The sequence below is a fragment of the Schistocerca nitens genome, chromosome 5 (assembly GCF_023898315.1).
Source record: "Schistocerca nitens isolate TAMUIC-IGC-003100 chromosome 5, iqSchNite1.1, whole genome shotgun sequence".
Lineage (NCBI taxonomy): Eukaryota > Metazoa > Arthropoda > Insecta > Orthoptera > Acrididae > Schistocerca > Schistocerca nitens.
This window is the reverse complement of record NC_064618.1, coordinates 393,728,761-394,017,118: the sequence shown is the minus strand read 5'-3', so window position 1 is coordinate 394,017,118 and position 288,358 is coordinate 393,728,761. Positions and strand designations below refer to the sequence as shown.

The 288,358-nt window shown below is 40.3% G+C and overlaps 1 protein-coding gene, 1 long non-coding RNA gene and 1 other non-coding gene across 5 annotated transcripts; 2 read left to right on the top strand and 1 right to left on the bottom strand.

The window, feature by feature from the left end:
• The first annotated feature begins 56,563 nt into the window (after positions 1-56,563).
• LOC126260110 (glutamyl aminopeptidase-like) lies at positions 56,564-248,408 on the top strand. 2 transcript variants are annotated; one of them, XM_049957346.1, is made up of 17 exons: positions 56,564-56,983; positions 57,098-57,250; positions 57,668-57,859; positions 58,797-58,879; positions 106,447-106,667; positions 135,690-135,870; positions 135,967-136,195; positions 141,771-141,925; positions 151,728-151,976; positions 165,837-165,995; positions 171,595-171,835; positions 181,667-181,850; positions 187,224-187,445; positions 208,681-208,823; positions 214,160-214,289; positions 219,534-219,756; positions 245,402-248,408. In XM_049957346.1, exons 1-17 carry the CDS (start codon positions 56,944-56,946, stop codon positions 245,546-245,548), a joined length of 2,952 nt encoding a protein of 983 aa, XP_049813303.1. In that variant the 5' UTR covers positions 56,564-56,943; the 3' UTR covers positions 245,549-248,408. The 2 variants fall into 2 exon arrangements, with proteins under 2 accessions (XP_049813303.1, XP_049813304.1); XM_049957347.1 differs by lacking the exons at positions 56,564-56,983; positions 57,098-57,250; positions 58,797-58,879 and having other exon boundaries at positions 57,721-57,859.
• On the top strand, positions 200,667-200,741 carry Trnad-guc (transfer RNA aspartic acid (anticodon GUC)). Its single transcript has one exon. It is a non-coding gene; the product is annotated as a tRNA-Asp (tRNA).
• Positions 248,409-275,301: 26,893 nt separating the features above from the next.
• LOC126260112 (uncharacterized) lies at positions 275,302-282,366 on the bottom strand. 2 transcript variants are annotated; one of them, XR_007546604.1, is made up of 3 exons: positions 281,975-282,366; positions 278,782-278,961; positions 275,302-275,510 (listed from the first exon to the last, which is right to left on the bottom strand). It is a non-coding gene; the product is annotated as an uncharacterized LOC126260112 (long non-coding RNA). The 2 variants fall into 2 exon arrangements; XR_007546605.1 differs by lacking the exon at positions 281,975-282,366 and adding an exon at positions 279,223-279,432.
• Positions 282,367-288,358: the final 5,992 nt, after the last annotated feature.

The following is a 288,358-nucleotide window of genomic DNA, read 5'->3' as shown; positions in this document are numbered from 1 at the left end:
TATGCCTCTAAATCTTTACATTTCTTCTCTAGCCATCCCTGCTTAGCCATTTTGCACTTCCTTTGAGACGTTTGTATTCCTTTTCGCCTGCTTCATTTACTTCATTTTTATATTTTCTCCTTTCATCAATTAAATTCAATATCTCTTCTGCTACCCTCGTCTTTTTACCTACTTGATCCTCTGCTGCCTACACTATTTCATCTCTCAAAGCTACCCAGTCTTCTACTACTGTATTTCTTTCCCCCTTTCTTGTCAGTCGTTCCCTAATGCCCTCTTTGAAAACCCTCCACTGGTATTTTCAGTTTATAAAGGTCCAATCTCCTCAAATTTCCACCTTTCTGCAGTTTCTTCAGTGTTAGTCTACATTTCATAATCAATAAATTGTGGTCGGAGTCCACATCTGCCCTGGAAATGTCTTCCAATTTAAAACCTGGTTCCTAAATCACTGTCTTACCATTCTATAACCTATCTGAAACCTTCCAGGATCTCCAGACCTCTTCCACGTACACAACCTTCTTTTATGATTCTTAAACCACGTGTTTACTATGATTAAGTTATGCTCTGAGCAAAATTCTACCAGGCGGCTTCCTCTTTCATTCCTTACCCCCATTCCATATTCATCTATCACTTTTCCTTCTCTTCCTTTTCCTATTATCGAATTCCAGTCCCTCATGACTATTAAATTATCGTGTCCCTTCACTATCTGAATAATTTCTTTTATCTCATCATACATTTCTTCAATCTCTTCATCCTGTACTACTGTGGTAGGCGTGGGCTTTGTGTCTGCCTTGGCTACAATATTGCGTTCACTATGCTGTTCATAGTAGCTTACCCGTGCTCCTACTTTTTTATTCACTATTAAACCTTTCCCTGCATTACCACTATTTGATTTTGTATTTATAACCCTTTATTCACCTGACCAGAAGTCTTGTTCCTCCTGCCACCGAACGTCACTAATTTCCACTATATCTAACTTAAACCTATCCATTTCCTTTTTTTTTTAATTTTCTAGCCTACCTGCCCCTTTAAGGGATCTGACATTCCACGCTCCGATCCGTAGAACGCCAGTTTTCTTTATCCTGACAACGACGCCTGAAAGGTGGCTACACTGAGCCACAGCGCCAGAGATCGCTAGAGAGCATTGTTCCGCCGCCTCCACTGGCAGTGATTATTGAGATGTCGTGGTGGGCAGTGCTTGTCCAGGACTCGTAGTAGTCAGTTCGTGTTCAGATGTGCTAGTAAGGAGTGCTTGCTGAGATGTGATACTGAAAAGTTCTTGTTGAGATGTGGTAATAGCGAGTCGGTGTGGAGATATATTGTAATGATTAGAGTGATTTTGGTCAATATATGAAGGTAACGAAACTTGATTTATTTTTCATTATTTCCATGTTTTAAATAATGCGTCATTACAGGTTCAGTCAACAAAGCATCTGGCTTGTGTTCTTGTATTAGAGTGTAATTCTGGTTTTCTTGAGTAATTATGGTATTTTTATTTTCTTTAATTAATTCAGTATAAATGATATTTAAAATTTCTTGTGTTATTGAAGAAGAACCGTGCCAGATGCGTACGTTGAGTCGTACTTCCACACACAGAACAGTTATACTTGTGCTTTGGTTTCGTAGGTTTTATAGTTGCTAGGGACTTAATTAATTAATTAATTGTGTTAATGAAAATTTCCATTTCATTCTTTGTTATTGTTCTAAGCAGTCAGATTGCGTAATAATACTAGTCAGGGCCAACCGTTTACGAGACTTCGTAATCGGACAAACAGCTACTAAAGCAGAAATTAAAATTATTTGCATTACATTTTAATTAAGCCACCATGCACGTGGCGACCGCTGCTTCGGATCGTCCCTTGGAAATCTTCTGATTGTAAAAATAGTAGACAGTAGTATTGTTGTAATTTGTAGTTTAGTAATTGTAGTCTATATTGCATGAGTAGATTTGGTAATTGTCATTCTTCTATTGTTCGTTAATCGTGTTTGAGGGAAGCATTTCGTGTGAATGATATTGTTGATGATAAAGTGTCATTGTGTGTAATTTTCATATAGTGACGAGTTCTGTATATTTTGTAAATGATTACGCGATCGATGAAAAAGGCAAAAATGATGGATAGTGAGAATGACGAAATTGTTAACATGGCGAACTCGCCAACAGAGGAAAACAGTATGATGGATAATGAAGTGGAAAACAATGTAATAAGTCGAGAAAATAGTCCGGAAACATTTCAAAATTTTTCTCAATCAGAAAATTCACAGAATCCGAGATTAACGACAGAAGATTCTGGAGTAGTATCGAACACAGATAGCTTTACAGCTATGACGAAGGAAACTGGTTTTGCGGGAAATGTTAGGGGCGAAAAGAATTTCGAACCGGCTATTATGGAGCAGTTGATGAGTGCAATATTAAATTTGGGATCACAGTTACGATCTGAATTAAAAACAGATAGGGAAACAATGGGATCTCGGCTAGACTCACAAATGGAAACAATGGGATCTCGGTTAGACTCACAAATGGAAACAATGGAAGCACGGTTAAGCTCACTGGGATCACAGTTGGGATCACAAATAGGAACAATTAAAACAGAGATGGAAACAATGGAAACACGGTTTGACTCACGAATAGGGACATGTTTCAAAAATATGAAAGATGAATTAAAGAAAGAAATTAGAGAAGAAGTACAACCGATTTTGAATTCTCACAATAATAGATTAATTGCAGTAGAGATTAGACAAAGGGAACAAGATAGAGAACAGGAAGAAAGAGATCGCGTGATAGTACAGAAATTTTCAGAGTTAAATTTACAACGTGCACACGATAAGGAAGAAATATTTGAGAGAATCGAGGAATCCGTACCAAATGACAGATTAAATAACCTAACACAACAGTATGAACAGTTAACTACTAAATGTGTTAATACTGAAACCCGAGTCGCGACACTTACGGAAGATGTAAATAAACAGAAAGAAAAAATAGGTGACTTATCGGAAAGAGTTGAGGAAATTTCAGATAAATTGACAAATCTTAGTTTACATGGGGACAGAGATTCGGATGATACAGCTCCATTGCCATTTGCGGAAACTGAAGAGTACCAGAACATAAATAAACATGTTGAAAATCAGGGAAAATTTAATGAACGTGTTAGAAAGGAAGTTGAGGCATTACGAAAGCAAGTCAAACAAATTGAAGGCGAATTCGTAGGAAAGGACAGCAGAAGAAATTTAGAATCACAGATAGCAGAGGGCTTTGAAGAAAATAATTTGTTTCATTTACGGGATGCAACAAGAGAGCGCCAGGCGCGTGAACTTGACAATAATCGACATTCGGACTGGGCCAGACGCGGTAGGTCTTTGTCGCCACGAGGCGAAAACTTTGACTATAAACACTTTTTGACGGTTCGGAAATTTAAGATCTTCCGTAATTCTAAGAATGACATACATCCATGTGCATGGTTAGATCAATTTATGTACGCACTTCCACCAAATTGGCCACTAAGTCACAAACTGGAATTTATGTGTGGATATTTAGAAAACGAACCGGCGACGCGGATGCGCGCACTCATTAGAGATTGTAATAATCTGAATGATTTTTATCATGCATTTCTATCGGCATATTGGTCCGAAAACACACAAGACAGAGTCAAACATAGTCTGATTATGCAGCGTAATTTCAAACAGTCTGAGTTCCGCACGCCGGCAGAATATTTTGAAGACATGATTCGAAAGAATCAGTTCCTGTCCAACCCTTATAGCCCGACTGAATTAATTCGCATTTGTTTAACTAAGCTGCCACAATCCATAAGACAAATTGCTTTAGCTGGAAGATGTAAAGACGACATTGAGACTTTTAAGACTTTGTTACAAGAACTTGAGTATGACAACGACGACGGGACTTCTTGTAACTTTTTCAGTAACAGTAATTACGATAGATTTTCAGAGAAAAGGGATAGTGATCGGAACGGGCGTTATATGGGTAATTTTGAGAATGACAGACGTAACAGACAGGACAATAGATACCAGCCTTATGACAATAACAGACGTTCTAACAGAGATTACACAGACAATTATAATAACGGTAATTCGTACCGGAATGATCAATCATACGGAAACAGTAATCGGTATCATCAAGACAGAAATTATTCATACAATAATAGAAATTCTTACTACAGAAATAACCAGGGTAGTAGATACAACAATAATTTCAGAAGTGACAGTCGAAATTATACAAGAAGTAGTTATGCAGACAGACAGGAAAACAGAAATTTTAATAATAGACACAACCAAGAATTTGCATCTAAAAGACAGGAAGGACCTAATTGGCATCCTCCGCGTGACAGAAATTCAGAGAGACAAGTGGAAATAGTAGAAATTGATCCGCGAAATGTCGGGAATAATCAAAGACGTGACGCAAACAATCGACAATGACTAGCAGCTTCGGCTTCTGGCAGCAATATAGACGGTTCAGAAAGTAATGACACTACAACTTTACACTACGTACGCCTGGAAGATATGAGAGACGTTTTGCTAGGCGAAAAGGAAAATAATGTAGACGCATTTTTACATCCTGTTATTGAAGTATGTGTGAGTAAGAATAAGTTCACTGCAGTTTTAGATTCTGGGAGCCCATTGAATGTCATTAGTGAATCAGTTTTTCGTATATGTGAAAGAACTATTGCCTGTCCTGTGTTACCTATTTCTAAAACTACAATTCGAGGAGCGATTTCTGGAAAAGGTGTGGAAGTTAAACAACAGACCAACCTAAATTTCATTTGTCAAGGATACGAATTTTCGGCTAATTTTATTATTGTTCCATTACTCAGTACACAGATTATATTAGGTATGGAGTTTCTCAACACACATAAGGCAATTTTGAACTTTAAAGAAGGAAGTGTGAATTTGACTGTTGCCGGAATGCCGAAATGTTTGAAATTTTTCGAGTGTTTAGCAAGATCTGAATGAGATACAAAATGTTTAAGGTTTCTTACTTCTGATGCTTTCGTTGAGCATTATGACGACAGTGTGTTTATTCATGACAATGACAATAGATACAGAGACGCGATGGAGGATATAATTAGTAGCGAAGAATTAATTAATGAAAAGGTTAAGAAAGCTGAAGTGCCAGATGACGTTGCAAAAGAAGAGCTGCACCACATTTTGACTTCACATGCTACAGTGTTTAGTCATCGCATAGGAACTATACAAGGCTTACAATATTTATTTAAAGTAAAAGAACACACACCATTTCGCGGGAAAACGTACGCTATTCCTTTGGCTTACAGAGACAAGGTTAAGAATGAACTTCAATACATGTTAGATCAGGGCATTATTGAGCCAGCAGTCAGCCCTTATACCAGCCCATTACACGTTGTTCTTAAAAAGGATGGGTCAATTCGTTTGGTTCTGGATTCCAGACAGATAAATAATATTATTATTCCTGAAACTGACCGTCCACAAAATTTAGATGAACTTCTTCAACATTTCCATGGAATTAAAGTTTTATCCACGATTGATATGCGCGCAAGTTTTTGGCAAATAGAACTCCACCCTGATTGTAGAAAATATACTGCCTTTTTAGCCTTTGGTAACTGTTACCAGTTTCGGAAATTACCGTTTGGACTTACTGTATCTTCTGCAGCATTTATTCGCAGTTTAAATGAAATTTTACCTGTTTATCTTCGTGACAATATTACTTCTTATGTTGACGACATTCTTATTGCTAAACGTTCTTGGAGTGAGCACAACAAAATTTTGGATTCATTATTACGTATTTTTGCACGAGTTGGCATGACAGTGAACTTGGAAAAATCAGAATTTGGTCGTTCTCAGGTGAAATTTCTCGGTCACATTATTTCTACAGAAGGTATTCTCCCTGATCCAGAGAAACTAGACGCTATTCGTAATTATGCTGTTCCTACCACAAAACGTGATGTTCGTAGTTTCCTTGGTGTCTGTAATTTTCTTAGACGCTTTGTTAGATTGGACAATTTGGCCACACCTCGTTTATGTGAACTATCTGGAAAAAATTCTAATTGGTGTTGGGATGAGGAAGCTCAATCAGAATTTGAACAACTTCGTGATGCTTTAGTTGCTGCTCCACTTCTTTCACATCCGGATTTATCTAAAGATTTTTGTTTGGCGACGGACTCATCATACAAGGGCCTAGGTGCACACTTATTTCAAGAGATAGAAGAAGACGGCGTTGTAGTACAGAAAACTATTGCCTTTGGAAGTCGTGTTCTCTCTAAATCAGAGAAGAATTATTCGATTACGGAACTTGAAGCTTTGGCTGTTGTATGGGCTTTCACAAAATTTCGCACATTTTTGTTCGGTAGACATACTAAGGTTTACACTGATCATCGAGCTTTGGAATTTCTTATGTCGACAAAATTAACTCATGGCAGATTGTCACGATGGGCGCTGTACCTACAGGAATTTGATTTTAGTATTGTTTACATACAGGGATCTTCAAATATTGTTGCTGATGCTTTATCACGTGCACCTATGGGTTTGAAACAAAGTGCTGAAGAGGACTGCAAAGAAAACCATTATTGTTTGATGTATATTCAAGGTGTTGCGTTTGAGAACTTTATTTCATCTTCGCTCCAGGACATCGCTAAGGAGCAAAATAAGGATCCAATCTGGAAGGACATTAAGGAGAAGTGGAGGAGAAAGGAAAGCGTAGCGATTAGACAGCATTATTTAGTTCGCAATGACATTCTTTTCAAACGAAAATCGGTCGACAACTCTGTTTGGTTAGTTTGTATTCCTGATGAGTGGGTCAATAAATTGATTTGGTACACACATTTCAGTTATGCGCATTTTGGTCCCAGAAAATGCTTTCATAAATTACGAGAAAATTGTTACTTCAGTAATATGGAAAAACGTATTCGATCTGTTCTTGCCAAATGCAAATTATGTCAACAGGCTAAGCCGCCAACTGTTTCTCACAGAGCACCGTTGTTTCCTATCATTCCAGCGAAATTAAAGGACATGGCTGCAGTCGATTTGTTCGGTCCAGTGGTTCGTTCTACTAATGGTTTTGCGTACATTTTCGTAGCAGTGGAATTGACATCAAAATATGTGTGTTTTACACCTTTACGCAAAGCAACAGCTCGTTCAGTATCTAATGCTTTCATCAAACATTTTCTTAAAGAAGTGGGTCATGTTGATAAGGTTATATCAGATAATGGATCACAGTTTCGCTCTAAAATTTGGCTTCGTACTCTACGGCGTCGTAAAATTAAACCAATCTTCATTTCACTTTTTCACCCTCAATCTAACGCTTCAGAAAGATGGATGAAGGAAATCAATAAATTGTGCCGTCTTTATTGTCATCAGAATCACAGAACTTGGGATCAGTATCTTCATATTTTTCAAAACATTCTGAATGAACTTCCTAATGACTCAACTTCTTTACCGCCTCTATTGATATTAAAAAATAAAGTACCAACAAATCGCATTTCTGAAATCGTTCCTTTTCCGCCTTCACGGAAACTGCGGCATTCTGAAGTTGTCAACCTGGCTCTACAAAATATTGCATCTGCGGCTGCTAGAAGAGAGAAATCAGCGAAACGTCCTGGTCGTTTAAAAATTTTGTCAGTTGGTCAAAAGGTGTTAATTAAGTCTCATCGTTTGTCTCATAAAGGAAAAGGCTTGTGTCGCAAATTTTTTCTGCTTTATAACGGTCCATACAGAATTCGCAAAATTATCCATGATAACACTGTAGAAGTAGAAACTCTTAAATCTCGGCGCTCTAAGGGAATACATCACATATCTAACGTTAAAATTTTTGTGGAATGACATACTTTTGACAGACCAACAGTTATACGTAAACGCAGAGAATACAAGGATACCGCGCTGTGTTTTGGCGGCGGCACATACTCAAAGCAACAGTCAGTCTGCGCGCCACACAAGGCAGTCGTTGACCGCAAACAATTACTTCCTACGTCACGCGCCAACAGCTGATCGAGCGCTCAGTGTGAATGCACTGACAGCCGTAAACAAATACACAGTCTAATTTCTCCGACTAAATTCTGTATAAAGCTATGGTGACTTTATAAATTATGTTATTAACGTTCAGTATTTTTGAGGATACGGTTGTATAAAATATTTAAGAACTTCAGGTAAATTCTGTGTGTGTCCGACGTTAAGAGGACTTGCTATGGAGAAAATTTCAGGAAGAATGTAATTTCGAAAAAAAAGGAGAAGTAAAAAACCAAAAAGGTAACGATTAATTGAGTTATTTTTCAGGTAACATAATTCCACTTAGGTACGTATTTTAGATGTAATTTGCTGCTCGCGATTACGTGATTCATACTTTGTGCTAATTTCATGTTCTGTGAATTTACTTGTGAAACGACGTGCTTGTGCACATTTGCTGATTTTGACAATTATTGATTAATGAACAGTGTTATTACTTATGTATATTATGCATCGCTTGGCTGCTATGCCTTTTCACTGATGTCACATTTTTCTATTATGTGCCTGCTGTGCTTATTTATTTAAATTATAATTGTCACCTGATTAATTGTGCTGACTGTAGTTAGGTATGTAGGTTACACTTTGTGATTTATCTGCTTGCGCCTTCATGTTTACTTATTAAGATTACATATGAACATTTATTTGCTTATGCTGAATGATGCTAATGACTTGTTTATTACGTAAGATATATGTTTGCTGCTTTTTGCATGGATTGCATATTTACACATTTCTGTTTTGTTGTCATAACTACTCTTCAATTTAGAATATAGCAATGATGATGTACAGTGTACGAACATAGAGTTTAGGTTACACTGTGGTATTAATTATAGATTGTTCGCTTGGCAGAGCCTCGTTGTAAGAATTGTGCTGCATCCACTTGTTGACATTCTGTTCTCTACTGGTATATTTACTCGCTATTGCATGTTTTGCTTATGCTCAGTGCCTTATATTTTTAAGATAAGAAAATGAACTGCTATAATTCGACGAACGACATTAGTACAAGAAAGTCATAGAAGTCACATGAGCTGAGGTTTTATGGAAGCTGTATAAATTTATGCTAATAGGAAGGAAGCTAACGACATGACATACCAAAACTAGGTTTAGACCATTGACAGTATTACACTGCATTTTTCGTGAGCAATTGAAATAGGAAGTGACACTTGACACAAAAAAATACTCCACATGTTTGCTTCTGCTATGATTCTTGAAGTGGTGTACACACTGTGTAATATTATGATCATTCACACTCCGTAATCGTACTTAATTACTGAGAGTTATTCGAACTAAGTCTGTTAGAGCTCATGTATGCATTTCTTTTATTTAATGATGGACAAGGAACCAAAATGTATCTTATAATTTATAATGAGTAGCAGATTTGGATCAGATGGATTACACGAGAGGTTGTGTGTTGACATTGTGTCTTCGGATTGTATGAGATGATGAATTGAAGTTTGCATTAGGATTTTGTCTGCACTTGTTCGAGGAGACTGACTAGAGGAAAGAGTTGTTATGGAAGTGAAATGATATTGGCAATAAGGTTTATATGTATCGACGTATTGAAGAAGTATTATTTAGATATTAAGATTATATGAAGTTGATGATTATTGGAGTTTTGGTGGATAAGAGGTAAAGTAAGTGAGGAGCATATTTTTTTTTGTTGGTCCATATGGAACAAGGAGGATGAAGATGGCAGACTAGAACACTCAAGTAGAAGGAAGATTGTCTACACACACACTTTGTCAAATCACAAAGCAGTATATACTTTTTTTTTAGAGAGGAAGCATTTGCATATCTTGGTACACTGACAGTTGTTCAGCACCCGTACATTTTGATCTGGCTTGGCAAACATTGGTCTTGACATGATGACTATGACGTTGACTTAACTATTATTGACTGCTATACATTGCTGCCACTACTACTTGATACACATGATGAACATAAAATTTTGACAGAATTGCACTTACACAGTTAACACTATTCAATTACACAGTAGCACTAATGTGGATGAAAGATGAGTGAGTGTGTTTTGTGTGTTTTCCTTTCCTAATCCTACCCACCTATCTCCTAAATATTATTTTATTTGTTGGTAGTGGCTTGCACTGACACCCATAAATGTTATAGGTTTATTGGTATTTGTGTATTGTAGTAGTTAATAGGACAATTATCTGATATCATTTGTGTGTTTGTTATGATTTGTATGTTTAGTGTAAAAGCATTGTATGTGTATTCAAACTATTGTTCATGCCTGAACTGTCTGATTAGTGATGGTGCTGCACTTTTCAACATGATGTGTGACATTTAGTCATGTTTAATTTCTGATGATGAACTGTGTGATCAGTGATTGTAAAAATTATAGACTGTTACTTGTACCTTTTCTACATGATTGGTGCCACTAGGACATGTTTAATTTCTGCTTATAAACTCTGATGAACAGTGTGATCAGTGATACTGAATTTTATGGAACTGCTTCTGCTGAGAAATGTGACTTGTTGCTGTGTGTACCTGCTCAACATTGCTGGGTACCACTGATGGACTGCTTCTACTGAAATGATGTTGCTTCTTGCTGTCTGCACCTGGTCAACATTGCTGGGTGCCACTGATGGACTGCTTCTACTGAAAAGATGTCACCTGTTGCTGTGTGCATCTGCTCAACATTGCTGGTGCCACTAATGGAACTGCTTATACTGAAATGGTGTTACTTGTTGGTGTCGGCACCTGCTCAACATTGCTGGGTGCCACTGATGGACTGCTTCTACTGAAAAGATGTCACCTGTTGCTGTATGCATCTGCTCAACATTGCTGGTGCCACTAATGGAACTGCTTATACTGAAATGGTGTTACTTGTTGGTGTCTGCACCTATTCAACATTACTGGGTGCCACTGATGGACTGTTTCTACTGAAAAAATGTCACTTGTTGGTTTTTGCACCTGTTGACCATTACTGGGTGCTACTGCTGGAACTGTCAACTGCTTATTCTTGAGCTATGGAAAGCGTTTATGTGAATATTTGTATAAACTGATTTTTTGTGTATTACTGGTTGTGAAAAGTTATGAGACTCTTACCTGCACGTATTCGTCATTGCTGACGCTATTGATTGAACTGTTTAACCACATAATACTTGTGTAAACTATTATGTAAAGTCACATGTATGAAAGAATTTGTATTGCTTACTGTATTCTATATAATAGGTTATTGAAAGGTCAGTGCAAAGCCAAAATTTTATCTAGTTATATGATATTTACGTATTAATATTATCTTTTATTTTTGTCTGTATTTTTTTGACGAATTTGGTGGTATTTTCACCACCAATGCTGGCAAAAATACCATCAAATTCTAGCCGTGGAGGAAGGGCATATGAAAGGTGGCTACACTGAGCCACAGCGCCAGAGATCGCTAGAGAACATTGTTCCGCCGCCTCCACTGGCAGTGATTATTGAGATGTCGTGGTGGGCAGTGCTTGTCCAGGACTCGTAGTAGTCAGTTCGTGTTCAGATGTGCTAGTAAGGAGTGCTTGCTGAGATGTGATACTGAAAAGTTCTTGTTGAGATGTGGTAATAGCGAGTCGGTGTGGAGATATATTGTAATGATTAGAGTGATTTTGGTCAATATATGAAGGTAACGAAACTTGATTTATTTTTCATTATTTCCATGTTTTAAATAATGCGTCATTACAGGTTCAGTCAACAAAGCATCTGGCTTGTGTTCTTGTATTAGAGTGTAATTCTGGTTTTCTTGAGTAATTATGGTATTTTTATTTTCTTTAATTAATTCAGTATAAATGATATTTAAAATTTCTTGTGTTATTGAAGAAGAACCGTGCCAGATGCGTACGTTGAGTCGTACTTCCACACACAGAACAGTTATACTTGTGCTTTGGTTTCGTAGGTTTTATAGTTGCTGGGGACTTAATTAATTAATTAATTGTGTTAATGAAAATTTCCATTTCATTCTTTGTTATTGTTCTAAGCAGTCAGATTGCGTAATAATACTAGTCAGGGCCAACCGTTTACGAGACTTCGTAATCGGACAAACAGCTACTAAAGCAGAAATTAAAATTACTTGCATTACATTTTAATTAAGCCCCCATGCACGCCCTCCTGAGTTGTACCCGCCCGGAGATCCGAATGGGGGACTATTTTATCTCCGGAATATTTTACCCAAGAGGACGCCATCATCATTTAACCATACGGTAAAGCTGCATGCCCTCGGGAAAAATTACGGCTGTAGTTTCCCCTTGCTTTCAGCCGTTCGCAGTACCAGAACAGCAAGGCCGTTTTAGGTAATGTTACAAGGCGAGATCAGCCAGTCAACCAGACCGTTGCCCCTGCTACTTCTGAAACAGCTGCTGCCCCTCTTCAGGAACCACACGTTTAGCTGGCATTTCAGCAGATACCCCTCCGTTGAGGTTATACCTACGGTACGGCTATCTGTATCGCTGAAGCACGCAAGCCATCCCAACAACGGCAAGGTCCATGATTCATGGGCTAATTGTTAAATTTTTTACTATTACTAGCAACCTTCATCTTCAAATTTTATTGCATTGAGCAAACACACACACACACACACGCACACACACACACACACACACACATATATATATATATATATATATATATATATATATATATATATATATATATATATATATATATATATATATTCCTAGGAACTTCTAATGTCGTACCTTAGAGTAATAGAATATTCATTAATGCATTTATACATTATGTATAATTTAATGTAATGTGTGAACAAGGATCTTTTGATAGTTCCTTTCAAGTGATTTGCACAGTAGTCTAATCGCTGTGTTTGGTGTTCAAGGTCTGTGTTAGTATTCCATCACGCAGGCTATCATTAGTGCGACTTTGCTCCGTTCTTTCCTTTTGGAAGCAATGCAACAGAGTTCAGACTTACCGTTGCTGTGTAAAAGGACAAGTGTACTTGTCTTGGACAATTCTCATTACCACTCGTACACATCACAGACAGACATACTAGTAAACTAATAGAATATGGGGGGCCCTTCCTAGCTATCTGCCGCCTACACTTAATATTTACATCAATTGGTCGTGCACTCGCAACATACCCTGTGGTTTATTAATTATTATATAAATTCTTAAATATACGTGTCGTCTCCCATAGGCTACACAACTCTTCCACTCGTACAGATACATATATATAAATTTTGCGGCTATGTACTTCTGCAGATTGCTAGACACCTTTGCGTACTTGCTTCCCTAAGAAAAAACGCTCTGTTACCTTCTTGTTTCAATATTTGAAGTGAATTCACCTGCAGTGATATGTTTTCAGGATCACGTTCTGTGCCGGCCAGTGGGGCCGAGCGGTTCTAGGCGCTTCAGTCTGGAACCGCGCGAGCGCTACGATCGCAGGTTCGAATCCTGCCTCGGGCATGGATGTGTGTGATGTCCTTAGGTTAGTTAGGTTTAAGAAGTCCTAAGTTCTAGGGGACTGATGACCTCAGATGTTAAGTCCCGTAGTACTAAGAGCCATTGATTTCTCCTTAAAAAAATGAAATTTTCGAAAAGCTCATATTATTGCCAATGCCTCGGTTTCTATGACTGAATAAGCTCCTTTACTTTCTGTAAATGTACCACTTGCGAGACTGATGATGTTTATGGTTTGACATCCCTGTTCTGTTGTGATTTGAAACAATGTTGCCCCCCAGTCCTTGTGACCCGCCGTCAGTACTACGACAGAATTCTTACGTCACGTTTGGTATGCTAAAATGTCTGAGTTTATTAACCCTGTTTAATTGCCTGAAAATCCTCTCGGCACTTGGGCATCCACAACCACGTTCAGTTTGTTCCTCAATAAAATTAGAAGAGCATCGCTATTTAATAGCTCATTGGGCACGAATTTTCGAAAAAGTGATGCTAGCCCTAGATATACCTTTAGTTGTTGCTTTGTCTGTGGCCTAGGAAAACGTTTAATAGCTTCTAACTTCTTAAGATCAGGATCAATACCTGCATGTCAGATGGTGTGGCCTAAAAATTTTCTCTCTTCCCGCGCGAAATCATTTTTTTTTTCAAATTATCCGTAACTTCATATTCAGAGAACCTTTCTAAGACTTTCCTAAGTATTTGCACATGAGTTCCCAGGTGAATGTGGTGATAAGGTCATCCACATACACGCTGACGTGACTCAAAAGTTCTGGTCCAATCTCTCTATCTAATGCTGCAATAAATACATCGGCACTCACTTATCCGTACTGAGACAAAGCAATCAAAGACTCATAAAACAGTACTTCAGGGCAGGGGATCAAATGGCAAAGGCAAATGAAAGAGGCAAGTAAAATCCATTTTTTTCGAAAAGCACTTAAAGTCTGTTTGTTAAATAATACTGAAAGGTCTCTGTTGGATTCCTTTCATGTTTAATTTCTCAAATTTGTTGTCTTTTAAGGAATAAATTCCTCTTCTAAATTTACTGTGGCGTTTCTGACTATCTGGGAGGAGACTGAGTAGTGGAACGTGTTACTTTTACACGTAAACAAGAACGATCTGCCACACTACTACACTTTAAAGCACAGTTTATATGTAATTCTTATATGTAATTCATGTCACACAGTCTCATACGGAACCTACATCCGCTTTCTGTTATATACTGTATATGATAAGATACTGTCATCCCCCTTCCCTTCTCTGTGAGAGGATGAATGATCAAATGTGTTTGTAGTTGCATGCTTGAGGGTAGCAGACAAGGCTGTCTGCTAGAGAACAGTAGGACCAACGTCGGAACAGGTAGCTACGGTTCCTAAAAGCAGAGAGGTTTCTATTCTTAGTATGGTCCGGTCCGTCCCTTGTCATGTTGGTATAGGAAGCTGCCCCTCTGGCCCCTTCCGTGGGTCTTTGTGAGCCACTCTGAGGGAGCACGCTGGGCAGTAGGCAGTTGCAGTCCGGTAGTAGGCAGTGGCAGTCTGGCAGTAGGCAGTTGCAGTCTGGCGGTAGCGAGCGTCTGAAATGGTAAGATCTCCGGCTAAGCGCGTGTCTGCTAAGTCCGTAGGACAATGGATTTGTTAAGTTCAGCCTAACTAAAAATTTAATCACCGTGATTTCAGGTTTAGCTCTAAAATATCTAAGGTTACCTTAAATTGCAGCGTAGTGTAATTCTCGTGTGAAGTTCATATTATTTTCCGGTAGTTGCTTTGTCACTACTTTATGAGTAAAGTGGAACCACGTGTTGGTCAGTAACTCTAACTAAGATCAATCTTAAATGCGAATGCTTGTGCGATTATAACGTCTCGTCTTAACAATATTTTCAATATAGCAACTTTTCTTTATGTTCAACCCACGTGGGGTGTACTTTGCGAGACCAGTACCACGTGCTTATATAACTGTTTGACCTATCAGGTTAATAGTAAGACGTTAGTAACCAGTTCAAGGTTTTTCTTTTGTCAATTGCTTTTCGAGCTAATTTATTTTATTATCAAAATTACTGTGGAGTTATACGCTTTCTGTAAACCAAGTTGACCACGTGAAGCATGTGGTGTAATCATCAAAGTAGCCCTCAGCTATTCTTCTTGGGAAGATTTCACAAAGAGTTAATATGAATTTAGTATACCAGTGTGTGGTAATTACATGACGGACAGGATTGTGCTTCGAATGTAATTTCTTTGACTGAAAATTTGAATCTGTTGGTTGTGGTTAACTTTCTCTTGCATGTGTTTCAATGTTCTTTGTGTGTTGTTTTATGAATGCAGTGTTGTATCCAGTCTCCCAATCTTGACTCCATATTTTATGTGTTCAGTAAGATTCCAATCTCACATTTTCACAATCGTAAATAAGGCACCAGCTCAGTTATAACTCACGTATAATATGCTGAAATTTCAATGAAAAATCTTTAAAATAAATTTGCAAATATAAACTGAATTCTTTCTTTTTATTTAAATTCTCCCTTTTATAAATATATATTACCGGTTGTTGTATGACTGTAAAAGATTATAATCAATGTTAGTCTGATTGGTAATGTGGTAAACCTAGACTAGTTACCTGCTGAAACAGTTGCCCAGTAAACGCACGGTTAACCTCCCCAGACAGCTCACGGCTTTTTAACCCGTTTTTATTGTCAATCAGTACCTTTCATCATACCAAATTAAAGGTAAAACATTACAATACATACTATATCCTAAAATATTACCTAAATAGCACAAAGCAGGATTTGGTATAGAATGTCAGAAAAGATAAAAATTATAAAATAAAACGTCTCTGCCATTCCACAATGTACTTTCACTGTCTAATGTATTTTACTGGAAAATTTTGTAATCTAGACCGGGGATAGAAAATATTAGCTTCCTTCCACTCTCCTGACTTCAATATCTCTTCCACAGTGTAGAATGCAAATACACAAAACGAAACGCTCAAACAACGTAACTGGCAGGCAGAAATATGATCGTGTTTCCTATACCAGTCAAACGGACGCCTGTGTATCTGTGTGATTAGTGCAATAATTCAAGATGAGGTGTGAATAAATATTGATATTGGTTTTGTAATTAGCTTGATCTGTAAGTAATCGTACACCAGCATTTTTGTTAAGTTTTAAGTATGTTTTATTGTTGTATTAAGCGCACTTTTCCTATTTCAGTGCAAAATGAACTGTGGATGTATAAACAGCCATGTGACTAAGCTCGAATCTGCACTGTTGCAATGACTTGTGGCACCTGTAATCTATAGGAAACAAGTGTGTTGCAAAGTGATATGGTCAAGATGGTTCTCTGCGATTCGCTCCTTAGTTCGAGAAGGTTTTTCATTTAGTATGTGATGATTTGATGAAAATATTACGGTCGTGAAATAGTCCGTAGTCTCCGCTACCCCTTGACGGTCAGTTGATAGACAGAAACAGGCTACTGTGTCCTAACTTGTAGGAGACCGCGTATGAACGTATGATGTATCCCTTTTCACAACAGAGATACAGGCTCTTTTTAGGCAGTAATTAATGTATTTCACTTTAATGTCAAAGTGCTTTTTTGAATTCTTTGTGCAGCCGTTTCATGTTGTTATCTCTGAATAATTCAACAGTTTTTTGAAACACTCGCTCTCTTTCATTTAAAATTCAGAAAGTGATGTCTACTCTTTCATCTTCATTTATTGTTATTGTCTGACAGGATTTTACGAATATTTCTGCTACTGGCATTCGGTCTTCATTTGCCTTGGGAATCCCTGTGCATTGACAATAACATGAACTATACAGTATTGTAGTATTGTAGTTTGCGCATGTCCATGTGGAAAGCATTTACCTACAGCATGTACAGTAGAGGAAGGAAGGTAAATGTGAAGACTTCACCCTAAACCCATTCCTGTATCTATCATGCGTGCAACGGATATGTGTGTGTGTATGTGTATGTGTGTGTGTGTGTGTCTGGAACACACAGCGCCCGAGCGTAACTACTCTGCCGTTAATTAATTCGGGCCCCTTTCACCACTCGCGGTGTTCCCAGAGATGAAAATCAATTTAGAGCGACCACGGCACTGCAAACCTCGTTCGTGTCGGAAACGGTGGGCTACCGGGATGAGTTGCGTCAAACCAAATTGTCTCTCTTCCGCTTTAGGAAGTATCTTTCAGCATTTCCTGTTATCTACGAGTTCTAAACCAAATTGCAACACAAACGGGAAATCTAAAATTTGTTTCAAAGGAAACGCTGGAAATAATGAGTATATTATTCGATATTTATGTATGCACACTGAATTAATTTATTACTTTTCGAGTTTTAAAATTAATAAATTACCCAGTACTGACGATAAGAGAGCCAGAGTTACTGATCGTCGAATTGAAATTTGATGTGTCACTATCAATACAAGCGAATGAATAGACAACAGGTGGGTGTGTAAACGGCTGCAAACGAGATACTCCTTAATCATATGCAGTTGATATTCCTGAGACATACTGAGTTCCACTTTTATCAACGATAATGATACAGGCTGCAGCAATGAATTAAAGTTCGTACCAGTATAGGGATTTGAACCCAGGACTCCTGCTCACTAGCCAGATGCGCTATTCGTTGTTGCACAGTGGCACTACAGCTACAGCAACTGCACTGAAAACAAATTTCAATTCACGCATCTGCCCATTGCTAGCCATAGTGCTAGTGTGGCACAGCAGATACCATATCTGTCTCGTAAGCAGGAGCCTTGGGTTCGAATGCCGGCACTAGTACGAACTTTAGTTCATTGCTTCATCGTACATCATTAACAAAGTACCCTGTTTTGTTTTGTTTTGTTTTAGTGTTCACCGTAATGCTGTAAAGAGGTATTTCTCACTCAGATGGGGGCGCAGGGACGCAAGAGGGGCACTTGCAACCCTTTCCTTGGCCACACACTCTCTCCCCTTTCCCTCGATACTGGACTCTGGTGAACAAAGTTTTTATTCATATACTGAGGGGTAAATATCAATTCTCTAGGATACAATAAGTTTTTTGTGTCACCTAAAAAATTTAGCTCTTATGGTATGACATGTCTCGAACCTGAACAACTCATTTATATTAAAAAAATGTCAATTTCAGAGTCCTGGCTGCCCTTGGAAAAATTTCTGTGGTCACCCAAGGAGCACGAGGGGAAATCCTGCCGTGGTCTTTCTCAGAGAAAATTTCATATACTTGGCTACAGTAGAAATTCGTCAATGGAGTAGGAGCTGACCACCAATTCGTGCCTTAGGCTCCTCTTAAAGTGAACTTTAACAGTTAAATTTTTAATGGCCACTGGCAAGTTACTGAAAGAGTGTGTTTTTTGAATAATGGACCTCTCTGGCTCAAAGTAAATTTTTATGTGGAGTATTCTTATTTCTAGCATTAATCCCACAAACTGAGCTGATGGTTTGAAAAATCTATGTTTATAATACGAACTGCGCCGAAGCCTCAATAATGAAACTGACGACAATGGTGGAATATCTTCCGAATTACTTGAAATGCTAGATTCTAGAGCAGTGGATTCGAACCGAAGGGTTATTACCCCCTGAAGGGTAAAACTAAATTTTCTCAGAGATAAAAACAAAAATGTTCAATTGTGTGTCGGTCACTAAATTATTAATTTAACCGGTTAACTTTCGCCACTATAGTATGGGAAAGATATCTGGGAAAAGGATGTCCTATCCATTAGTTGCCGCAAAGGACAATGGCGTCCTGAAAGTAACTCTCAGATATCGCCAACACCATGGTGCGTTACATTTACGATGTAACGTCGCCCAGGAGTCCAGTTCCAGGTTTGCACGCCTATCGCGAAGTTCGGGAGAGGAGACGTCCTGCAGGCCTATAACCTCTCGTTCTCCATGTGGGAGTTGGACACAGCGTTAGCTGCAGCTCGCCAGGCTTTATATGTTATGGTATGCTACGGCACCTTAATCCTGAATCTAAAGAAATCTTATTTGCTCTCTTTAATAAAATATGAGGACATGGGGAATCCGTAATGGTCCCCATTCTGAAACCAAGGAAGGACCGTACTCTCCCAGACAGCTATCGGCGTGTCGCTCTCCCCAGCGAAAGACGCTAGAGAGGATGATCAACTTCCGCCTAGTCTGGACTCTGGAATCTCGAAATCTCTCGTTTCAGTGTGGATTTAGAAGAGATCGATTCACTTTTGATAACCCCAACCTACTAGGGCGGCTATACAGAAGGCATTCCCACGGAAACAGCATTTAATATCATGTTTTTTGACACTGAAAAGGCGTATGACACTACGTGGAGACACAATGTACTTTGTCAGCTACATGATTGGGGCTTTCGTGGCCGCCTCCCCATTTTCCTGCGGTCCTTTCTTGCTGAACGTTATTTCCGGTACAGAGTCAGGAATACTATGTCCGATCGATTTTCTCAAGTCCGCGGTATCCCACAGGGGAGCGTTTTAAAAAATGGTTGAAATGGCTCTGAGCACTGTGGGACTTAACATCTGAAGAGATCAGTCCCCTAGAACTTAGAACTACTTAAACCTAACTAACCTAAGGACATCACACACATCCATGCGCGAGGCAGGATTCGAACCTGCGACAGTAGCGGTCGCGCTATTCCAGACTGTAGCGTCTAGAACCGCTCGCCCACAACGGCCGGCTGAGGTTTTTAAGCATTATTTTGTTCGCAGTTGCGATCAACGGCATATCGTCTGCAGTGATGAGTCCTGTGCAGTGCACAGTGTTTGTGGATGATTTTTCTATTTTCTCTTCCACTTGTAGCCCCATATTTTCCTCTCGTGACTTACAGTTGACACTCAACCGACTGGAAGAATGATTTGTAAGGACAGGTTTTAATTTATCCCCAGAGAAAACAGTATGTGTTGATTTTAATCATGATCATTCTCCTTTTACACTTCCGGAACTAAGGCTGTGAGATACTGTTTATGATTTTAAGGAGACGGTGTGGTTTTTAGGGCTCTTATTTGATAGCATACTTACTTGGCTGCCACATTTCAAGGAGCTCAAAACACGAGCCCTTAAAGCGCTGGATATTATGAAGTGGTTGAATGGGAGGAACTGGGATTCAGATAGCTGCTGCTATCTGCAGCTCTATAAAGGTTTCGTGCGATCCCGTCTTGATTATGGTTGTACGGTCTACGACTCGGCACGACCAACATATTTAAAGACGCTGGGCTCTGTACACCACGACGCCATCAGACTGGCCAGAGGAGGCTATAGGACGAGCCCTATACCGAGCTTATGTCGAGCCCTATACCGAGCTTATGTGCAGAGGCGGGGGAGCCGCCATTAGCTGATCCTCGGCGGTTCCTTGTAGCTAAACAGGCGCTCAAGCTCCGGTCCTTTCCGACTTCGCTGGCTTTCCCTGCAGCTGTTAATATCTGCGAAACCTTAGAAAGACTCTATAGCAATCGTCCACGAGGGACGAAACCTTTCGGTATACGGACAAAGCAGCTATTATTGGATCTGGGAGTAGTGACGTCTCGTTTTGTCTCGGCCCGATGGTGATGGTTGTCCCACCCGAGATGACGTGAAACTGCGTCCGTCGATCACGACAACGCCAATCTGTAACTATTATAAAAACAAACTCCTCGTGCGGTTTGATTATTTTTCAGATACTGTCTCTCAAAACTGATATCAACGTCTCGATGGAGCAGCACGCCGGAGTGTGTGCGACGCCCTTGCTTATAATGAAATCAATGGTGTTCGATGTCTATCGATCTTCTCCACTTGTAAATATAGCGACTGCACCACTAGATAACGCGATGACTCCCTTGATCTGAAATGATAACCAAAAGTCCTTTGGGTGTTTGCGACAGACTTTTTAGTTCACGCGAACTTGCTGACTGTAGTTCTTATGGCCGGTTTGAGAATGGGTATTCACGCGTTGAAAATATAATGTCTTGAATCATCATTCAATTACCCAAGCCGATGTCACATCGTGATTTTTGCGAGGATATTGAGTTGTTAATTATTATTCCGTCGTCAAGGCGTCGCTACGTCGCGTATTCAACAACTACACGACGTAATTCCAGAGGTAACATACCCTTGAGCAATGTTCAGATTACGTCGTATTTCGGTGTAAACTTATTGCTGTTTACAGTTACATTGTCACTAAATCACTTGTCACTTTTATGTTATCCGAAGAATCAGTTAATTCCACAAATGTACTTTAGATGTATGGGACACGAAGAATTAAAGTTGAATGAAAGTTTATTGTTCTTCGTAATTCTTTGTCCCTACACTGAGCACACACACCAATTTTTCATTCAGGGAATTGCGTCTGTTAGCATCAGCAATTCTAACTTTCACGATAGCTTCTGACAACACGGCGCAATTGCAAGTTCTTCGTGGTTGCGTTTATCTGTTGTCTACTCAAGTCTAATAATTGAGTTTATGTCGGCGATCAGTCTCTTCTGTGTCCTTTGATGCTCGTGACCATTAAGTATCACGAAGGCTAAGTCCCATCACAAATCAGCAATCACAAGAGTTATTTTTCTGTCACATATATCAATTATCCCGTTATCTGTCTAAACGGTAAAGATGATTTTACTTCAGTCCGACTTCTGACTAATACTTCCAACCGTAAAACTTTTAAACTTCAGATCGGTTTCAAAAAAACAATCTAGTAGCGCTTAACATGCGTACTATTATTGCAAGAATACAAGAGAGAAGTGAACATCTCCATTGCCGAGTTACATTGTAGTCACAGTGAACTTACAGCTCGATGCGGCTACAACTCTCTTCTAGGATAAATGTTATCTTTGGTCAGTTTCTGGCCTGTGCTTTATCGTCGTAAATAATAATTTTTTTAATTCTTTCTTTAAAGTTTCTGTTACGTATCATATGGTATTCTTTCATTCAGTCCTTTCTTTATGAAAAGCATTAGTATTTACATAACATTCTTGTTAATCAAACTGTCAAGAGTGTAAATTTTGTTGTCAGTAGGTGTCATCACTGTCAGGATGACTGATTTTTCCATTTATTTCTGCAACAAAAGGGTGTTGATTAAGGGTTCTATAATTGGGGTGTTACAGAGTGTCTCCGCCAAACATACAGAGGAAGGGTTGGTGCAAAGCTCCGCCCTGGTTGTTATTGAAACCTAGAATTATTTTAGATTTGACAGAATGCAATAAATTGTTCACTCCAAACTACGTTTTTAAGAATAAATTTATTACCATTTGAAATGAGTACCAGGACTCTAACGTGGTATACACAGATGGACCCAAAGAGAGAGATCCTGTCGGTTGTGCTGTCATTTTTCCAGCCTCTGTCTTTAGGTTCCGTCTGCCTTGTGCGTCTACTATCTTCGACACCGAACTTAATGCGGTTTCTAAAAACTGTGGATCAGATGAAACGTGAACGTGGATCCAAATTCCTCATATTCTCCGACTCGCTTAGTGTGTTGCAGATGATCCAGTCTATGTGTCCAGCAGATGGAACTGTCCAGAACATCCACGACGTCATCCTGCACTTGCACGGACAAAGAAAGGAGATCTCATTTTTATGAGTACCAGGACATTTGGATATCCGTGGGAATCAGTTGACCGATGAGGCATGCCGAAGAGGCATGTTTCCTTCCCAAAGAAACTGACTGTCCTATCCCTTTACCACCGAGCGAGGTGGCGCAGTGGTTAGCACAGTGGACTCGCATTCGGGAGGACGACGGTTCAATCCTGCGTCCGGCCATCCTGATTTAGGTTTTCCGTGATTCCCTAAATTGCTCCAGGCAAATGCTGGGATGGTTCCTCTGACAGGGCACGGCCGACTTCCTTCTCCATCCTTCCCTAATCCAATGAGACCGATGACACCGCTGTTTGGTCTCTTCCCCCAAATCAATCCAATCCCATCCCTCTTCGCGCTGCGCTGTCATTGCTGCGAAGGTCTGTCTTGCATCTTTGGGAGGAAGAGTGGCTGGGCGTGACGTACAATAAGTTATGATCAATAAGAGAGAATATGAGGCCATGGCGCACCTCCTTCCGGTCAATTAGAATTGATGAAGTCTGCTTAGCGCGACTTCGAACAGAACACATCCTTCCTGACCCATGGCTTCCTCCTCAGACGTGAAGAACCGCCTATTTGTGATGCACGTGGTGTGCTGATTACGGTTCGTCATATTTTAACCGACTGTATTTTATATAATGACCAAAGGCTTCAAGCTGGTTTACGGACAGATCTGTTCTCAAGTCTAGGTGATATTGAACTAAATGTGGTACGTGTTTTACGATTTTGTGTTTTGTCTTCACTTCTATCTACGCTCTTCGGTCGACGCTTTTAGTACATTAGAGAATGACTGGCTGATCCAGTTACTATTTTTATGATCCGCCAATCATCTTTTGTGGGGAGTTGAGACATCAGTGTTTGTAATGATCTGCCTTGACTCGCTTGTTCCATTGTGCCGTTCAGAAGAGTTGTGTGTGTTCATGTAAAAAACCGTACAAGGGAGCGTATGTAGTCTTATGTTGCATTTTAGGCTATCCTCATTTTGCGAGCTATAGCCCCATTCACCTTACACAGTCAGCGTACAGCGCTGATTACCACAATGTTAAACGCCCTTCAGAGGCAGCAACAACAACAACAGCAACGAAACTAAATTATTTAAAAAAATATTACCATTATAACTATTTCATAAGAGTGTGATACTGATTACATAAGTTACATTACTTAATTTTTTTTCAAATATGCGTGTCACAGTGTGTTGGAGGTTACAGCTTGTGAAACGAATTTGTGAACATCATCTTCCTCACATAGGCCACCAGCTGCACACATACTTTGTACCGTGCATATATGGTAGTAAAACTGAAATACATACGTCATTTGTGCTTAAAAATCTCATGAAAATTGTTTCAATAAACCTGAAATTTCACTTCACAACAGTAAATGAACTAAGTGACAGTTCAAATCGACAGTAAATATGTAATGGCTAATACACTGTTGTAGGACGTTCACAATATTATTATTATTATTAAATATTATTAGAGTTACGCCCTACCAAAACTACAGTTCAATAGTTTTCTTAGAATATACAAATGACGTGACAAATGGTAGGATTTCCGATTGTATTGGTAGCGTTGGTAGGACAATAAATATAAATGAATATGTATGGGAGAAATAGGGAGCCAATGGCTTATCTTTGCTTATTTGTTTGTTTTCCACATAATCAGAACCGCACATCATTCAATGTTAGTCTGTTGTATATTTCATATCCTTATAGAATATAAAGTGCATTTAATAAATAATAAAAATTAGTTGATCGAATAACTTCTGCGCTTTTATCTAACCAAATCAATTACTTTCGATGTAAGTACAGTTTACGAGTACAAACGTAAAGCAATCTATGCAGTTACTGTTGTTATTTTGTGCTCAATAGAACGTTTTTCATCGTGATCCAAGGAAAGAGTTTCCTGTTAATATTGATACAAGTGAAAGTGGTTTATGAACAACAGAAACATGTTATACACAAACTCAACGAATTATTGAAGTGATGTTTGATACTTTTTGTTTTGCAAGGTTTTTTAAATTTTATCTTTTTTCGAAAAAATTGCGTTTTCTAGTGCTATATGATAAACCTCTATAATTGCTTATTTTTAGTACAATATCCCTCGGTTTCGCGTTACATATCAACTATTTTCAAATAAAAGCTGAAGTAAACAAGGCCAATTTCAATTTTACTGTAAATACTGTGAAGGAAATGTCACTAGGGAGAGGGTTGGTGTAGAGAGGACCTCGTAATAAATGTCGATCCTGGATGTGGATAGCTAACATTTTATTTTTTTCTGGATAGGAGTTTAGGTATCATTTGCGATGCACTGAGTAAAGCTACATCGTTCTATAAAAAAATATTGCTAGAGCAAGCAGTACCAACTGTGTCATTAAGTCATTAGTTTGGGGTTTAAGAAAACTTCTACAAAAACTAAATATCGTTTATCTTTCGTCATTTTTAAAATAAAAGTATTCAAAGAAAATTCTTTCCCTTTCTAAAGCTTAGTAAACCGCTTATGCTGATGATTGGCTGGCAAGGGGCGGGGGATATATGTGATCTGGAAGAGAACGCTGTGGCATACCATTGAAACTGCAACACCCCTTTGGATAACAAAGAACGAAATTTTCCTTATTGTGCATATACAGTGTAGAAGCAATAAAACATGGTTAAATGTGTAGGTGGAAAGGGCCTTGCCGCAGTGGATACACCGGTTCCCGTCAGAACACCGAAGTTAAGCACTGTCAGGGGCGTGGCTGGCACTTGGATGGGTGACCATCCAGGCCGCCATGCGCTGTTGCCATGTTTCGGAGTGCACTCGGCCTCGTGATGCAATTGAGGAGCTACTCGACCGAATAGTAGCGGCTCCGGTCAAAGACAACCATGGGAGAGCGGCGTGCTGACCACACACCTCTCCTATCTGCATCCTCAGCTATCTCACGGCGGTCGGATGGTCCCCTATGAGCCACTTGTGGCCTGAGGACGGAGTGAAATTTGTAGGTGGTTTTGAGGTAAAGACGGTGCAAAATTTAGTTCACAGAGCTGCTGCCTCTCATACAGCAACGGCTCTAACCCAGCTGAGCACTGAGGCGAACTGAGCTTGGGGGAGAGATAAAGAGTACATCATTTCATACTGCTTGTACTCTTATGCCAGATAATAATAAAAGCTGAAGAAATGCATTAAAATTAATGAAATGATAATTAATTCAAGACCCTTAGCTGTCGACAGGCATTGATATACATCTACGGGGACAGTTGAAAATGTGTGCCCAACCATTACTCGAACCTGGGATCTCCAGCTTACACGGCAAACGCTCTATCCATCTGAGCCACCGAGAGCACAGAGGATATTGCGACTGCAGGGATTTATCCCTTGCACACTCCCTGTGAGACCCACATTCCCAACTTAATTCCATACACTACTTGCATAGTTCCCCTGCCCATTATACTCATTAATCGCTGCAGCCAATCTTACCGAGTCCTATAAGAGTTCGGGCAATGCGTGTGTATCCAGCACAGAAGAAGGTCAATGGCCGGTTAACCTTAACTATATGAAGATACCATCGGTGACCATGTAGTTGTCTTGGAATGAAATAATTAAATCAAGACCCTAAGCTGTCGACAGGCGTTGATATACATCAACGGGGACAGTTGAAAATGTGTACCCCGACTGGGACTCGAACCCGGGATCTCTAGCTTACATGGCAGACGCTCTATCCATCTGAGCCACCGAGAGCACAGATGATAGTGCGACTTCAGGGATTTATCCCTTCCACACTCCCTGTGAGACCCAAATTCCCAACTTAATGTCCACACACTACTTTCGTAGTGCCCCTGCCCATTACACTCCTTACTCGCGGCAGACAAGAGGAAGGTCAATGGCCATTTAGCCTTAACTATATGAAAATGGTATCTGTTCTTTCGGACATCATCAACACGTAGGCGACCTTGTGCTTTATCATGCCACGGCACACAACCATCTCAACAAAGTTCTTGTGCCAGGAATGAATCGTAGGCCTGCTTGGAGGCTCTTTAGAGTATTCGGTGTGAAATTTATGCCGAATAGTTGTTGCAGAGTTCATTCCATAACACCACACAGCGAGCACGCTCTGCACCAGTGAAATTAACCATTTTAAGAGCGCACTGCGCTGGAGCTCCTAGTGGCAGAATAGGGCACTGATGCTCGATGTGCATCAAGCATGAGGTTGTTTGCTACAAAATGCCACAGCTATCGATCCTATAAGTTATGTCAGTAAATATCTATATCATTCCAAAGTTGTAAGGTCCTTTTTGACCCACCCTGTCTTTGCATCATGAGTGGTGTTCCGAACTGCCTTTTCTAAATAGTTTTAGAGAAGGCACTTAGTAATTTTCCATTAGATGTCTTGTCACCTCGACCATAAGAAACTGTTAATTCCTCAACTGATTGTTGGATGATTAAAGTCTTCACTGATGATTACAGTATCACTGGGGGACTTGCATACATGGGAAATGAGAATGAAATTTTCACTCTGCAGTGGAGTGGCCACTGATATGAAACTTCCTGGCAGATCAAAACTGTGTGCCGGACCGAGACTCGGACTCGGGGCATTTTCTTTTCTCGGGCAACTGCTCCAGCATCTGAGCCACCCAAGTGCAACTCTCGACCCGTCCTCATAGCTATAAATCCGCCAGTACCTCGTCTCCTACCTTCCAAACAAAAAGTGCTCTACCACTTGGATGCGAAAAGCACATGTCCCGAGTTCGAGTCTCGGTCAGGCACACAGTTCTGATCTGCAAGCAAGTTTCATATCAGCACACACTCCTCTGCAGAGTGAAAATTTCATTCTGGAAACATCTCCCAGGATGTGGCTAAGCCATTTCTCCGCAGTATCCTTTCTTCCAGAAGTGCTAGTTCTGCAAGGTCTGCAGGAGAGCTTCTGTGATGTTTGGAGATGAGGAGATGAGGTACTGGCGGAATCAGAGCTGTGAGGAGGGGTCCTGACTCGTGCTTGAGTAGCTCAGATGGTAGAACACTTGCCCGTGAAAGGCAGAGGTCCCGAATTCGAGTCTCGGCCGGCACACTGTTTTGATCTGCCAGGAAGTTTCAAGGGAAATGAGGTTTTCTCTAAAGTTTTCAATAACGTCAGGAAGTGAGCCTCGTGGTTGACAGAAGGATCCAATAACAGTTTTATGCCATTCCTGATATGGAATCTTCTCCAAACGGTCTCACACGCCGGTTCAATTTCTATCTCGGGGGATCTGAGTGTCTTATCTATTGCAACAAATACACTACCTCATTTTCCAGTTAGCTTATCCTTTCGACAAACGAATTTTCCCCAAAATTCTCACTGCTATCAACATCAGGTTTTATCCAGATTTCCGTACCTGGTACTATGTGAGCTTTACTGCTTTTCAGGAGCACTTTAAATTCTTGCACTTTGTTGTGAATGCTTGCACAGTTAAGTATTAGGATTTTCATACTCTCACTAGTGTGGAGGGGGGGGGGAGGGGGATGGGCATTGCTTTGGATGTTATACTAATACTTCTGGCTCTCTTACGGCTGTCGTTATACGGACTGGATGGAGACTCACATAATCTAAAAACCTTTGGGTGCATCCCACAAACAGTCGGCTAACTACTAGGTAGCCTCTGACGTGAAGTGCACCTCTCACACTTTTAGGGAGACCCTACAGTTCTCAACCCTGTGGCGCGAGCCCAGGAAGTTGCAACCTAACTTGTCACAGAACGTTTGGAATCTCTGGTTCAGTCCTTCTGCTCGATTCAGAACCAGGCGCCCATACTCATTTCTGGCCATAATGCTCCAAATTATGAACTTCGTTGAAGACCCATGCACCAGACTGGTCTTCTGATCCTTACCTGCCAGTTGCTGGAATGATCCAAGCGTGACCTTGGAGCCCAGACGACAGGCAGCGTTTGTTCCAGCGTACGCCACAATCTGCAGTTGGTTACACCCTGTACCTTCAATGGCTGCAGGAATAGCCTCTTCTACTTGTTGAATGAGACCGCCAGGCATACACATTGAGTGCGCCTGGTTTTCCGTCCGGTCCAGTGCTGCCATTTCCCTAAGGGGTACTATTATTCGCCAAACATTTAAACTGCCGACTATTGGTAGACCTCTACCCTTGCGCTTGTCTCCAATTGATGCAGGACAAAACAGATTTCCTAAAAGGTGAAGTGAGTCCCAATGGCTTAGTTTCATTTTCAGTGAACGCAGCAACTCGAACTTGTTGGTTAGGGGGATTGGTTTAACACCTTAAGTCCTCCCTGGTCCGTGTCTACCCTGTACAGAGCTTCTAGACCTACCATACATAGGTAAGTGGACAAATGGTAACAGGTCACACATTTCCTGCAGAGGAGGCGGGATCCACAGCAGTCAAAAGTATTTGAGGTACCTTTTGTAACACCCCCCCCCCCCACTCCTCCTGCAGTTCCGGGGATTAGAATAGCCCCGAGGTATTCCTGCCTGTCGTACAAGGCGACTAAAAGGAGTTTCACACGTTTCGGCCTTATGTGATGGTACCCTGTAGGGTTAGACCTCCATTCTTCAAAATTTTCCAAAAGAGCGAGCCAATTGGTGAAGGGCGCCTTACAAGGTACATCATGTCCATCGTGCATTGAGATCTTTATCCCACTTTCTCGTCGTCACATTACAGTCCTGCCCTATCTCCATCTCTTGGGCGAGGACACCTTCCTGGGTGCGTTTTCCACCATGCACTATGTAGTGTCGATTTCTGCGTAGACGATGACCATGGACTTCTTTGCACCTGATATCCAGCACGGTTGCCAGTCCGTTGAGGTGGGGCCACCGTGTACTCTGTTGGTTGTAGCCCCCTGACCACATAGGAATCGCTCTGCTGATGCCTGCGCCGTTAACTCCCCACGTATGCCAAGGGGTAGATGCCCATCCCCCTGGGGTATCGGGACTCCCGGCAATGGCCATCCTGCCAGGTGCCTTTGCTGCAGCTGTGTAGCGCCCGTGGGGAGGATTTCTGGTCAGAGTGGGTGGTATCAGGGCAGATGACATGTGATGAACCGTAGCCCATCATCTTTTGCTGGTGGCGAAACACCAGCAGTCTCTAAGTGATCACGAGCTCAATTCAACACACAGAAGTACGACCCCGAATCGTTCCCCTCCTTGGCCACACCATGGGAGGAACATCAGGCTAAGGATAGCAGAGGATCTTATTCGCCCCGGTACCTTGTATGTTCGAGAGCTGATGGGGAGTCTTTCACGATGATGAAGCCTCAGTTGTTGTTGAGCATTTAGAGGACAAGTTCGTGGAGGTGGAGGGCTTGTCCAAAATGAGATATGGGTCAGTCTTGATCAAAACAGCATCCTCTGCCCAGTCACAGGAGTTACTCGCTTGTGACAAGCAGGGGGGTGTTTCTGTAACCATCACACCTCATAAGAGCATGAATATGGTCAAGGGTATCATATTTCACAGAGACCTTCTTTTTCAGTCCAACAATGAGCTGTGTGACAATTTAGAGCAGCGAGGTGTACATTTCGTCCGGCGTGTCCACCGGGGTCTGAAAGATAATCAGGTTGCCACCGGTGCCTTCATCTTGGCCTTTGAGGGTGATGCATTGCCCGAGAAAGTCAAGGTGATGGCCTACCGGTGCGATGCAAAGCCCTATATCCCTCCCCAAAGCAGTGCTTTAAGTGCTGGAAGTTTGGCCATATGTCTTCCAGCTGTACTTCGTGTCACATGCCGAGATTGCAGACGCCCATCACATCCTAATACTCCATGTGCCACGCCTCCCATCTGTGTCAGCTGTGGAGAGCACGAATCGCCTTGCTCGCCTGACTGCAGGATTCTCCAGAAAGAAAGGAAAATCATGGAGTACAAGACCCTGGACCGACTGACCTACATTGAGGCTAAGACAAAATTTGAATGCCTGCATCCTGTGCGTATTACATCGTCTTACGCCACCGCTACAACAGTTCTGGCACCATCAACTCCACCAACCTAGGTCACCTCTCAGAGCCAGAAGACTACACCTGCCCCCTTGATGGTGGGGGGCATTTCCCTCCCTGTTGCTTCTGCACCGCCTACTTCAGGAGCAACAACGCCCCAACCATCGGGGACGTCCGTCCCCACTTCTAAGCTGGAGAAGCATAAGTCTTCTTCAGCTTCTCTCGCTAGGAAGGTGTCCCTTGGGTTACTCCCTTCCCAAGTATCTTCTAGTGGGAAAGACGACACCCACCAGTGGCTGAAGAGCCCAAAAGCCGCTGGTCATAGGGCTTCACGCTCATCCTCAGTCCCAGAGACTGAGTCAGTGAAGTCCTCCCAGCCAGAGAAACCCAAGGAGCAGCGAGAGAAATCCAATAACAAAACACCTAAGACCAAGGAAATTGCGGTGGCACCCGCACCACCGCTACCTACAAGCTCTGTGGCTAAGGATATGGTGGAGATTTTGGCGTCCGCTGAGGTCCTAGATCTCGCCAGACCCTCAGACACAGTGGATACAGACTGCTCAGGCAATAAATCGGTGGCAGCAGGTGACCTCTGAGGCGTAAACTGCCTCATTGAATGTTCCATGCCATCCCAATCTCATGATGTCCTCCTCCAGCGGAATTGGGGCGGTTTTTTTCACCGCCTGGCTGAAATACGGCAACTGTTAAGCTTGACACCTGCTATCTGCATTGCCCTCCAGGAAACCTGGTTCCAGCAATGCGGACCCCTGCCCTCTGCGACTATAAGGGACATTACAGGAACCGTAGCGACTATAATCGAGTGTCAGGTGGAGTTTGCGTTTATGTCCTAAACTCGGTCTGTAGTGAACATGCGCCTCTTCAAACCCCTCTTTGAAGTGTGGTTGTCAGAATAAGGACGACGCAGGAAATAACAGTCTGCATTGTATATCTTCCTCCAGATGATGCAGCACCCCTGAATATATTAGCTGCACTGATTGATCAACTCCTTAAACCTTTCCTACTTCTGGGAGATTTGAATGCCCATAACCCCTTGTGGGGTGGTACCATGCTTACTAGCCAAGGCAGAGATATCGAAACTTTACTGTCGCAATTTGACCTCTACCTCTTAAATACTGGTGCCGTCACACTTTTCTGTGTGGCTCATGGTAGTTACTCGGCCATTGATTTATCAGTTTGCAGCCCAGGACTTCTCCCATCTATCCACTGGAGAGCACATGACGACCTGTGCGGTAGTGACCATTTCCCCATCTTCCTGTCACTGCCCCAGCGTCAGGCACACGGACGCCTGCCCAGATGGGCTTTGAATAAAACGGTCTGGGGAAATTTCACCTCTGCTGTCACCGCTGAATCTCCCCAACACGGTAACATCGATGTGATGGTTGAGCAGGTGACTAGCACAAATGTTTCTGCGGCAGAAAACGCGATCCCTCGCTCTTTATGGTGCCCAAGGTGTAAGGCAGTCCCTTGGTTGTCGCCAAAAGTTGCTGAAGCAATTAAGGAGCGTCGGCGAGCTCTACAGCGGCACCCTTCCCTGAAGCACTTCATAACCTTTAAACTGCTCCATGCCCATGTTCGCTACCTTATCAAACAACGGAAGAAGGAACGTTGGGAGAGATACATCAATTGGTGCCACACGTCACCTTCCCAAGTATGGGCAAAGATCAAACGTCTTCTCGGGTACCAGGCCCGTACAGCTGTCCCCGGTTATGTACCGACGAAAACGCGACTGCTAAGCACTTTGCTGAGCACTTTGCTCGAGCCTCTGCGTCGGAGAATTACCCCCCCAGTCTTTCGCACACTCAAATAGCGGCTGGAAGGAACGTCCTCTCATTCACTACACGCTGCAGTGAATCCTATAACGCCCCATTTACAGAGTGGGAGCTCCTCAGTGCCCTTGCACATTGCCCCGACACAGTTCCTGGACCTGATCGCATCCACAGCCAGATGATTAAACATCTCTCATCTGACTACAAGCGACATCTTCTCGTCATCTTCAACCGGCTCTAGCGCGATAGCGTCTTTACATCGCAATGGCGAGAGAGCACCATCATTCCGGTGCTCAAACCCGGTAAAAACCCGCTTGATATGGATAGCCATCGGCCCATCAGCCTCACCAACGTTCTTTGTAAGCTGCTGGAACGTATGGTGTGTCGGCCTTTGGGTTGGGTCCTGGAGTCATGTGGCCTACTGGCTCCATGTCTCCATGTCAGGGCGGCTTCTGCCAGGGTCGCTCTACCGCTTGTGTCAATCGAGTCTGCCATCCGAACAGCCTTTTCCAGACGGCAACACCTGATTGCCGTCATTTTTGACTCACATAAAGCATACGACACGACTTGGAGACATCATATCCTTGTCACATTGTATGAGTGGGGTCTCCGGGGACCACTCCCCATTTTTATCCAAAACTTCCTGTCGCTCCGTACTTTCCGTGTCCAAGTCGGTGACTCCTATAGTTCCATCCATATCCAGGAGAATGGAGTCCTGCAGCGCTCTGTATTGAGTGTCTCTCTATTTTAAGTGGCCATTAACGGTCTAGCAGCAGCTGTCGGGCCCTCCATCTCACCTTCTCTGCATGGAGACGACTTCTGCATCTCGTACTGCTGCTCCAGTACTGTTGTTGCTGAGCGGTGCCTCCAGGGAGCCATCCACAAGGCGCAGTCATGGGCTCTAGCCCACGGCTTCCAGTTTTCAGTGGCAAGGTCATATGTTATGCGCTTCTGTCGGCGTCGTACCATTCATCTGGAACCCACACTTCACCTTAATGACGATCCACTCACTGTAGAGGAGACATATCAATTCCTAGGACTGGTTTTCAACGCTCGATTGACTTGGCTCCCTCAGCTTAAGCAGAAGTGCTGGCAGCACCTCAATGCCCTCCGTTGCCTGAGCAACACCAATTGGGGTGCAGATCGCTCTACGCTGCTGCAGCTCTACAGAGCCCTTGTCCAATCCCGAATTGACTATGGGAGTGTGGTTTATGGTTCGGCAGCGCCGTCAGCATTGCATTTAATAGACCCGGCGCATCACTGTGGTGTTCGATTAGCGACAGGAGCATTTAGGACGAGTCCAGTGACCAGCGTACTGGTGGAGGCTCATCTCCCGCATCGATGGCCCAGATCGGGGCTAACGATTGCGGTTCGCGTGCTGTCCCTTCCCTCCGAACTGCTTCCCCCTACCACCTCCACTTGTGGTACGTTCACGTACGCCTCCATGGTGTACGCCTCGGCCGCAGCTTCGTGTGGACCTTTTGCATGGCCCAAAGGACTCCGTTAACCCCGCCGCTCTCCACTGTCACTTTCTCTCGATTCTTGACGTGTTTGCATCAGAAATCGCGGGAACTGCAGTATAAGTATTGTGTTTGAATAGACCTGTAATTTGGTCAAGTTTTCACCGAGCTATGTTATGTGACAGTGATGCATCATGTGAAAGTTACTTTTGTCCTTAAGTTTTTGACGTCATTCTACTTTTTTTATAGACGTCATCTTAGGGAAAGGACGTCAGCAATAATTTGAGCCTCTCACTCCTAGATGACGTGATACTAATGCTCCGCATTGGCCATACGTGGCTAACGCATAGTTACCTACTCCGTCACGAGGACCCACCTAAGTGTCCCTGTGGCTCCCGAATGACAGTCGTCCACCTCTTGCTGGACTGCCCACTTTTAACTTTCCCAGCACCATGCCTTCGGTGTTGGGCGACAAGGCCTCCACAGCAGCTTTAGTTTTACGTTTTATTCGTGAAAGTGGATGTTATACTTCTATGTAGGTTTTAGCGCATGTCCTTTGTCCCTCTATGTCCTCCACCCTAGTGCTTCTAGGGTGGAGGTTTTAATGTGTTGCAGAGTGGCTGGCTTTCCCTTTTTATTATGGTGGTTGGCCAGCCACTGTAATCTGCTTGTTTTACTCTCTTCTTTTTCTAGCGTCTCTCTGTTGTTTTCTTGACCTCTTTTGTTTCTTTTAGTGTTCGTTGCCTTCCCTTCGTTCTTGTGGCTTTTCCTTTCTTTCCGTTTTGTGTTACCTGTTTCGTCTGTTTTATTCTCACACTTGTGGCATTGTTTTATTAAAAACAAGGGACCGATGACCTCGTAGTTTGGTCCCTTCTCCCGCCTTTAAACCAACCAACCAACCTTTTGTACCTCTGGTACACTAATCTCTGGAGCTCTCCTAACGCACCTATCCGCAACAGCCGCCAATCGTTTGACAGTAGTCAGGGCAATTTCTAGTAGCTTACGAACGTCAACTAACTCATCCCATGTTCAAGAACAGCATTCACAGTAGGGCTGCATTGTGACTACTGCAGTGTTTTACAAGGACAGTGAACAAATAACTATTAACTAAGCCTGTCGATTAAGTTTTAAACTGATGAGCTAAAAATATTGCTAATTCCGCGTAAGAATTGAAGCAATTAATGGACAAAAGAGATTTGTATAAATGCAACAGAAAAACGTGTGGTAAAAATTATTAATTTCTCAAAGCCTTTTCAGGTTTCAGTCGCTAACAAACTCGAAAAGAGCTTTAATTTATGATAAATGTAGATAACATACACTCCACTAGAAAGAGAAGAATAGAGTAATAAAATAGCAAACGCCAATTTAATACGAAACAGCTTTAGCACACGACAGTAGTAACTTCCGAAATTTCTCAAAAATGTAAGTTTATTTGCTCTGATATAAACTGAAATTAGAGTGAGATATTCTTTGTCAATAACTGTAAATCAAAAATGTTGATTTGCTACGAAATAACTTATTCCCTCAGCCGACACAGCTCTCTTACCTTACGAATATATTCAAAAATAAATCTATTTAGGGAACGATTGTTTTTGAACGAAGGTAGGCCTTCTTTTGCTAAAATTTCTAAAAGAGCACAATTTAAATTTTGACCAACGATTGACGATGATCGTTTGAGAAAGATTATGGAGAAGCGACTTAAACAGTAAAATATTACGCTCTAGAATTTCAAAAGGCACACTAATCTGCACATGCGGTCTCACACAGAGGAAAATTCGGAAGTCGGCCTTTATATGTATATAAACGTGCGAATTGCGCTGATTTTTTACTGAGCAATTATTGTGAGAATTTCTACACTGGTGCGCCGAAAATGAACACTGCAACCTCACTTTATCTCAGTCGAAATTGAGAAAATTGTGCGTTATCGACAAAGCAGCTCTTGTGCTTGGAGCATCTAACATCGTTGGGCAGTAGAATCTAGGCGGCGGTCACGTACTACGATCTCACCAATCCCGTGAAAAGTACCGAGGCATATTGTACATATAGCAGATGAACAGAGTACTTTTTTCTGTAGGCACAATGTCTACCAACTTCCGTAATATACTGTGTGATGAAAAGTATCCGGATACCGCTATAAAACGCGGAACTGACAGCTAGATATCACGATATGAAGACACGCCAGTACAAAACTAAGCGGTGTGTATTCAGGTCCGTCTCCAGGGACTCTGCCGCCCCGTGCGAACGTTTCAAGCGCCGCCTCTCCCCATCCCCCTTCGCGCCACCACCTCCTGGTATTTTCAGACATAGCCCTTACTCGTTCATCGATGACGTCTCATTTTCACATACCACATTTACGCGTACGTCTTTCTGGAGTGCTTACGTCTTTACGACCAGTGCCAAGCATGGGGCACCAGCCAATGGACTAGAAGTGAAACATTTACAGTGTAATAAATTTTGAGTCACAGTTCCACAATTTATTACGTCAAACAAAGTTAAGTTATGCCACTCCCAGAGTACACTGCTAAAATCTGCTCACCTTCTCCCGCTACCTGAACAGAAGGGGGCATTCGATGCGGAGGGAGAAACGCCATCATCACATTATACATCAGAACCAAGGCAGCCGCTGAGCGAGTGCTACCCCTGCTATCCAAGTGTGGCGAACTAACGTATTAGCAGGCGATCATTGGCGAACACAGTATGCGCAACACACGAAACGACGAAAGCGCAGAGGTCGCCAGCGCAGTGGAAATGTGGCTCATAGTAATACAATTATGAGCCAAAACATTGCGACCACCTTGTACACCATAGCTTAGACACTACATACATTTTGTTGATTCATTTTGCTTTCTGTTTTATTCAACATTCCATCGTTGAGCTTCTGTAAATGTTGTTTGATTGAATCGATAACAAAAAATTGTATACTCATTTCTTTGTCAAAACTTTGATGTCATGGTTTGATTCTATGCAATGTAGTGTATCCATTATTTGAATTCTTTGCCTGATTTGGAGGGAACAAAACTTACTATATATAATTGTAATTTCTGTGTGAATAATTTTTTTGTAGAAATGTCAATATGTGCAAATGTTGTTTTATTTAATATGTTTGGTTGCTGTTATGTAAACTGCTGACCTTCACTAAGGGTTCTGAGTTATTTTGTATGTAAAAGGTGGTGTATTTCCTCTACGGAACGGAACTTAGTAGCGTCCGCAAAATGTGGTGGGCTTAGATAGAAAGGTGTAACGAAGAGTTAGTCGGGAACGAACTACCAAACTATCAACTGCTCATGTGAAAGTTTTTCTGTAGGCACAATGTCTACCAACTTCCGTAATATACTGTGTGATGAAAAGTATCCGGATACCGCTATAAAACGCGGAACTGACAGCTAGATATCACGATATGAAGACACGCCAGTACAAAACTAAGCGGTGTGTATTCAGGTCCGTCTCCAGGGACTCTGCCGCCCCGTGCGAACGTTTCAAGCGCCGCCTCTCCCCATCCCCCTTCGCGCCACCACCTCCTGGTATTTTCAGACATAGCCCTTACTCGTTCATCGATGACGTCTCATTTTCACATACCACATTTACGCGTACGTCTTTCTGGAGTGCTTACGTCTTTACGACCAGTGCCAAGCATGGGGCACCAGCCAATGGACTAGAAGTGAAACATTTACAGTGTAATAAATTTTGAGTCACAGTTCCACAATTTATTACGTCAAACAAAGTTAAGTTATGCCACTCCCAGAGTACACTGCTAAAATCTGCTCACCTTCTCCCGCTACCTGAACAGAAGGGGGCATTCGATGCGGAGGGAGAAACGCCATCATCACATTATACATCAGAACCAAGGCAGCCGCTGAGCGAGTGCTACCCCTGCTATCCAAGTGTGGCGAACTAACGTATTAGCAGGCGATCATTGGCGAACACAGTATGCGCAACACACGAAACGACGAAAGCGCAGAGGTCGCCAGCGCAGTGGAAATGTGGCTCATAGTAATACAATTATGAGCCAAAACATTGCGACCACCTTGTACACCATAGCTTAGACACTACATACATTTTGTTGATTCATTTTGCTTTCTGTTTTATTCAACATTCCATCGTTGAGCTTCTGTAAATGTTGTTTGATTGAATCGATAACAAAAAATTGTATACTCATTTCTTTGTCAAAACTTTGATGTCATGGTTTGATTCTATGCAATGTAGTGTATCTATTATTTGAATTCTTTGCCTGATTTGGAGGGAACAAAACTTACTATATATAATTGTAATTTCTGTGTGAATAATTTTTTTGTAGAAATGTCAATATGTGCAAATGTTGTTTTATTTAATATGTTTGGTTGCTGTTATGTAAACTGCTGACCTTCACTAAGGGTTCTGAGTTATTTTGTATGTAAAAGGTGGTGTATTTCCTCTACGGAACGGAACTTAGTAGCGTCCGCAAAATGTGGTGGGCTTGGATAGAAAGGTGTAACCAAGAGTTAGTCGGGAACGAACTACCAAACTATCAACTGCTCATGTGAAAGTTGTGTATTGTGCTGGTTCCGAGAGAGAGGCTTTTCCTGACGCTTTCCAATGCCTCGGAATGATGGATAAAGAGCTGGAAGTATTCTGGAATGGGTATTTATCATCGCCACCAAGAAATGACAAGAGTCCACCAATTCTTCCTGCAAATCCACCTACCAACATGCAATCGGCACCACGTTGTGCAATCACTGAAAAGGAACCAAGGGATTATAAAAATGTACAGTGAAGGATCAGCTCATGTGGATTATTTATTTGTTTTGAGTAATAAGGTAACCAAAAGACTATTTATGAAAACTTTCCTTGATTTATCCTCTGCCACATTTCCACTTAGGATCCTTCCCATGCTAAAGTGATTACCGAGTGTCCTCATTGAAAGAACATTAAAGCTCAGTGTTTTACTAATTAATGCCACTTGAAGATAGTAAAAAGAAACTAAGTTAAAGTTAATGTAGCAGAACTGAGTAATATAGTGAATGATGCTTGCTGAAAATAAGTTTTCTATTAAAACTGCTTATTAGTATTTTGTTGCCAACTTCTAAAGTGAATGTTCTCAAAACTGTGGCTTATAGAGTTTTGCAAATTAAATGATAACAGTGCAGTCTGTTGAAAATAACCCAAAGGTGAGCTATTACCTCATAACCACATCAAGTTGTGTTCTACTGAAGTAAAAGTTGAGAACAATTACTGATGAATGTTACATGTTCATGCTTGTTAAGGGCTTGTTCCATTAGTGCAGGGCTTCACAACATACGTGCTCGCGGAGCAAGCTGTGAGCAGCAAGGCGCGAGCACGGAGCAACGCGAGCACGCTACCCCCACTACCGGACCAGAGCGGAGAGTGGGGAGAGTCACGTGGGGCACACAACAGCTGCAGCCAGTCAATGTAAATCCGCGGCCACCTGCAGGGATATCACTCACGAATTATTACTGCGACAAATGAAACAAATAAAGGAGAATGTACACATGCCACATAATTTTATTAGCTTAGTGTATGCCTCTACATTCGCATTAATTTGTGAACTGTTACACAATAAAAGGTGTCACTGAAGTGTGAGATTCTTGGTTATCTTGTACTTTTTGCCCTTTACAATTGCGTCTATGTTCGGAGTAATTGTTCTTGTGCATTTTAGGTGCAGCGTGCAGTTTAAATTTCGATCAGACAATGTGTTTCTCAGGTGCTTCTTGTTACTTTTCATTGCAGAGAACAGTTGTTCACAAACATATGTGGAACCGAACATTGATATTATTGTAGCCGCCAGTTTGTGCAAATGAGGAAATCTATCCTGAGGGAAGTGTCTGTAGAATTCCAAAATGTTTTTCTTGTTCTGAAATTTGTCTCTGTATTCTTTGTCACACTGCAGGTCAATAATTTCTTGCTGCAGCTCAGGACGAATCTCTTCAATATTCGGTGAATATAGAGAGGAGAACAGATCAAAATCACTGTCTAGTGGTGTCAGATCTTGAAAGCGCTGATCAACTAAACTACGTGAATAACGTCCACAGTCTTTGTGAACATCTTGCATGGATGATAATTTAGGATAATGAGCTAGGTTTCCTGTTTCCAGCTGACTCACCCAAAGTGTCAATTTCATATTAAAAGCTCGTATTCGATCTATGAAATGAGTAATCAGCAGATCTTTACCTTGTAGTGAAATGTTCAAAGCATTCAGATGGCTAGTTAAATGTGCTAAGAACGCGAGATGACATTCAAACGTGCGCGCGCATTTCCCCTCCCTCCCTACTCCGCGACCTTGCAGCTGCTCGCGAGCACGTGCCTGAGCAGACGCGAGTACTCGCGCTCAAAACCGGCCAGTTGTTAAGCCCTGCATTAGTGTATTGAAAGTGTGTTTAGTTTGCTCTACTACAGTGGTCAAGATTAGCCCCCCCCCCTCCACTGAAAGTAGTTAAAATGTACAAAGTTACTTAATTATAAAAAATTTCAATTACTCTTGCTATTCAAGTGAAATTTTGTACAATATTGGGTTCCTCTTGTGTATTAAAAGTGCATATTAATGGTGTAACAGAATCCACAGTTTGTCTGTCGTGCTCATGCTAGATAACGATTAATAGAAAGACCACTATCCATGAAAACAGTAATGTCTTTATTCAAAAGACAGTGAGAAGCAATTTGTTAGTGAACTCCATTTAATTTTCATTCTAAGTAGAAAGGTGTTTAGTAGTGAGAGACTTAATCTATGCATAATAATTAATTTTGCTGTGAACCATATCTATATTTCATGTCAGACAGGAATATGTTTGAAAAAGTAATATTGAACCTATGTCCAATTTATGATTCTAAAGTGCTGCAATAGTAGTATTATTGAAACCACTCAGTTTGACCAAGCCTTGAAAGCAAAAAGTGGATGTCATTATCTGTTGTACGTATGTTAATAGCCTTGTTCTTCTATAACTGTTAACACTTTCACTTTCTTTAACGGTAACATCTGCTAGTGACAGAGTTCATTGCACTCTCGTGTGACAAAGTATAGGTTGTGTTTGCCCATTGAAGTTACTTATTTTCAGTTTCTTGAACAAGAATGTTACTCATTCTTATGCCTAATTAGGCTGGCGACCGTTTTTTATTATCATTTGGACGCTGTGGATAGGTAAACTATTGTTTGTTACGGTTTAAATATTTATGTAATTCTGACTTTCGCTTCCGATAAGCCACCTCCGTTAGGTATATCACGGTCAACACAACTAAAATCCTTTCAGAGGGTAACACTGTTCTGCTTCTTTATACTACAATTGCTTTAATAAAAATGATTTCATTTATACGAACTACCCCCAGCTTTGAGGTTATGGTATAAATGTGGCAGGCAGTAGTGTTACAACCTGCTTAATAGCTTTGGCCGTCTTTGGAACGGAATCATCAGGGATCTGAGAGTTCGTTGGTAGCTTTTAGGCGGTAGTTGGCACTAGATGTCTGCACACAGGTCATGTAATTCGCATGAATAAAGGCCGCTGATTTGCGAACTCGGTGACGGCGCCCAATAGCGACCCAGATGGTTCCATAGGATTTATATCAGGCGAATATGGTCGCCGAGACATCTATGTGAGTTCACTATAATCTTTCTCAAACCACTGTAGCACGGTTCTGGCTCCGAGACGCAGACAATTATACGGCTGAAAGATTACATCGCCGTCGGGGAAGACATCAAGCATAAAGGGATGCAGGTAGTTAGCAGCTGTCAGCGTGTCTTCGATTACTACCACATTTCCCATGCAAGCGCAGGAGAATGTCTCCCATAGCATAATACTGCTCCCACCAGCTTGCATCCGTGGCGAGCTGCACCTTTCGATCCGCCGTTCACCTCGAGGACGGCGTTTGTGGAGACGACCATCGACCTAGTGTAGCAAAAATGTGATTCAACTGAAGAGCCGACACGTTTCCATTGATAGACGGTCGAATCCCGATGGTCTCGTTCCCACTGCAGTCGTAATTGACGGTCGACATATGACCACGTAGGGGTGGTCTTCTGTGGAGCTCCATGTTCGACAAAGTACGATGAACGGTGTACTCCGAAAGACTTGTGCATGCACAAGCATTGTCCTCTTTCGACAGAGATGCCGCAGACCACCATCTATCCTACTTTACAGAGCAGACAAGCCTCTGAACCCCATATTCTGGGAAGAGTCGTGGACCTCCAACCATTTAGCACTTAGTGGTAGTTTCACGGTCCTTCTATCTCTTTCCGTAGATGCTCACGACAGTATCAGGCGAACATTCGACCAGCTTCTCTGTTTTTGAGATACTCGTTCACAGGCCCTGTGTAATAACAATCTATCAAAGTCGCTTATCTTAATGGATTTCCCCATTTGCAACCGTATCTGTGCTAGGGTGATCCCCTTTCGTGTATGCTCCACTTATGTACTTTGGTTACCGCGTCGCGTGCCCGTGACACCATCAGGAGGCATCCAACGTCGCGTTGGGCAGTGATCATAATGTTTTGACGTATCAGTGTATGTCCTTGCGGGAAGGAAGTTTTGGCTTTTTTACAATGTAGGGACGGATTTCTGATCCGACTAAGAAACGTAGGGACCTGTCAGCTAAGAAAGGAAAAAATACAAAATAGGTAAATAAAAGTGTCAATGTTTTATAGTTTCTAAATGTTGGCTACTTATCCACTGTTATAAAACCAACACTCAATCTATCACATTGTCCCTGGTTTCATTCCTCATTTCCGTGACAGAAATTGCATTTGTATCTTTGATTCAGTACTGTATGTTCGTCATCGGCTAAAATAAAATACAACATCTTTAAGAGTCGGCTGCTGGCAACTGGGAGAGGATAACTGGCTACATCGCCGATGAAACGGGCAGGCAGTACATGAGACAATTGCAGCGCAAGACCTGGAATAACCAGCAAAGCTGAATACTGCATTGACGGCGAAATCGTCGACACTCCTGCTGCGCATAGTGGAACGTCATACGACAGCGAACGACTTACATATAAATGCTTTATTTGCTGCAAAAAAGTGTTTAAACTGCCAGTGGCTGTTTAGTGTGTCCGCACTACTTAATGGGAAAACGACTGTGGTCGAACGTTGAGAAGGTGTACTATCTGACACGCCACGGCCACTATTTACGGCTCAAAACAAGCAATTTTGAAATCACTTTCATCTATTATAGCGCAACGTAACAATTAACGCGAATTCTTTACAGACGAATGGAAAAACTGGTAGAAGCGGACCTCGGGGAAGATCAGTTTGGATTCCGTAGAAATGTTGGAACACGTGAGGCAATACTAACCTTACGACTTATCTTAGAAGAAAGATTAAGAAAAGGCAAACCTACGTTTCTAGCATTTGTAGACTTAGAGAAAGTTTAACTGGAATACTCTCTTTCAAATTCTGAAGGTGGCAGGGGTAAAATACAGGGAGCGAAAGGCTATTTACAATTTGTACAGAAACCAGATGGCAGTTATAAGAGTCGAGGGGCATGAAAGGGAAGCAGTGGTTGGGAAAGGAGTGAGACAGGGTTGTAGCCTCTCCCCGATGTTATTCAATCTGTATATTGAGCAAGCAGTAAAGGAAACAAAAGAAAAATTCGGAGTAGGTATTAAAATTCATGGAGAAGAAGTAAAAACTTTGAGGTTCGCCGATGACATTGTAATTCTGTCAGAGACAGCAAAGGACTTGGAAGAGCAGTTGAACGGAATGGACAGTGTCTTGAAAGGAGGATATAAGATGAACATCAACAAAAGCAAAACGAGGATAATGGAATGTAGTCAAATTAAATCGGGTGATGCTGAGGGGATTAGATTAGGAAATGAGACACTTAAAGTAGTAAAGGAGTTTTGCTATTTAGGGAGTAAAATAACTGATGATGGTCGAAGTAGAGAGGATATAAAATGTAGACTGGCAATGGCAAGGAAATCGTTTCTGAAGAAGAGAAGTTTGTTAACATCGAGTATAGATTTAAGTGTCAGGAAGTCGTTTCTGAAAGTATTTGTATGGAGTGTAGCCATGTATGGAAGTGAAACATGGACGATAACCAGTTTGGACAAGAAGAGAATAGAAGCTTTCGAAATGTGGTGCTACAGAAGAATGCTGAAGATAAGGTGGGTAGATCACGTAACTAATGAGGAGGTATTGAATAGGATTGGGGAGAAGAGAAGTTTGTGGCACAACTTGACTAGAAGAAGGGATCGGTTGGTAGGACATGTTTTGAGGCATCAAGGGATCACAAATTTAGCATTGGAGGGCAGCGTGGAGGGTAAAAATCGTAGAGGGAGACCAAGAGATGAATACACTAAACAGATTCAGAAGGATGTAGGTTGCAGTAGGTACTGGGAGATGAAGAAGCTTGCACAGGATAGAGTAGCATGGAGAGCTGCATCAAACCAGTCTCAGGACTGAAGACCACAACAACAACAACAACAACAATTAAATCCTAAATAAAGTTGTTGGAACGCATCAGTGTGGATAAGTCGAATCTCGGCCCTCACTGCCATACGATCATTTCATTTCACTGGATAAACATTTCGTTCTGTGCAATTTGGTTGCCTCAGCTCCAAAATATGGTTTGATAGGTTTTTTTCTGTAAAACATTTATATTAATATCTACTTCAGCACCGTGAAATAAAACTTAATGAGGGAAACTTAAAAGAAGAAGTCACAGTGATGCATAAAAAAAATCAAGAAACGCATGGCAAGCAGAAGGGCAATGTAAATGGTATTAATGCCATATCCAGTGTAGGAGTGGTGGGGGAGGTATACCATGCAGTGCTTAATCACAATGTCTGGATTCAAAAGACTATGGCAAGCGACAAGCACTGCACTTATTTATTACAAAGTGTTTTCCTCAGCGACGCTGCCATAGGTGTAACGTTGCTGTATGGGAACTGTTGATCCATCATATGCTAATATTTATGTTTATTTCTTTCTTATTAAGTTTTTTGCTTCTGTATGGGCTTTCAAGCAGACGTAGGTACATTTCACGTGTTGTGTAGCACATGGTAGAAAGTGAATTGGCAAACTGCCACTAGCAAGCATTCCTATTTTGAAAGACGCATCGAAGGTGTCATCTTTTTCACAATACCGTTGATAATTTCCAGTAAGACACCAGGTTTTATGAACGATTTATATTTACAACCTACTGTCACACTTCTTCATGTACGCAAATTTTCATAGTCTTGTTTAATTCGTCCTTTTTGAGCCTTATTAAAATTTTGATTTTGCCGCCACCAAAAAACTGCCTCACTTTGTGGTGGCAAGGTAACCCCCCTCCTCATCCTAAGCCCCCCCCCCCCCCACAACCACCACAGAACTCTCTCATCCAAAAGCCGGCCCTGGTATACTGAATTGTCAGTTGAGAGACACTTAACAACAGAATGGGTGGGCTAGCTGAGCTCCGTAACTTGGAACGTGTATTGGACGTTAACAAATTCATCAATGGTATTTCAACCCTTCTAAAGCTACCCAAGTCGACTGTTGGTGATCATATTATGCAGTGCCTTTTTATAGGCCTACCACGCACTAGGTGCAGCCACCACAGGTGTTCGGAAAAGTTACTAACATAAAGAAAGAGAGTCAGATGAAATTACTTTGACATATCCAATCACAGATTCAGGATGCCTTAAAAATTCCGAGCTTATTGATAAAAATCTCAGATCAGACAGGTCAGTAAACAGAATGTCATAAAACTTAATCTATCGCTTTATGTAATTAGATTAATTTTGCCCGGCCAACAAATACCACTGGTGGATTGCCTACAGGGAGGACCATCGAACGGAGGAGGTGAAAGGTGAAAGTACGAGGGCTGGTCAATAAGTAATGCAACACTTTTTTTCTGGAAGCAGTTTGGTTTTATTCACGATTTCAATACACCATATTAGTCCCCACTCTTTTGGCTACAAAAGCTTATACTTCAGCATGCATTCAATGCGATGACCTTACGTCACCTTACTGGAACAGCCTGTATGCCCACATGCTACCACTTCACTGGCCGACGTCGGAGACAACGTCTTGCTGCGTCAACAACCTCCACACCATCCACACAGAGCTCGCTGCGGAGCGCATCCTCATTGAGCCAAACAAATAGAAGTCGGAAGGTGCGAGGTCCGCGCTCTGGGATGGATGAGGAAGAAAAGACCAATGCAGTTTTGTGAGCCCCTCATGTGTGCGCAGACTTCTGTGAAACCTTACATTCTCTTGGATAAAGAAAAATTCGTTTGTATTTTTGTGGCGACGAATATGCTGAAGTCATTTCTACAGTTTCCTGAGGGAAGCATAGTGCACTTCAGAGTTGATCGTTGCAGCATGAGGGAGGTCATCAAGCAGAATAACCTCTTCAGAGTCCCATAAGACCGTCGCCATTACTTTACCGGCTGAATGTACGGATTTTAACTTTTTCTTCGGAGGAGAAGTGGTGCAAGGTTACCGTTTTGTTTCCGGTTCGAAGTGATGAACCTGTGACAATGTTCGACAAAAAAAAAATTGTCACGATAATCCTCATAAAGCAATCAGCTCCGCACATCCTGGGCCTTTGTTGCTCTTTATCGTCCTCTCTTAGGTGATAAGGAACCCAGTGGGCAAACACCTTTGAATATCAGAATGTTTGGGCGAGTGTGTCAGCACTATCAACACAGAAGTCCAGTTGTGCAGCGAGGTGCCTGATTGTGAACCGTCATTCACCTCGAATGAGAGTGTCTACACGTTCCGACATTGCAGGAGTCACAGCTGTATGTGGTTGGCCGGCATGCAGCAGATCGGACAGGTTTACACGATCTTGTGATGATGACAGACACATCGCCCGACAACTCATGCTGCTGTTGTTCACTGCCATGACTCCATAGACATTCTGCCAGAGCCTATGAATATCTGCGATGCTCTGGTTTTCCGCCACCTAGCAGAACTTCATGAAACTAGAGAGGATGAAGCGGCAATATTCCACCATGCCCCACAACAAATTCCACCTTTTTTCAGTTGACGTTGACACAGTAAAAAAGTATGTTGCCTTTCTTATTGAATGCCCCTCGTAGTTTCCACATTCATCACTCAATTATTGTAGCAAGTGCTCAAGATGGGGAAATTCTTTAAAAGTTCCAGGCCTTTACATTTGCATTTGAGTTGAAACCACACTGTGGCGAAGGCATACCAGTTCCTATTTCGTTCAACGACTTGGCGCCCAAAAACGTGTCCCAACTTGAAGAGTCAAAGAGACAGTGCCTCCGTCTGAGTGATGCCACACGAATGGCTCTTTCCAATCCCTGTCATGTTGGCTGCAGGAAACTTTGTTTAACTGCAGACACACAATACAGGGCGGTGCCTGAGTTAACCCATTCAGTTGCTGCTAATGGATGTGTACACACCACAGACAATGGGAGTGCGGAACTTAGCACATTAAGATAGGGAAGCGTTGTTGCCCATCAGCTTGGGACCAGCCTTGTGCTAAGATCGTCTGGTTCCGTCAGCACGTTTTGGGATAGGAAGTGCACACTAACTACGGTAGTCACTTTTGGGCAGGTACGATGTTTCTCATTACAAGAATCAGGTATCACGACTCCACTAATCACAACCCTGTAAACTCTGTCGTTTGACCCCACTTCTGTACACGTAATATGGAACTCATGGCTAGCAATTCTCAGTTTGATGATTCTTTTCAAACACTCAGCTCTCTCTCTCTGGAGACTGCACGTATACTCTTTTAGATTTCTCCTTATGTTTTGATGTGTTTTCAGTTTCTTTCCTTGTCGTATAGCGAGGTGGCATCCCGCCAAGTCATTCAGAATTGTGGCTGCATGCTATAAAACATTATGACAGGCTATCTCACAGCGTATATTTCTGGAATATTTGTTCAAATTTAATCGCATTTGCTAGCTATCACTGATCTGTAGCTTTCTCAATATCCCACTTTAGGGTCCCATATCTCAGTCAGTAGAAACAGAACCGTTATACGGAGTAGGACCGCATTCACTATGCTTAATGTGACACAGCTTCCGAAAGATAAAAACCGAATTTCAGAAACCCTTTTTTCACTGTCGTGTTTGCATGTTAAGGCCTGAAGCGGATTTTCTAGCCCTGTTAAATATAGCATCTGGAAAACAGCTGATCCAGTATCTGATCTAGTCAACACAATCGTTATTTCGCTTCACATAAATATTACTGGTAGACAGCTTCATGCTCAGTCTAATATTTCTGCCTCTCCTTCACTGCACAATCAGTCCATATTAACCAAATATTCTGAAAGCAAGACATAACTTGATAACACATGCACATGTGGCTATTAAAAGTCGTAGATCGATAATAACACACTTTTGCAATCGAATGAACATTTATTTAACCACTGAACAAGGCAAATACAATATGGTTGTACCAACATAGCGCACAGAGAGAGCTAGAAAGAAGTAGAGTCAAAGATCTTCGGGTCCAAAGACATGACACTTCACCCCATATGCGCCACAGACATCCCTCCCCCTCCCCCTCCCCCACCCCCACCCCCTGCCGTGGCATGGTGGGGAGAAGCCAGCTCACTTCAACAAAAAAAATCATGGAGCCAGCACAGCAGATGAAGGCGGCGTCCAGCTCGCGAAGTGAGAGCCTCGGAAGCCACGCCGACAGGATCACATGCTTCGGACTGCTGCGCAGGCTGTGGAGAGTCATTGGAGGCCACGTCGGCGGCGTCAGCTGGCGATGCGTTGGCGATGGTAGGCCAGCTGGGGGTGTCGGAACATGGCACAGAGAGGAACCACGCAGGTTTTGATCGGTTAACAGAAATCTTATTTGCTCGTCCATTGAGTAGTGTCACGAAAGTATTCACTCCGCAGAGTAAGACGCAGTGTGGACCAGAGTAAGGAGGTTGCAGGGCCGCATGTACGATGTCGTCTCACAGCATGATGCCTCTGTGTAAAAACACCAGTAGCATGGAAGGAGCGTGAGGCAGGGGTGGGCGAAGGCGGGCGACATGCACACACACACTCATTCTACGAGGGCTGGAAGGTCTATTGCGTCGGTCGCGGTGTGTCCTCGACGAATTCAGCTGGCAGGACGAGTAGTTCTCCATATAAGACCTCAGTCAGCAAAGCATTCCCGTCCTCCTTGTGGGTGGAGCGGATGCCAAGTAAGACCCAAGGAAGTGCCTCAGACCATAGCCCACCGTGACACATGAGTGTTCCTTTAGAGTTCAGTGCCATCATTCAAACAGGCCATTCCCCTGCGGATTATAGGCCATCGTGTGGAATTTCGCTACTCCACACAGCTCGCACAGTCGAGCGAAGAGTGTGGACTCGAATTGTCGTCCCTGGCCCATAGCAAGTGAAAGGCGGCAGCCAAATCTCGCCACCCACACCGGTAAGAAGGCACGAGCTGTGGTCCCCACTGTAATGTCGACCAGAGGGACGTCTCAACCCAATGCGTGACGCAGTCAGTCATAGACAATATGTATTTGTACCCCTCAGAATGGGGGGGAGAATCAACCACATCAATGTGCACGTGCTGCAGGTGACCCCTGGGGACATCAAACTGTCCTAAAGGAGACTGTGCGTGTGTGCTCACTTTACTATGTTAGCAAGGGACACACGTGTGTGTCCAGAAGCTGCAATAATGCCGCATGCCTGGCCAGACAAAACGTTCAATGACTAGTCTTGTTGTTGCCCGAGTTCCAGGGTGGGCCAGATTGTGTAAAGCATCGAAGATCCTGAGCCAAAGGTACAGCTTCTGTACAGGAAGTTAAACTGTGGGCAACAAGTACTCTCATTGATAAGTTAGTCTAAGTCACACTGTTACACCTATACCTCTGTGTACTGTTACAGGTGAAATAGTATGACTCAATCTTATACAGCTTCTGTACAGGAAGTTAAACTGTGGGCAACAAGTACTCTCATTGATAAGTTAATCTAAGTCACACTGTTACACCTATACCTCTGTGTACTGTTACAGGTGTAACAGTATGACTCAATCTTATCAGTGAGAGTACTTACTGTCCACAGTTTGACTTTCTGTGCCTTTTGGCACCACATTGTGTGAAAAGTCTCTGTTAATAGCAAGGTGTGCAGTTTGAGAATGGGCTTGTCAACCCAAAACGGGTAACCACTGCAGCAAAAACTGTACATTCATACAACTGAGACGGACAAAATAAAAAATTATCGAATTTTCTCAATAGGAGCAGTTGTGGACCTACCATCCAGAGGAAGTATGCCTCAAATCAGCGTAGGAGGTCTAAACATGTAGTCACCACAGCATCATGAGTATAAGTGTTCATAGAGAGTAACATTAGATTGTAGAGAAATGTAGAACTACAGGAGAGCACACGCTACCAAGCAGAATAACCTAACCTGGATTTAGTATCACGTCATCTAGGAGTGAGAGGCTTAAATTATTGCTGACGTCCTTTCCCTCAGATGACGTCTATAAAAGAAGTAGAATGACGTCAAAAACTTAAGGACAAAAGTAACTTTCACATGATGCATCACTGTCACATAACATAGCTCGGTGAAAACTTGACCAAATTACAGGTCTATTCAAACACAATACTTATACTGCAGTTCCCGCGATTTCTGATGTTCCCCTGGACATTTCAAAAGATGCGGCATGGTTCTTAATAGGGTGTGTGATTTCCAAGGGCAGCAATGCTTGCTCTGCATGCACTCCCAGCGCTGGCCACAATGTTGGTAAGCAGTTCTTGTGTAAAGCGTTCCATTCCTCCATGAATGCGATTGACAACCACTAATGCAGTTGACAACTGCTGGATGGTCACTAGTGCATATGAACGTGGTGTGTTACGTCCCCTAACCATTCGACGCGTGCTCGATGCTTGGTGAGATTTAAGTAGCGGGAATGGGCAGGCCAAGTCCTTTCACCAAGTATCCTCATGTTCCAAAAACTACCTCACCTGCGCTGTTTGATGAGGTGGCGCATTGTCGCCCATGAAAATGAAGTCAGAGCCAAACGCACTCCTCAAAAGACCCACATGGAGGTGCCACAATAACAGCAACTGGTGAGTGTACCACGTTCAGCGTTATGCTTCCTCACACCCATAACACCTGGGCCACTAAAACAGTAATGGTCGCTAATGTTCCTCTGTGCATTACGTATTCCCACATCTCGCCATATGAGGGTACGCCCAGAATCATTACTGAATCTTGTCTCGCCCAAGAAGAACACGCAACACCACTTCTACATGGTCCATTTCCTACGCTCCTGGCACCATTGCAAATGTTGCCACCAATGTCTGAGTGTCAACGGAACATAACGTACTGGTCTTCGGGCAAAGAGTTCGCCCCCCATGCAGTGACCTTACCACTGTGGAGCGTGAGATTGCGTGCCTTGTAGTTCTGCTAAATGTGGTTTAATTGTACCTGCTATTTGATGGCCTTGGGAGAGCCAGTCATGACAAAACTCTACCATCTGGTGAGCAAGATGTATGAGACTGGCGAAATACCCACAGACTTCAAGAAGAATATAATAATTCCAATACCAAAGAAAGCAGGTGTTGACAGATGTGAAAATTACCGAACTATCAGTTTAATAAGTCACAGCTGCAAAATACTAACGCGAATTCTTTACAGACGAATGGAAAAACTGGTAGAAGCGGACCTCGGGGAAGATCAGTTTGGATTCCGTAGAAATGTTGGAATACGTGAGGCAATACTAACCTTACGACTTATCTTAGAAGAAAGATTAAGAAAAGGCAAACCTACGTTTCTAGCATTTGTAGACTTAGAGAAAGCTTTTGACAACGTTAACTGGAATACTCTCTTTCAAATTCTGAAGGTAGCAGGGGTAAAATACAGGGAGCGAAAGGCTATTTACAATTTGTACAGAAACCAGATGGCAGTTATAAGAGTCGAGGGGCATGAAAGGGAAGCAGTGGTTGGGAAAGGAGTGAGACAGGGTTGTAGCCTCTCCCCGATGTTATTCAATCTGTATATTGAGCAAGCAGTAAAGGAAACAAAAGAAAAATTCGGAGTAGGTATTAAAATTCATGGAGAAGAAGTAAAAACTTTGAGGTTCGCCGATGACATTGTAATTCTGTCAGAGACAGCAAAAGACTTGGAAGAGCAGTTGAACGGAATGGACAGTGTCTTGAAAGGAGGATATAAGATGAACATCAACAAAAGCAAAACGAGGATAATGGAATGTAGTCAAATTAAATCGGGTGATGCTGAGGGGATTAGATTAGGAAATGAGACACTTAAAGTAGTAAAGGAGTTTTGCTATTTAGGGAGTAAAATAACTGATGATGGTCGAAGTAGAGAGGATATAAAATGTAGACTGGCAATGGCAAGGAAATCGTTTCTGAAGAAGAGAAATTTGTTAACATCGAGTATAGATTTAAGTGTCAGGAAGTCGTTTCTGAAAGTATTTGTATGGAGTGTAGCCATGTATGGAAGTGAAACATGGACGATAACCAGTTTGGACAAGAAGAGAATAGAAGCTTTCGAAATGTGGTGTTACAGAAGAATGCTCAAGATAAGGTGGGTAGATCACGTAACTAATGAGGAGGTATTGAATAGGATTGGGGAGAAGAGAAGTTTGTGGCATAACTTGACTAGAAGAAGGGATCGGTTGGTAGGACATGTTTTGAGGCATCAAGGGATCACAAATTTAGCATTGGAGGGCAGCGTGGAGGGTAAAAATCGTAGAGGGAGACCAAGAGATCAATACACTAAGCAGATTCAGAAGGATGTAGGTTGCAGTAGGTACTGGGAGATGAAGAAGCTTGCACAGGATAGAGTAGCATGGAGAGCTGCATCAAACCAGTCTCAGGACTGAAGACCACAACAACAACAACAACATTTGAAGTGGGTCCCTTCTTACCTGTTGCACAATGTAGCGGTCATCTGCTGTTATAGTTGACCATGTTCAACCATTCCTCTCCTTTTCGTAGGATTACGTGTGGTTCTGAACAATCCCCATGAACGTGAAACAATGGGGTGAGCAGTACTAAACTCCTGAACTACACTCGTCACACTTCGTCCTTGTTCCAGTTTCCCAGTGATTCTTCCCCATGTGAAATCATCATCTCTGAGAAATGTTTTAATGAAGAACGCCGCCACAGTGCAGCCATTACTGCTCGCTGATTGACACTCACTGCCTTTTCCCGTTCCTTCAACTGCCTCGTGTTGCAGGACCAGCCTCATTTGTCGCTATAGCAACGCTAACTTCACGCCGCATTCCAGCTCCCTGTGCACGACTGGGAGCCCTCTGGCAACATCCTCTTCACTTTCACTCATTCCTACCGAATATTTAATATACGAGGGTCACTCCAAAAGAAATGCACACTATTTTTTTAAAATTCATCTTTTATTCTACAGGTTTGAAAGTTTTACAGTATGTAGATACATCCTTTAGGAACAATATTTTCATTTCTCCACATAATTTCCATCCCTCTCAACTGCCTTACGCCATCTTGGAACCAGCGCCTGTATACCCGCACAGTAAAATTCTGGACCAGCCTGTTAGAGCCACTGTTTGGCAGCGTGCACAAGGGAGTCATCATCTTCAAACCTTGTTCCACGAAGAGAGTCTTTCAGTTTCCCAAAGAGATGATAGTCACATGGAGCCAGGTCAGGACTGTAAGGCAGGTGTTTCAGTGTTGTCCATCCGAGTTTTGTGATCGCTTCCATGGTGTTTTGACTGACATGTGGCCGTGAATTGTCGTGCAATAGCAAAACATCCTGCTTTTGCCGATGTGGTCGAACACGACTCAGTCGAGCTTGAAGTTTCTTCAGTGTCGTCACATATGCATCAGGATTCATGGTGGTTCCACTTGGCATTATGCCCACAAGCAAGAGTCCTTCGGAATTGAAAAACACTGTAGTCATAACTTTTTCAGCAGAAGGTGTGGTTTTGACGCCTGGCACAAATCTTTTTTAACGCCAACACTTTCAGTATTCTGCAAACACTTCCTTCCTCTATCCCAACGTAGTGTGACAATTCGTTCACTGTGATTCGTTCACTGTGATTCGTCTGTCAGCAGTCACCAATTCGTTAACTCTCTGCACATTGTCTGGAGTGTGTGCAGTACGAGGCCTGCCACTGCGAGGACAATCCTCAATGTTGCCGTGCCCGCTTTCATCACGTAACCTGCTTGCCCACAGATTAACTGTACTGCGATCGACAGCAGCATCTCCGTACACCTTTTTAAACCTCTTGTGGATGTTTCCCACTGTCTCGTTTTCACAGCACAGGAATTCTATGACAGCACGTTGCTTCTGACGAACGTCAAGTGTAGTAGCCATGTTGAAGACGTGCTGTGATGGCGCCACTCACGGGAAGAGGTTGAACTAAGTTTGAAAAGAAGCAGAAAGAATGTATCTACGCACTGTAAAACCTTCACACATGCGGAATGAAAACTGTATTTTTACAAAAATAGTGTGCATTTCTTTTGGAGTGACCCTCGTATAATGTTACGTTATCTCTCTCGTCCTAATGTTTCGCAGAGCAGTGTGGCAGATCGAGTGGTGACTGCCATGGCGCGAAAGGCTTAGTCCCTTTCTGGGGTACTCCTTTCTGGACAGCATTGGTGGTGGCATTCTAGGACAGCATGCTGGACAGCGTCGGTGGTGTCGAGTTTCTAACGGCAGAAAAAGTTCGTCCCCACATGGAGCACACTCTCCTTGAGCATGACAATGCCAGACCACACAAGAGTGCTGGACATCTGTAACAATACGACGTCTTGGGTTCAATGTCGTCGACCATCCTCCATACTGTACTGGCTTGACCCCATCCGATTCTCACGTGTTTCCCAAACTTAAAGAAAACCTTCGAGAACTTCACTGTGATAGTTATGAAGCGGTGCAAGCAGAGGTGAGGTTGTGGCTACGTCAACAAAGTTAAACACTCTACAAACTGGTATCTCGTTGTGAGAAATGTGTTCGTCGCTAGGGTGACTATATTGGGAAATAAATATATAGACATGAAGAATAAAGATGTAGACTATTAATAAAGTTTGTTTTACTTAAAAAGCTTTAATAGTTTTCACATAAAAAATTCGGAGACATTACTTTTCAGCATACCATGGTACAAACCTAAACTTTGATCCTTCTTCCTAATTTCCTGCATTGTTTGTACATAAATTGTTAATTTTAATGGTTTGAATTTTCTAATTAGTTTCAAGTTTACAAATGTTTAAATCTGCATGTTTGTCAAAATAATAAAAAATCAAAGAAACTTCATATGACCGGTACGTATATGTACATATTAACTCGTGAAAACAAGACATATTCTGCATGTACATGGAACCTCTGCATATCACATTTAAGTGCCTGGCAGAGGGTTCATCGGATCAACAGTCTTAGTGACCAAGTGAACGTCATTTGTAAATGGAAGGAAGTACAACAACAAACTAAATAAAAATACAGAATAGACGAATATGGCTAACATGCTTTTGTCGTAACAGTAATTTAGATTCGCAAAGCTGGCCATGGCCTTAATCAAGGAACCATCTGGCTGAAGTGGTTTAGGAAAACCTAAATCAGGATTACTTAAAATAGGGGAATCCCATTGGGGGGAGACGGGACCTTTATGGAGGATGCGTAAGACTTCCCTGCGAAACTTCTGCAGCTTACCTGAAACAACTTTTGCAGCACATGAACGGCCGCACACGTTACTAAGGTTGTTTTTTTCCGTATGTCTCATTTCCATTTGACTACCCATTATATTTTATCATTGAATGCTTCTTTTTTCAACAGGTGGTTTCCTGTAATAGCAGTCCAGGAACTGTTGATTAGTGTAGTGCTTTTGTATGAACGAAGAAATTTAAGCGTCTGGGAGGACTTTCTAATAGCCGCTGTTATCTATTTGTTTTCCTTATCTGCTGCTGTAGAAGTGGCTACTTTTGGAATTGTCTCCTCAAAAATTAATTTAATTTAATGTGCAGAATCTGTAGAACTAAGCATCTACATTGTTTTCCATATACGCGTCATCCCTGGTTTTATTTGACAATTCTCTAGAAAAAGTATGTAAGTAACATATCGCAAGCCACTGTACAGCGCATACGGCTGGGTACTTCGTGCTAACATCAGTGATTTCCTTTAGTCTACTATAGGTGTTCTAACCATTGTACACTACAAGAAAGTTTATGAGCACGAAAGGGCGCCTATAAGGCGGAGAGATATAGATATCACAATGATCCCGAAACCAACAAATTTATTTAAATCATTTCACCAATTGGAATAACACATATTAACACGAGGAATTGTGTGTCATAACTGAAAGGCCTGTACCGTCAGTGAAGCGTTTGACCTCGACGATCGCCCTTTTGTTTCGGCACTAACTGAATCGAAGCAGTACATAAGAACATGAAGTGAAGCGTAGGTAGTATTAGAATTTATAAGTTACATGAGAGAATAAGGTCTCGTAATTAATAGCAATAACAGTAAAATATCCAAATTTGTAAGATTTTTTCCCCTTGCTGTCGTTCTAAAACACCGTTTGTCGAACGGAATATCTTTCACGATTTTCTCTGAAAGACGTCATCCATTGCGGCGCATGCGCACGCTACGCGTCGTCTGCTACCCAGTTAGTCCTGACAAGAAGCGGTAGGTGGCAGACACTGCGTATTTACAAACACCGGTATATACCTATTGACAGATCAAAAGAAGTATGTTACTATTTTTTAAGCGTCTCTACCCCCTAGACAAAACTTGTGAAATGCTGAAATGTAGCAACAATACGTCTGTTAGGAATATATTGCCACATGAATCGTGCCATGGTTGAATTAAAAACTCCTGAAGTTCCAATTCGTCCATTGCATTGCGGGGAAGCGACTTGTTCGATGCAGTAATGCCACCAAAGTCTTCCATAAACTGAGAGTTATTGCGTTTATATTTTGGCACTGAAAACAGTGGCTCACAATCAGAAGGATCCACTTATTAAGATCTCGGTCGTTAATAGCGCACGAGAAATCGAAGCAGTCGTTTATAGACGCCGCAGTTTAGTAATGAGCGATCAGGACGTTGATGATGTCGCATTCCTGACAGGTAGAGTTTCAGAAGTGTGCAATTCGCAGTTCTTTATTGTATTTGTTATAGTTACAGATATTAGTAGTAAAAATGATTTCATTATCAGCTTTTAATGGTAAGTATCTGTTTCAGGTGATAGCCAAACCGGCATCAATAAGAGGAGTCTTTATGAGCATAATGGCGTTGCGGTCTGTTCCCAGAAGAGAGCCTTGTTAATAGCAACAGTGGTATTTGCGACGCTGTTCGTAATTTCATTAATTATAGCGTATGCAGGCCCACAAAGCGGTAAGTCTTTCGGATAATTGAAATTGTTTAGAAGTTAAATGTAAATTAGCACCATTTTGTGAATGTATTTATCGCAACTTTTTAGTTTTAAACGATACACTAAAAATACACGAAAGAAATGGAGCTAATCATTGAACATATATAATTAGTGTTTTCGATACATATAATATTGTGTTTAAGAGCTGTAATGTTAAATTAAACCAAAGTACCAAAAGTTTCATCAGTGATGCTTAGATTGTAACTGATGAGATTCCTATATTACAACTTGTATTTGGTGGACAGTCTGCCCTCATATGCATCACATATGCCAGACTAAGTTTTTCAGTACTTTTTTGAGTACTTTATTGATTATTTAACTATAAACTGCCCATGTGCAATTATTTATTTGTGTTCATCTTGGGGACTGGTTGTGTGCAGATTGCCCATGTGCAGGGGAAAAACCTGAACATATGGAGAGTGAAGCCGCCCCCAATACAACAAGTTCACCACTTCCTTTATCAACAAATGGTGAAGTATTTCCTTGGAACAGTGTCAGGCTGCCTACATTTGTACACCCCACACGCTACAGCATCAGCATACATCCTAATCTGACAACACTTGATGTCAAAGGTAAATTAAATTTTAATGCATACTAATTAAGATATTTATCTTCACCATCAGGCAATTAACTCTCAAAAAAATCTAATTCTTAAAGACCCTATATGCATATGATTTTTTAAACTTCCATGTTCAACCCACCAATCGAAGTGACACATTTGTTAGGATAATGAACTCAGAATAGTGAAATACAAATTGACATCTAGCTGTACACTTCAGGTTTTTGATGGTGTCCATAAATCACTTCAAATGATTGCTAAGATGATTTAGGAATGCCACTGCCAGTTTAACTATTTCATTTGTTCTATCCAAGTTAGTATGCTCTTCAACCTGTCTCACTTTTGATGGGACTTGGAACTTGGACAGCATATTTTTGCTAGCCATATACCCACCATAGTAATGCAGTACTTCCAGCAGATTCCATTTTACATAATTTATAAAGTGGGCCAAGATGTGGAGTCTTACAGTGAAATTGTTGGATTCATTGTGCACGCAGTGTGCATATTCAGGATGATATGTGACTCATCGTATAAAAATGTGTAACAGTTGTTAAGTGTAAGTAAATATCCAATAAGCAAGTGTTTGACAAAGAAAGGTAAAAATTCCCACAGTAGAAGCAGTGGAACTGTAAGAGGTATTACAATGTAGGCCTAAACACAATCAAGACTGTAGACCTATACCTCAAAATTCCAAAGACTGTAATATAATGATTTCATAAATTTCTGGTGCATGCAGCCAGTAGTGGCATTTTGACATCCTTCGGTTTATATTCTTAAACACTTAAACAATTATATTACTGCAGCCAGAAATTTTTCCTGATGCACGACTCATTTTACTGCTAAGTGCTTGAGTGCTACTTGTTTTTATTTTCATTGAACCTCAAAACCTCTTTCAGTTCTGTCATATAAATATGTAATTTCTTATCTAATTGAAAAATTTGTATTTACAGGCCAAGTGATTATAGAATTCACAGTTGAGAAAGAAACTCCATTCATTGTCTTCCATAGTAAAAACTTGACACTAGCAGAGAAGGTAACTTATTGTGGATTTCAGCACTGTTGCACGTACAGTTGATTATAAATTGTTAGAAGCTTTACTTTCACCAGTTTGCTGCAATTACTTTGCATGTGTGCTTTGCATCAGAACAGCACCATTCCATACATTTCCCTAACACAATGTTGAATGGCTACTCATCAGATAGTATTTCTCTCTCTCTCTCTCTCTCTCTCTCTCTCTCTCTCTCTCTCTCTCTCTCACACACACACACACACACTTTGTGTGCGGAGAAATTTCCCTCAAGCTTGCAGCTTGTTCTGTATCAAGTCGTTCATACTCTTATTAGTAGATGACACCAATGCAAAACAATATAATAGGATAAAATGTTAATGCAGTACTAGTCAACACATGGCAAAGGTACTGCCTAATAATTAATGTTATTTTCATCAACTTAGGCACAAATGCATATTTTGACATTACATCAAAAACTGAAAATGCAAAATGAAATGTCTGACATAAATGTGGTTTAAAAGGTAGTCATTTTATGCTGTTGCCATTAACTTTTTAGAAAGTGAAAGATGGCTTTTTTTTAAGTGCAGTTGTTTTTAGAAATTGACAGGATAAGGAGCTGGTGGAATGCTGAGTAGATTATTCTGCAAAATCCATAAATTAACTACACGTTAATGCTGCTTCTGAACGGATCATACATTGTCTTAGTTACCAGAATCAAAAGCACCCTGTGTCAGTTGTGTATCTGGACATTATAGAATAATTAAATTTGTTCATTGCCACATGGATGATAAACACTACTGACTGAAGATTGGATTGGCAAACTGAATAACTAATAAAGAGGTCTCAATTGAATAGGAAATAAATTTATGGTACATCTTAACTAAAAGAAGGGGTATAATGAGAGAAAGTCATAAGGCGTCAGAGTAGTGAATGTAGTAATAGAGGGAAATTTAGAGGTAATAGTTGTGGAGAACATAAATGTTTGACTCCAGTTAGTTTATTCTCGTGGATGTGGTTTACAGTAGACATTCAGAAATGAGGAGACTTGCACAGGTAATACTAGTATGAAGAACTGCTTCAGACAAAAGACTAAGACACTAACAATGGTAGAAGGAAATAAGTTGCATGGATGTGGGTCCAGAAGTTCTCTTTATCTAGCTTAGAACTCATTCTCTGCAACTCTTAAGAGTGTTACCAATATGATATTTATACTGCTCTAAATGAGGACTGTCTTCTCAAAACCAATGCGAAATACTCGACAATCAAAAGTAAGAAACATGAATGATAACTGTGAGACATCAATACTCTTAATCTGCCAGGAAGTTTCATCAATACTCTTGCCACATGAAGAATGTGAAAATGGTTAGATTCAAAGTTTGTGGTCATTCCTATATGTAAATGTTCATTGTCTTGCCATATTTTTTACTTGGGAAATGTTCTATAATTGTAAAACTTATTTATTCCACATCATGTAGAGAGGTTGCTGTTATGATCCAAGGAGCATGAGAATAACTAAACTAGCAATTAGCCTGTGACATCATAGATGTACATAATCTGCAGACGCATTTAAGATTGCCAGAAATTTTCTGAGGCAGTATAATTGTTATACTTAATTTAATTCGTCTTGTATAAAATGAAAATGTTTTCTGAATTTCTGATGAAATATTGGTGGAAGTGTAGCTGTGAGAGCAGTATAACTTAGAGAGCTAAGTCAGTAGCCCACCTACCTACAAAGGTCCCAGGTTTGAGTCCCAGTGTGAGACACAGTCTTAATCATCCATGAAGTTTTGTATGTAATATAGTTATATAATTCTGGTAATTTCCTTTTAGAGTAAACGGTACAATAATTCTGATTTGGTCCTTGTAATTTTTTGTCTGAGATGATCTCTTAAACATTGCTCATTGATAAACACTTTGCTCATAGGGGACTGCTGACTGATAGTTCATTGCCTGCATGTTCATTGCCTGCAAAATCACACTCAATATCAGTTATATATTGATGATTATTTTATGCAAATTTCTGAAAGTAACTTTAGTTTTTGTTTCTATTAGCGGTATAGGCAAATTTTTTTCTGTTTCTTTCTTTTTTCCTCTTGAATCCTGTTGAGGAACACTGCCTTGTCGTAGGCATCTTCAGTGCTGAGTGGGAGATTATGCGTGACCCAATGGCACAGAGGGCTCTGACAGCAGTAGTGCGGCTACTCTGGGCCACCCAAGCCATACAGGTTCAGTGGAGGGGCCTGACGAAGGGTGTTCCACAACTTAGGGAAGGGAGCATTGTGTGTGTTTAGGTGCACAGTGAAACATTGTGTTGCAGAGAATGGGAGGAATTGCCTTCATCACCACAGAAGAGGACCACCTGCCTCTATCCCCTTTAAAACCATTAAAAAGTACCAACCTATTATTAAAATATTGTTAAGTAATCCAATTTTATGTAATTACTGCATGTGTATTGGAGATTGTAAGCCTTCAGCTTTTATGAGGGCTATGCCGAAAGTTTTTAGCAGCCCGTAAACCATCAGGCGGAGGACAATGGGGTTGTTTCATTTGAAAGAGCGATGTTTTTCGACCTTGAGGCGTGCGCACGGTGCCCCTGGCTAGCGGTGATCCCCCCACAGCGCAATAAGAAAGCACAGGAAGTGCTGAGTATGGAGCTGTCGCGCCGTGACTTTCGCGCCATGATTTTTTACGATTATAAAAAGGGTTTAAGTGCCGAAGAATGCCATTCTTCATTGCTGCGTGGTTTTGGTGAAGTTTCCCCTTCTAGGGCCTCAGTTGAAAATTGGTTTCTCAAGTTTTCGAGGGGTCGGCAGTCAGTTGAAGATGAACCTCGTCCCAGTCAGCCAGCAACAGCTCTGACTCCTGAAAACATTGATGCTGTGAGGAAAATGATCAAAGAAGATCCACATCTTACATTTTGCGACATTGAAGGGACCCTAAATATTGGATCAACAGCAGCACAGACCGCCGTTCATAGTCACTTAGGCCTTACTAAGAGATGTGCCCGTTAGGTGCCATGTTCCCTGACAGAAAGCCAAAAGGAGGCGAGAGTGGACTGGTGTCATTTCATGCTCGAAAAATTCAATGGAGGGAAGTCCTGAGACACCTACAATATCGTCACAGGTGATGAAACATGGGTCTACCATAATGACCCTAAACCAAAGAGACAGTCTTCTGTGTGGCGCTTTCCAGGGGAGGAACCACCCACAAAAGTTCGACGAAGTTGGAACTCGGGAAAAAAGATGGTGGCAGCTTTTTTCACAAAGATCAGGCATCTCACCTCTGTGACCTTGGACACATGTTGTACAGTCAATGGTACGTGAACGATTGTCTTCCAAAAGTCATCGCCACATGGAAGTCACAGCATCCAAAGTCCAAGAGTGGGCACCTTCTGCTGCATCACGACAATGCATCTGCACACAGGGCTGCCAGAACGATGGACTTTCTGGAGAAGGAAAAAGTGTGAGTGTTACCCCATCCCCCCTATTCACCTGACCTGGCCCTCTGTGACTTATTTCTGTTCACTAAGACTAAGGAAAAAATTCAAGGGCAGCAGTTTTCATCATATGAAGAGGCCATTGCAGTGTACGAGAGTGCACTAAGAGACATCCCAAAAGAAGCTTGGACTGACACATTTTCTAAGTGGTTTCAGAGAATGTAAAAATGTATACATGCTAATGGAGAGTATTTTGAAAAGTTGTAAGCATTTTTTTTGCAAATAAATTTTTCTTCACACATTCTGCTAAAAACTTTTGGCATAGCCCTTGTAACAGCACAAAGTAGACAGTAAAAGATTCAGTAGAAAAGTGTTTTTGCACGTCTTTCTTGTCATTTATTGTAAGTTGTTCTTTCTTTTGGCACAGTTGCCATAGTTTAATGATTCCTTCATGCTAAAGCTGTACAGAGGTGTCCAGCTTCTGTTTATCCATGTCAAATCAGTAATACTGTGAAGCTGAATGTAAATTCTATTCAAAATTAATTTATTTCACATTTTGCAGTGTACACAGTTTAACACACTTCATAAAAAGAATTGCTAGCTTCCAGCCATCTTGCACCAAAACGTAGCACACACTCTGAGTGAACAATGATAGCCATTACAGTTTCAGTGCAAAGATACGTTTACATGATCAATACAACTGATGTCCTTAGGCAATAAATTACAGTTGAGTATTCATGAAAGCAAAAAGAAATAATCTGCTATTGATTTTATCTGTTTGAACAATTATGGAAAACAGTTATTATTATTATTATTATTATTATACTAACCCTAAATATTCTCAACTTCACAAATGAACAAAACTGTTAAGTATCTTACAAATACAAAATATAATGTACATTTACATCAAAATTATAGCAAACATGCTATTTGCAATTTTGATCTCTTTGGATTGTTTTCTAAATTACAGTGTATTGATTCTCTGATTCATGATGAAAAAAGGAGATGTATTGATGAGTTCGATTACAACCTCTATTACAAAAATCCTCAGTCTCAGGTGTGCTATGTGCTGATAGTTGGTTGTTGAGGCAAAACAGTCTTTAGCAGGCAACCCCAGGGGCACCTGCCTACCCCCTCCCACTTGCTTAGGCTCACTGTGCTCTGCCTGGGTCAACATTTTTTCTTCTGGCAGCTTATGGGACCCTTATGGAGCAATCTCAATTCACATCTATTCCTTTTGGGCAGATGGTCCATAGGGTAATATGTACACTCGCTCAGTAAAGATAGCCCAGATGGTGAATCCACACAAGTAGTATTATAGTAACAGGCTAGACTGGCATAACTTATCACAGACAGCAGAGCAGAGGGAGCCTTTGAGGTCATCAGCCCTTCCCACATTCACAAGGCATGGGGGGGAGGGGTAATGCTGGATTCTTAAAAAGCTTTTAACAACTTTGTAATGTAATACTTTTAGTTGATCAAATGAAACTAAATGGTTACAGAGACCTTTTCAAATCTCAAACTTCTATGATGTATATACATAGACTGAAGCGATGAGTAAAAATTTGTACGAAGCCTGGGATTCGAACCTGGGTCTTCTGCTCACTAGGCAGGTGCACTAACCACTAAAATTTGAAATGAGACTCGTCTGACCAGGCAACATGTTCCCAGTCATCAACAGTCCAATGTCAGTGTTGACAGACCCAGGCGAGGCGTAAAGCTTCATGTCGTGCAGTCATCTTCGGTGCACGAGTGAGCCTTTGGCTCCGAAAGCCCATATCAATGCTGTTTTGTTGAAAGGTTTGCACGCTGACACTTGTTGGTGACCCAGCATTGAAATCTGCATCAATTTGCGGAAGAGTTGCACTTCTTTCGTGTTGAATGATTCTCGTCAGCCGTCATTGGTCCTTTCCTTGGAAGATATTTTTCCAGCCACAGTTATGTCGGGGGTTTGATGTTTTACTGTATTCCTGATATTCATGGTACACTCGTGAAATGGCTGAATGGGAAAATCCCCACTTCATCTCTACTTCGTAGATGCTGTGTACCATCACTTGTGCGCTGGCTATAACACTACGTTCAAACTCGCTTAAATCTTGATAACCTCCTATCGTAGTAGCAGTAACCTATCTAATAACTGTGCCAGACACTTGTTATTTTATACAGGCGTTGCCGACCGCAGTGCCGTATTCTGCCAGTTTACCTATCTATATATTTGAATACGCATGCCTATATCAGTTTCTTTGGTGCTTCAGGGAAGTTTCCGTTGATGAAAGCACCTATGCCTGAGTCTCAGGCGGGATCCCTCTTTTCACCTGATGATAAGGTTCTGTTCCAATGCAGTTGGATAGCCTCTGCAATGCCTCAGAGGTTAGGGGGAATACCAAGCCAAGTGGGCTGAGGCGTGAATGGAAATTTGGATTGAGGAGGGAGGCATGATAGGTTGGTCTGTACAGTTGTGCAAAGCCACTGTCCCAGGGTGATGTTTTTGTTAGCAAATCTGCCTGGTGAGCAGGAGTCACAGGTTCAACTCCCAGCCTCAGTGCAAATTTTCATTCATCACTTTAGTTTGCATATATACTTCTAGTTGAAACTGCTGCGACAAACCAAGTATCTAAGCTTCTGGCATGCAAGGTTTATGTGACTTCCCTGTTGTGACTGAGTTGAATAACAGCTTTCTATAAAGGTATGGTTACCTGCTCTGACATAATGGAGGTGGACCCGAGGATTTACGTGAAGAATGGAAAACCATGAGTGTCATGGAAGTTCAGAACTATGATGAGAGTTACTGGCACATTTGAGAAAACTGCCACATTTATTCTAACCTTCAACACACCAAAATTAAGTGAAAATATTATTGCGAGCTGTTTATTCCCATTCCAATGCAGTGCTTCAAATATCAAAGATTTGGTCATGCCAGTATGGCATGTAGTGGAAGGGCTGTGTGTGGAAAATTGTGGACTCAGCTGATGAATTGGGCAATTCTTACCCTGGAGCCCAAGACAAGCTCTTATCTTGTTTCAGTCAGATCTGGTTTAAGTGAATAACCTGTCACTTGGAAGGAAACAATATTAATTCCCATATGGGAACCAAGCAAATATCGTGCAGCCATAATAGTTGCTAGAGTTTAGCCCCTACTAGCTTTGTAGGTAAGACTCTAGTGCATGGTCAACCCCTGCCTTGTCCAGCTCCTCAAAACCCGGAATCACCTGTGCCACTCCCTGTGTGGTTTCAGGAGCTAATGTACCACCACTGACAACTTAATTTTACTGGAGATGGCAATGATAGCGTCTTTCTTATACCGCATCCATTTATTAGTCTGTTTTTTTTTTTTTTTCTAGTAAAGGCAAAGGGTGCTGTTCTGAGATGATCCTTCACCATCATCATGAATGGGGCTTTGTGGACATCTGCTGCTTCTTAATCAGTCCTTCCCTTAGAACAGGCGCAGTGGTTAGACACTGGACTCGCATTCGGGAGGACGACGGTTCAATCCCGCGTCCGGCCATCCTGATTTAGGTTTTCCGTGATTTCCCTAAAGCACTCCAGGCAAATGCCGGGATGGTTCCTCTGAAAGGGCACGGCCGAATTCCTTCCCTAATCCGATGAGACCGATTACCTCACTGTCTGGTCTCCTTCCCCGAAACCAACCAACCAACCTTAGAACAGGTGTTTTCACTATCACTTAGGTGATGATGTCCGTCTGCTTCTTCCAGAAGAGTGGTATCCCTCAAGGGAATGTACTCAGTGTCACACTCTTCAATCACTATCAACGGCATCTCCTCTGCAGTCAGAAGCCCAGTTACTAGTTCTTTATTTGTGGATGACTTCATGATCTTGTACTCTTCCGTTGCTCATAAAATGATGATCCATCTCAACACTGAGCAGGTGTTCCGGATTCAGTTCCATGTGACCAATCAGTTCGAGATATGTGCTACCATCTTCTCATCGATATGGATGTATCATATTCCAGACACAAAGCCAGGGATGGAACAAATCACCAGCTTGACATCATCAGAAGCCCAAAGTGACTTTCAGCATGACACAGTGCAAGAAAATTTGTATGCCAGATTATATTTTTATAATTTCATTTTCTTTAGTTTTAAGTACATACCACAGTTTTATAGTTGTTTATACAGATGGATCCCAGCAATGCCCTTGATTTGTCAGCTGATAAGGTTTTCCAAGTATGTATGTGTCAAAACAATTTACAAAGTATGATGTGGCATTATAAGCATTATGAAGGCCCTGGAGTGGATTCAAAGCCATCACAGTGAAGGGTTTCTCATCTTAGTGCACTAAAAGCGGTCCACCAAATGCACTGGTAGACCAGTTGATTTGGCTCATCCATGACATTTTACTGTGGCTCCAACACTGAAGCAAAGAGGTGGCCTTTTGCTAGACTCTTTGCAATACAGGGAAACAGTGTAGCTGATAAAGCAGGTCGAGCCAGTATTGTAAGTTGATGTGCCATCCCCTTGCACACCACCATCTCGTTACCCGAGTCAAGAATAATTTGTCAGTGGGAGACTGAATGGTTGAGGCTTAGGACAACAAACTATTGTCACCCAAATCACCTACACAGCCATGGCAAACATGCCAGCCGCACCAATGAGAGGAGCGGCTGCTCACCAGACTGAACATAGGGCATAGACCTTTAACACAGTTTCCTCGTCCAGCAGGAGGATCCACCACTCTGAGAAGTTCGTGATGTGCCACTTTGGGTCCAGCATATTCTGGTGATGTGTGTACTGTACACTGCCCTCAGGATAGCCGTTGGTTTGCTTGATATATGTCCACCATCCTCTCTGAATTGACCACATTGTCACTGGAGTTTTCAAATTTTAGGAACTGACAGGCATTATCTTTAAAGTGCTGGTGTGGGGGATCGTCACCTTCCTGTTAAGGGTCCTCCCTCCAGCCCCCTTCCAGTCACACAAAGTGTGATGGCACAATCATAAGACTGGACTCGCATTTGGGAAGATGGCAGCTCAAATCCTTGTACGGTCATCCATATTCAGGTTTTCCATGATTTTCTTACATCAGTTAAGGCAAATTTTGAGATAGTTCATTTATAAAGGAAATGACCAATTTTCTTCACTCCCAAGCTTGTGCTATACTCTAATGACCCCATCATTGGTGGGATATTAAACCCTAATCTTTCTTCCTTCCTTTTCCATCCTACCCAAACCAACTCTCTTACTTCCCAGGAGAAGGTATGATTGTTCTGAAAACTAAGAATTTTGTTATCTGCTTTAAATATTTCTATTAGCCATGTTACGCATTGCATCTCCATCAAATTGTTCACAGGAATAAAACTGTAATCACATTTTAGAATAAAGTTCCAATGATCATATTGTGGGGCGACGGGTGGAAATATTTGTTATAAAATGTTTTGTATTTAAGATGCATTTCCCGGCCGATGCACCATATGTGGGGCGGCGGGTGGAATAATTATTATAATATGTTCCTATTGTTTATTTAATGCTGTTGTTTGCCGTTCTCAACACTGGCGCTTCAACTACAGTATTGGCAACCAGAAAGTGATTAACAAAACGTGAAGCCTGTAATTAGAATTCCTAGTGCCCACTTCATCTGAGAAATACACTTATAGCTACAGCTTATAGCTCTGAGGAATTAGGAGATTGTCTCGGATTCATAATCAAAAACGATTCTCTCTAAAATGTTCACTATATTCTGAAAGTCACAGACCAAAACGAATCCACACAATCCAACTACCAGAGTAGTTCAGAGTCTAATGCGCTGATGCAACTATAACTGTTCAAATTAAATGTTTAAGTGAATGCTCGCCATAATTTGATGATAATGTTCATCAAACGCCACGCTAAATAATGGTAGAATGTCTGTCCTGCGGCGGCACATGAAAATACGACATACACAAACTGAAGATAGATCATTAAAGTCATCCCAGAATTAACACTTCACTCGAAAACGATTTCATGGTTACGCATATCCCGAGTAACTTATTACGGCATCCGAGGCCGTTTATAGCAATGATACCGACGCGACGCGACTCCCGGCACAGGTGGTGCGCTAATCAGCGTCTGGAGAGAACTGGGGCCTTTCTTTCTCACGCAGCGTTCTTATATATAAAACCGCGGTGCGGACGGCTAAGGGAACGCCTGATCAAATCCGCTCTCCCGACTAGCTGCTGGGCTAGTAATGCACCACTTTAAGTTATCGAATAAATCATTGCTTCCTTTGCTGATGGCCGATGAAGCTCTCAATTTAAATGTGCAATCAGCACACAGGTAAGTAATCATAATAAACGTCTGACGTGGCTAAGTCAAATATTTTGGGTGAGAGAATTAATTGAATTACACTACACGCACTAGACGAGCTCTGAACTTGCCCTTTGGAGATACGTTATCGCTATAGTTTTATAGTTATTCAGTTGAAACTTCTCACATCTTTATGATTATAGCGGATCTCCCTTCTACTTAAATTTAAACATCCTAGCCTTATTTATTCGCCTACTTAATCTATCTTGCTTCCTTAATTTCTAATACAAAGAACCAGAAAATCATGAATTTGAACTAAAATTTTAATTTGTGAGATCCAGAATACTGTTTCTACTAAATTATTATGCAAAAGGAATCTAAATATAAATTTTTAAGTCTCTAGCTCTTTTCTGTTGCGCCAATGATTTTTACAGAAAAACGTCCAAATTTCGAAAATGATTAAAGTTACTGAACTGATATTCAACACATATTGATCTAGTATTACTCCTGACATGCTAGAAACGTTTCAGGTTATTTACTTTATTTTTAAAGTATTGCGCAACATTTATGACGTCAGAACTAGTTACAGCGGACTGGCTGGCACACAATGGAAAGACTGATGTGAATTTTAAACGGCGTGAGTAGGCTGCTTCACTACAATATTTTCTTCCAAAACAAAAAAATCTAGCAAATTGTGAACCAAAGACTGTTTGTATATGTCTTTGCATTAGTAAGAAAACCATGCTGTTACACATACAAAATAATTAATAGAAGTCTGAAAGTTACACATGTCAGGATACTGGACTTCATCTCTTGATCATTTTCTTCTGTTTGCAAAGAGAGATTGTACTTACCTTAAACATTTCAAAATACCAGTTACATTCATGCTTGCTTCAGATCCTGCATGAAAAAAAAAATTTCACTGATCTTTAAAATTATCATTAATGAACTGTGTAAGATTTTAATGGTGATACTGCTACAACCACCCCATGTGGTGTAAAATAGACAATGTTGGACTATCAACTTTCAGATAAAGAACACTTCTTGGCTTTTACAGCTATATTGATTACTTTCTAGCTCTTGGTGTTGCATGACTCAGATTGATGTGTAGGCCTAATATTTTTATGTTTCATTGCTAAGTGTTAATAAATTACCAGACCTGTATTTATGTGTTGTTGCTCACAGATTTTCTTTGAGTATTATTTGTTGCATGGCCTGTTCCAAAACTGTGTCATTTCATTGCACCTTATGTCCTTATATTATAACAAGGTCACAAGTTGTAGTAATTTTGTATATTTCCTTGTTCTAAAACATTGTTATGAAGCTATAAAATGTTTGGAAACTGGATTATGCTTAAAGTCATGTATCCAAAATTAATATACATAAATATTGAATTGATAACTAAACTTTTTTCAAAATTTAACATAACAAACAATAGTACATTGGTATCACCTTTCCCACTTATTCAGGTATAAGTGTATTTCCCGGTTTACTGATGATGTCTTGCCTTAAAAATTATTTATTTTAATTTGATCACATATTTTAATTGATGTTGCAATATTTACCAGCTAAAGTTCATCCGACGTGGATGAATATCAATGTACATGATCTGGAGTGCACATGCTGAGTGCCCATAAGCTCCAGAAGATGTGGGGGCAAATAATACATCATATTTATATTTACAAGATATGCTGAGCTTGTAGTAAAATTACACTTTATCTTATGTAGAATTTGTTATGACTTGCCATTAATTTATTTCACAATTTTTAAAAAAAATTCACAAATCTGAAATATTTTGGTAATTCTATAAATAAAAGAACAATTCTTGGGCCTAAGGCCAGATCTCTGAGTCCACTATGCATAATGTTTTTTCAAGCAACACTTTCACCCCCGTCAAGTGTTTAGCTCGTCAATGGAAAAAAAGTCTCAGTTATGTTAATACTAAAATCTGCAAGGGTATAAAAACATTTTACAATAAATCGACCTAAAATAGTTAACTTTTTTGTGATGAATCAGGCTGTAGTCTGACTAGCTATGTTGATTTTAATGTCTTCAATGCTCATTTGTAAATCCATATTAATTGTTGAATATTTTCTTCTGTAATTTTCAGTAGCAGATAAATGTTTCAGGAAACTCGTGGCATTTGGCTGCATTAGAACAGTTTAGCTATTTGATACTATTTTGTCAGTGAGCATTATCTGAATACGTTGGCATTCCAGGCTCTGTTGTATACATATGCTTTCTTCTCTACATATGCTTTTCAGAAGCATTTATTGGTTCTGTCAGTTTTGATGCCTCTACTGCTAATATACTCATATTCAGAAAAAACGGAACACCTTGAACGACTAGAGATATGATATTCATGTTTACAGGACATTTACATTTGTATGTTCTGCAGAAATGATTATCATTTCAGTCACGTCAATTCAGCATGTATCCTGTTGCCTAGCAGGCAGAAGGTCCACCTCGGGCTCTGATGACTTGGTCCATGTGCGATGGCATCAACATGTGTAAGGCACGAATGCCATCCTGTGGTGTAGCCATCAGTGCTGCATACACCTGGTTTCAAAGTTCAGCTGTGGTGATTGGCATTGGGCCACAGCACTGCACCCATCATTTCCCCATATCCCACACATTTTCAACGCAACAAGTCTGGTGATCTAGCCAGCCAGGGCAAAAGGCTGACATTCTGTGACACACGTTCATGCAACAGCATGTGGTCATGCATTGTCTTGCTAGAAAATGGTATATGGGGTGTTGTGCAGAAAGGGTATGGCTACGAGTCGCAGGCTGTCATTCTTGAAGATCACACTGGTCGTAGTGCCCTGGACACAAACTGTGATTTGTGGTTGTACCCAATAGCACCTCACACCGTAAGGTCTCGAGTTGGAGCTGTGCATCTCGTGTGAGTGCAGTCGCTGTGATGACGCTCTCCCTTGCTGCAGCAAAAAAAAAATTCGGCAATCCTTTTTGAACAAACAGAAGCTGTATTCATCCAAAAACACTATCTGATGCCATTCCTGTCCCCAGTGATGTTGTTCCGTACACCGTTGCTGTTTTGACACGTTTCTGCACATTCGTCAAAGGTGGGCGGACAAGTGGACGATGCGCGTGTGATGTACTGGCACCCCTGACAGTGTATGATGTGTTACACTGTTCCACCAGAGCCGTGGAGGAAGCAGATCTGTTCTGCAATGCCATTCTGATGAGACATCAATCTTCTCGGGTAGTGGTCTGGATGGTGCAACCCGACCCATCTCACCATGTTCTGCGGCTGTCTGTGAACCGTCCTGCACAAACCTGTTGCACTGACAAAATGCTTCGTCCCATAGGAGCAGCAATTTCCCAGATGGATACATCACATTCACTCATGCCAATAATGTGCCCTCTTTCAAACCCAATGATTTGACAGTACAGTCTTGCATATGGTTTATAGCGACAATGAGAGCTGCAGGCTCATTTAACCGGGATATCGATGTTGACCCTGAAGTGCTCTCTGACATAGTTCAAATGCTAATCATTTCTGCAGAAAATACTAATATACATGTTCTATCTCTAGTTGGTCAAGGTTTTCTGTTTTTTCTGAATACAAGTGTATTTTGACGCAGGCTTCAGGAAGTGATTTCATTATATTCTTTTATCGCTTGTAGTACAGGATACTATTAAAAAACAATTGGACATAGCATGGAAAAGAACTCAGCTGAAGGAAGGCACCTGGGATGGATGTTATTCGGGACCAAACTTGACAAAACTGTTCCACATAGTATGTAGGATGTATGAGGCAGGTGAAATAGTCAGACATTAAAGTAAAATGTATTGATTTCTGTACTCAAGGCTGGTGCTGATAGGTGTATTACCAACCCAACAGTTTAACACTTCCCCAACTTTCATTTACCTTACACTGGTAAGGAGAAAATGGATTATGGGTGATTATGCTACTGTTTTTAAAAAATAAAATGCAATATGAGGTCACTTGACAACTTTATTTCCTTTTAAACTATTTCTTGAAACTACATATGGTGTTTGTTTATGGTTGTTAACACTTTTTTTTCCATATGTTACGTCTTAAAACACTCTCCTGGATTAGGCCCTGCATGTTTCACAGAGAAAATTGTTGCTCTTCTTCCTCCTTTGTCCTTGTATTTGCTCCAAACCACGCAATTCTTTGTTCATTTTTTTCCATTATAAAATGCATCTTCCCAGTTAGTCTCACCTTGGTGTCAGATGATGATGGTCTTCTTCTCTTCTTTGAATTTGTATTTCTCACCTGGCTGAGTAGGTGTCTAATTGAATTCCTTCTGTAGGATAATGAAGTCTGCAGTTGTTCTCCACATTCATTTTTGTCTGTGGAATAAAGAATATAACTGTTTATTACACCAACTTCCATCAGCCACAAGAATAATTTTTTCAGCCACTTGTATGATCGTCTTATAAAAACATAGAAACCACAGTACTGATCATTCTGGTCCACTTCTCCCATAAACATTATGAATTCCAAAATAACAATGGGTTTCAAGAAGTACACAAGCTCTTTCTTCCTATAACCAGTGATTGCTTGGGTTTGAGGACCAAAGAATGGACTCAGCATAGTTCACAAACCTCTTGCCGTGGAATGAAAGACACATAATTTTCATCTCACTTTGATAGCACCTGACTTATATTCAACAAGTTTTGTCTTCTACAAATTGCATGGAAAGTCCTTCCTAGAAGTTATAACCATACCTGTTAGATGAAATTTCATTTTGTGAAATTACTGAGCAAGTTGAGGGCACACGTAGAAACTGTCAGTAAATATGTGAAAGCCGGAACCAACTTGCAAAAGCTAGCAATTACTGACCCAAATTAACCACTATCAGGGTTGAAAAAGGTAAATTGTAAAAGATACATTCCTACTTACCGTAAAGAACACATGTTAAGTCGCAGACAGGTATAACACAAAGCATTTAGCCACTAGCCTTCATCAGCAAAAGAGAAACACAAACCATTCATACACACAAGCAAGCACATCTCATGTACACATGATTGCCAACTCCAGGAACTCAGGCCTGAATGCAGTTGTGTCCCTCAGGGGCTCAGCATTTGTTTGCTAAGTACGGGCTTGGTGGTCTGGGGACTGGCAAGTGCCACCTGTCCTCTGTCCCCATAAGCTCTGGTCATGCTTCAGCGACCACCATACCGCGCAGTGGTGGAATGTTGTGTGTTTCGGAGAACAAGGGTCTTGGCTTCACTGCCTGGACTGTGAGGAAGGTACACACCTCTATTTAAAAAAAAAAAAACTGAGCCTCAAGGTGTGCTATGTGCTGAGGAGGTGAATGGCTCTTGAGGTAAAACAGTCTTTCGTGGGCAACCTCTGGGGCACCTGCCGCCACCCAGCTGTATAAGGCTTGCTCAGGCATGCAGGGTTCTGCCTGGGTCGTTTGTTTCCCTAGCATGTCGTGGGATCCCTATGGAACTGTCTCATGAAACTACTACTCCTGACGGGACAGGTGTACCTTCAGGCAGCACCTACACCCACTCCTCAAAGAGATCTCAGTTGGTGAGTCCTCCCAAAAAGAATTCTCAGAGTAATAGTAACAGGGCATTAGGGTTCCATAACACTTTCATTGTAATCAAGCAAAATTGGGGAAAGCTTTGAGAAGATATCCCATTTCTATATTCACAAGGCATTGTAAGGTATTGCTGGGCCTCTGGAAAGTGTCATATATGACTTTGTAATGGATTGCTTTTAGTTGAAACTGCCAATTCCAACCACATATCTTAGCTTCTGGGATGTAAGGCCTTGGGTGACTACCCAGTTGAGGCTGAGGTGCATAACACACTTAACTTTAGTAAGGACCTGGTTACCTGCTCTGATATAATGGAGGCGGACCCTGCGGAGTTAAGTGAAGAGTGGAAGAATGTAGGCATCACGGAGGTGCAGAATTATATAAGGAGAGTCAACTACAAATTGGAAAAATTGGCAACGTTTATTCTAACGTTTAGTACTCCAGAATTACTGGAACGTATCCTTGCGGGCTATATCCACCTTAAGGTTCACCCTTTTGTTCCTAACCCCATGCGATGCTATAAATGTCAAAGATTTGGCCATTCCACTATGGGATGTAATGGGAAGGCTACGTGTGGCAACTGTGGAGGCTCTGCTCAGAGTCAGGGACTTCTTGTACATGTCCTCTGAAATGTGTAAACTGCTCTGGGGATCACCCAGTGTTGATCAGAAAGTGTGGGGTTTACAGCAAGGAAAGTAATATTCAAGAGTTGAAAGTAAAGAGGTGCATACCCTATGGTGAAGCTAAAAAGGCTTTCAAAGCCATGCAACCACTGGTTTTTGCTACTTCTTTTGCATCAGCCCTTAAGGCTGTGTGATGCCTCCACTAAAAGTTAGACCACAAATTCAAGTACGAGCACATGCACTTGTCGATGTACCTGTGGGGCAAACACTTCATTTGCAACTGATGTCGTTCGGGAGCTGTCTGCAGTAGGCTTACACCTAAGCCACATACCAATCCCCAACATCAGAAGCCAACTAAGCCATCCCTGCAACCCACGCATGCCTCCTCCTGCAGGAAAGAAAAACATCCTTTGAAAAGTAGTTCTAAGTCCAAGAAAGCAGTAGGTAAACCTTCAGATCAACGAGCTCTCTCGCTTTCTGATGGAGACTATGCTCTTGATGATACGGACTTCCAGTCAGAGGAACCAGATAGCATGGAACCGGCTAACGTTACCCCTGACCTCCCTGATAAATCACTGCCTCCAAGGGAGAAAGAAAAGAACCACCATCGCTAACCAATGGCTACCACAGGGACTTCGGTGTTGCAATGGAAATCGCTCACATTTGAAAGAATTGCAGCTGCTGGTCAAGGATAAACCTTTCTGCATCTGCTTACAAGAAACGCATCTTAAAGAGACACACACACACACACACACACACACACACACACACACACACACACACACACACACACACAACCTGCATTACGAGGCTACCACATATACAGGAAGGACGATTCTACTGTAGACAGGGCTGAAGGTGGAGTGGCTATGTTCCTTGATGACAGATGCCACTTCTCTCCTGTCCCTCTTATCACGACCATGCAAGCAATTGCTGTGAAAGCTCTTGTACACTTTACTATCACAGTGTGTTCTTTGTACCTGCTCCCCAATTACACTTTGGATGCAGGCGCGCTGGCAGACCACTTCCAGGCACTCCAATGCCCATTCCTCCTTGTGGGGGACTTCAATGCCCACAGTGTGCTGTAGGGCTCGGCTACTACTTGCTCCAGGGATCAGATGATTGAGCAACTCATCCATTCTGAGAATATCTGCCTTCTGAACCCGGGTCACATGACTCACTTTTCCACAGCTACAGGGTCTTTTTCAGCTATTGACCTTTGTTTTTGTTCCTCAGCTATTGCAGACTCAGTTCAGTGGGAAGTGGCTCCAAATTTACATTCTAGTGACCACTTCACAGTGTGGATCCATCTGCCGACTAGAACAGTGGCCACTATGCAGCTGGATGATACAAAGGGCAAATTGGTTACAGTACAATCGACAGGCTATTTTTAAACAAAAGGATTATGCACAGGAGGTGGTGGCCCATATCACTCTCAAGGTTCAAGTGGCAGCTGCAGAGTCCATGCCCAGGTCTAGTAACCACCTGAGATGATGGCCTCTGCCTTGGCGGAATGACGACTGTCGATTGGCCATCAGGGCCAGGAGGACAGCTCTGCAGAGCTTCAAACAATGTCCAATCTTCATGCCTTCAGGTTGGTGAGAGCACATGCAAGGCGAGTGATCAAAGAATGGAAGAGGGCTTCCTGGAGGGAATTCATGACTTCCATTAATCGGTCCATTTCTGCTGCGCACGTTTGGGAATCAATAAGACGGATTTCAGGCAAGGGTGGTCCACATCCCCTTATGGCCTTGTCAAATAATGGGGTCTTGGAGGACACGCCAGGAGACATGGCTCACGTTTTAGCTGAACACTTCTTTACTGTTACTAAATCATCCAGACAAGCTCGTGCTGTTCAGATATTCCGTCAGACTGCAGAGATGAGGAAGCTCAATTTCTTCTCGCGTAATGAGGACATCTACAAACTTCCATTCTCCATGTGGGAACTGGAGTCAGCTTTATCTGCAGCCAGAGACACTGCTCCAGGACCTGATGAGATCCATTATGCCATGCTTCGTCATCTGTGCCGTGATGCGAAAGGTCAGCTCCTCTCTTGTTTCAGTCATATCTGGTTTGATGGACAGTACCCCATTACTTGGAAGGAGGCAATATTAATTCCATTCTGGAAACCAGAAGGGTAAGACTCTTGAACACATGGTCAACCGCCACCTTGTCTGGCTGCTCAAGTCCCGAGGTCACCTGAGCCGCTCTCAGTGCAGTTCAGGCGCTACTGTTCCACTCTTGACAACTTAATTCTACTGGAGACGGCGATAAAGGAGTCCTTCTTACGCCAAAACCATTTAGTTAGTTTGTTTTTTGACCTTGAAAAAGCCTATGACACTACGTGAAGGTACAACATCCTTCAACAAATTCATGAATGGGAACTACGTGGATGCCTGCCACTTCTGATCCAATCCTTTCTCGAGCACCGGCGTTTTCGTTATTGCATTAGCGATGCCATGTGTGATTGCTTTGTTCAGGAGAATGGTGTACCCCAGGGCAGTGTCCTCAGTGTCACATTGTTTGCCATCACTATCAATGGCTTTTCCTCTGCAGGCAGGAGCCCTGTCAAATGCTCTTTATTTGTGGATGACTGTGCAATCTTCTACTCTTCCTCTGATCTTACGACGATGACAAGGCAGCTACAGCTGACCATTAGGAGTCTGGAAACCTGGGCCCAGACAACTGGTTTTCGGTTCTCACGTGAGAAGATTGTGTGTGTCAATTTTAATTGTGCCTGTTGCAGTTTTAACCAACCAGAGCTTACAATGGGGGGACCATATTTTAAATTTTCAAGACAATCAGCACTTTTTGGGTTTATTATTTGACTCTAAATTAACAAGACTCCCACACCTGAAAGGCCTACAAACAAAGGGCTCCCGGTTGTTGAACATTTTGAAATGCCTTGGTGGAAAAACATGGAGAGCAGACAAGTCCCGCCTCCTGCAGTTTTATTGGGCATTTTTTCAATCACACTTAGACTATGGGAGTGTGGTCTACAGATCGACTTGTCCTTCCTACCTCAGAATGTTAGACACTGTCCACCATGAGGGCATTCAGATATCGACTGTAGTCTTTCGGACCAGCTGGTTCAGAGTCTGTGTGCAAAGGCTGGTGAACCACCACTCTGGATTCAGCAATGTATCCTTTTGGTTCGACAGGTGCTGAAAATCTCAGAATCACCTCAGTCATTGACATTTAGTTCAGTGATGCACTCGCATTCGGGAGGACGACGGTTCAATCCCGTCTCCAGCCATCCTGATTTAGGTTTTCCGTGATTTCCCTAAATTGTTTCAGGCAAATGCCGGGATGGTTCCTTTGAAAGGGCACGGCCGATTTCCTTCCAAATCCTTCCCTAACCCGAGCTTATGCTCCGTCTCTAATGACCTCGTTGTCGACGGGACGTTAAACACTAACCACCACCACCTTCAGTGATGCCACCGAGCCATTTGGTATACGTGCTACGGACTGTCTCAAGGATCTGGATCTCTCGGGCATGAAAATACACACCCAGGGATGGAACGCACTGCCGCCTTGGTGTCTTCAGAGGCCCATAGTGATTTTAAGCTTGACATAGTACATAAAAAGTTGTACTGCAGATTTGGTTTTTACAACTTTGTTTTCATCTATTTTAAGTATGTACCATAGTTTTGTCATTATTTATACGAATTGATCCCAGCAGGATACTGCTCTTGGTTGTTCTGTGGTTTTCCCTGATAGGGTTTTTAAAGTGTGTCTTCCAGAACAATGTACAAATTGATGTAGAGTTATATGGTATTCTAATGGCACTGGAGAGGGTTCACAGACATCACTGTATGAATTTTATTATCTGTTCCAATTCTCTTAGTGCACTGCAAGCACTTCACCAAATGTATCTGGTAGACCCGCTGATTCAGCTCATCCACGAATCCCTACAGCGGCTCCAATGCCGTGGAAAAGAGGTGATCTTTTGCTGGGTACCTGGCCACATTGGGATACAGGGTAACAACATGGCTTAAAAAGTTTGCCGAGGAAGCATGTTGGGATGGTGCTGTTCATCAATGTCCCATCCCGTTCTACACCATTATCTCATTTTCTGACAGATGCATCATGCATCAGTGGGAGACTGAATGGTTGCGGGTGTCAGACAACAAACTGCGGTCACTCAAATCGACCGCAAATGCTTGGCAGACTTCGTGTCATCCTCGCCACTGGAAGGAGGTTTTGCCTACCAGACTGCACATCGGGCATAGCCCTTTCATACATGGTTTCCTCCTCCAGTGAGAGGATCCACCATTCTGTGAAGTTCATGGTGTGCCGCTTTCAGTTCAGCATATTGTGGCTGTGTGTGTCCTATATACTCACATTAGGGCAGCCCTCGGTCACGCTGGAGATCTGCCCACCATCCTCGTAGATACCGATACCAGTGTTGGGAGTGGTGAAATTTTGTGAACTGTCAGGCCTCATCCCTAAACTAGTGGGGAAGGGCAGGAGACCTTAATACATTATAAACTGCTGTGCATGTGGGAACACACTTTGTCCCCACCCATGAGATTTCATGTTGACTTATTGTCAGTGCGCTGATGTCATGATGGTGAGCGCCCCCTCAACCCAAATCATCATCTAAATACAATTCTCATGTGGAATGGAAGGGGCAGGGAACTGGAAAGGATAGTAGTGTATAGGTGGGGAGAAAGAGGAATACTGTCTGATGGAGAGTGCAGAGACTATAATGCCAATAGGCGCAATGTCAGGAGGTTTTGAAGCAAGGGGGTGAGGAAAAAAGGGACAAAAAAAGGAGAGGAGCAAGAAAAGATGCGTGGGTGCATTGGCAGAGGCTGGCAAACACAAAGGGCAGGAGATGAGAATGGTGAGGAGGTGATACGACAGAAGGGGGGGGGGGGGGTAAAAGCTGTTGGGTGGAGAGTGTGGGGGCAGTATGTTACTGTAGGTGGAAGCTGGTATAATTACAGGCGTGCAGAATGTGTTGTACAGATAACTCCCATCTGAGCAGTTCAGAAAAGTTGGTGGTGGAGGGGAGGAGCCAAATGACTCAGATAGTGAAGCAGCCATTTATATAAAGCATGTTATGTTCAGCTGCAAGTTGTGCCACAGGGTTGTCTACTTTGCTCTTGGCCACAGATTGGTGGTGGCCGTTCATCATGATGAACAACTAGTTGGTTCTCATAACACTATAAAAAGCTGTTCAGTGATTGCAGTAGAGCTGGTAAATGATGTGGCTGCTTTCACAAGGGCCTGGCCCCTGATGGGGTATGATAAACCTAGGTCTTCCACAGGGATATGATCCTTATGGCAAGGGGTTGGGACTTGGAGTGGCAGAGGGATGGACTAGGATGTTGTGGAGGTTGGGTGGGTGACAAAACACTGCTTTAGGAGGGGTGGGAAGAATCTTGGATAGGATGTCTTCCGTTTCAGGGATTGATGACGAGTAATCGTGGTACTGGCTGGTGAAGGGGACACTCCTTTGTGGCTGATTCTTGGGGATGCAGGGAGGATTGGGGTGTGTGTGGGGAAATGGTATTGGAGATAGGTTTGTGGACTAGGTTTGGGAAAATTGCAGGGATCAAGAGAAGGAGAGTTGGTCTTTCATGAGTCCAGCATGGTTAAATTTGGGTGTGGGACTGAAGGTGAGGGCTTTGGATAGGCTTGAAACTTCTGTGGATCTGAGTCAGCATATTAGGCAAGGGAGTTCTTGTCATTGCAGATAGGCTGCCCTAGATGGTCAGGCTGCATGGGAGAGACTTCCCATGGCTGTGCTGCAGATTTGTTTGCATACCTTCCCTTCAAAGGAGAAGAAGTTGTGGGTTAGGATAAAGTTAGTAAGGTGTATGTGGAAAGAGGTTGTGGGTTTGGAGTCTGAAGGGCATTGTCAAAGATACTGTTACATAGCAGTAAGACAATGGGTGTGAGGAATGTTGGTGTGTAGGAAGGTGGCATCAACAGTGACAAGTAGGGATCCAGGAAGTAAAGGGATGGGGATGGTGAAGAGTTGGCGAAGGAAATGAAGGCTAGATACCAGGCAACCAGATACCTGGTTAGAAGTATTGGTCAGTGAGGGCTGAAATTCTTTCAGTGGAGCCACAATACCCAGCCACAATGAGGCATCCAGGATTTTTGTGGGTATGCAGGGTGTCATAGGGGTGAGAAAAGAAATGGATTCAGGGGAGAGGTTCTGTAGAGGGCCTAAGGCTTTAAGCAGTGACTGGAGTTGTGTTGAACTTCTGGGATTGGATCACTCTGTCAGAGTTTATAGGTGGAGAAGTCAGATAATTGGCAGAGGTCTTCTGCCAGGTAGTCAATGTGATTCATAACAACAGTGGTGGAACCTTTGTCTGCAGGTAGGATGATTAGGTAAAGATTTGTTTTGAGGTTGTCTATAGCTATTCTTTCTTCTGCTGTAATGTTAGTGTTCTGTGGAAGGGACCTGGGGAAGGATGATGAGGCTAAGTTGGAGGTAAAGAATTCCTTGAAGGTGACCAGCAGTTTGTTAGGTGGGAGGGGGAGGAATGAAGATCACAGTTGGATGGTGGTATGAACTGGGAAAGGCAGGGGCCGTTGTTGGATTTAGGTTGGTTTTGGTTAGAGGATTGGTGGCAAAGAAGTGCTCCCATTGCAGGGATCAAGAGAAGGAGAGTTGGTCTTTTATGAGTCCAGCATGGTTAAATTTGGGTGTGGGACTGAAGGTGAGGGCTTTGGATAGGCTTGAAACTTCTGTGGATCTGAGGGTTTTGAATGAAAGATTAGCAACAGTGTTAGGAGAATGTTTTGGCTCTGGGCTTGGTGGAGTGTTGATAGGGAATTTTGGGGGATGTGGCAATTTGAAAAGGTCAGTTTGGCAGGATTTAGGTGCTGTGAGGGGTGGTTGAGGAGGAACCCTGTGGATAGGATAAGGGTTGGGTAGTGGTGCCCTGAGGTGGCAGTAGGATGTCAGCAGGTTCAGTCATCATGTCCTGAAATGAGGGACATCTTAACCAAGATCTTTCCCACGCCTCCCAAAGTGGCGTTCCATCACCCATGCAACCTCCACAACATTGTAGTCCATCCCTATGCTAGTCCCAATCCCAACCCTTTGCAACAAGGATCATATATCCATATGGAAGGCCCAGGTGCAAGACCTGACCAAACCACCCGCCTCGCACTTCCTATTCTAGTTCTGTCACAAGTTTATCCTGCACCATCAGGGGCCAGGTCACCTGTGAAAAGAGCCATGTCTTTTACCAGCTCTGCTGCAATCTTTGAACAGCTTTTTATATTGTTATGACTACCAACTAGTTGTCCACCAGTATGAATGAATGACTGCTGCCTAACTGTGGCCAAGAGCAAAGTAGACTACCCTGTGGCACAACATGCAGCTGAACATAATACACTTGATTTCAATGGCTGCTTCACTACCCTTCCACCACCCATTTTTCCATACTGCACAGATGGGAGTTACCCTTACAAAAAATTCTCCGCTCCCGTAACTATCCCAGCCTCAACATACCATAACATATTGTCCCCACACCCTCACCCAACAGTTTCCACCCCTCTGTCCTATCATCTCCTCACCATTCTTGTCTCCCACCCTCTTTGCCACCCTGTACCAATGCACCCACCCATCTTTCCCCACTCCTCTCCTTCTTTGCTCCTCCCCCCCACCAGACCCCACCCCCCCTCCTCCCCCACATGTACACTACTATCCTTTCATCTTCCCCGCCCCATCCAGATTGCTGCTTCCATCCCACATGATACCTGAATTCTGGCCCAAGCTCTCGGAGATGGCAGTAATGGGTGCGTCAGGTGTGCTTGCTTGTGCATATGAATGGTGTGTGTTTCTCTTTTGCCGATGAAAGCTGTAGCCGAAAGCTTTATGTTAGTATCTTTTAATTGTGCCTGTCTGCAACGTAAAGTGTCATCTTTATAGTAAATAGCAATCTATCTTTTCCTGCATTTTGATATTCCTACCTAGAGTTTCCATTGTTTGAACAGGTAAATATGGATGAATTAGACTTTCTATAATTGTCTTTCCATAATATGTAATGTGAGAAAAAACATAACCATTTTCTTAATCACACAGACAGAAATCTCATAAACCCCACTTTGTATGCTTCTTTGGATTGTAGCACCTGAATTCTTCCTTTGAATCTTACCAAGCTGTCATTGTATCCCCATTTATTTTTGGTACGTAGTGTTCTTTGCATTTACTGTCAATATACTAACTAATGTTCACCTTGCTCCCACTCATACATTGATGCCCCTGAGCTGTGGATGGCACTAAATGCAGCATATCAAAATAATTGTGGAAGAAAAGTAGATGAGAAAAAACATCCTTAAAAAATGGAGTTCGTTCTTGCCAGGTGTCAGCAATATAGTCAACTAATTCTGCCTTCAAATTTAAGGCAAAGCTCAATATTGCTCCAAGAAGAGCCTTCAATTCTTCTAGTGAAACATCTCTCAAAAGTGCAACATTAAGTGTTGTGTAAGTGGAGTTACTTCATATACCTTTTCCTTAGCATACATAATTGTACCATTCACAATTTCATTAATAAGATTATCAGTAAAGAAGGGTTGGAAATATTGAAGTATGGATTTCGGTCGAACATCGTGAAGAATGGTGAAACCCTGTTGTGCGACAGAAAAAGGAAACTTCATGAGATCACTGCTGCCATCACAATAAACTTTGCAGGTATTTGCTATGGGTTGTGTCTCTTCATCACTTTGCACTCCTTCTGCAGATCTGATTTACTAGAACTTATATCACTGCGCACCGCGGAAGCTCCTTCCTAATCACTTTCCTACTGACCATTATTGTACTAAAAGCGTCTAAATACAACACGATTTGAGTTGTCCAATCTCTGTACTGACTACTGTAATGCACCTAATGATATCCAACAATGGAGCAGATAGAAAGCACAATAACGGAAACATGATGGACATCGTCTGACATTAGAGTCTTAGTGGAAAATTGTAGTGTCAGATGTTGTCCAACAGTGGATCAAAAAGTGTTAATAAGACCTGGTTGTAAAATACTAACATAAATTATTTACAGAAAGATGAACCAACCCGTAGAAATTGAACCAGGGAAAGAGCAGTTTGAGTACAGCATTTGTGGATATACAAAAACATAAACTTTTGATGATGTGGACCTGAACACACTCTTTGGAACTCAGAATTTATCGGGGATACATTACAGGTATCAAAAGGTTATGTAAAACTTGCAGCTTAACCAGATTGGAGTTGGACATGAAAGAGAGGCAGTAATTGAGAAGGGAGTGTAGTAGGGTTACAGTCCAACCTCCTCATTATTCAATATGTATGTTGAGTAAACAGTAGAGGACACCTAATTCAAATTTGGAAAGGAAATTAAAAGTTCAGTGAGAAGAAATATAATCTTTAAAGTTTGTCAGTGACCCTGAAATTCTGTAAGAAAGAGAAAATTATTTAAAAGGTAGTTGAATGGAATGGAGTCCTATCTTGAAAATAGGTTACATTATTAAGATGAACATCAACAGAAATAATGCTGAGGGAAGAAGATCAGTAAACAACACCCTAAAAATTGTAGACAAATTTTACTATTTACACAGCAAAATAGCAATGGCAGAAGTAGAAAGGATATCAAATGCAGGCCATCAGTAGCTAGAAAATCTTTTCTGAAAAAGAAACAAATGATAATATTGAATATAAATAAAAGTATTAGGAAGTTTTTTTTTTTTTTCTGAGTGTGTCTGTTTAGGGTGTAGTCTTACATTGAAGTGAAAGTGAAACATGTACAATATCCAGTACAGAATAGACGAGTATTTACACTTTTGAAATGTTGAAAATTAGAAGTGTTTATCAGATAACTAATGAAGAGGCACTGAATCATATTGAGAAGAAAAGCAATTTATAACTGAACTTGACTAAACGGAGGGTGTAAAACAAATCTTGGGAGGAGGGATGAGAGAGAAAGGGTGAGGGAGGGGGGACGGGGAGGGGGGGGAGGAGTTAGTATCAAATTAAAAATGGATTCAGATTGCAGCAGTTATGCAGAGAATAACAACAATGAATTTATACATTTAGCAAACAATTTTGATATGTAATGCAAGAGTAAAACTTTACGTAATTGAACCATTCTACTGTTCATAAATGGAGGGGGGGGGGGGGTGGACAGCTGTGTTAACTGCAAAATAGAGAAAAAACTGCACAGCATGGTAGGTTGTGACATGAAAATTCAGCCATTGATGGTCAACCATGCAAATTGTAGAGATTAATGCATTAGATAAGAAAAAAAAACATTCCTAAGGTGGAAGTCGAATCATTTTAATTTAAACAAGGAACATAGAGGAGACGGATATGTACACCTAGCTTAATAAATAAAGATATCCTGTGGTGTACCTACTGTACCAGGAGCCTCGTAAGAAGTAAAGCCTGCTGCACATTAGGTACAAATCATAAATCCATAGATAGGAAAATGTTAATAGAAATAAATTTGTCAAAAAAGCAGTATGCAAAGCCTTCAGTAACTACCACAGCAAAATTGCACAGTGGGACTGCCGTAGGAGCCCAAATAAATTTTGGTTCTTTGTGAATGCAGTCATTATCCAAAAAAATGGTCTTTACACATTTAATAACATGGAGACCAAAATAGACAGTAGCACAATGAAAATCTGAAATGTTGATCTTTAAAGGTTCCTTCACAAAAGAAAATGTGGGAATACTGCCACAATTTCCATCGCCTATATGGAGATGAGAGACTAGTACTAAAGTAGTGTGTAGCTAAGAAGGCGCATGGTGGGGTGACATGCACTGGCTTGTAGCAGTATACCCCTTGACGCTTGAGCCAGTAGCATAATTTTGCTGTATCTCTGTTGTGTGCATTTTGGGATGCAAGTACAACATTGAGCTTTGATTTTAATGTTAGTTCAGATATGGTGAACTTAACCCACTATAGTGTTCATTTTGCATGGCCTAAAACAAACATGATCCATATTACATTCAGAAACAACAGTGATAGTTTTCCAAGAGTATATATTATTCTAGGGAGAGGAAGAAGCAGAAACAGTGGCCTAGTATGACACTTATTCTAGTATAGTTAGTTGCCATGTTAGTCAATGGCTGGAGCTAGTAATGTGGGGCACAGACAAAAGCACACTAATGATACCACAAAGTATTCTCCATCCTTCCTTGCCCAGAATGTGTCATGCAGCTGCCTTCTTATTTGCACTCTACTATAGTGGTGTTAGACAGGAGCTAAAATCACTAAAACTAAGACAACACTGTGTTGTCTGATGGAGTCCTTGTCAGATTCTATACAGAATTGGCAACTAAAATAGTTCCATGCTTAACTTTAATTTGTAGTAAGTTTCTCGAGCAGAGAACTGTTTGTCATTGGAAGAGAACATGGTTTACACTCGTTTACCAATGATGCACATCCACAGAACAACCATCCTACATCACTCACCTTCATTTGTTGCTCAATTGCAGCCATATCCGTAGCAAAGTGACGCCTATATCAACTAGCACCTCTGAAAAACACACTTCATGCAAAACACATCTCCTGCTCTGCACAACGGGATATCCAAAAGCCATGTATAGAAATAACCTGACGTATTTGATATTTCTAGACTTTCAAAAAGTTTTCGATTTAGTACTAAAGCAATACTATATTTAAAACTGGACTGAAAACTCCTGAGCAAACAGAATAAGCATTTTATCATTCATGAAAAGCAATGTACAGCTATGGAAGTAATTTTGTGGGAACCCATGGAAATTTGATAGCCATTACTGTTCATAAAGGAAAATGACAGTATTTGGTATTAGTTTCAATGTCATACTTTTTGCAGTTCACAGTTATAGGTGAAAGAGTATTCTTTTATAAAAAGTATGCCATCTTCAAACTAGATCTAGACAAAGATCTTCTTCTTCTTAAGTTGCCAATCCTAAGATTGATTTGCAGCAGCTCTCCATTCAGTGCGATTGTCGGCCAGCCTCTTCAATTCCGTGAAACTTCCGCATCCTAGGTCCTGCATTATCTGGCTTATGTACTTTCTTCTAGGTCTGCCTCTTGCCCTTTTACCCTCCACAAGGCCTTCCGTTGGAAGACGGTCAAGAAGAGGAGAGATATATGGATGGGACACATTCTGAGACATGAAAGTCTTCTCCACACTATAACGGAGACAAAGATGAACCCGATGAAAAGACTGCTAGTCATGTCATACAAATGCCTTTCAGAAATAATGTTCAGGATCTCAAAGAAGAGCAATGAGATAAAATCAGTTCATTTGTAAGATACTGGGGAAACTGCAGTTTGTTTGTGATGGAAATGTCTTGCAGAGTTCTTGACTGGCTCTTAGGGGAGTACTGTTACAGTGTGTGTGTTGTTTAATGTTGCTTTACAGTAGACATAATGCACATAGAAAGGAGGACAGTGCAGATGGTTGCAAGGTTCTTTGTCTCACAGATGAGCGTGGTTTCAATGCTGAAAAATCTAGTGTGACACAGTCATAGAAAGATATTCTCTCTCTCTCTCTCTCTCTCTCTCTCTCTCTCTCTCTCACACACACACACACACACACACACACACACACACACACACACACACACACACCTGTGAACAGAAAAAAAAGTACATGATAAAACGAAAAGCATTCTTCACCTGCGGTCAGAAAAATAAGTGCATGATAAAATGAAAACCATTCTGCTGCCACTATATACTGATTCACTGAGTGTGGATGTAGTCTTTGACACTATTAGACCGCGAAAGATTAGCTAGGTGTAATTATGACACTTATAAAATTTCATTGCAAACTTCCAGAATTACGCTGCAAATATCATGAAGAACATAGACAGGTAAAACAGTGAAACTGGGAGAGCATATATATAAAAATTGCCACATATTTACCAAAATCGAGTCCAAATCCAAATGCAGGGTTATTGATGAAATAAAACACTTAACACTGGAAGCACATTTATTTCTGACAGGAATGTACGGACAGAACTTAACTCCTTGAATGAAAGTATTCCAGGATATGCAAATATAAGAAATTTCAAGTGTCTCCCAGAACTGATAGATACTGAATGACAAATAACTGTGATTGGTAGGGTTTGAAGTGGCAACTTGTAATGCACCAGCCAGTAACACTGCTATCCACAGTGCACACAGCACAGGTTGCAGTATTGCCCCTTCTCATGGAGCAACAGCGATCTGCTGTTTGAGAAGTTCTCATTGGAAGCATTTATAGCACCCTGAATCTAGACATAGTCAATGGTCCTATGTATGGCAGCACTGGCAGATCCTCCATTCTGGTCATGTTGTCACAACCTCTTCAATATGATGAGCTTCCAGGGTAATTCATCCTATCAAAGCTTCACATTCATCAAGTGGGTTTTCAGTTTCCTTACACAAGTAGCCCCGTCATTCGTCAGCACCTCAAAAGAGCAACAGGGCTTCATACAGAGGATGTGGGTGCTGTCTCTGCACTTTTGTCTTCTTTATGAGTGGTCATAAATCCTCAAGCATAAGTGATGTCCAACAAGCAGTGAAGGATATGATTTGGTCCAAACTAGTACTTTAGTAACTTTTATGATATTCCCAATTCCTCAAATAGTGCAAAAACCTATACCAAGTCTCCTGGACTGTATCTAACCTGTAGGTGCTCGTGTTGTAGCACTTTCATTCCTTGACCTGTACATCCAGTCTGTACAAGAGCCAAGTGTCTCTTTTCTTTGGTCTTGGTGATGGGGTGTTTTCTGTAGTCATCCAGAGTATCATCTGGTTGAAATGAGAACCATGCATCATGAACGTGGAGCAGAAAAAATTGTATGAAGTTCATAGTGTCTCGCTGTGCTGTGTTATGTGTGAATGTCATGACATGAAGTATTGTATCCCAGTCTCTCTGTTCAACATTAGCATACATACCTGCCAACATCTTATTAAAGTGTTCTTTGTGGTCATTTGTCAGAGGGTGGTAGTTGCCATCCTGTAGATAATGTCACAATGTGAAATTACCTCCGATAGTAGTCTGGACTGGAAAACCTCCATACCTGCAATCAGAATCACTTGTGGTGCTCTGTGCTTAAGAATGATGTATTCGAGAAGGAACCTGCCAGTTTCCAGAAATTCAGCATTCGACACAACGTTGGTGATAATGTAACAGGTGAAATAGTAGGTGCAGACTATTATCCATTGATTCTCACTTGTTGACTTTGGGAAACTCCCAAATACATGGACTCCACTTCAGGGGAATGGTGCTGTTGCGGGCAGAACTGGTACTAGAGCCCCAGAGCTAACTGTGACATGTGCTTCAGTTACTGGCATTCCTTACAGCAACTCACATTGTGTGTAAAGTATGGTTAGAGACCTGGCCAGTGATACCTGCATCTTATTCTGTCTACATTCTTCATGAATCACAGATGACCATATGTTGGCGTGTTGTGAAAAACTTCAGGATAGATGGCTGTAGGTGAACTGGGATGAAAGCAACCATTTCCTCCCCATCAGATGTTGTGTCTATTAATTGGAATACTTCATCAATCAGTTCCTCCTTCAGGGCATCTGTGGATTTCAGCAAGTTCAGATCATCATTCTGTTCAGCAGCAATGTCATTTAATACAGCAATGAGTGAGATTTCATCCATGCTTCAGTGTTCTGCGAAATTATATCTTGAGAGGCAGTCAGTGTCCTTGTGTCTGCAGCCATTTTTGTATACCACTGTGCCAAAATGCTTCTGAGGCCTCAGTGCCCATCTCACCACTGAACCCTATGCATCCTTCAGGCTAGCCACCAGCGGAGAGAATGGTGGTCTGTCACAGCAGTGAATAGTTCGCAAATAAATGTGCCTGGAAATTGTTGTTGGCCCAAATAACTGCAAGGCAAGTCTTTTTCAGTTGTAGAATAGTTCATCTTGGACTTCGAGAGTATGCCAGAAGCATAAACTATTACCTTCTCAGCACCTGCCTGAATTTGTGCTAGAACTACACCTTTATTGTAACCACTAGCATCAATGTGAATTTCTGTCTCAGCATTCCCATCATACTATAGGGATTCGATCCCAGACTCTTGCAATCATTTGGAGAGAACGAGGTGGGCAATCAGCATCCATCAATCAGTAATCAGACACTCTTAAGAAGGGTGGGGTATTTATGTTGGCACTTCCCATGTGCTCTGTGGCAGTGGGCCTGGGGATGGATATGGCATTGTGTGTACTCGTGTTTCCTCTGGGTCAGCTCCCTTGAGACTTCTACAGCTTCACCTTTCAAAGGCTCTTTTCTGCTATAACAACATCTGAATACTTAAAACTGTGTTGTAATAGCCTTTCTTAAGTCACTAGTATGACTGTGTCTCTTGGCTTCCATCGCATCATTATGCCTCGCTTGCAGACCTCGGTGCTCAGTCGTTCCACTGTGCTGTGATAGTCTCTGTGTTTGCTGCAACTTGTTGAGCATTTTCCTCTAGCTGTCCCGCAATTCCACTTTATTCATACCTGCTGGTTTCCGGTGTTCATAACAGTTTATTATGACTACTTCTGGTGAAAAAAAATGGGTAAACCCAATGGATGCCTGCTCAGTGGAAATATGGATACAATGGTGACACTTCCCTTTGACATTCACTTGCTTTAGCTTTTCCCAGGAATAACTGGACCTCACATCCCTGTAACAGTCTGTATCATCCTACTTTGGCAGATCATAACACTTTTCCTCTGTAGGTCTTCTAACAACAGTAGAGCATAACCATCTACTTGCTCTGAAATTATTAATACATCTTAGGTCTGTACCCATATTCATTTTGGTATGTAACCTGAGAGAAAGGAACCTTTATCATTCTTTCGCCCTCCCTTCAGAATACAAGATATAAAATTGGATGACATCCAAATAATATACCCAAGAATAAATGAAATGCTGTACAAGCAAACAGCAGTCTCAAATCTTATTTGTCAATGTATCGTGAGGACGTAAGGGCATTTTAGATGTACTCTGGTCATCAGTCATCTGTTTCTTCTTTGTTCCACAAGGCTTTGCTTTCTGTACTGCAGATGCTGCTGCTATCTGTGGCAGTGCATTGATAGCTCCCTTGAAAGACTTAATATGTCATATGTGAATAACTGAAGTCTCTGCTGGCATTTGTATTTTAACACTGACAAGCGACTTTGTTTCCACTACTTGGTATGGTCCATGGTATCAGGTCAGGAAATTCTTTGTTTTATCATTTCAAACAATTGAAAATCCAGAATGGAATGTATCAACATAATGAAAAGGATAGTTGCTACTCACTGTATAGTGGAGATGCTGAGTTACAGAATGGCACAACAAAAAGACTGCTTTCTGTTGTGCGTTTCTGTGACTCGGCATCTGTGCTACATGGTGAGTAGCAGCTATCCTGTTTATTATTTTGTTTTGCCTTTTGTTGTGTAAGGGGTTTTTTACTAATAACCATTAGCCAGTCTGTATTTCAGTAACTTCCCTACACATTGTCCGATCTGCTATTGTTGTTCTAAGGCTTTCATATTTAGACATTTTACTTGTTGCAAAATGTCTTGCCATTTCTTGGCAAGCTTTTTCATTAATTTGACTTTGGGTCCAAGCTTCAGCTTAATCACTTCAAAAGATGAAGGCATTTTTCTCCTACATATTAACCTGTATGGCAAAAGGCCAGTAGCTGTATGGACTTAAGAATTGTATGTAGTGGTCACAAAATTTGAGTATACGTCCCAGTTTTCATGATTACTGTTAATGTAACAGCTGAGTACCTTCAAAATCATGTCATGAACACACACTGTTCTCCCATTGGCTAGAGGATGGAAGGCACTTGTTTGCAGCTTATGGATTCAGAGCAGTTGACACAATTGCTTCATAAGATCGGACATGCTCTGTAGCTGATGTGTCCAGAAAGCCAAAGGTGAGCAAACAATTATTTACTTACAGTTTAGCAACTGTACTAGATTTTTGGTCAGGAAATGCAGTCATTAATACACAACATGAAAAATGGTCAATTATAGTCAATATGTATTTATTTTGTGCTGGTGTTCCATTAAATGGGCTTAAAATGTTGAATCCAAACATTTTGAAAAATTCAGGTTCTTCCAGTAGATAACATAATGGAATCGGTCGGTGACTACGATCAGCTTGATGCACGTAAGGTACACAGTTCCTGACATATTTGCTTGATATCTTGTTTTCTAATCCTCCACCAGAATTTTTCGGCAGTTCATCTATCAGTTGCATCAGCAGTTTGAGTCTTTCGCCATTCAGTAGCTCTCCTGCCCAATGTTGGTAGAACTGCAATTTTTCTACTCAAATTATTGGCATTAGCGTGCCTTTTTCCTGGGCACTCAGATGGAGTGCCCACCTTGTTAATCTGCTGTAAGAGTCCTTCAAACCTAATAACTGTTTGAGAGCTGTGTGGTCCGTCACTAACTTAAACATTTGGCCATATAAATAACAGCAGAAGTACTCAGTACCACAGATTACTGCTAGCATCTCCTCCTCTGCCATGGAATAAGTTTGCTCTACTTTGTTCAACTGTTGGGATGTGTATGTTACAGAGTACTCTTTACTATCTACATTCTGTCCTAGGACACATCCAGAATCTGTATGACCTGCACTTGTTTTAAAGTATTGAACACCATCTGACATTCAGTAGACCACCTAAGTTTTGCTTCTTTCCATAAAAAAGGTTCAAAGGTCTGTCAATTTAAGCAAAGACCTATATGAAATGATGATGATGATGATGATGATGATGATGATTACAGGAACTGATGAAACTTTTGCAACTGTTTAACTGTGCTCAGTGGCGAACTGGTGAGACCGAGCATGAATCTGTTCTCTATCTTTTTCGCTGATTGTATGCTGAAAATAATTTACTTCCAGTGCTGCAAAATGACATTTATCGATGCTCAGTGCTGTTCTCAGCCTTTTAAATACCTCCTCCAACTGTCCTACAGTTCTTTGAAAACACTATTATGTCATCAGAGTAGATCATTGTTCCAGTTTCAATCCCCTAAGTACAACATCCAATAATCTCTGAAAGATGGTGGGTTCATCCTTGAGCCTGAATGGCATTAAACAATTTCAGAAGTGACATCCCGAGATGGAAAAAGCTGTCTTTGGTCAATCCTCTGGTACCACTGCTATTTGATGATATCCTCTCTTTAAATCCATTGTGGAGAAAGTTATGCTGACCCAACTTGTCGAGAGTCTCTGTAATGTTTGGGATCAGATATGCATTGGAGAGCATTTGTGCATTGAGGTAGTGGTAGTTACAACAAAATCTGTATTTTTTCGTGCCTTTTGGTGACTCTTTTGGGACCAAAATTACCCGTGTCTGGTTGGTTCAAATGGCTCTGCGCACTATGGGACTCAACATGTCATCAGACCCCTAGAACTTAGAACTACTTAAACCTAACTAACCTAAGGAAATCACACACATCCATGCCCGAGGCAGGATTCGAACCTGCGACCATAGCAGTCACGCGGTTCCGGACTGAAGTGCCCAGAACTGCACGGCCACCGCGGCCAGCTACTCATGACTCCCAGGGACCATCACTATACTCGATGATACTGTCAGATAGCTGCTAGTCAAAAAAATTCTTCCATTCAAAACTCAATATGTGTTCTTGTACAGTGGAGCATTACTCCCTGTGGGTATTCCATGTTGAGTGAGTGACGTTGCTGGTAACAGACCATGCGGAGTAAACAGATGTGTGAACTGCAATAACAAAGCTTCCATTGCTTTTCTATAATTTCCCTGTAAATATTTCCTTTGCTCATGTAATGGATATTAAGTGACAGTTTGCTTGCAGCAGAGGTCCTCACTTGACCTGTCTATATCATCTTCCTCAAGAACATCCAATTTAGCCATTAGTAAAGCCTTTGGCAGACTCACTTCATCCTTGCCAAAATTATCAAGGTTTACCAGAACCGTAAAAATCTCCATCCACATCACTGACACATACAATACTTCTGTGTACAAAACAATGTGACTTACCCAGTTCGTTGTTAGTTTACAGTGGCTCTACAGTATATAATAAATCCTTAGGTAGGTCCATACCTATGCTCACCTAGATCAACTTTCTTGTACCCTGCAGTACTGTATCATGCGAACTGATCTTAGGTGTCAGTGTCCACAGTTTATTGGGTACCACCTTCATGCTTGACGAATGATGTGACAGTGTAACACTGACCACCATTGCACCTGGTGGAAACAATGTCTCACCAAATTCAACTGTACACTGTGAAAGGTCAATGTTTGCGTGTTGTTTAACGAGATAGTCGAGTCCCACAATCGCACAGTTCGCATTACCAACACACTGCAATACTTCTACATGTTCGTGAAAACACACATTTCCCATGTCAAAACTGAACAGTGTTGTCTCCAGTGACTTCACATCATTATCACCTACTCTGCATAACCTATACCATGGCGAACATTTTCTCTTTCTGCCCAAGAGATTCAGACTGACTACTGACATGTGAGCTTCTGTGTCCACCAGAAATCAATGTTCTGCCATGTGCCCACATCTAAAACACTTCACTTTAGAAGAGAAAACACCATGTTCACTCTGTATTGTATTGTAATATCAATCTCCTCCAAGTGCTTATCAATCCTAATGGCAGCAGATAAGTGTAAGTCACTTGGGTTCTCCATTCTGAACCTCCGTGACATATAAGCAGAAATAACTCTTTAGAATCACATGAAGAGCCCTGTTCTCTGCCTCATGCAGAATCACTCTCTCGGCCTCTGCATTCTACGTTGGTTCATACATTTGCTAGTTCAGTTTCCTAATCCTTTCAGAGAAGGACTCTACTGATCAACCATATTTCTGCAATAGTCCATTTAGTTTCTCCCATGAGAACTTCATGCTGTCCCACTTCCGATAGTACTGTATTAGACCATTAGCCAGTTCATCAAACATTTTAATGTTTTGAGGGTATTTTGGTACCTTATTTTATTTATTTATTCTGAGTTATCAGTCTTCTGACTGGTTTGATGTGGCCCACCATGAAGTCCTCTTCTGTGCCAACCTCTTCACCTCAGAGTAGCACTTGCAATCTATAGCCTCCATTATTTGCCGTATTTGTTCCAATCTCTGTTTTCCTCCACAATTTTTACCCTCTACAGTTCCTTCTAGTACCATGGAAGTTATTCTCTGATGTCTTAGCAGATGTCCTACCATCATGTCCCTTCTTCATGTCAATGTTTTCCACATGTTCCTTTCGTTGCTGATTGTGCAGAAAACTACTTCATTCCTTACCATATCAGTCCACCTAACCTTCAACATTCTTCTGTAGCACCACATCTCAACTGCTTCGATTATCTTCTTTTCCATTTTGCACACAGTCCATGTTTCACTACCATACAATGCTGTGCTCTAAACATATGTTCTCAGAATTTTCTTCCTCAATTGAAGGTCTATCTTTGATGCTAGTAGACTTCCCTTGACAAGGAATGCCCTATTTGCCAGTGCTAGTCTGCTTTTTATGCCCTCCTTGCTCCATCAGTTAATGTTTATTTGGTACCTAGGTTGTAAATTCCATAACTTCATCTACTTCATGACCATCAATTGTGATAAGTTTTTTGCTGCTCTCATTTTTGATACTTATCATTACTTTTGTCTTACTTCAATTTACTAAATCCATATTTTGTGCTCATTAGACTGTTCATTCCTTTCAGCAGATCTTATAATTCTTCTTCATATTCGCTGTGGATAATAGTTTCATCAATGAATCTTATAATTGAAATCCTTTCACCTTGAGTTTTAATTCCAGTCCTGAACTTTCTTTTTTTTCCATCATTGCTTCTTCAATGTGTAGACTGAACAGCAGGGATGAGAGGCTACATTCCTCTCTTATACCCTTTGTAATCCGAGGACTACATTCTTGGTCTTCCACTCTTACTGTTCCCTGTTGGTTCTTGTACGTATTGTATGTTACCCAACTTTCCTTATAGCTTACCCTGTCTTTCTCAGAATTTGGAACATCTTGCATGATGTGACATTGTCAAACACTTTTTCCAGGTTGACGAATCCTATGAACGTGTCATGATTTTTCTTTTGTCTTGCTTCCATTATCAATTGCAATGTCAGAATTGCCTCTCTGGCGCCTTTATCTTTCCTAAAGCCAAACTGATCAATGCAACCTCAGTTTTCTTTTCCACCCGTCTGTATATTATTCTTGTCAATAACATGGATGCATGACACTTGTCAGCTCTTGCAATCTTCTGAATTGGGTGGATGATGTTTTCCCAAAAGTCTGATGGTATGTCGCCCGACTCACATTCTACACACCAATGGGAATAATCATTTTGTTGCCACTTCCTGTAACGATTTTAGTAATTCAGATGGAATGTTATCTATTCCTTCTGCCTTATTTGATTTTAAGTCTTCCAGAGCTCTTTCAAATTCTAATATTGGATCCCCAATCTCTTCTATACTAACTCCTGTTTCTTCTTCTATCGTGTCGTCAGACAAGTCGTGCGTATCATAGATGCCTTCAGTGTACTCTGCCCATCCATTCGCTCCCTCCTCTGCGTTTAACAGTGAAATTCCCATTGCACTCTTAGTATTACCCCCCTTGCTTTTAGTTTCACCAAATGTTGTTTTACTTTTCTATATGCTGATCCAGTCCTTCCAACAATCATTTCTTTTTTATTTTCTTCACATTTTTCATACAGCCATTTCGCTTTAGCTTCCCTGCAATTCCTACACTTCCTATTTATTTCATTCCTAAGGGACTTGTATTTTCATATTCCTGTTTTTTTCGTGAACAATTTTTGTACTTCCTTCTTTCATCGATCAACTGAAGTATATCTTCTGTTACCCATTGCTTCTTAACAGTTACCTTCTTAGTACTGATGTTTTTCTTTCCAACTTCTGCGAGTGCCCTTTTTTAGAGATGTCAATTCCTCTTCAACTAAACTGCCTATGGAACTATTCCTTATCACAATATCTGTAGCCTCAGAGAACTTCAAATGCATTTCTTCATCCGTTAGTACTTCTCCGTATCCCACTTCTTTGTGCATGGATTCTTCCTAACTAGTCTCTTAAACTTCAGCCTGCTCTTCATCACTACTAAATTGTGATTTAAGTGCATATATTCTGGTGCGTACGCCTTACAATCCAGTATCTGATTTCAGCATCTCTACCTGATCATGATGTAATCTAACTGAAATCTTCCTGTATGTCCTGGCATTTTCCAAGTATACCACCTCCTCTTGTCATTCTTGAACAGACTATTCACTATTACTAGCAGAAATTTATTGCAGAATGCAATTAATCTTTCTTCTCTCTCATTCCTAGTACCAAGCCCATATTCTCACATATCCCTTTCTTCTACTCCTTCCCCTGCAACTGCATTCCAGTCCCCCAAGATTATTAGACTTTCATTTCCTTTCAAATACTGAATTGCCCTTTCAATATCCTCATATACTTTCTCTTTCTTTTCATCCTCTTCTTGCAACGTTGGCATATGCACATGAACTGTCAAGGTCGGTATTGGTTTGTTGTTAATTCTGATGAGAACAACCGTATCACTGAACTGTTCACAGTAACTTATTCTCTGCCCTGCCTCCTATTGGTAATGAAACCTACTCCCATTATACATTTTCTGACACTGTTGTTATTAGCCTGTCTCTTCTTTCCATTTCACTTCACTGACCTGCACCATATTTAGATTGAACCTTAACATTTCCCTTTTCAGATTTTCTAGCTTCCTTACTAAGTTCAAACTTCTGACATTCCATGCCCCACCTCCTAGAACATTATACTTTCATTGGTTATTCAGTCTTCTTCTCATGATCACCTCCCCCTGGCAGTCCCATCACAGAGATCCAAATGGGGAACTGTTCTGGAATATTTTGCCAGTGGAGAGATCATCATGACACTTTTTTCTCAGTTGCGGGCCACATATCCTGTGAATGCACATTGTGTCTTTAATGCAGTGATTTCCATTCCCGAAGTGCAGGAGGGTGTTCTGAACCTCTGTTTGCTTGTCCACTCTCTTTGACAAGGCTGTTGGCTTAATAGGGTGACTTCTTATGCCGGAAGTCTTCGGTCACCACTGCTGATGACTTTTATAAAAATTTAAGTTTTGGCAGGGTTTGAACCAGAGACCGAGGGCATTGTGATTATGAATCAATGATGCTACCCCTAGACCACATGGGACATAAAATACATTTTTGAGTCATACACTAACCCTAACGTAGACATATTCAAGGATGTTTCTTCCAACAATTTTCCCAATTTGGGGCAGCCTCTACATCACTAATAAAAATAGATACATCATCATCATCTACATTCCCTGAAAATGGTGCTATGACGTTAACTGGTATGGGATTAATGGAATGGGCTGGAACACGTATCATGTTTTTATTTTCTCCTAAATTAAGGAGTCCTTGGCCTCCAGTGGCTTTCCATTGCTCTGTTCTCCTTCACAATGTTTCATTGTCTTGCCCCTGTTGCATTGTAATTTGTATTGTAACAGAGGAGCTATCTGCCCCTTCAATGCTTCCACCATTTCATTTAGAATCGCTGGTTATGTTTCTGGCATCTGCCGTTATACCAGAAAAGAAGGGACTGCACCTATGATAGGCAAAAACAGGAATTAAACTATAATTAATCATTGTGCCGTATCATAGCCCAATGACATTCTGTGCACAGATGGTGTTTTGTGATGAACTCTTCTACATGTACTACAGCTAGCTGAGACAGCTTGAACATGTGCCAAGTCATGCCCAGATAAATTGCGATACAGACATCTCACTGGCTGCAAGTAAAGTTCTCTAGTTTTCCCGTGGAACTAAGGCAAATCTGTAGGTTCCTGTAGTTAACAAACGAAACTTTTAATGTACTTTGAAGGTTCCTATGACTCACCATGGCAATATGAAAATACAGAACTAGAAAGAAAACCACAGTGCATTTTTATGAATTTCATCTCATAGCATGTCAGAGATGCATAGAAAGCCAGCTGCTGTTGTCCTAGATGTGTGGGTGTAGCACCAGATGTAAACATCTCTACCACTGGCAACCACTTGTCATCACCAGATACAAGGGTATGGTCCCAGGTTTCTACCATTGTCAGGAGAGAGCCAGGCAGGATGCAGTGGTGAGGTCCTAATTATGTTTAAGAGTACCAAGAAAACATCGTTAACAATAACACATTTATTTGGCAGTAATACAGGATTGTCTTGCAAAGCACTGCACCACAACCAGCATGGTGGAATAGTGCCTTGTCAGCAGCAGAGGGCTGGCTTGACCTCATCTTGCAGTATCGTCAGCACAGCGAAGCATTAGGTGGCAGCTGCTATGTGACGAGGCAGTCATCGACCTGTGGATTTTGGCAGCCTCCACCTCTAAGTACTGATCTGTAAAGTGCTCTTGTTGACATCGAAGATTTGCGTTCAGGAATCTCGAACCAGGTCCACCTGAAGTGTTCAGTGCCTCACAGTGGTTGGCCCTCGGGCCCCTGCTTAGGAGACAGGAGCCAGCAGCATCAACATCTGCCACAGGAATGGGATGAGCAGCAGCAGTGCAGACCCACTTGAAGGCAGATTATGGACGGAGTCCAGGTCAGGTATATCGAACCTCCAGCAGGCCTGCAGGGTGGTGGCAGCCTCCACTCCCCATCATTGTTGTTTTGGAAGTTGTCATTGCAGCTGGCGGCAGCAGCAGTAGCAGCCGCCTTCCAGCCGGGCTCGTGGTTCCGTGGTCAATCGAAGATAGCTAGGCATGCTGAGTGTTAACCTTGGCTGTCATCATTTGTGAATTGGACTATATTATAAAAGGCTTCTATTCATTGATGAATACAGTTACAGCGCCATTATTTTAAAGTCTTTATATCTAACATAGACAGTTTTGGAGCCTGTGCGAGCATGTTCAAGTAATGGGATATCTCAGAAAAATGCACATAAAACACAAAATAACATCTCTCAGGGGAATATAAAGTCTGTAATTTCCCTTGCTTTCAGCTGCATTGCAGTAACAAGAAGTCATGGCTATGTCTACTTATATTACAAAGCCAGATAATTAAATCATCTAGACTATTTCCCCTGCAGGCACGGACGTGGTTGACACCCATCTTCAGGATCCAGTGTTAGTCTGGCATCTCCATCCTTATGGTATGGCTACCAGTCAGTGAGGCATGGCTGATGACTACTCAAGGGGATGTCTTCAATCAAAAAACATGTATGGTGTTCAGATCAGTTCGTAGAATATTAGCTCCCTTAAGTATTTGACACATTGTAGAATAAAAAACAGAATAAGTTGAAGTTAAATATAGTGGGAATTAGTAAAGTGTAGTGGCAAGAGGAGCAGGATTTGTGGACAGGTGAATACAGAATTGTTAATGTATGAGGGTGGTTTAATAAGTCTGGTAAAAAAAGTAAGAAAAACGTTTGTTTCATAAACAACTCACAGTACTTCTCAACATAGTAAACCTGGTCCACCGATCCTCCAGCTTTATCATCCCATCAGAAAAATGGATTCTGTCAAACTTTACAAGATACTCTTTGGCTGCAACTGTCGCTTTCTCATTTGGTGAAAATTTCTTCCCAGAAAACAAAACTTTTAAGTTAAGAAACAGGAAGAAGTCACTTGAGCCTAAGTATGGTGAATAGGGTGGACGAGGAATCAATTCGAAGCACAATTCATACACTTTTGCCTTTGTTATCAATGATGTGTGGGATGATTCATTAACCTGGTGAAAGAGCACTTTTTTTGTATGTAAACCTTTGTCTTCGTTCAGCCAACGCAAGATGCAAACACTCCAACAATTGAGTAATGGGGTCCAATTATGGTTCTACCTATTTCCAAGTAATCTATGAGTATTATTCCTTGGGAGTCATCAGCATACCAGCTGACAGAATTGTCTTTACCTTCTTCAGTGCACTTTCACCAGCATTTGTTCACCGTTTTTTCTGCCGTTTTGACTATGGTGTGTAATTATGGATGCAGGTTTCATCAAAGTCACAAATCAGAACAAAAACTCTTGCAGTTTAACATTGCTAGACATTGTGTTGAAATGTTGTGCTGGATATGCATTTGGTCAACTGGAAGCAATTGCTGCACTTACCTTCACACGGCTTCTTCATAGCCAATCCTCCATGCAGGATATAATGCACTCGCTCAGTTGGGGTGACTTACTATATCATGTATTTTGTCAATGATTTCCTTTGTAGTGACCCCACTTGGATGGCTAGAGAGCACTTCATTTTCAGTGCTTGTCCAACCATATTTAAATTCATTAATCCAAGAGTAAGTGGTCTTCAATGGTGGTGCAGACTCCACATGAAGTTCATCCAATTCTGCTTTGATTTGTGCAGCAGCCCAACCCTTCAAATGAAAATGTTTAATAATAGCACAAAAATAATTTTCTCCATTTTTAATTGCAGTTTACACATTGACCAATTCACGTGGCTGTCAACAATGAACTGTATGCTGTGCATTGTTGAAATTCTTTATAAGATCCTTGCAATAATCGAGCTTACCAACCATGAAGGCACAACAAAAATGTTCCATTCTTTCATGGAAATTTACCAGACTCATCAAACCATCCTCGTAGAATCAAATAGAAATAACACAGGACTATGTGTAACTGTTAGAAAGAAAATAGGAATCTAGGGAAACTACTATGAATAACATAGTGAAAGGATTATCATAGCCATGACAGCCACAAAGCCCTGATCCACAATAGTATACCAGGGAGAAGTGAAACTGGCAGCTGTAGTAGTAGGTTTAGAAGGTATCCTTTCCACTAGACACTGGACTCGCATTCGGGAGGACGACGGTTCAATCCCGCGTCCGGCCATCCTGATTTAGGTTTTCCGTGATTTCCCTAAATCATTCCAGGCAAATGCCGGGATGGTTCCTCTGAAAGGGCGCGGCCTACTTCCTTCCTTAATCCGATGAGACCGATGACCACACTGTCTGGTCTCCTTCCCCAAACAACCAACTAACCTATCCTTTCCACTTTTCCACATGCTTCTCTCACTAGTATTCCCATCCTGATTCTCAATCATCAAAAATCGGAAACTTTCAGCCCGCTTCCACTAAACTATTACAAAGTCGTGTCAGCATCAGCATAAATAAACCATGTTAATGATAGGTGTTCATTTGGTAGTCATTACTTCTTATGACGTTACCTGTACAGCACCTGTGGCAGAAATGACACTGTGCCAACAGTGTGCACATAGAAATAGAGGGATGATGAGGGTTAGAACTGATTTACTCCTTCTAACTGCCCCTTTCACTGATCCCCAGTATAGTACATGTACATACGTGTACTATCTCTGCAGATGATGATGGAGAGAGTGAAACAATGTGGATGGGATAAAATAAATTATTCAGTCTATTAAGGGAGATGAAAAAATATGATGTGGAACTGGAATTTGGTGGAAGGAAAAGAAAGAGAAGGAAAACAGTGGAGCAGTGACTTGGAAGGGGGAGGGGGGGGGGAGGAATGACAGGAGGAGCCACCTGGTTGAATTTTGCAATATTTACCCTATGGCTAATCTTAAAACATAGACTAAAGAAAGAAAAACTCACATTTACAGCATTTTTACATTTAAAAAAATCTTCGACAATGTTATCTGGTATACACTTTGAAATTCTGAAGTTATCACAGATAAAATACAGTGTGTGGAAGGTTATCTACAACTTGCACAAATACCAGGTGGCAGCTGTAAGAGTTGGACATGAAATGGAGGAAACAGCTGAAAAAGGCGTGAGAAAGGGTTGCAGCTTATCCCCCATTTTATTGAATCTGTATATAGAGCAGGTGGTATAGGAAACAAGAGAAATTTGGGAAAAGAGATAACAGTTCTGCAAGATGAAATGAAAACATTAAGGTTTTACAGATAACATTGTAATTCTATCAGAGATGACAAAGGACTTGAAAGATCAGTTGCATGGTTTGGGTAATGCCTTTAAAAGGGGTGGTAGGACAGACATTAACAAAAGTAAAATGAGGTTAACTGAGTGTAATTTAATTCTATCAGGTGATGCTGGAGGAACTGAAATAGGAAAGAAGACTTCACAAGTAATAAATAAGCTTTGCTGTTTGGATAGCAAAGTAACTGATAGCATCAGAAGTAAAAAGGACATGAAATGCACACTGGCAATAGCAAGAAGTGTTTACAAAAAAGAAAACACAAAATACAAATGTTAGCTAGCCTTTTCTGTAAGTGTATGCCTAGAGTGTAGCTTTCTACATCAACATCACCTAAGCTAAATAAGCTTTGCTGTTTGGATAGCAAAGTAACTGATAGCATCAGAAGTAAAAAGGACATGAAATGCACACTGGCAATAGCAAGAAGTGTTTACAAAAAAGAAAACACAAAATACAAATGTTAGCTAGCCTTTTCTGTAAGTGTATGCCTAGAGTGTAGCTTTCTACATCAACATCTACATCTATATGCATACACCACAAGCCACTGTGTGGAACATGACTGACTGGCCGTGTGACATCAATCAAAACGGCCTTGCTGTGCTGGTACTGCGAACGGTTGAAAGCAAGGGGCAACTACAGCTGTAATTTTTCCTGAGGGCTTGCAGCTTTACTGTATGGTCAAATGATGACGGTATCCTCTTTGGTAAAATATTCTGGAGGAAAAATAGTCCCCCCATTTGGATCTCCAGGCAGGAACTACTCAGGAGGATGTCGTTATTAGGAGCAACAAAACTGGCATTATGTGGATCGGAGCGTGGAATGTCAGATACCTTAATCAGACAGTAGGTTAGAAAATTTAAAAAGGCAAAATCGATATGTTAAAGTTAGATATAGTGGCAATTAGTGAAGTTCAGTGGCAGGAGGAACAAGACTTCTGGTCAGGTGAATACAGAGTTATAAATACAAAATCAAATAATGGTAATGCAGGAGTGGGTTTAATAATGAATAAAAAATGGGAACATGAATAAGCTGCTATGAACAGCATAGTGAACCCATTATTGTAGCAAAGATAGACATGACGCCCTCGCCTACCACAATAGTAAAAGTTCATATGCCAAGATGATGAAGAGATTGAAGAAATTATTCAGATAGTTAAGGGAGACAAAAATTTAGTAGTAATGTGGGCCTGGAATGCAATTCTAGGAAAAAGAAGAGAAGGAAAAGTATTAGGTGAATACGAAGTGGGAATTGGGGGTAAGGAATGAAAGGGGAAGCAGCCTGGTAGAATTTTGCACAGAGAATAACTTTATCATAACTAAATCATAGCTAACACTTGGTTTATGAACCATGAAAGAAGATTGCATACATGGGAGAGGCCTGGAGACACTGGAAGGTTTAAGATAGATTGTATAGTGGCAAGACAGGTTTAGGAACCAGGTTTTAAACTGTAAGACATTTTAAGGGCAGGTTTGGACTCTGACCACAATTATGAATTGTTGATTGAAACTGAAGAAACTGCAAAAAGGTCGGAATTTAAGAAGATGGGACCTGGATAAACTGAAAGAACCAGAGGCTGTTTTGAGTTTGAGAGAGAGTATTAGGGAATGATTGACAAGAATGGGGGAAAGAAATACAGCAGAAGAAGAATCTGTAGCTTTAGCAGATGAAATAGTAAAGGCAGAAGAGGATCAAGTAGGTAAAAAGATGAGGGCTAGTAAAACTTCTTGGGTAACAGAAGAGAGATTTAATTTAATTGATGAAAGGAGAAAATATAAAAATCCAGTAAATGAAGCAAGCAAAAAGGAATACAAACATCTCAAACATGAGATCGACAGGAAGTGTAAAATGGCTAAGCAGGGATGGCTATAGGACAAATGTGAGGATGTAGAAGCATATATCACTAGGGGTAAGATAGATACTGCCTACAGGAAAATTAAAGAGACCTTTGGAGAAAAGAGAACCACCTGTATGAATATCAAGAGCTGAGACGGAAAACCAGAAAAAATGGGAAAGCAAAAAGGTGTGAGGAGTATATAGAGGGTTTATACAAGGGTGATGTACTGGAGGGCAATATTGTGGAGATTGAAGAGGACGTAGATAAAGATGAAATGGGATATAAGATGCTGCGTGAAGAATTTGACAGAGCACTGAAAGACCAATGACAGAACTCTCCCATCTGGTGAGCAAGATGTATGAGACAGGCGAAATACCCTCAGACTTCAAGAATAATACAGTAATTCCAATCACAAAAAAGCAGGTTTTGACAGGTGTAAAAATTACCGAACTATCAGTTTAGTAAGTGATGATTGCAAAATACTAACACAAATTCTTTACAGACAAATGGAAAAACTGGTAGAAGCCGACCTCGGGGAAGATAAGTTTGGAATCCATAGAAATGTTGTAACAGCGAGGCAATAGTGACCCTACAAGTTAGCTTAGAAGATAGATTAAGTAAAGGCAAACCTATGTTTCTATCATTTGTAGACTTAGAGAAAGCTTTTAACGGTGTTGACTGGAATACTCTCTTTCATATTCTGAAAGTGGCAGGGGTAAAATACAGGGAGTAAAAGGCTATTTAAAATTTGTATGGAAACCAAATGGCAGTCATAAGAGTTGAGAGACATGAAAGGGAAGCAGTGGTTGAGAAGGGAGTGAGACAGGGTTGTAGCCTATCCCCAATGTTATTCAATCTGTATATTGAGCAAACAGTAAAGGAAACAAAAGAAAAATTTGGAGTAGGAATTAAAATCCATGGAGAAGAAATAAAAACTTTGAGGTTTGCCGAGGCAGTAAAGGACCTGATAGGGCAGCTGAACGGAATGGACAATGACATGAAAGGAGGATATTAGGTAAACATCAACAAAAGCAAATCAAGGATAATGGAATGTAGTCGAATTAAATCAGATGATGCTGAGGGTATTAGAATAGGAAATGAGACATGTAAAGTAGTAATTAAGTTTTGTTATTTGAGGAGCACAACAACTGATGATGGTCGGAGTAGAGAGAATATAAAAAGTAGACTGGCTATGGCAAGGAAAGCATTTCTGACAAAAAGAAATTTATTAACATAGAGTCTAGATTTAAGTGTCTTGAAGTCTTTTGTGAAAGTATTTGTATGGAGTGTAGCCATGTATGGAAGTGAAACACAGACAATAAACAGTTTAGACAAGAGGAGAATAGAAGCTTCCAAAATATGGTGCTACAGAAGAATGCTGAGGATTAGATGGGTAGATTATGTAACTAATGAGGAGGTACTGAAGAGAACTGGGGTGAAGAGGAATTTGTGGCAAAACTTGACTAGAAGAAGGGATCGGTTGGTAGGACACATTCTGAGGCATCAAGGAATCACCAATTTAGTACTGGAGGGAAGAGTGAAGAGTAAAAATCATAGAGGGAGACCAAAAGATGAATACGCTAAGCAGATTCAGAAGGATGTAATTTGTAGCAGTTATTTGGAGATGAAGAGGCTTGCACAGGATGGAGTAGCATGGAGAGCTGCATCAAACAAGTCTGGACTGAAGACCACAACAACGTGAGGACAGTGTTAATTTGTACAGCATTGTAGTAGTATTTATGCAATCTGTTTTGTCTGCCTTCAAAATGAAAAAAAAAAAGTATTTTACAGTCTTGGTACAGTAACATTTATTTTTACCATTGATGTCACTGCTACTTCAAATGCATATGCAGATGAATAAATTTGCCTACAGGTGTCCTTTGGTTACATATTTTGTGTATTTGTTATGACTGCTTTATGTGTATGTTGACTCCCATATTCCACTGCCTGTTATATTTTCCATTTAAAATAGTAGACAGCATCATAACATTTCTAATAGAGTTAAATTATTTTGTACTTCAACTTCAGTATAATCTTTTGCCCTGCTGCTACAGAGTACTATGGTGCTTTGTGCACCAGCTGATTGTGTTACAGAGCATTCACCCCAGTGGACGTAGCCATCGTATGGCAATTTCCCGTCTGCTGGAGTATCCAGCCGGTCAGCAAATATACCTTGAAGCCAGGGATAAGTTCCGAAAAAAAATTAATTATACGCTCAGCCTCAGGTTCACATCACGTCTTTCTCGTGAGCTTGAAGGTTTCTACCTTAGCAGCTATGTCACCAAGGATGGCGAGAGAAAGCAAGTACATCATTCCCAACAAACTAAAACTGTTACCACCATCTTTATTAAACACACTAATTTCATCTGATTTCTACATTTAAGAGTAATTGTAGTGAATATTATAGATTGTATTCGTTATGTAATCCTTTAGCTTTATCAGTCAATATAATATACATCTAAAATTGATACACTAGTGCCTTTTTCAGTTCGCACCCTTTCTGTTTCTATGTATTTCCACCCACTACCATCTTTCTCCAGGATCAATAGTTTACAGTAAATTATGCATTCACTTTTTACATTGTGTGCATAATTGATTGACTCTGTTACGCATATAGTCGCAACCTCATAACATATCGTAACTCTTGCATGTTTCAGCAGCTTTTTGTTCACTTTTCTGTTAATAATATCAGTTTTCCTGCTATTATGCTAGTTTACTGTATCATTGATGTGTGTATTTCCATGATGGAGCTGTGCAAGATACATCTGTATTACACATTTCTGTGGTGTTATTTAGACTTCTTGATTTATAAACTGCTAAAAAAGATGTTGAACTTTCATCGGGGCTTGCATTGTATGTGGTCTTTTTTTTTTTTTAATTGAAAGCCTCTTTCCCAATGCTTACTGCTCAAAATAATCTTTTTAACTTATTTGAAAATTGTTTTCCCCTGAAACTAAATCCAGATTACACTGAATTTGACAATATTGTGAGAAGGATAGTTGCTATTCACCATATAGTGGAGATACTAAATTGCAGATAGGCACAACAAAAGATTGTCAAAGCTTTCTGCCAAACAGGCCTTCATCAAACCCCCCCCCCCCCCCCCACACACACACACACACACAGCCATAATCTCTGTCTGTAACTATCCTTCTATTTGTATTGTTACATTGTATCCTGGATTTTATAATATCCTTTTAAGTAAATTAGAGTATGATGATGTTACAGGAAATGCTGCAGAATGGTCCAAATCATATATCTCTGACAGAAAACAAAGGATATCAATAGGAAAGAGACATTATTAAGCTATCAGTTATTATCCAACTGGGAACAAGTAACATGTGGTGTCCCCCAAGGTTCCAACTTAAGGCTCTTACTTTTGCTTGTGTATATCAATGACCTTTTATCAGTAAAATTACCATATGCCAAGTTTGGTTTGTTTGCAGATGATACAAACATTACAATAAATATTATATCAAGTATAGCCTTGGGAAGGTCAGCTAATGAAAAGTTTAAGGACATTAATAAATGGTTCCTAGTCGATTGTGTCACTAAACTTTGAAAAAATGTGATATATGCAATACAGAACTTCAAAGAAATGTCTAAAATATGGTGACAACTAGATAATACAAGAATTTTACACTGTTAAATTCTTGGGATTACAGCTGGATAATAAATTTAACTGGGAGTTGCATACTGCAAAACTGCTGAAGTGCCTAAACCAATCTGTATTTGCTATGTGACTGTTGTCAGACTTAGGTGATAGAAAATTAAAAAGCTAGCATTCTATGCTGACTTTCATTTCTTAGTGTCACACGGGTCTATTTTTCTGGATTAACTCATCAAGCCAAGCTAATGTTTTTTTACCCCAAAAATGTGCAATACGAATTATCTGTGGTGTGAACTCAAGAACATCCTGCAGAGGGCTGTTTAAGAAACTGGAGATACTACTGCTTCCCAATATATTTATTCCTTAATGATATTTGTCAATAAAAAAATATATTTTTCAGAACAACACCTCAGTGCTTGGATTCAGTACTAGAAATAACTTATGCAAAGATTTAAAGTCACTTTGGTCCAGAAAGATGATCAGTGTTCAGCAATACCCATTTTCAGAACATGCATGCCAGCAACCATAAAAAGTTCAATTAATAATAAAGTTCAGTTTCAGGAGAGTCGCAGGATTTACTGATGGCCAGCTCTTTCTACTCCATTGATGAATTTCTAAGCTGAACCGATTGATACATATATGTTATTAATAATATCACATAATGTGAATATTGCATACAATTTGAATTCTGTACAAATTTTATGCAGTAATGTGATCATTGTAAATAAATGCTATTAAATATTATTTATATATTTAATTTTTTTTTTACCTCATCTAAGTCAATTTCATTTGAAGTCTGTGGAAGATTCATTAGCATATCTGTTCTTATTATGTAAATATCTTATGTGTACTCTTGTTTTCTGCTATTTTCCACATCCCCAGGGATATCCTCACCATGGATCATTTCGAATGAAAAGTACATCTAATCTAATCTCCAAAAAATAGAAACTCCAGGTAGGAATATCAACAATGTAGGAAAATATAGATTGCTTATTACCATAAAGAAGACACATCAAGTTGCAGACAAGCACGATTAAAACACACTCGTGTAGCTTTCAGCCACAGCCTTTTTTAAACACACACACACACACACACACACACACACACACACACACACACACACAGAAGCAAGCACACCTCAGGCACACACGACCCCCAACTCCAGCATCGCGGGCCGGAATGCAACATCACGTGGAATGCAACCTCCTGGCACTGAACTTGTTGGAGTATAGCCCCACCAGACAGTGTTTGTCTCTCCCGCCACCCATACACTACTATCCCTTCCCCTTCTCCACCCTTTCCAGATTGCTGCTTCCTTATGAAGGCAGTGGCCAAAAGCTACAAGTGAGTACCTCTTAATCTTACATGTCTGCAACTTGACGTGTCTTCTTTATGGTAAGTAGCAATCTGTTTTTTCCTACATTGCTAATCTGATCTTCTTATCATAAATGTTGGTGCTGTTACCATAAATTCAACACAGTGTCATAAACCAAAGTCAGAACTCCTCCACTTCAGGCACATAAGGGCACAAAAAGAAACATTTCAGTATCCGGAAGGCTCTCTGTTACTGCCATATATCTTTGAGGCATATTCCTGATGGATCTGCAAATATTTCCTTGTGCAATTTTTTCCCACTCCTTAATAAGGACCTCTGCAAGCTGTTACAGAGTCTGAAATGCTGCAAGATGGGCCCAAAGTTGTCTTTCCAGCATATCACATATAAGCTGAGTAGGACTGAGGTCAGAACTTAGAGGAGGCCTATCTAATAATTGAATGTCTGAGTATCTGGAAGTCCAGTTGACCATTAGTTGTGATGCCATAACACACCATTACTGTGCCACAACCAGATCTGTCCATTTCCTGGACTGCTGCTTCGTTATAACATTTACCAAAATGACATTATACATGTGAACGTCCATTGCACTGTGTTAGACAAAAACGGGACTCATCTATAAACAATACATCCCACCAGTGATACAACTCCCAGGGTCTTTGTTCCTCAGCAAATAAATGTCAGTCTCTCATGTTCCAAGCAGTTAAGCGAGGGCCATGATGAGTTCTTCTTGGTCTTAAACCTTCCTCTCATAGTCTGTTGCGTGTTGTTTGGTCATTGACACTGAACCAGTCGTTGCTCTTATACCATTTTGTGTGCTGGTCAATTTTTTGTTTTCTCCTTTGCCCTGGCTCCCTTATGTATGAGAAAAATAATGAGACTGAAAACACTGCCGGAGATCTGGCAGTGCTGTGTTGTTCTGCTTTTGTAGACCAGTGTGTTCATCGCAGATGCTCAGTCAGAGTTTCAGCTCCATACAGCCATCAAATGATTTTTGAGAGTGTCATCAGTGAAGCTGTGTTTTTATTGTGTGTTACAAAAATGGAAGAGTGGAATTTAGAGCAACCTTATGCAATCAAGTTAATGTGTTAAACTTGGGAAATCCGTGATTGTGACCTTTAAAAAGTTGAAACAGGCCTGTGGGGAACATTTCTTATCAAGAGGATAAGTTTTTTTGCTTGCACAAATCATTTTTGGAAGGCCAAGAACACAATGAACATGAACCTTCAGCTTCAAAAACAGATGAGTGTCAAATGTGTGCATACTCTTGAGAGATCAGACAGACGTGTAACAATAAGGATGATTTGTGGCTTGTTTTTTGAAATGCTCAGGAAAAGGATGAATCGAGCAAGACCGGACATTGCTGACAAGTTGGATGCTCCATCATGACAACACCCCACGTCACTCGGCCACTTCCAGCACAGAATTTATCTCAAAACAGCATCTCCCCCCCCCCCCCTGCAATTCACCTGATCTGAGCCCTTGTGGCTTTTTTTCTTTTGCCAAAATTGAGATGTGTTTTAGAAGGACATAATTTAGGATTCTGGAGAACACTGAAGAGAATCTGAATGACATGTTAGAGAGCCTGTCAGTCGAAGCCTTTCAGTGCTGCTCCCAAGCCTGGATCAATGACTCTGCTAGTATATAATTTCCTAAGGGAACTACTTTGAAGGTAACCATATTGTTGTTTGAAAAAAATAGAAACTTTCGTGGATAAAAAATGAGTCTCATTACTTTTCTTACTCATCTCCTGTGTACTAGTTGCACAAAATGATTTCAAAGTAGTCCCGGTAATAGGTGAAACCACATCAAGACCTATAGACACTGCACGAATAGTTCATCCTTCCTGCAGTAATGACATTGCTTGAACACTTTCTGCCTCACAGGCTTCATGTTGACTGATGAAAACTTACTCACTAGATTGCGGTGTAAGACACTGCACATCCATTTCACTCTTAGATATAACATGATACAGTTGAATACTGCTACTAAGTCACTGCTTTCAAATGTATTCTAGAAGTTTGTTCTCATTAATAAAACACGTCAGAAGACTAAGAGCAGTAGTATGTATCTTAAATTGGAAATTGTGACAGACAGCTAGCTGTGTAACAGAAGTAAAAGTAAACCTGCATGCAGTAGGATGCACTGTGTGTCCAAACAAACACGTTGCAGCAGTTTTTGTACAGTAGGCTGATCAGAAGAATGCCTGTGGCAGGTGTGGGAAATGACAAAGCAGCCATTTCCCTCATTTCCTTCTGCCTCGCAGCAGTTTATGGTTTGTGTTATTGGCCATTTGGAAAATTATGCCTTGCCAGTATACTAAATTTTCAGTGTTGTCACTGCTTATGGTCTCCCATTTTCTTTATTTACAGCACCAGTGGCAAGGGGAATTTCCCTCTTTGGCAAGATTAAAGTGAAACATGTATACACAAGGGACATTCAGTAACTAATGCAACCTTCCCCCCCCCTCCCCCCCCCCCCCTCTGGAAGCAGGCTGGTTTTATTCAGGATTACAATACATTATACTATTTCGCACTCTGTTGACTACTGACTACAAAACCCTATTTTTCAACATGATCTCCATTCAAGGTGACTGCCTTAGGTCACCTTTCTGGGAGGCCCTGTATGCTTGTGTGGTACTGCCCTACTGGTCAATGTCAGAGCCAATGTCTTGCCGCATTGATAACCTCCCCATCATCTACATACTGTTCCTTGTGAAAGATATCCTTCATTGTGCCAAACAGACGGAAGTTGGAAGGTGCGAAACTTGGCTGTATGGTGGATGAGGAAGAATAGTCCAGTGAAATTTTGTGAGCTCCTCTCAGATGCACAGAATTGTGTGAGGTCTTGCATTGACATCAAGAAAGAGAATTTCATTTGCACTGTTTCTGCGGCAAACTCGCTGAAATCGTTTCTTCAGTTTTGTGAGTGTATTGCAATACACTTCAGAATTGGTCGTTGCACTATCAGGCAGAACATCAAACAGAATAACCCCTTCATGCAACTTTGACCTTTCCCTTCAGACGAGAAGTGGCGTGGCACCACTCCATGGATCATCATTTTGTTTCCAGTTCAAAGTGATGAACCCATGTTTCATCACCTGTAACAATGTTTGGCAAAAAAAAATTGTCTTCATCAGCCTCTTAACACACAAGTTATTTTGCACAGATGGTCCTTTGTTGCTCATTATGGTCTTCTGCTAAATGGTGAGGAAGTCAGTGGGCACACACCTTCAAATACCCTAACTGGTAGACGAGTGTGTCAGCATTGCAAACAGAGATGTCCATTTGAGTAGTGAGGTGTTTGATTGTGATTTGTTGATCACGTCAAATGAGAGTGTCTGCATGTTCCAGCAATGCAGGAGTCACAGCCGTGTGTGGCCAGCTGGCACAAGGGAGATCAGTAAGGTTTGTGTGACTTTACTGGGGTGATCAGATTACTCGCCAAATGATTCACCGTACTTTTCTTCAATGCCAGATATATGTAGACATTCTGCAGGCATCTATGAATATCTATGTGCTCTAGTTTTTTGCCAGAAGAAGCCCAATGACAGCTCTGTGCTTCGGAATGCACCTTTGTTACAAATGCCAATTTGAAGGCCACACTTAGTGACACCACATATCTGAACTTCATGAAATTATAGGGGCTGAAGCAGGAGTATTCCATGATGCCCCAAAACATATTCCACATTTTTTCAACCAAAGTTGGCCAAGGAAAAAAATTTTGCATTACTTATCGAACACAGTCCTATCACCTTCGCAAGCAAGACACGAATGAGGAAATCCAACAATTGGCAATGTTTCATCTTAATAAAATGTATATTTACACATAATTTGAACCTAGTCAGAGTTACAGTTATAGTCGTGAACATTTTTTTAGAATGATACATACTGCTGTGCTCTAGAGCACTCAAAGAGTGCGCACTGAACTCACTTCAGCAATCCTGTTCCGCTCTTTCTTCTTATCAGAGTACTGTTGCAAGCTTAGCTGCGCACATACTGTCACTTTATGCAAAGGAAGATTACCAGCAAGGGTCACCTTCAGCCAAGAACAGTAGCTGATGACAACTATTTACAAATTATGGAATATAACAGAACTGCACCTGCCATTTTGGTAGCAACTAGTAGGGATGTGTTAACCCAAACAGTATGCAACCCCTTTCAAGTGATCTGTTTGACTTCTGGGCATCCATCACAAACAAAAGTACAACCCCCACCTCACCACGATGATGCATGAAGATGAGTTAGGGAACACAAGGAATAGAGCCTGGATTAATAGCATCATATTCTCTTCAATGAAGAGTGCAGAGTGTGTCTGATGCTTGTTGATTGTCATAGAATAGTGTAAAGATGGCCAAATACTAATGCACATCTCAAGTCTGCCAACTCATCATCTCTCTTAAAGTGTGACTTGAGGGCTTTGCAGTATTGAGACAAGATCCTACAGTCTATTGTGCAACATTACTGTATACTTCTTGGCAGGAGTTCATCCTTCAAGGCAATAATGCATTAGCACACCACACCCACCTTGTAAAATACTTCCTCCAGGAGGTAGGTGTCGAATGAATGGAATGACCTGCATTGTCAGTTGACAGGAACGTGATCGGGCATGCTTTGGACAGTTGAAACTATCACACACTGGGTGGTCTCAGAAGAACGACATTCAAAAAATAGCACAGAATTGAGCAGCAATGTCTTCACTACCTTGTGGACAGCATACCAAAGAAGATGCAAGAATGTTACAACCCACAGGATAGAACAACATTATATTGAATTTTACCAAGCAGTGATTTAACAGATGTTGATTTTTGAACAGACTGGCTTAGTTTTGTTTCTATTGCACAGTATTTATTTACGTATTTCCCACAGATTTTTTTCATACCCTGCTCACATTGTATCTATGCCTTTTCACATTAACAGGTAGGCAGGTGATGCAAAAGTTTCTGTTGAGCTATTTAGATATGCAGTATATTGTTGGAACAGTTCTATAACTTATGACATCCTTTCCACACTTAGTTGTGCCATCTTCCTTCTATTACTTTTTCTCTGTGTTACATGTCTCACGTTAATTCCAGGTTTTAAGTCTCTGTGTTCTCGCAGTTTCTCTTTGTTCGGTATCTTACCTTGTCTCTAGTAGTTATTACTAAAAACTTCAAGTACCACATTTCAGTCAAGTACCAGAAGCTCCCACAGATATAATTTTGCAGCTGAATTGATTCATTGTGGTCAGGACTTTTACACACTACCTCTACCTTTCAGTTTTTATCACCGAGCTTAATCAAATATTAACTTCATGGACACACCAAGACATCACTTTCTAAACAGCAGAAATCTGAAAACTTGATGTTGATACACTGAATAATGGAACAGTTGCGAACTGCCTTCTTCAGTAAGTTGAAGATGATGCACTGGCAGTAGGTCAGAGGTGTAAGGACAATGATCGAGATCACCTATGTGAATCACTACAACAGTTCATGTTGAGCAGAACAATTCACATGACTCCTAGAAATCTGTCTCTTCATCCTAGCAAGGAACTATTTCACTGATAGGTTATTCAGAATTGTTTTGCAGCACATTGTCATAACATGACTGCTGGAACTTGACATGATTTCTTATAGACAGCCATCAGTGTGTTGTTGTGGGAATGCAGCAAAAGTAATTGAACATTACTGTGTACAATATTGAAAAGCATTACTTTGTAATCTGTCAGTGTTAACTTTTTTAAGGAGTTAAGGCAACAAGTGACTGCATAGTTGAGGAACTGACCCATCGATAAGCACTGAGAATGTTGCAAGCTTTCAGAGGAATTCTTCAAAGCTGTAGAGTACAAAGGCACGCGCACGTGTTGTATCCTGCCTACTCATCAAATATGGGATGTCTAGGAAACATGCTTCCTCAGATCACTAGACAACAATTCGAGCAAATCATATTAAAGAGTTTTATTCTGAAATGAGTCAATGACAATACTTAACTTCAGGAAATACCTAGATGTATCGTAAGCAAAGGGCAACATGCAATATAATCAGTGTCCTTCAATATAACAATTTCAATACAAGCAAAGTACTACGGTGGATGCTTCTATCCAGGTTGCCGGTCTTGACCCTTCTGCAGAACTGGGCCGCAACCAGTCGATGCGGCATCTATGTTCTCTCTGCCAGACTGGATCATGGGGTCCCGGGTTAGATTCCCGGCCAGGTTGGGGATTTTTTTTCTGCCCGGGGACTGGGTTTTTATGTTGTCCTCATCATTTCATCATCATCATTTGTGAGAGTGACTAGATTGGATTGTGAAAAGGAAATGGACTATGTAAAAATTGAGACTTCATATGGGTGCTGATGACTGTGCAGTTGAGTGCCCCACAAACCAAACATCCTAATCATCATCATATCCTAGAGGTCGCTTTTGTTGCGTTGTCATCATGGAGAGGGGTCGGTCAGCTTGTATTTGGCTGATGTCTTCTTCCCAGCCCTCTCTGCTCTATTGTTTCAGACTGCCATTCCAGCACTTGACTTTACGCTGTAACACACAGTGATGTGGAGGAATGGATTGGGAGGTGGAGATAGAATGGAGGAAGAGGGAGACTGCAGAGAGGATGGTGTGAGTGAAGGATGAGTGAAGTTAGGATCCTAGGGCAGGGGCTAGCAGAGATTGAAGCTAGGAAGATTGTTTGAGATGGAGGGATATGTCACAAGGACAATACCCATATCGGCAATTCAGAGGAAATGGTACCCAAGGGGAGGGCCTAGATAGCACAGGTTGTGGAGCAGCCATTGAAATTGAACATGCTGTACTCAGCAGTATGTTCTCTCACTTGATGGTCAGTCAGCTCTGCTATTGGCCACAGTATGGTAGTGGTCATCCATTCAGGTGGACAATTGATTATTGAGAATACTAACATAAAATGCCATAAATTGTAGCAGAGGTGGTGCATGATATAACTGCTTTGACATGTGGCTCAGCTTCTGATTGAATAGAATAATCCTGTGACAGGAGTGGAGCACTGGGTGAGTGTATTGGGCTGGTCTTGCATATGAGACTTCAATTGGTGGGGGGGGGGGGGGGGGGGGGTCACGATGTGGTGTAGTGATAGACTGAGATATTATATAAATTAAGTGGATAACACAATACCATTTGGGTGGGGAGGAGGAGGATTATGGATAGGATGTTCATTTCCATGCACTTCCAAGAATGTTTTTCATCTACCTTCTCCATTCTAAGAATTCAAAATGTTGTACTTTACATATTATTAGATCATTCTGTGGTGATAATTTCATATTTGTGTGAGTTCTATGCTGAAAGCTTTATGCACTGTGTTTTGGTGCAGTTAGTCAATAATTTTTTCTCACTGAACTTGAAGCTGGTGCTATGCACTTGCTAAATCATCTATTCTAAATTCTGTGTCTTTCCCAATGACACTGCTGCGTACAGGTGTTTTAACCATGCCTTCTGGCATCTCAACTGTACAGCATTCCAACTGGATTCAAACATTTTCGTCATTTCTTAATATGTATTACAGCATTCTGCTTCATATTTTCTGGATGCAAAAGGAACCAATAGGAAACTTTTCCTCTGATTCCATATTGCCATAACTTATGTCTCTACACACAATGCTAAATCAAGAGATGATCTATATGTCCCTCAAGGTATCATTTAGCACTGCAACTGTATTACATCATCAGAATAAATTGTTCTTTTCCTGTAGTCATTTTGTGAGTCTGACAACAAATCATGCTTAGTGAGGTGTGTTTGTGCTCTTTTATACACAACTTTCTCAAAAACTTGAATAGTCTACATTATCTCTTTCTCCCTAATTGTAAAGTGGTTTTACTAACAAGTATTTTAGTCAGTTTGGGAAGTGTGTGCATCTGAAAGGTGAATGATATTTGTAGGTGTGTTTGCGAAATGTCTTCATATACATGTGGGTCTTATGCTTCACTGATTTAATAACTTATTCAGTTTTCTGTACCTGTTTGGTGCAAAAGTGTCTATAAGCACCAGATAGTAAAAGTTCTGTGTACTCACCTGTGCCCAATAAAGTTTTGATTTTCCTTCCCAACTACTGATAGCATTTGTGGTGGATAACTAACAGTTTCATTCTCCTTCAGTAAATATTTAATACTGTACAAGAGAAGATATAATCTCGTTGAGAAGTCATGATCACTGTAATTATTTAAATCGATTACCATCTAGGTAACCACAGCTGCTTATGTTAATGACTTGTTCTGATCTCTATCACGAACTGATGAAGTATAAGCATTCATATCCATACCAGTTGTGCAATGTAATATGTTGATAACCAAACTTCTGGTTTGATGCTTGTTTCATCTCTGGCAACATATCTAATTTTATTCCAAGACCTCTCTATCCTTCCTATGTAATGCGTGGCTTTTGCCTGTCTGTCTACATTCTTCAGTACTTTCTGTAGGGAAATTCTGTAACTGGGCTGTGATTGTTCATCATATTATAGTGCAACTCCCATTTCCTCTTACATGATACTCTTAACATTATTATCAATGAAAATAATCAGTTTTTGAAAATTTAATGTAATTGGATGCTTAAAAAATGTACTCACTAATAGCAGCAGGAGAATGCACACACAAGAATATTTAAATGCAATCTCTTGGAGCCAGTGGCTCTTGAAGAGGAAGGAAGAGGGGTGATGGAACTGGTGAGGTTTAGGAAATGGGGAGAATGAAGAGAAGTTGCCCAGACCCCTGGGCTGGGTGAAGACATGCTTGATGGGATGAGAAGGAAAGACTCCAAATGGGCTGGTGTAGAGTAGGATTACACCGAAAAATGGGGACTTCCAATGTTAGGCCTTTGAGAGTAACTCCCAGAGACAAGTAGGTTTCCTTCTCATTTCCTTCTTATGACCTGACAGCATATTACAAATTTTTCTCATGGCATGAGTCTTTTTTTTTTTTTCCTGAACTGAGGGAAGGGCTATCTGCAATAAACAAGATTTGCATGAAAAGCTGCTCTTTGTATGTGTGTGTGTAGAATAAAGGTTTGACTAGCCCCAGTAAAAGTATCATGCCTGTTAAGACTCTGAATGTTGAATATGCCCATAACATAATTATTGAAGAGTATTTCTAAAACTGTTTTCCTACAAAACAGATAATGCACTAGCAAAACATTGTACCTGATCAGTATTTAATGACTTTACATTGGTCTCCTGTTGTCTTACTTAATTCGTTTAGGTAAATACATGAATAATTCATTAGACTACCAGAGATTTGGCTCGATTTTCATGAGACTTGAACAAGTGCCAAGTTTCTTGCTTTCCTCTTGTCAATAGTAAGGTCATTGTTAGCTTTGTGCAGGATTTTAGTGTAGATTTCTTGATTTGACTTATGCCAGTAGAGATTTGTTTTGGTACATGCTTCACTACTGAATGAAAAGACTCATTTACAGACAATAAATTTGGAAAAAAACTACAAAATTGTATAAACAATTAATGTTGCATGGCACTTTTTTAATTCATTTCATTGTTAGCATTTTGCTACTATTGACTCTAAGGAAAGCAATGGGAGCAGCTGCATACTTACTGCATGTGCAAAGTAAAATGGCTGATAGATCTTGCGTAATTAGTTGTTGGTTCCATGTTCCACGACTCATCAGCATGGTATAAAGACAGTTTATTAGACCTATTGAACACAGTCCATTTGAAGGATGTCTGAAATATATTAATGCCAAAGATTAGAATTCTGTAAGTTGTATAGTGATGAACAATAGGTCATCGCAGCACTGGAGGTTATACAGTTGTTGTTGTTGTTGTTGTTGTTGTTGTGGTCCTCAGTCCTGAGACTGGTTTGATGCAGCTCTCCATGCTACTCTATCCTGCGCAAGCTTCTTCATCCCCCAGTACCCACTGCAACCTACATCCTTCTGAATCTGCTTGGTGTATTCATCTCTTGGTCTCCCTCTACGATTTTTACCCTCCACGCTGCCCTCCAATACTAAATTGGTAATCCCTTGATGCCTCAGAACATGTCCTACCAACCGATCCCTTATACAGTGTTTTCACTAATATACAGTGCTGTGAGAGTTTTGTGGGGCAAGAAACTAAGAGATAAAAACAGAATTAGAATAAAAAATATATACCTGTTCAAGTGCAACTCTGAGAATACTGTGAAACAGCTGAGATAATAAGGAATAGTTAAAGCAATGAGATCTGCTAATGTATAATAGGTTTATAAAACTTCTCAAAATGTGACCAGAAGGTATTGTGTTGTATTAAACTTCCCCAGTTCACAGTAAATGTTTATTTGATAATTTTGTAAGCATAGGTTTCCGGGATTTGCAAACTTAAAAGGAACACCACATTCATAAAACTGTGCATTTTTATCAATTTAAATTGTTCCTTTAGCATCTGAAAATGCAGCGTATATAATGAAAGTGCTGACTCCTTACCCTCTCCCTTAAAACCCACATCCTTTCGTCTTTCCCTCTCCTTCCCTCTTTCCTGATGAAGCAACCGTTGGTTGCGAAAGCTAGAATTTTGTGTGTATGATTGTGTTTGTTTGTGTGTCTATCGACCTGCCAGCGCTTTCGTATGGTAAGTCACATCATCTTTGTGTGTGTGTGTGTGTGTGTGTGTGTGTGTGTGTGTATGATTATAATAGAGGGAAACATTCCACGTAGGAAGAATATATCTAAAAACAAAGATGATGTGACTTTTACCAAATGAAAGCGCTGGCAGGTCGTCAGACACACAAACGAACACAAACATACACACAAAATTCAAGCTTTCGCAACAAACTGTTGCCTCATCAGGAAAGAGGGAAGGAGAAGGAAAGACGAAAGTATGTGGGTTTTAAGGGAGAAGGTAAGGAGTCATTCCAATCCCGGGAGTGGAAAGACTTACCTTAGGGGGAAAAAAGGACGGGTATACACTCGCACACACACACATATCCATCCACACATATACAGACACAAGCAGACATCTCACAAGCAGACATATTTGGTCTTTAAATATGTGTGTATGTTTGTGTTCGTTTGTGTGTCTGTCGACCTGCCAGCACTTTCATTTGGTAAGTCACATCATCTTTGTTTATAGAGGGAAACATTCCACGTGGGAAAAATATATCTAAAAACAAAGATGATGTGACTTACCGAACGAAAGCGCTGGCAGGTCGATAGACACACAAACACACACACACAAAATTCAAGCTTTCGCAACAAACTGTTGCCCCACCAGGAAAGAGGGAAAGGAGAGGGATAGACGAAAGGATGTGGGTTTTAAGGGAGAGGGTAAGGAGTCATTCCAATCCCGGGAGCGGAAAGACCCACCTTAGGGGGAAAAAAGGATGGGTATACACTCGCGCGCACACACACACACATCCATCCACACATATACAGACACAAGCAGACACATTCAAAGACAGAGAGTTTGGACAGAGATGCCAGTCGAGGCGGAAGTGCAGAGGCCTCTGCACCCCCGCCCCGACCGACATCCCCGTCCAAACCCCCTGCCCCCAAATACGTCTGCCCGTGTCTGCACATGCGCGGATGGACATGCGTGTGTGTGCGAGTGCACACCCGTCCCCCCCCCCCCCCCCCCAAGGCAAGTCCCTCCGCTCCCGGGACCGGAACGACTCCCCACCCTCCCCCCCAAAAACCACATCCCCCCCCGACGAGGCAACAGCCCGCCGCGAAAGCCCGAATTCCATGCGTATGCCGTGCCCGTCCGTGTGTCCGTCGACCCGCCAGCACCCTCACCCGGCAAGTCACATCATCTTTGTTTTTGGATATATATATAATAGAGGAAACATTCCATGTGGGAAAAATATATCCAAAAACAAAGACGATGTGACCCACCGAACGAAAGCACTGGCAGGTCGACAGACACACAAACACACACACAAAACCCAAGCCCCCGCAACAAACTGCCGCCCCACCAGGAAAGAGGGGAAGGAGAGGGAAAGACGAAAGGATGCGGGCTCCAAGGGAGAGGGCAAGGAGCCATCCCAATCCCGGGAGCGGAAAGACCCACCCTAGGGGGAAAAAAGGACAGGCACACACTCACGCGCGCGCGCACACACACACACACACACACACACACACACACACACACACACACACACACACACAGAGCCTGGGCAGAGATGTCAGTCGAGCCGGAAGTGAAGAGGCAGAGATGATGTTGAATGACAGGTGAGGTATGAGTGGCGGCAACTTGAAATTAGCGGAGATTGAGGCCTGGTGGGTAAAGGGAAGAGAGGATATATTGAAGAGCAAGTTCCCATCTCCGGAGTTCGGATGGGTTGGTGTTGGTGGGAAGTATCCAGATAACCCGGACGGTGTAACACTGTGCCAAGATGTGCTGGCCGTGCACCAAGGCATGTTTAGCCACAGGGTGATCCTCATTACCAACAAACACTGTCTGCCTGTGTCCATTCATGCGAATGGACAGTTTGTTGCTGGTCATTCCCACATAGAATGCATGACAGTGTAGGCAGGTCAGTTGGTAAATCACGTGGGTGCTTTCACATGTGGCTCTGCCTTTGATCGTGTACACCTTCCGGGTTACAGGACTGGAGTAGATGGTGGTGGGAGGGTGCATGGGACAGGTTTTACACCGGGGGCGTTTACAAGGATAGGAGCCAGAGGGTAGGGAAGGTGGTTTGGGGATTTCATAGGGATGAACTAACAGGTTACGAAGGTTAGGTGGACGGCAGAAAGACACTCTTGGTGGAGTGGGGAGGATTTCATGAAGGATGGATCTCATTTCAGGGCAGGATTTGAGGAAGTCTTATCCCTGCTGGAGAGCCACATTCAGAGTCTGGTCCAGTCCCGGAAAGTATCCTGTCACAAGTGGGGCACTTTTGTGGTTCTTCTGTGGGGGATTCTGGGGTTATCTCGATACTTCCCACCAACACCAACCCATCCGAACTCCGGAGATGGGAACTTGCTCTTCAATATATCCTCTCTTCCCGTTACCCACCAGGCCTCAATCGCCGCTAATTTCAAGTTGCCGCCACTCATACCTCTGGGTTCTTTGTCTTTAAATGTGTCTGCTTGTGTCTGTGTATGTGTGGATGGATGTGTGTGTGTGTGCGAGTGTGTGCCTGTCCTTTTTTCCCCCTAGGATGGGTCTTTCCGCTCCCGGGATTGGGGTGGCTTCTTGCCCTCTCCCTTGGAGCCCGCATCCATTCGTCTTTCCCTCTCCTTCCCCTCTTTCCTGGTGGGGCGGCAGTTTGTTGCGGGGGCTTGGGCTTTGTGTGTGTGTTTGTGTTTGTTTGTGTGTCTGTCGACCTGCCAGCGCTTTCGTTCGGTGGGTCGCATCGTCTTTGTTTTTGGATATATTTTTCCCACGTGGAATGTTTCCAAAAACAAAGATGATGTGACTTGCCGGGTGAGGGTGCTGGCGAGTCGACGGACACACGGACGGGCACGGGCATACGCACGGAATTCGGGCTTTCGCGGCAGGCTGTTGCCTCGTCCGCGGGGGGGATGTGGGTCTTGGGGGGAGGGTAGGGAGTCGTTCCGGTCCTGGGAGCGGAGGGACTTGCCTTGGGTGGGGGGGGGTGACGGGTGTGCACTCGCACACACACGCATGTCCATCCGCGCATGTGCAGACACGGGCAGACGTATTTGGGGGCAGGGGGTTTGGACGGGGATGTCAGTCGGGGCGGGGGTGCAGAGGCCTTTGCACTTCCGCCTCGACTGGCATCTCTGTCCAAACTCTTTGTCTTTGACTGTGCCTGCTTGTGTCTGTATATGTGTGGATGGATGTGTGTGTGTGTGTGTGTGTGTGTGTGTGTGTGTGTGTGTGTGTGTGTGTGTGTGCGCGAATGTATACCTGTCCTTTTTTCCCCCTAAGGTGGGTCTTTCCGCTCCCGGGATTGGAATGACTCCTTACCCTCTCCCTTAAAACCCACATCCTTTCGTCTTTCCCTCTCCTTCCCTCTTTCCTGGTGGGGCAACAGTTTTATATATATTATTATTATTATTCACGTTTGGGCCCTACTGGACCACGCGTAGTACAATCACGGGGCATTCAGTTATTTTCTTTTAGACTTTCTCTCTGCCCAAATTGTTTTCATTCTCTCGGAATGAGCTCTTTTCCTTTCATCAGACCATGTGGTTCCAGTTTTCTTTGGTTTTTCAGCTTGACCAACTACCCAGTCATGAATTTTTTGCCTAAATAATTTTCTGTCTTGAATTTCATCTTGTTTTATATCTGCCTCTTTCATGTCCTCTTTTATAGCAGCAATCCATTTTATTGTCTCAAATTTAGCTTTACTTCGATTTTCGTAGAATTCCACTACTTGTTTAGTTAGTCTGGTAGCATCCATTCTTTTAATATGCCCATAAAATTTTAATCTGCGTTTTTTCATATCTGAATATATGCTGGTGTATTGTTGAATTTCACTATTTGCTCTTAGCCTGTATGTTCCTTCTTCAGTATATTTTGGACCTAGAATTTTTCTGATTACTTTTCTTTCTCTTTTTTGGATTTCTTGAATGTCCTTTTTTCTGTTTAAAATTAGCGTTTCAGCCCCATAAAGGCACTCTGGTTTTATGACCGTGTTGTAATGTCTCAATTTAGAGTACCTCGAGAGACATTTTTTGTTGTAGATGTCTTTTGTAAGTCTAAAAGCTGTCTCCATCTTTTGACAACGAATTTCATTTCCAATTTTTTCTAGACCAGTCTCTGATATTGTTTCACCTAAATATTTGAATTGCGAAACTCTTTTGATTTTTCCATACTTAGTTTCCAAAAGTTTGGGTGCCAGTTTGTTGCTAGTCATATACTGTGTTTTTTCAAACGAGATTTGGAGACCTACTCTTTCTGCTGTTTCTTTAAGGATTTCTATTTGTTTCTGAGCAATTTGGATGTCCTGCGTTAGAATAACCAAGTCGTCTGCAAAGGCCAAACAGTCTATTCGAATATTTGTTCGTCCTAATTTCACTGGTTGGTCAATTTTGAACTCCAATTTTCGTTCGCGCAACTCTTGTATTACTTTTTCTAGAACGCAGTTAAATAGCAACGGAGAGAGTCCATCACCTTGCCTCACGCCTGTTTTTATTTCAAAGGATTCTGAAATTTCTCCTCTGAACTTTACTTTTGATTTTGTACCAGTTAGCGTGTCTCTGATAATTGCCGTGGTTTTAGGATCCAGGCCTTGTTCTTTCACAATTTGGAAAAGAGATTCACGATCCACTGAGTCATAAGCCTTTCTAAAATCTACAAAGGTACAAACTAGTTTTTTATTGTAAATTTTTTGATGTCTGAGAATTAGTTTGAGGACTAAAATCTGTTCTGGGCAAGATCTATTTGGCCTGAAACCTGCTTGATATTCGCCAATTTTCCATTCAAGTTGCTGTTGTGCTCGGTTCAGAAGACATTGAGAGAGGATTTTGTATGTGACTGGAAGAAGAGAAATTCCTCTGTAATTATTAACATCAGTTTTGTCTCCCTTCTTATGAAGTGGGTGAATCAAGGCGGTTTTCCATTCATCAGGAATTTTTTCAGTTTGCCAAATGTTTTGCATGATTGAAGTAATTTCTTTAACGGTTTTTGGACCAGCTGCCTTTAAAAGTTCTGCAACAATTCCATCTTCACCAGATGCTTTGTTGTTTTTCAACCTATGAATTTCTTTAATGATTTCCTCTTCATTTGGTGCAAGTGAAACTGGATTGCATTGTTGGGGAATTTTTGGTGGAAATCTTTCTGTGGGCTCGGGGCAATTTAGAAGATTCTTAGAATATTTAGAAAGTTCTTTGCAATTTTCTTGGTTGTTAAGAGCCAACTGTCCATTTTCCTTCTTGAAGCAAAGATTCTGGGGTTGGTACCCCTTTATTTTGGTTTTAAAAGTTTTATAAAAATTTCTGGTATTGTATTTCTGAAAATCTTCTTCAATTTCTAAGAGTTGACTATTCTCATATTGTCTTTTTGTTTGTCTAATTAGTTTTAAAGTGTCTTTTCTAGTTGCCATGAATGTATCATATGTGTCTTCTGTCTTGTTGCTATTCCATGCTTTAAATGCCTCTTGTCTGGCTTTAGTTGCATGATCACAGTTTTCATTCCACCAAGCATGTTTCTTGTGTTTTCGTAAAGGAATTTGATCTTGAGCTGTTTTGATAATCTTGTGTTTGAGTTGTTCCCAATTTTGTGCACTTGTTTTGTCAAATTCGTCTGCTAATAATGATGGTTGGATTTTACTGGTGTCAAATTTGGGGATTAATGGTGTCCTTTTGTTGAAATTTTGGGGTTTTAGCTTTAGTTTCACACGGGTTAAGTAATGGTCTGAGTCAATATTGGCGCCTTTACGAACTTGAACATTTAAAATTTCTTTGTGACATGGATACGAGATTGCAATATGGTCAATTTGGAATTCACCTATGTCCTTGTTAGGTGATCGCCATGTCTTTTGTTTTGAAGGTTTTTTCTTAAAATGACTTGACATAATTTTGAGATTGAAATTTCTGCAAAATTCTACCAGCCTCTTTCCATTTTGATTGGTCCATTTATGTGCAGGGAATTCACCGACCGTTTTTCTAAATTTTCTCTCTTTCCCTAACTGCGCATTAAAATCACCCATTAAAATCTTTACATAATTTTGAGGAATTTTGGAGACTGTATTCTCTAACACTTCCCATGACTTATTTACTTTTTCTGGATTTGTTTTATTCTCCTGGTTGATAGGCATGTGTGCGTTAATTAAACAGTACATTTTATTCGCACATTTCATGGAAATTGTCATTAGTCTGTTGTTTACTGAATTTACTTCGATTACGGAGCCAAGAATGTCTTGCGAAATTGCGAATGCAACACCCAGATGCGGAGTGTTTTTAAGAATTCTTTTGTCTGTTTTACTTTTAAACAATCGGTAGTTTCCAAAATCCATGGTATTCTCATCAGGCAACCCTGTTTCTTGCAGGGCTAAAATTTTGATATTTTGTTCTTTTAGTGTGTCTCCTAATTTATAGAGTTTTCCTGGTGTCAAGAGAGAGTTAATATTGATAGTGCCAAAAAATGTTTCGACCTTGGGCATGAGTCGGTCAAAAGACTTCGATTTCCTCTGGTTTGGGATATAGCGTTTCAGCCTAGTCTCCCCAGAATCCGATAGACTAGTTGCGCCACTGATGGCGGAGGATTACAATCATACACACAGAATTCAAGCTTTCGCAACAAACTGTTGCCTCATCAGGAAAGAGGGAAGGAGAGGGAAAGACGAAAGGGTGTGGGTTTTAAGGGAGAGGGTAAGGAGTCATTCCAATCCCGGGAGCGGAAAGACTTACCTTAGGGGGAAAAAAGGACGGGTATACACTCGCACACACACACATATCCATCCACACATATACAGACACAAGCAGACATATTTAAAGACAAAGAGTTTGGGCAGAGATGTCAGTCGAGGCAGAAGTGCAGTTCATCCCTATGAAATCCCCAAACCACCTTCCCTACCCTCTGGCTCCTACGCTTGTAACCGCCCCCGGTGTAAAACCTGTCCCATGCACCCTCCCACCACCACCTACTCCATTCCTGTAACCCGGAAGGTGTACACGATCAAAGGCAGAGCCACATGTGAAAGCACCCACGTGATTTACCAACTGACCTGCCTACACTGTGACGCATTCTATGTGGGAATGACCAGCAACAAACTGTCCATTCGCATGAATGGACACAGGCAGACAGTGTTTGTTGGTAATGAGGATCACCCTGTGGCTAAACATGCCTTGGTGCACGGCCAGCACATCTTGGCACAGTGTTACACCATCCGGGTTATCTGGATACTTCCCACTAACACCAACCTATCCGAACTCTGGAGATGGGAACTTGCTCTTCAATATATCCTCTCTTCCCGTTATCCACCAGGCCTCAATCTCCGCTAATTTCAAGTTGCCGCCACTCATACCTCACCTGTCATCAACATCTTTGCCTCTGCACTTCTGCCTCGACTGACATCTCTGCCCAATCTCTTTGTCTTTAAATATGTCTGCTTGTGTCTGTATATGTGTGGATGGATGTGTGTGTGTGTGTGTGTGTGTGTGTGTGTGTGTGTGTGTGTGTGTTCGCGAGTGTATACCCGTCCTTTTTTCCCCCTAAGGTAAGTCTTTCCGCTCCCGGGATTGGAATGACTCCTTACCCTCTCCCTTAAAACCCACATCCTTTCGTCTTTGAATTTTGTGTGTATGTTTGTATTTGTATGTGTGTCTATCGATGTGCCAGCGCTTTCGTTTGGTAAGTCACATCATCTTTGTTTTTAGATATATTTTTCCCACGTGGAATGTTTCCCTCTCTCTCTCTCTCTCTCTCTATATATATATATATATATATATATATATATATATATATATATATATATATATATATGCGCAAAATATATTCTCTGCATTTTCAGATGGTGCTCCAGGCGGTGTGTGTATTTGACCTGAGAGCAACATGATAAGAGTGAATATATTGTTAGTTATAAACAAAAGATTACCACAACAGTATGGGTATGTAGATAGCTCCACATACACGAAACATTAGATGCTACGAACAGGGTAAAGATGATGTGCTGACTGTGTAACTCTGGGGCAGTTAGTGCATGCAACCAACGTTTGTACTGAACAAAACTTTAGAATTAAGAAAGTTTTTGACTACTTTCATTTTTAAAATTATGTAAGATACATTTATTTATATGTTGTAAGCATTTTATTAAACCAAGAATTAATGGATCAACAAGATGATTCAATATTGTAACCACCAAATCCTCCAAAAATAAGTGGAAAATATACCTATTCAAAAGAACTTCACTGAGAGACGATCTCTACTCCTTCCAAATTAACAAAGTAAGTGTAGACCAGATGTGGTTCAAATTCAGAGAAATAGCATCGACAGCAATTGAGAGATTTATACCAAATAAATTAACAAACAATGGAGCTGATCCCCCTTGGTACACAAAACGAGTCAGAACACTGTTGCAGAAACAACGAAAAAAGAATGCCAAATTTAAATGAACACAAAATCTTCAGTATTGGTGATTTTCTACAGAAGCCCAAAATTTAGCACAGACTTCAATGTTAGATGCTTATAGTAGTTTCCAAAATGAAAATTTGTCTCAAAACCTGACAAAGTCCAAAGAGATTCTGGTCATATGTAAAGTAAGCTAGTGGCAAGACCCAATCAGTGCCTTCTATGCACAATAGCAATGGAAATACTATCAACGACATTGCTGCCAAAGTAGAATTACTAAACACAGCCTTTCAAAATGCACCATAGAAGACAAAATAAATTTTATAAAATTCAAATCAAGAACAGCTGCCAACATGAGTAACTTAGAAGTAGATATCCTCAGAGTAGTGAAGCAACTTAAATCACTTGATAAAAGCAAGTCTTCTGGTCCAGAGTGTATACCAATTGATTTCCTTTCAGAGTATGCTGATACAGTAGCTCCATACTTAACTATCATCTGCAATCACTCGATCAATGAAATATTCATACCCAAAGACTGGAAAGTTGCACAGGTCATACCAGTATTCAAGAAAGGTAACAGGAGTAATCAAATAAACTACAGGCCCTTATCAGCAATGTCGATATGTAACAGGCTTTGGGAACATATAATGTGTTCAAACATTATGAATTACCTGGAAAAGAATGGTATATTGACACATAGCCAACAAGGATTTAGAAAACATCGTTCTTGTGGACCACAACTAGCCCTTTACACACACAAAGTATTGAGTGCCACTGACAAGGGATTTCAAATTCATTCTGTATTTCTAGATTTCCAGAAGGCTTTTGACACTGTACTACACTTGCGGCTTGTAGTGAAGTTGCATGCTTGTGAAATATCATCTCATTTATGTGACTGGATTCATGATTTCCTGTCAGAGGGGTCACAGTTCGTGGTAATTGATGGAAAGTCTTCGAGTAAAACAGAAGTGATTTCTGGCATTCCGCAAGGTAGTGTTATATGCCCTCTGGTGTTCCTTATCTATATAAATGATTTAGGAGACAATCTGAGCAGCCGTCTTAAGTTGTTTGCAGACAGATGATGCTGTTGTTCATTATCTAGTAAACCCATCAGAAGATCTAAACAAATTGCAAAATAACAAAAGATATCAGTTTGGTGCAAAAATTGGCAATTGACACTAAATAATGAAAAGTGTGAGGTCATCCACGAGTGCTAAAAGAAATCCATTAAACTTCTTTTGCACCATAAATCAGTGAAATCTAAAGGCCATAAATTCAACTAAATACCTAGGAATTACAATTACGAATAACTTAATTGGAAAGAGCACACAGAAATTGTTGTGGGCAAGGCAAACCAAAGACTGCATTTTATTAGCAGAACACTTGGGCAATGTAACATATCTACTAAAGAGACTGCCTGCACTACACTTGTCAGTCCTCCTTTGGAGTACTGCTATATTGTATGAGATCGGATTAACGGAGTGCATCAAGAAAGTTCAAAGAAGGGCAGCACGTTTTGTATTGTTGCAAAATAGGTGACATCTACATCTACATGATTACTCTGCAATTCACATTTAAGTGCTTGGCAGAGGGTTCATCGAACCACAATCACACTATCTCTCTACCATTCCACTCCCCGAATAGCGCGCAGGAAAAACGAACACCTAAACCTTTCTGTTTGAGCTCTGATTTCTCTTATTTTATTTTGATGATCATTCCTACCTATGTACGTTGGGCTCAACAAAATATTTTCGCATTCGGAAGAGAAAGTTGGTGACTGAAATTTCGTAAATAGATCTCGCCATGACAAAAAACGTCTTTGCTTTAATGACTTCCATCCCAACTCGCGTATCATATCTGCCACACTCTCTCCCCTATTACGTGATAACACAAAACAAGCTGTCCTTTTTTTGCACCCTTTCGAAGTCCTCCATCAATCCCACCTGGTAAGGATCCCACACCGCACAGCAGTATTCTAACAGAGGACGAACGAGTGTAGTGTAAGCTGTCTCTTTAGTGGACTTGTTGCATCTTCTAAGTGTCCTGCCAATGAAACACAACCTTTGGCCCGCCTTCCCCACAATATTATCTATGTGGTCTTTCCAACTGAAGTTGTTCGTAATTTTAACACCCAGGTACTTAGTTGAATTGACAGCCTTGAGAATTGTACTATTTATCGAGTAATTGAATTCCAACGAATTTCTTTTGGAACTCATGTGGATCACCTCACACTTTTCATTATTTAGCGTCAACTGCCACCTGCCACACCGTATAGCAATCTTTTCAAAATCGCTTTGCAACTGATACTGGTCTTCGGATAACCTTACTAGACGGTAAATTACATCATCATCTGCCAACAACCTAAGAGAACTGCTCAGATTGTCACCCAGGTCATTTATATAGATCAGGAACAGCAGAGGTCCCAGGACGCTTCCCTGAGGAACACCTGATATCACTTCAGTTTTACTCGATGATTTGCCGTCTATCACTACGAACTGCGACCTTCCTGACAGGAAATCACGAATCCAGTCGCACAACTGAGACGATACCCCATAGGCCCGCAGCTTGATTAGAAGTTGCTTGTGAGGAATGGTGTCAAAAGCTCTCCGGAAATCCAGAAATATGGAATCAACCTGAGATCCCCCGTTGATAGCGGCCATTACTTCGTGCGAATAAAGAGCTAGCTGCGTTGCACAAGAACGATGTTTTCTGGAACCATGCTGATTACGTATCAATAGATCATTCCCTTCGAGGTGATTCATAATGTTTGAATACAGTATATGCTCCAAAACCCTACTGCAAACCGATGTCAATGATATAGGTCTGTAGTTCGATGGATTACTCCTACTACCCTTCTTAAACACTGGTGCGACCTGCGCAATTTTCCAATCTGTAGGTACAGATCTATCGGTGTGCGAGCGGTTGTATATGATTGCTAAGTAGGGAGCTATTGTATCAGCGTAATCTGAAAGGAACCTAATTGGTATACAATCTTGACCTGAAGACATTCCCGTATCAAGCGATTTGAGTTGCTTCGCAACCCCTAAGGTATCTACTTCTAAGAAACTCATGCTAGCAGCTGTTCGTGTTTCAAATTCTGGAATATTCCATTCGTCTTCCCTGGTGGAGGAATTTCGGAAAACTGCGTTCAATAACTCCGCTTTAGCGGCACAGTCGTCGGTAACAGTACCATCGGCACTGTGCAGCGAAGGTACTGACTGCATCTTGCTGCTTGTGTACTTTACATACGACTAGAATTTCTTTGGATTTTCTACCAAATTTTGAGACAATATTTCGTTGTGGAACCTATTAAAGGCATCTCGCATTGAAGTCCGTGCCAAATTTCGCGCGTCTTAAATTTTAGCCAATCTTTGGGATTTCGCGTTCTTCTGAACTTCGCATGCTTTTTCCATTGCCTCTGCAACAGCGTTCGGACCTGTTTTGTGTACCATTGGGGATCAGTTCCATCTCTTACCAATTTATGAGGTATGAATCTCTCAATTGCTGTTGCTACTATATCTTTGTATTTTAGCCACATCTTGTCTACATTTGCATAGTCAGTTCAGAAGGAATGGACTATGATACAGGATACAGGATTTGAGGGGGATATCATTAAAACAAAATTGTTTTTCATTTCGTCAGAATCTTCTCATGAAATTTCAACTACCAGCTTTCTCCTCTGAATGCAAAAATATTTTGTTGACACTGACCTACATAGGGAGAAATGATAATCATAATAAAATTAGGGAAATCAGACCTCACATGGAAAGATATAGGTTTTCGTTTTTCATGTGCACTGTTAGAGACTGGAATAATAGAGAATTATTGTGAAGGTGGTTCAGTGAACCATCTGCCAGGCACTTAAGTGTGATTTGCAGAGTATCCATGTAGATGTAGAGATAGATGATTGGTATGGCTTACTTTTAATCACCTTTTTTATAGTTGCTTTCTTCACACTCGGCATAAATAATAAGTCATGTTCCAGGTACATTCCAGTCCTTCTTTTTTGTTTCTTTGCTATCATAGTCAAAATTCTACTTCAACATATTTAAACCTTTACTCCAACATTTATTTTCAAAGAGCTGCTTTTCTGTAGTTTGTGTGGTAGAATAGATAATGAAGCAACTCTTAGTGCATCACAAGTGCTAAATGCAATTTCTTCGAATAGAAAGCTGCACCACTCGCCTCCCCAGCGAAGCTAGTTTCACTCACACCCCGCATCCCCATTGAAAATCAACCAAGTCAAAATGTGTGAACTATAATTACTGTTGTATAAATGACTTGATTGCAGGACTCCATATTTCTGAGCTGGCTGAAACTAGTAGACTTTGATCTGCCATTGCTTTGTTCTAACCACTGCCACTAATGATGATGATATTTTAAAAATAATTTAGTTTTCTGGGAGACACAGTCACATACTTTTGATTTTTACTGCTTGGGAAATTTCATTTTACCCCTCAGGGAGGAATTACCCACATTTTGGGAACCTCTGCAGTAGAATGATTACAGTGTGTCATGGTCATTGTTGTGGTTGACCATTTATGTATGTTTGTATAGAAACAGGTTAAGACTGCAGACTAATTATCAGATGAGAAACAAATGTTGACTTGGTTCTTAAAAAAAAAAAAAAAAAAAAAAAAGAGATGGTTTATCAATATCTTTCCTGGGATAGATGAGTATCATACCTTGTCATTGACAATCAGTTTCAAAGCCAACAAAAATTGCTGTTGTCAGTGAATGCTGGTGAGTGTCAAATACTTGCCAAGTGAACATTGTGAAGAGAGCTGCATTGAAAGATTACCACATAAAATGCTGTTGTTCATAGTGGCATTTAAAGCTGTGCATTTGAATGAACCAAACACTGAAACTGGACACTGACTGGAAGCATGTAGTGTGGTCAAAAGAGCCACAATTATGCCTATCTTTAAATGATGTAATGCTTTAAGAGCATCAACTGCCCAGTGAGTTGAGTTGCTTAAACTGTAATGTATGAAGTGTGTAAATTAGGCCAGAGGTATTTCTGTGATGGTTTGGAGCTGTTTTGGTATAACGACTTGGGCTCTCATGTTCAAATTATCAGGAACATGGAAGAGGATAATTATTTCTACATTTTTGGTGACCAAGTGTGGCCCTTTCTTCTACATCTTCCTGATTGATATGCTGTGGAAAATCTCATCTTCCAAGTTGACAACAGTAATGTTCACAGAGCTACAGGGGACAGACTAAAATACTGAAACACTGGAATCACAAGACATTACCATGCCTAATACAGGTGTACTAAAACCATTGGCTTTCAAAACAGCTTCCGGTCACCTCTGAATGGATAAAGAAAAGTCCTGTATGGTATCCAAGCGAACCTTACACCATTCTTTCTGAAAAATAGTGCCAAGTTTAGGTAACAATGGTGGAGGTGGATAGTGATCATACACTCTCTCCAAGGTAGACTCCAAAGGCTCAATAATGTTGAGATCTGGTGACTGTTGTGGCTAGGGGAGATGTGACACTTCATGCTCAGCCTCATAAAACTAGTCCTGGGTGGTGTGAGCTGTGCGGACAGTGGTCCTGTCATCTTGGGGCACAGCGTCACCATTTGGGAACAAACATTGTACTATGGGACGGACCTGATCAACCAGCATTGTCACATAAACCTTTGCAGTAAAAAGAGCTTACAGAGTAACAATGGGGCCCATGGAATACCATGATATGACTGCCCAAATATTCACTGAATACCCACCCTGTTTCACTCTTGGAACGTTAATGTGGGCTGAAGTTGGAAACAGTGTGAAACAAGACTCATCCGACCAAATGGCTTTCTTCTGTTGCTCCACAGTCTGGCTTTTATGCTGTCAACACTGTCTTCTCAATCACTGATGAGTGGTTTTGAAATTCCAGCTCATCTTGCAATTCCCTGCTTGTGGTGCTCCCCTCATTTTGTTTTGATGCTGGCAAGGTACATGGGTGTGGCATTCAGTTATATAGTGACATCTGCGACTGCCATTCTCTTATTTCTCATCACAATTCTCTTCAATGAGCCATTGTTACTTAGCACATGATGGTTTTTCCCCTTTCCCCATATGAGGTATATTGCGCAATACAGTGCCTCTTGATAAACCAAACACCTCAGCTACCTTGCTTATAAAAGCATCCACCTTACAAGCAACAACAATTTGTCCACATTTGAATTCACTTAGCTCTGATATAATACACTCACAACTACACAAGATACTGTTCTTACCATGATGACACTTGCACTGTACTGAAGACATTGCACAGGTGTCAATCATGGTCAAATACATCATCACAACCTGCAGTCTTGGCTAACATCTGCATTTATGTTCAAGGGCGCATTTATTGCAGTGTTCAAATATTTTTGTGTTTTGCCCCTGTACATGCACTTGCTCATAGTTGATGCACACTTGGGCACCTATCACACATTGGCTGGTCTCCTAAATCACTCGATCTTAATCCCACAAAAAATGTTTGGGACTGTTTGGAACAATGAGTGAAACATAGCAGTCAGTATTCCTAATTTGACAGCTCCGCAGCATGCGATATTAATAACTGGCCTTATCTAGGTATAGCATATGTGAAGAACTTCTGGTCCTGCTTCGCTGCTGAATTGAGGGCATTACTAAAGTTGTCTTCAGGGGGAATGGAGGGGGGGGGGGGGTTACTAATGTTTTGACTAGTATGCTTACAGATATACATGAATTTGCCAGTGTAACTTGTGTGACTAATAACCTAGGCTGAGGAGATAGCAAAAGAAGAGGTAGTGAAATGGTTACACATTAAAGATATCTGAGAGAAATAAATTACCAACAGTGAGATTAGGAAAATATGTTACTACTGAAAGAAATTGCAAAACTTCAAACAAAGCCTTTTAAAATAAAGTGTGATAAATGTAAGAGCATAATAATAATAATAATAATAATAATAATAATAATAGGGCAACATAGAAGGAAATCATTAGCAAGTTATGGATCTCATACACCTATGAAAAGATCTGTAAAGGCATTATCAGATGCTTTCAACTGGGGTGCATACCACAAGAGTACATGAAGTAGAATAACAAATGGTCATCAGATATTTACTATTATGAAAACCTACGAGATAATGAAACGTGTTTTGCAGGGACATCAGATAACGTTCAGATCTTTTATTAGGACCTGAAGATGAGGTAGAAAATGAAGAAAAAAGAAAAAAAAGAAAATGTAAACAAATGGACTCATCAGTGTTAACTATGTTTGCACCATAACTAGCAACAATAGCAAAAATCAATTCCATACTGTTCAGTAATATTAAAATTAATGTTCTTAGGTGACATTCAGCAGCTGTTAACTAATTGCATTTTTCCAAGTAATATTAAAGTTCGAATTACATTGAAATGATTTTTTGTGCCCAAGTTTATAATTTATTTAATATAAGTAGGTTTTAATAATATGTATTCATTTTTATTTTCTTGTGTTTCAGATATCTTGCAACAACTCACTTTGAGCCAACATATGCAAGATCAGCATTTCCATGCTTTGATGAACCACAGTTTAAAGCCCGCTTTAAAATGTCCATCTTCAGAGACAGGTTTCATATTGCTCTGTTCAATATGCCTGTTAAAACTACAGAAGATGCTGGTTTTTATATGGGAACTGGATTAGTGAGTTTGTGTAATACATAATACTCTGCATTAATAACTTCTGTTTGTTCCTTTTGATGATTTCAAATATATCAGAAATAACTTCTACTGTTCCAGCTGAGAGATGACTTTTGGGAGTCTGTTGAAATGAGTACATACCTCGTTGCCTTTGTTGTATGTGATTACGACTATATCAGCAGCAAGACAAACAGAAGAGATATTAATGTATCAGTATATGCTCCAAGGGATTTGATACCACAAGCAAAATTTGCACTTAAGACTGCAACTGATATCATGGATTACTATGAAGATTTTTTCAGAGTTCAGTACCCATTACCTAAACAAGGTTATTACTTTTTTGTAGATCAGCATGGCTATGTTAAAAGTAATATTGTCTGGTGTGAAATGATGTTGCATCTTCATTCTCTGCCTGTATTAAGACAAATGGGAGAAAAAACAGGAGGTGGCAATGAAACACGGTGTGTTCATCTAAAAATGGGCCATTTTTTAATGTAGTCTCCTTCAGGGTTAATGTACACTATAATAATTAACAGAACAAATTCTAATAGTCAGCCATCAGTGTTACCTAAATTCAAACAACAGGAATTAAACACAACTCTTCCTGGTCTTTTTTAAAAGCCTTCTATGATAAAGTATTATTATTATTATTATTATTATTTCTTTCTTGTCTCAGACGTTATGTCTGGTTAAAAATGGAAGGTGACGCGGACCTTGATCAAGCGTGACTTCCTTTTAACTATACGGTATATGTTACATTGCATTTAGGAACTTTCGGGTAATTGAACAAGTGTGAATAATTACAGATTTCTGTAGTTGTATATATAAGTTTGGATGTAGCTGTATTGCATTGATGTACTGGTGGATATTGTGTGGTATGACTCCTGTAGTTGATAGTATAATTGGTATAATGTCAACTTTATCCTGATGCCACATGTCCTTGACTTCCTCAGCCAGTTGGATGTATTTTTCAATTTTTTCTCCTGTTTTATTTTGTATATTTGTTGTATTGGGTATGGATATTTCGATTAGTTGTGTTAATTTCTTCTTTTTATTGGTGAGTATGATGTCAGGTTTGTTATGTGGTGTTGTTTTATCTGTTATAATGGTTATGTTCCAGTATAATTTGTATTCATCGTTCTCCAGTACATTTTGTGGTGCATACTTGTATGTGGGAACATGTTGTTTTATAAGTTTATGTTGTAAGGCAAGCTGTTGATGTATTATTTTTGCTACATTGTCATGTCTTCTGGGGTATTCTGTATTTGCTAGTATTGTACATCCACTTGTGATGTGATCTACTGTTTCTATTTGTTGTTTGCAAAGTCTGCATTTATCTGTTGTGGTATTGGGATCTTTAATAATATGCTTGCTGTAATATCTGGTGTTTATTGTTTGATCCTGTATTGCAATCATGAATCCTTCTGTCTCACTGTATATATTGCCTTTTCTTAGCCATGTGTTGGATGCGTCTTGATCAATGTGTGGCTGTGTTAGATGATACGGGTGCTTGCCATGTAGTGTTTTCTTTTTCCAATTTACTTTCTTCGTATCTGTTGATGTTATGTGATCTAAAGGGTTGTAGAAGTGGTTATGAAATTGCAGTGGTGTAGCCGATGTATTTATATGAGTGATTGCTTTGTGTATTTTGCTAGTTTCTGCTCGTTCCATAAAGAATTTTCTTAAATTGTCTACCTGTCCATAATGTAGGTTTTTTATGTCGATAAATCCCCTTCCTCCTTCCTTTCTGCTTAATGTGAATCTTTCAGTTGCTGAATGTATGTGATGTATTCTATATTTGTGGCATTGTGATCGTGTAAGTGTATTGAGTGCTTCTAGGTCTGTGTTACTCCATTTCACTACTCCAAATGAGTAGGTCAATATTGGTATAGCATAAGTATTTATAGCTTTTGTCTTGTTTCTTGCTGTCAATTCTGTTTTCAGTATTTTTGTTAGTCTTTGTCTATATTTTTCTTTTAGTTCTTCTTTAATATTTGTATTATCTATTCCTATTTTTTGTCTGTATCCTAGATATTTATAGGCATCTGTTTTTTCCATCGCTTCTATGCAGTCGCTGTGGTTATCCAATATGTAATCTTCTTGTTTGGTGTGTTTTCCTTTGACTATGCTATTTTTCTTACATTTATTATTATTATTATTATTATTATTATTATTATTGAGACAAGTGCCACTTCAGCTGCATCAGAATCAGAATTTGTTTCTAATTTAGATTTTTTTAAATTACACACATTCTCTCTCTCTCTCTCTCTCTCTCTCTCTCTCTCTCTCTCTCTCTCTCTCTCGCTCTCTCTACATGTTTTTAGGCTGATTCCATGACTGTATGTTTAAACTATAAAATTAATAAGCAACCTGTAACAATTCACTAAACTTTAATTCTTCGCTGATATTGTGTTTCAGTAGCTTTGCTACAAGACTCATTTATGTAGGAATATAATCTGCTAAAATAAGTAAAAGTAATGGCCACTAACGTATAAAATCATGATAATTACTGCACACTAGATGGAAAAACAACTCTGTTTAAATCAGAAGACTCTGTTTAAATCAGAAGGTGTTAATACGTGTAATGCCTTTGGTACCATCTGTTAGCATTGAGTGTGTATGCTCAAATGCAGAATTCTTTAAGGAAACATGCAAAGTGGATTCACAGGATTGCAGATATGCAACATCAGTGCTAAGTCTTTGCTTTTATTAAACCACAAATGTAGATGCAATCACAGTGACTGATGTTTAAAAAACTTAATTTGAATATTTTGCCATTCTGGGATCAATGTTTGTGATCTTAAACTCAAAACTGACATCTAAAGATGGAGCAAAGATTCCACAGTATGTCATAATTGAAGGTTTAAAGTTTAGTGACTGGTTGCATTGGACTTGGTTGTTTATGGTTTAAATATGTTGCTATTGTGAAGAAGAGAAGATTAAAGGTACAGGCAGGTTAATTTCATTCATTTTAGTTCCTCTTCAAGCGTTGTTTCTTTTTAGGCACACAAGGGCTCTATTATATAAGACAAATGGAAAGTAAGTGTGTTGGAAATTACTAATATTTCCTAAAATAATTTGCCAATTTTTTGAAACAAGATTTATTATGATCAGCGGGAAGATACAAATTGTTTTTACAGTGCACACATAAGTGCGAGCATATTTCAACAATTTATCTAATAGTTTGACAATATTTTCAGATAAACTTCAACAGGAGCTCTTGTCTAGCATTAGTAAGAGCCACCTGGATGTGATCTTTCAAATCACCCAGCATATGTGGTTTGGTCTGGTAAATTTTCTCCTTCACACATCTCCATAAGAAGAAGTCACACAGTACAGGGTGTACATAAAGTCCAGGAACACTTTCAGTTGTTTATCGCACAAGAATCAAACATTGTACAGATATCATACATATGTCATTTTTAAGGGAAACCCTGAAAATTTTTTTCATGTATACTGCCACAGCGTAGATTGGTAATTTTCCCATAGTCATCACTAGTCACAAACATGGCGAGTTCAGGTGCGGAGCGAGCTTTCTGTGTGTTGGAATTCGACAAAAACAAGTGTGCTACAGCTGTTCAACAGATGTTTAGAACCAAGTTATGGTAAGAAGCCACCAACAAGGAAGGCCATTTACCACTGGCACAACAAATTTGTCAAGACAAGTTGCTTGTGCCTGGCAAACAGAAGTGGACATCCCAGTGTGAGTGAAGTGAATGTGGAGTACCTATGAGAGACATTCATAAGGAGTCCAAAGAAATCGGTGTCTCATGCATTCCGTGAACTCAAAATTGGTCCAATGACAGTGTTGAAAGTCCTGCGACAGAAGCTGTCTATGAAATCATTCAAATTGGAGATAGTGCAGAAGCCCAATGACAACGACAAAGACAAGCATTCTGAGTTTTGTTCACATTGTGACAATTGAATGAGGATGGGGACGGCTTTGTTGGTCGCTTAATTTTTAGCGGTGAAGCCACTTTTCACACTAATGGGAAAGTGAACAGGAATAATTGTCAAATCTGGGGTACAAAGCATCCACATGAATGCATTGAATTTGAGTGTTATTCCCCAAAGGTAAATGTTTTTTGTGCCGTGTCATGTTGAAAACTGTGTGGGCCATTCTTCTTCACTGGGAGCACTGTCACTGGATGTTCCTACTTGGACATGTTGCAGCAATGTCTGATGCCTCAAATGCTATTGGACTCTGTTCATCTTTCAACAGGATGGGGCTACACCTCATTTTCATCATGAACTTAGTGGGTACCTGAATACGGAGCTGCCGCATTGATGGATCAGCCATGCTACAGAAGAGGACAGCTGTTTCATGAAATGGCCTCCCTGATCACAAGATCTTACTCCATGTGACTTTTTTCTGTGGGGACACATTAAAGATCTGGTGTATGTATCGTGTCTCGTAAGTGATGTAGCAGAGCTCCGGGAGAGAATACGGCAAGCGACTGCCACAGTCGATGATGATGTCATGCTGGGATGGGTATGGCAAGAAATCAATTACCATATTGACATCTGCTAGGACACTCATGGTTCGCATATCGAATATTATTAAAAAAAAGATTTCAGAGTTTCTCTTCAAAATGCAATATGTATGACATCTGTACAATGTTTAGTTCTTGTGCAATAAATAATTGGAAGTATTCCCGGACTTTATGTAAACCCTGTATAAGAACAGGGCTCTGAACTGGCCAATTCTGCTGTCTGCAGTAGCCACCTGAACCCACTTGTGCGTTGATAGACATCATTCTACGGAACTAAATTTCTACCACTGCAAAGAAAGTAACATGACAGTTTTAATAGGCATTTACTTCCTGTCCACCCTGTGGTTTTCTGTACACCAATGTTTGTTTCATAATAAGAAAAGGGATGAGATTGTTCAGATATTTCAAAGGCCTGCAGCTATGTCATAAAGCTCACTATAATATGACATTTTTAATTGTAAAAGTTACAAAACAAGAAAATTATGAAACTTTCTAGAGGATTAAAATTGTTTGCCAAACCAGAACAAGAGTTCAGACACACAATAAGATCAGTGGAAATATCCACTGTCATAAATCGTCTGGTTGAAGATTTTGTTGTCATTGCCTCGACATGATCATGAGTGAAGATAAAAGGTTGATATATTAACCTTTGTGATCATTTTCATTGATACAGAAAGAACGTAGTGATTTACACTTCAAATTAAAATCACTTTATTTTAAGTTGCATGAATAAAATTAAATTTAACTACATGTGAAGTTGCAGTTTTAGACAGATAACAGGTGACTTGACAGCACACACAGATTTTTACCAGTTTCTCATAAAATTAGCATGTAGAGAATTATTGGTATAAAACTATCTTGACAATGATGATATGGTAGTTTGTAGCTATCTGTAGACAAACTAAATTTGTGTGTGTGTGTGTGTGTGTGTGTGTGAGAGAGAGAGAGAGAGAGAGAGAGAGAGAGAGAGAGAGAGAGAGAGAGTGAGTGAGTGAGAGAGAGAGAGAGAGAAAATCAGTGTAAACTTGTAGTTTTGCATTTAGTTTAATTTTGTTCGCAGGAACAATGTTGTGAATGTAGATATGTGTAGTGGTGGTTATTTCTGAGTACTCTTAACAATAGAAAATAGGTATTCCATTATCCTCCCCGTCCCCCGAAAAATGGTTTCATATTTACAGAGATGGTTTCACTTACTCTACTCATAAGTTTAGTGCACCCTGTAAAAACAATGTAATACCATTCCCCAGATGAATGCCAAGCCAACTGTTGTAGATCCATGCACACAAAGAGGGGCTGTTAAACCTTATAGTGTGTCATATAATATTAACAATCTAAAGTCTGACCATGGCAATTTGTTTTTCTGTACTTTTTTCACTCATTGGTACACTTAATTGAAACTTTCTTCAACAGATCTTATTGCTATCCCTGATTTTGCTGCTGGAGCAATGGAGAACTGGGGCCTAATCACTTATCGTGAAACATCCATCCTCTATGATCCAGATGAAACATCTGCTCCTGCCCATCAGTGGGTTGCAATAGTAATTGCACATGAACTAGCCCACCAGGTAAGAAAACACTTATAGTAGTCAGCTGAAAATTGTGTTGTGAAACAAGAAAAGGTAAAAATAAGGAGGAAGAGGAGAAAGAATCATGAACAATTTGTAATTATTGAGGCTAACCTTTTATGAAATGACAGAAAAAGCTTTTTGCATAATTTGTTCATTAGAAAAGTTGTTTGAATTTCCTTGCTGTAAGTTAACTCTATAACATGTTGTGTTTAGACATTGATATGTTCTATAATTTAACATATAATAAACAATTTCAGATGAACAATGACTTGCATAACCACAAGATCACACACACAAAATTAACTTTCATGTAGGCTTTGTTTCCTTGTCTAGCATTCACAGTGGGTTTGTGCATTCATTCATTCATTCATTCATTCATTCATTTGCACATTCATTCATTCATTCATTCATTCATTTGCACATTATGTTGCTACAGTCTTTAGTAAGTTGGACACAGAACAAGAAACTGGATACTTGTCTGATTCAAAAGACATCATAAACTTATCTTGTTTGAGGCTTCTACAAACTATCTGGTTACGTACATTCAGGAACTGAAAGCCTGTGTTAACAGCATAATAAGTAACACACTTAATTGTAAATGTATGTATAAGGTAGGAACATATTATTGTTTGATACATTTCAGTATAGTTGACAAAAATAAGAAAACACCATGAGAAATGCATGCTTGAAATGTAGAAGTTAGCCAAGCCTGCAGGTTGCACTGTTGTATTTAACCAAGAACAGCATCTGTGCAATGGCTCCAATCTTTTGCAAGTGTCAGTCATGGTCAGAATAGTGCTCTGTGTAGTTATGTGTGCATTATGTCACAATTAAGTTAATTCAAACACGAACGGTTTGTTGGTGCTTGTCTGGCTAGTGAATCCATAATCGAGGTAGCTGAAGTATCAAAGAGTTATACCACATACAGAAAAAGCAAAGAAACATCATCTGCTAAATCACAATGTGGACGAAAGTATACATGAGTGATTATGATGGATGGTCATTGAAGAAGATAGTGGCGAAAAATGAGATAACAACAACCACAGAAGTCACTGCAGAACTGGATGCTGCACTCATTTACCTTGTCGGCACCAACAACCCGAAAGGAACTCCATAAGCAGGGAACTGCAGGGCAAGTTATAATGCTACAACCATTTGTCAGTGATGCAAATGCCCGTAATAGAAAAAGTGGTACCAAAGCCATAAAACCTGGACTGTGGAGCAATGGAAGAATGTCATTAGGTTGTATGAGTCTTGTTTCACACTGTTTGCAACTTCTGCCAAGTTTGTCCCAGGAGTGAAACGTGCATGAGGGGAGGGGTTGTTTAGTGATGATTTGGGCAGCCATATTGTGGTATTCCATGGTCGCATTACTGCCAAGGATTATTTGAACATTTTGACTGATCGGGTCCACCCATGGTACGATGTTTGTTCCCCAATGAAAATGGTGTATTCCAAGATGACTAGGCCCCTGTTCACACAGCTTCCATGATTCAGGACTGATGTGAACTTGAGGATGAAGTGTCACATCTCCCATGGCCACGGCATGGTCTACTTTGGAGAGAAGTGTGCGTGATCACTATCCACCTCCACATCGCAGGAAAACGGTATAGGATACCTCTGAGAACCATACAGGACCTGTCTTTATCCATTCTGAGATGATCTAGGCTTTCTTAAGAGCAAACAGGTTTCCTACATCATATTGGCATGATAGTGTGTTGTGTTTTTGGTGTCTCCATATTTTTGTCCAAACCCTTTATAGTAATCAGGTAATAGTAAAGAAACAAAGCTTCTTAGTATAACTGAAGAAGTACTAGTTTTTTTTTCATGGTAGTAAATTTGATGCTGGTTTGATTGTCCTTATTTTTGTCTGTGAAATAAAAACAAGTATGTAACAGTTTAGTGTGTACATAACTAATATCTAAGGGCTGCTATTCTTGGTTAATGTATACTTTTTATTCTCCCAATCCTCCCACATCCCTGAAGACTCTCCTTCATGATGGGAGCAGTGGAAAATAATGAAAGACAGAATGAATTAATTTTGTGTAACTGCCCTTCGGGTACTGATATAACATTACAAATTGTAAAAATTATTAAAAAACTGAAACAAAATTTTCAGCCATTAACATGAAAAGTACAAGCAATTCTGACAAGTGTGAGAGTGTGAAGAGTCATTCAAAGACAGACTAAATTCAGTAACACAAAAAAATCTCTAATCATACAATAGTAATAGTAATAGTCATAGTAGCTGAAGTTAATTTGCCTGATATAACTAGGAAAATTACACATCATGCAGTAGAGGTTAACAATTTCCCAAAGTAATACTGAACATGTTATTAGGCTAGTGGCTCAGACAATAAATCTGACAGCTCAGACACAGAGATATTTTATATCTCCTTAGTACAGAAAAATCCAACCTTCTTCAGAGAGAGTCTGACCGTGGTGCCATTGTTGCAACAAACATCATTATAGGCAAAAAGTTTATCCAAGAAGTTAGGAGAGTATTTATCTTTGGTAGAAATGATAGTGAATGAACTCCTACTTAAAAATGAGCTACAAATAATTATTTCTAATTTTTAAAAAATATAGGGATGTTATTGTTAAAACTCTCGCACATTATAAATTACATTCTGTGCTGCTTGCAAAAAAAGTGAAATACCCAGAAGGAGAGAAGAAAAGAAAATTAAATTTCACATTGAGAGGGCATGTGATTTTATTTCAGTGACTACAAACTCTAGTCAAATTTACAAAGAACTTGGCGGTATCAGCCAACTTATCAGTATGATGTTGCACCTTCGCTGGCTTGGATGCTGGCACTGATTTGGTCAGGAAGGGTGTCAAAAAGTCATTGTATTCTTTCCTGAGGAAAGTAGACCCTTAACTCTTGTCAGCTTGGAAAACCTTTACGAAGTCAATTCCAATCTGATAAAATGGAGCAACTTCAGAGGGAATTAGTACCAGATGCATGGGGGTGACATCCTGCATACTGGCACTGGGACTGCAACGTTTTTACAAGCATTGTCCTGTTGAAAAATGGCATCACCACAGTGTTGCACGAGTGGTGACACATGAGGACACAGGATGCCTGTTATGTGCTGTTGTACCATCAGACTTCCCACAATCACTACTGGCTGTGGCCTGAAGTCATATGTAATGCCTTCGCACATTGTAATGCCAGGAATAACATGCTGTGCCTCTCTAAAACATTGGAAGAATGGGTGCTCTCTCCAGGTCACCACCATACGTGCTGACAATGGTCTGAAATTGATGCATTGCCATTGGTCAGCAGTCTATGCATCTTAGTCATGGCACCACTCCAAATGCAGCATATTCTGATGTTATGGCAAACTACACATGGTATGGTAATTCCCTAGTCTGGCTGCTGCTACACTCTGACCAATGTTGTGGGTTGAGACAATGGGTCCAGTGCTTGTTTTCAGATGAAAGGCACAGTTGTGAAGGGGGTTACATTGTGCTTGCAACCATAAGTGACACAGTATGGTGACTGGAACCTTGACGACGAGTATGCCTGACCTCACATTCCATGCAGTCCATCGGGCCACTGTAACATGTGAATGCCCCACAAATGTAGATATTGTGTGATTTGGTCAACTAGCCATACGAGACCCACAATGAGACCCCTTTCGAACTCTGTCATGCACTAATGATGATGTCTCACATGACTACACAGCATTCCTGTATCGTTATCAGTCTGTCATCATACAACATCTGATGCTATTCACACCCCTTATGTACCCTCCCTGACATAGTAACAACACTATCCACAATGGTAACCATTCTACCTTTCACAGAGAACTGCTGTTGTAATCGTGTACAAACCTCCTGATGTTGTGTATGTGTACCATGTTACATTGACATCCAACCATGTCCTCTGGGCTTCAAGTTTTTGTCAGACGATAGATGTAACTTTCTACAAAAGAAGAAGAAGACGAAGGTGGTGGTGATTATGACTACGACAATGATTGTAATGAAGATACGGAATTTCAGAAATATCAGTCTTGTGTTAAGCTGTTTCCTCGTCATGTTCTTGTCGAATGTCTTAACTTCTAACAGTAGTGTAAGGCAGGAACACAGAAGGAATCAAATGTGAAGAAATTGACTAGTAAAAAAAAAAAAAAAAAAAGTCAGCTTATCAAATGATAGGAAGAAACATAATAGAGAGGTGTGAAGAAATGATGGATACAAAATGTTAAGGCTTTTGTATCCACTTGCTGACAAACTGCTGGTTGGATTCTGTCTCGGGTTCTTCGGCCAACAGTAGTCTGTTGATTTTTTGGATGTATGGCCAGCACGAGTGGCTGGCATTGTCAAAGTTTCTTTCGTGTTAGCAGAAGAGCCAACACCGTGTTATGAGTAGAGGCCAAAATACACGCGTTTTAGCTCACGCAGACTGGCGTGAAGAGGGAAGAACTATACTGACGTGAGATCTGGAACATGACAAGGAATGAGAATTCAGAAAGCGGACGTAATTAGTTTGATACTTAACTTTAATCCATTAATGATGAACGTCGCTCTTGATGGTACATGATTCACAATATTATCTGTTTAGAATACATTCTTGAAGTAATTATAGTAACTGAATATGGCGCCTTGCTAGGTCGTAGCAAATGACGTAGCTGAAGGCTTTTGCTAAACTGTCGTCTCTGCAAATGAGAGCGTACGTGGACAGTGAACCATCGCTAGCAAAGTCGGCTGTGCAACTGGGGCGAGTGCTAGGGAGTTTCTCTAGACTAGACCTGCCGTGTGGCAGCGCTCGGTCTGCAATCACTGATAGTGGCGACATGCGGGTCCAACGTATACTAACGGACCGCGGCCGATTTAAAGGCTACCATCTAGCAAGTGTGGTGTCTGGCGGTGACACCACAGTTTCACCATCTCGTGATGGTGGTAGACCAACATCAGCAATGGAGGGTGAAACTTTGACAATGCCAGCCACTGTGCTGGCAAAACATCAGAGAAATCATCAGACAAACATTGTTTTACTGGTTTATAGTTGTATAGTAAAGGGAAATAATGATAGTGTTATGAAAAGGATAGATTACAACTCACCATATAGGAGAGATATTGAGTCACAGATAGGCACAATAAAAGACTGCCAAACACTCCCAAATTCAGTCATCCAGGACTTGTTAAAGACCATCTCTCCTTTTCCTGGTCCCTGCAATAGAGACTTTTTTGCCACCAACTCCACCAATCGGACTCAACCAAAGACCAATGTTTAACCCTGCTAGACTTATTTCACTCCTCCATCCACCCCCACTGCCTCCAAATCACCCCCTGTTAACTTTTCCCAGCCCTCCGTCTAAACTCTTGACTGCACCTAGCTGCTGCTCCATCCTCTCTTCACCTCGTCCTTGTATGCTCCCACAAGCAGCACTTTACCGTCCCCCACCCCTACCTTACTATCCCTCCCCCTCCCACCTTAGCCTCCTCCTCATCTCCACCATACAGATTGCTGCTCCCCATCATGCGCAGGTGCTCACTGTCTAGTTCGGCAGCCATAGACAGTGGTCACATGCGTGTGAACTTTGCATTTGTGCACATGCATGTCTGCGCATGCGCATGCGCATGCTCATGCTCATGCAAGCGTGCGTGCGAGTGTGTGTGTGTGTGTGTGTGTGTGAGAGAGAGAGAGAGAGAGAGAGAGAGAGAGAGAGAGAAAATAAGGCTTTTGTGGCTGAAAGCTTACTTGTTTGACAGTCTTTTTGTTGTGCCTATGTGCAATTTATCTTCTCCACTATATATTGAATGGCAGTCTATCCTTTTGATAATATTGTCATTACTACATCCTAGATTTTCCATTGTTCATAAAGGGAAATACCTAAGTTATGCTTGACTGCAGAGTGTTTTAATGATACCATTTAGAGAGTATTTCCAAAGAAGAGATTGATACTTTGCCACAGCTAAAGAAAATGTAGGAAATGGGCAGTAAAGTTATTGGCAACTTGAGCATCTGTAATGCTTGAAGTCAGTAACTGTTACCACATCAGATACTGAAGAAACATTTCTCAGAAAATCTAATAAACTTATAGCACTATTCAAAGACAGTGAACTAATCCCAACCATCCATTTTGTCTGTTGTGGATCAGTTGAGCATTCAAATTACAGAAACAAATAAAAGTCAGAGTAATGAATTTTACTGCCACATTCGCTCGCCCATAACTGATGGTGAAAGCAGTCCTCCCAATATTGAAGTACAATTGATTACATTAAAAGTGAAATAGGCCACCAGGGCATCATAAATTCATATTGGATTTTAAAGTGAATATGCTGTCCAGCTGACCCTTTCCTAGATCACACAGAATCTGGAATCAAGTACCAATTACGATAACAGGGTCATCAACAAGGAATAACATGTCAGATTGGAAGTACATTTATTAAGCTCACAAGAAAATACAGATGGAGCTGCACTATCTGCCTCAGCAGTGTGTTCTTATTTACATATATATTTGTAGAACATTCTGGTAAATTCCAAATTCAGTTTATGAAAACAGGATCAAGAAACTGCCTATCAACTGGGAAAAATTTGTGTCCTATGCAGGATACTATATAGAAAAATTACTGTGCATGTAGTAATTCTTCTTAAGCTTAAATAAACATACCAAAAAATGTGGTTTATATATGATTGTTACAATATCCATGGAAGAAAGGAGTTTTGTATGAAACAATCAGCATTAGTTTATCTAAAAACAGTTGCAAGAAACATATTTCACTTATTTCGCATTCAGTATCTTACAGATAGTATCTGGAGATTTAGACAAGCCACAGTGTTGAAAGATAATGAGAAGCATCTTCACAAATATGTGATTGATTTGGAACCTTTTTGGCTGATAGAACTGTGTGTGTTACGCTGGTTGGTACAAGTTCAGGGAAAAGAAAATGACATGAAATGTGCCCCAAGAAAGCACAACAAGGCTATGGGAGTTCACAATGTATATAAACAATTTAGGAGAAATACTCAGTAGCATCCTCAGATGCTTACTGGTGATACTGTTGTCTACAGGAAAGATAACTGTAAGGAAATATAGACTGGTTTTAAATACAACCTCTGACAATAAAGCTCAGTGAATGAAGTCAGAATGGTCAATCGGGCAATACTGGTGACTGACATCGCTGCACCTGCGTAGCGGCCAGTGTTGACAACCTGCGCTACCGTAGTTAAGTGTGTGTTTCATGTTAGACCTGTTGGATGAAGTGCTTGTTTAGTACGTTGGTTCTGAACTGAGAACAGGACAATGGAAGAGCAAAGGATCAATTTAAAGTTTTGTTTTAAGCTTCACAAGACACCATAATAAATGCATGCATTGCTGGTACGTATTTATGGGGATCGAGCACTGTCCATGAAGTGAAGAGAGAGAGAGAGAGAGAGAGTGTGTGTGTGTGTGTGTGTGTGTGTGAGAGAGAGAGAGAGAGAGAGAGAGAGAGAGAGAGAGAGGGGTTTTCCCATTTTCGAGGAGGCCAGTAAAGTGTTTCTGACAATCCCCATAGCGGACGACCGGTGACTATCGCCTGTGATGAAAACATTGAGAAAGTGAGGGCATTTATCATGAGCGACCATCGATTAACTGTGCACATGATAGTGGATCAACAGTAGATGAGCAGTGAATCTGTTCAACAAATCCTTACCACTAGTAACGGAAGACGAAAATGTGTTGTCGTTTTGTGCCACATCACTTGACTGGTGATCAGAAGCAGGCACATTTAGATGCTTCACAGGTTTTTGTCAAAACGGTGGATGCGACACCCAATTTCTTGAACTGCATTGTCACTGAGGATGAAACCTGGTGTCTCCGGTAAGACCCTGAAATGAAACGGCAAAACATGGAATGGCCTTCTACTACATCACCTTGGGGAAAAGGTCAGAGCCAAAAAATCACGCATCAAAATGATGCTAATCACCTTTTTCGATAGTGAAGGCATTATCCACAAGGAATTTCTACCTGAGGGAACGACGTTGAACACTGCATGGTATGTTGAAATTTTGACCCATTTCATGGAATGTCTATGCAGGGTATGACCCCAGTATGCACAGCAAGGTTCATGGCTTTTTGTTCATGACAACTCTCGCCCACACACAGCTAATATTGTCAAGCAGTTCCTGGCAAAAAAGGGGATGGTGCAATTTGAATATCCACCATAATTGCTGGATCTCAATTCTCCATACTTCTTCCTGTTCCCTCAACTCAAACTCGCTTTTGAAAGGAAAGAGATTTGATGATATTCCTGACATCCAATGAAACGTGACGTGTCTTTTGAACACCATCCTGAAGGAAGACTTCATGCAAGGTTTCCAGGACATGTATCACAGAGTCCAGTGGTGCATAGTTATGGGAGGTGACTATTTCAAAGGAGAATAAGGTAACTGTGGTTCATAGTTCATCTACATTAATGTTAGAGGACTATTTACCGAACTTCATTGTCAGAAGTTGTATCAGTAAATGTAAAATAATGACTGTAACACAGAGGAAAAATCCTGCTTAGACAATTACAAGATAGTGGTAAGTTTCTGAAGTCTGTCACACCATTAAAATATCTACAGGTTAGATTTGCCATTAAAATATATAGGAGTTATACTACAGAGGAGTATGAAATGGGACGAGCATATGAAATCAGTGGTAGGGAAGGTGAACAGTAGATTTAGATTTGTTTGGAGATATCTAGGATAGAGTCACCTGCAACAAGTCCCAGAGAAATGAGATACACACATCCAATGAATGACCTTTCACCTCTAGTTTTGATTACAGCTGATGTATTGCATACCTAGACTGTTAACAAAACACCAGAATTAATTGACTAATTATTGTAACCATGAGATAGTATCTAATAAATCTATATAATCTTTCGGATTTTTCCTCAATAAAGTAACAAAAATGATTTAATATATATTTTATAATTAATTTTGTGCTTGAAATTTGAAAATTAAATGCTGTTCACATACAAATAGATCAAAATATGTTAATGTGACACGCCAGTGTTTGTTTGAGTTTCAGTACCATTCTGCACAATGAACAATTCAATGAGTATGATTCAGTGTCACAGAAGTAATCAGTTTGTGCTTAAGATAACAGTTTACATGTTGTTTCATGTATAACACCTTCTGCTGATAGTTTCCACTCCATTCTTTAATTTTTTTATTTCTAATGTGCTATATCTTGCCCTTGCTTTCATTGTAACGCAGTTTAGAATATTTTACTATTGTTCATCTTGTCATTTCAGGCATTTGTAACTAATGTTTTAATTTACATTTATATGCGCATTTTATTCTGATCCAAAGTACATCTAATCCCAAGTATATTTACTCTTTCACGCTTTAGGGGGAAACTGCTTTAAAAGTTCTTTGCTTGAAACAACTCTCCTCAGTGCTCACCTTACTTCAACATCTGTCTTTAGCTTTAATATAGCAATGAAAGTATTCAATTTGTGACAATATAATTTAACTGGATAGATAAAAAATGTACTCACCAAGTGACAACAGGAAAAGCAGCTTTAGGAAAAGGGGTAGAGTTTGAAAAAGTCTCCCCTGACCCAGGGTGACTTTTCCAAACTCTGTCCCTTGTCCGAAACCTCTCCAGTTCCTTCCCCTTCACCTCTCTTCCTTCCACTTCAACCCTTCTGTCAGAAGAAGGAGCCACTGATTCCGAAAGCTCGCATAAGTAAAACCTTTGTTTATATGTGTGTTCCGCTGCTGCCACTTGGTGAGCAGATTTTTTATCTAATAGTTTTGATTGAAAAATTGTGATGATATGAGTTACAAACTATTTTATGTATTTCTTTGCAGTGGTTTGGCAATTTGGTGACAATGAAATGGTGGAATGATCTGTGGCTAAATGAGGGATTTGCCAGTTTTTTGGAATACCTGGGTGTTGACCATGTGATGCCTGGATGGAAGATGATGGAGCAATTCATTCTTGATAAGACACAGCCTGCACTTAATCTTGATGCTCTTGCCAGCAGTCATCCAATTTCAGTTGACGTTCATGACCCAGTTGAGATAGAAGCCATATTTGATACTATCTCTTACAGCAAGGTATACACTTAACAGAAAATTCAGTAATTCTATGGCTACTGACTGCTGAGTCATCAAACTATTAGTTATGTTTCTCCAGTGGAGCATTTTATCATAAAAATGTGTCTTAGGTAACACTGAGGAAAATAAAATTAAGTGAAATTAATGTTATACAGAACTGAATAATTAAAAGTACCTCTGAAGCAGCATATGTGTAGGAGAAAGTAGTAGCACATGTAAGCGCAGCAAAATAGTTATCAAACTGTGTCACTATCTCCATTACAATTACTAACTGCCACATGCTGACCACCAAAACTTCATTTTTTCACTCTTCCTTTTATTCAACTCCAGAGCTATTGCATTTCTTTGGCTGTACAAAATGAATATGTTCATGGAATGAAAAAAAAAATTCTTTTGCTTGATGAGTAAATCTTCTTTATGTATCCAGTTGCATTATGTTTGCAACGTTTGTGCACCTTTTTCAGACAGTATTTAATTATAAATAACTGCTTCTTCTGCAAAAAATCTGATGTTACTGCTGTTGATGATGTGTGCAGCAATAGTCCCAGCACTCTTCCCTGAAGTTACTTAAACTTCCGTCACTGACTCTCCATCCAGAATAAAATATCAAGGAATCCTCTGTCTAGTCATAAATTTTGTTTGATACCTCATTTTCCCATACTTCTATTAATAAGCTTTGGTGAGATACTGAGTCTCACACTTTTTGGAAGTCAAGAAACACTTCATCTTCCCAGCTGTCATGATCTTCAGGTGGTTGCTGGGTTTTGCATGACCAATGTTTTCAGAACACATGCTGATTGGCATAGAGGAGGTAATTCTGTTTGAGATACTTCATTATGTATGAGTTCAGAACATATTCAAAGATTCTACAACACCCAGTGAGGTTGGACAGTAGTTTTGTTTAATCACACTACTTCTTTCCTGTGGAGTAGGTCTTCAAATGACGATGAAGTTGTCTTCAACCTGAATGTTGGTTTGGATGATACAGTAGTTTACGAGGTGTCTTACCAGGTGTGGTCCAGTTGGAGGGGTAAGCCTTTTTTCCTGTCCTCTGATCTTTGAACTGGGTTACTCAGCCAGTTATAAGGGAATTCACAGTCAGTGGCACACCATGGGGTTTCAGAACCTGGGGCAATTTAAAATGTTGTGCCCCTCATAAGCTGTTACAAATCCAAGTATTAAACTATTTATTTTTAAAATGTACAATTACAATTATAATATCAAATTACTTCTCTAAGTTTACTTCAAAACTGTAACAGTGTATAGGTACTAGTACAAATATAACAAAATAAGAAAACAAAAAACATTAAAAATTAGACATTTCAGCAAATAAACTGCATTTGTTTAAAACCTTTATTCTCGAAAATTGCTCAAGTATGTGGTTAAGTTAACATTTGTTTTTCTTTTTCTTTCACTTGATGAAATTGCAAGGTTACTTAACCTTTCCTGGATTATAGGCAGCCTCTGTTAGGTCTTTACTAGCTTTATTTTGGAAAAACTTCTTTCACAAGTATCATTCGACAGAGTGATTCTTAAAAAGTTCATAATGCCACAATAATGTTACTTAAACTCTTGCATCTTCCACATGATTTTATCTAGCTTAATAATTCTAAAGTTGTGCATGCAAAAATGTTCCTTTCTCAATGAACATCTTTAAATAAAGTAATGTGGTGTCTAATACAACGTACTTAGCAATCACAGCAGAAGCTTTCAATTTGGAATATTTTTCATATAAATGCTGAATGTTTCAAACAATGATTTCGTCTTTTTCTGCTTTCAGTAGTATTTGATTTTGGGAAGGCAAATCGTTCAGGGAGTATATTAATTTGTAACATACATTTCTTTTAATATTTTAGCTATTGCCTCAAGTTGTACTTTGAGTCTCCTGAATTAGATTTAAGCCAGAATGGATTTGTTTCTTACCAAATATTTTCTTTCATCTTCTGTTTTCATTTCTGTTGAAATATCAAATATATTTCATATCTCCAAGGCTCTCTCAACTGCATTTGTGACTAGAGTGTTGTGCAATTCCTCATAAGAGTCAGTGCTTTCAGCTTTTGATCACATTGATCAAACCCAAGTACTCTTTTGTTGTTGGAATATATGAGTATCATTCAGTAAGCAATGAACTCCAAAAATAAAAGAATGCAAAGAAATGATAGGTCATAATGCAAGCCAACAAATTGCCTGCATCTTCTTTGTTTTCTAGGGTTCCTTCTGATCTATCACTCAAGACTTCCAAAGCTTCTGTTATGCTTTTAATCTAGTCAGCAAGCACATGTACAGGCTCATGCTTTGAACTCTGTCTTTTGTCACAGGAGCACTTCACATTAATTGGAACATGTTGTTTAACAACACTCCACCTGTGTCAAAAAAAAGTCACTGGTTTTGTTCCAACAGGAGCTGCATGTACTCCAACAAGGTTACGTGAGTGATTGTTACGTGGCACAAACACTGCTTTGGGATTTATATTCAAAATACATCTCTGAACGTTACTAACACATCCAGCCATGGTCACAGTATTATCATATCCTTGTCCACAGCAGTATTCCAGTTTTAGACCATCTCCTTGCAGCTTGTCAGAAATTTGTTCTGTGTTTTCATTAGCTGATTTCCGAAGAAATAGAATCAAGTCAATGAAGGATACCTCTATTGTGGCTTCTGAACCTTCAATATGTGCATAACGTATTAACTGAGACATTCGATTGGTATGTAATAGATCTGGTGTACTATATTTAGCCATAAAAATTTTCTTCACTATCTCTATTCTGACCTCATCACCAAGTACATTGATGAATTCATTTTGGCTTTATTGAGGAAGATAAGGCACAACATAGCTATCTGCTTGCTGAACTTATACTAAGAGAGTGCTTTCCATCTGAATCATGTTTGGTAAGTTGCTTGAAAGTTTCAAGGAAAGTTTTACAGTTACCACTTTCACAAAGGCTTTCTGAGGACCATCAAGGGTAAGGATTGTCTGGCTAAATGCAATAAACAGTCAAGAATTCTTGTTAATACATCTTTTGTACCGAGTGAGGTGGCGCAGTGGCTAGCACACTGGACTCGCATTCGGGAGGACGACGGTTCAATCCCCCACCCGGCCATCCTGATTTAGGTTTTCCGTGATTTTCCTAAATCGCTCCAGGCAAATGCCAGGATGGTTCCTTTGAAAGGGCACGGCCGACTTCCTTCCCCGTCCTTCCCTAATCCAATGAGACCCATGACCTCGCTGCCTGGTCTCCTCCCCCAAACAAACCAAACCATCTTTTGTAAAAATGCATCTTTATTTTGTAGTTCACACATTTGTCTCTTAAGAGGTTAATTTTTCAAAGTCTTACTTACGTTTTCTCGCCAACAGCTAATACCAGTGAAAAACTAGAAATCAGTCTGCTCTCGGAGTGTGATTTTTCTGCATAGATGTTGAAGCATTTTGAGACAAAGTTGTTTGTCTCTGCTTCCACTTAGAAAGTGAACGGCTTACACACTCTGGAGTACATGAGCATGTAAATTGTGGTGTATTTCCAAAGCTGGTGCTACCAGTGGTTTTCACAATAAATCTGTCAAGATTTCCAGCTAGTTCAGCAAACGGCTCCTGTTCTGTTTTTCATCTTTTGCTGCATTGGACACCAAATTCCTTTCTCAAGGCATTATACACAAGATAAACTCTGAAAAAATATTAAATGATTGTAAACAGTGCAGAAACTTTTTAGTCAACATAATGGTACTATTGGAGGCAAGAAGACAGCTGTAAATGTCAGTGGTCTGGATGCCAAAGCATGGAGTGCATTTGTGAGGTCCTGTCAGGCATAAGTGATTTTGAAATTTATTAGTTTTGGTTTCATAGTTGAATCATCATTTCTATAGCAGCAGCAAGGACAGTGGAGACACCATGAAGGGTAGGAATGTGGTGATGCATCCACCTCAGCAGTCTTGAGGCCAATGGGAAGATCACAGCCATTAACGCGGCAGAAACTTCTACATCTACATCGATACTCCTCAAGCCACTGTATGGTGCATAGTGGAGTGTACCTTGTACCACTAATTGCCATTTTCTTTCCTGTTCCACTGGCAGATAGAGTGGGAGAAAAACAGCTGTCCATGTGCCTCCATATGAGCCTAATTTCTCATATTTTATCTTCATGGTCCTTATGTGTAATGTATGTTAGCCGTAGTAGAATTGTTTGGCAGTCAGCTTCAAATACTGGTTCTCTAAATTTTCTCAGTAGTGTTTCTCGAAAAGAATGTCAACTTCCCTCCAGGGATTCCCATGTGAGTTCCTGAAGTATCTCTGTAACACTTACATGTTACTCAAACCTACCAGTAACAAATCTAGTAGCCCGCCTCTGAACTGCTTCGATGTCTTCCTTCAGTCTGACCTGGTATTGATCCCAGTCACTCGGGCAGAATAGGTCAAACCAACATCCTGTATGTGGTCTCCTTCACAGTTGAACCATTCTTTCCTAAAATTCTCCCAATAAACTGAAGTCAACCATTCGCCTTCCCTACCACAATTCTCACATGCTCGTTCCAACTCATATTGTTTTGCAACTTTATACCCAGATATTTAAACGACTTGACTGTGTCAAGGAGGACACTAGTAATACTATATCTGAACATTGCACGTTTTATCTTCCTACTCATCTGCATAACTTACATTGTTCCACATTTAGGACTAGCTGCCATTCATCACACGAACTGGAAAAGGGGGGGGGGGGGGGGGACTTTACTGTCTCAGTTCAACCTCTGCCTCTTAAATACTGGGGCCGCCACACATTTCAGTGTGGCTCATGGTAATTACTGGGCTATTGATTTATCAATTTGCAGCCCAGAACTTCTCCCATCTATCTGCTGGAGAGCACATGATGACCTGTGTGGTAGTGACCACTTCCCCATCTTCCTGTCACTGCCCCGGCATCAGGCTCATGGATGCCTGCCCAGATGGGCTTTAAACAAGGCAGACTGGGAAACTTTCACCTCTGCTGTCACCGTTGAATCCCTCCCCCCCCCCCCCCCCCACACACACACACACACACACAGAGACGGGAACATTGATGTGATGGTTGAGCAGATGACTGCAACAATCCTTGCTGCAGCAAAAACACAATCCCTCACTTTTTAGGGTGCCCCGTTGAAAGGCAGTCCCTTGGTGGTCACTGGAAGTCGCTGAATCAATTAAGAAGCGTCGGCGAACTCTACAGTGGTATAAGCGGCACCCTTCTCTGGAGCACCTTGTAGCCTTTAAACAGCTCTGTGCCGGCATTCGTCAACTTATCAAATGATGGAAGCAGGAGTGTTGGGAGAGGTACATCTCAACCATTGGGTGCCATACGTCACCTTCCCAAGTCTGGGCCAGGACCAACCGTGTTTTCGGGTACCAGACCCCAACAGGTGTTACCGGTGTTAACATAAATGGTGCGTTATCTACCAACGCAATCGTGTTTGCCGAGCACTTTGGTCAGCACTATGCTCGAGCCTCTTCATCGGAGTATTACCGCCCAGCGTTTTGAACTCTCAAACAGTGACTGGTAGGGAAAGTCCTCATGTTCACTACAAGCCACAGTGAATCCTATAACATCCCATTTGCAGAGTGGGAGCTCCTCAGTGCTCTTGTACATTTCCCTGACACTGCTCCTGGGCCAGATTGGATCCACAGTCAAATGATTAAACATCTCTCGTCTGACTACAAGCGACATCTCCTCACCATCTTCAACCAGATTTGGTGTGATGGCGTCTTTCCATCCCAATGGTGGGAGAGCACCATCATTCCAGTGTTCAAACCCGGTAAAAACCCGCTTGATGTGGATAGCTATCGGCCCATCAGCCTCACCAGTGTTCTTTGTAAGCTGCTGGAACGTATGGCGTGTCGGCGGTTGGGTTGGGTCCTTTAGCCATGTGACCTACTGGCTCCGTGTCAGGGCGACTCCTGCCAGGGTCACTCTACCACTGATAATCTTGTGTCCCTCAAGTCTCCCATCTGAACAGCCTTTTCCAGATGCCAACATCTGCTTGCCATCTTTTTTGATTTACGAAAAGCGTATGACATGACCTGATGATGTCATATCCTTGCTACTTTATACGAGTGGGATCTCCAAGGCCTGTTCCCAGTTTATATCAAAAATTTGCTGTCTGTTTGTACTTTCCATGTCCAAGTTGGTGCCTCCCATGGTTCTCCCCCCCCCCCCCCCCCCGCCATATCCAGGAGAATTGGGTCCTTCAGGGGTTCTGTATTGAGTGTATCTCTATTTTTAGTGGCAATTAATGGTCTAGCAGCAGCTGTAGGACCGTCCATGTCCCCTTCTCTGTATGCAGACGACTTCTGCATTTCGTACTGCTCCACCAGTACTGTTGCTGCTGAGCAGCGCATACAGGGAGCCATCCATAAGGTGCAGTCATGGACTCTAGCCCACAGTTTCCAGTTTTCAGCCGCAAAGTGGTGTGTTATGCACTTCTGTCGGCATTTATCCGGAACCAGAACTTTACCTTAATGATGATCCACTCACTATAGTGGAGACATATCGATTCTTAGGACTGGTTTTTGATGCCTCATTGACTTGGCTTCCTCACCTTAGTCAGCTTAAGTGGAAGTGCTGGCAGTGCCTCAATGCCCTCCACTGCTTGAGCAACACCAACTGGGGTGCAGATAGCTCTATGCTGCTGCAGCTCTACGGAGCCCTTATTAAATCCTACCTTGACTATGGGAGTCTGGTTTATGGTTCAGTGGCACCCTCACCATTGCATTTACTCAACCCAGTGCACCACTTTGGCGTTTGTCTAGCGACAGGAGCTTTTAGGACGAGTCTGGTGACCAGTGTCCTGGTGGAGGCTGGAGTCCATCCACTGCTGGTTAGGCATGCACAACTGCTGGCAGTTGCGTTGCATACGTTCGTAGTTCTCTTGCGCAACCGAATTACCGTCTCCTTTTCACACCCACGCTAGTTGATCTGCTTCAGCGGCACAGGCAGGGCTTCCAATTGCACTTCATGTCCTATCCCTTCTTTCCGAACTGGAGTCCTTGCCTTTACCACATGTACTTGAGGTTCATTCACAAACACCTGCATGGTGTACACCTAGGCCACGGCTTTGCCTGAACCTTTCACATGACCATAAGACCTCTGTTAACCATACAACTCTCTGCTGTCACTTCCTCTTGATTCTCGACATGTACCGAGGCCATGAAGTGGTCTTCACCAATGGCTTGATGGCTGATGGTCATGTTGGCTTTGCCTATGTTCATAGAGGACGTATAGAACAACACTCGTTGCCAGATGGCTGCAGTGTTTTCACTGCAGAGCTGGCGGCCATTTCTTGTTCATACCCTGGGGAGTCATTTCTTTTGTGTATTGACTCCTGGAGCAGCCTACAAGCTATCGACCAGTGCTACCCTCATCATTCTTTGGTATCGACCATGCAGTAGTCCATCTATGCCCTGGAATGGTCCAGTTGTTCAGTGCTGTTCGTCTGGACCCCAGACCTCCTGCACCGTGATGACCCACCTCAGTGTCGCTGCGGTGCCTGGCTGACAGTGGCCCATATCTTCTTTGACTGCCCTGCAATGGACTCTTCAGTTACCGGACTCATTGCCATTATTTTTAGCTGACAAAGCCTCATCAGTTAATTTAGTTTTACATTTTATATGTGATGGTGGGTTTTATCTTTCTATATAAGTTTTTGCACACATCTTTTGATCCTTTGTGTTCTCCACTCTAATGCTTTTAGGCTGGATGTTTTAATGTGTCACAGAATGGCTAGCTTTTCCTTATTACTCTTGGGGTCGGCCAGCCATCTGATCTCTTGTTTTTATCCCTTCTACCTGTTCCTTGCTTCTCTCTGTGTTTTTTTTTTTTTTTTTCCTAATTTGTTCATAGTAGTGTTAGTTGTCCTTCAATTGTTCTTCTGGTTCTTCCATTCTCCTGTTATTGTGCTGTACGTCTCCTTTCTTTTCTTCTTTCCCTTGTGTAATTATTTTACCAGGAACAAGGGTCCGATGACCTCACTGTTTGGGCCCTCCCCCCCCCCCCCCTCCCCCTCCTCCCTTTAAACCAGCCAACCAACCAAACTACCTTCAGAATTTGGAAGAGAATATTCCAGTCAACATTGTCAAAAGCTTTCTCTAAGTCTATAAATGCTAGAAACGCAGGTTTGTCATTCCTTAATCTATCTTCTAAGATAAGTCATATGATCAGTATTGCCTCACATGTTCCAACATTTCTATGGAATCCAAACTGACCTTTCCCGAGGTTGGCATCTACCAGTTTTTCCACTCGTCTGTAAAGAATTCATGTCAGTATTTTGCAGCCATGACTTATTGTACTGATAGTTCAGTAATTTTCACACCTGTCGCCACCAGCTTTCTTTGGATGGGAATTATTATATTCTTCTTGAAGTCTGAGGGTATTTCACCTGTCTCATACATCTTGCTCACCAGATGGTAGAATATCGCCGTGGCTGGCTCTCCCAAGGCTAACAGCAGTTTAATGGAATGTTGTCTACTCCCAGGGCCTTTTTTTTCATTCAGTGCTCTGTCAAATTCTTCACACAGTATCATATCTCCCATTTCATCTTCATCTGTGTCCTTTTCCATTTCCTTAATATTGCCCACAAGTACATCACGCTTGTATAGACCCTCCAATACTCCTCCTACCTTTCTACCGAGCGAGGTGGCGCAGTGGTTAGCACACTGGACTCGCATTCGGGAGGACGACGGTTCAATCCCGTCTCCAGCCATCCTGATTTAGGTTTTCCGTGATTTCCCTAAATCGTTTCAGGCAAATGCCGGGATGGTTCCTTTGAAAGGGCACGGCCGATTTCCTTCCCCATCCTTCCCTAACCCGAGCTTGCGCTCCGTCTCTAATGACCTCGTTGTCGACGGGACGTTAAAAAACATTAACCTAACCTAACCATCTACCTTTCTGCTTTCCCTTCTTTGCTTAGGACTGGTTTTGTATCTGAGCTCTTGATAATCATAGAGGTGATTCTCTTTTCTCCAAACATCTCTTTAAATTTCCTGTAGTCAGTATCTATCTTGTCCCTAATGATATATGCCTCTACATCCTTACATTTGTCCTCGAGCCACCTTTGCTTAGCCATTTTGCATTTCCTCTTTATCTCATTTTTGAGATGTTTGTATTCCTTTTTGCCTGCATTTTTATATTTTATCCTTTCATCAATTAAATTCAATATCTCCTCTGTTACACAAGGATTTCTACTAGTCCTTATCTTTTTATTTACTTGATCCTCTGCTGCCTTCACTATTTCATCTCTCAAAGCTACCCAGTCTTCTTCTACTGTATTTCTTTCCCCTATATTTGTCAATCATTCAATAAGGCTCTCCCTGAAAATCTCTACAACCTCTGCTTCTTTCAGTTTGTTCAGGTCCCATCTCCTTAAATTCTTACCTTTTTGCAATTTCTTGATTTTTAATCTACAGTTCATAACCAATAAATTGTGGTAAGAGTCCACATATACCCCTGGAAATGTCTTACAACTTAAAACCTGGTTTCTCAATCTCTGTCATACCAATATATAACATACCTGAACTCTTCCGGTGTCTCCAAGCCTCTTCCACATATAAAACTTTATCTCGTGATTCTTAAACCAAGTGTTAGCTATGATGAAGTTGTGCTATGCACAAAATTCTACAAGGCAGTTTCTTCTTTCATTCCTTAACCCCAGTCCATATTCACCTACTGCTTTTCCTTCTCTTCCTTTCCCTACTATCGAATTCCAGTCACTCAACACTATTAAATTTCATCTCCTTTCTGAATAATTTCTTTTATCATACCATACATTTCTTCAATCTCTTCACCATCTGCGGAGCTAGTTATCATATAAACTTGTTCTACTGTGTTAGGCATGGGCTTCTTGTCTATCTTGGCTACAATAATGCCTTCACTATGCTGTTCGTACCAGCTTACCTGCGCTCCTATTTATTTATTTATTTATTTTTATTCATTATTAAGCCTACTCCAGCATTAGCCCTGTTTTATTTTATATTTATAACCCTGTATTGACCTGACCAGAAGTCTTTATCCTCCTGCCACTGAACTTCACTAATTCCCACTATACCTATACTTAAATTTTCTAACTACCTGTCCGATTAAGGGATCTGATATTCCATGCTCCATTCCCTAGAACGCCAGTTTTCTTTCTCTTGTTAATGATGTCCTCCTGAGTAGTCCCCACCCGGAGAACGGAATGGGGGATTGTTTTACCTCCAGAATATTTTACCCAAGAGGATGCAGACTATACATAAATCACCTCTGACTCTTCAAACTTACAATGATTGTACATCCTAACAATAAAAGGCATACTAGACCTAAAGTAAGATGTACCAATAATGTATGATAAACCTCATTATCTGAAAAGTACACTAAGTAAGAACATTACGTCCATTAAAACTCTCCAGACCACTGAAATTTTCAGTATAACCATATCAAACAACAACCACAGTAACCAAACAACAGCCATGTGAAGCAGCATCATTCTTCATAAATAAAATTCAGTACTCCAAGTACAAAAACTGCAGAACCATCCATAATATTCTGTAACCCATTAGTTTTAATAGTTACTTTTATATTGTCCACCCCTATATAAACATTAGCACTTCAGTGCCTATTCAACCTACAGCGTGGCATCTCGTGAGTCATTCAATGCAGTTGCGTATGCAAGAACTCAATACAGACTGGCAGTGCGTGATGATATCACACACAATTTATACTCTTGTGTGGTCATGTACAGTTTTAGCAGTACCGCCACATATGGCTTCAGCAAATAATAGCCTCTGGCAGCAAGCAAAGCTAATGTCATGGCATGAGGCAACTGTACATAGACATAATGATGTTTTAAGCAACGGAAGCTCTGGGTTGGAATAACGCAATATGAGGAATAGGACAGAATCCTACTCACCGTAAAGATGACCCACCGAGTTGCAGATAGGCACAACAAAAAGAAAACACTCCACCTCCTGATACTGTGCCTGGCAGTCTATAGTCCCTGCATGCCCTGCCAGACAGTGCTCTTTTCTCTCCCATCTGTACTCTGCTATCCCTCCCCTTCCCTCTTCTCTGCCCCATTCCAAATTGCTATTCACATCCACTCACTTTCTGATTGGAGCTGCCGGTGGTGACAGCAGGGAGTGAATGTGTGTGTGTTTACTTTGCTGAGGACGGATTTGGCTTATAGCAGCATGTGTATTGGTCTTTTTATTGTGCCTGTTGGCAACTCAACAGGTCATCCTTGCGGCAAGTAGCAATCTATCCTGTTCTGTATATTGTTCATAATTATGTTTTATCGGTTCATCTTCCTTTTTTGCTCCCATGTCTTCTGTTCAATCTGATTGCCTTCATTTTAATACCTATCATGATTGCAAAATGATCTGCTGGTGTGAAGTCTATTACCTGTGTGTCACAGTGACATGAAGGAATGTTTATTGTTATGTGATCAGTGGTAGTTTCACTATGTTTTTGTTATTCTGAGCAGTTTATCTATTTTTATTAGGTTCCAGGTACGCAGTAAGTCCAGTAGTGTCTTAGTGTTGCCTGTATTTTTCTTTTCCTCATGTCTGTGTTCAAATCTGCAATACTTATTAAATAAACATATTTTTTGAAGATTCTTGGATTGCACCTTTCAGCCGTTGAAAAAAAGTTTTTATTTCAGCGTTTGATGATCAGTACAGGCCTGATACGCAGCACATCTCCCAAGCATTTTTTATTTCTATGGCTGTAGCTTCAAACCTCACTTCTCTAGTATATTTTGTGGTGTTTTGGGAGGCTTCAGTTGACTCACAGTTAGAGAAAATGACACCAAAACCTTTATGCAATTCTGTACAAAAACTGGTTTCCTTTGCATATTTTATAAGTTCTAACTTACCTCTGATATTCTTTTAGCCCATGTACTGTTGCTGCTAGAATGTTTGGCTTATATTCCTGCAGTATCATCTATAATTCTGTATTGAACTTTCTCTTGAAGTATTTTAATTAACACTCATATATCATCATCGAAGAAGTCAGATCTCTGCCTGCTGTTTTCTAATGGTACTTGCACAGAAGTTTATTTACACTAAGTATTGATTCAAGATGATTTACTGAATGTAACTAGCATGACTTGTGTAATTAGAATGGACATTCATTAATGGTGCCAACATCTTTTTTTCTATTTATTGCTAAAATAGAAGTGTAAAAATGTTAATGATGCTGGCATTTCCAAGAAGTAAGGGAAATCAGAAACAGTCAGTTCCAATTAGCTGGGAAGTTAGGAATGATAAAGGCATCTTGAGGGAAATCTTTTAATGTATAAAGATAGTATTTGTGGCTCTTACGTGGCGTTTTTTACATCTGAATAACAACATTTTGTAGTATTTATTGTTGTTGAAGGATTTGTTTGTTCTGCATTTTATTATATGTATGTTGTTACCAAAAGAACACAAAATACATTGTTATTATTGCCCAAAAGGAATCAGACTGTACACTCCAAAATCAAGATGATTAAAATAATTTCTTGTCTTCTGCACAACACACACGGTAGTTCATGAAGAAATAATACTGTTTTTAAGGACAATGTGTGGCCAAACCAGATTCGTTATGACCTTTCTTATTGCTTTCGTGAGCCCAATAACAAAATTTCATAACATTGTATCAGGAGCCTGATATTCCAGTACTGCTGACACACACACACACACACACACACACACACACACACAAAGTACAAAACACTATCATATCTTTTGGAACTACTAGTTCCCCCTCCAGGAGAAGGGGGTTGGTTACAGAAGGTCAGAAAGTAATGGCAGATCACTCATGTCCCAGGATGACAGACACACACCAACTTTCGTCAGGAAAAGGGGAGACAGGCTAAAAGTTGAGACACACACATTTCTGTTCCTTGTTGTTACTGTAGATGTTGCATCCATGTAATACAGAGATGTATCAAAATCTTTGAAATTGGTTAGTGCTCTAGTCTGTATAGTATGGATAGTTTTTACCTTTTTTGAAAGACTATCATTATTTCAGTGTAAAAAGTATAAATATATTTATCTCAAAATTCAACAGCTGAAAATTGTTTATCCTTTTTTGTGCCTTTCTAGAATTTCTAAATGTCATAAAAGAAGGCAGAAGGTATAATAAAAATAGATAGGGCACAGATAAGACAAGATTTTCAAAGCTATTATTAATGTCAGTGATGCATTACCCAGTGGGAAAGGTTGAAACGTCTTTGTAAGTTCTTAAAATAAACAAATGAAACTTGTTTTTTCTGATCAGTTTCATTTATTCTCAGAATATCAATAATATCAAAATACAAGGGTAATCTAATACAGCTTCTGCAGTTCCTCAAACATATATACAGACTTTTATTGACTACCATATTAATATATAACCATATGTGAATGAGATTTCCATAAGCAGTTATCAAATAATAAACAAAAAGTGTGGGCTTTGGTGTCACTTGCCATATACACGCCTTTCTTATAGTTGGTGGGTAAGTGTATGTTGTACTGTGAGGGCATCAAATTTTAGATTTAACATACCCTCTGGATAACTAAATTGTGACTGCTGGAGGATTGCCCACACTCTGTATACAGGCTTCCAAACATGTATTTCAACCCTTGGTGTGACTTGGCATTAGTCATATTAACATACCAATGCTGGAAATGAAAGAAGTAAATGTGAAAAATCCTAGGAATGATCAAGGGTTAAACACCAGGGCTTTAGATTACTAATATGAAACTTGCCTTCTGAACCACAGAGCTTATTAGTGTGTTCTGTTTTGTTTCATCTTGTGTTCTTTTAGCATGTCTCAAGAATAATACTTGGAAAATCTTCAGATTTTGATTGTTGCAACTTTTTATACTACTTTTTTTTTCAGGGTGCCTCGATATTGTACATGCTGGAGAAGTTTTTACACCAAGATGTTCTGAGGAATGGACTTAATGATTACCTCAACACCCACATGTATGGCAATGCAGAGACAAAAGACCTCTGGAATGTTCTGAGCAAGAATGCCAACCAGTCTTTGGAAGTGAAGGTAACTCTGACAATGAAAGCTTACCTAATTTTTTTGATAACGTTATATGTAACACATATGTAACAGCAAAAATTCTGCTTTTTAAGTTATGGTATTTCAACATGGTTTCAGTTTTTCATTCATATTGTTATTCTGGAATGAAAGTTACATGTGCAAATTAATTAAACTAAAAAAATCATTTTTGGAAACATGGAAGTCTTGTGTAATGAAACTTCCTGGCAGATTAAAACTGTGTGTCGGGCCAAGACACGAACTCGAGACCTTTGCCTTTTCTGGTCTAGTGCACTACCGTCTGAGCTTCCCAAGTATGACTCACGCCCTGTCCTCACAGCTTTACTTTCACCAGTACCTCGTTTTCTACCTTTCAAACTTCACAGAAGCTCTCCTGCGAAACTTGCAGAACTAGCACTTCTGGAAGAAAGGATATTGCAGAGACGTGGCTTTGCCACAGCCTGGGGGAAGTTCCCAGAATGAAATTTTCACTCTGGAGTGGAGTGTGTGCTGATATGAAATTTTCTGGCAGATTAAAACTGTGTGCCAAACTGAGATATACCGTATTTACTCGAATCTAAGCCGCACTTTTTTTCCGGTTTTTGTAATCCAAAAAACCGCCTGCGGCTTAGAATCGAGTACAAAGCAAGCGGAAGTTCTAAAAAATGTTGGTAGGTGCCGCCGCAACTAACTTCTGCGTCGAATATATGTAGCGCTACACAGGCATGCTGTGTAGGCACAAAGATAAATACTGGCGCCAAAACCTCTACGTCAGTAAATAAATTTAAAAAAAAAGGTGGAAGACGAGCTTTTTTTCCTCCGCCCTGAGTTTCGACCACTGCATTTTCATACATTATCCAACGAAGTAAATACAAATGCCGTATTGTTCATCTTCAAATGTAGCAGAATTTTAATGTACTACGAAAATCCGACAGGCAAGACTGTTTGGGATGTTTGTCAATATGGCCAACTCTACGTTCTGAATTTTTTCCTAGCTGTGAGAACCTGACGAAATGTGAATCACATGCAGTATTCTCTTCGCCACAAGAAAGAATACGGATATAAACATTTTGCCATGTATTCTTTCGTGTTTGCTGCTATCTCATTTAAATCCTGCCTGCCTAATAAACTACGAAACTAGAGTGAGACAACAGCAAACGCGGAAGAATATACATATCGTGTCATGTTTATATTTGTATTATTCTTATGCCTAATAGTGATACAGTCAGAAATGAAGCACGGCAACTGACTAAATTTTTAAATCTAAGATGACTCTAATTTCTGTGCAGAATTTGATGTACTAAAGAAGCGGCTGAAAAGATTTTCAAACGGAGAATAATTTTCGCCTAACTCTCGTTCAGAACATGTTCTATCATACACAGTCTATTATTTGGTTCTTGTTAATCATTATCAAAGAAAGCAGCAGTGTAAGTAACAACAGATAGCAGTCTCTTGCCATTGTTTCGCTAATGAGACGATTCCTCTCTCTCTCTCTCTCTCTCTCTCTCTCTCTCTCTCTCTCTCTCTCTCTTTTTTTTTTTTTTTTTAAGCGGCGGTAGCGTGCACGAAAGCTAGCCATGCCGCGATCGGCGACAGGCCGTAAACACGCACTATCAGAATGCGACAAACAATGCATGACACAGTACAGTAATGCATTTTCAGCTTAGAGTGACGTAAACACCTATAACAAAGAAAACGGCACTTATCAGATCAAAGCAAAATAAGCAATTGATTCAAACCAGACGAAGCACGTGAGAAAGGAAGGGTACCCGTATAAATACGGACGGAGCGCCTGACGCATAGCAATGGCTACCTGGTAAAGCTTAACTGCTAAGCTTACGACTCGAACCAAACTACTGTAGCTGCATCGTCATTCATTCGACCTAAATTGTGTCTCGTATTACAATGGACCAACTTTGTTTCGATTTGGAGGTGCGGCCTAAAACTTTTCTCCCCCCTTCAATTTCGAGTCTCGAATTTCACGTGCGGCTTATATTCGGGATTTTTTTTTTTCCTTCATTTCGAGTCTCATTTTTCAGGTGCGGCTTAGATTCGAGTGCGACTTAGATTCGAGTAAATACGGTAGACTAGGGACCTTTGCCGTTCACGGGCAAGTGCTCTAACAAGTATCCACAATATCCTTTCTTCCAGGAGTGCTAGTTTTGCAGGAGAGCTTCTGTGAAGTTTTGAAGGTAGGAGACAAGGTACTGGTGGGAGTAAAGCTGTGAGGACGGGTTGTGAGGACGGGTTGTGAGGACGGGTTGTGAATTGTGCTTGGGTAGCTCAGATGGTAGAGCACTTGCCCATGAAAGGCAAAGGTCCCGAGTTCGTGTCTGGGTCCGGCACAAAGTTTTAATCTGCCAGGAAGTTTCATATCAGCGCACACTCCGCTGTAGAGTGAAAATTTCATTCTGGGCTTGTATAATGTTTTAGTGATATAGTTTTTCCATGTTCATTATTTCATTTTTCAATTTACATCAATTTTCTCTAATGTTTCCGAACACTTCGCTTCACTGTTTCATTTTTTCTGTTTCACATTCTTTTCTTATCTTCCTACTGACTCTTTTGCTTCTCTAGTCTCAGTGGCAACTCAAACATCATTTTTGTAAAGTAATAAACTCTAAATTGGTTCTTGCAATTTGTTGCCATCCCTATACTTCAAACTTAATTAACTCCTTCATAAAATTTATAAATCACATAAAAGATCTGTTCAAAAACTTCTAGTACATTCATAATTTCGCACCAATGGTATGTTTGAGAAAAATGCAGTTTGCATCCCTGCACATGCCTGTGTTTAATGTCTAACTGCTGGAAGTTTCATTGTTGTATATATGTTAGTTATTTTTCAGTGCTGTATTGAGTAGAATACTGTGTCGCACAGTTTGTGAATTTTGAGATGATAGAGTTAGAGGAGCAAAGCATCTGCATTAAATTTTGCATGAAACTCACCTTGGAATGCATCGTGTTGCTGCCAAGTTCATGCCATGGCTCATGAGTCAAGACCTTCCCCTCTTTGTCTCGCATTCTGTGAAGAGTTTTTGGATTATGCAAGTGAGAATGAGATGTTTCTTAAGCTAATCATAATTGGTGATGAGACATGGGACTACAGTTAAGATATTGAAACCAAGGTTCAATCTTCACAATGGGTTGGAAAAGGTTCTCAAAGACAAAAAAAAGTTCATCAGGCCAGGTCAAAGCAATGCTCATTGTTCTCTTTGGCTTTGAAGGATTAATTCATTGTGAATTTGTGCCACATTGACAAACTATCAGGATGTCCTGCGACATCTGCGAGAAAAGGAAATGGCCTGAAACGTGGCGAGACAGTTCATGGCTCTTGCATCATAACAACGCAACTGCACTTTCATCCCTGTCAGTGCATGACTATTGCACAAGAAACAAAATTACTGTGCTGTCTCATCCCCCTCACTCTCACGACCTGGCCCCTGCAGACCTTTAAGGTTTGCAATAACAGACAAGATAAAAGAAAATTCACAGACGGTGCTTCACACAATCCAGCAAGAGGCATACCAAGACTGCTTCCAGTAGTGGAAATGGCCATGGGAGTGGTATATCACTTGTGGAGAAGAGTATCTCAAAGATGATGTTGCACAATAAGTAAACGATATGTGTAGAAAAATTTTGTGGACAAAGTTCCAGAATTTTTTGAACAAACCTCATATGTGTGCCTAAATACATACTCGAGCGTGCGTGCATGCATGTCACCCCCCCACCCCAACACACACACACACACACACACACACACACACACACACACACTAGCTATTGCATTTTTAATTTTGTACTTATCCGTCACTCAATACCTCCATCGAATGAGGCCTAGTGGTCTTGACTCTTTCATTATTTGGTACTTTTTGTTGGCCTCAGTTTAAAAATAAAAAAAGATACTTTCTTTTATTCTTAATGGGTGCAATACATTCACCTTTCAGACAGTTCCTTGTGTGCAAATGGGCCATACCACAATTATTTTCTTATTCTATGTTGTGTTGAGATTAGACATTTCACCAAATAAGATGGAAAATTTAGTATATTATATTTGTGTAATTATGAGACCTAAGTGACTTGGTGAGTCATGAATAGCTACAAATAATTGTGAATATACTATCAGTACACACTGAACTAGAGCTTTCTAAAAATCTTGAAGGAAGAGATATTACCACCACTATTAATTGAATAATCTACATTTTGCTGTTGTTGTTGTTGTTGTTGTTGTTGTTGTTGTCTTCAGTCCAGAGACTGGTTTGATGCAGCTCTCCATGCTGCTCTATCCTGTGCAGGCCTCTTCATCTCCGAGTAACTTTTTCAACATACATCCTTGTGAATCTGCTTAGCGTATTCATTTCTTGGTCTCCCTCTATGATTTTTACCCACCACTCTTCCCTCCAATACTAAATTGGTGATTCTTTGATGTCTCAGTATGTGTCCTACCAGAAGATCCCTTCTTCTAGTCAAGTTGTGCCACAAATTTCTCTTCTCTCCAGTTCTATTCAGTATCTCGTCATTAGTTACATGATCTACCAATCTGATTTTCAGCATTCTTCTGTAGAACCACATTTTGAAAGCTTCTATTCTCTTTTTGTCTAAACTATTTATTGTCCATGTTTCACTTCCATACATGGCTACACTCCATACAAATACTTTAGAAAAGACATCCTGACACTTAAATCTATACTCTATGTTAACAAATTTCTCTTTTTCAGAAACACATTTTTTGCCATAACCAGTCAACTTCGACCACCATCAGTTATTTTGCTCCCCACATAACAAAACTCATTCACTACATTTCGTGTCTCATTTCCTAATCTAATTCCCTCAGCATCACCTAGTTTAATTTGACTACATTCCACTATCCTTGTTTTGCTTTTGTTGATGTTCTTCTTATACCCTCCTTTAAAGATACAGTCCATTGTGTTCAACTGCTCCTCCAGGTCCTTCACTGTCTTTGACAGAATTACAATGTCATCGGCAAATCTCAAAGTTTTTATTTCTTCTCCACGGATTTTAATTCCTACACTAAATTTTTCTTTTGTTTCCTTTACAGCTTGCTTAGTATACAGACTGAATAATATCGGGGATAGGCGACAACCCTGTCTCACTCTCTTCTCAACCACTGCTTCCCTTTCATGCCCATGACTCTTATAGGTGTCATTTGGGCACTGTACAAATCGCTCTCTGTATTTTACCCCCGTCACCTGCCTAATCTGCGTAGAAATAGATATTTTGGAATGCATTACAGAAATAAATATTTCAGCTTAAAAAATCACCAATGAGCTATTCATTAACTTTTATTTGGTGTTTGGCTGTCACATGGTCCCAAAAGCCATTGTTTGTTTGAATTTTTTATTTTTGCTTTGTCTACTGCATTTGACAAGTAGATATTTTAACTATGTAGATAATTGTTTATTCATTATGAAATTCCTTTTCCTTTTAGAAATTCATAATATTAGGCAGACAGTAACAGATCCTGAATGGAACTTCGTTTGATGTTAGTAACATCACTTTTTGTTCAAAAACAATGCCGAAATTTATCTGTGATAGTAAATATATTAAGCAACTTTTACCCACTTAGATTTTCTGTCATTTGCAACAGGCAATCATGGACACCTGGACTAGGCAAATGGGGTTTCCATTAGTCACAGTTACCAAAAAAGATGGTATTGTGACAGCAACGCAGAAGAGGTTTCTGCTTACAGCTAGCCTGGAGAATGACAGTAAAATAGCATTAGATGAAGGAAACTCACCCTTTGGTTACAAGTGGTATGTGCCTCTCAGTTATTATACAGACAAGGAAGCATCAGAAGTACATCATGTTTGGATGAATCTAACTGATGGTAAGTATAAAGACAAATTACTGTTACCAAAAATCTCGAAAAGTAATTGACCAATTTATTTCAAATTTTTACATATGCAGGTTTGCTGTTAAAACTGACTGGATGAAAGAAAATGACACACTATGGAAAGGTGAGATTTCATTTTCTTTCTCACAGTCAGTTTTAATTACAACAGCAAGTTATGTAAACCATTAGACAAGTGTTTTTCCTTTATGTATTCTTTCCCCTTAAATATAATTTTAAACACAAATTTTATACACAACAATGTAATGCTCTGTTTTCTTCCTTACTATCGGTTTTTAAGAAAACAGGAAAGTTGTGTTTTAGGGCCTACTGGGTTATGATTAGAATACTACTGCAGAATCCTACCCATTCGCTGATTTAAACTATATGCAATACTGCCATTCATCTCAGAGTAGCACTTGCAACCTACTTCCTCAATTATTTGCTGGATGCATCCCAATCTCTGTCTTCCTCTATCATTTTCCCCCCTCTTAGTACTGTGGAAGTTATTCCCTGATGATGTCTTAACAGATGCCCTGTTGTACTGTCCCTTCTTCTTGTCATTGCCACCTATTCCTTTCCTCATTCATTCTGCAGAGAACCTCCTCATTCATTGGGAAGTGAACTCCTAGTTTCCTTTACCACTGTGATGCGATATGCAGATGAACTATTTACTGAACTCGGAATTCCATTATAAATTCCCTCAATGCAATTATTATGTGCTTAATGACACCTCACTATGCAATCCCAGCCTTTGTTGAAGAATCGGATTGGGTGAGGTTGCTTGCCTCATAGAAAGTAGTAATGCATGTAAGTTATTAACATGAATGTAACCCCACCAAATTCTGTGACTTGGTTTTAGGAAAGGGTTGATGTTTCAACATATGTGTAGTCTGAAATATCGGGAAAGATATTCAGATTTATTCCATTTGATAATTACGTATACTAACGAACTGAATTAATAAGGTAATGCCTCTTGAGTGTGGACAGATTAAGATCTTAACAAAGGGAAAGGAGTACAGAACTAATCTATAACTATGAAACCTAGCAATGCGTATGGCAGTTCCCTTTAACTGAATGAGAGCACAAGATTCCAGGTCACATACTTTACATCTGTATCTAATCACAGAAATAAAGTGAGAAAGTAGTGCTGCTATGCTCAATAGGTCAATGGCCACCTGTGTAACTTCTATGTACTGCAACGCTGATCGTGCTACAGCTGGAGCAGTGTATATTACCTACTCTGCTCCATGACAGGGTCCCCAGTCGGCTGTTCTCATCCTGTTGTTATGCCAATCAGGTGTGATGTGTCTGCAACCACAGCGGTGCGTGTACATGACACAATTCTGCGAAATTATCCAGAGTTCCAGAGAAGATACATAGCTACTCTGCAATTACTCTGTATCATCCGGCATAGAGTTCTGAATCCTTATCGGACGGATGATGAAACACAAGTGTCCTTTCTACCAAAAACCTAGTGTGGCATGGCGCTCCACTGGTGTGGCTGTCCAGCCGCAACATTTTAACAAATTTTTTACCAATGAGCACTACTCCCACTTGACTGTGACTGCTTGGAAACATTGCTTACATCACATCGAACTGGCCAATCGCAGTCTCCTGTGGGAGTCACCACTCATCCAAAGAACTTTCCAGATGCTTCCTTGGCGCCAGTGTCTGTCCCAAGCTCAAAAAATATGGAATGAGGGATTCCATGGCGGTATATTCCTTGCCGTTAATGTTGCCCATGACGCTTTTGTGAGCTCAGGGCAACACAGCAGAGGGTAAAACAGTGTCTCCCTGTATTACTCACTTTCGGGAGACATTCTGCTTCCCTTGCAGTGTTATTCTGGAAATATTGCCTGCCTGTCAGGCGGCATCAAAGCCCTACCACTGGAGACTGTCCAGACTGTGCCAACACCCCTGGGGTGCTGGAGGTTGTGAAATTCAACCTCCAGGCTATCATGCTGCTAGCTTCCCGCCACCAGCACTCTGAATTCAATCCTACTTGAAACTCTATCCGCAAAAATTATTTGCACTTAACGCAATGCAGCACATTCTCATTACTCATCCCTTAGCTATCTCTGTTAGCGTAGCATGATGAACCACAAGTTTGTTCACATCCATGCTGTTACTTGTCATTACTGCCCTAATTAATTATTCAAAAATGCAAAGTGGTAATTGATGTGAGTGTTGCACTCTCAGTGCATAGCCCTTATGGGTTGCCACATTGCATTGTTACCTTATCATACCACATAATTTTCAGTGTTCTTCTGTAGCATCACGTCTCAAATCTCAAATGCTTCTATTCTAGTTTTCCCACAGTCCATGTCTCACTACCATAAAATGCTGTGCTCCAAAAGCACATTCTCAGAAATTTCTCTGTGTCAGGAAAGCCCTTTTTGCCACTGCTAGTCTGCTTTTTGTGTTCTTCTTGCTGCCTAGGTAGCAGAAGTCCTTAACTTCATCTACTTCGTGATACCAGTTACGGTAAGTTTCTCACTGTTCTAATTTTTTGCTACTTCTCATTACTCTTGCCTTTCTTCAATTTACTCATAGTACATATTCTGTACACATTCTGTACACATTCAACTGTTCAATTCATTCAACTGATCCTGTAATACTTCTTCACTCTCACTGAGGATTTTAATCCCACGCTTGAGCCTTTCTTTTGTGTCCATCATTGCTTCTTCGAAATAGGTTGAACAGTGGGGACAGAAGACTGCATCCCTGTCTTAAATCCTTTTAATCCATGCACTTCTTTCTTGGTCTCTCATTCTTATTATTCCCTCTTGGCTCTTGCACATATTGTATATTACGAGTCTTTCCCTATAGCATACCTCTATTTTTCTCAGGGTTTCATACATCTTGCACCATTTTAAATTGAACACTTTTTGCAGCTTGACAAATTCTGTAAATGTGTCTTGATTTTTATTCCGTCTTGCTTCCATTGTCAACTGCAACATCAGAACTCTCTCTCTCTGATGCCTTTACCTTCCCTAGAGCCAAACTGATTATCATCTAGTAGAACCTCAATTTTAGAATGATATCAATCCCTTCTACCTTACTGGATTTAAAGTCTTCCAAGGCTCTTCTAAATTCTGATTCTAATACTGGATCCCCTATCTCTTCCCTATCGACACCTGCTCCTTCCTTCTTCTTCTTCTTCTTCTTCTTCTATTTTGCCATCAGGCAAGTTCTTCCCCTCGTAGAGGCCCTCAGTGTGCTCTTCCCACATATTCGCTCTCTCCTCTGCATTTAACATTGGAATTCCCATTGCACTCCTAAAATTTCTGCCCATGCTTTTAATTTCACCGAAGGTTGTTTTGTCTTTTCTATGTGCTTAGTCAATCCTTCCAACATACATTTATTTTTCAATTTCTTCACACTTTTCATATATCCATTTCACCTTAATTTCCCTGAACTTGCTATTTGTTTCAATCCTAAGTGTTGTATTTCTATATTCCTGAATTTCCCTGATCATTTTTGTACTTTGTTCTTTCATCGATCAGCTGAAGTATTTCTACTCTTACCCCAGGATTCTTGTACCTACATTTTTCTCTCTAACTTCTGTGATTGCCTGTTTTAGATTTCATTCTTCTTCAACTGCCTACTGAGCTATTCATTATTACAATAACTATACCCTCAGAGAACTTCAAGCATACCTTAGTACTTCCGTATCCCACTTCTTTGCACATTGATTATTACTAACTAGTCTCTTAAACTTCAGTCTACTCTTCATCATTGCCAAATTGTGATCTGAGTCTATATCTGTTCCTAGGTATGCCTTACAATCCAGTATCTGATTTTGGAATCTCTGCCTGACCATGATGTAATCTAACTGTAATCTTCCTACATCTCCCAGCCTTATCCAAGTGTACTTCCACATCTTGCGATTCTTGAACTGACTATTCTTTATTACTAGATAAAATTTATTGCAGAACTTAGTTGATTAGTCTTTCTCCTCTTTCGTTCCTAGTACCAAGCCCATATTGTCCTGTGATCCTTTCTTCTACTCCTTCTCCTGCAACTGCATTCCAATCCCCCATGACTTAGATTTTCATCTCCCTTCACATACTGAATTACCTGGTCAATATGATGTTATACACTCTCTCTCTCTCTCTCTCTCTCTCTCTCTCTCTCTCTCTCTCTCTCTCATCTTCAACTTGTGATGTCAGCATGTATACATAAATTACCTTTACCAGTGTTGGTTTGCCGTCAGTTATTACAGTTATTATAAGAACAACTCTTATCACTGAACTGTTCACAGTAAGTTACTCTCTATCCTACCTTCATTTTAATAAAAAATCTTACTTATGTTTACCATTTTCTGCCACTGTTGATATTACCCTGTATTCATCTGACCATAAATCCTTGTCTTCCTCCCATTTCACTTCACTGACCCCCACTTTATCTAGATTAAGCCTTAGCATTTCCATTTCCAGATTTTCTAGTATCGCTACTGTGTTCAAAGTTTTGAGATTCCTTGCCCCAACTCATAGAATGTTATCTGTTTGTTGGTTATTCAATCTTATTTTAAATGGTCACCTCCCCCTTGGCTGTTCCTTCCTGGAGATCCAAATGGGGGACTGTTACATGCCATATGTCCTGTGGATACACAGTATGTGTCTTTAGTGCAGTGGTTTCCATTGTTTTCTGCATCCGCATACCATTGATCATTGCTGATTCTTCTGCCTTTTAGGGGCAGTTTCCCTCTGCAAGGGCAAGAAAGTGCCATGAACTTCTGTCCTCTCCTCAGTCCTCTTTGACAAGGCTGTTGGCAAAAGGAGGATGAGTTGTTATCCTAGAAGTCTTTGGGAAGCATGGCTGATGATTTTTATTCAAAATTTAAGCAGTGGGGGTTCGAACAGAGCCAAGGACATTTCGATTAGTAATCAGATATGCTACCCATAGACCACAGGGGTCTTTAATTTAAGTGACTTTAGTTCCCAATCAAGGTTCCATTTCCATCAAGAGTAAACAAGGGTCAAGATCAGAGTGAGGAGAGAGGAGGAGATGGACAGAGAGGGGGGAAAGAAATAGAGAGGGGGAAGGAGGCAATGGAGAGAGGTGGAAGGGAGGGAGAGAGAGGGGGAGGGGGGAGGGAGAAGAGAAAAGGGAGGGAGGAGGAGATGGGTTGAGATAGGAGCAGGGAGGTGATGCAAAGGAGGCAGGAGGGAGAGGAGGAGACAGACAGCACAGTGAATAATAGAATGCTAGAAATATTTCAGTTTCCAGACAAAAACCTTTTTCAGAAGTAGAAGAAGACACACAAACGGAAAAATCACAACTCGCAAACACATGGCCACTGTCATCTCCAAGCATAAAGGCCTGACTGCAACTGCTAGTTGTAGATAGTGGGAGTAAGGAACAGGCATAGGGTGGCTGATTAGGGGGTACAGCAGGGTAGGAGTGGGGGAAGATCCTAGTGCTGCTTGTGAGAGCATGCAGGGATGTGGTGGGGCAGGACAGAGAGTTGCTAGGTGTAGCAGCAAGAGTCTCTGCTGAAGGGTGAAGGGGATGAGAGGGGGGTTGAGGGTAGAAGTAGAGAAGGGGAAGCACTATGTAGGAGTACTGAGGGAGTACGAGGCATATGTAGTGCTGGAGCAGGAAAGAGGATAGGCAGGTGGAGGACATCGACTAGCAAAGGTTAAGGCCACCTACATAGTCCTTCGTACTTCCCTCCTTCCCTCTTCCCTCTTCTCTCCTCTCCCTCTGCCCCCCTCCCCTCCTCCCACCACAGTGTCCTAATATTGCACCTAGCAGCCCTAACACACCGTAAAACATCCTTGCATCCTTGCACACATTCATAGGCAGCACTAGCATCCACCCCCACCTCTTTCCTGCTATCTTTGTTATAATTTTATTTTGTTTCCTTTTTGTTATCTGCCGCTTCAGTTTGATCAAAGACTCTAATCATTTGCATAAGTCTAATTTGATTCTAGCAATATTTGAAAGGTGTTGCTGTAAGGATTCTAGTATCCATGGGGAGAGTTAGAGTTGTAGAAGGATGACCTCAAAATGGTGTCGTCTGGCATTGGAAAGTGGGGCCACCTATATTTCCATGCAGAAGCCCAAAAAAAGATGTTGTTGTTGTTGGAATGTGTTGGGAGGACACTCTCACCTCAGGTCTTCCTCAGTCTAGCAAACATGCTCATTGTGACAGTCTCCAAGAAGTATCTAATGTGTGTCTGTGGGCCATAGTCAAAAGCAAATACTATGAAAAGGAAAGTTGCTACTCACCATATAGCGAAGAAGCTGAGTCGCAGATAGGCACAACAAAAAGGCTGTCACAAATACAACTTTTGGCAATCAAGGCCTTCGTCAACGGTACACACACACACACACACACACACACACACACACACAAAAAAAACCACAAACCACAAACATAACTGCAGTCTCAGGCAACTGAAACCACACTGCGAGCAGCACCACCAGTGCATGATGGGAGTGGCAACTGGATGGCGGTAGGAGGAGGCTGGGGCAGAGAGGGGAAGGGATAGTAAGGTGAGGGTGGCAGACAATGAAGTGCTCAATGAATGAAGATCAGAAAAAAAATTTGGCTCAACGGTACCCAGCAGCAGATACTATAAGAAAAAAATCATTTTGTATTAAAAAACTATCACACTGGCTAACTGAGGGAGGACAGGGGAGAGGTAGGGATGGGGAAGTAGCGGAGGAGAGAAGTAAAGAGACTGAGTGTGATGGTGGATTGATGGCTGTGTAGTTCTGGAATGAGAACGGGGAAGGGGCTGGATGGGTGAGGACAGTGGCTAACGAAGGTTGAGGCCACAATGGTTAGGGGAACATAGGATATAATGCAGGGAAAGTTCCCACCTGCGCAATTCAGAATACCTTTTGTTGGTGGGAAGGATCCATGTGGCACAGGCTGTGAAGCAATCATTGAAATGAAGAATATCATGTTAGTCACTGTCCTCACCCATCCAGCTCCTTCCCTGTTCCCATTCCAGTGCTACACAGCTGTCATTCCAGCATCACACTCAGTCTTGTTACTTCTGTCCTTTTCTGCGATCTTCCCCCCCCCCCTCCCCCTTACCTCTCCCCTGCCCTCCGTCTAACCTGCAGCACTTCATTGTCCGCCACCCTCTCCACACTATCCCTCCCTCTCCCCGCCACAGTTTCCTCCTACTCCCACCCAGTTGTCACTCCCATCATGCACCAGTGCTGCAGCTCGCACTGTGGCTTCAGTTGCCTGAGACTGCAGTCGTGTTTGTGAGTTGCATGTATGTGACAGTCTTAGTCTTTTTGTTGTGCCTATCTGTGACTTACCATCTCCACTATATGGCAACAAGCAACTTTTCTTTTCATAATATTGTCACATTCCATCCTGGATTTTCCATTGTTTGATTAAAAGCAATTACCATTCATCTCACTAAATTCATACATTCATGTTGGTCAGAGGCACTGATAGCAATGCTGTTCAGTGTCCTGAATCTAGCATCAATATCGTCATCCTTCGAGTGTGAATGTGATTATACATCCACTTGCAGGGAAAAAAAAATACATAATCATTGTGTCCATACTCCTTGCTCTCTTCATGTCTATTGAATAGATATTATAGGGTAAGGTTCATGACTACCACTTCACTTTTGATACAAGTTTGTACAGTTAGATTTTTTCACCAGCTTTGTTGACTTTTGCCTTCTACAATCGTACATCAGACAACAAACCTTGAACCTTCTATCCCTCAGTTAGCCAGTGTGATAGTTTTTTAACACAAAATGATTTTTTCTTATGGTACCAGTTGCTGGGTACCTTTTAGAGAATTTTTTTCTTATCTTCATTTATTGAGCTAATGAAAGGTCATTGCCATGGATGGCAAATGCAATATCTCAAGACACTGATTTGCACACTCACTAGCTTGTGTATTGCAAAAATTGTCATTGCACTGAAAAGACCCTTGTTTCAACCCCTTGGCTGATTTTGTGAAATAACATGCAGAACATGACAACTGGAGATCCTTACACCATTTCTAATAGTTATGCACTGTCGGAGCTTACGAAACTAGATCAGATTGTTTACTGTTATCTTGTCTACTTCTTGGAAGTGCCACAATGGCCAAGCCACTCTTAAAACTTCGATTATTCTTTTTACCAGATGATTAAGTATCTTTGTAACCTTTATTGGCAGCCAATGGTAATGGAATGTGTGTGATGAAATATAAATAATTTAATGTGTAATGGCAGCACCTCACCAAATAGTTGAGGTACTAACTTGCATATAACACATAAATAAGATTGAGAACATTTCTGGCTTTGATGAATCCTCCTCTGCAGCTGTAGAGTACACATATGCACCCTTACAACAGCACAGTTGCATTATCCCAACTGACTACATTGTGCCGACACTGCAGCTCAGCTCGGATGAGGGACTGTGTGAGGTGAAGTTGGCAGGGAGAGAAAGGTGGTAGTTAACAGGAGAGAGGATTGGGGATGAATGGCAGGTGACTGGGAGGGAGAGACAATGGGCACACAGGAAAGGAATGTGGCTGCAATCAGAGGGAGATGCACACGACATGCAGTGACATGGAGGAGTGAATTGGGAAGTAGGAGATATAACAGAGGAAGAAGGAGATTGCAGAGAGAATGGTGTGAGTGCCAGATGAGTGAAGTTAGGGCCATGGGCCAGGGGTGGAGGTGAGTGTGGGGCAGTGGCTAGCAGAGATTGAGTTCAGGAGCATTATGGGACCAAAAGTTGTGATGCAAGGACAATTCCCATCCATGTAATTCTGAGAAGTTACTGTTGAGGGAAAAGATCCAGATGACATGGGTTGTGAAGGAGCCATTGAAGTCAGGCATGCTGCTTAAGCAGCATGATCTGCCACTGCTCTTTGCCACAGTTTATTAGTGACCATTCATACAAGGGTGACAGCTGGTGGTCGTGCACATAAAAAGTCCTGTGCAGAAATTACAGCAGACCTGATAAATGATATGATTGCTTTCACAGATGTCCCTGCCTCTGATAGCATAAGATAGCCTGTAACGGGATGGGAATTGGATGTGTTAGGTAGGGTTTTAGGACATATCTTGCATTTGGTTACTTCAAAGATGGTGTTGCAAAGACAATTTCCATCTAAGTAATTCCGAGAAGCTAGTGTTGAGGGAAAAGATGCAGATGGCAGGGGTTGTGAAGGAGCCACTGAAATCTGGTATGTTGCATTAAGCAGCATGATCTGCCACTGAGAGGTTGCTGTACTCTTTACCACAGTTTTGTGTGAAGGGTTTGGTAGTAGGTGCGACATAAAGATGGGCTAGAATATTTTGTGGATTGGGTAGGTAGTGGAATATCACTATGAGAGGGATGGGAAGGATTGTGTGTGGGACATTCCTCATTTTCAGACATGGTAATGTATAGTTGAAGGCCTTGTGAAGTGTTCACGTTTTTCAGTCTGAGATGATGCTGATAATGAGGCGGGCACTCCTTTCCAACTATTCCTGGGAGGTGTTCAGAGTCTGCTCTCTGCACCTTTTCTACCTTCACACACTTTTCATCACAGTCGAGATGCATTGTCGTCAGGAAGTAGTCATCCTGGACTATGAGTATTCTATTAGCTCTAAAGGAGGATTTGTCTCAAAGCTAGCAACATTATCAGTTTTGTTTGTGTGTCTAATGACGAGTCAGTGTCTCAGCTATTCTATGAGTTTTTACCTTTACTCATTCAATGATTCATTATGAACCTAGATTGAAATATTATATGCTCCAGTAATAACTTATAATTATAAATGATAAATTGACTAATACCAAATTGAGCTTATCTGAAATGAAAGTGATTTTTTACCATCTTTGTATTCTTTGTATTCTTTTCAGTGAAATTTGAAGTCCCTTCAGATGTGGAATGGATCAAAGTTAATGTAAATCAGTCTGGCTTCTATAGAGTAATGTATGAGGAATCAATGTGGATGTCTATAATCACCACACTTCATGAAAACCACACAGTGTTCAGTCCTGCTGACAGAGCTAACCTCATTGATGATGCTTTCACATTATGCAGGTAAATGCTTTCCAAAATACACTCCTGGAAATGGAAAAAAGAACACATTGACACCGGTGTGTCAGACCCACCATACTTGCTCTGGACACTGCAAGAGGGCTGTACAAGCAATGATCACACGCACGGCACAGCGGACACACCAGGAACCGCGGTGTTGGCCGTCAAATGGCGCTAGCTGCGCAGCATTTGTGCACCGCCGCCGTCAGTGTCAGCCAGTTTGCCGTGGCATACGGAGCTCCATCGCAGTCTTTAACACTGGTAGCATGCCGCGACAGCGTGGACATGAACCGTATGTGCAGTTGACGGACTTTGAGCGAGGGCGTATAGTGGGCATGCGGGAGGCCGGGTGGACGTACCGCCGAATTGCTCAACACGTGGGGCGTGAGGTCTCCACAGTACATCGATGTTGTCGCCAGTGGTCGGCGGAAGGTGCACGTGCCCGTCGACCTGGGACCGGACCGCAGCGACGCACGGATGCACGCCAAGACCGTAGGATCCTACGCAGTGCCGTAGGGGACCGCACCGCCACTTCCCAGCAAATTAGGGGCACTGTTGCTCCTGGGGTATCGGCGAGGACCATTCGCAACCGTCTCCATGAAGCTGGGCTACGGTCCCGCACACCGTTAGGCCGTCTTCCGCTCACGCCCCAACATCGTGCAGCCCGCCTCCAGTGGTGTCGCGACAGGCGTGAATGGAGGGACGAATGGAGACGTGTCGTCTTCAGCGATGAGAGTCGCTTCTGCCTTGGTGCCAATGATGGTCGTATGCGTGTTTGGCGCCGTGCAGGTGAGCGCCACAATCAGGACTGCATACGACCGAGGCACACAGGGCCAACACCCGGCATCATGGTGTGGGGAGCAATCTCCTACACTGGCCGTACACCACTGGTGATCGTCGAGGGGACACTGAATAGTGCACGGTACATCCAAACCGTCATTGAACCCATCGTTCTACCATTCCTAGACCGGCAAGGGAACTTGCTGTTCCAACAGGACAATGCACGTCCGCATGTATCCCGTGCCACCCAACGTGCTCTAGAAGGTGTAAGTCAACTACCCTGGCCAGCAGGATCTCCGGATATGTCCCCCATTGAGCATGTTTGGGACTGGATGAAGCATCGTCTCACGCGGTCTGCACGTCCAGCACGAACGCTGGTCCAACTGAGGCGCCAGGTGGAAATGGCATGGCAAGCCGTTCCACAGGACTACATCCAGCATCTCTACGATCGTCTCCATGGGAGAATAGCAGCCTGCATTGCTGCGAAAGGTGGATATACACTGTACTAGTGCCGACATTGTGCATGCTCTGTTGCCTGTGTCTATGTGCCTGTGGTTCTGTCAGTGTGATCATGTGATGTATCTGACCCCAGGAATGTGTCAATAAAGTTTCCCCTTCCTGGGACAATGAATTCACGGTGTTCTTATTTCAGTTTCCAGGAGTGTAGTTTTATTATTGCAATAAATGTGGAGAAATTTCAACATCACTTCTGTTCTACACCCAAATACATTTCCTTGCTGTATTTTGTCTCTGATGGACTCTTTCTATGCATTGGTTTTTGACATTGCTCTCTGTAAACCTGATTTTCTTGATGAGCAGCATTAAACCAGAATATAGTGTGGATTATCACAAATCACTTATCTAATATTTTTGTTGGAATCCTCACAGAGCAGTAACTTAATTCAATTTCTTCATGCTCCTGTTGGTTGTTTTTCTGTTAAAAGTATACATTTTTTTGTCACAACGAATGAGAGCTAAAACACAGTAATACTGGATTTCTGAAATTTGATTGTTTATTCCATAGTCTTGATAAGCAGTAATATTTCCTTAATTACAATTTTTTAAGAACAAGACACTTTTCACACGGTATAGAAATGGGGATTTTGAATGATGTAAATGAATTCTAAGAGACAGCAGGGGCGACAAAGCCTGGAACTATTCTACAATACTACATTTCAGTGAGAGAGTGTCACAGAAATTTTGCAAAATCTTAATTGGGAGAGATTTGATTAATGACAACAACTAACCTGTGGTAGCATACAGTGTTTCAAGATCCAGTATTGGGTAAGGCATCTACGAGTACACTATAGCCTCTCATGGTTCATTTGCATAGGGACTGCAAAGACAATGTTAGTCTAATTATAGTGAGCATAGAGGCATTTACTCTGTCTTTGGTACCATACTTCACATGCAAATTGAATGGTAGGTATAGTGTGTGTCTCAACATTTAGCCTTTAGATCATGAATGGCCCTTTAATTTTACCTTCAGATATCAGTATCAAATTGCAAGAGTGCTGTAAATAGGAAATTGAAAGTTATTGGTTGGTTGGTTGATTCGGGGCAGGGGACCAAACAGTGAGGTCATCGGTCCCATTGGGTTAAGGAAGGATGGGGAAGGAAATCGGCTGTGCCCTTTCAAAGGAACCATCCCAACATTTGCCTGAAGTGGATTAGAGAAATCACAGAAAACCTAAGTGAGGATGAGCAGATGGAGGTTGGAACCATCGTCCTCCCAAATGTGAGTCCAGTGTGCTAACAACCACATCACCTCACTCAGTGAAAGTTGTTCTTCCCTTTTGAGATAATATCTTTGAATTAAATTCGATTACTTTCTCTCACTAATTCTGAACAACAAGTATTTTGATGAGTGAAATTTTCTTTCATGGATTTTCCTTTCATTAATTTAGCACAGACTAAAGGCTGTTGCAAGTATGGACATTTATAAGCTGAAACAATTGGCCGCACATGAGTAGGACTCTCACATTGAAGGTTCCGTTAAAACTTAATTATGTATATAGACAGTTCATCCATTGCCATAATTGAGAATCTTGAATATTTTTGCCTGTAATAGACATTGATACTGGCAAAACATAGGTCCCATGAACTCCAAGGTTTTCAAGAATATTTTCAATTTTAAGATGGATAGCAAATGAAAAAGAATTTATTTATGTGATATAATTACAAATCAATAAATTTCAGTTTTTTTTTTTTTTTTTTTTTTTTTTTTGCTTTAGTTGTACTGTGAAGCCTTGTTTCTTGCCAAATTTCATTGTTCTAGACCAGTGGGAAGTACCCTATAGGTTTTGATGAGTGTGTATGTGAGTATCAAAATATGTGACGCAAATGGCCATATCTTTTGATTACATTGACTTAGAATCTACAATTTTTGACACCACCAAGGGACAATAGACCTCATTATATGACATAAATTTCATCTTTATACATATATCCATTCCCGTGAAAAATCACCTTAAATTGCTTAAATTTGAATTGGCTTGACACTAATTATATTAGTATTAGCAGCTGCTATTGCACTGAAAAGCTGGAAAGACTTGCATATTTGATATGGAGAGGATGCTTATGTTACTTAAATGAATACAAGGTGAACTTTTAACACACATATTCGGAGTATTTTGTAAATTGCAGACCTTGACACAGCAGTTCATATACAATGTGACTAGCTATGATCAAAAATACAGCGAGAGCAATCCTTATACATTCTTACATGAAACAAGACCTTAGAGCATAAATTAAAGATACTCCTCCATAAAGGTTAACATAATCTATTTGGTCCATGGTTACATAATTAACACCCTTTTGTTCACTAAACATTACGTGTTACACTTTTTCCTGTTATATGTGAACAAAAATTAGTGACTCGTCCACATTTTATTTTGACCTTTGGTTGCTTCCACATTTAATGTTCCTTAACTTGGGGCTGCTGTAGAAGAAATCCTAACATGTTGAACAGTGAAATTACTTTACAGTGGTTTGCAGAGTGTGGATGTATATGCTTCAAACCACCAAAATGGAATATACCACAAAAGTTTAACATTCATTTGCTGTCATTGAGCTAGAAGCAGGTCTTGTATACTCACAATAACCAAGACAAACCTTGAAAGGTATTTTGAATGATATTGAAATTGCATATAGAATCTAAGTGAGACAGGGGCACTCATGCACTCAGTTTGATGGTCAGGTGTTTTGTGTCAACACTTCGCTCTTTTTCAACTAATTTTTGGTGATGAAAGTGTGTTCCACCACCACTCACTTGGTTAACTAATACCTTAATGACTATAGGACCCTTCACCTTACACTTACAGGTAAGTGAGAACTGAAGTTGTGTGGCATGGAACATGAAAACATTTTTAATATCAACATTATTCTGAAATAACTTCAGTGTATACAGGAACATGCATACCATAATACTTACGCCATTTCCATCTATAATGCATGACATTTACACAAAATAGGTCTAACACTGCCTCATACCAAGGTTTCGTGCTGTTCAGCTACACATAAGGCTATATAAAGTGAATCTACAGTTCTGCTCAGGAAACTGAGTTCCTCATACATGTGATTTGTCACTGTAGTGATAGTAACTGAAGAGAGATGCAAAAGCATCTTCAGCTTGCTCACAGCATTGACTTGGTGCTTCTTTCCTGTAGACTGGGTGAATGAAATCTCGAAAGGATTTGGTATGTTATTTGCCAGTTGCTTCTGGACTAAAAATTTCCAATCTAACTTCAGATATGCAGGTGGAACTCAGTGCTGTGTCTCACAGCTTTGCTTGGGAAGAACAACTAATAGTTACAGATAAGTGTTTTCTGGAGCAAAGGAACACAGCTGTACAGATGGTGGCAGAAAGTGTGTGCCCTGTTCCAGTTCTTGCTAGGTTGAAAGCCTCCTCATCTATCAATTTTTTTCTCGCTGTTTGAAAATGAATCTTATTAACTACTTAACCAAAGTTACATCCTGTTGCTACAAGTTTGGTTTTAATATAATCAAGGTTTAAACTTCACCATTACCTTATTACATTTCAATACCTACACACAAACTAAGTCTTATTTTTTTACCTGTAGGTATTTGTTACAGAAACTAAGTGACACAGTAAAACAATTCCGACCACTAGGTTCATAAAGACCTGAACTCTATCTACTGCACCACTATATTGCAGATGAATCAAGCTGATGGGTTGCAGTGGTCTATAAAGTTTCATATTGTAAATGTACTTAGTCTGTCACTCTTTGAAAAATAAAGATTATAAAAAATACACCTTGTAAAAGAATTTTGGTAGCATTCAGCAAACTAATTAATTTTTATTAATTAAAAACTCTAATGTACAAATAAAATTTGGTGTATCTCCTCTTTCATGTTTTCTCCAAACTCCTGCCTTTGTCCCACATATTTATCAAAACATGCTTTCTCATCCTTCAGCCACAAACTCCATGAATTTAATAAAATAATACTCATGTTTAAGGATAAAAGCAAACAAAAAGCTGAATAATAATAAGGCCTTTCATTAATGAATGAGTACTGTAATTTTTAAAAAAAATCTGTAGCAGTAATCTTTGCCAATGTGTGTTTATTTTACAGAGCTGGAGTGCTGAATGCATCAATTGCACTGGAGTTATCTCTTTACCTATTGAAGGAACAAGATTATGTACCATGGGCGGCTGCATTGGAGCATTTTCAATCCTGGAGTAAACGTTTGTCAGAAACAACAGCATATAAGCTCTTCCTCGAATACCTGAAGCACCTTCTGGGACCAGTCACACGCTATGTTGGCTGGGAAGACTCAGGTCCTCATCTTCAAAAGTAGGTAGTGAACCAATTGCTGATTAGGTTACTTGTAAGTAACAGTAGTTGTTACTCTCCTATTACTGCCTTTACCATGTTTCTTATGGTATTCACCAGATACAGTCAGATGAAACGAAATACATTGGCTTTTTGGAGTTCCTTTGCAGAACTGAGAGTTCTCAAAGAAAACAAACAACTTGGTAAATATTGTATCTGCAGATTGATAGACAAACAAATTATAGAATGCTAATGTTGACTGAGCGCCACAGCTGCTGTGTAACAAAAATAAAATGATGAGAATGTGTTCAGCTGAAACAGAATGAAAATAAATTGAAAATACTTTTCATCTTCTCTCTACTAGACGAAAGTTTAGCTTAATTTATTCCAACAGCAGTCACTCTAATTCATTTGTAAGCAGCACATACATACCAGCAGCAATTTCATACATTGTTCATAATGTTCACTTACACACACATTGTCTGATTGAGAACAACATGTGTACTTCAATCTGTATATAATTTCTGCTATTCTGGTATTGCTCAAAATAGTGGACAGTTGGTAAAGGAACTTTTCAAGAAAATATTATTTAAATTACAAAACATTTATTGTTTATTTTGTGCTTTTCTGTAATAAACCTCTAGTTTTAAACTAAAAAGTGCAGGGTTATTGTAAGAAAATAAAAATTTATAGTTATTCAAAGACATGCTGATAATGTGTGTTCAGATGGATGAATAATGCAGTTGGTAAATGTTTAGTAGGGTATGAACCTATTAAAAGAAGAAAGGTAATCCTGTTGAAAGCCATCCTACATTAAGAAAATAAACAGAATTCTCTCAAGATTGAGGCTCAAAAACAATGTGGAAGGCAAAAAATGAATCATTAACTAGTCTTTTACTGTATTGGATGGCAGAGTGGCGGATTGTTCCTTACACGTAGAATACTATTCTCTTTCCATCAGTGTGATACTGTAAAATCATAGATGGAAAACAAACAGTGGAGTGAAAAAAATGTGTTGAGCAAAGCATGGACACACACAAAGGAAATTAGTATTTGAACTCAGCTTCCAAGCTTTCCATTCTTCTTCAGTACAAGGAATATGAACAAATCCTTGTTATTCAGCATCTTGGTTATATTTCTATCCACTGCTGAATGTTTAGTCTATGTTGTGAGTGGTTGCCTTTAGTCATTTCATTGTTTGAAATCTTTCCATTCAAGACATCATATTCATGTTGCGAATACACAAATCGTGAATGTTTGGGATTAAGTTACATTTTAAAAATAGCTTTTTGAAGTGAATGTCCACAAAAACAATCAGTAGCAGTTAGTGTTTTACATATTTTTTGTAAACTGTGCACTTTTTTATCTGGACTTCTTCTTACCACTCATATAAAATAGCACGTCATATACTATGAAAACGCTACTATCCCACAATCATACTAAACCTTCAGCAAAAAACAAAATTTCAAAATAAACTGTAAAAAGACATATGTACAAGGGTAATTCAGAAAGTTATTTCGTCCATTCATTCACACGTTGTGTTTAGTAAATCCAACTTCTACATCTACATCTACATCTACATGACTACTCTGCAATTCACATTTAAGTGCTTGGCAGAGGGTTCATCAAACCACAATCATACTATTTCTCTACCATTCCACTCCCGAACAGCGCGCGGGGAAAACGAACACCTAAACCTTTCTGTTTGAGCTCTGATTTCTCTTATTTTATTTTGATGATCATTCCTACCTATGTAGGTTGGGCTCAACAAAATATTTTCGCATTCGGAAGAGAAAGTTGGTGACTGAAATTTCGTAAATAGATCTCGCCGTGACGAAAAAGTCTTTGCTTTAATAACTTCCATCCCAACTCGATTATCATATCTGCCACACTCTATCCCCTATTACGTGATAATACAAAACGAGCTGCCCTTTTTTGCACCCTTTCGGTGTCCTCCATCAATCCCACCTGGTAAGGATCCCACACTGCGCAGCAGTATTCTAACAGAGGACGAACGAGTGTAGTGTAAGCTGTCTCTTTAGTGGAATTGTTGCATCTTCTAAGTGTCCTGCCAATGAAACGCAACCTTTGGCTCGCCTTCCCCACAATATTATCTATGTGGTCTTTCCAACTGAAGTTGTTCGTGATTTTAACACCCAGGTACTTAGTTGAATTGACAGCCTTGAGAATTGTACTATTTATCAAGTAATCGAATTCCAACGGATTTCTTTTGGAACTCATGTGGATCACCTCACACTTTTCGTTATTTAGCGTCAACTGCCACCTGCCACACCATATAGCAATCTTTTCTAAATCGCTTTGCAACTGATACTGGTCTTCGGATGACCTTACTAGACGGTAAATTACAGCATCATCTGCGAACAACCTAAGAGATCCTCTCAGATTGTCACCCAGGTCATCTATATAGATCAGGAACAGCAGAGGTCCCAGGACGCTTCCCTGGGGAAAACCTGATATCACTTCAGTTTTACTCGATGATTTGCCGTCTATTACTACGAACTGTGACCTTCCTGACAGGAAATCACGAATCCAGTCGCACAACTGAGACGATAACCCATAGGCCCGCAGCTTGATTAGAAGTCGCTTGTGAGGAATGGTGTCAAAAGCTTTCCGGAAATACAGAAATATGGAATCAACCTGGGATCCCCCGTCGATAGCGGCCATTACTTCGTGCGAATAAAGAGCTGGCTGCATTGCACAAGAACGATGTTTTCTGAAACCATGCTGATTACGTATCAATAGATTGTTCCCTTCGAGGTGATTCATAATGTTTGAATACAGTATATGCTCCAAAACCCTACTGCAAACCGATGTCAAGGATATGGGTCTGTAGTTCGATGGATTACTCCTACTACCCTTCTTAAATACTGGTGCGACCTGCGCAATTTTCCAATCTGTAGGTACAGATCTATCGGTGAGCGAGCGGTTGTATATGATTGCTAAGTAGGGAGCTATTGTATCAGCGTAATCTGAAAGGAACCTAATCGGTATACAATCTTGACCTGAAGACTTTCCCGTATCAAGCGATTTGAGTTGCTTCGCAACCCCTAAGGTATCTACTTCTAAGAAACTCATGCTAGCAGCTGTTGGTGTTTCAAATTCTGGAATATTCCATTCGTCTTCCCTGGTGAAGGAATTTCGGAAAACTGCGTTCAATAACTCCGCTTTAAGGGCACAGTCGTCAGTAACAGTACCATCGGCACTGCGCAGCGAAGGTATTGACTGCGTCTTGCTGCTTGTGTACTTTACATACGACCAGAATTTCTTTGGATTTTCTACCAAATTTCAAGACAATGTTTTGTTGTGGAACCTATTAAAGGCATCTCGCATTGAAGTCCGTGCCAAATTTCGCGCGTCTCTAAATTTTAGCCAATCTTCGGGATTTCGCATTCTTCTGAACTTCGCATGCTTTTTCCGTTGCCTCTGCAACAGCGTTCAGACCTGTTTTGTGTACCATGGGGGCTCAGTTCCATCTCTTACCAATTTATGAGGTATGAATCTCTCAATTGCTGTTGCTACTATATCTTTGAATTTGAGCCACATCTCATCTACATTTGCATAGTCAGTTCGGAAGGAATGGAGATTGTCTCTTAGGAAGGCTTCTAGTGACACTTTATCCACTTTTTTAAATAAAATTATTTTGCGTTTGTTTCTGGTGGATTTAGAAGAAACGGTATTGAGCCTAGCTACAACGACCTTGTGATCACTAATCCCTGTAACAGTCATGATGCTCTCTATTAGCTCTGGATTGTTTGTGGCTAAAAAGTCAAGTGTGTTTTCGCAACCATTTACAATTTGCGTGGGTTCGTGGACTAACTGCTCGAAATAATTTTCGGAGAAAGCATTTAGGACAATCTCGGAAGATGTTTTCTGCCTACCACCAGTTTTGAACAAGTATTTTTGCCAACATATCGAGGGAAGGTTGAAGTCCCCACCAACTATAACCGTATGAGTGGGGTATTTATTTGTTAAGAGACTCAAATTTTCTCTGAACTGTTCAGCAACTATATCATCGGAGTCGGGGGGGCGGTAGAAGGAGCCAATTATTAACTTAGTTCGGCTGTTAAGTATAACCTCCACCCATACCAATTCGCACTGAGTATCTACTTCAACTTCACTACAAGATAAACCACTACTCTCAGACACACACACTCCACCACCAACTGTGCCTAATCTATCTTTCCTGAACACCGTCTGAGACTTCGTAAAAATTTCTGCAGAACTTATTTCAGGCTTTAGCCATGAAGAGATGGATGAGTCAAGTTATAATATCAGGTAACTTTTTTAAATAGAATATTCTAATAATTGAATGAAATTTTTTGTTAAAAATTCTCTTATGTTTGTTAAAAGCCACGGCTAAATTTTCTCAGGGCGCTATCGCCAGAGATATCGTATGTATTCCAACTTGAAGACCTCTGTCTTATGATGGATTAAAATAAAATCTTCCTTTAATATTACATGATAAGCCAATTAAACACAATGCTTAATTATTTTTTCTGTGAGGCTTGATGTTCCAAAATAGCTGCCCATGTGCAGTGGCAGCATACGCATTTATAGAAATTACTCTAAATAAAACTGTACCTCTGGACAAAAATGAATGGAAAATATTACACAATGCCATTTTGTATTTATTGAGATTATTCTTTTTAATACCTTTAGCATTAAATGACAATTAAAATAGCTTATATCATTTTTATCATTAATGGCATCTCTACAACAATGAGCCTATACAAAATGGCCAGGGCAACATTTAATTATTATGTAACTAAATGATGGGCAGAAAAGGTACTTGCTACTGACAAAAACACAATTTTTATAAGCAGTAGTTTCATATATATTCAAAATATTACTAATTTTACTACAGACAATTGTATTAGTTACAGACCGTGAACAATAAGTGCCCGTCAGCTAGAATGTCGGAACCAAGAAGACAGAAAAAAAAAGGGTCATCCCTTTTGTACCAAATGACAAAGATACTACAAATTACTATTCTGAGAGTGCATGTAGCGCTTCCTTTGTTGAGTATCGATAATTTAATTTATACTCTCTTTTTTTCCAGAGGCTATGCTATAATATGTGCTACACATTAATAGGCAAAATTAACCATTTCTGGTTGCCTCAGTATAGTATGTTGTGCATGGTGCTGATCTATTTACACATGGATAATTACGGTAGTTATTTTTAGATTACTTCATACATATGAAGTGTGATTGGAAAGTTTTAAGAATGGGCTTGTAATTGTACAATGGTGGTACGTCCATGCCACTGTGATGTATCTCCTTCAAAACAGTCCCCTTCTGACTGAACACACTGACTCCAACGGTGTTTCCACTTTTGGAAACGTTCCTGGAAATTTTTTCCTGAAGTGTGTTAAGGACGCTCTCAGTATTTGTCTGGATGTCTTCAATCAAGTTTAATCGCTTCCCTTTCAGCGAAAATTTCAGTTTAGGAAGCAGGTAGAAGTCCACAGGGGCCAAATCAGGGGAATATGTTGGTTGTGGAAGCACAGGATTGTTGAATGTGGTCAAAAATTCAACTATGGAGAAGGCACGATGAACTGGAGCATTGTCACAGTGTAGCATCCAATTCCTGTCTTTCCACAATGCAGGCCTTTTCTTCTGCATCGTTTCACGCAAATTCTCAATGACACATTTGTAGTATTCCTGGTTAATTGTCTGTCCTGCAGGGGTAAATTCATAATGTACAATACCAGTAGGAAAAAAAAAAAAACCAACAACATTGTCTTCACCATTGACTGACTTTACCGTGCTTTTTTCGGTCTTAATGAACCTGGAATCTTCCACTGCGAAGACTGCACTTGGGTTTCAGGATCATATCCATATACCCATGATTCGTCACCTGTAATTACTCTATTTAACAAATCTGGGTCATTTTTAGTCTGATTAATCAGTTCTTGGCACACCTCAAGTCGGTATTTTCTCTGGTCACTTGACAACAGTTTTGGAATGAATTTTGCGGACACTTGACACATGTTCAGATCTACAGTTACAATTGACTTAACTGCATAGAAACTTAATTTAAGTTCTTCAGCCATCTCTCTAATTGTAAGTCTACGATCAGAGTGCACTAAGTTGTGAACTTTCACAACATTTTCATTCATTTTTGAGGTGGAAGGACGGTCAGACCGTAGTTCACCTTTAAATGATTTGCGGCCATTTTTAAATCTGTTGAACCAGACAAAAACATTTGAATGGCTCATACAATTACCTGCAAAAGCTGTTTTTAATAGTCCATAAGTCTCAGAAGCTGATTTCCTGGTTTTATAACAAAATTTCACACAACACAAACTCATTGTTCTGTTTTTACGTTCATTTTCACACAGACAGAATATGGTAATAAGCCCTAACCGACCTGCACCCAACCAGCTGCCGCAATGAAATAAACAAAGAAAATGCAGTTTCCTGTCAGAGGGCTTTCAAGGACAAGGCAATGACTCACTCCCCACCCTCTGTGTACCTGCCCGCCAAACCAGTAAGCAGTAGCGGATCCATTCTTAAAACTTTCCAGTCACACCTCGTATATATCAGGAGAAAAATAGCTACTCTGAAGAAAGGCCACTGCTCCCTGTCCTAAATGTTAAGCTACTGTTTCTATCTAAAACCTTTATGTAACTTTAAACATACATTGTGATGTATTCCTTACCTGTTGATGCACTCAGTTCCCTGTGTCTGAGAAATCTTGTGTCTCAATAGACTGAAATGATATGCTGTAAACTGATATTCGTAGGATAGTGCCAAATGATGTAGACCAAACAGCATATGAGTTTTGAAAGTGACTCCTCCCACTTCATTCACACTAGCACATTGTGAATGGCCAATTCCAGTTATACAGAACACAGAGCCCCAGATAAAAAGACCCACATCTTTTCCTTTGTAAACATATCCAGAAGAGAATTATTTCAACCATTAATCAGATTCATAGGACTTGTTGAACTTAACAATGGCATAATATGCAATTAACAGTGCTATACAGTCAGCAGAATGAATTACACTGTTCAGTAAATAACAGTGGTTGAACATTAACACTTTGAGGTTACAGATATGATACATAAATGTTACCCATATGATGTCAGAGCACAGATTTTCACATGAGATGTTTGTGTTGGATAACTTCCTCAGAACTGTAACCGACATAGTTATATTACCCCAAAGCTGGCCAATCACAGACTCCCTTTTACTGGAATAGTTGTTGTCTATTCGTTTGCCCAACTGAGACTTGAGCACTATCCAGTGTAGAAATGTTACTCAATTACTTGCCAGTCGCAGACTTTTTCTTTAATCAACACAGAGATGTGAGCATTGTGCTAGCTGGGTACAGAGTGCTGATTTTGGAGGAGAGGTGGCTGTATAAACACAGCCATAAGAATATGGTGTAATTTCTGAAATAACTTACTGTTTTGAAAATCAGCTACACTAGATTTTACTATATTGCAGGGATTCTAGGACTTTACTATTATCTGGCTTATGAAAAATGTTTCAGGTTAGTAAATCATAAAAGTATATGGAACATTATTATGCTTCCCTAGTCTGAAATCACCTACTTACAAGAATAGTATCCTCCTTCAAATCAATCTTTTAATGATTCTGTCAAACATCAGAACTTTATAGGTGTTAAAGCAAAATAGGTAACCAAATTATGAATGTTCAAACTTTTAATGTCAATTAATGTGCAAATTAATTAGTTCTAAGTAATTTAAAGTATGATCTCAGATAGTTGGAAAGTACACTTTTGAATGAGTGGTAAAAATACCTCCAATGCTGTCCATTAGGTGAAATTATTATCCCATTACACAGAGTTGTTGTTACTTAAAGTAGCCATAATTTTCAATTACTCAGGCTTATAGCAAAACTAATTCCATAACTGTAATCAGGATGATAAATATAAGCAATTGAACTGTTGTGGCGTAACAAGCTAGCTACGCCACACTGAAGTAGCCGAAAGGGCTCGCGTCAACTCACGCCGTCTTGTGTGAGGTCTGAAACAGGATACTTATGAATGCTATAAAGAAAAGAACGGAGCTTAGGTTTACTTAACTTTAATTTCCTTGTGGTACATATCTCTTGATAATACAAGTGAGACTCTCTCCAGATATGGTTAATGGCGCCTTGCTAGGTCGTAGCCATGGACTTAGCTGCAGGCTATTCTAACGGTCTCTCGGCAATTGAGAGAAAGGCTTCGTACGTGTAGTCGCTAGCAATGTCGTCCGTACAACTGGGGCGAGTGCTAGTACGTCTCTCGAGACCTGCCTTGTGGTGGCGCTCGGTCTGCGATCCTGACAGTGGTGACACGCAGGTCCGACATGTACTAATGGACCGCGGCCGATTTAAGCTACCACCTAGCAAGTGTGGTGTCTGGCGGTGACACCACATGAACCATAAATTTAAATGAAATTTCATATAAATAACAATTTGACATATTCCTGTATGTATTACATGTGTAACTGCATTAGATATATACAATGAAACAGAAAAAGAAATAGTTACTCATGGGAACATAAAATGTAAAAGGTAGAGTAGTTTCCAGCTTGCTACATTTCAATCTCTGTCATTCTGTCATTTGTCTATATACTGGCAAAGTCAAGACTTGTGTAACAAAAATATTAGAGTTGCACCAAATTTACAACCCTGAGTCCAATTATTCTGATAAATTGTGCAAGGAATGTCTAATGAAGTACTCATTTACTTTGTCTTTAATTGTTTGGGAATTTTTCAATTTTGTATGTGACATCCAGTGCAACAGATTATTGGCATTTACACTAGAGTATAAAACTACATTCTGAACATTATAGAGGGATATATATAGTCCATATCAAAATTATTTATACTTCTAGTATATTGGTTGTGAATTGTGGAGTTTATTCGAAATTCACTCCTGTAATTAACAGCAACCATCATTAGGGAGTGAATGTAAGAACTCCTGGGTTCCTGAAGAGGCTTCTGCAAATTACCCACTTTTCAACTTAACTAATCTGTTGTTGTTGTTGTTGTGGTCTTCAGTCCTGAGACTGGTTTGATGCAGCTCTCCATGCTACTCTATCCTGTGCAAGCTTCATCATCTCCCAGTACCTACTGCAACCTACATCCTTCTGAATCTGCTTAGTGTATTCATCTCTTGGTCTCCCCCTACGATTTTTACCCTCCACGCTGCCCTCCAATACTAAATTGGTGATCCCTTGATGCCTCAGAACATGTCCTACCAACCGATCCCTTCTTCTGGTCAAGTTGTGCCACAAACTCCTCTTCTCCCCAATTCTATTCAATACCTCCTCATTAGTTACGTGATCTACCCATCTAATCTTCAGCATTCTTCTATAGCACCACATTTCGAAAGCTTCTATTCTCTTCTTGTCCAAACTATTTACCGTCCATGTTTCACTTCCATACATGGCTACACTCCATACAAATACTTTCAGAAATGACTTCCTGACACTTAAATCTATACTCGATGTTAACAAATTTCTCTTCTTCAGAAACGCTTTCCTTGCCATTGCCAGTCTATATTTTATATCCTCTCTACTTCGACCATCATCAGTTATTTTGCTCCCCCAAAAGCAAAACTCCTTTACTACTTTAAGTGTCTCATTTCCTAATCTAATACCCTCAACATCACCCGACTTAATTCGACTACATTCCATTATCCTCGTTTTGCTTTTGTTGATGTTCATCTTATATCCTCCCTTCAAGACACCATCCATTCCGTTCAACTGCTCTTCCAAGTCCTTTGCTGTCTCTGACAGAATTACAATGTCATCGGTGAACCTCAAAGTTTTTATTTCTTCCCCATGGATTTTAATACCTACTCCGAATTTTTCTTTTGTTTCCTTTACTGCTTTCTCAATGTACAGATTGAATAACATCGGGGAGAGGCTACTACCCTGTCTTACTCCCTTTCCAACCACTGCTTCCCTTTCATGTCCCTCGACTCTTATAACTGCCATCTCGTTTCTGTACAAATTGTAAATAGCCTTTCACTCCCTGTATTTTACCCCTGCCACCTTTAGAATTTGAAAGAGAGTATTCCAGTCAACATTGTCAAAAGCTTTCTCTAAGTCCACAAATGCTAGAAACGTAGGTTTGCCTTACCTTAATCTTTCTTCTAAGATAAGTCGTACGGTCAGTATTGCCTCACGTGTTCCAGTATTTCTACGGAATCCAAACTGATCTTCCCCGAGGTCGGCTTCTACTAGTTTTTCCATTCGTCTGTAAAGAATTCGCGTTAGTATTTTGCAGCTGTGGCTTATTAAACTGATTGTTCGGCAATTCTCACATCTGTCAACACCTGCTTTCTTTGGGATTGGAATTATTATATTCTTCTTGAAGTCTGAGGGTATTTCGCCTGTTTCATGCATCTTGCTCACTAGATGGTAGAGTTTTGTCAGGACTGGCTCTCCCATGGCCGTCAGTAGTTCCAATGGAATGTTGTCTACTCCAGGGGCCTTGTTTCGACTCAGGTCTTTCAGTGCTCTGTCAAACTCTTCACGCAGTATCGTATCTCCCATTTCATCTTCACTAATCTGTATCACTCCCAAAACATTTAGGGTCTAAAAATAATTTTAAGCTTGCCAAGAATGTGTAACTCACTAGGTCCACTCAGTGTGAGGAAGGTCATAGACATAAAGAAGCCAAGTACTACACAAAAGCATTCCACACTGACAATTTTGGATTGCTCCTTGTTTCTTCGGAGAGTCGTAATGTTTATCTGCTGGTTGTAGTTTCTTTTGGCACAAAACCCACCAAAAGAACACCCTCAAGATACCAAAAAACTATCACTGTGAAATTTTTTCATAGCAAAAAGCTTAACACGTAGTTCTTCAGAAACTCACAATATGCAAATCCAAACTAATAAAAATGACAACAAGAACCAGAAGTAGAGATCAATGACCAAAAATGATCATATGCCGGATGAGTCTCCATGTGGGAAGTTCCTGGGCAACCAAATGGATCATAAACTGAAGCAGCACCGAAGAGTCCAGCAGTATATTGCTCCCTCCTACGTATATCTCGCGAAGAGACCATGAGGATAAAATCAGAGAGATTAGAGCCCACACAGAAGCATACAGACAAACCTTCTTTCCACGAACAATATGAGACTGGAATAGAAGGGAGAACCGATAGAGGTACTCAGGGTACCCTCCGCCACACACCGTCAGGTGGCTTGCAGAGTATGGATGTAGATGTAGATGTACATGTAGATATGCGAATGAATTGCCAAGAAGCTTAGTTCAGTGTGGTTTGCACTCAAATAAATTTCTTATTGTGTTGACTAATAGACAGTCCTGCTAGGATACTTTCACTCAGTACTGTCCTACAGCATAATCTTCTGCAACAATGTGAAGGTGAAAAGGTACAGAAGTGTGCAAAAATAACATTGCATAAAGTTGAAAAGTGGGTAATTTGCAGAAGCCTCTTCAGGAACCCAGGAGTTCTTACATTTACATGGCAATACATTCACTCCCTAATGATGTTTGTTGTTAATTACAAGAGTGAATTTCAAATAAACTCCACAATTCACAACCAATATACTAGAAGTATAAATAATTTTGATATGGACTATATATATCCCTCTGTAATGTTCAGAATGGAGTTTTATACTCTAGTGTAAATGTCAATAACCTGTTGCACTGGATATCACATACAAAACTGAAAAATTCCCAAACAATTAAAGACAAAGTAAAAGAGTACTTCATTAGACATTCCTTGCACAATTTATCAGAATAATTGGACTCAGGGTTGTAAATTTGGTGCAACTCATTCATTTTTAAGCTGTTTCCCACAAGCCACTAGGTAAATACCACACCAGTACCCAGGTTCCACCTCAGTTACATGATCTGCAAATTTAAAAAACTTTTGCTCACTTCCACATGCAGATACTTGGGGAAAACATTTCATCCCAGAAGTAACAAGGTGGTGACAAGAAGGGCATCTCGCCACCCCTTAATATAACCATGCCAAATCTGTAAATAACCAAGCTGACTCTGTGCACAAGAAAAAAAAGATGATCAAATCATTACATCTTTATTTTATTTTAAATAATACACTGTTGCTACCCCGACCATTGATATTATTTGACAATGAATTAAATATTTCAGTACTGCAATGCTGTACGCCTTTCTGGACCTGGAGTATATCTGCAAAACCACAATGGAGGTCACCTATCTTCCTGTTTTGTTATCATGGTACATTATGACTGAAGATGATGAGCAGGAAACCTGTCAAACATTGTAATAGCACCCTGTCATGACGGGAATGATAAATCAAGATGATTTCATAGTTCACGAGGAAGCTTGCATTCTCCATTTTACATTATTTTTCATAATGATTTATTTGGGTAGTGTTGCCTGAATTTTTTGATCTAATGTACAACCTGCATTTTTGTTTTCAAGATATCCTTATCCCCTTTGTGACCCTTGGCTTTTTTGTGATTTCTATGAGCCAGTCCCAGTAAACTCTTTTTGGAAAAAAATTTTCAAATATTATTGTAATTTAATTGCAAAACAGATTGTATTTGAAATTGACATCTCTTTTGCAATAGATGTCTCTCCAGTTTACAGTGTGGGGGCATGATTTAAAGGCCTTAATCATTTCTTGCTCTGACTGCCTTTCAGTGAGGCTCAGTTTTATTCTGGAAAATATTAATTATCATTAATATTAAGTCTCTGGCCATCATTGTCAGAGAGACCATTCAATATCTTACTAATAATGATACTGCCAGCTTTACTTCAGTCTATAAAAATATTGTCAATCAGGGTGCTTGAATTTGAACCTACTGTGATAGAAAAATTGACTACTAGTTGAGGTTGTGAATGTGCATCAAATTTTCCAAGTCCATCTTCCTGCTACTCTGTTAGGAAACTCACATTGAAATCTCTTAATTACTATGAAATCTCATTTACATCTCCAAAGGTGCGGTAGAAGTTGATCCGGGTCTTCCAAAAAGAGGTCAAGATTCCTTGAATGTGCCCAACATAGTGCTACAATTAAAGAGGTTGGGTTATTTACAAGCAGTTCAGTGGCACAGGCACTGTTGCTCCCCACAAAAATCATGCACTTCCATTGCATTTAATTTGGCACCGTTCTTAACAAAGATAGCAACACATCCTTTTTTTTGGTCATGTAACATCAACAAACTGCAACTGGATGTTAACAATCAAACTTCAGAACAGGTGTGGTGCTCAGTGTAGCAATTACAGGGGTGTGTCCGCCCCCGGTAGCTCAGTGGTCAGCGCAACGGACTGTCAATCCTAAGGGCCCGGGTTCGATTCCCGGTTGGGTCGGAGATTTTCTCAGCTCAGGGACTGGGTGTTGTGTTGTCCTAATCATCACTATTTCATCCCCATCAACGTGCAAGTCGCCGAAGTGGCGTCAAATCGAAAGACTTGCACCAGGCGAGTGGGAGGCCCCCGTCACACGCCACTATTATTATTATTATTATTATTAGGGGTGTGTTCTACACTTTCTTGGCTGTGCACATTGATTTTGAGTTCATTTAACTTATTACAAAGGCCTCTAATATTCTGGTGGAAAATAGCCAGTTTAAGCTTTCCAGAAACAGTTACAGTGCTTTGTCTAAAACAGAACTAGTAGCCGATGAATTCAGGGATGCATTTTTGTTCTGTGATTTCAAAACCCTTTTGTCGAATGCAATCTACCTATAGCCAATGTGTTTTGCAGAGTTCATTTTATTTAATAAGTGATCTGTGTAGGGGGCATTGGTTTTGACTGTTCCCTGTTTCTCATTCTTTTAAGAATATTAAAGTTACTTTGGGTAAATTCTTTTTGGCAGACGAGTTAACATGCAGTTCATGGTTTGTGTAATGTGCTATATTGAAGCCTTTACTTTCATCATGTTCACATTCATGAAGCTGCTACAAATTTCTGCATATTACGTATTTGTGTCTTACACTCACTGGTGGCTAGTTATCATATGCTAATGTGCTACAGCACACTGTAAAATTGTCATTTCTCTTTTAATGCAAGCTGGAAATCACACTGGAGTTAATGCCATTCCTCTTTGAATGTGTGCTGGTATGCAAATGAAACAGGGGAACACATTGTGTAGTGCTCTCTCGGTGATATCTAAAAACCACTGTCAGGTGCCGAAATGGTGGTCAGCCACACTACGATTAGCTCAGCGAAGTGATGCAGCTGTGTATTTTCTACTGTGCATACTCTGTTGTGATGTCATTCCTTCTGGCACTGTGAGTGCTACGTTACTCACAGCACCACGTCAGTATTTTTCTTGGAAATCACGTGTAATGTGTTGTACAAGCTTTTTAAAGTGCCGTTGTCTTAAAGGCACTGTGGTTGAGTGGTGTAAAGTACAGACTGGTAATTTGTGGACCTGGGTTCCGTTCCCACTGACATCAACATTTATTCCCACCAACCCAACCTCCTCACAATGTTAAACTACTAATTATAAAATTAAAAAATAACAGTTCAGTTCATACAAATAAAGTTAATATACTCAATATTATGAAAAGTATAGTTGCTACTCGCCATATTGTGGAGATAGGCACAAGAAAAAGACTGACATAAAGTAAGCTTTTGGCCAACAAAACACACACACACACACACACACACACACACACACACACACACACACACACGTGACCACAGTCTCTGGCAGCTGAAACCAGACACTGTCGTGCTGTGAGTAATATAGCACTCTGGCATTGGTTTTAAGTTATCATGGAGAGAACACTACAAAATGTGTTCCCCTGTTTTGTTTGCCTCTCCCACAATGCGAGCAGTGGTGCATGATGGGAGAGGCAACTGGATGGTGGGGGTAAGGAGGACGTTTTGGTGGGCTGGGGGAGGGATAGCAGGGTAGAGGGGGGAGACAGTAAAGTGCTGCTTGTGGGAGCATAGAGGGGCAAGAGGGAGAGGGGGTACGGCAGCTACGTGCAGTTGGGAAGTTAGATAGGGGTTGGGGAGGGTGGTAGTGGAAAAGGAGAGAAATAAAAAGACTGAGAGTGTGTTGGTGGAATAGAGGACTGTATAGTGCTGGAATGGGAACAGGGAAGGGCTAGATGGGTAAGGACAATGACTGACAAAAGTTGAGGGCAGGAGGGTTAGGGGAACATAGGATATATTCCAGGGAGAGTTCCCATCTGTGCTGTTCAGAAAAGCTGGTGTTGGTGGGAAAGATCCAGATGGCACAGGGTGTGAATCAGTCATTTGAAATGAAGAATGTGTTGGGCGATGTGCTCAGCAACAGGGTGGTCCGGCTGTTTCTTGGCTCTAGTTTGTTGGTGGCCATTCATGTGGACAGACAGCTTGTTGGTAGTCATGACCATGCAGAATGCAGCACAGTGATATCCGCTTACCTTGTAGATCACATTATTGGTTTCACTGCCTTTGACCAGATAGTTGATGTTCATGACTGGACTAGAGTAGGTGGTGGCGGGAGGATGTAAACGGCAGGTCTTGCATCCAGGCCTTGCATACAAGCCATGGGGCAAGGGGTTGGGAGCAGGTGATGTGTAGGGGTGGATGAGGATATTGCGTAGCTTCGGTGAGTGGTAGAATAGCACTTTGGGAGGGGTGGGAAGGACAGTGGTTAGGACACTTCTGATTTCAGGGCATGAAGAGAGGTGTCGAAACCGTGGTGGAAACTGTAATTCAGCTGCTCCAGTCTTGGTTGGTACTGAGTCATGAAGGGAATGCTCCTCTATGGCCGGACAGTGAGACTTCTGGAGGTGGACTGTGTTTGCACAAGGTTGGGAGGGTAATTACATTCTGTGAAAGCCTCAGTGAGTCTCACGGTATATTCTTGGGCTTCTTGGTGTGGAATAAATGGCAGCTGTTGAAGTGGAGGTATTGCTGGTGGTTGGTATGTTTGGTATGGACAGAGGCACTGATGTAGCCATCTTTGAGGTGGAGGTCAAATCAAGGAAGGTGGCTTGTTGGATTGAATAGGAATAGGGGAGGGGGATGGGCAAGATGCTGTAAGATTCTAGAGGAATGTAGATAGGGTGTCCTCACCCTCAATCCAGATCACGAAGATGTCGTCAGTGAATCTGGACCAAGTGAGCGGCTTGAGATTCTAGGTGTTTAAGAAGGATTCCTCAAGATGGCCCTTGAATAGGTTGGCATAGGATGGTGCTGCACGGTGCCCATAGCCATGTCCTGGATTTGTTTGTAGGTAATGCTTTCAAAGGAGAAATAATTGTGGGTGAGCATATAGTTGGTCATGGTGACTGGGAAGGAGATTGGTTTGGAATCTGTTGGACATTGGGAGAGGTAGTGTTCAATTAATATATTTGATTTAATTATAATCACTACTCTTCTAAGTCAAAAGGCTATAGGCATGGGACAGGAGTCACCGATTTGGCTTTTGTATCACTGAAAATTTTAAAATATTTGCAAAATATTTTAATTACTGTCTTAATTGTCCAGAACCAATCCATGAGCTCAAATACTCAACTGCTCATGAATATCCAGAAGATGATTTACCCCGACTATCAAAGAAACTGAAAAAGTTATTAAAACCTTATAAAGCTAGTTACTGGAGAATTACAGCGGAAATTTTGTAGTGGTCTGTACCAAAAATTAAAAAAAAAAATAATGGGCTAAAATTTATCTTTCATAAAACTTGGGCTCACCCAGGAGAGTGGAAGGTGGCCGCTATACATCCACTGCATAAGAAAGGCAATAAACAAGTTGTTAACAACAGAGGAGTTTCTTTACAACCAGTTGCTTATAATATATTTTCAATTTTATACTGATCTGAGCAGAAACAACACTGGAAAGCAATCTAGGTGAATATCAAGGTGGTTTTAGGGAGGGAGCAAATATTTAATCTGAAGTCAACCAAATGTCACAGATTACTGAATTTGGAAGGTCAGTATTTTTCTTTGAAATTTCTTGTAATGTATTTTGCTAGCATAAGGTATGAGGAAGTTTTAAAGCATCATTCTCATGATTCCATGGTGGGTGAGTGGTCTGAAGCCTAGATTGGTAATTTGTGACCACTGGTTCGATTCCTGCAGCTACCAACTTTGTTTTTCTTTCCATTTTATTTTATTCCTCGCACTGTTAAACTATTAATTGTTAAATTTAAATGAAACAATGGGAAATCCAGGGTAGAATGTAACAATATTGTGAAAATGTTGCCACTCACCATATAGCAGAGATGCTGAGTTGCAGAGAGGCACAACGAAAAGACTGTCACAAATACAGCTTTTGGCCAATAAGGCCTTGATACATCCACTGTGTGTGTGTGTGTGTGTGTGTGTGTGTGTGTGTGTGTGTGTGTGTGTGTGTGTTTGTTTGTTTGTCGTTTAATTTTGATGAGAGCCTTATTGGCCGACAGCTATATTTGTGACAATCTTTTTGTTGTGCCTGTCTGCGACTCAGCATATCTCTGCTATATGGTGAGTGGCAACTTTCCTTTTCACAATATTGTTAAATTTAAATATATTTAAATAGTTCAGTTTATATACCTAAAATTAATATATTCAGTTGAGATACAGTTACTATCATTGTAAGTCAAAAAACTATGGGCCACCACATTGCACCACACTCATATAATTTTGCGCGAGGCACCACTGGTTGCACGGCTTTATTTACACACAAGAACGGAGTTTAGTCATACCTGTTTAGATCATCCAACACAATCACGTTGTTGCGTTTCAACCTTTTTATGACTGTTTTTAATGAACAGCATCTACACCTTCACTGTGGGTAACAATCATTAGAACTAGTGCAGATAACAGCAAAGTCTGTCTTTGTTAATTCTTGTTTCAAATAGCACTTGATTCATGTGAGCCCTCTGACTTCATGTAACCTAACTTACTCACTTCACTATCAATGTTTTTTGTTTCCTCAGCAAACACCTCAGATGTGACTGTCACATGAATAATGACAAATGCTTAAATAACAAATGTGATTATGAAAATGTATAGTATAATTGGATAGATAATCCGAGTGGTGGCAGGAGAAAGATTAAAGAAATGTGCAAACTATCAGAGTCAATGGCTCCTCCTTCTGGCAGAAGGGTTGAAGGGGAAGGAAGGGGGATAAAGGAAATGAGATAGTGAGGTTTAGGAAATGAGGACCACTCAGAAAAATCACCCAGAAGGCCAGGTCAAGGGTACATACCAGATGGGATAAAAAGGAAGGATTGATTGTTGGGAACTGCACGGGATGAGTTTCAAAAACCTGAGAGCTTAAAGGTGGAAAATAGAACAATAAGCAGGACAGAGATTACTGCCAAAATAACATGGAAGAGTTCATAAAAGCAGAAATCTAAGTACATTATACTTGGTAGAGGTGAGGACAGGCAAAAATAGAACAGGTCAGAAAATAAGAGATACAGAAAAGCAAAGAGGAATGAAGAAAGGAGTAGTTAGTGGAAAGAAATCCTGAGACCAAGGAAATGAAAGAACATAATTAATGTAAATTAAGACCAGTTGAGCAGCAAGAACCAAGGACATGTTTTAATACCAGTCCTCACCTGTGAAGTTCTAAGAAACTCGTGTCTGGGGGAAGAATCCAGAGGGTGTGTGGAGTGAAGCAGGCATTGAGGTTGTGACTGTCATTTCATAGAGCATGCTATGCAACAGGATATTATGTTTTGCCACTATATCCCCTCCGTCTATGTCCATTCATCCTAACTGAACTTAGTGGTAGAACGCTGAACAGTGTTCACACGAGAGCTGCCACATGACATGGCTATCCGTTTGATAGTGTGTTTTGCCAATTACAGGGCTGGTGATAGGAGGGTGCATAGGGCAAGTCTTACAGGGGATGGTCACAGTGTTAGGAGGCATAGGGTAGGAGAATGGGGGTGTGGTGGGTAAAATGTCAGACAGAATGGACCTCATTTCAGGACACCAGTGTAACAAGTCATAGGCTTGCCAAAGCAGCTGATTAATACATTCAATACCTGAGTGTTACTGAGTGGCAAGAGATGTACCCCTTAGCTTCTTTTTTTGGAAGGGATCAGAAGTACCAGGATTGGATGTGATGGCCTGGGAAATATGCTTTTGAACTAGGCTGATGGGGTAATTAGTCCAGTGAAGGCTGAGGTGGAAGTGGTGGTGAGGAATCATCCTTGTTCCCATGGCTGTGCTCCCAACTTGTTTGTATGCCTGCCCCTCAGAGGTAAAGTAGTTGTTGCTAAGTATAAAGTTGATTAAGTTGGGCAAGAAGGATGTTGTAGGTCTGGAACGTGGTGGGTGCTGGTTGAGGTAATGTTCAGCAGCAGACTGACCATGTACACAGCGTGTGTTGGCATAAAGGGAGGTGGCATCAGAGGTGACAATCAATGTATGTGATGGGTGTGGAGTGGGCACAGATTTCAGATGGAGGAGGGAAGTCTTTGTACTGTAGTCTGGAGGTGTTGATCAACTAAGGCAGATATAAGTTTGGTGGGTGCTTTGAAGCCACCAGCTTTGGGACAGCCAGTGCGATTGGGTTTGTGAATCTCAGGAAGAAGGTAAAACGTGGGAGTCTGTGGTTTGGGCAGCATAAGAAGTTCTATGGATTGAAGTGTTAATCCTTGTGAGGTTTTAAGGAGGGATGTAGGTCAGTTTATATTGCAGGGATGGGACTTTGGTGGCAGGTGGTGTATGAAGAGGTGTCAAACAGCTGGTACAGACACCCACTTACAAACTCCCATTGTTCAAGTACCACAGCGGTAGATCCCTTGTCTGCTGGGAGGATAATGATGGAGTCATCAATTTTTAGAAAATGAAGAGCCAGAAGTTTTGCAGAGGATAGGTTAGGGTCATATTGTACAGACCTAAGGAAGGCCTGTGAGGCAATGGTGGATGTTAAGAATTCTTGGAATGATTGTAAGGAGTTATTTTGAGGTTGTAGTGATGGATCAAGATGGGATTGTGGTTGGAACTGTTCAATGCAGGGCTCAGTCTCAGGTTTGCTTTTCAAAAGGTTTTGGGATTGGTTTGCAAAGTGATATTTCCTGTTGACATTACCTGTGAAGGAAAGGAGGTCTTCACCAAGACAGCATTATTAAATACAAATTTAGGGCTGAAAGTGAGACCCTTGGAAAATACAGGTAATTCTGGAGGGAAGAGTACCTTAGATGACTGGCTGAGAATACAGTACTGTTGTGGCTGGTTCTTATGATCATGAATTATCGTTGTTCTGGGAGACAGTGGTGAAGGCTGGGGAATGTTGAGAAGGTTGGTGAGGGAGTTTGTAGAAGAGAAATGGTGGTTGATGCTGTGGCTATTTACAGAGCTATAAAGGGATGGGAAAGGAAACACATGCTGTTGCAGAGTATTAGATGGCAGGATAGCTTTTTGAAGTGAAGTCTGGCCTGTTGTTGCAGTTTGAAGTTGGCTTCATGGATGATACCATCCAAGTACTCATCAGGAGCAGATAACTGTGTGATTTTGTAGAAATAGAGAAGTCATGCAGAGTGGAAATTGGCAGAAGAGGCATATAGGTCATAGATTAGCCAAGTAAGTACAGTAGTTGCTGTATTTGTAAACTGTCAGTAATCTCTGTCGTGCTTCTTGACCTATCTTCCACGTTTAAGCTCTCAGGTTTTCAAGTCACGTCCATTGTACCCCAAAAAATCAGTCTTCCCATCTCATCTCGTCCAGTAGAGCTGCCCTTATCCAGAGTTGTGGGCAACTTTCCGAACTCTCTCCATTTCCTAAATCTTGCCAGTCCTTTTCCTTCATCCCTCTTCCTTCCCCTTCAACATTTCTGCCAGGAGGAGGAGCTGCTGACTCTGAAAGCTTGCACTTTTCTTTAACTTTTGGATGTGTTTTCTCCTGCTGCTGCTTGGTGAGTAGTTTTTTTTTACCTATCCAATTTTTGTTACATATTTTCAAAAACTGATTATTTTTGTTGATATAAAGGTGATTGAGTAAGCCTGTTTTTTGTTTGTAAAATATATTTATAGAATTTATTAAAGCCAAATTTTCTACATATCACTCATAATAGATACTGAAAAAGTTTCCACAATAACATCTTCCAGCCTCAACAGAATCATAAATAAGCAGTCTCATAGAACATAATTAATTATGAAGGATGACTACAGTGTGTAAGAAATGTTAACTAATTAGTGTAATAATATTTTACAAAGAAATAACATAATATGGGTAATATACAATTGATATTTTCTGCAGTGAAATTCCCCATTTTATTTTATTTTAATAATTACAATTAGAAATATTTCCTACATATGTTCTTGTACACCAAGAATTCATAATGAATATTATTTCTCCTTGTTACAGACTGATGCGCTCAGATGTTCTGGCATCAGCAATCTTATGTGATGTGAAAGAAACAGTGAAGGAAGCAACAGCAAAATTCAGAGACTGGATGAATAATGGCACACACATCCCTCCCAATCTAAGAGAAGTTGTCTATGTTGCAGGTTGTTATCCAAAATCTGAATATCTTAACATAATAAAAACTCACAAATCTTTTGTCTTTTTAGTAATCAAGCTTGTCTTGCAGAGTAATAATAAGTGTCTTCAAATATAAATCTGTGGTATGTGCACCATTCAAGAGTACATCTTATATCGGGTACACTGAGATATGTGACGGAGTGCAGCAACTAGCCACAAACTAGTTTTAGCTTAATTTATTCAAAAAGTACTTTTTGAGTAAAGTAACCAAAAACCAATTGGTGGCTGGTTGCTGTACACCAGCAACAATTTATGTCACTTCATAGCCATGTTCTCCACCTACGTTTTGACAATTTTGTTTTGCATTGAGATTATATTGTATATTTTTTTCTCCTAATAAACGAGCCATGCTCTTTTTGTACTACTGCCTATGTTTCATACGTGTTCCAGCTTAAATTTCTGCAATTTACCTCTTATTTTAGTTTTGTGCAATAATACTGACAAATATTTAGACTTAACATGGATTAAAAAAAATATGATGTTGCAGTAATATGATAAGATCTCTCTTTTTCTGTGACCAGTATGGTGTGATAATTATTTTTACATTATTATGGAAGTGTTATTACTTAGCTTCTGCAGCTGCTTTGCAAACTGTCCAAATTTTAGTTCACTAGAAAGATGAGGTGAAACCCCCATTGCACTAACTTCCCATGAAAAGTTCTTCTATACTGCATTGTTGAGCTGCTTAAGCATCAGATGCAGTATGCATGATGAATTGTCTCAAAAGCCTAAGGCATGACATTTTTTTCTCGAGGCAGAAAGTATGACAGATACTTAAAATTAATTTGTGTGAGGTTGGGGCAGGAGGAGAGCATTGTGTTCATGTAAGAAGACTACTGTAGCACTGCAGACGGAATTTGTAATAATTTCTCATATTACATATAGCATTCAGTGGTGTGTTTTTTGACTGTGAACACAATCTCTTCACCTCTTCACCTTCATTTATATTTTGCAAATTATTTTAAAGTATGCAGCAAAGAGTCAGGTGGCAGCCACCAACCGAGCAGCAGCAGCAGATAAGTAACTGATTTTGTGACATTTTACGAGCTCCTAACCAGGAGTGAATTGTGTTCATTAGAGTCTGCAGTAAAGTTCAGCAAAGTGTGTCAATAGCATTTGTTTGTCTGTTTAGTGTAGTTTCCCACCATCTTTAATATGGATAGGGACTGTGTTTGCTGTGTACCGATGCACAGCTCCAGGCTGTGTTGCCTTCAGTTACACAGCTCGAGACTGCAGTGGATGGACATGACTGTTGTGGACCAGCTGTGGGGATCCAACAAATGTCCAGCAAGACCTAAGAGTCCACAAATCGGTCTGTACCAGTGGCCATCCCAGTTACTGCTCACATTGAGGTTGACTCCTTATCTGTGGTCAAATGGGAAGCCACCTCAGGGCATGGCAAGATGCAAAAGTCTTCTCAGGGGACTGACTGTAAGGCCTCCCCAGTTAGTCTGACAAACAGGTTTCAGGTGTTATGTGTGACAGACAATGTACCTCAGCCAGATGCAGTCGCCTACCCTAACTCATAGAAGCCTCTTAAACTACAAGATCCAGGCAGTCACAGAAGATGGGATTATTGGTAGTTGGGAGCTCCAATGTTACGTGTGTTACGGGTCCCCTGAGGGACATGGCTGCCAAGGAGGGGAAGAAAGCCAGTGTCAAATCGGTGTGCATACCAGCAGATGTGGAACAGATCCTTCCAGGTGCCATGGAGAGCAAAGGTTGCAGCCAACTGCAGGTGGTTCCTTATATCAGTACCAATTAAGTGTGTTGCTTTGGATTGGAAGAGATTTTCTCTGAATTTGAGTGGCTATCTGAAGTGGTAAAGGCTGATAGCCTTGGTTGTGAGATGAAAGCATAGTTCACTGTTTGCAGCATAGTCGACAGGCCTGATTGCAGACCTCTGGCACAAAGCCTATTGGAGGGCCTGAATCAAAGGCTCAGTTGGTTCTGTGACCATGTAGGGCTGCAGATTCCTTGACTTGCACCATAGGATCGTGGGGTTTTGGATTTCGTTAAATAGGTCAGGAGTCCATTATACACAGGAGGTGGCTACATATGTGATCTGTGTGACATGGACTGAGCGGTTTTTAGGTTAGAGGGTCTCAGGGAAACACAGCAAGTTCTTCAACCTCAAAGGGTGCAGGTAAAATATGCAAAGAATGTAGATACAGGAACCATAGGTATACAGTTGTAAATTGTCGTAGCTGTGTTGGGGAAGTACCAGAGCTCCAAGCGCTAATAGAAAGCACTGATGCTCAAATTGTTATAGGCACTGAAAGCTGGCTAAAGCCGGAGATAGGATCAGCCAAAATTTTTGTGAAGAACCTAATGGTGTTCCAAAAGGATAGGCTAAACACAGTTGGTGGTGGCATGTTTATTGCTGTTAAAGGTAGTTTAGCTTGTCACAAAATTAAAGTAGATAGTTCCTGTGAGTTAGAATGAGCAGAGGTCATTCTTTGCAACTGAAATAAAATAATAATTGGATCCTTTTCCTGACCTCCCAATTCAGAAGATACAATTGCTGAAAGGTTCAAAGAAAACTTGAGTTTGATTTCAAACACATACCTGACTCATACAATCATAATTGGTGGTGACTTAAGTTTATGCTCGATATGTTGACAGAAATACATGTTTAAATCCAGAGGTATGCATAAAACTTTATCCAAAATTGTGCTAAATGCATTCTCTGAAAATTATTTTGAGCAATTAGTTCATGAGCCCACTCAAATAGTAAAAAGTTGTGAAAACATGTGTCCTCTTAGCAACAAGTAATCCTGAGCTAATAATAAGCATCAGAATGGATACAGGGATTAGTGAACACAGGGTTGTCATAGTGAGACTAAATACCATAACTCCAAAATCCACCACCACCAAAATGAAAAGAAAAATATATCTATTTAAAAAAGCAAATAAAAAGTCACTTGTCACGTTTCTGAGACACAATCTCCGCTCCTTCCAAATTAAGAATGTAAGTGTAGACTAGACGTGGCTTGAATTCAGAGAAATAGTATTGACAGCTATTGAGAGATGTATACCAAATAAATTAACAAAAGATTGAGCTGATCCCCCATGGTTCACAAAAAAGGACAGAACACTGCTGCAGAACAATGAAAAAAGCTTCCCAAATTCACACAAATGCAAAATCCCCAAGATTGCCAATCTTTTACAGAAGCTCAAAATTTAGCTTGGACTTCAATGCAAAATGCTTATAATACTTTCAACAATGCAATTCTGTCTTGAAACCTGGCAGAAAATCCAAAGAGAGTCTGGTCATATGTAAAGTATGCTAGTGGTAAGACACAATCACTGCATTGTATGCACGATAACAGTGGAAATACTATCAGTGACAGTGCTGCTAAAACAGAGTTACTAAACACAGCCTTCTGAAATGGTTTCACCACTGAAGATGAAGTAAATGTAACTTAGAAGTAGATACCCTCAGAGTAGCGAAGCAACTTAAACCACTTAATAAAAGCAAATCTTCCAGTCCATAATGTATACCAGTTAGGTTCCTTTCAGAGTGTGCTGATGCATTAGCTTCATACTTAACAATTGTATACAACCACTCTCTTGGCGAAAGATCTGTATCCAATGACTAAAGGTCACACCAGTATTCAAGAAAGGCAATAGCAGGAATCCACTAAATTACAGCTCCGTATCATTAACACTGATGCGCAGCAGGATTTTGGAACATACATTTTGTTCGAACATTGTGAATTACCTCAAAGAGAACAGTCTATTGACATGCAGTCAACAGATTTAGAAGACATTGTTCTTGTGAAATACAACTGGGTCATTACTCACACAAAGTGTTGAATGCTGTCGATGAGGGATTTGAAATTGATTCTTTATTTCTAAATTTCAACACCGTACCTCACAAACAACTTGTAATGGGGATTACATGCTTATGGAATATTGTCTCAGTTATGTGACTGGATTAATGATCTCCTGTCAGGGAGGTCACGGTTCATAATAATTGACAGAAAGTACTCCAATAAGACAGACATGATGTCTTGCATTCTCCAAGGTAGTGTTACGAGGCCTCTGCTGTTCCTTATCTTTATAAACGATGTAGGAAACAATCTGAGCAGCCAGGGTCTGCATATGATGCTGTCGTTTACCATCTAGAAGAGCCATCAGAAGAAGAGAAATTGCAAAACAATATAAAAAAGATATCTGTATGGTACAAAAATTGGCAAGTGACCCTAAACAATGAAAAGTGTGAGGTCATCCACATGAGTACAAAAGGAATCCTTTAACTTCAGTTACACAATAAATCAAATTCAGACACTAAATGCATCAATGTCCACTTAAATACATTTTTATACCCTAATAAATCATGATACAGAAATGCCACTGTTCCAGTTCTGTGTCCAACAGCAACTGAATACTTTGTTTCTTCCTGGTAAGTACAGCAGTGAACCAGTGAGAATCATGTCATGTTACTGAGCTCAGGTAAATCAGAATACACAGTCAATGCATGAGTGCTAGAAGTATATTGTGAAATCGAATTGCTGCAGATGCAGAGTAGATGACTAGAGATAGACATTGCCATTTGGTTCAGTAATGTAAATATAAAAAAATAGTAAATATATCTAAAAACACAGATGATGTGACTTACCGAACGAAAGTGCTGGCAGGTCGATAGACACACACACAAACAAACACAAACATACACACAAAATTCAAGCTTTCGCAACAAACTGTTGCCTCATCAGGAAAGAGGGAAGGAGAGGGAAAGACTAAAGGATGTGGGTTTTAAGGGAGAGGGGTAAGGAGTCATTCCAATCCCAGGAGTGGAAAGACTTACCTTAGGGGGAAAAAAGGAAAAAAGGACAGGTATACACTCGCGCACACACACACATATCCATCCGCACATACACAGACACAAGCAGACATAGCAAAATAGTAAATGTGATAGCTGAATCTCTCGCATAAATATGCCTGCACTATACAACTCACTTCAAACAAGAAACATAACTCAAAGTAATACCTCATAAGATAACCATTGTTTGTCAAAAAGTGATACCATGTGTTGACTCCATTGTTGTTCTAAGAATTGTAAAGAGGTTCTGTCTCACCATGCATAATACTGGTCTTTGTAGAAGATAGATATTTTTGCCTTGGAAATTTCTTAGTAAATACATTGATTTCTATCAGTCCTAGTGATCGAGTCTTGCACTTTCGTGCGTATGTCATCTTTCTTCCTTCTGTATATTGAACCACAAATAAATCTCGGCTAGCGTATAAAATGTGCATGTGATTCACTAATAGATAATGTTACTTTATTTTTGTCTAGGGATAAAGTATGGTGGTGTAAAGGAATGGCAATATTGTTGGCACAAATACAACAGTACTGGAGTGCCAAGTGAGAGAAAGCTGCTGCTAAAGGCCCTAGGTGTGGCATCAGATCCATGGATTTTACAAAGGTATTTGTCTTAATGGTTGATTTTTCCATGCAACTGAATTCCAGTAAATTAAACCAATTATAAATAGTTCTGTCACTTCTACTCTAGTCAGCTGCTCAGTCACACATACATGACATTTGCAACCAAGAATTTTTTTTAATTTGTTAGCAATCAGTATGAGCTTCCTGACTAATTATTCAGCCTGGATTTTTGCTCAATTTACACCATATAGCTTTATAATCATTATTCCGACCCTTACATCAACTGATGAGGACAGGGATAAGAAATTTCTGCATCATAATGTTTTCCACATTCATGAATAGTTTTGCTAGCATTGTAAGGAAATAATTTTCAATGCCGTGTGCCTGTAGAAAAAACACACACATACACGAGAGAGAGAGAGAGAGAGAGAGAGAGAGAGAGAGAGAGAGAGAGAGAGATGGGGGGGGGGGGGCTGATTTAATGTACTTTTATCAGTACTATGGGCCTTTAGTCAGTTTTTTTTTTATGATTACTCTGGATCATCACTGTAGTCTAGAGGTAGCAACATTGATCACCTGATCCCTAGTTCCACATTTCATCCCAGCCACTGCTTAGATTGAATCAAAATCATCAGCTATGGTGGTCAAAGATTTTGGTACGAGTCCTCTTTTTTCAAAAAGCTTGTCCAAAGAGGGCAGAGGAGCTGGCACCTTCTTGTCCTTCAGTTAAAGGTGGAAGATTCACCAATAATCAACAGCATGAGGATGCAGAAGGCAATAGAAACCACTGCATTAAAGACACATTAAGTGTATCCACAAGATTTGCAGTCTGTAACTGAGAAAATGTTGTCTTGACACTGACAGAAGGTTCTGGCATAGTTCCACATTCAAATTTCTGGGAAGGAATTGCGAAGGAGGAGGTGACCATGAAAAACAATTGAGAAAACCAATGAAAGGGTAACATTCTGTGAGTCAGAACATGGAAAGGCATTCGTCTGAATGTGGGAAGCATGCTAGGGAATCTAGCTCCATCTAGGTGCAATAGAAGTGAAAAAAAGATAAGCATTCCTGGGTAAATGAACATGATTTCAACAGCAGAAGACAGGAGTAGGATTCATTATAAATAGTATAGTGGGATACAGAATGAGTTATTGTGAATGGATCAGACATAAGATTATCATCATCGAAACTGAAACCAAACCAGTGCTAACAGCTACAGTTCAGATATACATGCCGACATCACAAGCCAATTATGACGAGATATACAATATGAGGGAACTGAGTAGGTCATTAGTAACTCATGAAAGATTAAAATGGTATGGTACAGGATGAAATGGAAAGTACAGTTATAGAAGAATATGCACTTGCAAGTAAAAAACAAGAGACCTGAAACACTTTTTGAGTTCTGCAATAAATTTCAGCTAGAAAATCAGATACAGTAAAAGTCCAATATAATGCAATAGTAAGAGGACATTCTTTACTCCTGTATTACAGTTTAACCACAGTAATCTGAAAGTTAGTTATGCAATAACAAACTACACATGGAAAGTTTGGAAAAGGAAATAATGAGATGTTGTACTGTACCTACTATTTATTGGACAGCATTGAAATTTAAAGAACATTATAAGTGTAACATTTAAAAAGCATACCAAAAACAGCAATTAGATACACTTCACTCAAACTGCTACCAAACAGTGATGCTACAGTAGTTCCCCATAAATTATTGTATTGCACTATGATATCTAAAATACATGACTATCTACAACGTGCTCCGCACACTATTTTTCTTTCATTTTTCCACCAATTTGAAGCAGTCTGTTAGCTTTTTTTGCCCATTTCACACTTCTCCTTTTGTGTGTGGTTTTTTATTATCTTCATGTGCAAAAACTGAATGTGGCTGGGATCAGTTTGCCTTTTCACGCATGTAATCACTTTATTTGTATGATCCAGTCTTTGGTTGTTGTTGTTGTTGTTGTTGTTGTGGTCTTCAGTCCTGAGACTGGTTTGATGCAGCTCTCCATGCTACTCTATCCTGTGCAAGCTTCTTCATCTCCCAGTACATACTGCAACCTACATCCTTCTGAATCTGCTTAGTGTATTGATCTCTTGGTCTCCCTCTACGATTTTTACCCTCCACGCTGCCCTCCAATGCTAAATTTGTGATCCCTTGATGCCTCAGAACAGGTCCTATCAACCGATCCCTTCTTCTAGTCAAGTTGTGCCACAAACTTCTCTTCTCCCCAATCCTATTCAATACCTCCTCATTAGTTACGTGATCTACCCACCTTATCTTCAGCATTCTTCTGTAGCACCACATTTCGAAAGCTTCTATTCTCTTCTTGTCCAAACTATTTATCGTCCATGTTTCACTTCCATACATGGCTACACTCCATACAAATACTTTCAGAAACGACTTCCTGACACTTAAATCTATACTCGATGTTAATAAATTTCTCTTCTTCAGAAACGATTTCCTTGCCATTGCCAGTCTACATTTTATATCCTCTCTAATTCGACCATCATCAGTTATTTTACTCCCTAAATAGCAAAACTCCTTTACTACTTTAAGTGTCTCACTTCCTAATCTAATCCCCTCAGCGTCACCCGATTTAATTAGACTACATTCCATTATCCTCGTTTTGCTTTTGTTGATGTTCATCTTATATCCTCCTTTCAAGACACTGTCCATTCCGTTCAACTGCTCTTCCAAGTCCTTTGCTGTCTCTGACAGAATTACAATGTCATCGGCGAACCTCAAAGTTTTTATTTCTTTTCCATGGATTTTAATACCTACTCCGAATTTTTCTTTTGTTTCCTTTACTGCTTTCTCAATGTACAGATTGAATAACATCGGGGAGAGGCTACAACCCTGTCTCACTCCTTTCCCAACCACTGCTTCCCTTTCATGTCCCTCGACTCTTACAACTGCCATCTGGTTTCTGTACGAATTGTAAATAGCCTTTCGCTCCCTGTATTTTACCCCTGCCACCTTCAGAATTTGAAAGAGAGTATTCCAGTTAACATTGTCAAAAGCTTTCTCTAAGTCTACAAATGCTAGAAACGTAGGTTTGCCTTTTCTTAATCTTTCTTCTAAGATGAGTCGTAAGGTTAGTATTGCCTCACGTGTTCCAACATTTCTACGGAATCCAAATTGATCTTCCCCGAGGTCCGCTTCTACCAGTTTTTCCATTCGCCTGTAAAGAATTCGCGTTAGTATTTTGCAGCTGTGACTTATTAAACTGATAGTTCGGTAATTTTCACATCTGTCAACACCTGCTTTCTTTGGTATTGGAATTATTATATTCTTCTTGAAGTCTGTGGGTATTTCGCCTGTCTCATACATCTTGCTCACCAGATGGTGGAGTTTTGTCATGACTGGCTCTCCCAAGGCCATCAGTAGTTCTAATGGAATGTTGTCTACTCCCGGGGCCTTGTTTCGGCTCAGGTCTTTCAGTGCTCTGTCAAACTCTTCCCGCAGTATCGTATCTCCCATTTCATCTTCATCTACATCCTCTTCCATTTCCATAATATTGTCCTCAAGTATATCGCCCTTGTATAAACCCTCTATATACTCCTTCCACCTTTCTGCCTTCCCTTCTTTGCTTAGAACTGGGTTGCCATCTGAGCTCTTGATATTCATACAAGTGGTTCTCTTCTCTCCAAAGGTCTCTTTAATTTTCCTGTAGGCAGTATCTATCTTACCCCTAGTGAGACAAGCCTCTACATCCTTACATTTGTCCTCTAGCCATCCCTGCTTAGCCATTTTGCACTTTCTGTCAATCTCATTTTTGAGACGTTTGTATTCCCTTTTGCCTGCTTCATTTACTGCATTTTTATATTTTCTCCTTTCATCAATTAAATTCAATATTTCTTCTGTTACCCAAGGATTTCTATTAGCCCTCGTCTTTTTACTTCTTCTTCTACTGTATTTCTTTCCCCCATTCCTGTCAATTGTTCCCTTATGCTCTCCCTGAAACTCTCTACAACCTCTGGTTCTTTCAGTTTATCCAGGTCCCATCTCCTTAAATTCCCACCTTTTTGCAGTTTCTTCAGTTTCAATCTGCAGTTCATAACCAATAGATTGTGGTCAGAATCCACATCTGCCCCTGGAAATGTCTTACAATTTAAAACCTGGTTCCTAAATCTCTGTCTTACCATTATATAATCTATCTGATACCTATTAGTATCTCCAGGATTCTTCCAGGTATACAACCTTCTTTTATGATTCTTGAACCAAGTGTTAGCTATGATTAAGTTATGCTCTGTGCAAAATTCTACAAGGCGGCTTCCTCTTTCATTTCTTCCCCCCAATCCATATTCACCTACTATGTTTCCTTCTCTCCCTTTTCCTACTGACGAATTCCAGTCACCCATGACTATTAAATTTTCGTCTCCCTTCACTACCTGAATAATTTCTTTTATCTCGTCATACATTTCATCAATTTCTTCATCATCTGCAGAGCTAGTTGGCATATAAACTTGTACTACTGTAGTAGGCATGGGCTTTGTGTCTATCTTGGCCACAATAATGCGTTCACTATGCTGTTTGTAGTAGCTAACCCGCACTCCTATTTTTTTATTCATTATTAAACCTACTCCTGCATTACCCCTATTTGATTTTGTATTTATAACCCTGTAATCACCTGACCAAAAGTCTTGTTCCTCCTGCCACCGAACTTCACTAATTCCCACTATATCTAACTTTAACCTATCCATTTCCCTTTTTAAATTTTCTAACCTACCTGCCCGATTAAGGGATCTGACATTCCACGCTCCGCTCAGTAGAATGCCAGTTTTCTTTCTCCTGATAACGACGTCCTCTTGAGTAGTCCCCGCCCGGAGATCCGAATGGGGGACTATTTTACCTCCGGAATACCTAGGCTGTAGGAATATTTTACGCAAGAGGACGCCATCATCATTTAATCATACAGTAAAGCTGCATGTCCTCGGGATGCTTTTTAAATGTTACACTTATAATGTTCTTTAAATTTCAATGCTGTCCAATAAATAGTAGGTACTGTGAAAATCTTGTATACTTTCTTCTTCTCCTTCTTCTTCTTCTTCTTCTTCTTCTTTGACTGCTGATTGGTTACAACACATAAATGTGATTAACCATTATCTTTCATTTAAAATGTGATATAATTTTTTATGTACATGTTAGCCATCCCCCTGCCTCTGTCTCACATTCACCATAAGTGGAACACGTTATTATTTGAATAGAATCTTACCCTGTAAAATTTGTTGTCATGATATGAGAGAGAGTTTTCACATTTCCTGTTCACAGATTCTTGATCCAGTCACTGGATCGTAATCTTGTTAGACCACAAGACATCAAGGTCGTTCTGGCGGTAGTTGCTGCCAACCCTGAAGGAAGGCTTCTAGCATGGCGCCATCTCAAGGCACACTGGGATCTCATGAGAGCTACATTTGGCAACGGCACATTCACATTAGGCAGCCTAATATCGGCAGTGACTTCACATTTTGCAACGGAGTATGACTATCAAGAGGTGAGAAAAACTTCAGCACTCTTAATCAATATACAGAAATAGTGCATTATCCCAAACTTCAACTGATATTACACACATTACATTATGTAAAAAAGTCAATGCAATTAGGAAGTTCAGTAGTAAATGAACAATAATAATACATAGTTTTTGTATTCAGCCAGAATGATCTCAATTGTTTTTGTTCCATTATAGTCTTCACCTATATGCATTTTCCAAAATTATAAGTATGATCCACAGGTCTTTGGTGTCACAGAAAATCTTTCTTCGAATACCTTTTGACATTAATTTCTTTTATTAATTGATGTTGGAAATTATATGCATGGTAGAATGTGTTATTTAAATGATTAATGGAAAATCTCATATAAAGATGTGAAACAAATACTAACAAAGAGATAGAGGGGCTGGCCAGTACTTACCTCAGCTCAGTACAGCAGATAGATACACAAAAAATAGAACCGAAAATTTACGTTCCTAGCTTTCGGAACAAATGTTTCTTCATCAGGGAGGAGAGAGGGGAAAGAAAGGGAAGAAGGGAAAGTGGAATCAGTTACTCACAACCCAGGTTATGAAGCAACAGGGAAAGGAAAACAGGGAGGCTACCAAGGATGGAGACATGGTTATCAGAGGGAAGCCAAAGATATTCTACTGTAAGTACTGTGCCAGCTTCAAACCAAAGAGGATGCATACAGAAGTAAAGAGGTATATAGTATAAAGATAAACACAACTATGTAGGATGAAAAGATGCGTGAATGGCTAAAGAGGAAAGGGAAAGAGGAGAAGACTGGAGGGTAAATGGGAGTGAGGTTGTTTAACGTAGGTTCAGTCCAGGGGGATGGCGGGATGAAAGGATGTGTTGGAGTGCAAGTTCCAATCTCTGCAGTTCAGAGGGACTGGTGTTGGGTGGGAGAAGCCAAATGGCACATCCGGTGTAGCAGGTTCCTAGGTCCCTAGAATTATGCTGGAGGGCATGCTCCGCTACTGGGTATTGGACATCTCCTAGGCGGACAGTTCGTCTGTGTCCGTTCATGCGCTCAGCCAGTTTAATTGTTGTCATACCGATGTAAAAGGCTGTGCAGTGCAGGCATGTCAGCTGATAAATGACATGTGTAGTTTCACACGTGGCCCTGCCTTGAATTGTGTATGTTTTACCAGTAGCGGGGCTGGAGTAGGTGGTTGTGGGGGGATGCATGGGGCAGGTTTTGCAGTGGGGTCGGTTACAGGGGTAGGAACCGCTGGGGAGAGAAGGTAGTCTGGGGATATTGTAGGGTTTAACAAGGATGTCACGGAGGTTAGGGGGCGACGAAAGGCAACTCTGGGTGGTGTGGGAAGAATTTTGTCAAGGGATGATCTCATTTCAGGGGTTGACTTGAGAAAGTCATATCCCTGGCGGAGTAATTTGTTGATGTATTCGAGGCCAGGATAATATGGGTGACAAGGGGGATGCTTCTGTGTGGTCTGGTGGTAGGAACATTGTTGTTGGACGGGGAGGAATGTATTGCTCGGGAGATCTGTTTGTGGACAAGGTCTGCAGGATAGTTGCGGGAGAGCAAAGCACTGGTCAGGTTATTGGTGTAATTGTTGAGGGCTTCGTCACTGGAGCAGATACGTTTGCCACAAATACCTAGGTTGTAGGGAAGGGAGTGTTTGATGTGGAATGGATGGCAGCTATCAAAGTGAAGGTACTGTTGGTTGTTTGTGGGTTTGATATGGACAGAGGTGTGGATGTGAGCTTCAACAAGATGAAGGTCAACATCCAGGAAGGTGGCTTGCGTTTTGGAGAAGGACCAGGTGAAATTCAGATTCGAAAAGGAGTTGAGGTTATGGAAGAAATTAAGGAGTGTTTCTTCACCATGAGTCCAGACCACAAAGATGTCATCTATAAACCTATACCAGGCCAGGGGAAGCAGCTGTTGGGTCTTCAGGAAAGCCTCCTCCATGCGGCTCATGAAGAGGTTGGCATAGGACGGACCCATCCTGGTTCCCATGGCCGTTCCCCTGATTTGTTTGTAGGTCTGGCCTTCAAAAGTGAAGTAATTATGGGTGAGGATGAAGTTGGTAAGTGTGATAAGGAATGAGGTTTTTGGAAGATCTTCGGGTGGGCGTTGGGAGAGGTAGTGCTCAAGGGCAGAGAGACCTTGGGTATGTGGGATGTTTGTGTAAAGGGATGTAGCATCTATGGTTACAAGAAAGGTGTCAGGTGGGAGAGGAGTGGGAATGGATTTGAGGTGTTCTAGGAAGTGGTTTGTGTCTTTGATGTAGGGGGAACAGCCATGGGAACAAGGATGGCTCTGTCCTATGCCAACCTCTTCATGGGCCGCATGGAGGAGGCTTTCCTGAAGACCCAACAGCTGCTTCCCCTGGCCTGGTATAGGTTTATAGATGACATCTTTGTGGTCTGGACTCATGGTGAAGAAACACTCCTTAATTTCTTCCATAACCTCAACTCCTTTTCGAATCTGAATTTCACCTGGTCCTTCTCCAAAACGCAAGCCACCTTCCTGGATGTTGACCTTCATCTTGTTGAAGCTCACATCCACACCTCTGTCCATATCAAACCCACAAACAACCAACAGTACCTTCACTTTGATAGCTGCCATCCATTCCACATCAAACACTCCCTTCCCTACAGCCTAGGTATTTGTGGCAAACGTATCTGCTCCAGTGACGAATCCCTCAACAATTACACCAATAACCTGACCAGTGCTTTCCTCTCCCACAACTATCCTGCAGACCTTGTCCACAAACAGATCTCCTGAGCAATACATTCCTCCCCGTCCAACAACAATGTTCCTACCACCAGACCACACAGAAGCATCCCCCTTGTCACCCATATTATCCTGGCCTCGAATACATCAACAAATTACTCCGCCAGGGACATGACTTTCTCAAGTCAACCCCTGAAATGAGATCATCCCTTGACAAAATTCTTCCCACACCACCCAGAGTTGCCTTTCGTCGCCCCCTAACCTCCGTGACATCCTTGTTAAACCCTACAATATCCCCAGACTACCTTCTCTACCCAGCGGTTCCCACCCCTGTAACCGACCCCACTGCAAAACCTGCCCCATGCATCCCCCCACAACCACCTACTCCAGCCCCGCTACTGGTAAAACATACACAATTCAAGGCAGGGCCACGTGTGAAACTACACACGTCATTTATCAGCTGACATGCCTGCACTGCACAGCCTTTTACATCGGTATGACAACAATTAAACTGGCTGAGCGCATGAACGGACACAGACGAACTGTCCGCCTAGGAGATGTCCAATACCCAGTAGCGGAGCATGCCCTCCAGCATAATTCTAGGGACCTAGGAACCTGCTACACCGTATGTGCCATTTGGCTTCTCTCACCAAACACCAGTCCCTCTGAACTGCGGAGATGGGAACTAGCACTCCAACACATCCTTTCATCCCGCCATGCTCCTGGACTGAACCTACGTTAAACAACCTCACTCCCATTTACTCTTCAGGCTTCTCCTCTTTCCCTTTCCTCTTTAGCCATTCACGCATCTTTTCATCCTACATAGTTGTGTTTATCTTTATACTATATACCTCTTTACTTCTGTATGCATCCTCTTTGGTTTGAAGCTGGCACAGTACTTACAGTAGAATATCTTTGGCTTCCCTCTGATAACCATGCCTCCATCCTTGCTACCCTCCCTGTTTTCCTTTCCCTGTTGCTTCATAACCTGGGTTGTGAGTAACAGATTCCACTTTCCCTTCTTCCCTTTCTTTCCCCTCTCTCCTCTCTGATGAAGGAACATTTGTTCCGAAAGCTAGGAACGTAAGCTTTCGGTTCTGTTTTTTGTGTATCTATCGGCTGTACGAAGCTGAGGTAAGTACTGGACAGCCCCTCTATCTCTTTGTTAGAATGTGTTATTGCAAGTCTGCACATCGCATATTGGTTACATCCACTGTCTGTGACATCTCACAAAGATGCATCTGCCAAAACTGGCACCATAACTAAGAGAATAGATAAAATTGGCTGATTTAGTGACTGATCTAATTTTATAATTTACAGACTTTTGGCATTCATAATATGTTGTTTTTTTATAAGCATTCAGTGATAAATCATTATAAAATTTGCTTCATAATGGTCATGTATGATTTTTGTGAGATACTAATTTGACTTCTGTATACTCATGGGTGAATCTGTCTACAGTTTGCGAATTTTATGTAAGAACAACAGGGAAATTACTACTTGACAGCATTGTTTCCCAAAGCTTCTCAAAATTATGCACAAGATCCAGTATTATCTATTAAAGTCTATAGTATGACAAAACTGGCTAAGATTGACAGACCCATACTCAAAAATAGTAAAGCCACTCTTCTCCCAATTATGATTCATTCTCTTTTCCTTTCTCTCTGAGCGACACCACTTTCTCTTCACTTACAGCCATTAACTGTGTTTTATCATGTACCCTCTGTGATTCTCTCTTCCAATCCCCCCTCTCATGCCTGTTGCTGGTAGCATTTGTAATTAAAACCTATCTTTCCACAATTTCTGTTTATTGTTGTACTTACCACATTATTATTATTATCATCTATTATTCTGCCTAGTGGCAGGTCCACGTCTTCGTACAGAGAATTTCTGGTTCCACTGTTCCCAGTCTTTAGCTTCTTCCTTCAGTCTGTTGTATCTCCTTCCATCTTTCATGCCGTCCAGATGTTGAATTCTTCTTCTTCCTCTTCCTCTTCCTCGCCCTGCGTTTTCTCTGAGTTTCCCTTCGATGACATCATGTATGAGTCCCTCGTGTCTAAGTACATATCCAATCCAGTTGGCCTTTCTCTGAAGAATTGTACGTAGAATACTTCTCTTCTCTCCTACTCTTCGCAGTACATCGTCATTTTTGTATGCAATCTGTCCACTTGATCTTTCTCATTCTCCTCCAGCACCACATTTCAAAGCTCTCTAAGTATTTTTTTTATTTTTTATTCTTCTTTCTCGTGGTCCATGTCTCTGCTCCATGCAGTGCAATACTCCAAATGTAACACTTTATCTTTTTTTTTCCTCAATGCCAAACTCAACTAGCTGGTCAGCAGAGTCCTCTTCTTGTTGAAAACAGCTTTGGCCATGGCGATTCTTGCTCGAATTTCATTGGTGATAAAACTTCCCAGGTACTTGAACTGATTCACATTTTCCAGTTCCCAATTGTCAACAGTTATCTTCAAGTGTTTCTCACGTTTTGATATGCGCATCATTTTTGATTTTTCGATGTTGATTTCCATGCTGTATTTTCTTCCCGTTTCCACCAAATTGTTCATCATGTGTTGCAGCTTGCCAGGTTAAATAAATAAATAAAAAATAAATAAATCACTAAATAAATAGATAAAATATTTATCAACAAAAATAATCAATGTTTGAAAATATAACATACATAAATAAAAAATCTATTCACCAAATGCCAGCAGGAGAAAACACAATTAAAAGATACAGAAATGCACAAACTCGTGGAGCCAGTGGCTCCGTCTGGGGGAGAAGGGTTGATGGTTCTCACACATTCATTACATCTTCTTTGCTTTTGTCTGTTCTCATGAATTTCCTTGAATTTTTGTACAGCTTTCAATTTTTCCAATCTTTAACTTTGCAGCTGTTATTTTCTTTTTCTCTCATTTTCCTTCCTTTGTTTCGTTCTCACCACTGTCACCAACCCTCACATATTATACTTGTATTATACTTGATCCTTTAGAAAACATGCTTTGCATCATCTCAGCTAAGGCCCCATATTCTGTTTTTTGAAACCTGCTTGTCGCTGGGAGTTACCCTCAAAAGCTTAACTTTGAAAGCCCCTATTTCTGGATGTAATCCCACTTTTCAGCGGCCCCTGTTACAGTTTCAAATACAGCAGTCTGTTGCACTTACCTCTGGTAACCTGTGATGCATATACCTCATCTGCCAATTTGCACTCTGCCAGATTTAACTCCTCTATAAAATACTGCATTTATTTTCCCCTCATGTTTCCTTGGATGGTATCATCTGCCAACCGAACTACAAACTGCAACATAAGGTCAGACTTCACCTCAAGAAGTTATCCTACCTTCTTTTAAACTACCTCAACAGTGGTGTTTCCATCCCTGTCCCATTTCAGCTCCCTCAATAGCCGCACCATATACCACCACTCCTCTCCTGCAAACTGAGCTTCACCAACCTTTTTAATATCCCCCAACCTTCACCACTGACTCCCAGAGCAGTGGAAACTTAGGATTACAAGAACTAACAACAACACAAGAGTTCTCAACTCTCATCTAAGGCCCTCTCCCCTCCTAAATTATATGTATTATCTGTGGGTCAGTATCTATGGGTCTCCCTTTCAGATATAACTGCATTTAATCATGGTTCTTTGGTTACGGGCCTACTTTCCTTCACATGTGATGTCAGCTGGAAGTATCATGTTGCAACCCAATCTCAAAACCTTTCCAACAAAAAACATGAGATTGCACCCTGCCTTGAACAGTTTAATCAAAATCCCAACTTTATCCACCATCACTACCTCAAAATCACTCTTTACAAGCTTTCCAAGAATTCCTTGCATCCAGCATTGTTTAACCACACCTTTTCTGGTCCCTACAACATTATTCTAACCAGACCCGTACAGAACCCCTATAAACTGATGACTCCATCATTTCCAAGTGGACAAGGGATCTACCATTGTCACTTGCATTCTGTAGTACACAGACTCCCCATCCCTCCTACATTAAAAACACAGGAAATCTCCCCTCCTTTCTACATGAAAAACACCAGCCATTTCCTGGATTGTCAGAAATTTTTGCACATCACACTCCCACCACTCGCCTTGCTTGTGACTAGTGATGCATCTCTCTCTATACTAACATCTCCCACATACATGATCTGTATGTTGGTGAACATGATCTCAACTAGCCCTCACTTTATTCCAAACTTACGATATCTTGCTCACCGTAATCACTCTTATACTTAAAAAACTATTTTACCTTTGAGGGGCAGACAAACAGATGAGGGGTACAGTTATGGGAACCAGTATGACTCCTTCCTAAGCCAAGTTTTTCATGGGTCACTAGAAGGGGGCTTTCCTGGGATCCATAAGCTTTCAGCCTCTAGTTTGGTTTAGATACATGAATGTCATCTTCACAACACAGACTCAAGGTTAAGCTTAACACATTCTCCCAATTACATTTCATATACTCCTTCTGTTCACATTAAACCCACAAACAAACACAGTCCTTATACTTTGACAGTTGCCATTCTTTTCATTTCAAACATTCCCTCCCATATTTCCTTTGCATTCAAGGCAAAAACATTTGTTCAGATGCAGACTCCACAGCAGTCATTCTCATCGCAGCCTTCACTGTATGTAATTATCCCACATGCCTAATTCTAAAGCAGATTTTCTGGGCCAGCGCATCCTATCCTGGTAGTACTGATCCCTCCAAAAAACAGCTGCAAAGTACACCTCTTGTCACTCAGTAGTATCCTGATTTTGAATGTATTAATCAGCTACTTTGACAAAGCTATGACTTCCTAAAATTGTCCTGAAATGAGGTCCATTCTGTCTGACATTTTCCCCATCACACCTAGAATAGCTTTCTCCCTAATCTCCACAATATCCTAGTCAAATCCTATGCTGTGCACACATTTCTCTACTCTGTGGCTCCTATCTTTGTGGCCATTCATGCTGTAAGGCTAGCTCAGTGCACCCTCCTGTCACCACATACACCACCCCTGTAACTTGCAAAACATATATGATAAAAGGGATAGCCACCTGTGAAATGACACATCAGGTACCAGCTTTTATGTAAGCACTGTTTGGTCTTCTGCATTGCTGTGGCTACTACAAAGTTATCAGTTAGGGTGAATGGGCATAGGCAGAGAATGTATACAGATAACACACGATATCCTGTTACAGAGCACGCTTTACAACATAAGTCATAACATGTATAAAATGAATGTTCAACCATCAGCTGCTTTTATTTTAAACCCAAATATTGGCCAGTTTCAGTCAAGGACCATCTTTATGAATAAGGGTTAAAATTGTTTAAGCCACAACATTGTATTTGTCATTACTTAAATAATGTGTAGTGCATATCATGAATATCAATTACAACACAGGACTTTTAGAAGCAAGCACACTAATACCCAGCCTCAGATCTATGATATTTCCGAACCTTGATTGTGGTGCCTCCTCCCCTTTGAGCATTTGAGGTAGGATGTCAAAAACTTTTGAAAAATTGATTTATCGAAAATATGTCCATTCTGTAATGCACATCTTTCTGAAGAGTTTGATAACAAAACATACATGTTCAAGGAAACGTAAGACAAGTTATTTGGTTTAATGTGCCAAAGAGCAGTGTATTTCACTCTGTGGAATTCAGACATGAGTATTTTGTAATGGAAGCTGTTAAACCTATATTCAGAGCAGTGGAATTTAAAATGTTTTGTGGTGCCTCTCCTGCTCCCACTTGACCTATTTGACATCCTACCCTCGCTAAAAAAAAAAAAAAAAATAAATAAAAAAAAATTCGCATTTAATACTGAGTGGGATTATTTGAGACCAGGAGAACAAGAACTCTTCAGACCATTTCTTTATTGCCTATTAGCTAATAATTTTCTCTTTTGTGTGACACAAAATTAAATAAAGGAAACGTAAAACCAGAAAAGACAAGACACAAGCAAGACATTACGGTACACATTTCTTAGGTCCTAACATTTCTTTCTCTCTAACCTTGCTACACCTTTACATGGTGTGCTTTCCTTTCTGCGAAAGAATCTATTACCTCATCAAAGTTCGTCAAACATTTTGCTACGTGAAAAATCAAAATGTCATTGTCTAATACTGAAAAAGCTGTTAATATGTGTAGTACCCAACACTGGTGTAGTGTCTTTCTAATATTGCAGCAATTGTACGAGGGCTATCCACAAAGTACATTACGTTTTGGAATTAAAAATAAATAAAGTACTGGAAATTTTTTTTATTATATACAGATGAAAGCCACACTTAAATATTACTTTTCTACATAGTTGCCATTTAAATTAAGGCACTTATCATAGTGATGGACGAGCTTGGAAATTCCTTCATCGTAAAATTCGGCCGCCTGCGCCTTCAACCACGTGGTTACCTCTTCTTGAAGCTGTGCGTCGTCATAAAAACGCTGCATAGCCAACCACTTCTTCATTGCTGGGAATAAGTGGAAGTCGCTCGGTGCCAGGTCGGGACTCTACGGCGGATGAGGAAACAACTCCCACTTAAAAGATTCGAGAACTTCACGAGTGGCGTTTGCCATGTGAGCCCGGGCGTTGTCGTGAATCAGCAAGATCTTTGAGCCCAACTTTCCCCTGCACTTGTAATGTACTTTGTGGATAGCCCTCGTAACACATGCCAAATAAGTGAGACTGTTTTGGCACAAACTGTCATTTTTATGTACCTCATTTACATAAATAACACAACAGAATAAATTCACAAATACCAGTATAAAATGCTTATTAGGCCTACTACAAGCAAAAAGTTTTATGTTAGGAAATAATTTCACATTTCATTCAAACACTCCAGTTTCTCAAACATGAGACTCAAATGCAGTAGCACAACATTTTTATACAAATTTGGAATCGTCATATTCTTCCATATAATTTGTGTGATATGCCTGTTTCTTCTCCTTCCTCTTTCTAACAACCAATCTTGTCATCACTAATTCTGCAACTATTCTTGCCATTGTCAAAACTTATTCTTCAGTTAACTTCACTAACCCTGCCAGAATCACTGGTTCAGTTACCCTGCGTTTATTCTCTGGTTAGGCATTATTACGTGTTCGTACAAGGTGTTTCCCATGCTACTCCGAGAATAGAACTTAAGTGGCTTCTAACTGGGCTTTGCACAACTGGCCCTTACTAATGCAGCGACCTGGCAAAAATTTTCTGTCAGAATTTCATTTTCCTAGATACACCGAGAAGATAATATGTAATCTTTCTTTCTTTTTATTCCTGTTAGTTGTTTATTTCCACTCTGGAAGTCTGAATCTATGGATTTCGCTAGTAATTATACCAGTGCTGATCATTCGAACACCCAATCAACCACATAAACAAACAGAAGTTGGAATTCACCTGTTCAGTTTTATTCAGCTCAGCTTGTATAGCACCATCCCTTTTGTCTGCAGGGAAATCATTTATTGCTAGATGCATCTTTTTTTTTTCCAAGAATATGAATTTGGCGCCCCCTGGAATTTGCACCTGTAACAGATACAACAGATTTCCCCCCCCCCATATGCAGGCCTGCTAATACCAAGTGTACACAGAGCTGTACTGAAGAGATGATCAGGACTATAAATATTACATTGTCAATGTAATACTTAGAGTCCTGACCTTCTCTTCTGTATTGCTCTGTGTATAATTGGTATTAGTATGTTTGGTTCTAAAAGTCCTCTGTCGTATATTGATATTCGTGACTATACATTATTTAAGTAATGACAAATGTAATGTTGTGGCTTAAACCATTATGATAGTCAAACATGCATTTTATACATTACTTTATGGCTGTTGATAATCACCTTCCAGAAACGTTAATAAGTCATTACCTTGGTGCCTGCTTCGTCATACATGCCATATAGATTTCCCTTCCTGGCACCAGTCTCTCACAGCTCCACAGGCAGTAACAGTACTAGAACATGTGCTTGGTTGTCACCACCCACGTGCCCTAAATTTACATTCATTTCTGTGGTCTCGGCTTTTTTTTGGTAACTGTTCCTTTTCTTTGCTACCTTTTATTTTTCCTTATCTTTCGTTCTAGGACTTATCGAGTGCTCAGCACCCCGTTACCTGTGCACCATGTATAAGGCATTTAGGTTTCCACTTCTATTGACTCTTGCACAGTGTTTTTTCAGTAAGCTGTGTCTTGCTTATTACCCTGTCTTCCACCTTTAAATTGACAGGTTCTCAGATTTCATCTTGTGCAGTCTTTGTCTAGTAAGACTCCCCTAACCCTGGATTTTGGGCAGCTTCTTTGTAACTCCACCATTTCTTAAATCTCACCATTCCCTTTCCTTCACCGAGCGAGGTGGCGCAGTGGTTAGCACACTGGACTCGCATTCGGGAGGACGACGGTTCCATCCCGTCTCCGGCCATCCTGATTTCGGTTTTCCGTGATTTCCCTAAATCGTTTCAGGCAAATGCCGGGATGGTTCCTTTGAAAGGGCACGGCCGATTTCCTTCCCAATCCTTCCCTAACCCGAGCTTGCGCTCCGTCTCTAATGACCTCGTTGTCGACGGGACGTTAAACACTAACCACCACCACCACCACCACCCTTTCCTTCATCCCTCTTTCTTTTTCCTAAACCAAAAATGGCACCAGCAGCCCCGAAAGCTTCCACGTCTTTATATATTTTATTTGTTTTTCTCCTGGCACCATTTGGTGAGCAGATTTTTTAACCTATCAGTATTATGTAAGTAAAATGGGTGCTACCTCACACCTTGAAAATTATAAATGAACTGTTCCATATCATCCATTTCGACAAACTGTCTTGAACCATATAAACTATCTTGAACCATCCGATATTCCCAATAGCATTACAACTACTTGATTAATAAATCTAATATCAGTTACATATGAAGAACAATATAAAATGCACAGCATTCATGAAATTGATGTTTGAGCACACAGTAGCTAGTTATTTAGTGCCTGTGTGAAAATCTAATGAGATAGGTGTAATTATAATTAAAAATCACATAAACACACTCTACATCTGTCAGTTTGAAAACTTCTACTCAAAATTATCTTTCAACAGTGATCAATCTTAAAGAACACAGCTTAAAAGGTTCGATAGCTTACCACCAGACTAAAAAATATAATCCAGGTATTCTGCAACACAATGTAACCTCCAGCCTTGAAGTGTAACCTCCAGCCTTAAAGCTTAAGCAGGTGACCAGACAATGTACAAAATACTAAATATTGTAACACAGTTTTCTCGCCACAAGTTAAGATCGATGACAGGTTCGATTCTGCTCTCAGATTTGTATGTCATGAGTACATCTGCATACTCTGCAAGCCACTGTGCTGTGAACAGCAGAGTGTACTTTGTACTGGCGTTATCAGTTTTTTGTCCTCCTATTTACAGATTGAACTACAGAAATACAGATTCTGTTCAAAAAATTTCTGAATTTTCGTAATTTTGCACCAGTGGTGTGTTGGAGTGAATGTGGTTGGCATCCCTGCTCACACCTTTGTTTAATGTGTAACTGCTGTAAGTTTCATTATTGTATGTCTGTTAGTTATTGTTTGGTGCTTTATTGAGTAGAATGTTGTCACCTAGGTTGTGAATTTCGAGATGGCAGAGGTAGAGGAGCATGGCATCTGCATTAAATTTTGTGTGAAACTCTAGAATACCTTTACAGAGATACATCAAATGATGCAGGAATCCTATGATGATAGGTGCTGAAGCCACATTCAGTGTTATAAATGGTTCACACATTTTAAAACTAGCCAGACAGAAGTTAAAGATGACCCTTGTTCAGGACTCCCTTCGATATCTACTGATAACACCCAAATCAGTAATGTCAACAAAATTGTGTGTGCCAATCGAAAACTGACTGTCTGAGAGATTGCAGAAGAATGTAACATTTCAGTTGAATCATGTCATGAAGTCCTCGCACAGCATCTTGCACTGCATCATGTTGCTGCCAACCATCCCACAACTCATGAGTCAAGACTAGAAAGACCTCCACCTAGCAATTTGTGAAGAGCTCAAGGATTGCACAAATGAGAACAAGATGTTTAAGAGAATCATAACTGGTGATGAGATGGGAGTGTACAGTTATGATGTTGAGCCCAAGGTTTAATCTTCACAATGATTCAGGAAAAGTTCTCCAAGACCAAAAAAAGCTCGTCAGGTCAGGTCAAATGTCAAAGCCATGCTGATAGTTTTCTTTGACTTTGAAGGATTAGTTCATCATGAATTCATGCCACAGGAACAAACTGTTAATTGATGGTACTATCAGGTCGTGTTGCAATGCCTGCGGGAATATGAGAAGGAAACAACTTGAAATGTGGTGAAACAATTCATGGCTTGTGCGTCATGATAATGCACCTGCACATTCATCCCTATTGGTGTGTGACTATTGCACAAAAAACGAAATTGCTGTGCTGCCTCATCCTCCACACTCTCAAGACCTGGCTCCTGTGGACTTCTTTTTATTTCCAAAGTTGAAAACCCCATTGTAAGGATGGAGATTTGCAATGATAGACAAAATAAAAGGAAATTTGCAGACGGTGCTTTGCGCGATCCAGCAACATGCATACCAAGACTGCTTCCAGAAGTGGAAATGGCATTGGGAGCAGAGTATCAATTGTTGAGGAGAGTATTTCAAAGGAGACAGTCCACAATAAGTAAAAGATAAGGGAGAAAAATTTTTTGGACGAAGTTCCGGAATTTTTTCAACAGACCTCATATGACTGTGTGGCTCTGTATGCATCCTAAATTCCCTTATCTTATTCTCACGATCTGTAAGAAAGATATGTGATGGCAGCAACAAAATTGTTTTTCTTGAGAACAGTTTCCTAAATTTGAGGCAGGTGTTCACAAAAACAGCCACCTTTCTTTCAAAGATTCACATCTAAGTTCCTCTGAATATTTCAGTTAAATTTTCATGTGGTCTGTACCAAACTGTTATGATCCTAATAGCACACTTCTGACTTCATTCAATTCTGCAGTCATTACCACTTCATAAGGACTCCAAATACTGGAACAATACTCTATAATCTAAATTTGTCTGTTTAATCTATAATTGGTCACAATAGCATTGTGGCTGTGATTTCCTTTACAGATGCATTTCCCCAGAACCCTTCAAACAAATATAATTCTTCCATTTGTTTCCCCAGCAACGGATTTCATATGTTAGTCCCCTCTCATATCAGTATGTAGTATTACAGTTAGAGACAATACTTATATTGTCTCTAACTGTAATACTATATACTGATATGAGATGGAATATGTGACAGGCTCCAAAAGTTTACTACTAATCTGATATTACTGGATTCTTTCACTTCTTTCTGGCCATTAACTTGCATTTACATACATTTAAAGAAAACTGCTATTCCTTGAACCAGTCTTTCCACATCATCCAATGATACTTTTATTTGGACAACAGCTCTATCATGTAACAGTCTGACAGTAGAACTGACCCTAACTGCTAATTTGTTTATGGGCATTGAGAGCATTAATGACCTTGTTATGCTTTTTTTGTGGCTCACCTGATGATACTTTCCTGATATCAAACATTTGCATCCCAGTGTAAAGTTACGTGTTTTTATTAGTCAAAAACTGATCTAACTAATCACACATCTATGAAGATATTCTATGTGACTGTGTGCCAGTTGTCAGTTGACAATGTGGTACAATGTGAAAGAAGTTAACTCTCAGTCATAAACTTTCAGAAAGGTTTTGACTCAACTTCAACAAAATCTGTACTACCAGCTCTTGAAGAGCAAGGCATTTATTCATGCTGTGTTGGTATACTGAAGAATATATTCATCAAGATAGTGGGAAATTTAGAACTGAAAGAGGAGTCATGGATCAACACTCCTTATAAGCTCTAGTCCCTTGAAGATTGCTAAAGACACTACATCATTATGAGCTGCAACATATATGCTAAATCCTGTTTAAGAATAAACTTAATTTTTGTTCATTGAGTTTAAGACATTCTGTGATTAACTAGAGTTGCTCATGCTTTCAAGTGTATAAATGTTGTCAGTAAAGTATTAATATTGAAATGTGCCACTTTTTGTGATGCTTCAAGCCATGCCACATTACAGGCTAAATATGAGGCAACATAATTCAGCATCGACTATCACGTACCTACAAATGCTCTCATGAGCCATATAAGGGTTAGAACTCAACAGATTTGGCAAGAAAATCCTGTTTTATGGTTTGCACAATTTGAAAGTCAGTTTGTGTTAGCTCACACAACTTCCAGTGAAATGAAGCATAGTTAAGTCGTTGCTGCTCTCAATGAGGTCAAGGCTACTAAGTCTTGGATACCTTGGCCTGACCTCCAAGTGCTGAAAAATACACTGCCATTAAAAATAATCTGATCAGTTATTTGTCTCAATCTGAAGCCAAACAATTGGAAAAGTTCCCTCCACACACAGGGGATGAGTGATCATATGCCTTCCCAATTGCTGCATTGCTTACAAACCCTGGCTAGCAGTGCCGTTAATGGAAGCATTCTGCGAATCAACTGGCTCCTGTGCTTACCACCTGACACACAGAAGATATTCAGCAGCATAGCACAAAAAACAGCGGACTGCGAGGTGTCTCTGCCTGCATACATTGCAGCCTTATTGCCATAATCAGACAGTTCCCTGGCTAGGCATAAATCACTCAGCTTATTTTATAAGTCACCACTCTTCAGAAACAACATCCCAGTTGCCTGTCACAGTGCTAATGCTCTCCGAGGAAATGCCACCATTTGCCTTCAGCTGAATAGGTATGCTGGTACCACAGATGATTTGGCTCAGAAGCTCAACAATGCTGTTCCCTGTGTGAGATGAGAAATTTGCTCAGACGTAAGTAATGACAGCAACTGGCTTCCCAGATGCCAGCTGCCAACTGTTTGTCACTGAACCCCATATGAAATTGCAGTTTGTAGACACAGGTGCAAACGTATCAATGCATTCATCTTCTTGACTACCTTGCCCTAGTGGTGATGAATGTTGCCCCTATGCTGCTCATGGTTACACAATTTGCATGATACTCTCACTGAACTTCAGTCTTCATCATGAGTTTGTGTGAAAATTCATAGTGGCAGATAAAGCAGATATAGCATACCACATCCTTGGAGCATAAAATTTTTTCAGCCTGCTATTGGACCTTCACTACTGCCAACTTCTTGATACAGCTAACTAACTTAGTGGGCATTTACACGAAGTAGAAAACACTGCCGTACACTTGATCACTGGTGATTCTCTATATCTGGTACTCCTTAGATAGTTCCCAGAGATCACTCAGCAGCTACCCATCTTAAGACTTTTACAGCAGTTAACAACACTTTATATTCTAACAACAAAAGGAACAACAATTCACACTTGACTTCATCAGTTACCATCTGAGGCACTGAAGTTAGCTAGTGATGCAGGAATTTTCTTTTATTCTGAGATCCGCCAAACAGCAGCTGCGTCTCACATCTCCAAATCATTTCAAAGAAGACAAATGGATGGTGCCCATGTCATGATTACTGGTAATTTAACACTGGAACGAGTCCTGATTGGTAACCTGTCTCTCATTCAGTATCCGTGGCAGCCACATTTTCTTAACAATAGACTTGGTCCATGCTTTATATCATATGCCCATTGCTCTAGAAGACATACCTGAAACAGCTGTTTGTACTCAGTTTGGCCTATTCAAGTTGACTAGACTACCTTTTGGATTATGCAATGCTGTGCAGAACTTTTCAGTGCTTTATGGATTAAGGCACATGCAGTCTTGACTTGTGCTGCATCTGTATTGATGAATTTTTAGTGATATCCAGCTCCGAAACAGAACATCTGGATCACATACATCAAACCTTCACTCGCCTCCATTCATATGGTTTAGTCATCAACCCACCAAAATGCAAGTTAGGAGCACTTAAAGTTTAATTCTTTGGTCATACCATTAGTGCCCAAGAAATTTGGCCACTGCACTATAGAATGGAAGCCATAAACAATTTCTCACAGCCTGTAACAGTCTGTGAGTTACAAAGATTGCTCGGCTCAGCTAACTATTATCGTTGCTTTGTGTGCAATGATACTCTTCTCGCTGCTCCATGATACTCTTCTCGCTGCTCCATTGAATGACTTCTTAAGAGATTCACTGAAATCAAGTGACAAATTTTAGTGGACTAGCGAAGCAGAAACCATCTATAATGATGTGAAGAGTACTATTGCAGAGGCCATACTTTAGTATACCATGTTCCACAAGTGTGTCTCATTTTGATGGTTGATGTGTCTACAGCTGCAATATGTTTTGCGCTTCAACAACGGATAGATCAACATTGGTTTTCTTCAGTCAGAAACTATCTCTGTTGCAACAGAGATGGTCAACATATGAACACAAGTTATATGCGGGTTATGCCTCTATAAAGAAATTTTGCCATATGCTTGAAGGCTGATCCCTGATCACAAGCCACTATCTATGTTTTTTGTTAGAGGCCAGACAAATCAACGCCATGTCAACTGCAAAATTTACATAATGTAGTGCAGATTATGACTCGTATCATCCATGTTGATGGGGAACTGGATGCATCTAGGGACAGCCTTTCCTATGTAGACGCAATTATTGATAAAGTCAAAACTACCGGACGTATAAAAACTGTGTGCATACTTGCTGCATGATTTGCCCCATCACGGAGTCCAGAATACAATAAAGCAGGTTAAACAAGTTTTTGTGTAGTTAAATATGGACAGAGTGTTTGTGGACAAATGTTTGTGCATCAATGTGTGGCCTGCCATCGATCGTAGTAATATCTGTTGCCTTGTTGCAGCCATCTTTGCAGATGGGTTGCTCATTTCAGAATGCCTCTACATAACACCACTGACCAAGGGAAGCAATTTGAGTATGTCTATTCAAATGACTCACTATTTTCGTAGGCACGAAATGTATTCTAAGTGCAACTTATCATATAACAGAAAATGGTTTGGTTAAATGTCTCCATCACTAATTAAAAGCCTCTCTAAGGTGTCATGAATCACAATGTTGGACAGAAACTATGTGAATTTACCTACTGGGTGTTTTCATTACCATCAAGGAAAATCTTAATGCCACAGCAGCCAAACTGTTCTGTGGTAAACCAGTCTGATTACCTAGTGAATTCTTCAGCAATATGCCTCTCATTCAGGCTTCAGATTTTGTTCAAAAATTACATTCATACATATATCCAAGCAGCATACTTGCACCCCTTTCATTTTTCCTATATTTGGGACAACACCCAGTCATCACGAGGCAGAGAAAATCCCTGACCCCGCCGGGAATCGAACCCGGGAACCCGGGCGCGGGAAGCAAGAACGCTACCACACGACCACGAGCTGCGGACGCAATGTCCTTATTCTGTTTGTTCTATGATTTCATTTTTGTTAGTTGACTTTCAGATATTCTATGATAAGCTTGCATAGACCATATTCTTGTGTGTGTATTATAAATTTTGTCAATAACGTATCTGTACCAAAATGCAACTCCCTGAATTGAGAGTAAACAAGAATGAATGTGAGTTGATGAAACTTACATGAACCATCTGTGTTCTGATAATGGCATTTTAATCCTTGTCTTTTGTCCAAATAAACTTTTACAAATGATGGAAGACCTTAATAATGTAAGATTGAAAGTGGGCCTGAAAAATTAGTTATAAAACTAAAATAACATATAATCAACATACTGAAAGGAAAACAGTGCAAATTAATCACACAATTATAGCAGCAGTTGGAGGGTTTCAGTATTTACTAGTGACCTCGTCCAGCTTCGCACGGGTGCATTTTCTTCCAGATGACTTGATTTGCTTAGCGTATTTTGTTTTGGGGGTCACAAATAAAATATAGAGGAGAATGTCAAATGAATATCACCATTTTCATATAACTTACATGATGTAAGCAGTGCACACCAGGAAAGTTGTCTGGAGTCATGATTATTCTGTGTGTGTGTGTGTGTGTGTGTGTGTGTGTGTGTGTGTGTGTGTGTGTGTGTGTGTGAGTGTGAGCGATACAATATGTATCAAAGGCTGGCTGACGTGGCACAAATAAAAGAAAAAGTAAGGGAAAACACACGAGTTACATATTAAGGTCATGATACAGTACTCCTACTGTGAGATTTAGTTGGCACTGTAATGCCTTGTTGGAACCGACTGACCGCTGCAATATTTTTGTCCAAACTGTTTTACGAGGCTGCTTTGCTGTGACACACAAAGAATCATATCTGTGTGGGGTTTGATCCAATGAAGGCAGAAAGCTGAAAGTTGAGTCACCCGCTGTGCTGCTGAAAGAACGTACTGTACATAAGCAGAGCAAAGTTGCTGAAGTACTTTTTCAGAAAACATTTCATTTGAAGCACAAAAAGTAAAATGCCACAATTTGGATTCACCTGTTTTTTCACTACGCAAGTGTTCTCAAATGATTGCAGGGAAACTATTGATTACAAATATTTGATTATAAAACAGTAAATCTTACATCACAGCATGATGACGAAGCGGTTATTGTTTCTGTCTAGGAATCCTGGATACTCGGTTCGCTCGACAAACAATTGAACAACTCATATTAATGAGTTTTATTACAACAAGACAAGTACAAATACTCAACTTTTATTGGTATGTTGCAAGCAAATGGCATCATACAAAATAATCAGTCTGCTTCACAATAGACAAACACAAGTCTGTGCTATGTAGAGAGTGGTAATGAAGAGGCTACGATGCATCAGTTAGTGAAGTGGCTGCCACTAGTCGGGGGTGACGGTTATGTCCTCTTCACCAAGGGGCCGCTGCTGTCGAGTTGTCGTCCTGGAGGGAAGTTGGTCAGCATGTGATTGGCTGACCTCTTCTCACAGCCATCTCTTCTCTGTCATTCCCGACTGGCATGCCGACACTGACTTTACGCCATAACAGTTTCATTATTGGTCATATTCATTACAATACCTCAAAGTTGAATAACTCACAGACCAGTGTTAAAAGAATTTTCAGTGAATTAAGAGTACAAATTCTGACTTGTAATCTGAGAAGTGGGAAATTGGAAGTCTGAAATTGTCATATTTTAAAGTGCACCCCTCTACCTTCTGTAGGATTATTTTGAAATCTTATGTATTCCTCTGCAAGAGAAGTCCATTCAAGAAGATTTTACCCATGTCTTTACGATCTTTAAAAGATCTAAATCCCTTTCTCACAGAGGAGATTCATTTACCAGTCTTCTGTGTAATTTGAAAGTGTCCAAACAAATAATATGTCTCATCGCACAATGCAGAGAATTGGGTTTGCATCTATGTTTGACTTGATGAAAGCAGGAAGCTTAAAGTTGAGTCATTTGCTGCACTATTGAAAAACTTTCTTTATATAAAATGCAGTATAGCTGCATCCAATACTCTGTTTCAATCTATGCATAAATAACTGAAAATCCCACGTTTTTGACTTGCAGTTTTTTTTAATGCAGTTTTATGAAATAATTGCAATCAGTTAGATGTCACTTAGGTGACTTGCATATCCCTAACCAGTTGACAAGCCGGGAAAAGGGGAGCTACAGTGTAACAGGGGAACCAAGTCATGATAGTTTCTGGCAAATCTCCTCCGCATTATTAAGAGGTGAATGTTAAGTTAAAAAGCAATGTGAAAAAAGTTGACCCAACCAGGGTTCAGGCCTACAATCGGTTCCCAACCAAATGACCTGTCACTAGACCATCAAGCCATTTGTAAGTTTGGTCATCCTTTCTCCTAACTCGTGGTAATGCTGCTGCCATGAGTTATGGCGGCTGTTCAGTAGGCGACAGTGACATCATTTCCACAACTTAACTTTGCTTCCTCATAATTCAGACAACTTGTGCAAAATTTTTATAAATTACATACAACATTCCTCATGAATCAATGTCTCCATGAGTGTGAACCAGATCAAAATCTCTACAGCAGTGACTGCACATGCACATGCACATGCACATTCAGATGCTAGAAGGCAACTTCAATTTACATTATCATTCAAAAGATTTTGAATATTAGTGATTTTCAGGAAAAAATGCAAATTGGAACCGGAAATGTTAGAAATACTCACAAGTCAGATTTGGAATTATCTTTTATTGAAACTAAACACGTGCAGTCAAATTTTACTCTCCTCACAGTAGCCTCATTTGGCTTTAATCGCTGCTCTGCACTCTCGATGTCAGCTTCATCAAGGTTTCCTCGGTGATATGCCACCATTCCTCTTGTAGTATGGTCCAGAGGTGATTAACGTTGGTAACAGGCCTTAATTTAACTGGTCTATCCAAGTGATCCCAAAACAGTTCAATAGGATTACATTTGGGGGATAGGGGTGACCAGACCATATTTTTCATTTCCTTCTTTTTTTCTAAATTTGCCAAATACACTATACACAGTTTTGAAGTGTGTTTAGGTTGTTATTTTCTGTAGGGCGGATCCCTTGCCAATCAAATGAGTTCCACATGCTTTGCATGATACTGTAGAATGCGACGGCAATCTTTTTTCTTCATTGTCCTGTTTATTTGTAAAAGTTCACCAGTCTTACCACCTCCAAAACATGCCAGACCATGTGGGAACCCCTTCTGTGCTTTAATGTTGGATATACACATCGATGTAACATTCATTCGCCTGGCAACCAGTGAACAAACTTGCGTTGTTTTGTGCCAAATGCCTCAAATTTGGATGTGTCAATGAAAAGTACTTTTTTCCATTGATTTTCTGCCCCACTTTCATGTTGTCTTGCCGAGTGTAGACTCTTCTGCGTATTAATAGCTGTCAGTAATGGTTTCTTAGCTGCCACATCCCCTTTAAGGTTCACTGCCTGAAGACGTATTTTGTAGTACTTACACTCAGCGGCTTTTCTCTGTTGTGATTGAGTCCTGCCGCTAAAACGGGCACTGTTTTGAAGCAATCACATTTACTTCTGACTACTACATATTTTTTCATCACTTTTTGATGTGACTTTTGGCCTATCCTTTCAAGATCGGTCCATATTTTGGACAGTATCCGCATGCCTCTGCAAGGGATAATGGACACATCCTAAGGAAATATGTTCTTGACATGTTATTTGTCACACAGTAAGAGCGACTGCACATAAAAATACGATTGCAGAATGTTTTTCTGTTGAAAGCTCCTTTCTTTGTCCCATTATTGGTGTTTACACAGCACTCACTGAAGTTAACTCTTTGATTTCTCATGCATAACTACATGCCCCTTACTTTCCTGTAACCATGTTTACAGATTTGTTGATGTCTTATGAACGCCATCTTCTGAGGAAAGATTATATTATGCCACCACAATACAAAATTAGTGGCATGCAATGCTTGGAACTAGAACAGCATAACAATGGGAAGTTATGTTTTGAATGATTTCGTTTTTAAAAATGTAGAACACTACTCTTAAACGTTATCTTAATCGTGACACTGGGGAAACAATATAGCTAATTCATATTTGAATCTGATAACTAGGTTTTTTATCTTACTTGCACTGTGCGATAGTGTATTTATATAGAGAAGATGACAACTAAAGACAACAACTGGAGGGACAGCAAAAGAAACAAGCAGAAAAGTAAAATTGATCTGGACTATTTTTATGAACTAAGCAGAAGTTTCCAAACTAGCCTCAGACATGTTTGAAATGAAGAATTTCTTATTAGTGTGTTTACTATTTTTGAGTTATGGCAGGGGGACAAGGACTAATTAAAAAACTGGGAACTACTCTGCAATAAATTGAGAGGCGCAAGTCGAGGACTACTAGGAGAGTTTTTAACTAAGAAGTGTATCTGGAATCAAAGAGGTGTGAAAGATTTAATAATGACTGTAATGAATATGAAAAGGACATAGGTGGGATATGTAGCCTGAAGTGTGACGTGTCATTCTGGGAATGAGAGGCTCCCCTCCCTGTTCCCCATTGGCCAACAAAAGGTGTTCATAAGTTAAGGTAATTAGGAAGTAGGAAGTAACTCACTTTCATGAGGTGTTTTATGGTCTGTGTAGATCGGAGTTGTATAGTTCCTGTGCTATCAGTGAGGAGGGGTGCAAATGGAAGCTTCTACTAGCTGAGTGGAATCACCTGCTCTCAGGTGCCACAGTTGAATGGCGTAAAGAGAATGTGATCACCATGGTGTCAAAGGAATGCTCACCAGAAAACAAATGATACTGAAATATATTTGCACGTTGTTATTGCCTTGATGGACTCTGATAGATACACATTCTCTTGTCTGATTGAATTACATGCAGATGTAATTAGTCCGTCATCATCTATAACTCCATATTACGGGCAATACAGTGAATTCAGACTATCTTGGTGTGTTGTTCCAGTGTTGTTGTTGTTGTGGTGGTCTTCAGTCCTGAGACTGGTTTGATGCAGCTCTCCATGCTACTCTATCCTGTGCAAGCTTCTTCAACTCCCAGTACCTACTGCAACCTACATCCTTCTGAATCTGCTTAGTGTATTCATCTCTTGGTCTCCCTCTACGATTTTTACCCTCCACACTGCCCTCCAGTGCTAAATTTGTGATCCCCTGATGCCTCAGAACATGTCCTATCAACCGATCCCTTCTTCTTGTCAAGTTGTGCCACAAACTCCTCTTCTCCCCAATTCTATTCAATACCTCCTCATTAGATATGTGATCCTACCCATCTAATCTTCAGCATTCTTCTGTAGCACCACATTTCGAAAGCTTCTATTCTCTTCTTGTCCAAACTATTTATCATCCATGTTTCACTTCCATACATGGCTACGCTTCATACAAATACTTTCAGAAACGACTTCCTGACACGTAAATCAATACTTGATGTTAACAAATTTCTCTTCTTTAGAAACGCTTTCCTTGCCATTGCCGTCTACATTTTATATTCTCTCTACTTCGATCACCATCAGTTATTTTGCTCCCCAAATAGCAAAACTCCTTTACTACTTTAAGTGTCTCATTTCCTAATCTAATTCCCTCAGCATCACCCGACTTAATTCGGCTGCATTCCATTATCCTTGTTTTGCTTTTGTTGATGTTCATTTATATCCTCCTTTCAAGACAGTATCCATTCCGTTCAACTGCTCTTCCAAGTCCTTTGTTGGCTCTGACAGAATTACAATGTCATCGGCGAACCTCCAAGTTTTTATTTCTTCTCCATGGATTTTAATACCTATTCCGAATTTTTCTTATGTTTCCTTTACTGCTTGCTCAATATACAGATTGAATAACATCAGGGAGAGGCTACAACCCTGTCTCACTCGCTTCCCAACCACTGCTTCCCTTTCATGCCCCTACCATCTGGTTTCTGTACAAATTGTTCATTTAACCATACAGTGAAGCTGCATGCCCTCGGGAAAAATTACGGCTTTAGCTTCCCCTTGCTTTCACCTGTTCACAGTACCAGCACAGCAAGGTTGTTTTGGTTAGTGTTACAAAGCCAGATCAGTCAATCATCCAGACTGTTGCCCCTGCAACTACTGAAAAGGGTGCTGCCCCTCTTCAGGAACCACGTTTGTCTGGCCTCTCAACAGATACCCCTCCGATGTGGTTGCACCTATGGTACAGCCATCTGCATCGCTGAGGCACGAAAGCCTCCCCACCAACAGCAAGGTCCATGGTTCATCAACAAAAGAAGTCTCTTTCAGCATCTTTTGATGCAAAAGGAGAAGCAGCCCACTAAGAAGAGCTGATACACTGTTAAAGGGGCACTGATGAGCAGGGCCCTTTCAGCACAAGAAATACAGCAACCGATAAATATATTGCGAGTAGTTTGAAGAATTAACCTACGAAAATTTTACAGATCCACCTATCACCAAAATAAGAAAAGTAGGAAGAAACATTTCAAGCCAAATAAATGGGTGGTAGATGGACTGTAAAAGATCTTTGTATGACTGCATGAGATAAAAAGACAGAGGCAGTTCCCTAATGGTGACAGAATACATGCAGAAGCAGTGAGAAAGCATATAGCTGAACACTGTAATCCTTGGATAAATAAGTCTGGAGGAGGCCAAATGACTGTTGATGATGATTGCAGTTGGAATGACGGAAATTCCTGGGAGGAATATAAATAATGGAAGGAGTAAAAGTAACAACACACTCTATAGTTGAGACATTGAGTGGTTGATGGAAAAAATAAAGAATGAAAACATTGCTGAAGTTTTGGGTGATGTCCTCCTTCAGTGCTAACTAGTGTATAAAACAAAAAGGAACACATGCACAGGACTACTTTTCCCTGACCAACTACACTGTATCAGCAATAGAGATCGACTGGGATGTGGGATACTGTCATGTGGAGTGGGCGAGGGAGAAAAAAGGAGTTTGATAGAGGAGGGGGTGTTGATAGGAGGGGAAGGCAGCAAACATATGGAATAGGAATGTGGCATTGGTGTGTTCGCAGCTGCATCTGGTACACAGAGGATTGGGAGGGGGAGACGGAATAAAGGAAGAGAGAAGCTGCAGAGAGAAGAGTGTGCATAGAATTATGAAATGGGTGGCATGAAGGTAGGGGTGGAGGTGGGTGTGTCAGAGGGTTTAGTGGAGACCAAGACCAAAAGGATTGCAGAATTGAAGGATGTGTTGCAAAGATGAGTCAGATCTACATAGTTCAGAGAAGTTGGTATTATGTCTTGGTTCAGGAAGGGGATGGAGGTGGCTTTCAGATGGTGTAGGTTGTGAAACAGCCACTAAGTAGAGTGTATTATGCTCAGAAGCTTATTTCACCACTGAGTGGTGAAATCTTCCCTTGGCCACAGTTTTAGGTGCCTTTCGTTTGCATTTTAACCTTCTCTGATTCCTGTGTATTAGGTTAGGAACATTTCATAGAGTTCTTCTATACTCAGTGTATGCACTTGATATTCTAAGTTGCAACGCCTGTAACAACTCACTATTACCTGCTTTCACCATTCCTTTGCCCCTCTTCCCCCATCAGAAAATGACACACATTGCCAGAATTAATTTGGTAGTTCTCAGAGTTATAAATTCCATGAATTTATTTCTGCTTCTTTGCTCATAGGTTTCACAGTTCTTCAGTGACATGAATGTTGGTTCCGGAAGTCGTTCATTGATGCAGAGCCTTGAAACAATCCAACTTAATATACACTGGGTAAAAAACAATGAAGATGACATTTATTCCTGGCTCAAAAATTATCTCAGTAGATAATACCTACACAAATATGGACATTATTGCAATGCCTAGGCATTCTGGATAAGATAAGTGACTCAAGGATGGCCTTCCTTAAACTTTGTGATTTTTGTCAACCTTGTGTAATATGTGTCGATTGTTGTTAAAAAATGTAAGTTTGTGATATCTGTCTATATGTTGTATGTTTCTGTGTGAATTTAAATATTTAAATTAATGTTACAAGTGAAATGTTTATGAATGGTAGTTGTTTTTATCTAAAATTAATTTGTATGGTTGGAAAGTATGGGGAGGAGAGGGGGGAGGCATGTGTAAATGTGACTTTCAGGTTCTGTGTAGTAAAATGCTGCTGTTGATCGATTGGTTACCAGTGACTGGTTGATTTTAACACATTCTATTGGATTTTTCAGGAATGTATTATGTGTGCCTAGTATGTTTACACCACACCAGCAGCTTGTCCAAAAACTGATATTCAAATCTGCTCTCTGTTCATTTTACTGATTTCGTACCAAAACTTATGTTACAGTCTAATATTTCCTTTAATCAAAAATTTCTTCATTTTTACTGTAATTATTTATTTTCGCAGACAGTGTACATATGATACACCTTGTCATCACGTGTTAGATGAATCACACAAGAATGCTTTCTTGCAATAACTATCACTCTTTTTCTTGCAATAATTAATTCTCTTTTGCAAATAAAAATTTTGTGTATAATGCTAAAATGAGAATATTTAGAATCATTTCTACTGCAAACCTCAGGCATGCACACTTAGAATTGTTAGCAGCTTATTTTTTTACACACTTGTCAGTCTTAGGTAAGCTGTTTCCCTGTTTGTCTATCAGCTACCACTATGATTCCTCAACAAATACATTAGTTATTATAATGCTCTCCCCTCTGAATGCAATATTTTCAAATTGCTGGAAGCATTTTTATGTTATGTAGTATCCTGTTGGTTGCAAAACATCATTATGCCTAATTGGCTGAAACTACAGCAACTCAGTTGCTGTCTCAGTATTATGAATGGTGCAAATAAATTAAAAGTATCTGGATTACTTTTTGAGGCCTTAAGCTCACTTTTCACCAGCGAACATTTCATCCACTAAGACAGCCATTACTGCTTGTTCCAAAGTGTAATCTCTATTGCCCATATTATTAGCAAAATAAAATATTTCAGAACAAATACGCAGTTAACAAGGTGATTTCAATGAATTCTCATTTTATTACTATTCATATAACTAAGAGATAACATAAAATATGTTCCTGCTTGTGTTGCCACCTGAAGTTTTGTGTGTATCAGTTTCAAAGATATTTGAGTCTCATGACTTTGTTCCTAATGAGTGATCTTGTTTCACAGGGTCCTAATCACTTCTATACAAACAACATACTTAGAACTTTTTTAATGCTGTATTAAAAATCTATTCACATCATTCAGTATCCAGTTATCAAGGTCTCTTTACATCACAGAGCTCATAATCCCTTAGCCCAGGGAAATCACATAATGCCCAGGTGTCACTTGAATAAATATGGACAGCACTTTTGTTATGACAGTACATTCGATGAACTTAAAAAATGTCTTCTGTAAGGATGCCCTTTTTACTGTATATCACATCAAAAGTTATATTTTACACTTCTCAGAGTATAATCTTAATTCCAAGTAAGATGCAGCAATCCTTGTGTGTGGACCCTTGAATGCCATTCAAAACTGTCTGAATGAATGTGAAACCATTTCACTAACTGTGCCTTTCTGGTGATGTTAAAGCATGTTTTTCACTTCAAGGTCATCTGTCACAAATACTGATCAAGCTGTGATCTATGCTTCAACGACCTTTGCATGTTAACACAAATCCATTATTCATATTGATACAAACTACCTAAATGTGTGATTTATATATTTATAAAGTGCATTTAAATGTTGTAGAGCTTAGTTAGTGCTGGATGTGGTTTAACTACTTTATACTGTTGGCTATGGTAACACAATGTGCAGTTTGCAAAAACATGTTCCATTTTTATTGTGCTGCTTTAATAAAATCAGGTGTAACTACTTTATACTGTGGTACATGACACACATTATGCGCTGCCTAATCTGAGGCCTATGTACTTGTATTTCCATAACACAAACATAAAAACTGGGATCACAACAAAATGTAATCTACATTAAGAATTGAAAAAGGTCTTTTAAAGTTCTTTTGAGGTAACCAGACTGATTTAACATAATCAAGATTTTATAACATGAACAGGTATTTACAAAAATTTTAGAAAAAAAAAACTGCCAGTACATATTTTGCTAGGTGAAAGGAACTATGTAGAATGTGTTAGTCATGAAAATCTGCGTACTGGATGTATCATTTTTATCCTTTGACATAAACTGTACTGAATATTGAAGTAAAAAGAATTTTTATGAATTTTATTTATCTTTATGTAAAATGAAGGAAAATTTTGTATGCTCTTCTCTGTCAATTTTCTCTAGTATGTTAAAAGTGGAAGCTTTGTTGTGGTTAGTCAGTAAGACAATATCTTACAAAAGCTCAAATAGCTTTCATTATACCAATTCTTACATTTCTTCTCAATATAAATGCATTATTTAATTTAATCTGTACAGTTCTGAGAATTAATAGCACTGTCTGTGTTGCAGGCTATTTATATCTGTTCTCGTAAATTTCTTCATGCATAGTGAGATGTAAATATTGCAGATTTTTCATTGTTGCATGTGAATGTGTTCATGAGTTGTAAAATTTGTCTTGTATTTTCTAAGGAGCTTATGGGTTTTTTATTATTTAATTTTGAAGATACTGAAAAATGTTTATATTAATTTTGTACAAAAATCTTTATTTTCCATACTAATTTAACATTAAGCTGTATATTTTGTACTGTCAGGCCCACTATGATCTTTACATACTGTTAATAGAATGTAATTCTGTACCCTATTGTTAACAATATGGTACAACAGCATGGAGTTTTAACTTGTTTACCTTATAGTACAAAAATAATCTGTTATGCAGGAAGAAAATGGGTGAGCAGCACCATCTGTTAGTATTACTGAATGAATATCATACAAACAGTGACATAGCCAAAGACCGATGTAAGATTAAGATTTAGTAATTGTGTTTACACAACCTATGGTTTGTATTGCAAACATGAACTAAATGTATATGCTTTTTACAGTCATATAATTAATGTATTTTGTATAGTGTTGGAAATAAAGATGATATTTTTGTTAGTATTTGTGAATTCATTGCATAAATAGCAGAAGTCCTTTCTCCAAAATTTCGGTCTTTCTTAATGAGAGAATGATAAAACATACTGGTGGTTGTAGAATATGGTCTTGGTGCAATCACTGTCAGCTGATTCTGATGTGAATCTTAAAAATGTTGAACGTTTGACTACAAGAGTCACTACTTTCATTTTTCACAAATGCACTAAATTGTTTTGATATGCACAAAGCAGTATTTCCACTCAAAAAGAGAAGGAGCATGAATGAGTTTCTCACATCACACACTTCAAGCATCAAGGCAACTGATTGTTCTGTCTGGATATATGCTAGCAAAGTGAAGGTGGACATGAAGCCCATTAACATCATACTGAGAGAGAGAGAGAGAGAGAGAGAGAGAGAGAGAGAGAGAGAGAGATTAAGATGATATGATTAAGCCTCATTACATGTGGCAATTTCATTATTGATTTTCTGTTTGATAGCACTAATTAAAACACCTAAAGTGGTGATGCTCTTCTTTGGATCATTTTTCACAGCAAAAGTCCCATTGAGAATTAAGGTCATAACGCAAATATCTATTTACTACTATTCGCCTGATGTCTTCTGTTTCACGGTACTCCTCCACGATGGCAGCTCGGTGGGGCCGTGCATTATCATCCATCAGGAGGAAGGTGGGACCCACTGCACCCCTGAAAAGGTGGACATACTGGTGCAAAATGATGTCCCGATACACCTGACCTGTTACAGTTCGTCTGTCAGACATGCAGGAATATAAGGCACCAATGATAATCCCATCCCACACCAGCAACCCATGAACTCCATACAGGTCCCTTTCAAGGACATTAAGGGGTTGGTATCTGGTTCCTGGTTCACGCCAGATGAAAATCCAGCGAGAATCACTGTTTAGACTATACCTGGACTCGTCCGTGAACATAACCTATGATCATGTACTGTGTTCTTGACACCAGGCTTTACGGGTTCTCCTGTGACCAGGGGTCAGTGGAATGCACCTTCCAGGTCTCCGGGTAGATAAACCATGTCTGTTCAGTCGTCTGTAGACTGTGTATCTGGAGACAACTCTTCCAGTGGCTGTGGTAAGGTCCTGAGCAAGGCTACCTGCAGTACTCCATGGCTGTCTGCGGGCACTGATGGTGAGATATCAGTCTTCTTGTGGTGTTGTACACTGTGGACATCCCGCACTGTAGCACCTGGACACGTTTCCTGTCTTCTAGAATCATTGCCATAATCTTGAGATCACACTTTGTGGCACACGGATGGCCCTTGCTACGACCTGCTGTGTTTGACCAGCCTAACACCTGCAACATGCATAATGGTAGACAAAAATGTTCTTTTGTTTTGACAGATTTGCACACACTCTCCAACAACTGGTTAATGTGCTCAGTAAGGGGTATGACCACCACTGGCAGCAATACAGACCTGACAATAACAGGACATGCTATGAACGACATCATCAATGTCATGTTGAGTTAATACCACCCATTTTTATTGCAGAGCTGCTCACAATTCTTGGAGAGTGGTCGTGGATGCTGATACGATGCAATAAATCTCCCTACGGCAGCCCAGACATGCTCTATGGGATTGAAATCAGGAGAGCGAGCAGGCCACACCATGTAAGCAGTAGCTTCCATTTCCAAAAAAAATATCAACCACCTATCTCATCAGGATACCTGACAGCAGTTAAACCTTGTTGATTCACCAATAAAACTTCATAAAGAGGTGTTTGAATGGTCAACACACACTCTGCCTACACCATTAGGGGTCCTCCTCAATATCAGTCTATTTCCACAATTTTTGGGTCCTGAAATCTTGTTCCACATTCCATCCAGATGCAAATCTGTTGAGAATCACTCTTCAGACCAAATTGGGACTCATTGGTGAAAAGAACACTGGCCCACCATTCAACTATCCAGGTGACATGTTGATTCCACTCTAGATGTCCCCTTATGTGAAGATGCAACAGAGGTACACAAACAGCAGGTCTCTGACGTAAGGGCCCTTATGCCAATGCCTTCTGAACACAGTTTGCCTTGATACAACATGTCCTTGATACATGTCCTGTGGATGCTGCAAGGCCAGATACCAACTGCCATGCAGTACTAAGGTGGTACCATCATACCCTTAAAGACAAATAACAGTCCTCTCTTTCTGATTTAATACATGGTCGGCCCTGCCCTGGTCTTTGGGATACAGTGTCAGTCTCTATATAAACTGTCACCACATCTGAGAAACAATAGAACAACTCACATTAAGCTGTCGGGCCACATCAGTTTGTGATTGTCCATTTCCCATTTTTCCTACAGCCCTCCACTGCAAAGTGTCTGGTAGACACTTTCTCTGTACCATACTGCACTGTCTCTGACTGTGTACCCAGTGAATGTGGATGTCTGACTACCTGGCAAACATTACCCCATTTGAAAGATGCCCTGTAATCATTGTTGTCATGGTTTTCTGATGACTGAAATGCCATCTTCCATGCACAACACAACTGTCCAGATGCTTGTTGACAGTTTGTATGGTTACAATGAATCAGATACAGGACAAGGTAATAGCAGTTAGTTGCTTTAAATTTGGACACCAACGTAGTTAATACATACAGATATTTTAATGCGCTAAATTTATGGATTATTTTTACACACAATTATACTATATTATTACAATTATCATCATATACAAGATACCTTATATTCTTAAACCTCACTCAGGTGTTGGTGTTACTTTGGGGTGTCTGACAGTGGGTTGGGACCCCATCACTGTACCATCAGCATGGGATACTGAGTTTAGATAAATGGAATGGTATTAGCAAAGATTTTATAAACTGTGCTAATAAAATACTGATACGTAAGCTATGCACAGAAAATTTGTACAGATGTCTGTACTGAGCTGAATACTTCTAACTTACTGTCAATTATTTGTATATTCATAAATGATTTGGAAACTGTTTCAATACATCTTGTAATTCTATTCTAAATCTTTGTTGCAAAGAGTTGGATTAAAGTTTCTGTTAATATAGCACCTTTTCTGACGCAAGGTTGCCATAAACATTTCCCTACAAAAAAGTCATTGTTAGGTCTACTTCTCATTTCATGATAATGAATATGGTCATTAGAAAACCAAACATCTTGCAGAAGACTATTCAAAAATCTTTGAATTCTTGCACTCACTTCCCACTGTGTGTGTTTCCCTTCTTTACTGTATTTGTTGCTAACAATATGAATTAGTTTCAAGTAAATTATCTGCATAAGCACAATGTAACACAAAAATAATTTACACACAGGACTTTGTCTGCTTTTGTAATTCAGGGTGAGGTTCTGCATTCCGATGGAAAGATCTTCAGCAGACTATCATCTGAAATAAAACAATACATCTACATGATTACTCTGCAATTCACATTCCACTCCCGAACAGCGTGCGGGAAAAACGAACACCTAAACCTCTGTTCAAGCTCTGATTTCTCTTGTTTTATTTTGATGATAATTCCTACCTATGTACGTTGGGCTTAACAAAATATTTTTGCATTCGGAAGAGAACGTTGGTGACTGAAATTTCGTAAATAGATCTCGCCGCGACGAAAAATGTCTTTGCTTTAATGACTTCCATCCCAACTCGCATATCATGTCTGCCACACTCTCTCCCCTATTACGTGATAATACAAAACAAGCTGCCCTTTTTTGCACCCTTTCGATGTCCTCCGTCAATCCCACCTGGTAAGGATCCCACACCGTGCAGCAATATTCTAACAGAGGACGAACGAGTGTAGTGTAAGCTGTCTCTTTAGTGGACTTGTTGCATCTTCTAAGTGTCCTGCCAATGAAACGCAACCTTTGGTTCGCCTTCTCTACAATATTATCTATGTGGTCTTTCCAACTGAAGTTGTTCGTAATTTTAACACCCAGGTACTTAGTTGAATTGACAGCCTTGAGAATTGTACTATTTATCGAGTAATCGAATTCCAACGGATTTCTTTTGGATCTCATGTGGATCACCTCACACTTTTCGTTATTTAGCATCAACTGCCACCTGCCACACCATACAGCAATCTTTTCTAAATCACTTTGCAACTGATACTGGTCTTCGGATGACCTTACTAGACGGTAAATTACAGCATCATCTGCGAACAACCTAAGAGAACTGCTCAGATTGTCACCCAGGTCATTTATATAGATCAGGAACAGCAGAGGTCCCAGGACGCTTCCCTGGGGAACACCTGATATCACTTCAGTTTTACTCGATGATTTGCCATCTATTACTATGAACTGCGACCTTCCTGATAGGAAATCACGAATCCAGTCGTACAACTGAGACAATACCCCATAGGCCCACAGCTTGATTAGAAGTCGCTTGTGAGGAACGGTGTCAAAAGCTTTCCGGAAATCTAGAAATACGGAATCAACTTGAGATCCCCTGTCGATAGCGGCCATTACTTCGTGCGAATAAAGAGCTAGCTGCGTTGCACAAGAACGATGTTTTCTGAAACCATGCTGATTACGTATCAATAGATCGTTCCCTTCGAGGTGATTCATAATGTTTGAATACAGTACATGCTCCAAAACCCTACTGCAAACCGACGTCAATGATATAGGTCTGTAGTTCGATGGAATACTGCTACTACCCTTCTTAAACACTGGTGCGACCTGCGCAATTTTCCAATCTGTAGGTACAGATCTATCGGTGAGCGAAAGGTTGTATATGATTGCTAAGTAGGGAGCTATTGTATCAGCGTAATCTGAAAGGAACCTAATACTTGCCCGTATCAACCGATTCTGTAAATTAGAAGAAATTTAAAAACATACATCGTCAGTTTTTTCACAAAATATGTGATTATCTGGTGGTTCAAAAATAATTAATTATTAATGCTATTTCTAACAGCTGCTTCAAGCTGTAAATTTATACCTTACCTCATTACACATCTATGAAAGCTCTCCTTCATGACAGAGCCAAACAAATATGATGAAGAATGTTGTGTGAAGAATATAATGAACTCACTGGAAATACTGCTTGACAGAAATTACAGAACAAATGGAATTAGCAAAAATAGGAACATCAGATCATTCTAACTAGTAAGACAGGGCCATAAAAGAGATACAATTTATTGTATCATGGAGTGACATCAACAAGAATATAATGAAAGAAGTCTACACTTCTTGAATGCATTTAACAACTGAGAGCCTGGAAGCTAATGCATGGCCTTAAAAGACGCTATCCACATCAGGTCGCCCCCCCCCCCCATAAGGAAGGAGGAGTATAGAACCTGCTGGGGGGGGGGGGGGCTGGGGGCAAACATGCATCAGCATCTATGAAGCTGTGACTGAAGAAGCATCCATGGCATCCCAGGTGGCAGCCAAAGGCTGGACCAGCACACACAGATGAAAGTGAGTGGATAAGGGCACCTCCGTCACCCACAGATTCTGGGGCAGCCAAAAGCAGGGGGGAGCAGGAACCACCTGGATTTGAGTCCACAATGAAGAGCGCTTGTACGGGTAGCAGCAATGATGGAGAAACTCTGGTGATGGAGACCCAACTTCCATCCCTGATGATGGTGGCACCTCCTCAGTGCAGTGGGAGGCACCTGCACCAACACCACCCACAAGAAGTAAAGCCAGTGTTGGTATTTACAAAGTTGCAACCACTGGGATACAACTAATTCTGTTGGTGTGCCACGAGTTGATCCCCAGTGCAAATCATGAAGACACAGCAACCGCACTGGCTGTGGACGACAACTGGAATCCAGTGAGGACACCATCCAAACACCATGGCCCAGATTGGTGTACCAGACAAAAACATCGATGAAACTAGAGCTGTTCGAGAATGCCTGTCTGGCTGCAAGAGGCTGAGGAGAGTCCGCTACTGATAGCCAAGCAGGAGCTCAGTGGGACTCTTGGCTTCAAATGGTGTCATTCTATAAGGGCTTACAAAAATGTAAGAGCCCCCTTAGCAAGGAAATCTTCTACATCCATGTGCATCTGCATCTTAGAGGACTGTTATCCAAAATCAGGGTACAAGGCAAGCCTTCTATGGAGGATATCTTTGACAGGGCCTTGATAATCGCATTTGCTGTCGCTGACAGGCAACGAAAATGAGAGAAAGCATCAGTTACCAAGAACAAAAAAGTGTCTAAAAAGGATCAGCAAAATCAATGTGGACTCTTTCCCAAGGCTGTGTATGGGCTGGCTATGCCGAAGAAACAATGTGCAGTGCCATGTACTTACCCAAACACTTGGGGCAGGCCACAACAAGGTATTCCACCTCCCAATCGATTCCCAGCCAAAACACATGTGGTGGCACACAACCAGTCCTGTGCAAGAGATCCCCAGTGACCCTGATGTAGCAAGTGAAGGACCTCCTGCCACAGAGCTACTAGAACTTTTCCATCAATAAAAGAATAACACCATCCAAGAGGGAGAGGTGATGGCACAATGCATAAAAAGTCCAAAGCAGGTCCAATGCCCTTCCCTGTGTACAGTCGGGCCATTCATGTTGTACCATGTGTACGACCTACTGGAGCACTGGACTCTCAGTCACAGCAAAGGCAATAAGGGAACTGGTGATGGAGAAGCTACACAACATGTGCTTCACTTCATGTCCACCTGATAACAAAGCAGTGCCCTCTGGTTGAATGAGCTGAACAAGGGGTCAGGGCCCATGGGGGGCCAGAACAGAGCAATCTTGTTTGCATGTTGCAATGTGGGGCAAAGATGGAGCTCATAATTGTACTGGAACAAGAACAGATTGAGTATAAGGTCCCAGACAAGAACAGAACCCAACACTGAAGACAATGAGCAGCTTTGTCTGCTAAGAGTTGTGGCAGGCTAAAAAGGGAAACCAAGGACTTTTGGTCAGTAATTAAATGGAATTTTACACTCATGAAATTTTTTTAAGGCATAAACAATACACAATATTTTCCCACCTGAGAATAACATTGCTGAGCCAAATTGAGTGTTTTCAATGCAAAAGCCCATAGGCTGTTCAGAGCCATCCAAATATCCAAGGTCAGGACCAGATGCTCGCCAGGTTGAAATGTTGCAAGAGGTGGCACAGACCACAGACTATCCTTAAGCCACAAAATAGCATGCTCAAAGGCTGCACACCAAGATCGACATACCACTTCTATATGACAACGTACACTTCTTTTCTTAAGAGGCCTACCACTTGGGGCAGGCCACCTGCTCATGCTGTGCTAAACATGAGGGGCTTGAAGCTGTTCCTGCTGCTGACAACATGTTTGGCTGTGTTAGCCCAGTTAGTTCGTTTGCACTAAGCTACCTTTCTTCCTGCAGCGCACTAGGCTCTGTGCACCGGGGCTGCAACCTGTCGACGATGTCACCATCCCTCCAAGCCTCTAATTGTTGGCCCACGACACGGGATACCTCACACAACTGTGCAATATTCGAAACCTCTTCTAACACAGGGTCCCCAAATTCAAGGACAAGTTGATGCGCCCCCTTATCTGGGACTGAATGAATGATTGTGCCTCCGATCATGGTGTTCGCATAAGACTCCTGAGACTTAGCCAAGACAAAACTACAGTTATAACTGAAGCCATAAAGCTTGGTCACTTAAGCTCTATACGATTGCTGCGACTGTTCGCAACATTAGTAGAATTCAATATGTGCAGCAACCACATGTGTACGCTTGTGGTGATAGGAGGACAGCAAACTACACATATTGGCAGATGAAAGCAATGCTGGTTCTTGCAGAGGAGCTAGCTGGCACAGCAATTGACACATATGAAGCGCTACTCAAGATAAGAAAAGAGCCTCACAGACCTCCATTTCAACCAGCTGGAATGCCATGAACTGTTGGGGAAGCCACTTCTCGTGTGTGTTGCAGTCATTGGTGAATTTGTCATACGGGTGAGGAGGAGGGGGAATAGCAGTGGGAGAACAACTGGCAGCTGAGCCTGGGTCAACATAACCAATAACTGTTCCAACATGGTTGTATGTGCCTGTTGCTGTTGCAGAAGAGTAAAGCCTCCAAGGAAGAGGCAAACAGCAGAAAAACTACAGAATCTGAAACACAAAAATTCAACCCTTGACATCACCACCTGTGGGCTAACTAGGGACACAAGGAAATATATGGCCATAAAAGAGAAGCAATTCATTAGATCATGAAAGTGAAATCAACAAGAATACAATGAAAGTAGTTTACACATTCCAAACAAATTTAACAACCGAGGGCCTGGAGCCCTGTGCAGGTGCTTATAAAGATGTTATTCACATCAGGTGTCACTGGAACAGTGCCGCATATGCACAGCAGATCTGGTGAAGAGGGTCACTGACAAGGCTGTCCCTCAATGTTGATGTGGGCTCACACAGGATCCATGGCTGACAGATCTTTGTAATGTTCACATTCAAATGAGGCAGCACATGCCAATAAACTAACTTCTATGTTACTAAAATTGCTAAATATACTTGACCAAGAAGATTCTGCAATACAGTGAATACAGTAAATTCTACCATTCTTAAATTGACACTGAGAAGTTATACTCATGTATGCAATCCTTAACAACAGGTGTCATTCCCCAAGAACACGCTGCAGAGAATGGGGTCAGCTCGACAGTGATCTCCTGTAGTACATCATCATCATCATCATCGTCATCATCACTACTAATGATAATGATGGACGGAGTCAAGCTGATTCTTACAGGACTCAGTTGTGGTACTGTGTCCATCCCCATCACTTTGAGCTCACTGAAGAATTCTACAAACAAAAAGTGTACGGTTAGATAAATGCATACACACATGGAACGGGGGAGACTGGTACTTCCTTTCACAAGAGTCAGGATTTATGTCAATGCAGGGATAGCCCATGAAAAGTACAAAGAGTAGCTTTGAACAGTCCAATACATTAGCATGAGGATGTGACACCTGTACCTGTCATGAACAAGCCTCAAATGAGCTGTTGCGCTCAAGCGATTCTTCATGTAAAAGAGTGCTATCTATTCCAAGAATGCTTATCATTGCATTTTCAAGTCAATTCTGGTGTGCATAGGATGGGTGCTACATGTAGATTTAATAGGAAGTGAAATGGAAAGAGTAAAAAAGACTTTTCATTGGTAATTAAGGACAGATCAGGTGTGAATGTCATAACCAAAGTTACAACCATTATGGAAACATAACTGAGGCACAAAAAGAAATAATCTGTATAACCACTATTCTTTTGAGAATTTAAATTAAATTTACCCTAACAACAATTTTACAACTTTACAAGATCTTGTCTGCTGAGTAATACATAATGCTAAATATTTTTATTCAACAAGAAAGGAAGTAAACAAAAATAAAAATTTTAGTCTTATCAACAAAATGCACAAGCTCTTCACTAAAATTATCTCAAACTGTGTAGACAAAACAACATATCTGGAAAGGTCTTGCGTAATGGAAAAAAATTTAATGATAAAAAATGGGGAAAAAGTAGATATTTCAAGATCTGAGTAAGTTCATCAGTTTAGGTTGCAGCGATATGAAATCATTCAAGTTTAATGAAGCAGAAGCAATGCGCAAATTCATCAACATAAAACAAATTTCTGGCAATACTCTCAATTCAACACAATTTCTGGAAATAAAAAGGTGAAGATAAACACAACATAAATGAAATAAAAAACAATATTACATAAATACAGCTGAGAACACAACACAGAAAAAGTAAACATGGGAGAAACTGCAGCAGAAGTTATGAATGACTTTGATATGGTAGAGATACAGTGCTTTGGATACAAGACAGGAGAGCAATGACATATTTTTGGTCAAATAATGCTGCAGGTTTCAATGAAATAATTTATCAATAATTAAAAGCACTACAGATCTAGGAACTAGAAGGTTAATCATTACAGTGACAAAAAACAATGAACAGAAACATGCCATCAGGTTTTCAGAAAAGCATTATCTTTATTTTAATGATGAACACACATCCCAATATAGACGAGATTTACTGCATTATTAAGAGTAACTGGCCACAGAATGAAATTGGTGGCCAGAATAATAAGCAGAAGTTAAAAAAGAAAAAGTTATGAGATACTAGAAAATTACAAACATCTTTAATAAACGTCAATAAAAATTTATTTTGAGATGGAAGGAAGAATTCAGAAACCCATGATACCCTCAGGCAATTGTGCATGTATTGAAAGCTTTCAATAACATAAAGAAGAGACAAACACATGACATAGGACACATTTTAAGATACAAAATCATTGGATTAACAGCAATAGGTGGTACTTAGGGCAGGATATGCAATGGACTACTAAGACAACGGATTATAAGTGCCAAGAAGTGTGCTGCACGTACAGAAACACAGACAACGTCAAGCAAAAGAAAGGAATAGTATATGGCTGCAGATCAAGGGCTGAACACAACTGAGATAGAATGTTAACTACAAAGAGGCAAGAGTAATTTGGTCATCTATCAAACAGTACACATTACTTGAAACATGCAGTACTGACTGTTGGTTCCTGTAGTGTAACAATGTTGTGTTATGTGATGTCAAGGCTGGGTGGTCTACTTAAAACACAAAACGTTTGAGGGGAGTAGTATGTGATGGTGCTCTCTAGTGTTGAGTATTGATCTTTTAAGAGACAACTAACACTTGTAATCCTGCTAAAATACAATGTAGCCTCTGCTACATACTGCACAATGATAATGAAGATGTGATGTAAGGCAGATAACAGAATTACAGGAATTATAAAATGGTCAGGGTATGCAGCTTAGCACATAAATCAGATTAACAACAAACAATAAGGAAGACCAGAGTGTAACGTCCAGTCAACAATGAGTTCATTAGTGACAGAGCACACACTCAGAGTAGGGAAGGATTGGGAAGGAAACTGGCCATGACCTTTTGAAAGGAACCATCCCAGTATTTATCATACATAATTTAGGGAAATCACAGTAAACCTAAATCTGGATGACCAGATGGTGATTTGAACCATCCACCATCCACAATGTGAGTCCAGTGTGCTAACCACTGTGCCACTTCACTTGGTAACACCAAACAAGGCAGAAATAAGTGTAATAAATCACAAGTAACAACAAAAATCTAAACACCAAAACTGGAACATACAGTAGGAGAAGAAATGAACAAAATGTAAAAAGTATCAGGAGAGAAAAAAGATGTAAACTGCACATTTACACGCAAAGAAAACTTTATTGAATTACATAAATCTTCTGGTGCAAAGCATTCGCCTCAGACTTATACAATGACATCACAGCAGTACTGGAAGGGAAATCTGATGGTCCGAAAACGTAAGAGAGAGTAAACCAGAAGAAACTGTAAATGTAGTGCTTCGGAAGGATGCATAAAATAAAGTGGGTACCTAAGAACAGAGTGATCCGAAAGTAAAGCCCATATAGAGTGAAAGATAAACACTGTACTCATTTAGTAATGGTAGAAAAATTAAGATAAAAGCTTACACTTTTTTCATCAGTTTGTAAGTTACATGATAACTTCTGGATACGTCAGCATATATTCAAGTGTTTCAACCCTGGACATGGAATTCACTGACCACAGAGTATTGAAGATACACTACCTGACAAAAAAAGTAAAGTACGTAAAAGGGGAGGAAGAAATGAAATGCAAAATCATGGGCTGCGAGGGTATAAGATTCTATTTCAGTGACAACAAAATCAAGTAAAATTCAGGAAGAACTTGGCTGTTTGAGCCCACTTAGTATGGTGTTACACCCCCTTTGGCCTGGATGAATGCACTGATTGAGATAGGAAGGATATCATAAAGCCGTTGTATCCTCTACTGATGCAAAGTGGCCTCAACTGCTGTAATTAGTCCTCAATATAATGAATACTGGCACTGGGGCTGATTTGATGTCTGAGCTTGTCCCAAACATTTTCTATCTGGGGATCTTGGTGGCCCTGGGAGTACTCCAAGACTATGCAGACAGTTTACACAGACGTCATGTGTGGATGAGCATTGTTGTGTTGAAAAACGGCTCCATAAAACTATCACATGAGAGCTAATACATGAAATGAAATAAAATGATTGTGTGGCATTGTTGGTCGGGATGTCCCATTCGGGTTCAGTCACCAAGTGCAAGTCTTATTGCAGCTTGCGGCCGATGATGGGGATGAAATGATGAGGATAACACAACACCCAGTTCCCGAGCGGAGAAAATCTTCAACATGGCCTGGAATCAAACCTGGGCCCAGTGCCTGGGAGACAAGCACATTTCTACCCAGCTAAGCAGGCAGACAGCTAATACATGAGGTCACAGGATGCCCATTACATACCACTGTGCCATCAGAGTTACCTCAGTTACTGACAGCCGTGCCTCAGAGTCATACACAATGGCTCCCCATACAATGATACCATGAGTAACACAGCTACACCTCTCCAAAACATTGGAAGAATGGGATACTCTCCAATGAAGGTCATCTGGGATTCATCGTTGAACACAATGCAGTGCCATTTGTCAGCAGTCCATGGTACCCAGTCACAGTACCATTCCAAATTCAGCTGTTGGTGTTGTGTTAATGGCAGCCTATGCATGAGCTGGTGATTTCCAAGTCCAATCGCTGCTAGTCTCTGCCCAATGGTGCAGAATGACACAAAATGTTGCAGGGAATCCTTTACTTATTCTCGGATGGCATGCACACAAGGCAAGGGGGGTTAGAATGTGCTTTGTGCACAATACAGTGATTCTCCCTGGTGTTTGTCAAAAGTGTTTGACTGGAACCTTAATGATAAACCCAGCCCTTGCATCCCCGTGCAGTCCAACATCAGGACACTGTCACAATTGAATGCCCCACAAATCTGAATACTGCATGATTCAACCAGCTGGCCAAATGGAGATCCACAATGATGCTACTTTCAAGCTCTATCAGGAGACCTGATGAAAAAAGAGCACAAGAATTTTGTGAAATTTTCATAGCAGACAAGCTGCACAGGACAGGAAAAAGTCTATCACAGGACCAAGCCAATCAAAATGTTGACGACTATAATCATCTACGTTTCCCCCAATGTGGGAAGTTGTAAGGAGATACTTGAAGTCATGGGAGATACTCTGTGAAAATCTTTCACCTTTGGGAGTCAGGGGAGGACACAAAAATCTGTGAAAAAAAGATGGTGTACAAATCATGTATCTGTGCACAATATTTGAGGAAAGTGGTGTCCAGACATTATTATTATTATTTCTTTATTTTCTCAGACGTTATGTCTGGTTAAAAATGGAAGGTGACGCGGACCTTGATCAAGCGTGACTTCCTTTTAACTATACGGTATATGTTACATTGCATTTAGGAACTTTCGGGTAATTGAACAAGTGTGAATAATTACAGATTTCTGTAGTTGTATATATAAGTTTGGATGTAGCTGTATTGCATTGATGTACTGGTGGATATTGTGTGGTATGACTCCTGTAGTTGATAGTATAATTGGTATAATGTCAACTTTATCCTGATGCCACATGTCCTTGACTTCCTCAGCCAGTTGGATGTATTTTTCAATTTTTTCTCCTGTTTTATTTTGTATATTTGTTGTATTGGGTATGGATATTTCGATTAGTTGTGTTAATTTCTTCTTTTTATTGGTGAGTATGATGTCAGGTTTGTTATGTGGTGTTGTTTTATCTGTTATAATGGTTATGTTCCAGTATAATTTGTATTCATCGTTCTCCAGTACATTTTGTGGTGCATACTTGTATGTGGGAACATGTTGTTTTATAAGTTTATGTTGTAAGGCAAGCTGTTGATGTATTATTTTTGCTACATTGTCATGTCTTCTGGGGTATTCTGTATTTGCTAGTATTGTACATCCACTTGTGATGTGATCTACTGTTTCTATTTGTTGTTTGCAAAGTCTGCATTTATCTGTTGTGGTATTGGGATCTTTAATAATATGCTTGCTGTAATATCTGGTGTTTATTGTTTGATCCTGTATTGCAATCATGAATCCTTCTGTCTCACTGTATATATTGCCTTTTCTTAGCCATGTGTTGGATGCGTCTTGATCAATGTGTGGCTGTGTTAGATGATACGGGTGCTTGCCATGTAGTGTTTTCTTTTTCCAATTTACTTTCTTCGTATCTGTTGATGTTATGTGATCTAAAGGGTTGTAGAAGTGGTTATGAAATTGCAGTGGTGTAGCCGATGTATTTATATGAGTGATTGCTTTGTGTATTTTGCTAGTTTCTGCTCGTTCTGGAAAGAATTTTCTTAAATTGTCTACCTGTCCATAATGTCGATAAATTCCCTTTCTCCTTCCTTTCTGCTTAATGTGAATCTTTCTGTTGCTGAATGTATGTGATGTATTCTATATTTGTGGCATTGTGATCGTGTAAGTGTATTGAGTGCTTCTAGTTCTGTGTTACTCCATTTCACTACTCCAAATGAGTAGGTCAATATTGGTATAGCATAGGTATTTATAGCTTTTGTCTTGTTTCTTGCTGTCAATTCTGTTTTCAGTATTTTTGTTCGGCTTTGTCTATATTTTTCTTTTAGTTCTTCTTTAATATTTGTATTATCTATTCCTATTTTAGGCCTGTATCCTACATATTTATAGGCATCTGTTTTTTCCATCGCTTCTATGCAGTCGCTGTGGTTATCCAATAAGTAATCATCTTGTTTAGTGTGTTTTCCCTTGACTATGCTATTTTTCTTGCATTTGTCTGTTCCAAAAGCCATATTTATATCATTGCTGAATACTTCTGTTATCTTTAGTAATTGGTTGAGTTGTTGCTGCCAGTAGTTTTAGATCATCCATGTATAGCAAATGTGCGATTTTGTGTTGGTATGTTCCAGTAATATTATATCCATAATTTGTATTATTTAGCATGTTGGATAGTGGGTTCAGAGCAAGGCAAAACCAGAAAGGACTTAATGAGTCTCCTTGGTATATTCCATGATTAATCTGTATTGGCTGTGATGTGATGATATTTGAATTTGTTTGGATAGGTTGGTTGTTTGTGGGAAGAGACCAAACAGCGAGGTTATCGGTCTCATAGGGTTAGGGAAGGATGGGGAAGGAAGTCGGCCGTGTCCTTTCAAAGGAACCATCCCGGCATTTGCCTGGAGCGATTTAGGGAAATCACGGAAAACCTAAATCAGGATGGCCGGACGCGGGATTGAACCGTCGTCCTTCCGAATGCGAGTCCAGTGTGCTAACCACTGCGCCACCTCGCTCGGTGTTTGGATATTAAGTGTGGTTTTCCAATTTTTCATTACTATGTTTAGGAACTGTATCAATTAGGATCTACTTTGCATATTTCCAATATCTGTAGTAACCATGAGTGGAGTACACTATCAAAAGCTTTTTGGTTATCAATGTATGTGTAGTGTACCGACCTTTGTTTAGTTTTAACTTGATGTCACCTCTGCATCTATTATCAGTTGCTCTTTACATCCTCGTGCTCCTTTGCAAAAGCCTTTTTGTTCTTCATTTATAATTTTGTTCTGTGTTGTATGTGTCATTAATTTCTGTGTAATGACTGAAGTTAATATTTTGTATATTGTTGGTAGGCATGTTATGGGGCGATATTTTGCTGAGTTTGCTGTGTCTGCTTGATCTTTAGGTTTCAGATAAGTTATTCCTTGTGTAAGTGTATCAGAAACGATGTATGGGTCTGCAATGTAACTGTTAAATAATTTAGTTAGATGTGATTGTGTTGAGGTGAACTTCTTTAGCCAGAAATTTGCTATTTTATCTTTTCCAGGGGCTTTCCAATTGCACGTAGAATTAATTGCTTGGGTGACTTCGTGTTGTTAAATTATCACTTCAGGCATTTGTGGTATCATCTTGTATGTGTCTGTTTCTGCTTGTATCCACCGTGCATTGTTGTACCGAGTTTGACTATATGTTGCTCCAGAAGTGTTCCAATTTCTTTTGGTTTGTGTTGAATGTTTGGTTTTGTTTCCTTCTACTTTCACTTTTTTTTGTATCTTCTAAGTTGTTTGGCCAATGCTTGTAATTTCTGCTTCTTTTCATCTAATTGCTCTATCGCTTCTTGTTGTGAGATTTTACCTAACCTTTTTCGTTTTTTGTCTGATATTTCATTTCTTATAAATTGTGTTAGCTGTCCGATGTCTTTCCTCAGTTTTTCTATTCTGATCTGTAGCCTGTGTTGCCATGCTGGTTTTGTGGATTTCTTCTGTGTGTTGGTTGGTTCTGATCTCTGCCTAGTACGTATATTTAGTGTAGTGAATGCTCCTATATAAACCAATATTTGTAACTTTTCCATAGTTGTATTTTCATTTATTTTGTTGTGTATGATTGTGTTGGTAGTTGTTAATGTTGTTTCGACTTGTGGGTTATTTGGGGGTCTATGCAAGAATGGTCTAATGCAGGCTGTTTCAACTGAGCTCTAGGGAGCCGGAGCACTCCGGGGGGCTCACTGCAGCAGCTCGGAGCCCGCATGGAGGGGAAAAGCGAACTCACTGCCCCCTGGCCGCATGCAGCCGCAACTGATGCAATAATCCGTGTTCAATGACAGCTATGACTATCCGCAGGAGCCCTGTACCTCTATTGGAGGATACCTTTCTATTCATTGAGAGGGATGGTCGTCCGCAGTGTCTTGTATGTCATAAAGTATTTAATTCTGCGAAGAGGTACAACACACAACGACATTATACACGTCTTCACGCAGTGCACTACGATCAGGTAGAAGGCGTTGCACGCAGAGAACTGGTAGCCAGGCTTAAGAACGACTTACCAGGAGACGTAAGTTTAAAAACGGTTTCGTAATACGGATGGCATCAAAACATGCAACATAGTTCATTGTCTGTAATGCGTTTATAATTTTCAGGTGAATGAGAGCGGAGAAAACACTACTGAATCTGCAATTCGAGCAAGCTACAGGGTCGCTCACATCATTGCGACAAGTGGAAAACCGTTTTCGGTGGGACCACTCGTAAAATCGTGCATGGTAGCAGTTGCAGAATTTTGTTTCCAAGGGAGGTGCAGCAATTGAAGGGGTTTGCCTGTCGAAGCAAACAATGTCTCGCCGAATCCTGGACATGGCAGCGGATTTAGAGACACAGCTCAGGAAAAAGGCGGTGAGATTTGTTGCATTTTCGCTAGCACTTGACGAAAGCACCGAAATATCGGACTGTGCTCAGCTTGCAGTCTTTGTGCGTGGTGTCGACATGGAGCTGCAAGTAACTGAAGAACTCTTGGATGTGGTACCACTCGATTACACCGCATCAGGACGTGATATTTTTGAAGCTGTTTGTGAATCAGTGGACAATATGAATTTTCCGTGGGATAAGCTCCATTCTGTAGCGTCAGACGGTGCACCACAAATGACCGGGCGTCACCAAGGTTTTGCTTCTCGTTTAAAAATAAACTCAAGGACGAATTCAGGAAAGACATTTTGACTTTTCATTGTTTTATTCACCAAGAGGCACTGTGTGCTGAAACAGTAGAGCTAGGTCCGTAATGAAAGATGCCGTGAAGTGTGTGAATTTTGTGTGGCATCACGGTATGAATGATCGCCAATTCAAAGGATTCCTGAAAGATGTGGAAGCGGAGTATAGGGATATACCTTACCACAGTACAGTTTGTTGGCTGAGTCGGGGAGAAGTTCTTGATGTTTTCTTTGCCATTCGTGAGAAAATATCCCTTTTTCTCGAAATGAAAGGGGAAGAAATGCGTTGTCTGAAAGATATAAAATGGATATCAGACCTGGCGTTTCAAGCTGACATAACTATGCACCTGAATAATTTTAATCTGTCATTGCAGGGCAAAGGGCAGCTAATCGTTGAATTGCACGACCAGATCAAAGCGTTCATGGAAAGTTATGTTTGAGAGGCATATGAGTAATGGACATTTAACGTTCTTCAATTGTCTTGCTTCTTTAAAACTACCTGAAGGTACTACTTTCAGTGATTACCAAGCAAACTTAAAGCACCTCATCACGTCATTTGAAACACGATTCCGAGACGTCACTAGTTTGGAAATGGAAATGAAGGTGTTCAAGCACTCCTTTTTCCATTTCCCCCGATGACTTGGCATCGTCACTTCAATTGGAGATTATTGATTTGCAAAATTCAACTTTGTTGAAAGAGAGGTACTACAATATGTTGTATTTGTCGCAATGGTATCGTTCATTACAGCAAAAAAACATTTCCCAAGCTTCACAACAATGCCACATGTGCATGTTTGGATCTACGTATTGTTGTGAGCAGCTTTTCTCAGCAATGAAAAGCGTAAAAAGTAAGGAACGATCGTTTCTTCAGGATGCAACAATGAAGGCCATCCTCCGCATTAACGCTGCAAACACTTTGACGCCTGATATTTCCGATCTTGTAATGAAAAGAATATGCCAAGCTACAGAGGCCCAATAAGTTTAGTATGCAATTTCGTATAAAACAATTGTTTCTTATTTATTTCCTGAACATCTTATTTCCTGGTGTAGCATGCCACCGCGTCTTAGCAGCTAGGAGTATGAGGTTGTTGATCTTGTAAGACGCAGCTGGCGCATCAAAACGGTTGCCTTTCCTCCTGCCTCAGCCAGCCGTGCCACGTGCCGGCCCACTTGAATGGTCACAGTGAGCGGCACGGCTCCCTGGAGCAGGGAGCGCTCCGCGGCTCACAAAGGAGCCGACAAGCTGGAACAGCCTGGCCTAATGTCTGTATTTGTGTCTTTGTATTCTATATATGTCAGCTGAAATTTTTCTTCTATATCTAACATGTGGCCATCCCCAAGAGTAACACAGCAGAAATTCTGAATGTGAAAACGAGGATTTTTTGACTCAGACCACCATCTTCTACAGATAAAGACCAGATTACAACCCAATAGAAAAAAGTCAAAACTAAACAAAGTGCTGAGACCAGACCCCGAATACATAAAACTCAACAAGGAAAACATCTTACAGGAAATTAGTCAGACAAACACCACAAACTGGACAGAACTTGGGGACGTCCTCAAATCCACGATGAAACTGGGTCAACCCCCGAGAAGAAGAAAACACACGTGGTGGAATATAATATGTGACCAAGCAATAGAAGAAAGGACCAATGCCTGGAAAAACTTCAATAGTCACAAAACATCAGAAAAATGGCAACAATTTCTAGTAATCCAAAAACAAACATCGAAAACTGTTCGGAGGGAAAAAAGAAATTATGACAAACGGCGACTAGATGAGATAGAACAAGATTTTAAGAAGAACAACACCAGGAATTTTTATAAGACGTATAAAGAACATATTGCAGGATACCAGACACCCAATCTTTGCTTCAAGAAACCGGATGGTTCACTAGAAACTAACACGAAGAATAACTGCCAAATCCTCACAGACTATTTCAACAAACTTCTCAACTGCGAAAGACCTACAGAGGATATTCACTACGAGACGTCTACACCAAATCCTGACGCTAAACCGCCAACCATCAACGAAATAGTAGAAATTATCAAAACACTGAAAAACAATAGAGTCCCAGGAGAAGATGGAATTATTGCAGAACTATGGAAACTAAATGATGAAAGATTAACAGGAAAAATTCACAAAATCATATTAAACATTTGGGAAACAGAACAGATCCCTTCTGAATGGAAATGCGCACTCATCCATCCACTCCACAAAAAAGGGGACAAAACTGAACCAAATAATTGCAGGGGTATCTCACTCGTACCGGGCACATATAAAATCCTATCAAAAGTTCTCATGAATAGATTAGAAGAACAAGCTGACCCACAAATAGGAGAATACCAGGCTGGTTTTCACAAGGGACGATCATGCATAGAGCAGATCTGGAATCTGAAAATGATTCTCCAGATGAGAAACACCCGAAACACAGTGGTTACTCTTGTAGATTTTAAAAAGGCCTACGACTCAATAGACAGAGTAGCACTCTGCAAGACACTGGAAGAATTCAGCATTGACAGAAAGACAAGAGCAATAATTCGGGAAACATTAACTGACACAGTCTCGAAGGTTAAATTTATGGGGGATATCTCGGAACCATTTGAAATCCAAACTGGAGTGCGACAGGGTGACGGACTTTCACCATTACTCTTTAATATCATTCTTGACAAAATTATCAGGACATGGGAAAAAGAAGTCAAAGGAATCCAAATTGGTATTAGAAAAGATAATAGATTCAATGTGAAGTGTTTAGCTTTTGCGGATGACCTTGCAATCCTCACAAATAATACAAAAGAAGCCACTAACGCCATAGAGAAGTTACATGAAATTGCACAAAGAACTGGCCTGCAAATCTCATATGAGAAAACTTAGTACATAGAAATAGTGCCACAAGACAAATTGCCTATTGTGACAACCCATGGGAAAATCGTACAAGTACCACATTTTAAGTACCTGGGAGAAATCATCCAGCCATAAGGGATCAACCTAAAGGCCAATGAGGAAAGAATAAAAAAACTACAGAAAGCATATAAACTCACGTGGAACTATTATAACAAAAAGTCCATATCCATTAACGCAAAATTGAGGCACTACAACACTGTCGTACTTCCGGAGGCACTGTATGCATCTGAAACAACACAGATAGGTGGGCAAACTAAAATCAAAGAAATAGAGAAACAAGAAAGGAAAATTCTCAGGCAAATTTTTGGCCCGGTACAAGAGCAAGGAATCTGGAAGAAGAGACCAACATCAGAATTATATAAATACACAGACAAGATTATGGATACAATAAGGAAAAGAAGAATGCAGTTCTACGGACATATCCACAGGATGAATGAAAACAGAATTTCAAAGCGAATTCTTAAAGTCATCAACTCAGGCAGGGGAAAAACAAAATGGATAAAAGAAGTTGAAGAGGACCTCAGACAAGCACACATAACAAACAGTAAACGATGCAGAAAATAGAACTGAATTCAGGAACATCATCAAAAAACATAAATTTGACACCATAACACAGAAGAGACCAGGATGCAAATGGACAGCGGAGCGAAAGAAACAACACAGTGAACACATGAAGAAAATTTGGGCTAAAAAAAAACATAAACAATCATCATAAAGGAATTCAAGTTCAAACGCTCTCTTAAATGGGAATAATCGAAAATAATAATAAGTAAAACACCACATTATTCAACAGTAGTGATCCATTATAGTCAACATACCATTTGGGGGTGATATAATCCTATGAACTCACAGTTATACATGTCACCATATGACTTTACTAGAGTACAGGTGGAAAGAAACTGAGATGGTTTACCACAAATATAGCGGCCTCAGTTTGTGTCATGTAGTGTAAGTTATATTCTTTGTATTACAAACTAACTAAATAGTTTAAATCTCTCTTGTTTTTAATGAATTCAGGAAATCTAGTTGTGTATCACATTTAAAAATACATCAACAAATGCTAACTTACAAAGTGTTTGTTCTCATATTAGTGGTGAAATGATTCCCCAAATCTTATCAAAAAGGTCATAATAGGATCATACAAATGTCCTATACAGAATTGTTACTCACAATAAAAATATTTTTTTTTTAGATCCTCTTGATAAAATATAGTTACATACCCATTTGAAAACTGTCAAGAAGTTAAAATCTAGCATAGTCACTCATACCCATAATGGATAAGTGATCCAGTAAATAATTAATACAAAAGAAATATAAAACTTCATAGAGATTGTTTTTATGAAGACCTATTAATATCACAGTAAAATACTCAATATCAACACGACAAGGCTAATTTAACCGTGTACAATTACTAAAAACATACTAACGTCTTCTACTGATAATGTGCTTCACACAAAGAATGATATAAAAAACTGCCCTAAGGCTATTAGTTGAATAGTGTTTTATTTGTTTGTTGGTAAAACAGATGTAGCAAGTGATAGTACCAACAAAATGGAAGATAAATTGATCCACTGATAAAAGTAACTTATGTTTCACATACTATCACACCTACTGTTGCCAAATTAAAGGCAGACCAAAATTTCAAATCATTTTCCTCCTCGGTCGCCCTGAAGCAGGAGACTGTCAGAGAGTTCCAAAAGGTGGCTGCTCTTAACCAACACCTGCTCAGTGAGCAGTCAAATGCCATATGACCTCTTGTGGCAGTATATCTCCATCTCCCCCAGGAGATCAATGAATCTTGTTCAACAACCTGACACCTGCAGGATGGAATGTCCAGACTGTAATGCGTGTTACATGGGACAGACAGGTAGAACACTTGAGATCAGATTTGGTGAGCATGCAGCTTTGGATACATGGGATATAATTGAAAGATCCAATTTTGCTTCTCACCTGGCTGAGAGTGGGCACATCTTCCCCTCTTTGAGGTCAGCTGTCATGTTGTTGCACAAGGCTGAGAAGGGCAGATTCATGGACCTCTTAGAGGAGGTGGAGATATACTGCCATCTGAGGTCATCTGGCATTTGCCTGCTTAATGAGTGGTTGCTGGTGAAGAACAGCCAGTTTTGGGAGCTCTTTGACAGTCTATTGCTTTGGGGCAGGAGATGTTATGACCCTGGAGGGAACTAATATGAAATTTTTGCCTACCTTTATCATCATAACACAAGGTATTTGAGAACATAAGTGACGAGGGTGGTTTGAAACGTTCTCAGAATCAGCATGAGAGGTCAGTGCTAGCACAATGAATCATTCACGTGATATTCATTGGATGTTTCCTGTAAACACATGCCACGTCAATGCTCTTGGAAGAGAGCTGTGGTGGTGACATGGCTCTGTTGTTGTTCCCGCATAGTGATTTGCGAAGATGGAAAAATCTGAGATTCGAGCAGTACTTCGTAAAGAAAGGTATGAAAGCAAAGGACATTTCAAGCCGATTTCCAGAATACACTGGAGGACTCTGCTCCTTCATATTCAACTGTTGCCAAGTGGACAAATGAATTTAAATTTGGTCGGGAGAGCTTAGATGATGATCCGGGCATTGGTCAGCCAAGATGTGTCACTACTCCAGAAATCATTACAAAAGTGCACAAAATGGTCATGGAGGACCGCGATTGAAAGTGCGTGAAATTGCTCACACTTCCCAGATGTCATCTGAAAGGGTATATCACATAACTGAAGAACTGTAAATAAAAAAAAATCATCTGCAAGATAGGTGCCGTGGCTCTTGACACTGGATCAAAAATGCATGAGAATGGACATATCGGATCAATAATTTGGCCTGTTTTAGGAGAAACAAACAAGATTTTCTGTTCCAGTTTGTGACCACAGATGAAACTTGGGTGCACTACTATGCCCCAGAGACAAAACAACAGTCAAAGCAGTGGAAACATGCTTATTCTCCACCACCAAAGAAAGCCAAGACAATTCCTTTGGAGGGAAATGTCATGGCATCAGTTTTCTGGGATGTGAAGGGGATTCTGTTTATAGATTATCTCCCCACTGGGCAAACAATCACTGGAGAATACTATGCTAACCTCCTGGACAAATTGCAACAAAAGATATGTGAAAAAAGGCCAGGTTTAGCAAGGAAGAAAGTCATCTTCCATCAAGACAATGCGCACATGCACACACGTGATGTTGCCATGGCAAAATTACACGAATTAAGGTATGAATTGAGGCCACTCCCACCTTATTCACCTGATATGGCTCTGTTAGACTTCCATCTCTCCCCAAAACTGAAAATTTTTCTTCGTGGACGAAAAACAGATAGCCGGAGTTGACAACTATTTTGCAGGCCTCAAGGAAACTCATTTTCAAGATGGGATCAAGGCACTGGAATATTGTTGGACCAAGTGCATTAATCTACAAGGAGACTACATTGAAAAATAAAAAATGTTTCAGTGATGTAAGTACTTTTTTCTAATCCGTTCCGAGAACTTTTCAAACCACCCTCATATTATACAGGTGGATCTATTTGTTATCCATTTTGTTGTTACTGTCCAAGGCTACATCAGTTTTACCATGAAACAAATAGAATGCTATTCAACTAATAGCCTTAGAGGATAGGTATACAGCAATTTGTTATACCGTTCTTTGTAAACAGTGTATGACAACTGGACCTACACCATATATTACATAAGAAATTTATGTGAATAGAGGACATCAATACATTTTTATTAATTGTACCTGGTTAAATTAGCTTGTTCATGTCGATCTTCAGTATTTTACTATGAAGTTAACAGATCTTCATAAAACAGTATGTATGATTTTCATATCTTTTCTGCAGGGTGTTCGGAAACTTCAGTTACAACCTTCTAGGACTTGTAAAAGGTAGTGGGTACATAAAATTTTGAATAGAAACCCATCTCCGGAAATGTACTGCTTCCATGCTACAACCATTTGAGAACATATTGACAATGTGACCACTTTTACAAGTGATTTATTAAGGAATACCCATTACATCACTTGTTTTACAATTCCACTCATTAATAACCAAAGAACTTGCTTGTGTACCTGTTGACGGGTTCTCTACAGTACAGCCTCTTCCAATTTGCGTGTTCGGCATCTCCTGGGAGCATCAAGTCATGCCTGCTGAGGACAAAAAGGGTATTTCGATGGAGTCACATGTTGTGAATAAAGATATTGACAAAGGCAATGAGCAGCTCCATCATTACTGTGAGCTTTGCCGTACTGAAGGATCATGTCAAGGATCATGTCAGTGTATTCTGCAAATGTGTACTCAACCAACTTGCTCCAACTCTCAAAGACATGTGAATGAGGCTCAAACAAGGCTGCAGAGAGAGGACAGAAACCAAATGACATCAGACAATCTGACATAAGAACCCCTTACCACAACTACCATGTTGCCTACCTACCTAGCAAACATGTTGTTCCAATTCAAAGTATTGTTTACTCAGCCACTTCTTCAAGTCCTAGAAATTTGTTATGAGAATTTGCAAACATGCTGAATTAATTATTTAGTAAATCACTTAACCACTATGGTACAGGTGACTATGGTGATTTTAGTTTCTTGACAATTCTTAGATTGGTATACAACTATATTTTATTAAGATGGTCTTCATTTTTTTATTTATATAATGACACAACAATTCTTTATAGGACAGTTGTATGAGCCTATTAATGATCTTTTTTATAAGAGCTGGGGGATTGCTACACCATTCATATATGAACAAAAACATTGTAAGTTGGTATTTCTTGATGTATTTTAAAGGTTATATGCAACTATAATTATTAATTTCACTTTATTAAAACAAAGTGTTTTGAACTACTACATTTGAAAGAAACAAGGTCAGTTAGCTCATAATATAGAGGGTTTAAGTTATATTACATGTCACAAACTGAGGCTGCTGTACTTTGTGTAAACATCCATCCTTTGTCCATACACCAGTAAAATCATAGGGTGACACATACTGCTGCAAGTTTATTGGATTGTAACTCACTCAAATGGTGTGTTGACTATAATGAGTCATTGTTATTGGATAACATGATGTTTTACTTATTGTTTTAGATAAATCACAACTGATTCTGTAATTTTCTTATATTTCAGCAATGAAGTTGGTTGTTTATAGCTGAAAAATCTGGATATGCAAGAATAATAAAAAAACTAATGGGATTGTGACTGACTGTTGTGTTCCTATCCTTCCTTATATCACTTTCTTCATGTAGAGTGGCTGTTATTTCATTACCTATGGTACATTTCAAGGACTAGAGTTCTGAGTTCCTAAAAGTGGAGCTTTTTTGCAAGATTGAAGCAACCATCATCTGCAACTCAACATTACCATGTTTGCTGGAGATATTCTCAATCTTTGTCTCCTTTACAATTATCTGTGATCTATGGCTGTTCATTCTGAGATGGTTCCTTTCAAAAGGACATGGCTTTCCCCATTCCAACTAGTGCTCTACATCTAAAGACCTGATTGTCAACAGGCTGTTAAACACTGATCTTCCTTCTTTTCATTGAGGCTGTTCACTTAAATTGAATCTTTTAATTAACTTTCCGATGTGATAGTCTGCCTGAGGGTTCATCAAACCAGAAACAAATGTATGCACAACCCTGAAAACACAGCTTTTGTCACCCTGAAAGATGTGAGAGGCCACAGTAAACTCAACATGAATTTATAAAACCAAGAGTAATACTTGGTGTTACACAGAATGTTGAAATTAACACCCTGATTCATGTCAATGATAATCTGAATGAGCCACTCAAGTAATGGTATGAAACACAGTCCCTAAACTCACAGACTCATCTCTTGTTGGCCTGAACTACACCCACCGTTGATTAAACCTGGCATTGTTCCCTCAATGTACACCATACCTTGCATAATTAAAAACAGAAAGAGAAAGGGGGCGGGGTCCAGAGGGTGACAGACAGACAGACAGACAGAGAGACAGAGAGAGAGAGAGAGAGAGAGAGAGAGAGAGAGAGAGAGAGTCCTATAATTGCCAGTATAAGTTTATTAGCAGTAGTCACAATAGAACACCCAAATGGAAAAATATCGTAAGTCCATGAACAAAATATCTGAGGAGAAACAAAAAACATTATAACTGGAGATGGTTTTGTTGTATCAATGTAATTTTTAGCCATCACTTACGAATTGCTCACTTTTATATTTCTTGCGGGCTTCAGACAGTTGGAGTGCATACTTTAAGAGAAAATGATTAATACATAGTCACATGGACTTGGGATGTTTTTTAATGCATGGTAAAAAATAGACATTGGTGAAAGAAAGAAATATTATTTTTAATTATATTTTTTGACATCATAACATGGTTTATAGCACTGAATATATGAATAAAACATCATAATCTTTGGAAATAAAAAATATAATGTATACAATTGTTTTTTCTACGATGAAAAAGAACTTATTTTTCTTTCACTTTGTTGTTCCTCCTCCTTCTTCTTCTTCTTCTTCTTCTCCTTCTCCTTCTTCTCCTCCCAATCCCATCACTGTTACTTCGGGTTTGGAATATTCTGTGAGGGATGAATAAAAGGTTGCAACCGCTGATGATAAGTACATGATAAGTACTATACCACACATTTCAGATTTTTCAGCTTTTCTGATTTTATGGGCAGTGCATTGGTGTACGAGGGGGGACCCAAAAGTAACCGGAATCGAAATGCTACACATTGCAGGTTGCGCTGCCAGAGGGTTGTAGTAGGAGCTCTGCTGAGTCATTCTGCCACGTGGCATCACCCAACAGTGAGAAGTGTGGTTTCTTTGGCAATTCTTTGAGTGTGCGTACAGTGCAGACGTGACATGAGGAAACAGTTAGTTCTTACGAACAATGTGCGGCAGTGAAGTTTTGTTTCTTGCTCGGCAGGAACGCAGCAGAATCTGTTGTGATGATTCAGACAGCCTACAAAGACCAGGCTCTTAGTAAAACACAAATGTATGAATGGTTTTCTCAGTTTAAAAAGGGAGAAATGGTGGTTGAAGATCAGCCCTGTTCCGGTCGACCTTCAACTGCTCTAAGCAAAGACAACATCGACAAAATCCATGATTTCATCAGTGAAGATCAATGCAGGACAATCGACCAACTCGAGAACCTGTCCGGGTGGTCCTGGAGCTCAATTCAGCGCAGCTTGACCATCGATTTGGGGACACAAAGAGTGGCAGCAAAACTCGTGCTGAAGCTTCTTACCGGAGATCAAAGGGATCGTCATGTTCAAGCCTGTCTCGAAAAGAAGGACGCATTCAAAGATGATCCACATTTTTTCAACAAAATCATTACAGGTGATGTGTCATGGTGCTATGGGTACGATCCAGAAAGTAAACAACAGTCATCACAATGGAAGTCACCTGGTTCACCTCGAGCAAAAAAAGCTTGACAAGTGAAATCAAATGTGAAAACGATGTTGATCTGTATTTTTTTGACATCAAAGGGACCGTACAATCTGAATTTTTCTCTGAAAACCAGACAGTAAACCAACAATTCTATTTGGAGGTTATGAAACGGCTTTGCAGAAGTTTGTCGCGAAAACGTCCGGCTTTGTGGGATTCTGGTGTGTGGTCCCTGCATCATGACAACACTCCTGCACTCACGGCTCTCAGCGCTCGCCAGTTTTTGGCCTCAATTAAGACTACTACCTTGACCCATGCGCCCTATTCGCCGGATTTAGTACCCTCAGACTTCCTCCTATTCCCGAGGATGAAAAGAGACTTGAGAGGGAAGCGTTTTGCGGATGTGGAAGACTTAAACCGCAATGTCATTAAGTGCTAGCAGGTATCAAAGAGGACGAATTTAAGAGGTGCTTCGAACACTGGAATGAACGTTTGGACAAGTGTATTAATGCTAATGGAGAGTACTTCAAAGGATATTAAGGTTGTATTTGAAAACAATAAAGTTTCTAGAAAGAAATTCCAGTTATTGTTGGGTCCCCCCTCGTACAATGGTAAAGTGCCGAAATTGAAATACTGGGAAGGATCTTCCATCAAGGAATATATTATGAAGTCTGTTCCTCCCATTGTTTCTGCAATTGCAACTTTTCCTGGATATTTGTTTGTGTATTTCAATATTTTATACTATGAAACAAAATTTCTGACTTCTGCTTCTTACTGATGTTTTGTAATACTGACTTAAATGTTGTGAATATAACAGAGGGAAACATTCCACGTGGAAAAAATATATCTAAAAAGAAAGATGATGAGACTTACCAAACAAAAGCGCTGGCAGGTCGATAGACACACAAACAAACACAAATATACACACAAAATTCAAGCTTTCGCAACAAACTGTTGCCTCATCAGGAAAGAGGGAAGGAGAGGGAAAGACGAAAGGATGTGGGTTTTAAGGGAGAGGGTAAGGAGTCATTCCAATCCCGGGAGCGGAAAGACTTACCTTAGGGGGAAAAAAGGACAGGTATACACTCGCACACACACACATATCCATCCACACATACAGACACAAGCAGACAACTGCTTGTGTCTGTATGTGTGGATGGATATGTGTGTGTGTGCGAGTGTATACCTGTCCTTTTTTCCCCCTAAGGTAAGTCTTTCCGCTCCCGGGATTGGAATGACTCCTTACCCTCTCCCTTAAAACCCACATCCTTTCGTCTTTCCCTCTCCTTCCCTCTTTCCTGATGAGGCAACAGTTTGTTGCGAAAGCTTGAATTTTGTGTGTATATTTGTGTTTGTTTGTGTGTCTATCGACCTGCCAGCGCTTTTGTTTGGTAAGTCTCATCATCTTTCTTTTTAGATATGACTTAAATGTTGTTTGTATTCCTGGAAATGACAACCTGTCAGCCATACCACATTGAAATTTACCTCATTCTTGACAATATGTTCCCAATCTCTAAGAGTTTCTACCTTTTCTTTCTTTCTTTTAACTGTTTCTACTTTTGCAAAGGTGGTGTCACATAGAAGAAAGCTATGGCCTTTCATGGGAAATTAATGACTGATATGTACTTGAATCTTCCAGAAACAACTGGAATTGTTAGAAAATGAACCCTTGTCATAATTTTGTTCTGGTCAATGCAGCCATTGCAGTACAAGTAAAGTGTGTCAATTTGTGGCGATAATGTATTTCTAATGTACCTATTTAGGCATGAAATAATTTAACTAACACCCTTATGACCCTGTGTTTTGTCTCACATAAACATTATATTTTTTATTCTTTTCCCACCGTGAATACAAAAAACTTGAATTTCCAAAGCCGGTGAAGGCAGAATATTTCGTCTATGGGGAGTAAAGGGTATGGCGGATTCTGTTGGAAGTCAAAACACAGAATATCCACATTATCCTTTTCCCTGGAAAGATTTGTGCTTTTTCTTGCTGTCGCAGAAACCAGGTGCTTTCATTTGTGACTGTCAATTTTAGTGTCATCTGCCTCTTTAATCCCTAATTTGTGCAAAATTTCAACTTGTTCTCTAACTTGGCATCTAAATTACATATGTCTGTAGCAGGACAACCAACCCCCTAATTGAAATTTGTGTGTTAGTATTTATGAAACCTCCACTATGCATTGACTTCTTTGGGTGAAATAGCACTTTTTATTTTTAAGTAATTTTCCGGCTCATGTTTTGGCAAATAGAGTGTAAATTTTCATAATACTCAGATCTGATGACAAATATTACTTCTTACTTTTATTCCCCCCATAGTGGCTCACTTTATAAGGAAAAGATCGGATGCATTCATCACTGTGTGAGAGCTGATAAAGGAAAAAAATTCTACATGCAGACCTCCACTAACTTTATGATGAAATCATGAAAATTAATAATCCAAAGAAAACAGACATATTACCTTACTTATGGTTTCCAAAGATTTTCTATCAGGTCTGTCGGTATGTACACCTCTTTTATCAGTTGGAGATTCCCCCATTGCAGTTAGTATTGTTAGGCTTTTCAAACTCCCTTATCTGATGTCACAAAGACTGCCAAATGCCATGCGGCACAGAAGATGACTATTTGTTACAATGGTTACCTAAAAGAATATATAATACTGTATGCCTAATAACGATTAATTTTACAGAAAAAAATCTGGCTAAGAATATGAGAGAGAGAGAGAGAGAGAGAGAGAGAGAGAGAGAGAGAGAGAGAGAGAGAGAGAACACAGAAAGGCAAAAAGGGGAAGAGAGAGAGAAATTATTACGAGTATTTTAGATAACAGTTCAGAAATTCAGAAACTGAGAACCATGTTTGATCATGGACATAGATATAAAAAAAGCAATAACATTTTACTTACATTATATTTCATTGTAAAGGTTTTCTGGGAACATTTGTCCATGCGGAGTCTTTGACGAAAAACAACCTTAGGAGACATCAGACCACAGACATGAAAATCTTGTATATTCTTCTCCCGCAACACGTTTTCGTTTCGCTACATTTTTTCCCCCCCAATTGTCAGGCATTTTATGTTTTTTACCACAAACATCTGAATTGCCATCACTTGAAACCACCTCCATATTAGAACAGAAAAAAAATACCAACTTTCACAAATGATGCGTCCACTACACAGGCTTCATGGAAACTGAGTGGGTAATAAAATATATAAAATATCATCAACTCAGTATGTAGTAAGCCCGTTCATTGTTGAAAAAAATACTTTTTATCAATTGTTGCAGCTGCCATGAGGTACTGAAAACTGCATGTGGCTTCCAAGATGTTACTGAATGGAAAAACTGTCCAAGTCCGTGGATTTGGGATGTTATTTCATTCATTTGAAAATGTATTGTGCCATTTTAAGGGGAATGAGCTGGACTTGGAAAATTCTTCTTGGCAGGGATGTAGCTCTAGACATGTACATTCACTTTAAAATAAAAGTGAAAATTGACCAAAGGTGGACTTGGATGATTTTCCATTCTAGTCTTCAATTGGTTGTTGTATCCCATACAGAAATTGCCTGCAGTGGCTGCTTCTGCCTATTAATGTAGACCGATAACATAGAAATTGAATCATTCCACAGCCCTGAAGACACCCGTTCATGATTGGATTATCATAACACAATATGTTAATGAATTAATGAAAAACTCTGTTATCCAACAGAAAATGAAATTTGTTTTTTACATCATTACTCCCAATTTTTTTAGTTAGGTCCTATTTATTTGTTTTCACTAACTGAAATTGATGAAGATAAGACAGCCAGGATAGTTTCATGGGGAGGTGTGTAATTAGGCTTCTGCTGAGGCTGCCATTGCAGCATTGTTAAAGATACTTGAAACCAACTCATCTTCAGTAAATATGATACCGAGTGCAAAAACAAATGTCAAACAAAACAATACACTATATGTAAGTCCACTACTAGTGACTTCCCAAAAAACGCTGTTGCCGCATTCATAGAAAATAACTTTGTTCAGAACTATTGTTTATGAAAATATTTGTCTGCGATGTAGCATTGTAAATGGAGGATAAAACAAAAAAGTCAAGAAGAGAAAGTAAGTTTTTAAAATGAGGTGCTACAGAAGAATACTGAACATCAAATTGGTAGATTTGATAATTAATGAAGAGGTACCAAATCAAACTGAGGAGAAAAGTAATTTTGCCATAATTTGACTAAAAGAAGGAACAGTTAACTTGGTTTTGGAGGAAAATAGTGGTCTGAAAACAGTAGAGGGTGACCAAGACTGACTGCAGTACTTAGTTTCAAACAGTTGTAGTCTCTAGTAGTTATGCAGGGGTGAAGAGACCTGCACAGCATAGACTTGAGTAGTCTTGATTAGTAAGCTGCAGAAACCCAGTACGTGTACTGAAGACGACGATGACGATAACGACAGCACTATGCAAAGAAGTGAAAGTTTGTCAAACCAAATATATATGAATTTAACATTAAGAAACAATGGAGAATCATTAAGTCTATAAGGGAAGAAGCAAGCATGGAACAGTAGATAAAGAAGTCTACAGTTTAAGGAATAAATATTAATAAAAATTTTAACTGCAAATTTTCTTTTCACATTCCTATCTCTTGTAGGCCCACTAAAAAAAATAAATAAATAAAATAAAATAAAAAAAAATCGATAGAGAGGAGGAGGAACTGCAGGCTACCTAAGCAGCTGAGTTACAATGTAATACTAGCAACAAACAGTCATTCACTGCCGAGTTATGTGCACCACTCTGATAAAGGATGATCTACTACCAAGACAATCAAAGTGACACTGAAAATTTGTAGATTAACTCATACGGTATGTATAAGCAGCTGTCCACATATTTATGATTTCAACATGTTGTTACACAGATGTGAAAATGTTTGTCTCTGAATGAAATTAATTATCTGTGATGAAATAAACTGCTCATGCAATGAGGTACATAATCCTTTTTCGTCCATTCCACAATACCCAAGTGCTACGATAAACTGAACAATTTGTTGAAGACTGCTCCACTGCAGAGATGTGAAAAGAATGATGGTGTATCAACCATCTCATCATCTGACACGCCACGATGTCATCAGGTAGAACTGTGGTGAAATTTGGTGCCAATGTGACATCATTAACCGACCTTAACCTCACAATAAATTGGAGAATTTGCTGAAGACTGAGGACTAGGTATCCAATGTACCATACAATTAATATAAAAATGCAGAAATAAATCAATTCCTTTATCAGTAATGTCATACTTATTAGTGATAGAAACTTTGTACAATAGTGCTAAAATAGTAAAAGCAATACCCCACCCTCATCTGGCGAAGAGATTAATGAAATGACAAAGAAATATGGGCTCTGATGGGGTTTTAAAAATGAACGTCACCTCAATAGCAACAAAATGTAATTTGTGTATAATATTCCCTGAAAAATATAGGATTCACATACACACGTTCATAAATGCCATACTGTCTGGCAAAATACAAAACCATTTTCGTTTCTTTATTATTGTCAAATATCTACCTAAAAATTAATCTAACCAATCATTGAACTACAAGCGACACAGTATTCTACAAAAGCTTTACAGTCAAAGCATATCGAAATTTCAGGCCTATAAAATTCTTCACAAGGTGAAAATTCTACCCGAATAACGCAGAAATGCATGTTCATCCTTTATTACACAGTGGTGTTTCTTGTTGTTGGGTACATTACATTCACAGCATTCATGTAAACACATTTCATGGCGGACGAATACTAAGATCATGCTATCAGCTGGCTCAGTTCGAGAATTCAATGACGTCATTATAACCTTGACTGCTACTAAGCAAGCTGGTACACGGAAGTTGACGTCCGAATATTTTTCATTTTTTTAGTGGCTTCTAAACAATAGTTTCTTGTGACAGTTTGTAAACGATTATATCAGTGCCTCAGAATACATTGTACGTCAGATTTTCGACAAATCATCAAAGTTTAGTGTTAAATACGTACAGCACAAACTGTTGTTTCCATAACCTTAACGATGTTTTAGGCTCTAACATGATGCTTGGGGTGGAAGAACTACCACAGATGAGAAGTCTTTCTCCAGGGTTGCCATCCCCTACACCGAAGACAGACACATCAAAGGTAAGAAATTATCTTCATACATTTTTGCTCAGAAAATGTTTTGTGTCGATATGGCAACTACGCGGCAACCATATATTTCGAAACAAAATTCGAATAACACGATTATTTAAGCTCTTTGTATGAAGTTGTCTTGGAAACTTCATAGCAATGTGCAAGCTTAGTTGTGCCAATACTAATACAATTACACCTTAAGGGTGCGTAATTCCACAGAAATAAACAAAATACGCACGGTGTTTCGATGTCGTCATACTCCCGTGATGCTCGGCGTTCCACGTGATCACAATGCCTAACCTGCTGCTGACTCACATCAGCAGACGACTCCGTAGTGGTAGTGTTTAAGTTGCGGAGAAATGTTGACATTGCGTGTGCGTGAATAAACATTGTTTATTTGTTGTAAACAAACGTGATAGTATTGATGTGGTGGTCGTTGCTATTGTGTTTCACGTATTTCTGGAAGAGTTTTATGCTTACAATGATATAGTAAAATAAAAGCCGGTTTGACAGTTCGCAGAAGTAATTGTTGTGTGTGTAACGGGAAGTGCAAACTGTTTTCAAGAAATTCTAAATCACATACCTATTGTGCTCGTGTTATCTATGTAGGAAGCCTCTCTTAAATAGCTGCAAGAAGAAGGACCAAACGAATCCTAACCTCTTCACTGATATTGTGCGTGTTCTTGATAACAGCAGCTACAATTTATGTTGTGTTGTGCTTTAAGAGAAACGAATACCGCCTGGCATGTGTGAAACACGTATCAAACTTTCCTTACTTCATTTGATTATGTGCGATAGTAAAATACTGCTAATGTAAAATTCTGTGCGAAGGCAGCGGTTGAGCGTGCCACTTGTTGTTTTATGTCTTTTCACGAAAGTGTGAATTTCGAGGAAACAGATATTTCGGTTTCGTAAACAGGCTCCGTGAACTATTTTTTACATGTGTACCTTCAAGAATTACCGTACTTTTGATTGGTGATAACAATAAATATTTATTGAGTTGTCATTTCGAATGTGTCCTTATTGTTACGAGTACAAAAACTCACACTGAGCCCTCGTGGGCACAAATAAACGATTGTTTCTTGCACTCGTTACCTGCAACAGCCGGTAAGGTAGGAATAATAACTGAAGTGGCGTGTTATCAACAGCTGCATCATGGTTTGTCTGAAGAAATCCAAGTGCGACGAGTTGCTGCAACTAGCGTTGTTGCTCAGCTTGTTGCGTGCAGATCCAGACACTTACTTACGTCGGGAGGCTCCGGAAATCGTGGGCGTCCGCGTGGAGACTGGCCAGGCGTGGGCCCTGACCGGTCCTAGGGGTCCTAACTTCGATAATCGCAGACCCTACATCCACCCTAAAAGCCTCGACTCTGAACTCATTAATTACGAACGGGAAGTCTTCGAGGAGCTCAACGCCCTAGGCCGCTACAACAGGATAAATGCGGGAATATATAATGTTACCGCATATCTTCTAAATGTGGATGGAAACAGTCCTGATGATGATTTCGGAGCGGACAATGCATCGAGCTCTGGGTTGCTTGTGGACAACGAAAGACCAACGGTATCTGCCAACGAGGATTATGCGGAGGCCTCATCTTCTGGACTATCCGGATTTCCTTTCCTGTTCGATGACGACGAGAGTGATCCGAGCTTGGCGGATACGGCAGACCTGACTCAGGAGGTAACAAGAAAACTAAGTATTTCTCTTTTCGTTTTAAGATCATCCCCTTTTCTGTCGATTTATCATTTGATAGGAGTTCCACAAATGAAACATGAAAACAATCATCACACATCCTTTTTGCCTATGTATGTCGATGCGCCGTCACCCTGTAGTCATTTATTCCATCTTAGAATTCATTAAAATGTTTACTTAACTGCGTTTAACTTTTGTTTGTGTTCGAAAGTTGATTTAACTCAATATCTGCGAAAATAAAATCATGCCAATCTAAAAATGGTATTGAAAAATGAATTGTTTGAAAAAGGCAGTTACAGTTGTCAAAATTGCACCTATTAAAATTACGTTGTCGCTTAAACCGTATGCTGTAATTGTCTGTTTTGTGTCCCATCAGAAACAGCTTGACTATCGCCTATAAAAGGTCTGTAGAGTCCATCTAAAGATTTCATAAAAAGTGCTTCAACTTTCACAAGACATATTATAAACAGGGATTTTTTTCGTCAATTTCGTATTTAAACTGCCATTGAATTGTTCATCTGCAATATCTTCTCTTGGGTTACACCAAGACTTGCCGACAACGAAACTTACACAAAAAGTTAAAGCCATGCATGCACATTTTTACAAATGGGCAAGTTGCATTCAGGGGTTGCCCGTCGGTAAATAAAGTAATTCCTTATGGTGCATAGAAAACTGACTGGGTTAATTAATGTAATTACTAACAAGGGAACCTCCCCATCGCACCCCCCTCAGATTTAGTTATAAGTTGGCAGAGTGGATAGGCCTTGAAAAACTGAACACAGATCAATCGAGAAAACAGGAAGAAGTTGTGTGGAACTATGAAAAAAATTAGCAAAATATACGAACTGAGTAGTCCATGTGCCATATGCAACTTCAAGGGCAATGTGCAGTCAGGAGCGCAGTGGTCCTGTGGTAAGCGTGAGCAGCTGTGGAGTGAGAGGTCCTTGGTTCAGATCTTCCCTCCACTAAAAATTTTAATTTTTTGTTTTCAGACAATTGTTATCCGTCCGTCCGACGCGATCACTTTTTTGGGAGTGATAATCACATCGACAAGAAAACCTAAATCGGGCAAGGTAGAAGAATCTTTTTACCCATTCGCCAAGTGTACAAGTTAGGTGGGTCGACAACATATTACTGTCATGTGACGCACATGCCGTCAACAGTATCGTATAGAATATATCAGACGTGTTTTCCTGTGGAGGAATCGGTTGACCAATGACCTTGCGATGAAATGTTTTCTGTTCCCATTGGAGAGGCACGTCCTTTCGTCTACTAATCGCACGGTTTTGCGGTGCGGTCGAAAAACACAGACACTAAACTTATTACAGTGGACAGAGACGTCAATAAACGAACGGACGGATCATAACTTTGCTAAAATAAAGAAAGTAAATTATTTGCACGGGGTAGGACTTGAACCATGGACCTCTCAATCCGCAGCTGCTCACGCTAACCACAGTACCACGGCGCTCCTGACTACACAATACCCTAGAAGTTGCATATGTTACACGTGGATTACTGTTCGTATATTTTGCTAATTTTTTCATAGTTCCACACAACTTCTTCCTGTTTTCTCGATTGATCTGTGTTAAGTTTTTCAAGGCCTATCCACTGTTCCAACTTATAGCTAAATCTGAGGGGGGTGCGATGGGGAGGTTCCCTTGTAAGTAACTGTACTTGCTTGGAAACAGCGAATATCGTGGGTAACTGGCGTATGTCTACCATTTATACAACTGTGAATCATGTATAAACGCATTCGCACTCATCCTCCACACAGCAGCTCATTCGCGAGATTTGATGCTGTCATAATCAGTTGCACAGGTTGCCGAATTCCACGCCGCATTTGAATTACGAATTTTTCGAAGAAATTACAATCTCAAGCGAAACGCAATTGTCACAGTGCGAATTCATTCATGTTAGCAGCGCAAAATCCGATTTCTATAGGATCTTACACATTCAAAATTTCAAACTCCATAGTGAAAACGATCGAAAATATACCACGGCGTATCGCTGTACATTTTTACGCTTCGTCGGTCACAAGCCGTTTTCTCGCGGGAAAGGTGCAGTCATTATTCATAAATCTTTTCCTAAGAAGGAAACCCGTAGCTATTAATTGAGGAACGCTTGACACGAGTTACACTCTCTTCAGGAACAGCACTACGACGTACTGTGCTAAGGTAGTCAGGTAGTCAGTAGTGAGAAATTAACTTTTCGATGTTGTGAAGTGTCGCGTCATTTTGTTTTTAGGGTGTGGGCATCTCATAGTTACAGTGAACTACTTCGAATTTATTGAAATGATGCTTTTCCCCCATGGTGGAGTGCCCAGTTAAAACGAAATAAAATACTGCATACCCTTCAAGAAACCACACTGAAGAAAAAAAATTGCAGGCTACGTTTTAGTGCTCGTTGTTAACTGCGGGTGCATTTCATTCGCTTGCTTCATTGCATTTATTTGCACCTCCAACATTATGGAAAAAAGTTTGTATGTGTATTAGGCTACTATAATGAAATAGCGTCCTAAATTATTCTTTATGTGTTTACGATTAGTAGTTTTTATGTCTGTTCTCTCGGGCATGTCCGAGAAACAGACACCGCACGGAATCTGTAGCTGTTATATACATTACGTAAATAGCTGGTTTCCGAATTCATATAATTGATTCGCCTCTGTGGATAATAATCCACTCCTTCAGTGCGGATGCTCAATTACGTTCGGCCTCCTGTGGGAATCTCAATGTAACGAGCGTGGAAGACATAGACAGGGGACTGCGGATAAGTGGCACTAGGTTGGAATGTGGGTGGCCGGAAGGCTTACCGAGATAGTCCGCGTAGTTGCGATAAACAAAGTGTACGGGTGGTGCAGTGGTTAACGCAATTGCGTGGTAAGCAGGAGGTCGTGAGTTCTGGTCCGGCACACATTTTCACTCGTCGCCGCTGATTCGGCATACAGTTCCGATGTAGCTCGCATAAAAAATCCCTTTTCTTTCTCATCCACCTTGAATTTACATATTGTAAATTCGCCAGAAAGAATTTTCAGTTTACAGCAGGGCGTGCGCCGATTTGAAACTTTCTGGAGGATTAAAACTGTGTGCCGAACCGGGACTCGAACCTTGTACCTTCGCCTTTCGTTGGCGTGTGCTCTACCGAATAAGCTCTCTAACCACAACATCCGATCTGCCATCAGCTTTGCGTCCACCAGTACATCATCTCATACCCGCCAAACTTCACAGTTCTTCTGCGCATCTTGGCATAGTCAGACATTTCTCGTCGTAATTTTTTCTTCCAACGTGTGCAGGAGAACTTACGGTAAGTTTGGAGGGCAGGAGAGAGTTATGGCGGGAGGAAACCAGATTCAGGTCGGATCACGAGTCGTGCTTTGGTAGGTAAAAAAATAATTATTTTCTTGTGGGTTCAGAATATGTGCACATTGGTATTGTCTTTTTTAAAAAATAATAATAATTGAAGAGTGTGTTGATGGTGCTTAACCTTTGCATAAACATATGTTCAGTGCTGTAGTTCATTGTATTTCAGGACAGTAAATGAATTTAGTGACAGAAAAAAATAGCTTAGGCGCTAGACCACTTTCTCGCGAAATGGAAGTGTCCAGGTTCGAGGCCCGGTATGGCACACAGTTTTAATCTGCCTTGTGAAGTCTTCCACAAATGGTTTCATATTGAATAATGGTTCAAAACTGTTTTCGAAGTTTTAGACCATTCGCGATACTGACTCGCGAAACCGGTAACTTTTAACGCCGACTCAGAGCTTCGTCTTCCCGCTACAGCCACCATGGAAATGGATCAGTGATTACGACACTCGATTTGTGTCCAGGATTAAAATCCCCATCTGGCCGGGGTTTACCGCAGTTTCCAAGTAGGATAATGCAAGAAACAGATACAAATGCAGTGTTTTTTCGCAAATGTGTACACTGGGCCGTTCATGTCCCAAGTACAGCACGTAGTAACGAATCTGATCACTGGTGCGTTCGTTAACCCACAGCGTGTTTTCGGTATTGCATCTGACGCGGTTAATTCTATGGTGTAGAGATGCGGCATTCACAAACGAGTTAGAAGTGAGCGGGATTACCGATTGCTTCATTGTCTTCTGGAAAGTAAAAGAGATATGACACTTGAAAATACACTGTCATAAGCAGTTCAGCGAGTGACAAATTCTTCCCCTCGATGTTATTGCCAACATTACTGAATGAATGGCCTTTGTCTCTTTCTTAAC

Bases quoted from the DNA above. Each gene is read 5' to 3' on its own strand.
- LOC126260110 (XM_049957346.1), top strand. From the start codon at position 56,944: ATGAGCGATCAGGACGTTGATGATGTCGCATTCCTGACAG. The intron at 57,860-58,796 runs GTAAATTAAATT...TTGTATTTACAG, and splicing joins GACAACACTTGATGTCAAAG to GCCAAGTGATTATAGAATTC. The intron at 151,977-165,836 runs GTATACACTTAA...TTTTTTTTTCAG, and splicing joins ATACTATCTCTTACAGCAAG to GGTGCCTCGATATTGTACAT.